This window comes from Oncorhynchus keta, chromosome 20 (genome assembly GCF_023373465.1).
Source record: "Oncorhynchus keta strain PuntledgeMale-10-30-2019 chromosome 20, Oket_V2, whole genome shotgun sequence".
Taxonomy (NCBI): Eukaryota; Metazoa; Chordata; class Actinopteri; order Salmoniformes; family Salmonidae; genus Oncorhynchus; species Oncorhynchus keta.
The window spans coordinates 21,705,518-21,954,281 of NC_068440.1; the positions used below are offsets into that span (position 1 = coordinate 21,705,518).

A 248,764-nucleotide genomic window follows, 5' to 3' on the forward strand; every position below is an offset into this window, starting at 1 on the left:
GATTGTAGATAGCCCAAGCATGCTTCATGAAAATCTAAGTCCTCATTTTGGCAATATCCTATGTCCTATGCCGCAGTCACAAATAGGCCGAACTGATGTTCAACCCACTGACAGGCACATGACGTGCCCACTGGTACACTCTTCTAACTGACTAAGCTGTGTGTGTGTGTTTTATTTCATGTAAACAATGTATTTTAATAGGTAAATTGACTGAAAAAGTATTCTCATTTAAAGCAACAAACTGGGGGATAGTTACAAGGGAGAGGAATGAGCCATTTGGAAACTGGGGATGATTCGGTGGCCATGATGGTATTAGTGCCAGTTTAGGAAATTAGCCAGGACATCCAGGGTTAACACCCCTACTCTTACAATAAGTGCCATGGGATCTTTAGTGACCACAGAGAGCCAGGACACTCATTTAACATCCCATCTGAAAGACAGCACCTTACACAGGGCAATGTCCCAATCACTGCCCTGGGGTATAAAAAAAATAGAGCAGATGAAAGAGTGCCTCCTACAAGCCCTCCAACACCACTTCCAGCAGCATCTGGTCTCCCAGGACCAACCCTGTTTAGCTTCAGAGGAAAGCCAGCAGTGGGATGTAGGGTGGTATGCTGCTGCTGGTCAGTGTGAGTGTGTGTGTGCATGCGAGTGTGTGTGTTTGATGAACTGTGAGTTGGGGACACAGAGGCCCCATTGTCTCTAGGGAAAAATTAACAGCTATTGGCTGAGTTTCAATCCAGAACGTTGATCCCTCCCCTCTGCCCTCATTTCCTGTCCTTCACAACAGCTGAGATAACAATGTGTCCCAATAGTCGGAAGTGGTTTCCTTTCCCCATCTCTCCTTCATCTGAACTCAATTTAACATCTTATCTGGAGAATGGTACACTTTGGAGGGCAGTGTCCCCATCACTGTTCAGGGGCCTTGGAATCTCCACTTTCAGCAGGACCTGGTCTCCCAGTCTTATCCAAGGATTGACTAGGACCACTCTGCTTAGCTTCATAGGCATCCCTGTAGTATACATAGTAGTATTCATGGCTACTATGTTGATGACTCTATCTTGACCTCTGATTGGCTAGGTGGTTTCCACCATATTGTTAGAATCCATTCCGTTTTGGGATTGTTTTGGGTCTTGGCTTATGTGTGGTTTTTTGGACTACATCAAGGATCAAGTCCCCGTCTTAAGAGAAAGGAGGATCCTGCAGTACCACCTGTGAACACAGAGCGTCAGTATAGCGCCACTGTCGAGGCTTTCACAGAGGAGAGGTTTTCCTGAATGTGACACCAACGTCCATCATGAGTGCAGTGTGCGGACTTTGGCAACAGAGTGAAAGGCCCGATAGTTCTAATGTAAAGTAGCCTAAACAAAGAAGCTAATAATAACAGCGATTCAGCACAACTGAAACGGAAAGAGGCAGAATCAGAATTACGATGTTCACCACTAAATTTAGCACCACCAAACAGTGGACGGTCACAGGTGCAGCATCTAGGGCTGCGTTTAGACAGGCAACCCAATTCTTATCTTTATGTCACTAATTTATATTTTGACCAATTACATAAGATATTTTCACATCTGATCTTTTTCAAGCTGATCTGATCAAAAGACCAAATAGTTTTAAAAATATCAGGATTGGGCTGCCTGTCTAAACGCAGCCTATTAGGCCTAGGACTATACTCTCGATTGTTAGCATATTTATTTCCTAACAAATAGTAAATTAAGTGAAATTAAAGAAGACAGACTAGACTACATCCAAACACAAACAAACCACTCGGATGATGATAAATAAATCATGCTCCAGCGGTCATTGTTCAGAGACTACCTATCTATAAAGTGCGCGTTCATGTCTCTCCGCGTTCTGCTATTGTTCCGCTCGCGCGTTTCCCTTGGTTCAACAGTTTTGTAGCAACAACACCAACCCCAACCCCCACCTCTACAAAAACACGGTGTTTATAACATCCACCCTCGGGGACGCGCACTGGACACTGGCTTTCACTGATGCATATTATTTTGTTGGACAATGTTCTGCGTAATTTTTGCGTTTGGTAGACTGTTTATATGATTTCCAGTTGACTTATGATTTGAGGTGCATGTCAATACAGAATATTGTTGTGCGGTTCTGGGTTTCGGAAGGGCTTGTTCAGAGGGACTCTGCCCGAAGCGCGATTCTGACGATTTATTTTATTGACGATTTTCTGAGAGAAGGCTTTGATTGTAATATACAACTGTGCACACTTGGATGTGAGAAACTATTATGTATAGTTATCTACCACATGCATTGTAAGGGAAGGGAAGATAGTCTACTGCAACTGATTTTCGACAGAGGAGGGGGAGGTGGGGTAGATTGTTAGATAAGAGGGATTTTGTAAGGGGCTCAGCCAGGACATGTGAGAAGAACAAAACTATGCCCCTCACTGACGGACGAGAGCGGACAACGGACACACGCACCTGTCTGTCCACTGTCACACCCTGGCACATGGTGGTGTGTTTTTGTCTAGTTTTCTCTCTAGGAGACATAAGATTTACAGCCTTTTGCTGGCTTTAGTGATTCGGTTTATTTTTGTCCAACCTATAGCCTAGGATACAATAGGAGATACTTGGACCCAAATATATTCAATTTTAAATTTTTATCTATTCAGATCACCTTAGTCTCAGATAAAAATCTATTTTGCAAACGAGACTTGGTCAAATAGCAGCAATAGGCCTAATGTGTCATTGAGATTTAAATACTCCCTTCTTCAAAGGAGCATTGAATTGATTGAAAATGAATTTCGATCAGATTCTAACAGCTGTAGGAGGGTTTGGAAAGTACCAGAAGATGTTGTATGTGTGGATCTGTCTGCCTCAGATACTACTGGGTTTTCATATGATGGCCAGCATCTTTACCGGGGCTACACCAGGACATCGCTGCCGGGACAGACCGAGCTCAGGCCCCGGTAATAACGTTCATAATGGTAGCCTGGCTTTGACTTCAGCCGTTACTGCAAAGCTGAACCTCAGCATCCCGGTGGATCCACAGGTGGACGACTCCTGCGTCCTCGTGGACATTCTAACAGAGAACGGGACTGCGCGCACGCCTTGCGAGCACGGATGGGTGTACAGCCAGGAGATTTATCAAAGCACTACCATCACTGAGGTAAATAATGCCTTTCCCTTATATTGTGTTCAGATTAATGGGGTTAATAGGAAAATGTTAGTTTCATCTGTTCACTTCCCTACTACAGTGCCATGGTCAACAGGGTACCATGGATGGAGACTAGGTGGAACCTCAGCTGTGCTAGGGGAAGATGTTATGAACAGTTCTCTCATCAGACCTGTTGTTCCCTGTCTCACCACACTCACTCACACACTCTCTCTCTCTCCTACAGTGGGACTTGGTGTGTGACAAGGCATGGCTCAACAGTCTGGGGTCTTCTGTCTACATGTTGGGTCTGCTGGTGGGAGCAGTCATCTTTGGAGCTATGGCAGACAGGTACATAACATAACCATTGGCCCCAAACCTCTAACCTCTGACCCTCTCTACATGTTGCGTTTGCTGGAGGAAACTGTCGTCTTTGAAGCTATGACAGACAGGTATAGATGTAGCTTCTTAATTTGGGACAGTTTACTACAGCAGGGGGAACAAATCCTATAGCAACAGGAATTTGAATTATTATGTGGATTATCAAAGCACTACCATCACTGAGGTAAATAATGCCTTTCCCTTTTTGTATGGGTTGATACATTTTTTGTGGAAAATACAAACGTTAGAATCATTTTTAAACATCAAATGCACTACAAGTCTTTCTTCATTGCAGGAATGTTCTCTGGCAACAGGGTGATCAGATTAAGATCCTACATCTGTAGAATCTTCAATAAACCTTGACCCTTACTACCAGACCCTAAACTAGCCATACTCCCAGAACGGGGTCAAAAGGACCACAGGTCCTGACTTAAAGGAACTAAGTCGGACTTTCAATTTAATGCTGTTATGAGTTGTAATAGTAAAATGCACAGGGTGCAAATTCAAAATTTGGTAATGTATGGGCAGTTTTCCTCTTGTTATGTCATTCACTAACAGACCTTAGAGAGAGATATTTATAACCTGTCAGGAATTTACAGTTTATTAAGTACCAGCCCATGTTAGCTAGGTAGGATGTTAGCTAGGAAGGATGTTAGCTAGGTAGGTAAGTCAGGCTAACTAAGCAGCTATCTAAATCTTGTAGTTACCATGGCCAGATTATGTGCCCATGGGGGCCTCTATGCCCCATGGCAAAATGTGTATAATTGCAGGAACTTATCTTTAAAGCTGCAAAATGTTCTCTCAACCAAAAAGAGGGGTGTGAACAGTTTGGGGTCACATGGGTCGCGAGGTGGGGGTTTGTTACTACGCCGATAAATGACCATATTCATCCGGACCTTAGCCACCTAGGAAATTTCAGTGGCTCTGACCCCTACCTAAATCCTAACCCATGGTCAACAGGGACAATACTGAATTTATAACTTCAATGTCATACATTTTGATAAATACTCACAGTCTCCCTCCCTTCCCCCTCTCCCTCTCTGTCCCCCTCTCCCTCTCTCTCTCTCTCTGTAGGATTGGTAGGAGGAATGCCCTGCTCCTCTCCCTAGCACTACAGACAGTGTTTGGAGTGGCTGGGGCTTTCGCTCCAAACTTCCCTGTGTATGTCCTGCTGAGATTTATTCTGGGGACTACTATCTCTGGAGTCATCATCAACGCCTTTGTACTGGGTACACACACATATACCCTCCCAAAATGTTAACTGTAATCTATATGACTGCTATTTACACAGGACTGTAATTTACATGAGACCATTCTGCCAAACATTCAATCCATTATTAGAATTTAAACAGTACCACAATGACATCACCTATATTCCTTCTTTCCAACCCCAGAACACACATTATTCCTAACCCCTGACCCCTAGCTCTATTCTCAGAAACCTAAACCCCTTAGTTCCACACCACCCGATCCACTCAAACCTTAAATCTCCCCTTCCCCTTAACCTAACCCTTATTATACCTCTCCTTCCTTTCTCCTCTTTCCTTCCACCCTCTTCTCCCCCTCTCCTTCCATCCCTCATTTTCTCCACAGGTACAGAGTGGACGTGTGCCCAGCGTCGTATGTTAGCTGGTGTCTTCACTGACTACTTCTTTGGCCTGGGCTACATGCTAATAGCTGGACTAGCCTACCTCATACGAGACTGGAGAAAACTACAGCTGGCTATATCTGTTCCTGGCTTTCTGTTCATCTTCTATATATGGTGAGGACACACACACTAATGCTTGGCCGGTTGCTCTTCACTATTCATGTCTCTTTCTCTCTCCCAGAAGAAAAAAGTAATGTCCGCAACTCTGGTATTCTCCCATGGTGATTTAATCAGACGCACAATAAAGACGTTTCGTTCCGAGTTGGATCTTCGTCAGGTCATCATACACCACTGTGAAACACACCTACCTAAAACACCTCTAGATGCATTAACATCTGGTCACTTGAATACATATAATACTTTAACCTCACAATAAATATTACACAGTAGACATGATGGAAAAACATAAATACAGTTTGTCTTGTATCCATGTAAATATACAGTGCCTTCAAAAAGTATTCAGACCCCTTGACTTTTCCACATTTTGTTACTTTACAGTCTTGTTCTAAAATTGATTAAATAAAAAGAAATCCCCAGCAATCGACACACAATACGCCATATTGACAAAGAAAAAACATTTTTTTCGAAATAAAAACAAAAATACCTTATTTACATAAGAATTCAGCACCTTTGCTATGAGACTCGAAATTGAGCTCAGCTGCATCCTGTTTCCATTGATCATCCTTGAGATGTTTCTACAACTTGATTGGACCTGTTGTAAATTCCACCTGTTGTAAATTAAATTGATTGGACATGATTTGGAAAGGCACACACCTGTCTCTATAAGGTCCCGCAGTTTGACCATGCATGTCAGAGCAAAAACCAAGCCATGACATCAAAGGAATTGTCCGTAGAGCTCGGAGACAGGATTGTGTTGAGACACAGATCTGGGGAAATGTACCAAAACATTTCTGCAGCATTGAAGGTCCCCAAAGAACACAGTGGCCTCCATCATTCTTAAATGGAAGATTTTTGGAACCACCAAGACTCTTCCTAGAGCTGGCCATCCAGCCAAACTGAGCAATCTGGGGAGAAGGGCCTTGGTCCGGGAGGTAACCAAGAACCTGATGGTCACTCTGACAGAGCTCTAGAGTTCCTCTTTGGAGATGGGAGAACCTTCCAGAAGGACAACCATCTTTGCAGCACTACATCAATCAAGCCTTTATGATAGAGTGGCCAGACGGAAGCCACTCATCAGTAAAAGGCACGACACCCCTCTTGGAGTTTGCCAAAAGGCAACTAAAGATTCACAAACCATGAGAAACAAGATTCTCTGGTCTGATGAAACCAAGATTGAATTATTTGTCCTGAATGCCAAACATCATGTATGGTGGAAACCTGGCATCATCTCTACAGCATTATGCCGTAGGGATGTTTTTCAGTGGCAGGGACTGGGAGACTAGTCAGGATCGAGGCACAGATGAGCAGAGCAAAGAACAGAGAGACACTTGATGAAAACCTGCTCCAGAGCACTGGGAACCTCAGACATGGGCAAAGGTTCACCTTCCAACAGGACAACGACCCTAAGCACACAGCCAAGACAATGCAGGAGTGGCTTCGGGACAAGTCTCTGAATGTCCTTGAGTGACCCAGCCAGAACCCGGACTTGAACCCAATCGAACATCTCTGGAGAGACCTGAAAATAGCTGTGCAGCGATGCTCCCCATCTAATCTGACAGAGCTTGAGAGGATCTGCAGAGAAGAATGGGAGAAACTACCCAAATACAGGTGTGCCAAGCTTGTAGCGTAATACCCAAGAAAACTCTGCTGTAATCGCTGCCAAAGGTGCTTCAACAAGGTACTTAGTAAAGGGTCTGAATAATTATATAAATGTGATATTTCTGTTTTTTAAAATAAAAACCGATTTTTGCTTTGTCATTATGGGGTATTGTGTGAAGATTAATGAGGGATTTGTTTAAAAAAAAATACATTTTAGAATAAGGCTGGACAAAGTCAAGGGGTATAATATAATTAAAAAATGGGTGAGACAAATGCGTCAATCATTTTGTATACAGTATGATATTATATACACTCTCTCTGCCCTCAGGGTGCTTCCTCAGTCAGCTAGGTGGTTGCTAGCCAATGACAGGAGAGAGGAGGCGATTGTTCTACTACGCAAAGCTGCTACAGTCAACGGACGTGTATTACCACCTACTATACAGGTACCACACAGACACATCTTGTGTTTTTCACAGTGTTTGAGCATGCAAATAAAATATTTTATGTGTGTGTATGTTTAGGTGGACTGGTGTGACATGGAAGGTAGAAGGAGTCACTCAGCTGCAGATCTTGTTAGAACACCCCAGATGAGGAAAAGAGCTCTTATCCTTTTCTATGTCTGGTAACTAAGAAGTGTGTGTGTGTGGACGTGTTTAACTATACATGTGGGGACCAGAAGTTCACACAAGAATAGTAAACAAACAAACATTTGAAACTGGGGACATTTTGTTAGTCCCCACAAGGTCAAATGCTATTTCTAGGGGGTTTCTGGTTAAGGTTAGAATTAGTGTTAGGGTTATAATTAGGTTTAGGTTTAGGAGCTAGGGTTAGTTTTTCGGGTTACAGGCTGACTACACAGCTCGCGTCGCAAAATAAATTTAGAAATCTATATTATTCAATTATTGCACCCACACTGCTCGCATGTGCCAACGAGCATCTGCGTTGCAAGGGCTAAAATAGAAGTCAGTTCTATTTCTGACGCAGATCGAGCTGCAAGTCCTGCCTCTCCAATCTCCTCATAGAAGCAGATACCCACGTGCCATCTCCTCATTGGTTATACCCAAAGACGAATGAGGTCGGTGGCAGTAATGCACCTAATTTATGAAAGTTGCCAATCGCAATATAAAGTCAAGAGAAGAAAAAGCCTAGAAGGAGGAGAGATGACTAGAAACAATTCGGTTGACCGTTTTATGTGTGGATTAATTGTCTGAGTAGAGGACCTTATGCATTTCAGGTAAAATAACTCAATGTTTATATCCCAGGACAAATTAGCTAGCAACAGCAAGCTAGCTAAATAGGACAAATTAGTTAGCAAGTGCAAGCTAGCTAGCTAAATTGCCATAAAGGTTTAATGCTTTTCGACCTGTCCCCAAATTAATGTAATTGGTTCAGAGTTTGTTTTGATATTTTAACCTGTGTTTGGTGTGGGGGGACAAAATACATTTATACACGATGGCGCACGTGCGCAGCCAGTTTGGGTTACGTGTTAGGGTTTGAATAAGGGTATAGGTTAGGGTTAGGTTTATGGTTAGGGAAAATTGGATTTTGAATGGGACTGAATTGTGTGTCCCCAGGAGATTAGTAATACAAGACTGTGTGTATGTGTGTGTCTAACCCTGCTCTTTCTCTCTCTAGGTTTGTGAACGTATTGGTATATTATGGACTGTCTCTAGGTGTATCTGAACTGGGCTCCGACCTCTACCTGACCCAGTTCATCTTTGGATTGGTGGAGATCCCTGCCAGGTCATTGGTTCTCCTGTTCCTCCCTTGGAGCAGACGCCTATCCCAGAGTGTCTTTCTGGCACTGGGGGGCGTGGCCTGTCTGCTCACTCTAACTGTACCTACAGGTGTGTGTGTGTGTGTGTGTGTGTGTGTGTGTGTGTGTGTGTGTGTGTGTGTGTGTGTGTGTGTGTGTGTGTGTGTGTGTGTGTGTGTGTGTGTGTGTGTGTGTCAGTGGAGACTCCTCATAGGAGGAAGGTTATCCTTTTTAGATAAAACTATACTAAATATAATCACATCACCAAATAATTGATTAAAACACACTATTTTGCAAAGAAGGTCTACTGTAGCCTCAACAGCACTCTGTGGGGTAGCACCATGGTGTAGCCGGAGGACAGCTGGCTTCCATCCTCCTCTGAGTACAATGATTTCAATACAAAACCTAAGAGGCTCATGGTTCTCACCCCCTTCCTCCAACATATCATCCAATCAAAGGATCAGAGAATTAATCTAGTATTGAAAGCTTACGCTACAGCTAGCTAGCACTGCAGTGCATAAAATGTGGTGAGTAGTTGACTCGAAGCGAGAGAAAGAAAATAGTTGAACATTTATTCCTAAATGAAGGAGAAGCAAGAGAAATAGAAAGATTATAATTTTTTTCAGTTTCACTTATTTAGCTAGTAAATGCAGCGAGCTAGTTTAGCCTACCGAAACACACTGCTATGACTATCCAACACAACTGAAACTCCTAAAGTCAAGGTAAGCTTTTGCTTTTACTAATTTATTGCCACTGGGGCCCACTGGCTGTACACTGTAACGTTACTGCATGATTGTAGCGGATTTACTAACGCATTAGTTCTATTAGCTATGCTAATAGAACTATGACGTTACTTTAGCTAATAAGGTGACAACGATGTAGGCTGTGTGTAGCGGTTTGGCTTGGAAAGGTTTTTTCAGCTGATGTGTTGTGCATTGAAGTCCACAAGCGAAGGAAAGAGGTGAAAGGAGGAGAGCGCATAACCTAGATGCGAGAAGGAATACAACGTGGCTGATATGAAACTTGTGAACTGTGTTTATTCGTGATCAGGGGTGTATTCATTCCACAGATTCTGTTGAAAAACATTTCTTAAACAGAAGCAAACTGAACAAAACGGATATTAACATACCTGAATTTGTCCAATAGAAACTCTCATTTGTAACTGTTAGACTTATGATTACACCCAATATCAGCTAGATGCAGGCAAGCGTGTGCAAGGTGGTATTGAATTTCACTGTCTGTCCATGTGTCACTGTCTGTCACATCAAATTTCTCTCACGACCTGTGTGCACATATGTTGTAAACTTTCATTCATAGGCTAGGTTGTAACAACCTCATGATGGGTATAGGGAAAATTCTAGTATCATGTAGTAGCCTAAACCTATCAATGTTACATTGAACTGGGTGAATGGAATATGAATGACAGTCATCCCATACGCTGTAATAGAACTATGGCCATGCTCATGAAAAATTGTCCTCCCTGAAACGGCACTGACCGCCACTGGTGTGTGTGTGTGTGTCTGTGGGTCCACAAAACAGCTGCTAGTCTGTCTACAAAACACCACGACAGGTAGCCTAGCGGTTAGGAGCGTTGTGCTAAATGACAAGATCATGTAAGAAACATTCTCTCTCCATCCCTCTCTCTCTCTCAGACCATCCCAACCTGATAACAGGTCTGGCCATGGTAGGAAAGTTTGGTATCACTGCTTCCTTCGCCGTTATCTATGTTTATACTGCTGAGATCTTCCCAACTGTACTACGGTAAGAAGTGTGTGTGTGTGTGTGTGTGTGTGTGTGCACATTCATTTGTGTGATTGCTAACTTCTATTACCAGTGTGTGTGTGTCTACAGGCAGACAGGAATAGGTGTGTCCAGTATGTTTGCCCGTGTAGGGGGTGTGTTAGCCCCCCTTATCAACATGCTCCATACCAGAAGCCCCTCTCTACCCATGCTCATCTTTGGCTGCACCCCCCTGCTTGGAGCAGTTCTCGCCCTGGCACTGCCAGAGACTGCCAACAGACCACTACCGGATACCGTAGAAGACGCAGAGAACTGGGACACTAGGTATTATATCTACTGACAGACAGACACACAAACACACATCAGGGTTGGGGTCAATTCCATTTCAATTCCAGTCCATTCAGGAAGTACAATGAAATTTAAACTTTTCAATGAGGAAAATGTGGAATTGGAATTTGGTTAACATTCTGAATGAACTGGAATTGACCCCAACCCTGACACACACACACGCGCACACACAATCAAGTCCACAAACTAACCCCTATTGCCAACCATAACCTGTGTTTCTTGACTGTTTTTGTTTAAAACGTTTTATGAGTTTGTTTTCTACTTCAGGTTTCCTCCAAAGAAGGGCCAAGGAGAGGACATTATCCAATCAGCAAGCAGCACAGAGGGGCAGGAACTACAGCGCCTGGCAACGGAGTCTTGACCACTTACACACATCCCAGCAATCCACACACACACACACACATACAGTTCAAGTCAGAAGTTTACATACACCTTAGCCAAATACATTTAAACTCAAGTTTTTCACAATTCCTGACATTTAATCCTAGTAAATATTCCCTGTTTTAAGTCAGTTAGGATCACCACTTTATTTTAAGAATGTGAAATGTCAGAATAATACTAGAGAGAATGATTTATTTCAGCTTTTATTTCTTTCATCACATTCTCAGTGGGTCAGAAGTTTACATACACTCAATTAGTATTTGGTAGCATTGCCTTTAATTTGTTTAACTTGGGTCAAACGTTTCAGGTAGCCTTCCACAAGCTTCCCACAATAAGTTGGGTGAATTTTGGCCCATTCCTCCTGACAGAGCTGGTGTAACTGAGTCAGGTTTGTAGGCCTCCTTGTTCGCACACACTTTTTCAGTTCTGCCCACATATTTTCTATAGGATTGAGGTCAGGGCTTTGTGATGACCACTCCAATACCCTGACTTTGTTGTCCTTAAGCCATTTTGCCACAACTTTGGAAGTATGCTTGGGGTCATTGTCCATTTGGAAGACCCATTTGCGACCAAGCTTTAACTTCCTGACTGATGTCTTGAGATGTTGCTTCAATATATCCACATAATTTTCCTGCCTCTTGATGCCTTCTGTTTTGTGAAGTGCCCCAGTCCCTCCTGCAGCAAGGCACCCCCATAACATGATGCTTCCACTCCCATGCTTCACGGTTGGGATGGTGTTCATCGGCTTGCAAGCCTCCCCCTTTGTCCTCCAAACATAACAATGGTCCTTATGGCCACCAGTTCTATTTTTGTTTCATCAGACCAGAGAACATTTCTCCAAAAAGTACAATCTTTGTTCCCATGTGCAGTTGCAAACCGTAGTCTGGCTTTTTTATGGCGGTTTTGGAGCAGTGGCTTCTTCCTTGCTGAGCGGCCTTTCAGGTTTTGTCGATATAGGACTCGTTTTACTGTGGTTATAGATAATTTTCTACCTGTTTCTTCCAGCATCTTCACAAGGTCTTTTGCTGTTGTCCTGGGATTGATTTTCACTATTCGCACAAAAGTACATTCATGTCTTGGAGACAGAACCCGTCTCCTTCCTAAGCGGTATGACGGCTGCGTGGTCCCATGGTGTTTATACTTGCGTACTATTGTTTGTACAGATGAACGTGGTACCTTCAGGCATTTGGAATTTGCTCCCAAGGATGAATCAGACTTGTGGAGGTCTACAATTTTTTTTCTGAGGTCTTGACTGATATCTTTTGATTTTCCCATGATGTCAAAGAGGCACTGTGTTTGAAGGTAGGCCTTGAAATACATCCACAGGAACACCTCCAATTGACTCAAATGATGTCAATTAGCCTATCAGAAGTTTCTAAAGCCATGACATTTTCTGGAATTTTCCAAGCTGTTTAAAGGCACAGTCAACTTAGTGTATGTAAACTTCTGACCCACTGGAATTATGATACAGTGAATTGAAGTGAAGTGAAATAATCTGTCTGTAAACAATTTTTGGAAATATTACTTGTGTCATGCACAAAGTAGATCCTAACCGACTTGCCAAAACTATAGGTTGTTAACAAGAAATTTGTGAGTGTTTGAAAAACGAGTTTTAATGACTCCAACCTAAGTGTATGTAAACTTCCGAGGCAACCTCTCACTCGTTACAAGATTCAAAACCACATACCATACAGAAGGTCTGTATAGAAGCACTATGCCATGCAAGTAGCAGACCAACATGTGCGCACACACACACTCATATACACTTGCACACATACAATATGGGGGCCATTCATAAATCCTACAGTGAATGAGTCGCCCATGTTTTCCTAACCATAAAAAAACAACTTTTTAGCGCTCTTCATTGAAACATGTAATATTGGTTTTGGTTTTCAGAAATTTGATAACATTACCGGGGTGGTAAAAACAAATGAATAACCCCAAAACACACAAACGTCCCAACAAGATTTTAGGTTGTTTGGTGAAACATGCTCATGTGATGAGTAACCTTGTCTGAGACCTGAAGATTTGGATGAACTCCCTGAGCAAATGCCTTTAGTTCAGTAGGCTATACTTTTTATTGCGCACGGATGACCTGTGAACTTTCTAAAACATGTTTGAGAACCAATTAACTATTTTCATGGTACTGTACATCTGTCATTACATATCTAAATCGTATGTGGTATATCTATGCAATATGTCTATGCCGTTTTGTTACTTACTGCCTTATCTTTTCCAGATAACTATCACTCGAGAATGCTAGCTTGAGAGTACATCAGAATATTGTTCATAAATGTGAACACATGCACTAGCTTTTTACAATACCCATTATGTAGCTCTTATAGTCTATTATGCAGGAATAATTCAGAGGTTTGCAAGCATTTTGGTTGATAGTAATGTAGTACATTAACTGCTACAGCTTTTTTTGGGCTGATGTGTATTTTGTTCTGAGGGCATCATTGACAATTGGCAAAGGTTAGATTTGATCCATAGCTATAGACACTACATCACCAAGAGTATGTGGACACCTGCTTGTTGAACATACATTCCAAAATCATGGGCGTTAATATGGAGTTGGTCCCCCCCTTTGCTACTATAACAGCCTCTACTCTTCTGTGAAGGCTTTCTAATAGCTGTTGGAACATTGCTGCAGGGATTTGCTTCCATTCAGCCACAAGAGCATTAATGAGGTCCAGCAACGATTTTGGCGATTAGGCCTGGCTTGCAGTCGCCTTTCCAATTCATTCCAAAGGTGTTTAATAAGGGTTGAGGTCAGGGTTCTGTGCAGGCCAGTCAAGTTCTTCCGCATGGATCTCACTTTGTGCACAGGGGCATTGTCATGATGAAAACAGTTAAGGCCCTTTCCTGTTGCCAAAAAGTTGGAAGCACAGAATCATCTAGAATGTCCGTGTGTGCTGTAGCGTTAAGCTTTCCCGCTACTGGAACATCCAGAGGCATTTTGTAACTGATTTTTGCAACCGAGGCCAAGATGTTTAAACATGCTATGACAGTGCCATTCTGTGGGCGTATGTCTACGGCTGAGCCGTTGCTGCTCTTAGGATGTTTCCACTTCCAAATAACAGCACTTACAGTTGACCAGGGCAGCTCTAGCATCGCATCAATTTGACAAACTGACTTGTTGGAAAGGTGGCATCCTATGACAGTGCCATGTTGAAAGTCAGCTCTTCAGTGAGGCCATTCTGCTAAAGTTTGTCTATGGAGATTGCATGGCTGTTTGCTCAATTTTAGACACCTGTTAGCAACAGGTATGGCTAAAATAGAACAATCCACTAATTTGAAGGGGTGTCCACATACTTCGGTATATATAATGTACATGTGGTGCTACTGCTAGCAACAGCAAGGCATACATGTATTCATCATGTGTTTAGAACAACTGATTGTGTTGGGAAGAGTAAGGTCTTATTTGTCACACGAGTTAGCAAAACACTATTGAGTCAGCATGAACAAAAAAAACAAAAAAAGAGCAGCAAGTACAAAAACATTCCACATTTATTGAGATGACTCCACGATTCCAGAGCACAAGTGTGCGTATAGCATGATTCAGTGTGTGCGCACGTTTGTGACAAAGTGTGTATATGAAAGGGAGCGAAAGGCACCGTGCGCCGACCAGCAATAAACATGTCTAAAAATCTTACTGCCTAAACGACATTACTTCATCCCATGCACCACACACTTCTGATATTATTCCAATTTCAAATACCCCCTCCTATCATTAAAAAAGGAGTGGTAACTCCTGTGCGTGCGTTTCATGTTTCTCCCTCGCTCTATGCCAGTGTAACATACGTAGCATCAGTTGTAACACCACAGTTGTTATCCTTCATAGACATCAGTATGTACCCATCGTTTCCCCAGTAGGTTGACCAGGAGTTCTTCACCAGCCAGTAAGGCTCCGCCCCCATGACACCATAACCCACTGCAAGCACCGCGTGGTCCAGGGAGTCAGTTGTGTTTCCTTGGCGTGAGGGAGAAGAAAGATTGCGTGAGTGATCGCGAGAGAATGAGAACAGCCCTGGGGAATACCTCAGACCGATTTGAAGAATAGCTGTGTATGTTTACCCTAAAGCAGGCGTATTCAACTCTTACGCTACGAAGTCTGGAGCCTGCTGGTTCTGTTCTACCTCATTTAATTGCACCCACATGATGTCCCATGTCTAAATCAGTCCTGATTAGAGGGGAACAAATGAAAAACCGAAGTGGAACTGGCTTCGAGGTCCAGAGTTGAGTTTGAGGGCACTATAGTATATAACTCACCACATTTGGGTTCATAGTAGACCCCGTGGCTGTAGAAGACAAAGGATCTATGTCCTGCGTCAATACTGACGGCCACTGGGCCGTGTTTAAACAACGCCACCTTCAGCGCCTCGGCATCACCTGACGTCACATTGGTGTAGCTCTGGACACGAGCTGTCAGCTGAGAAGTGTTGAGGTGGCACAGGCCATTCTGTTAGGAGAGAAAGTCATACACTAGGTTCAAGTACAGTATATTGTAAAGATTTACATGTCCTGTTTGTCAGAGTATATGAGTTTATAAACATGTGTGTAAGGCATGAAAAGCAGCCGGCAAAGCATAGAGCCCTGTGGATTACCTCTAGACAAGCTCTGTGTGTGTGTCTCACCATGCCCATGTAGGAACCATAGGTCTCCGTAGTGGCGATGCCTCCGTGTTTCATGATCCACTCGTAGGCCCTCCACTCCTCTCCTCCATCACATCCGTTATTACCAAAGCCCCAGCTACAATCTACCAACATCTGCTGGGACAAGACCTGGAGGGACCCTGACTACAGGGAGAAAAGAGAAGTACTGACAATTATAACTGGGTGAGAAGAATTCTACTTCTCCGGGGCAATAAACCTGTTAACAGAAGACTGGAGATGAGTTGGGGGGGGCAATTACTGTTTTTTCACAGCAACTTCCACAGCTGCATCTGTGGGTTGCTAGGAGGTCAGATGGGAGGAATCTGATTGGCCCCCTGGGAAGTAGTATGTTTATGAACCTGCCAGTGCAGCAGGACACAGCACCTCCCGGTCACTTCCTACTGAGAGGACAAGCTCATTTCCTTAGAGCTGGCAGAGGTACAAAGGAGGACCACTGACAAGACTAACAACCATCCCCTCAACTCTCCCAAATAAGTCCCAACTTCAGCTTAAATTGCCTCCTATGCAAGTTCAACAAACTCCTTGAACCACCACACGTGGCTCATTAAAAATCTCCTGAACTGCAATCAGCTACTACTGCTAATGAGTGCGTGTTGTTCAAGGGAATGGTGAAGACTCAGCGCGACAGCCCATAAGAAACCTGTCTCGAACATTTCTAGAGTTGCTAGGCAACACCAGTGAGGAAGGAATGCCTGTGGATATGGATTATGGGGTGCAGGGAGACCAGAGATGGCAGTGATACATGCAAGTATATTACAGCTAGAGATCTTAACCACAATCATCAAATGCAAATACGTGAGAGGAAAGTGTTCACAAGCTACAGCTAATTGTGAACAAGTTGGCATTTATTTTCAGCGATTTTACAGTCTGAATAAAAGGACAATATTAATTATCATCCTCTTTAGGGATGAGCTACAGCGCTGACTGTTGATATTATGGGTAGAAAATCCAATTCATTTCCATCATTCATTAAGTTGGGTAAATTATCACCTTTCAGTGCAGCCTAAGACATTATTGAAAAAAACCTAACTTGCTTTACTTCACCTGTTCTGAAGATGGAGGGGTGTTAGAAAAACATGATGTGTGGAACACAGATCAACTTGACCATATTACCAGACAGCAATACGGTCACGTGCAGCAAAGAAAGACCTAGCAAAGCTACAGCTGCCTTACCCTTTACAGCACTAACATGCACGATAGTCTCTCCTGGTTGAGGTTGACGAGACATGAAATGCGGCGCTTCTTAGTTATGCGTTATATTACTGTGATGAAAATTCCAGATTGTCTGCACAAGCAAATAACATTCAGCTCAGACACCCATAACCAAAGTCCGAAACACATTCACAGTGACGCACAGGATTCATAGCAAATTATTCAAGCAAACAGCCAAATTCCCTTTAAAAAAAACAGAGTCAACATTTCATGGTACACAAACAGGGTTTTCTAATTTACTAGAATTAAATTGGCCTGTGCCCATTTTACTTATCAAACAACTATCACAAGTGCACAGCATACAGAGCCTAGGAGTGAGGTTTCTCCTGCAGCTTCTCTGCAGGAGTAAGACTTGTGCTTTTATGAGCCCATTCATTGCACAACATTCTTAAAATGCAATAATGTGTTAAACAACTACTATCAGTGAGGCAATTATGTTATTTTTTTTAAGTTTGAGGAAGCTTACAATTTAGCCTACTATTCTGTGTGCCAGGTATGATTTTCATATGCGCATTTCTCATGGAACTTTCATTTCAATAATGTTTTTCATTTCTCAAAATCATTGTCACGTGCTTAATCATAAAATCTTAAGGCCAGGTACTTCTGTTTGCTCAAGTGCACGCTCCCTCAACATTATCAGGAGAGGGGAACAAGAAAGTGTATTTTTGTTTGAAGGGCTCAATGAAACAAATCTCTTACATGGTTATGAAAAACCTAAACTCGTTTCTCACCAGTGTATTAAGTTCTGAACTCTGCAAAGAACATTGTAAATTACTAATTAATCTAACCAAATGACAAGGATTAACAGTACATTTCATACTGGTGACAATCCCAATTACAAAAAAAAAAAAAAATTCTCAAAGGGCAAACAATGAGCAAGACTTGGCAGGATACAGCTGAGCCATTCTGGAGAGACTAGTCTATATCTACGCCACACATCCCTCCCCTCTTCACAACATTCTGGAGAGACTGGTCTATATCTACGCCACACATCCCTCCCCTCTTCACAACATTCTGGAGAGACTGGCCTATATCTACACCACACATCCCTCCCCTCTTCACAACATTCTGGAGAGACTGGCCTATAGCTACGCCACACATCCCTCCCCTCTTCACAACATTCTGGAGAGACTGGTCTATATCTACGCCACACATCCCTCCCCTCTTCACAACATTCTGGAGAGACTGGCCTATATCTACACCACACATCCCTCCCCTTCTTGTCACAACATTTAAAATTATACTCAAGACATTATCGTCACACATGAGATGTTTTTCACTGACACCCGCAACTCAACCAGCTTGGCCCATTGCCACGCGTGCTACCCAAATTGCAGACTTCCAATAGGCATAGGGCTACGAGCTTGTGATTTGAAACAATCCACAGCAATTTTCTTAAAGAATCTAATAATCCTTGATTCCTCTGATGCTAAGTCATGCTTTCTGGTGAAGTATTTTATTGCTGTACAGACGGGAGTAATTATACAATTTGGGCACATGCTTTTCCATTTAATTCCCTGTTGGACCCACCGCTATGACATTTCTCTCCTGGTTCTCATGTCAACTCCATTTCATTGTCCAGAAGCCAAAGGCAACATCCTAGTCATATTAGCAACCCATCCTAGTTATTGCATCTTTAGATCCCCCCCCATTCAAACTGCTATCACATGCCCTGTTCAGAATGGGGGTGTTCCAGGTGCCCTGTTCCGAATTGCATTTTGGCAAACATTTGAAAATGACGTTTTATTGGCTGCGTCATTAAATGAGTTGCATGTTCTGTTAAGACGCATTAACATGGTCCACCTTTTCCCAAACAGAAACCTTGGCAGACACTTTCTTGTTGTATTTTACATTTATGTGACTGTCCGTCTATCAGTGCGTTTGTGGACCACAGTTAGAATAGTTGCTGCAAAAGCTAATGGGGATCCAAATAAACAGCTATAACACCACTCCAACTGAAGTCATTCTAAAAATCACTGTGAGATATTACTTTCAGGAAGAGAGCGCCCTCTACTGCTCCAGTGGTGGCAAAGCTCCAACATGAACCACAGATGGCCTGGTCCTTCACTGGAGTCACAGCACCTAGAAAATACACACAATGTTGTCACACACATGAAAGCTGGTGGGTGGAACTATAGGAGAACGGGCTGAGAAGTCTCTGGAACAGAATAAATGGAACGGTATCAAACAAACATATGGATACCACGTTTGACTCCATTCAGTTAATTCCAGAAATTACAATGAACTCATCCTCCTATAGCTCCTTCCACCAGCCTTCTCTGCACCACACACCATAGAGCCTCCAGTCCAGCTGATCAGGGACCTGTACTCCAGTGTATAGGTGCATGGGGAACGGCAAGCCGTTGTTGGGCCTCTTCCCTCTATTTCTGCCCCTCATAGCAGACATCTCCAACATGGTGAGGTCAGACAGAGAGTTGACCGCCAGGGAGAACGACAGGCCAGCACGGTTCATAGAGTGGACATACCTGGGAGAGGGAATGATGGAGGAAAGAGTGAGAGGGGAATAGAGGAAAACAGAATTTGTAACCAAATTATATTCACCTAAAACTTTCAATCATTAATTTGTTTCTTGCCCTCTCCCGCTTTCCTCAGCACCCTCACCGGAGGTTATGAACGAATGCGTGCCCTCTCTTCTCATGCTCTCTCTCGTCACCATAACGACGCCCAAACTGCTCCTTGAAGTTGCCGAACAACCGCTGGGCATGGCCTAACGAGGAAGTGTGAATCAGATCTTTCATCGGATTGGCCAGCAGGTGGTGCTCCACCCCCGGACCAGGAAATGAACCACAGCTCATCCCTGAAGAGAGATGTGACCGACAAGGACAAGAAAGTGATTAAGATTGTTTGTTAAATTGTCACATGGCTTGAGAGCTGTGTGTGCGCATGCGAACCATCAGGCAGGGCAAAGACTTTGGGGTCAAACTTTGAGCTGAACTCCTTGTAGTCGACCAGATATTTATCATAATGGGACCCCAGCAGGGTGTTGTAGCCCATCATCTCGTAGTATAGGGGCGTGGTCAGCTCAGCTCCTCCCATAACCCCTCCTTCAGGGCGTGTCACCCAGAGTGTGTAGGTATTCTTCTTGTGTCCGACTACTGTCACATTCTGCCAGACCTCACAGAGCACACCTCCATAGTACTCCATCCTGAGGAACTACACACAAAGACCACTTATTACAAATAACTTTTCAAAACTACCTGTATTAATTGAAAAACTAAACTACCACACACACACCATGAACCCCTGGAGGTCAGGTAGGGATCCTTGAGGTGTGACTGGCTCTTCTTCTGTGCCATTGACCTGGAAACACTTCATAATGTTTAGCTCCACCTCTGTGGTCTCAGGAGTGATCTTATAGGATGATCCCCAAGGAAGCTCCATCCCCATCTGGTACGTCGACACCTGGCCTGCAGGTCACCATGACAACACAGAAAATAAGAACTGAAGTTGACTGCGTGTTAGTGCTGAACTAACAAAAGTCTGCACAACCTAGAATAGAGTTAGAGATCCCTGGTCTTAGTGGCCCTCTCATCTCCAGGATTTTATAGCGTGATTTAAAAGAAGCTGTAGTTCACTGCTTAGTTGACAAGTTTCACTGTCTAGAAGTGCTGAGGTTTCAGTCTACTGACCTTGACTCAGTAGAAAGGCCTCCCAGTTCCACACGTGATTCACTGAAGGGGCATCTCAAATGACATCCACTACAACCCTGCTGCCAACATGCACTACTTCTGATCAAAGCTGCAGCACAGGGGACTCCTCAAAAGGATGTCATTTCAGACCAAAAAAACCCACAGGTCCTGTCCACCCAAGAACAACTTCTAAAAATCTGCTAGGATTTTATTGACATAAGCAATATGGTGGATATTCCAGCTTGCCTGAGAGAACACGGAACCATATTGCTTGACTATTGTACAGCTAGTGTGCAAATAGTTACCGTGGTAATAGTCGATACGGCTGGTCCTCCCCTTCAGGTCGAACCAGGCCTCAAATGGTTCCTTTATCTCAGCATAGGGCAGGGAGATCACACCTGATACAAAAATGAAATTAATAAACGAACTAACAGTAAGTCACTCTGGATAAGTGTGTCTGTTAAATGATTAAAATGTAAATGGTGTAATCTTGTAGTTACTGACAATTCATGCAAAAGCACAGGATACATATTATTACCATACATTAAGTGACCACTCCTCAGTTCAATAACAATAAGTCTCACTCACCTTTGACATGGTATGCCTTTCCAAAGTCTGGGACTGAAGGGAGAGCATTTCCCTCTGTGGCTGTGGAGAAAGAGAATGTCAATGCCAGAGGTGTATGAAGAGGTCATATTCCAGAGTCTACCCTTAACCCTTCTCATACTATTACTGCTAACATTACCCCTCCGCTGTGACCTAAGAGAAGAAAGTGGGTTACAGATGTGGAGTGGAGTTTAGTCCTGCAACAAGCACACAAAGTAAACAACACATATGATAACAGTAGAGACCAGGCTTGTGACTGCCACGTGCCAAAGTCTCACGCTGGTGGTGTGGTTGGCTGGATGACATTGAGGACTTATCAGACAGACAGACATGAGCTTTGCTTTTCTCACTCACTATTGTTGAAAAATAAGTGTTACCTACTCTAGTCAGAAGCAACGCGAGTCAACAGTCGAGGCCCACAGAAGACACACACACACTTTTATTTAACTAGGAAAGTTAATTAATTACAAATTCCTATTTACAATGACGGACTACCACGGCCAATGCAATGCGAGGCCCTATGCGACTCCCAATCACGGCCGGATGTGATAAAGCCTGGAATCGAAAAAGGGATTGTAGAGACGCCTCTTGCACCGAGATGCAGTGCTTTAGACCGCTGCGCAACTCGGGATACACGAATGCAGTTTAGAGATAGTGTTCATTTTATGCCAGTTTACAGTGACTCTAAAAAATAATACATGTTTATCACGATGTTGTACCTAAATCAGTTTGACATAGTAGACTACTTAGGCTAGCCGACTAAACTCCAGTCTGGGTTCATTCACCATGGATTAGAGTTTAGTCAGCTACAACAGAGCAGTAGACTACCCGTGAATCAGAATCAACATTTGTTTACCAGTGCAACATGCAGGGTCTTGTCACAGAAGTTACTATAATTTGAACTCGTTCATTCCAAGATATTTGACTGGGAGTTTTAGCAGTGCGGTCAGGTCACCCCGGTGTCACGAGATCTGTACAGGCGCGGCAACAGTTATGTTCCCAATTAGCATTTTATCCAAAACACAATTCAGTTCATACAATAACATTACAAATAATTGTAGAGTAGGCTTACATTTGGTTGAGTAAAGAGGACTCATCGAATACACAAAACGATCAGAATCTATCATCTTTTTATTAACTGTCTTAACAAAAACATCGAGATCTTACCTACTACGCTCCACAATAGCACAGTTACAATGTACCAATCCCTCATAGCTTCTTTTCGTAGGTTATTCTGCGCGTATATGAGAGCAGTCAGAAAGACATAAACATATCGTATTGCGTTCTGCAACGACTTGAGTGATACAAAATATATTGAATTTAAGTCCATGCTGTTAATGATTGGCATCTATGTTGGCCAATCAAATAGAAGTCATGATAGAAGCCCTCCAATCACAGGACAGGGGTGGGTGATTTGGGCAAGTCATGTGATTTCGGTCATATGAGGATTTTTGGTATTTATTGTGCATTTCTACAGATATTTTGGCATTATTCGGCATCTTTAGAGTCTGTCAGAGAGAAAATGACATAATCATGTGCATTTACTGTCAGAGCTTTTATCGCATTTGATAACATTCCCCTGGTCTTCTATGGCTGTATTCCGCAGGGTGGCAGAATGCCATTGCCTCATAAAACGACTAATACAATTACGAACCTGAGACACTATGTAGATGTTCTTACTGTCAGTGATTATATGTGATAAGGACACGATTTCGGAAATACATAACTAAAATTGTGCCTAATTGAGTCAGATAACAAATGAGTCGTGTACTCTGTCCACGAGATTACAAAACTGTAGTTTAATCGAGGTATTGAAATTTAATTGATAATGTATTACACATTATTACACAGAAACATTCATAAAGGTTGATTCGTACAGTAAATGTAACTTCACAACAGAGAACCAGAACTGCGTCATAATATATTAGTCAAATACCTGAGTTGGGCTTGAAGTCGTCTAAACGGTGGAGGTGTCAGAATACCCACAAAACCCAAACAGGGAATTGGTCTCAATCATATTTCCACCATTCATTTTTTCCATGGGGGATTTTAGAGACTTAAAATAAGGGCTCTGTTTCGTGTAGGTTTACCGTGGCGTGACGTTATGATAACCATGTAAATCTCTCCTGGCCAAATTGACTTGTCAATATATTCCACTCAGATACGAAAATGCAGATTACAAATCCCTACAAACTCCTGCATTTTATCCCTAGCTGACACCTTTGCTAACAGGTATTGTGCCATTAAAAACGTGCACAAGACAGTTCACAGAATATGTCAATTTAGTCATTACTACATTTAGCTAACATTAGATAGTAAATCCCTTAGATTCTTCTCATTTCCTCGATTCGGCAGTCTCGCCCAGATCATCATGACATCTGTAGTTCTTTATGACACCCACATTAGCAAATAATTATCATTTCATTTTTGGGGGGTGTAAATTCAAGAAAATATATTGATAAAAGTCACCTTGTCCGAAATAGATTTACACGGTTATCAAAACATTGCGCCAGGGTAGATCTACACGAAACACAGCCATTATTTTAAGTGTTTCTAAAATCCCCTATAGGAAAAATACATGGTGGAAAAACGATTGGAACCATTTCCTTGTTTGACAGCTAGGTTATCGCTATTATGACTCATACTGTGGAATAGTCCAAAAAGTACCAACTCCAAGCTATATTAAGTGCAGCTCAAATACTCTTAAATTTTACTTGACATATGTATGACACAAGTTTTTAGATGACACATTTTATACAGCAGTTTTAACATAACATGATTAAGAATTAATGTCTTTGTTAACTAACAGACTGTCATATGCATTTCCTCCCCCTAGTTTCCTCTTTCTAGTTCCTTATTATTGTGGAATTCAACCGTGATCGTTTGGGCATTTATAAACCACTAGCTAGGCTTGAGGAAGTATAGCTGACACTATCCTAAGTTAAAACAATAGCCCTACACTGCCCTAACTGAATGTATTTGATTGATCTGGGTCTCTAAAACTAGCCCTACAGGTAGGCTAAAAGTATACCCATACGTATCCTACTGTAGGCAACAAAACCCAACACATACTACCAGCAGCACTACCTTTTATATGTACAGATTCTAGTGGGAAGTGTAGTGTGTGTGTGTTATTCTGGGCGATCAGCCAGGTTAGTTCTGATAGGTAGTGTAGTATCCATCCAGTGGTTGGGGTTCAGGATCATGGAATTCCAAACAGATGCTTCTTCCTCTGTTGAATCCATCCAACACACTGCCACTCCGTAGCTCAGACCTGTAACACACACCTTATTACAATGTCATCTGTGCATACACAGTGCGTATCTATCTGTGTGTATCTCACCTGTCCCCCGGCTGAGTCGGACCCCTCCCAGCAGGTGTGTTTTTAACCCTTCACGGTGCCAGACAGTCAGCTCGGCACAGGCCTCTCTCAGGTCAGCAGGCTGGAACCCGTCATACACCATGGTGTGGTTGTAGGTCGGACTGACCGACCGCTTAACCACGCGTGTCTTCTGACCGCTCGACCGGCTGGTGTCCGGCAGCACGTAACTTGGATTAAAGTCAAAGTAGGGTTAAAGAACAACTATTATACACGTTCCACTATACTGTAAACACAGTCTTATCCCACTAACTCTAGACCCCCGTTCCACAAATCCAGACCGTGAGAACGGCCACACTGCGGGTTTTCTTCCAACTCCTGACCTCTGAGCTCTAACCCACCTCTTGATGAAGGAGTCAACGACACCCCCTTTGGTGGAGAGAAGACCCTGCGCTTCCCGCAGCCAGATGTGTAGCTCCCCTGTTAGAGGTAGACCTCCACCTACACAGAATACGTTCAGAGTAAGTTCAGACAGAGAGAGTGAGTGAGTATGAGAGAGAGAAGGAGAGAAAGTGCTGGGTGTGTGTGACGAGCATAGTGAGCTCAGTTTACCCTCGGACCCTGCTGGGATGAACTTGATAGAGAGCAGGATGTTTCCTCGACTACTGATAGACTCTGGACTACACTGGACCTGAGAGAGAGAACAGAAAAAGAGGAGAGCGGGAATTTGAAGAGAAGAGAGATTAGGTTAGAAGGGTTACATAAGAGATTGTTGAAATTCTCAGCACCTTCTCTTCTCCTGGCCAGTTAAGACCACATACAATTTAAGACTTACTGCATGCTGTGGTGTTTGTGTATACCAGCTCTTACCCGTGGCTGTAGCTGGTACCAGTCAGAGCATGTATGTTTCCAGTCCCAGTGAGCCAGCTCGAGCTCTACCTCTCCTAGGAACAGGTTTCTGCCCAGTGGGGCAGCGTGCCACACAGACAGGTTCAGAGTCCTGCCACGCACCTCTGACACACTGATTTTATACTGAAACAAACACAATTATACTGAGAGACACAAGTGGTTCATACATTCACATGTACATCAGACAAGACAAACAGAAGACAGACCGGCAAGTAGACAGAGAGGTAACAAACAAGACAGATGCTGAGGGAAAGGAATCTAGAAAGAGTGTGTGCTCTCACTTTCAGTGTCTGGTCAAAGACTGGGCTGAGAGTCTTTTTTTTCACTGATGTTTTCTTCTTACTGTGAGATGACTTATCAGGCAGGAGATATGCCTTCACATACCTACAACACACACACACACACACACACACACACACACACACACACACACACACACACACACACACACACACACACACCTTAACACAAAACAAGTGCTTCTCAAAGGGATAGTTCACATTAATGGTGCCTGTAAGCATCCTCGAAACAGCAAACCTAGTTTACTTACGGGTCGGAGTGGTTCTTGCGTGCGGCGGCCAGGTCTTCACAGCGACACACTCTGATCTGCAGCTCCTCCCTCTGAGTGTCATAGTCCAATGAGAATAGGACACGCCCTTTCACCTCCACTGCTCCGAACTCCCCCGAACTGAACAGACTCATCATACTGCCACTCAACTACATACACACACACACATACACACGTGTTTTGTATGTATGCATGTACAGTTGAAGTTTGAAGTTGACATACACTTATGTAACAGTACAACTTTAGACCGTCCCCTTGCCCATACCCGGGATAGAACCAGGGACCCTCTGCACACATCAACAACAGTCACCCACGAAGCATCTTTACCCATTGCTCCACAAAAGCCGTGGCCCTTGCAGAGCAAGGGGAACCACTACTTCAAGGTCTCAGAGCAAGTGAAGTCACCGATTGAAATGCTATTTAGCGCGCACCACCACTGACTAGCTAGCAGTTTCACATCCTTTACACTTAGTTTGGAGTCTTTAAAACTAGTTTTTCAACCACTCCACAAATGTCTTGTTAACAAACTATAGTTTTGGCAAGAGATTAACGTAATTTAGTGTGAAAAGTGCAAATAAATCCTAGAACAACAGCAAAGGATCTCGTGAAGATGCTGGAGGAAACAGGTACAAAAGTATCTATATCCACAGTAAAACGAGTCCTATATATTGACATAACCTGAAAGGCCGCTCAGCAAGTAAGAAGCCACTGCTCCAAAACCTCCATAAAAAAGACATACTACAGTTTGCAACTGCACATGGGGACAAAGGTTGTACTTTTTTGAGAAATATCCTCTGGTCTGATGAAACAAAAACAGAACTGTTTGGCCATAATGACCGTTTAGAGGAAAAAGGGGGAGGCTTGCAAGCCGAAGAACACCATCCCAACCGTGAAGCAAGGGGGTGGCAGCATCATGTTGTGGGGGTGCTTTGTTGCAGGAGCAACTGGTGCACTTCACAAAATAGATGGCTTCATGAGGAAGAAAAAGTATATGGATATAATGGAGCAACATCTCAAGACATCAGTCAGGAAGTTAAAGCTTGGTCACAAATCGGTCTTCCAAATGAACAATGACCCCAAGCATCCTTCCAAAGTTGTGGGAAAAAATGGCTTAAGGACAACAAAGTCAAGGTATTGGAGTGGCCATCGCAACGACCTGACCTCAATCCCATAGAACATTTGTGGGCAGAACTGAAAAAGGGTTTGCGAGCAAGGAGGCCTACAGACCTGACTCAGTTACACCAGCTCTGTCAGGAGGAATGGGCCAAAATTCACCCAACTTATTGTGGGAAGCTTGTGGAAGGCTACCCGAAACGTTTGACCCAAGTTAAACAATTTAAAGGCAATGCTACCAAATAATAATTGAGTGTATGTAAACGTCTGACCCACTGAGAATGTGATGAAAGGAATAAAAGCTTAAATAAATCATTCTCTCTACTATTATTCTGACATTTCACATTCTTAAAATAAAGTGGTGATCCTAACTGACCTAAGACAGGGAATTTTTACAAGGATTAAATGTTAGGAATTGTGAAAAACTGAGTTTAAATATATTTGGCTAAAGTGTATGTACACTTCCAACTTCAACTGTATGTATGTATGTATGTGGCTCACTGTGTAGTTAGACTGTAGACTGCTGACTGAGCTCCCAGGCCTTAGAGGTGTCGGATCAGCATCTGTCACACCACTGGACACCGAGTTTGTGTCCTCCGAGTCCTACACACACACACACACACACACACACACACACACACACACACACACACACACACACACACACACACACACACACACACACACACACACACACACACACACACACACACACACACACACACACACAGTCAGCATGTTTCTAGAACAGAAAGAGGCAATAGTAGGATAAAACATTATCCCCAAACAAGGAGTGAGTGTCTGTAGACTGTACCTGCAGTGTTCCCTCCCCTGTCTCCTCTCTGTGTACATTCCTCCTGCTGTAATAGTCTGGAAGGCGCAGACAAAAACACATTAATCAGACAGAATGAGAGAGGGAGAGTGCGGTGGAGGAGGGCGAGAGAAATGAACAGGGGGAGGGGGTGGAGGGAGGAATGTGTACCTGAAGATGAGATGCTGTTGCTGTCCTGGAGACTCTGGAAGGGAAGAGAGAGGAGAGAGATTACCTCTCCACAACTAGACAGACAATCCTCCTCCTCCTCCTACACACACACACACACACACACACACACACACACACACACACACACACACACACACACACACACACACACACACACACACACACACACACACACACACACACACACACGCACAACTAACCTGTGTGTTTGGGCTCCTGGTTCTGGGTGTAGGTGTGAGACGATTTTGACTCCTGTAACTGAAATTTTAAAACTAAAACGACATACATTAAAACTGTACATACAAGTACTTCTTCAACAATACATGCACTTCTTTAAGCATTATCTTTACATTCCTGACATTTTTGTTTGAATGTCCACACTCAGTTCTACATGTGAATCATATCAGATTTGCACATTCACACTGATGTAGCCTCTCATATAGCAGATGCAATGCTCCTGTTTCTTGAAAATGTTGGATGGTTGTCATGGTAATGGATGTGGTATGACTCAGAACTCAAAAGATCAGATTCTACATGCTTTTTGCGGTTTACACATTGGGGAAAAGATCAGATACTGTATGTATCACATATTTGAATACATCAGAATTGGGGTGGATGTGTGAAAACACATAAACACACAAACATACAGTTGAAGTCGGAAGTTTACATACACCTGAGCCAAATACATTTAAACTCAGTTTTTCACAATTTCTGACATTTAATCCAGAATAATAGTAGAGAGAATTATTTCTTTCAGTTTTTATTTCTTTCATCACATTTCCAGTGGGTCAGAAGTTTACACACACTCAATTTGTATTTGGTAGCATTGCATTTAAAATGTTTAACTTGGGTCAAACGTTTCGGGTAGCCTTCCACAAGCTTCCCACAATAATTTTGGTGAATTTTGGCCCATTGCTCCTGACAGAGCTGGTGTAACTGAGTCAGGTTTGTAGGCCTCCTTGCTTTCAAACGCTTTTTCTATGGGATTGAGGTCAGGGTGTTGCGATGGCCACTCCAATACCTTGACTTTGTTGTCCTTAAGCCATTTTGCCACAACTTTGGAAGTATGCTTGGGGTCATTGTCCATTTGGAAGACCCATTTGCGACCAAGCTTTAACTTCCTGACTGATGTCTTGAGATGCTTCATTATATCCATATATTTTTTCTTCCTCATGAAGCCATCTATTTTGTGAAGTGCACCAGTCCCTCCTGCAGCAAAGCACCCCCACAACATGATGCTGCCGTTCCCGTGCTTAACGGTTGGGATGGTGTTCCTCGGCTTGCAAGCCTCCCCCTTTTCCTCCAAACATAACGATGGTCATTATGGCCAAACAGTTCTATTTTTGTTTCATCAGACCAGAGGACAATTCTCAAAAAAAGTTGACCTTTGTCCCCATGTGCAGTTGCAAACCGTAGTCTGTTTTTTTATGCTAGTGGCTTCTTCCTTGCTGAGCGGCCTTTCAGATTATGTCAATATATAGGACTCGTTTTACTGTGGATATAGATAATGTTATACCTGTTTCCTCCAGCATCTTCACAAGATCCTTTGCTGTTGTTCTGGGATTGATTTGCACTTTTTGCACTAGAGTATGTTCATTTCTAGGAGACAGAACGCATCTCCTTCCTGAGCGGTATGACGGGTGCATGGTCACATGGTGTTTATACTTGCGTACTATTGTTTGTACAGATGAATGTGGTACCTTCAGGCATTTGGAAATTGCTCCCAAAGATGAACCAGACTTGTGGAGGTCTACAATGTTTTTTTCTGAGGTTTTGGCTGAATTCTTTTGATTTTCCCATGATGTCAAGCAAAGAGGCACAGAGTTTGAAGGTACACCTCCAATTGACTCAAATTGTGTCAATTAGCATATAAGAAGCATACTTTTCTGGAACAAACTATAGTTTGTTAACAAGACATTTGTGGAGTGGTTGAAAAATTAGTTTTAATGACTCCAACCTAAGTGTATGTAAACTTCAACTGTACATATAACAGCACAATCCAACCCCTCTTTATTATAAATGCCTTTACCTTCTCTTGTCATCCTCGTCTTTCTTGTCATTTATCTGACAAGTTGGGTCTTTGTTGTTAGTGGGAGGAGCATCTTCTGTCTGCCCGTTAAACACCCCACTCAGAGGCAAATCTGTCAATCAATAAATTAATCAATCTATACCAGATGTCCTGCTTCTTGGTTATTATTGGTGTGTGTGTGTAGTCTGACCTGTTCTTGGCTTCCTGCGTCGTATAGAGGCCTGTACGATGTCAACGCCGTTCTTCGTGTCTCGGTGGCGTTTGCTTCTCTCCTCATTAAACCACGCCCCCGACAGTGACCTCAAACGTACTGGGTCTGCCTCTTTCTGCTGCAGGGCCCTGAGGGTTAAACATCATGTTCACTATATTTAAGCAATAAGGCCCAAGGGGGTGTAGTATATGGCCAATATACCACGGCTAAGGGCTGTTCTCAGTCAAGACGCAACGCGAAGAGCCTGGAAAAATCCCTTAGCGGTGGTTATTGCTATTATAAACTGGTTACCAACATAATTAGAGCAGTAAAAAATAATTGTTTTGTCATACCCGTGGTATATGGTCTGAAACACCACAGCTGTCAGCCAAACAGCATTCAGGGCTCGAACCACCCAGTTTATTATGATATAATTTATAATACAGCTTCTTAATGAGGGTTACTTGCAATGACAGTCAGATGTGGTTGTTTTCACAACCAAACTTAGTTGAATGCACTGACTGAGTCATCTTAGACAAATGGGTCTGATAAATAAATTAAAAAAATAAAACAATGAATCAAGTGCTGGATAAAATAAAAAGCGTACACCCACACTGGCCCTCTGTGGATAACATTAACAGCCCCTAGGTTTGACAGACCTCTATATTTGGAAAAACGTCACTCAATCAATCAGTCAACTTGATGCCCATAAGGGACCTAAAAGTGTTAAATAATAATCACCTCTGACCTTAAACGACCATCATCACGGGAACGCAGCTCAGAGTCCCTTAGCAACACTTCCAAGATGGAAGACTGCTCTGCCTCTGACAGGTGACTCAGGTCCAACAACTCCCCTTCTCCCTCCATCACCCTGAGAGCGAGAGAGCGAGAGGGAGATTACATTGTAAAATACAGTACTACTAGTATGACAGAATGCCGGACTCAGGGATCGGTTTACTACGTTTATCAGTTGGCACTTCCTCCTAAAATGAGGCTATTGTAGAATCTCTATAGTGTGTTTGTACTGTATGGTCTGACAGCATGTAAACGGTGGTCTCACCTGGGCGATTAGTGCATGCGCTCAGAGCTTCCTTGTGTTTTTTTTAAGGTTTGTTTTGCAATCAGGATACAAAGCGCAACATCCGCGGAGCGCGAGATTTCCACAGTACAACACTTCCCCAACAGCCTGTTTTAACTTGTTAGTAAAAAAGTATGTTAGGCACCTGTGACCTCGGTACACACCTTCTAAAAGCAAACATGCAGAATAGAATACACATGAAACAAACAGCGCAAGAGAAGGCTACCTGTCCCACCTTGCTCTTAAACTGGAATGAAACTGGTAAAAAGTTTCCAAACACGCTGGGGAAAAAATACAAATAACAGTTCATACTTACATCAATGATGTCCAGTGTTGGTGGATATTTTCTCCAGGAGAAGTTTGGTGTCTGAAAAGTCCAAGCTGTGTGGTGGAACTTGGCGAGGTTGACGCGACACGGTAGACTGCTGAATAAACGCGAACACGCCTTCTCTTTCAGGCAGGATGCAAAACACGAACTGGAGCTAAAAAATAAATAACATCAGATAAACCTGTAGGCTATTAGAGTGTTATACGAAGTTTACAACGCATTTATATAATGGGATGTTGTAGACATGTAGCCTATACATATGCTTACTCGTATCTTGCTCTTTATTTACGCGAAATCGGCGTAGGCTTAATAATAATCAATAATCGGATCCGAAATGGAGCAGTTTGTGTGAGCCGGTTAATTTGCTTAGTTGAATTTGCATAAGAAAAACACAGTGTCTCAACTGTGGTGGTCACAACACCCCAGAACTCTATTCATAATATTTGAATAAACATAGTAAAAGTTTAATTAGTTGCGGAAAGGAGAGGGAAATTGAAGAGGGTGGTAGAGACAAAGCTGATGTGGCTTGCTGTGTGTATATTTTTTGGTACATCATGATAAGTGTTATCAGACAGTATCGTGCTGTGTTTGATGAAAAGGTGTGTGTGTGTGTGTGTGTGTATGTGTGTGTGAAAGAGAAAGAGAGAAATAGTTGTATTTGATAGAGGTTAGAACATTTCATTCAGAGATATCTGGCCATATGGCTAGGTGGGGTACTTTACAGTAGCTGCCCCACCTTTTAAACACACATAGGTAAGCCTTCACAGTCTCAAACACACAGAGAAATCGATACACTTACACAGTCTCACACAAACACAGCTACACCAGTACAGAACAGTGTGTACTGACAGTCTTTGTTGTTCAAAGAGAGAGTGTGTGAGTGTGTTTCAGAATGAGAGGGAGAGAGACTGTTGGTGTGTGTATGTGTGTGTGTGTGTGTGTGTGTGTGTGTGTGTGTGTGTGTGTGTGTGTGTGTGTGTGTGTGTGTGTGTGTGTGTGTGTGTGTGTGTGTGTGTGTGTGTGTGTGTGTGTGTGTGTGTGTGTGTGTGTGTGTGTGACTCCACCACCAAGCCTTTTGTCAGTGTGTGTGTTTGTATGTGTGATTTTGAGAGAGAGAGAGAGAGAGAGAGAGAGAGAGAGAGAGATAGAGTCCAGCATTCAGTCCTTTGTCAGTAGAACTGGAGGACAGCCAGTTTGTTTGTGGGATTTCAGTTCACTGAGTTGGGAGGTTTTATAACCAATCAGTCCAGAAATTACATTCTGTCTGAACAACCCAAAACAGCCCCAACCAGCCATCCAATCAACCAGCCAACCAGCCAACCAGCCAACCAACCAACCAGCCAATCAGCCAGCCAGCCAGCCAACCAACCAACCACCCACTGATCAACCAACCAGTCAACCAACCAATAGCACCAGGACTGGGTCATGTTCAGTGGGCACTAAACGGGATAAAGTGTTTTGAAATGGAATGAAACAGGGAGGTACCAACTGGACTTTCTACATTTTGTCCAACTGAACCTGGCAACTGTTCCCCGATCCAGGCTCTGTTTCCTCTACTATCCTCATGTTGAGGCACACAGACACACCCAGCTCTACTAGCCTCATGTTGAGGAACCCAGACACACCCAGCTCAATGTCACTTCATATCCGTATCATCACATCTAAACACACACACACTCCTTTTTAACTCACTCTCTCTCCCTCTTTATTTCTCTCACACACACACACACACACACACACACACACACACACACACACACACACACACACACACACACACACACACACACACACACACACACACACACACACACACACACACACACACACACACACACACACACACACACACACACACTCACATAAACCTATTATTTTGCATGATCTTTATTTTCATAAACAACACAACAACAGAACAGATCCCAGAACTCTCCCTCCTGAACGCAGCTCAAGCCAAACCAGTTCAACAACACAAATTAACGAACATGTTTAAACACGATTGAAAATCATTACACATTCACATAACTACAACCTTCTAAGACAATACTATTTGCCAACTGTAAATTCAGAAGGCATTTAGGCAAACTGACAGGAAAAAGGGAATACACACACACACACACACACACATGGGCACGCACACACACACACACACACATGGGCACGCACACACACACACACACACACACACACACACACACACACACACACACACACACACACACACACACACACACACACACACACACACACACACACACACACACACACACACACACACACACACACACACACACACACACACACACACACATGGGCACACACACACATGGGCACACACACACACACACACACACACACACACACACACACACACACACACACACACACACACACACACACACACACACACACACACACACACACACACACACACACAGGAGTTACACAACATAATGGACGGTCAGTCAAACAAACAAAATGACCGAAAGGTGCACATCTGGGACACACAGAAAAGTATAACACACGCACTGGAGTATGGTAGATTGACGTCATGCAAAGCATCGTGACAGCATGGTGAGTCACAGCTCCCCCTCATCCCTCCCTCCTTCATCTTTCACTGTCCTCCTCTTCTCTCTCTCCTCTCCTCTAGGCTGGCTGCTCTCTGTGGAGGGGAGAGAGAGAGAAAGAGAGACAGAGATTATTGTTCAGCCTATTATATTACTTCAGCTCTCTAGATGTCACTGTGATGCAAACACACACACACTCTCTCTCTCTCTCTCTCAATTTTTTAATTTCAATTTAAGGGCTTTATTGGTATGGGAAACATATGTTAACATTGCCAAAGCAAGTGAATGAGATAATAAACAAAAGTGAATGAACAATACAAATTAACAGTAAACATTACACTCCAAAAGCATAAAGACATTTCAAATGTTATATTATGTGCAAATAGTTCAAGTACAAAAGGTAAAATAAATAAACATAAATATGGGTTGTATTTACAATGGTGTTGTTCTTCACTGGTTGCCATTTCAAATCAAATCAAATTTTATTTGTCACATACACATAGGTAAGCAGATGTTAATGCGAGTGTAGAGAAATGCTTATGCTTCTAGTTCCGACCATGCAGTAATATCTAACAAATAATCTAGCGATTTCACAACAACTACCTTATACACACAAGTGTAAAGGAATTAATAAGAATATGTCAATAAAAATATATGGATGAGCGATGGCCGAACGGCATAGGCAAGATGCAGTAAATGGTATAGAGTACAGTATATACAGTGGGGCAAAAAAAGTATTTAGTCAGCCACCAATTGTGCAAGTTCTCCCACTTAAAAAGATGAGAGAGGCCTGTAATGTTCATCATAGGTACACTTCAACTATGACTGACAAAATTAGAAAAAAATCCAGAAAATCACATTGTAGGATTTTTTATGAATTTATTTGCAAATTATGGTGGAAAATAAGTATTTGGTCACCTACAAACAAGCAAGATTTCTGGCTCTCACAGACCTGTAACGTCTTCTTTAAGAGGCTCCTCTGTCCTCCACTCGTTACTTGTATTAATGGCACCTGTTTGAACTTGTTATCAGTATAAAAGACACATGTCCACAACCTCAAACAGTCACACTCCAAACTCCACTATGGCCAAGACCAAAGAGCTGTCAAAGGACACCAGAAACAAAATTGTAGACCTGCACCAGGCTGGGAAGACTGAATCTGCAATAGGTAAGCAGCTTGGTTTGAAGAAATCAACTGTGGGAGCAATTATTAGGAAATGGAAGATATACAAGACCACTGATAATCTTCCTCGATCTGGGGCTCCAAGTTCGCAAGATCTCACCCCGTGGGGTCAAAATGATCACAAGAACAATGAGCAAAAATCCCAGAATCACACGGGGGGACCTAGTGAATGACCTGCAGAGAGCTGGGACCAAAGTAACAAAGCCTACCATCAGTAACACACTACGCCGCCAGGGACTCAAATCTTGCAGTGCCAGACGTGTCCCCCTGCTTAAGCCAGTACATGTCCAGGCCCGTCTGAAGTTTGCTAGAGAGCATTTGTATGATCCAGAAGAAGATTGGGAGAATGTCATATGGTCAGATGAAACCAAAATAGAAGGTGGAAACATCATGCTTTGGGGCTGTTATTCTGCAAAGGGACCAGGACGACTGATCCGTGTAAAGGAAAAAATGAATGGGGCCATGTATCGTGAGATTTTGAGTTAAAACCTCCTTCCATTAGCAAGGGCATTGAAGATGAAACGTGGCTGGGTCTTTCATCATGACAATGATGCCAAACACACCGCCCGGGCAACGAAGGAGTGGCTTCGTAAGAAGCATTTCAAGGTCCTGGAGTGGCCTAGCCAGTCTCCAGATCTCAACCCCATAGAAAATCTTTGGAGGGAGTTGAAAGTCTGTGTTGTCCAACAACAGCCTCAAAACATCACTGCTCTAGAGGAGATCTGCATGGAGGAATGGGCCAAAATACCAGCAACAGTGTGTGAAAACCTTGTGAAGACTTACAGAAAACATTTGACCTCTGTCATTGCCAACAAAGGGTATATAACAAAGTATTTAGATAAACTTTTGTTATTGACCAAATACTTATTTTCCACCATAATTTGCAAATAAATTCATTAAAAATCCTACAATGTGATTTTCTGGTTTTTTTTCTGTCATAGTTGAAGTGTATCTATGATGAAAATTACAGGCCTCTCTCGTCTTTTTAAGTGGGAGAACTTGCACAATTGGTGGCTGACTAAATACTTTTTTGCCCCACTGTACATATGAGATGAGTGATGTAGGGTATGTAAACATTATATAAGTGGCATTGTTTAAATTGGCTAGTGATACATTTATTCCATCCAATTTTTAATTATTAAAGTGACTAGAGATGAGTCAGTATTTTGACAGTAGCCACTCAACGTTAGTGATGGCTGTTTAACAGTCTGATGGCCTTGAGATAGAAGCTGTTTTTTAGTCTCTCGGTCCCAGCTTTGATGCACCTGTACTGACCTCGCCTTCTGGATGATAGCGGGGTGAACAGGCAGTGGCTCGGGTCGTTGTTGTCCTTGATGATCTTTTTGGCCTTCCTGTGACATCGGGTGGTGTAGGTGTCCTGGAGGGCAGGTAGTTTGCCCCCGGTGATGCGTTGTGTAGACCTCACTACCCTCTGGAGAGCCTTACGGTTGTGGGTGGAGCAGTTGCCGCACCAGGCGGTGATACAGCCCGACAGGATGCTCTTGATTGTGCATCTGTAAAAGTTTGTTTGTGTTTTTGGTGACAAGCCAAATTTCTTCAGCCTCCTGAGGTTGAAGAGGCACTGCTGCGCCTTCTTCACCACGCTGTCTGTGTGGGTGGACCATTTCAGTTTGTCAGTGATGTGTATGCCGAGGAACTTAAAACTTTCCGCCTTCTCCACTACTGTCCTGTCGATGGTGATAGGGGGCTGCTCCCTCTGCTGTTTCCTGAAGTCCACGATCATCTCCTTTGTTTTGTTGACATTGAGTGTGAGGTTATTTTCCTGACAACACACTCCGAGGGCTCTCACCTCCTCCCTGTAGGCCGTCTCGTCGTTGTTGGTAATCAAGCCTACCACTGTAGTGTCGTCTGCAAACTTGATGATTGAGTTGGAGGCGTGCATGGCCACGCAGTCATGGGTGAACAGGGAGTACAGGAGAGGGCTGAGAACGCACCCTTGTGGGGCCCCAGTGTTGAGGATAAGCAGGATGGAGATGTTGTTTCCTACCCTCACCACCTGGGGGCGGCCCGTCAGGAAGTCCAGGACCCAGTTGCACAGGGCGGGGTCGAGACCCAGGGTCTCAAGCTTAATGATGAGTTTGGAGGGTACTATGGTGTTAAATGCTGAGCTGTAGTCAATGAACAGCATTCTTACATAGGTATTCCTCTTGTCCAGATGGGTTAGGACAGTGTGCAGTGTGATTGTGATTGCGTCGTCTGTGGACCTATTGGGGCGGTAAACAAATTGGAGTGGGTCTAGGGTGTCAGGTAGGGTGGAGGTGATATGGTCGTTGACTAGTCTCTCAAAGCACTTCATGATGACTGAAGTGAGTGCTACGGGGCAATAGTCATTTAGCTCAGTTACCTTAGCTTTCTTGCAAACAGGAACAATGGTGGCCCTCTTGAAGAATGTGGGGACAGCAGACTGGGATAAGGATTGATTGAATATGTCCGTAAACATACCAGCCAGCTGGTCTGCACATGCTCTGAGGACGAAGCTAGGGATGCCGTCTGGGCCGGCAGCCTTGCGAGGGTTAACACGTTTAGATGTTTTACTTACGTTGGCTGCAGTGACGGAGAGCCCACAGGTTTTGGTAGGGGGCCGTGTCGTTGGCACTGAATTGTCCTCAAAGCGAGCAAGTAAATTGTTTAGTTTGTCTGGGAGCAAGACATCGTGGTCCGCGATGGGGCTGGTTTTCTTTTTGTAGTCCGTGATTGACTGTAGACCCTGCCACATACCTCTTGTGTCTGAGCTGTTGAATTGTGACTCTACTTTGTCTCTATAATGACGCTTAGCTTGTTTGATTGCCTTGAGGAGGGAATAGCTACACTGTTTGTATTCGGTCATGTTTCCATTCGCCTTGCCCTGATTTAAAGCCGTGGTTCACTCTTTCAGTTTTGCGCGAATGCTGCCATCAATCCACAGTTTCTGGTTGGGGAAGGTTTTAATAGTTGCTGTGGGTACAACATCACCGATGCACTTGCTATTAAACTCGCTCACCGAATCAGCGTATTCATCAATGTTATTGTCCGACGCTATGCGGAACATATCCCAGTCCACGTGATCAAAGCAATCTTGAAGCGTGGAATCCGATTGGTAGGACCAGCGTTGAACAGACCTGAGCACAGGCGTTTCCTGTTTTAGTTTCTGTCTATAGGCTGGGAGCAACAAAATGGAGTCGTGGTCAGATTTTCTGAAAGGAGGGCGAGGGAGGACTTTGTATGCGTTGCGGAAGTTAGAATAACAAGGACCCAGGGTTTTGCCAGCCCGGGTCGCGCATTTGATATGCTGATAAAATTTAGGGAGCCTTTCCCTGTGGCAACAGGTCACAAATATTGCTGCTGTGATGACGCACTGTGGTATTTCACCCAGTAGATATGGGTGTTTTCAAATTCTTTGTGGATTCTTTGTGGATCTCTGAGGGAAAAATGTTCACAGACATTTTCCCGCCAGAACTTTAACATGTTCTAAAGTGAATACTGGAACAATATTTCTACATAGAACCTGTGGAATGGACAGAGGCGATCCAAAGACAACTAACGTCATTTGGTTGTTATTTTGCGATGTCATTAAAAATGCCATAAAGGAAATATTGTAACTTGAACAGTAGACACTATATGTGTGAAGTTTCCATCCTCTACGTTGTGTATGAAATAGGAAACATAAAGTATTTTTGTTTAGAGTGGGATGTGATCTTAGAAAATATAAGAGGAAATTGTTTCTATAACTTTGTACAAGTAATTAATCACCGCCCCCTTGAGTGAGGTCAGAGAAAGTGTCAGCCACACGAACCACCCCTTTTGAATAAACTGTATAAAATGATGGGTTAAGAATTAACATATCAGACCAGAAAGACATTGCTCTGCAGCTTACGTCCAAAGTGGTTCGAACTCTGAAATCTCAACACGAGGTAGAGACGATGAAGTCACCTCCCAGACAATCACTGGTATGGCTGATTAGCTGTCCTAAGTAAAATATGTTGAAAAGCTTATTTAAGTGGGACGATTCTACTACTCTCATCACCCCACTGAGAGCCATCGACACGGCTGGCTAGCCTATCTACAAAGAATCATCTTCCAAAGCAAGTGGAAGTAGAGTGAGCTCTGTAGCTCTGTTCAGGACTACATGATGGGTCACCAGATACCGGACGACAGCAGAGGAGAACTTGTAAGTCGCTCTGGATAAGAGCGTCTGCTAAATGACTTAAATGTAAATGTAAATGAGAACAACAGTAGAAGAGATGGTTGGGGACCACTTTTGGACAATCAGAGCTTTACAAGCGTGCCACAAAAGGTCCAACATCTTTTCCAAGAAGGCCTGGTTCCATCAGAAATACACAGTGAAACAAAGCATTTACATGTAATTACATTCATGATTTCTTACTCCAAACAGGGGGTGGTTTGTGTGCAAAGTATATGATTACTTTGAGAGTAGTTTCTAAAATGTACCAAAATTAAGTGTCTTTATCTCTCGCTCTCTCCATGTCTTTTGTAAGAAGCCGGCATATTGTGTCAGTCCGCTAGGGATTTGTTTCTAATGTATTAAGTGTGTATGTTTATATTTTAGTTAGCTAGTAAATAAATAATTAAACCAATTTGTGTAGGATTGAATCATAAGTAAGGCTGGGTATTTGCAGATGCAAGGAGGATACAAAGTTCTGATTAATAAATTGACTGTTTATGGATGTGATAGGTAAAGACCTTAAAAGTTTAATTCGGGAGATGGTAACTCTTTAAAGAACCGCTCTCATGGTGCCCCAAATCCTAATGAGTTAATAGTTACATGATTAATTTAATTGGGTAAAGATTAAACACAGTTAGTTGATTAGATAAATAACAGTCATCAGATTACTGAAAGTAAAGTCACAACAGTGGCCTTTCTCAATAGCAAGGCTTTGCTCACTGAATCTATACATAGTCAAAGCTTTCCTTAAGTTTGGGTCAGTCACAGTGGTCAGGTATTTTGCCACTGTGTACTCTCTGTTTAGTTTGCTGTGTTTTAATTGTTAATTCTTTCCAATGTGTCAAGTAATTATCTTTTTGTTTTCTCATTATTTTGTTGGGTCTAATTGTGCTGCTTTCCTGGTGCTCTGTGGGGTCTGTTTGTGAACAGAGCCCCAGGACCAGCTTGCTTAGGGGACTCTTCTCCAGGTTTATCTCTCTGTTGGTGATGGCTTTGTTATGGAAGGTTTGGGAATCTCTTCCTTTTAGGTGGTTGTAGAATTTAACGTTGTCACGTTCTGACCTTTATTTTCTGTGTTTTGTGTTTAGTTAGTATGGTCAGGGCGTGAGTTGGGTGGGTAGTCTATGTTTGTTTTTCTAGGTTTTGGTTATTTCGATGTTTCGGCCTAGTATGGTTCTCAATCAGAGGCAGGTGTCAGTAGTTGTCTCTGATTGAGAATCATACTTAGGTGGCCTGGGTTTCACTGTGTGTTTGTGGGTGATTGTTTCCTGTCTCTGTGTGTGCACCAGATAGGACTGTAATTTGAGTTTTCACATTTTTGGTTTTGTTAGTTTGTTCATGTGTACCTGATAGCATTAAAAAGTACCATGGAAAATTACCACGCCGCGTATTGGTCCTCTGATCCGTTTCGCCTCTCCTCTTCGGAAGAAGAGGAGGAAACTCGTTACAGAATCACCCACCACAATCGGACCAAGCGGCGTGGTAAAGGACAGCGACGACAGCAGCAGCAGCAGCAACAACAGCGGCCACCATCACAGGACTCCTGGACATGGGAGCAGATACTGAACGGAGAGGGACCCTGGGCACGGGCTGGGGAAAATCGCAGCCCCAAAGCAGAGCTGGAGGCAGCGAAAGCTGATCGGCGGCAATATGAGGAGCCAGCACGGCAGTGCGACAGGTACGAGAGGCAGCCCCAAATTTTTTTTGGGGGGGGGCACACGAGGTGTGGTACTAAGCCAGGTAGCAGACCTGAGCTCACTCCTCGTGCTTATTATGAGCAGCGCATTACTGGTCAGGCACCGTGTTATGCGGTTGAGCGCACGGTGTCGCCAGTGCGTGTCCATAGCCCGGTGCGCTATAGGGCAGCCCCCGAGAGTGCCATGCGAGTGTGGGCATTGAGCCAGGGCGTATGGTGCCTGCTCAGCGGGTCTGGTCGCCGGTACGCAGTCTTGGTCCAGGTTATCCTGCGCCGGCTCTGCGTGCTGTGTCTCCGGGGCGCTGGGAGGGTGCAGTGCGTCCTCTGCCTGCGCTCCGCTCGTACCGGGCAACTGTGGGAGTGGAGCCTAGGGGAGAGGTGCGTGTAGTAAGCACTAGATCTCCCGTGCTTACCCACAGCCCGGTTCAACCTGTGCCTGCACTCTTGAGGGTCCGGGCTCGAGTAGTTGTCCAGCCTGGGGAAGTGGTGCCAAGGTTGCGCACCAGAGCTCCAGTGCTCCCCCACAGCCCGGTCTTTCAGGCTCCTCCTAACACCAAGCCTCCTGAAAGTCTCCCCAGCCTGGTAGTTCCTGTGGCAGCCCCACGCACCAGGCTGTCTCTCAGTCTCCTCCCTGCAGGTGCTCCCGCCTGTCCGGCGCCGCTGCCGGAGCGTTCCGCCTGTCCGGCGCCGCTGCCGGAGCCTCCCGCCTGTCCGGCGCCGCTGCCGGAGCCTCCCGCCTGTCCGGAGCCTCCCGCCTGTCCGGCGCCGCTGCCGGAGCCTCCCGCCTGTCCGGCGCCACTGCCGGAGCCTCCCGCCTGTCCGGCGCCGCTGCCGGAGCCTCCCGCCTGTCCGGCGCCGCTGCTGGAGCGTCCCGCCTGTCCGGCGCCGCTGCCTCCTGTAGCAGCTCCACGCACCAGGCTGTCTCTCTGTCTCCTCTCTGCAGGTGCTCCCGCCTGTCCGGCGCCGCTGCCGGAGCCTCCCGCCTGTCCGGCGCCGCTGCCGGAGCCTCCCGCCTGTCCGGCGCCGCTGCCGGAGCCTCCCGCCTGTCCGGCGCCGCTGCCGGAGCCTCCCGCCTGTCCGGAGCCTCCCGCCTGTCCGGCGCCGCTGCCGGAGCCTCTCGCCTGTCCGGCGCCGCTGCCGGAGCCTCCCGCCTGTCCGGCGCTGCTGCCGGAGCCTCCCGCCTGTCCGGCGCTGCTGCCGGAGCGTCCCGCCTGTCCGGCGCCGCTGCTGGAGCGTCCCGCCTGTCTGGCGCCGCTGCCGGAGCGTCCCGCCTGTCTGGCGCCGCTGCCGGAGCGTCCCTCCTGTCCGGCGCCGCTGCCGGAGCCTCCCGCCTGTCCGGCGCCGCTGCCGGAGCGTCCCGCCTGTCCGGCGCCACTGCCGGAGCCTCCAGCCTGTCCGGCGCCGCTGCCGGAGCGTCCCGCCTGTCCGGCGCCGCTGCCGGAGCCCCTCAGCCCAGAGGCGCCAGAGCCCCTCAGCCCAGAGGCGCCAGAGCCCCTCAGCCCAGAGGCGCCGGAGCCCCTGCCCCTCTGTCCAGAGCTTCTGCCCCTCTGTCCCGAGCTGCCCCTCTGTCCAGTGGGGTCATTGAGAGGGGTTGCCATGGTTCCTGTGGGCACAGAACCAGATGGTATGAACATCTTGGGCCTGGTTCTCTTTGCCATGGTGTTCGGTGTGGCACTGAGGAAGCTGGGAGAAGAGGGGGAGGAGCTCATACGCTTCTTCAACGCTTTCAATGAAGCCACCATGGTGCTGGTGTCCTGGATCATGTGGTACGTCCCGTTCGGCATCATGTTCCTGGTGGGAAGTAAGATAGTGGAGATGGAGGATGTGGTTCTGTTAATAAAGCGGACAAAGACAATCGTGAAGTGGGGTCCGCGTCCCGCGCCAGAACCGCCACCGCGGACAGACGCCCACCCAGACCCTCCCCTATAGGTCAAGGTTTTGCGGCCGGAGTCCGCACCTTTGGGGGGGGGTACTGTCACGTTCTGACCTTTATTTTCTGTGTTTTGTGTTTAGTTAGTATGGTCAGGGCGTGAGTTGGGTGGGTAGTCTATGTTTGTTTTTCTAGGTTTTGGTTATTTCGATGTTTCGGCCTAGTATGGTTCTCAATCAGAGGCAGGTGTCAGTAGTTGTCTCTGATTGAGAATCATACTTAGGTGGCCTGGGTTTCACTGTGTGTTTGTGGGTGATTGTTTCCTGTCTCTGTGTGTGCACCAGATAGGACTGTAATTTGAGTTTTCACATTTTTTGTTTTGTTAGTTTGTTCATGTGTACCTGATAGCATTAAAAAGTACCATGGAAAATTACCACGCCGCGTATTGGTCCTCTGATCCGTTTCGCCTCTCCTCTTCGGAAGAAGAGGAGGAAACTCGTTACAAACGTCTCTTTTCTGGATTTTGATAATTAGCGGGTATCGGCCTAATTCTGCTCTGCATGCATTATTTGGTGTTTTATGTTGTACACAGATTATATTTTTGCAGAATTCTGCATGCAGAGACTCAATTTGGTGTTTGTTCCATTTTGTGAATTACTGATTGGTGAGCGGACTCCAGACCTCACAACCATGAAGGGCAATGGGTTCTACAGCTGATTAAAGTATTTTTTAGCCAGATCATAATTGGTATGTCGAATTTTATGTGTCAGGTGTGCTCCCTCTCCAGCCTCTAGGTCACCAGGCTGCTCGTTATGGTGCACACCTGTCACCATTGTTACGCGCACCTGGACTCCATCACTTCCCTGATTACCTTCCCTATATATGTCACTCCCTTCGGTTCCTTCCCCAGGTATTATTGTTTCTGTTTCATGTCTGTGCGTTGTTCGTGTTTCTTATTTTGTGTTATGTTGTGTTTATTTATTAAAACACTCACTCCCTGAACTTGCTTCCCGACTCTCAGCGAACAACGTTACAAAATAACGTCTCATCTAAGGGAAGCATCAGGGAGTGTTTTTTTTGTTTGTTTCAGCGGGAATGAAGTCGGGTCCGGGAACCGCTACAGGCTCTCATGCCTCAGACAGATCGCCAGGCTCCCCTGCCTCAGCCGGTCTGTCAGGTTCCCTCGCATCAGCAGTGGTGACTGGTCCGCTCCTGATCCTCAGGATCATCCCTTTGGTTGGCGTCCTGTGGCTGGAGCCGAACGCGCCGGGTACCATCACGTATGCTCTCTCTCCAGGGCTCTAGGTCGCCATTCTCCCGCATCTCAGCCAGACTGACAGGTTTCCCTCATGTCTGTGCGTTGTTCGTGTTTCTTATTTTGTATTATGTTGTGTTTATTAAAATACTCACTCCCTGAACTTGCTTCTCAACTCTCAGCGCACAATGTTACATTATGTTCCTTTTGATGGCATAGAAGACCCTTCTTGCCTTGTCTCTCAGCTCATTCACAGCTTTGTGGAATTTACCTGTGGCACTGATGTTAAGGCAGAGTTATGTATAGTTTTTTGTGTGCTCTAGGGCAATAGTGTCTAGATGGACTTGATATTTGTGGTCCTGGCAACTGGACCTTTTTTTTGGAACACCATTATTTTTGTCTTACTGAGATTTACTGTCAGGGTCCAGGTTTGACAGAATTTGTGCAGAAGCATCTAGGTGCTGCTCTAGGCTCTCCTTGGTTGGGGACAGAAGCACCAGATCATCAGCAAACAGTAGACATTTGTTTGAGGATAGCCCCCTCCAACAGGAGAGGGGGGGGTTGGCCTGTTTTATTACTTAAATACCTTGCAGACACTTTCCCTTTGGCTCTGCAGTATGGGAAGACCGAAAGAGACTTTGCTGCCAAAATTTCAACATCAAACAATGGACACTGGGACAATATATTTCAACATCTGAATGATGAGATGGAATATGGAAAATGAATGTATATTTTGTGATGTCATTAAAATGATCAGCAAGACCTTATAACAGAAATATTGTAACTTTAAGAGCTTTCACACGGTATATGTCAGATTTACAGCTACATTTACAGCTATAATTATATGATTAAATATTAAACTATTTTTGAAAAGATAGAAATGTGATTTTAGCCTTCTAAATGAGATAATGACTTTTCATATAAACAGGCTCAGTCAGTAACCACGCCCACGTGAGCACAGACATTGCGTCGGCATGTTGGAATGCCCCTAAGACCAGAGTGCTTAAAAGGACTTGCTAATGAAATGTATATTAGACCAAAACATGCCGGGTTGCTGTGGTCCTAGCTGTACCCTGAATAATCAACCATTGAGACCAGAGAATGTGAGGCCACGGTCCACACGCTGAAATGTTTAGAACTTTGTAAACTAGACTAAAACATGCACCGTCTGCAGCCGTGCATGTAAAGTAGTCTAGGACATTTTGACCAAAGACGAGAGAAAGGGCGGCAGATAGCCTAGTGGTTAGAGCGTTGGGACAGTAACAGAAAGGTTGCTAGATTGAATCCCCGAGCTGAAAAGGTAAAAACCTATCGTTCTGCCCCTGAACAAGGCAGTTGACCCAGTGTTCCCTGGTAGACCGTCATTGTAATTAAGAATTTGCTCTAAACAGACTTGCCTTGTCAAATAAATAGATCCCTCAGAACACTGTGTGTGGTACATCTGAAGTACCTATTCTAATGAACACTCCAGAAGAAAAGAAGTCTACAACTAAGAAGGACATTGTAACTATGGTGGAAAACCAGAGACTTACATCAAACCACTTCCCATAGATGGATCGAGTGGTGACGACAGAGAAAGACATCTACACGTAAATATATTTTGCATTTATGTGGTTGTTACTGTGCTAAGTATTCTGGTTACAGTGAGCACAGTTTCCATATGTATGATAAGTTTACTCTTTGTCCCTCCCTTTCCATTGCGTAACCAAACGGTCATGCTTTTGTTAGTCAACTAGGGACCTGTTTTTATTGTATGTGTGTTTACGTATTTGGTGTGATGATTTAGTTAGTTGATAAATAATTAAGCCAATTTGTGTATCGCTGATTCATCACTTAGGTTAGAGTTCGTGCAGATATCCAAGGTTTATGCGACATTCAGAATGTGACTGATGAGGTAATAATTAATATTTTTCTATAATTGATGTAAGAGATATTTAGATCATCTTTAGAGTTTAATTCAGGAGATAGTAACTCGGTAAACAACTGTTCCCGTGGTGCTCCAAATTCCGAATGAGTTAATTGTTACATGATTAATTTAATTGAGTAATAAGTAAACGTAGTAGGTAAATATTTGGTAAAAAGCAGTCATCACATTAATGATAGTCACATCACCTTTTTTTCCAAACACCACTTTCCATCAATTTGTATAGCAGACCCTCATTCCAAATTTAGTCAAAAGTTTTTTTGAAATCAACAAATCATGTGAAGACTTTGTCTTTGTTTTGTTTTGTTTGTTTGTCAATTAGTGTGTGCATGGTGAATACGTGGTCTGTCATATGGTAATTTGGTAAAAAGCCAATTTGACATTTGCTCAGTGCATTGTTTTCACTGAGGAAATGTACGAGTCTGCTGTTAATGATAATGCAGATGATTTTCCCAAGGTTGCCGTTGACGGATATCCCATGGTGGTTATTGGGGTCAAATTTGTCTCCACTTTTGTGGATTGGGGGTAATCAGTCCTTGGTTCCAAATACTGGGGAAGATGCCAGAGCTAAGGATGATGTTAGAGTTTAAGTATAGTCAATTGAAATTTGTGGTTTGTATATTTTATCATTTCATTGAGGATACCATCAACACCACAGGCCTTTTTGGGTTGGATGGTTTGTATGGTGTCCTGTAGTTCATTCAAAGTAATTGGAGAATCCAGTGGGTTCTGGTAGTCTTTAATAGTTGATTCTATGATTTGTATTTGATCATGTATATTTTTTTACTGTTTGTTCTTTGTTATAGAGCCAAAAAGATTGGAGAAGTGGTTTATCAATACATCTCAGTTTTGGATAGATAACGCTTCATGTTGTTGTTTGTTTAGTGTTTTCCGATTTTCCCAGAAGTGGTTAGATTCTATGGGTTCTTTAATTACATTGAGCTCTTTTCTGACATGCTGTTCCTTCTTTTTCAGTAGTGTATTTCTGTATTGTTTTAGTGATTCACTACAGTGAAGGCGTAGGCTCAGGTTTTCTGGGTCTCTGTTTATGGTTGTATAGTTATCTCAATTTCTTTCTTAGGTTTTTGCATTCTTCATCAAACCATTTGTCATTGTTGTTAATTGTCTTCGGGTTTTCTGTTTGACATTTTTAGATTTGATAGTGAAGCTAAGGTCAAATGTACTGTTTAGGTTTTCTACTGTCAAGTTTACACCGTCAGTATTACAATGGAAAGTTTTGTCCAGGAAGTTGTCTAAAAGGGATTGAATTTGTTGTTGCCTAATTGTCTCTTGCTCTCTCTCTCTCACACACACACACACACACCCTCACTCACATGGGGTCGTAGGTGGTATCTTTCTTGAGGAAGCGCATGGCGAAGAATCCCCCAGCCTGCACACACAGCACCAGGATGATGCCTCCTATGAAACTGGACATGTCAAAGCTGGCCTGGGAGAACTCTGATGGCTCTGGAGGAGACTCATCTGACAGGCGGAGATATATGGGGAGGGGGGAGAAGGAGAGATATGGGAAGAGAGAGAGGGGGAGAGGGATGAGTAATAATAGTGAGATCAATAAGGGATGGATAAAGTGACGGAATGTTGAGTTTAATCTCACCTGAGTCCCCTTCACCTTCTTCCGCTATCTCTATGACTAAAAACACATAAGGAAATGTAATCAATGTTATTGTTATTTAGCAAATAGTTTTTACTCACATTGTCTATTTTGTGTGTGTGTGTGTGTGTGTGTGTGTGTGTGTGTGTGTGTGTGTGTGTGTGTGTGTGTGTGTGTGTGTGTGTGTGTGTGTGTGTGTGTGTGTGTGTGTGTGTGTGTGTGTGTGTGTGTGTTACTCACCTGTGCACATGGCTGGGTCGTTTGTCACATTACAGTTCTGAGAATCACCCTGATCGGATACACACCCAGTATCATTACCTACGAGAGAGAGGAGGGATGGTGTGTATGTGTAGGTCAGATCCTGACACACTGAATAATTTAATCATCTGGTAAAGACCTGGAGGGTTGTCTTACGTGTGTGTGTGTGTGTGTGTGTGTGTGTGTGTGTGTGTGTGTGTGTGTGTGTGTGTGTGTGTGTGTGTGTGTGTGTGTGTGTGTGTGTGTGTGTGTGTGTGTGTGTGTGTGTGTGTGTGTGTGTGTGTGTGTGTGTGTGTGTGTGTGTGTGTGTCTCACTGTTCCCGCAGACCCTCCAGACACAGTCAGTCAGATTTAGGGTGGAGTCTCCGACACACAGGTCACATGACTCAGCCTGGGAGCAGTCTATTGGAGGCAACAGTTGTCAATCAATCAGCCAGTGCAGAATAACACACATAAACACATTCAGGGCGGACCTCTGCTTTCCTCATAACAGGAATCAATGAATCATTCAAGATAAATTGAACTTTAGTCACAAAATATTTAGTCGCAAACTTTTTTTTTCTCATCCAACAAATACAACCAATAGTAGATGGGGAGGGGAACACAGAAAAATACAAAATTAGTTCAAACCTAGGATTCACTTAAATCCTAGGCATTGAACTACACTCCTTGAGCTAAACCCCAGGCATCGAGCTAAACCCTAGGAATTGAGCTAAACCCTAGGCTTTGAGATCAACCCTGGGCATTGGGCTAAACCCGAGGCATTGGGCTAAACCCAAGTCATTGAGCTAAATCCTAGGCATTGAGCTAAACCCTCGGCATTGAGCTAAACTTGTTGAGCTAAACCCTAGATATTGGGCTAAACCCTAGGCATTGAGCTAAACCCTAAGCATTGAGTTAAAACATAGGTGTTGAGCTAAACACTAGGTATTGAGCTAAACCCTAGGCAATGAGCTAAACCCTAGGTATTGAGCTAAACCCTAGGCATTGAGCTAAACTCATTGAGATAAACCCTAGGCAATGAGCTAAACTCTTGGCATTGAGCTAAACCCTAGGATTTGAGCTAATCCCTAATCATTGAGCTAAACCCTAGGAATTTAGCTAAACCCTAGACATTGAGCTAAACCCCAGGAGTTGAGATAAACCCAAGGCATTGAGCTAAACCCGAGACATTGAGCTAAACCCGAGACATTGAGCTAAACCCTAGGCATTGAGCTAGACCCTAGGCATCGAGCTAAACCCTGGGCATTGGGCTAAGTCTGAGGCTTTGAGCTAAACCCTAGGCATTGAGCTAAACCCTAGGCATTGAGCTAAACCCTTGGCATTGAGCTAAACCCAAAGCAAAGGTTTATTTCAAAACCCTAGTGACTGAGCTAAACACTAGGCATTGAGCTAAACCCTAGGCATTGAGCTAAACCCCAGGAATTGAGCTAATCCCTAATCATTGAGCTAAACCCTAGGCATTGAGCGAAACCCTAGGCATTGAGCTAAACCCTAGACATTGAGCTAAACCCTAGGCGTTGAGCTAAACCCTAGGCGTTGAGCTAAACCCTAGGCAATGAGCTAAACCCTAGGTATTGAGCTAAACCCTAGGCATTGAGCTAAACCCTAGGCATTGAGCTAAACCCAAGGCATTGAGCTAAACCCAAAGCAAAGGTTTATTTCAAAACCCTAGTGACTGAGCTAAACACTAGGCATTGAGCTAAACCCTAGGCATTGAGCTAAACCCCAGGAATTGAGCTAATCCCTAATCATTGAGCTAAACCCTAGGCATTGAGCGAAACCCTAGGCATTGAGCTAAACCCTAGACATTGAGCTAAACCCTAGGCGTTGAGCTAAACCCTAGGCAATGAGCTAAACCCTAGGTATTGAGCTAAACCCTAGGCATTGAGCTAAACCCTAGGCATTGAGCTAAACCCAAGGCATTGAGCTAAACCCAAAGCAAAGGTTTATTTCAAAACCCTAGTGACTGAGCTAAACACTAGACATTGAGCTCAACCCTAGGGTCTGAGCAAAACCTTAGGAATTGAGCTGTACCCTAGGCATTGAGCTATACCCTAGGAATTGAGCTAAACTCATTGAGCTAAACTTATTGAGCTAAACCCTAGGGATTGAGCTTAAACCTAGGTCTTGAGCTAAACCCAAGGTATTAAGCTAAGCCCTAGGCATTGAGCTAAACTCGTTCAGATAAACCCTTGGCATTGAGCTAAACCCCAGGAATTGAGCTAATCCCTAATCATTGAGCTAAACCCTAGGCATTGAGCTAAACCCTAGACATTGAGCTAAACCCTAGGCGTTGAGCTAAACCCTAGGCGTTGAGCTAAACCCTAGGCAATGAGCTAAACCCTAGGTATTGAGCTAAACCCTAGGTATTGAGCTAAACCCTAGCCATTGAGCTAAAACCTACGCATTGAGCTAAAACCTAGGTGTTGAGCTAAACCCAGGGCATTAGCTAGACATTAATCATTGAGATAAACCTGTAGGCTTTGAGCTAAACCATAGGCATTGGGCTAACCCTATGCATTGAGCTAAACCCTAAGCTTTGAGCTAAACCCAGGGAATTGAGTTAAACTCATTGACCTAAACTCTAGATATTGAGCTAAAACCTAGGTATTGAGCTAAACCCTAGGCATTGAGCTAAACCCAAGGCATTGAGCTAAACTCATTGAGCTACACTCTAGATATTGAGCTAAATCCTAGGTATTTAGCTAAACACTAGGCATTGAGCTCAACCCTAGGCATTGAGAAAAACTTATTGAGCTAAACCTTACCTATTGAGCTAAACCCTAGATACTGAGCTGAAACCTATGCATTGAGCTATACCCTCCTCGGTGCAGACCAGCTGGCTGGAGTGTTTAAGGACATATTCAATCTCTCCCTATCCCAGTCTGCTGTTCCCACTTGCTTCAAGCTGTCGAGCATTGTTCCTTTACACAAGAAAGCAAAGGTCATTTAACTAAATTTCCCTGGGGCGGCAGGGTAGTCTAATGGTTAGAGCGTTGGACTAGTAACCAGAAGGTTGCGAGTTCAAATCCCCTAGCTGACAAGGTACAAATCTGGCCTAGGCCATCATTGAAAATAAGAGTTTGCACTCACTTCTGTGATCATAAAGTCCTTTGAGGCAATTTAAGGATCATATCCCTTACCTGACACCCTAAACCCACTTAAATTTGCTTACTGCCCCAATAGATCCACAGATTATGCAATCACATTGCCCTCATCTCAACTAACATCAAGGCGGTGGCCCGTTCCTGTAGGTTCATGCTCTACAACATCCGCAGAGTACGACCCTGCCTCACACAGGAAGCGGCGCAGGTCCTAATCCAGGCACTTGTCATCTCCCGTCTGGATTACTGCAACTCGCTGTTGGCTGGGCTCCCTGCCTGTGCCATTAAACCCCTACAACTCATCCAGAACGCCGCAGCCCGTCTGGTGTTCAACCTTCCCAAGTTCTCCCACGTCACCCCGCTCCTCCGCTCTCTCCACTGGCTTCCAGTTGAAGCTCGCATCCGCTACAAGACCATGGTGCTTGCCTACGGAGCTGTGAGGGGAACGGCACCTCAGTACCTCCAGGCTCTGATCAGGCCCTACACCCAAACAAGGGCACTGCGTTCATCCACCTCTGGCCTGCTCGCCTCCCTACCACTGAGGAAGTACAGTTCCCGCTCAGCCCAGTCAAAACTGTTCGCTGCTCTGGCCCCCAATGGTGGAACAAACTCCCTCACGACGCCAGGACAGCGGAGTCAATCACCACCTTCCGGAGACACCTGAAACCCCACCTCTTTAAGGAATACCTAGGATAGGATAAAGTAATCCTTCTCACCCCCCTTAAAAGATTTAGATGCACTATTGTAAAGTGGCTGTTCCACTGGATGTCATAAGGTGAATGCACCAATTTGTAAGTCGCTCTGGATAAGAGCGTCTGCTAAATGACTTAAATGTAATGTAATGTATTGAGCTACATTTATTAAGCTAAACCCTATGCATTGAGCAAAACCCCAGTATCAACATAACCCTAGGCATTGATCTAAACACTAGGCATTGGGCTAAAATCAATTAGCTAAACCCTAGCTATTGAGATAAACCCTAGGCATTGAGCTAAACCGTAGGCATTGACCTAAACCCTAGGAATTGAGCTAAAATCATTAGGCTAAAATAATTTAGCTAAACCCTAGATATTGAGCTGAACCCTATGCATTGAGCTATACCCTAGGTATTGAGCTAAATTCATTAAGCTAAACCCTATGCATTGAGCTTAACCCCATGCATTGAGCAAAACCCCAAGTATCAACATAAACCCTAGGAATTGAGCAAAAACCTAGGCTTTGACCTAAACCCTAGGCATTAGGCTAAAATCATTGAGCTAAACCCTGGCTATTGAGCTAAACTCTAGGCATTGAGCAATAGCCTACACTCGATCCCTCCGATGTCAACAACTACAGACCAGTATCCCTTCTTTCTTTTCTCTCCAAAACTCTTGAACGTGCCGTCCTTGGCCAGCTCTCCCGCTATTTCTCTCTGAATGACCTTCTTGATCCTAATCAGTCAGGTTTCAAGACTAGTCATTCAACTGAGACTGCTCTTCTCTGTATCACGGAGGCGCTCCGCACCGCTAAAGCTAACTCTCTCTCCTCTGCTCTCATCCTTCTAGACCTATCGGCTGCCTTCGATACTGTGAACCATCAGATCCTCCTCTCCACCCTCTCCGAGTTGGGCATCTCCGGCGCGGCCCACGCTTGGATTGCGTCCTACCTGACAGGTCGCTCCTACCAGGTGGCGTGGCGAGAATCTGTCTCTTCACCACGCGCTCTCACCACTGGTGTCCCCCAGGGCTCTGTTCTAGGCCCTCTCCTATTCTCGCTGTACACCAAGTCACTTGGCTCTGTCATAACCTCACATGGTCTCTCCTATCATTGCTATGCAGACGACACACAATTAATCTTCTCCTTTCGCCCTTCTGATGACCAGGTGGCGAATCGCATCTCTGCATGTCTGGCAGACATATCAGTGTGGATGACGGATCACCACCTCAAGCTGAACCTCTGCAAGACGGAGCTGCTCTTCCTCCCGGGGAAGGACTGCCCGTTCCATGATCTCGCCATCACGGTTGACAACTCCATTGTGTCCTCCTCCCAGAGCGCTAAGAACCTTGGCGTGATCCTGGACAACACCCTGTCGTTCTCAACTAACATCAAGGCGGTGGCCCGTTCCTGTAGGTTCATGCTCTACAACATCCGCAGAGTATGACCCTGCCTCACACAGGAAGCGGCGCAGGTCCTAATCCAGGCACTTGTCATCTCCCGTCTGGATTACTGCAACTCGCTGTTGGCTGGGCTCCCTGCCTGTGCCATTAAACCCCTACAACTCATCCAGAACGCCGCAGCCCGTCTGGTGTTCAACCTTCCCAAGTTCTCCCACGTCACCCCGCTCCTCCGCTCTCTCCACTGGCTTCCAGTTGAAGCTCGCATCCGCTACAAGACCATGGTGCTTGCCTACGGAGCTGTGAGGGGAACGGCACCTCAGTACCTCCAGGCTCTGATCAGGCCCTACACCCAAACAAGGGCACTGCGTTCATCCACCTCTGGCCTGCTCGCCTCCCTACCACTGAGGAAGTACAGTTCCCGCTCAGCCCAGTCAAAACTGTTCGCTGCTCTGGCCCCCAATGGTGGAACAAACTCCCTCACGACGCCAGGACAGCGGAGTCAATCACCACCTTCCGGAGACACCTGAAACCCCACCTCTTTAAGGAATACCTAGGATAGGATAAAGTAATCCTTCTCACCCCCCTTAAAAGATTTAGATGCACTATTGTAAAGTGGCTGTTCCACTGGATGTCATAAGGTGAATGCACCAATTTGTAAGTCGCTCTGGATAAGAGCGTCTGCTAAATGACTTAAATGTAATGTAATGTATTGAGCTACATTTATTAAGCTAAACCCTATGCATTGAGCAAAACCCCAGTATCAACATAACCCTAGGCATTGATCTAAACACTAGGCATTGGGCTAAAATCAATTAGCTAAACCCTAGCTATTGAGATAAACCCTAGGCATTGAGCTAAACCGTAGGCATTGACCTAAACCCTAGGAATTGAGCTAAAATCATTAGGCTAAAATAATTTAGCTAAACCCTAGATATTGAGCTGAACCCTATGCATTGAGCTATACCCTAGGTATTGAGCTAAATTCATTAAGCTAAACCCTATGCATTGAGCTTAACCCCATGCATTGAGCAAAACCCCAAGTATCAACATAAACCCTAGGAATTGAGCAAAAACCTAGGCTTTGACCTAAACCCTAGGCATTAGGCTAAAATCATTGAGCTAAACCCTGGCTATTGAGCTAAACTCTAGGCATTGAGCAATAGCCTACACTCGATCCCTCCGATGTCAACAACTACAGACCAGTATCCCTTCTTTCTTTTCTCTCCAAAACTCTTGAACGTGCCGTCCTTGGCCAGCTCTCCCGCTATTTCTCTCTGAATGACCTTCTTGATCCTAATCAGTCAGGTTTCAAGACTAGTCATTCAACTGAGACTGCTCTTCTCTGTATCACGGAGGCGCTCCGCACCGCTAAAGCTAACTCTCTCTCCTCTGCTCTCATCCTTCTAGACCTATCGGCTGCCTTCGATACTGTGAACCATCAGATCCTCCTCTCCACCCTCTCCGAGTTGGGCATCTCCGGCGCGGCCCACGCTTGGATTGCGTCCTACCTGACAGGTCGCTCCTACCAGGTGGCGTGGCGAGAATCTGTCTCTTCACCACGCGCTCTCACCACTGGTGTCCCCCAGGGCTCTGTTCTAGGCCCTCTCCTATTCTCGCTGTACACCAAGTCACTTGGCTCTGTCATAACCTCACATGGTCTCTCCTATCATTGCTATGCAGACGACACACAATTAATCTTCTCCTTTCCCCCTTCTGATGACCAGGTGGCGAATCGCATCTCTGCATGTCTGGCAGACATATCAGTGTGGATGACGGATCACCACCTCAAGCTGAACCTCTGAATGACGGAGCTGCTCTTCCTCCCGGGGAAGGACTGCCCGTTCCATGATCTCGCCATCACGGTTGACAACTCCATTGTGTCCTCCTCCCAGAGCGCTAAGAACCTTGGCGTGATCCTGGACAACACCCTGTCGTTCTCAACTAACATCAAGGCGGTGGCCCGTTCCTGTAGGTTCATGCTCTACAACATCCGCAGAGTATGACCCTGCCTCACACAGGAAGCGGCGCAGGTCCTAATCCAGGCACTTGTCATCTCCCGTCTGGATTACTGCAACTCGCTGTTGGCTGGGCTCCCTGCCTGTGCCATTAAACCCCTACAACTCATCCAGAACGCCGCAGCCCGTCTGGTGTTCAACCTTCCCAAGTTCTCCCACGTCACCCCGCTCCTCCGCTCTCTCCACTGGCTTCCAGTTGAAGCTCGCATCCGCTACAAGACCATGGTGCTTGCCTACGGAGCTGTGAGGGGAACGGCACCTCAGTACCTCCAGGCTCTGATCAGGCCCTACACCCAAACAAGGGCACTGCGTTCATCCACCTCTGGCCTGCTCGCCTCCCTACCACTGAGGAAGTACAGTTCCCGCTCAGCCCAGTCAAAACTGTTCGCTGCTCTGGCCCCCCAATGGTGGAACAAACTCCCTCACGACGCCAGGACAGCGGAGTCAATCACCACCTTCCGGAGACACCTGAAACCCCACCTTTTTAAGGAATACCTAGGATAGGATAAGTAATCCTTCTCACCCCCCCCCCCTTTAAGAGTTAGATGCACTATTGTAAAGTGACTGTTCTACTGGATGTCATAAGGTGAATGCACCAATTTGTAAGTCGCTCTGGATAAGAGCGTCTGCTAAATGACTTAAATGTAAATGTAAATGTAGCTTAGGCATTAACCTAAACCGTAGGAATTTAGCTAAAATCATTAGGCTAAAATCATTGAGCTAAACCCTAGATATTGAGCTGAACCCTAGACATTGAGCTAAATCCTAGGCAGTGAGCTAAACCCCAGGCATTGAATTAAACCCTAGGGATTTAGCTAAACTCTGGTCATTGAGCTAATCCTAGGTATTTGGCTGAAACCTAAGTGTTGAAAAAAATCCCTAGTTATTGAACAAAAGCCTAGGAAATGAGCTAAACTCGTTGATCTAAACTCAAGTCATTGAGCTAACCCCTAGATTTTGAGCTAACCCCTATATTGAGCTAAACCCTAGGCATTGAGCTAAACTAATTGAGCAAAACCCTAGGTATTGATCTTAAGCCTAGGCATTGAACTAAACCATAGGCATTGCGCTAAACCCTATAAATTGAGCAAAAACCTGGGAATTGAGCTAATCCCCAGGCATTGAGGTTAAGCATTGAGCTAAACCCTAGGTATTGAGCTAACCCTGGGCGTTTAGCTAAACCATAGGTATTGAGCTAAACCCTAGGCATTGAGCTAAACCCTTGGAATTGAGCTAAAACCAAGGTGTTGAAAAAATCCCTAGATATTGAGATAACCCTAGGAATTGAGCTAAACGTATTGATCTAAACCCAAGTCATTAAGCTAACCCCTAGATATTGAGCTAACCCCTAGATATTGAGCTAAACCCTGGGCATTGAGCTGAACCCTAGGCATTGAGCTAAACTAATTGAGCTAAAACATAGTTATTGGGCTAAACCCTAGGCATTGAGCTTAATTCATTGAGCTAAACCCAAGGCAATGAGCTAAACCCAAGGCAATGAGCTAAACCCTTGGCAATGAGCTAAACCCGTGGCATTGAGCTAATCCCTAGGCATTGATCTAAAACCTAGGCATTGAGCTATACCTTAGGCATTGAGCTACACCCTAGACATTGAGCTATATCCTAGGCATTCACCTAAAACCTAATCATTGAGCTAAACCTGTAGGATTTGAGCTAAACCCTAGGTTCTGAGCTAAACCCTAGGCTTTGAGCTAAATCCAAAGCACTGAGCTAAACCCATTGAGCTAAACCCTAGATATTGAGCTAAACCCTAGATATTGAGCTGAACCCTATGCATTGAGCTAAACCCTATGCATTGAGCTAAACTCTATGCATTGAGCTAAACCCTAGGTATTGAGGTAAACTCATTGAACTAAACTCTAGGCATTGAGCTAATCCCCAAGTATCGACCAAAACCCTAGGAACTGAGCTACACCCTAGGCATTGGGCTAAACCCTAGGCAATGAGCTAAACTCATTGAGATGAACCCTATGCAATGTGCTAAACCCTTGGCATTTAGCTAAAACCTAGGAATTGAGCTAATCCCTAATCATTGAGCTATACACCTTAGGCATTGAGCTATGCCCTAAGCATTAAGTTAATCTCATTGAGCTAAACCTTAGGCGTTGACCTAAAACCTATGCATTGAGCTATACCTCAGGCATTGAGCTATACCCTAGTCATTAAGCTAATCCCATTGAGCAAAACCCTAGGTATTGGGATAAACCCAAGGCTTTGAGCTAAACCCTAGAAATTGAGCGAAACCCTAATCATTGAGCTAAACCTGTATGATTTTAATTAAACCCTAGGTTCTGAGCTAAACCCAAGGCATTGAGCTAATCTCATTGAGCTAAACTCCAGATGTTGAGCTAAATCCTAGGTATTGAGATAAACCCTAGGCATTGAGCTAAACCCCAGGTATTGAGCTAATCCCCAAGTACATACCTAAACCCTAGGAATTGAGCTAAACCCTAGGCATTGTGCTAAACCATAGGCATTGAGCTAAACCCCAGGCATTGACGTTAAGCATTGAGCTAAACCCTAGGTATTGAGCTAACCCTGGGTGTTTAGCTAAACCCTATGAAATGAGCTAAACTCATTGATCTAAACCCTAGGCATTGAGCAAACCCCTAGATAATGAGCTAAACCCTAGTTATTGAGCTAATGTCACGCCTTGGTCATTGTATTTTGTGCTTTTGTTATATGTTTGGGTTGGCCAGGGTGTGACATGGGTTTATATGTTGTTTTCGTATTGGGGTTTGTAGTATTTGGGATCGCGGCTGATTAGGGGTGTTGTTAGGCTTGGCTGCCTGAGGCGATTCTCAATTAGAGTCAGGTGCTATTCGTTGTCTCTGATTGGGAACCGTATTTAGGCAGCCTGAGTTCGCTTTGTATTTCGTGGGTGTTTGTTCCTGTCTCTGTGTTGTAGTCACCAGATAAGCTGTAATTAGTTTCACGTTCCATTCTGTTGTTTTTGTATTTAGTATCGGTTATTTCATGTACCGTGTTTTCTTTCATTAAAGTCATGAGTAACCAACACGCTGCATTTCGGTCCGACTCTCTTCTTTCAACAGACGAACGCCGTTACAGCTAAACCCTAGGCATTGAGCTAAACCCTAGGCATTGAGCTAAACTCATTGACCTAGACCCTAGGCATTGAGCTAAGTGCAATGAGATAAACCCTAGGCATTGAGCTAAACTCATTTAGCTAAACCCTAGGCATTGAGCTAAAGTCATTGAGCTAAACCCTAGGCGTTGAGCTAAAATCATTGAGCTTAGCCCTAGGCATTTAGGGGGTCTGAGCATTGTTTGCCAAACTACCAATGTTTCATTTGCTTACACATATCATGTCATTTCAAATGAGAGGTCATGAAGAATAGGAGACAAGGGAAGGAGTCAAGGAAAGGTTGGAAACAATACTATAAATGTAAGTGGGGCCAAGAGGAACAGGGAGTCAGGAAGTTCAAAGGGTGACAGACCACACACACACACACAAACATGCTCACATACCTACCTGAAGAGTCCGACTGACAATGAGAGGTGATAACCACTGAAAGGACCAGCAACGCTGCACCGAGGGCCTTTAGCTCTAACCCTCGCATCCTGACCACTACAGACCAGTTCAGACTAGTACAGACCAGCAAAGACCAGTACAGACAGGTAGAGACCACAGACTAGTCAGAGAAAAACAAAAAATAGCCTCAGTTCCTCAGGTGGCTTCAAGATGTCAACAGGGATCATAAGGTTCTAAAATGTTCCAGAAGGTTCCAGAATGTTTCAGAACATTCCAAATGTAAGATTAAGTACTTTTCAGTTGGTTGTAGATCCCTTGCAGAGCCCTCAAACTCAACAAAAAAATAAATGGGGTTCTAGCTTTAGAAAAGATTAAATGAAGAGCAGAAGAGTTATCTGCATTTGGGAAAGAGAGAGACAGGAACCGGTGTAACTCGACCTTAGTCTACTTGGTTACCTAGCCACCCCCCTCCCCTTCTCCACCACCCTGAAACCCACACCACTGAGACAGATTGACACCTTTTTACCTCAGAGCCCAAGGACACACACACAAAAGCATGCTCACAAGCACGCACACAGGCACACAAACACACACTCACTCATATGCCCACACACACACACACAGGAATGTGCACACACACACACAGGCGTGTGTGCCCACACACGCTGATTATCATTCCGACACAGATATTACAGGTACTGTATAGACACTGTCACACAAGGACGTGTATTTTGTCAAATGCGTATTTATGTGGTGTATATATACAATGTGTTGTTAATTCCTGTCTATACATTGCTTTCTAACTGTATAATTAACATGTTGATTGACACACACACATTTCAATGAATAATGCTTTAAGTCAATAAACACTTGTCACCTTCACCTCATACAGACCCATGCCTTCTCCATCACATACACTCCTCCCACACACACAACCCAACCTCCTCTCCTCCTCTCCCTTCTCCTCCTCTACATCCTCTCCCTCCTCTCACACACACAACCCAACCTCCTCTCCTCCTCTCCCTTCTCCTCCTCTACATCCTCTCCCTCCTCCCACACACACAACCCAACCTCCTCTCCTCCTCTCCCTTCTCCTCCTCTACATCCTCTCCCTCCTCCCACACACACAACCCAACCTCCTCTCCTCCTCTCCCTTCTCCTCCTCTACATCCTCTCCCTCCTCCCACACACACAACCCAACCTCCTCTCCTCCTCTCCCTTCTCCTCCTCTACATCCTCGCCCTCCTCCCACACACAACCCAACCTCCTCTCCTCCTCTCCCTTCTCCTCCTCTACATCCTCTCCCTCCTCCCACACACACAACCCAACCTCCTCTCCTCCTCTCCCTTCTCCTCCTCTACATCCTCTCCCTCCTCCCACACACACAACCCAACCTCCTCTCCTCCTCTCCCTTCTCCTCCTCTACATCCTCTCCCTCCTCCCACACACACAACCCAACCTCCTCTCCTCCTCTCCCTTCTCCTCCTCTACATCCTCTCCCTCCTCTCACACACACAACCCAACCTCCTCTCCTCTCTCCCTTCTCCTCCTCTACATCCTCTCCCTCCTCCCACACACACAACCCAACCTCCTCTCCTCCTCTCCCTTCTCCTCCTCTACATCCTCTCCCTCCTCCCACACACACAACCCAACCTCCTCTCCTCCTCTCCCTTCTCCTCCTCTACATCCTCTCCCTCCTCCCACACACACAACCCAACCTCCTCTCCTCCTCTCCCTTCTCCTCCTCTACATCCTCTCCCTCCTCCCACACACACAACCCAACCTCCTCTCCTCCTCTCCCTTCTCCTCCTCTACATCCTCTCCCTCCTCCCACACACACAACCCAACCTCCTCTCCTCCTCTACATCCTCGCCCTCCTCCCACACACACAACCCAACCTCCTCTCCTCCTCTACATCCTCGCCCTCCTCCCACACACACAACCCAACCTCCTCTCCTCCTCTCCCTTCTCCTCCTCTCCTCCTCTCCCTTCTCCTCCTCTACATCCTCGCCCTCCTCTCACACATCGATTTGAGCTGGAGCGTCAAAGAGGTGTGTATGGGTGTGTGTGTATGAGGAGAGGCAGTATGTGTGCCTGTTAGATAACCAAGGAATATCCGCAGTCATATGAGCACGAGCTTGAGCTTCCCATTAACAGCTAATAAATCCCACCTGAGGGCAGTCAGACGGTAAGGAACAGATCTAACTGCCTGTCTCCTCTCTATCTATCCCATCTAGGTGTTAAAAGGTAGTGTAACAGAGGTGGTTCGGTGAACCACATATACTTGATTAGGAGGTTAATCACGCCTGAAACCTGAACACTTGCGTAAGCTCCCCTTTTTGCTGACTAGGCTTTTGCTCATCGGGTTACTGTGGTGCAACATGCTGAAGTACACTGAACAAAAATGTAAAAGTGTTGGTCTCGTGTTTCATGAGCTAAAATAAAAGAGCTGTTGCCAGATAATTGAATGTTTATTTCTCTACCATAAGCCACCTCCAACGTCATTGTAGAGATTTTGGCAGTAGTTCCATCGGGCCTCACAACTGCAGACCACGTGTAACCAGTCCAGCCAGGACCTCCACATCCGGCTTCTTCACCTGCGGGATCGTCTGAGACCAGCCACCTGGACAGCTGATGAAACTGTGGATTTGCATAACCAAATCCTTTCTGCACAAACTGTCAGAAACCATCTCAGAGAAGCTCATCTGCGTGCTCGTCGTCCTCACCAGGGTCTTGACCTGACAGCAGTTCGACGTCGTAACTGACTTCAGCGGGCAAATGCTCACCTTCGATGGCCACTGGCACGCTGGAGAAGTGTGCTCTTCACGGATTAACCTCATTTTCAACTGTGCGAGCCATTTGCTGATGTCCCCGTTGTGAACAGAGTGCCCCGTGGTGGTGGTGTGGTTATGGTATGGGCAGGCATAACAGACAACGAACACAATTGCATTTTATCAATGGCAATTTGAATGCACAGTGATACCTTGACGAGATCCTGAGGCCCGTTGTCGTGCCAGTCATCTGCTGCTCTCACCTCATATTTCAGCATGATAATGCATGGACCCATGATGCAAGGATGTGTACACAATTCCTGCAAGCTGAAAATGTCCCAGTTGTTCCATGGCCTGCATACTCACCAGACATGTCACCCATTGCATGTTTGGGATGCTCTGGATCGACATGTACGACAGCATGTTCAAGTTCCCGACAATATCCAGAAACTTTGAGCAGCCTTTGAAGAGGAGTGGGACAAAATTCCACAGGCCACAATCAACAGCCTGATCAACGGTATTGGAAGGAGATGTGTCGCACTGCATGGCTGGTTTTCTGATCCACGCCTCTACATTTTTTTTAATGTATCTCTGAAAAACAGATGCATATCTAATCACAGTGATGTGAAATCCATCGATTAGGGCCTAATGAATATATTTCAATTGACTGATTTCATTATATGAACTGTAACTCAGAAAAATATTTGAAATTATTGCAAGTTGTCTTTATATTTTTGTTCAGTGTCATATTCAGTGGCTGAATTATAACATCTCCCTCTCCCTCGTCTACCTCTCTCAGTCTTTCCTTCTAATGTGTAAATGACGTAATGCTATATATTTCTCCCAAAGAGAACCGGAAGTCAGTTTCCTTACATGGTTCTATGTCGACGAGAAAACGAGGGTCCCCCTCTCTGCGCAGTGCCGTGGCCCGTGCGTAATCACGTAGACACATTGCAGCAACCACTGCAGCCCACGCACGCTGTTTTGTATTACCGGGGAAACCAAGAATCTCAGTTGCCAGGTAAATCATCCATGACCGGGTTTCCCAGATATATCTATCAATCATCTCTCATCAGATAGCCTACATGATTAACCAATCAACATTAATCAGCTGTTCATGTTTCAAAATAGATAGTAAGCCTATACATGTTCAATTTCGTGCTTTTCAAAACACCCAAGGCCATGTAGGCCTAGAGAGAGATAGACATATAGCCTACGCACTTTTTCTCAAATCGAGACCTTGGGACTATAAGGTTCTATCTGATATTTAAAAAAAACAATTGTATAGTCATATTTAATTGATCTTTAGATGGTTCTTCATATATCTGTGAAGATAGATGTTTGAAAACATACATTTTAAGTGAAAAAATGAAAAACTAGAAAGTTGATGTTGTAATTCGATCATAATACATTTCTTAATAATGTACTTTGACTCTATATTGGTAAAATAGTGTTATTCTATCATTTATGTATTCAAATAGCTACAGTTGTCTTAATATCTTAATGTCTAATTCAGAAGTGTCATATAGAACCTTATAGCTGAACCCAGACTGACATTTCGGAGCCAGGATCGATCTGCGATTGCACCCCCCTAAAAAAACGGATTACAAATGTTACAAGATGTTGATACTCTGCACTTTAGGTACCTTTAAGAAAAAACAAAACACTACAAAACAGTTTTGAATTCTGGGATGTGAAAACTTTGATGCTCAATATCTCAGAACTATGCCTTGCGCATATAGGTCAAGAAATTATCATGTATGATTCATCCGAGACAAAGGGTGCTTAGCCAGTGACTCACCTTAGGACACTGCATGTAGGCTATTCATGCACTGAGATCCTATTTTGCTCTTGCTTATTGAATGACGTACACGTTTCTGTTAACTTTTCTAATTCTGCAGAGACAACTACACTTATGACCTCAAATGTTTTCTTATAGTCTTATTCAATACCGCCAAAAAATAAATGACAACAATCGATTATGCAAGCAAATTCTAGCATACAATTACGTTTCAGAACCTTGGACAGCTCCTCTAGGTGCGAGCCCCACTACGCTGCGAGCCCCCCTATACGCCCCCTTCTCAACCATTCACACTTACAATAATATTTACTGCGGTGTGTGTGTGTGTGTGTTTGTGTGTGTGCGCGTGCGTGCATGCGAGAGTTTCGGAAGCGCCTGTCCGAAATTTTTAAGGAAAAGTTGCGCGCGAGGCAAGCCGCAGTGGGAGGGGCGGGAAGCTGCCGCATTTTTCTGAATGAAATTACTCTACAGGAGCCCCCCATCCCACCCCACACTCCGGTCTCTCCGAGCGCCTCATTGGCTAAAGCCTGCCATCACTGACGTCAGTCAGACCTTCCCTAGTGAAGGAACATTCGCGCAGGAGATCCATCCAGTCATTCCGGTGTTCACCACCGGAGAAACGGAGACAACCTAATCGCAAGGAGGATATGTTATTACTCTGATGGGGACAGACAAGCCTTACTGAGATATTACCGACCATCGATATACCACGAGACAAGCTGGACACAGACAGCATCACGGCATCACAGTTTCCTGGATTCTCTGTCAACAGAGCTGATTTGAAAGAATCGTGATCAAGGTCTTGTTAGAAGGTAAGATCTTCTGTACTGTCTGTCTGTATGTCAGTCTGTGTGTGGGGGCAGTGTATGTAAACCTCAATTTATATCAGAGATAACGCATGAGGACATGGATTTCCAAGCTAGTGGGCATCTGTTACACACCACAAGGCACTGTAGGAGAAGAGTGGAGAAGAGACACCAGAAGGGCTGCATTCCAATTCTGTCTTCTCCACCTTCTATCTGGAGTGTGTACTCGTTCACTCCCCCTTGTATATTTAAAAGCATTGGCTAGACATACATATAGGCTAGACAGGGCTTTGTCATCATATATCTCTTACATTTCTTGAGGGGAGTGAACAAGTGCACACTTTGGAGAGAGAAGAGTAGATATCAGGCAATGAAATTAAATGGTCCCATAGTAATGTGAGGAGCATGCAAAGTCTCTCCTTTGAGATGAACCAGTATCACTGTGGTTCAAGTGCACTACCTCCTGTGCCATAAATGCCCAGACCTTTTGGCAGATGCCGAAGTGGCCTAAGACCCAAGAGAGGAAGCCACTGTAGACTATCGAGATGCAGGACAGGAGACGAGGAAAAGAAGCCACTGTAGACTATTGAGATGCAGGAGAGGAGACGAGGAAAATAAGCCACTGTAGACTATTGAGATGCAGGAGAAGAGACGAGGAGAGGAAGCCACTGTAGACTATTGAGATGCAGGAGAAGAGACGAGGAGAGGAATCTACTGTAGAGTAGATGCAGCACCAGTGCAGGGTGTCTGTCTGCTTCTGTTAAGTAACAATAACAAACCACATGCAGGAACAGAGGGAGACTTGCTACTAGTCTGTGACATTTTTTGTTAACATCTCTGTCTTCTCTCTCTCTCGCTCTCTCTCAGGTGTCGTGTGTGTGACTCATGATGACCCAGAATGACTCGGACATCTGGTTCGAGGAGTCTTCAGGTTCAGGGATGACTTCGCCCCTTTCCCAGCTGGACCAATCAGATCCCACAACCATTCCTGAGGCCTCTCCTCTCAGCCTATGGGGAGTGGCACTGTGCGTCTCCGGAACCCTCATTGTGTCCGAGAACACCATTGTAGTGGCGGCCATCTTGGCCACGCCTTCTCTCCGTGCTCCTGTCTTCCTGCTCCTCGCCAGCCTGGCATTGGCCGACCTGCTGGCGGGCGTGGCCTTGATCCTGCACTTCCTCTTCCTGTTCTGTGTGGAGCCCACGGATTGGTCAGATCTGATGACGTCAGGGCTTCTGGCGACATCACTGACCGCCTCCCTCCTCAGCCTGATGGGCGTGGCGCTGGACCGTTATCTGTCCCTAAGCCACGCCCTCACCTACGGCTCCCGCCACTCGCGTCGATGCGCCGCTGGTCTGCTAGCACTCGTCTGGCTGGGGTCATGTCTGATCGGCTTGGGCCCAATCCTGGGGTGGCACTGCCTCAATGACATCACATCCTGTTCCGTGGCGCGACCCCTGACCCGGACGTACCTGTCGTTGCTTTGTGGCGGCTTCCTGCTGGTCATCATGGTAACGCTGCAGCTATACACCGGGATCTGCCGCGTCGCTAGGCGGCACGCCCATGCCATCGCCACGCAGAGGCACTTCCTGCCTGACGACCAATCGTACAACAGCAAGCACGGGGGCCGGGGGAAGGGCCTATCTCGGCTGTTGTTAGTCCTCGGAGTGTTTGTCAGCTGCTGGACGCCCTTCGCCCTTTACGGTTTGCTGGGCGACGCATCTAGCTCGCCCCTGTATACGTACGCTACGTTAGTGCCGGCTGCAGGGAACTCTCTGCTCAACCCTCTGCTGTATAGCCTGAGGAACAGAGACATACGCAAGGTGCTGCTGCATGCCTGCTGTCCTCACAGACACACACACAACACACACAGGCCTGTTGACGTGTAGGATGGAGACACACATGGACACACACATATTGTCCCATATAACTGTAACGCATACAAATAGCACATCCTCATCATCACTTGCACTTCAGATAAGAAGCAATCAGAATGTACTGTTCCAGAAGGCAGCCATCTTGGAGTCAGCTGGAATAAGCTCTGTCATTGGCTGTGAGACCTGATGTACTGTATCATTTCATAATGTGCCTCATCCTCAACTAACATGAAGACAATCCACTCTGATGCAATCACAGAGGTGCAACTATCGTAATTAATCTGGGTCCTTGGTGGGACTATACTATGCTGCTGTCGGTGATCCGAAGGTCAAATGTAGAGTAACTTGAAGGACTCTTAAACTCTTATAAAGGGTTTGCACTAATACTGTAAAAGGCACCTCAACTATCTCTGAAAAGGTTTGAGTTTGCCAATGTTTTTTCAAATAAAATGTATGAATGTTGTCATTTTCTACTTCCTAAATAAAAACTACTTTATTTTGAACTAAAAGTGAAGTGGAGTCTCCTTCTTTCTATACGCACGCATGCATGCGCACACACACACAGATGTACTTGACTTAAGCCTGTTGACAATTGTCCTGCATCTCGGTTTGGAGCAAGTTTTCCCAGGTCACACCAGTTGAGGCCGCTCTCAGTCATTTCTGCCTGGACTTTCTGGGTTTCTGGGTCGCCCTCTGTTCCTTTTTCCCTGTGGGTTCCATTTCAACCACTGGGACAGATGTCATTTAAACGTCTATTCCACGTTGGTTCGATGTAATTTCATTGAAATGGTTCAACCAGTGGGCAGGGACTGGCGAGTGATGATGGTGGTCGGTTTCTGAAGGGTGTCCAGCTCCACTCATCTTTTTATTTTTCAGGAGGATCTTGAACATGGTGGATGACTGTAAAGCTGAAAAATGTGGACCTGTGGGAGAAGCCATTGACCTACACAAACGTTTTAAATATTTTCTATGAATCCACAAATCACATTACAGTTGAGAAGGATTCAACCATTTCATAGGTAATGGATATACAACACAAGATGTTGGTGGCACCTTAACTGGGGGAGGACGGGCTCGTGGTAACGGCTGGAGCAGAATAAGTAGAATGGTATCAAATACATTGCCATTTCCTTCATCGTTCCAGCCATTATTATGAGCCATCCTCCCCTCAGTAGCCTCCACTGATATACAGTATTGACACATGGTTACAGAAAGATTCTTGTTCTCCATTCAGAAAGGCTACCCATGACACCTGACACAGAGCAGTACCTCGCTAGCTGCTTTGCCTTTTTCCTATGCAGGCCTGCAAGCTGAAGGCCACGCACTGTCAGCCTATGTACATGGCCAAGACTCCCAAATATCAGCACTACAAGTTTACACTGATAACCTGGTATGTCAGCAACTTGTCAGCAAAGGCCTGCTCCACTTACGGGTGAAAATAGCAACCCACTTCCAATATGAGCACTTCCCTCCGGCCTCTCTCACAACAACACTATCTGAACCCCTCCCTCTGGCCTCCCTCCAGCACCTCCCTCCGGCCTCTCTCACAACAACACTATCTGAACCCCTCCCTCTGGCCTCCCTCCAGCACCTCCCTCCGGCCTCTCTCACAACAACACTATCTGAACCCCTCCCACTGGCCTCCCTCCAGCACCTCCCTCCAGCCTCAATCACAACAACACTATCTGAACTCCTCCCTCTGGCCTCCCTCCAGCACCTCCCTCCAGCCTCAATCACAACAACACTATCTGAACCCCTCCCTCTGGCCTCCCTCCAGCACTTCCCTCCGGCCTCTCTCACAACAACACTATCTGAACCCCTCCCTCTGGCCTCCCTCCAGTACCTCCCTCCGGCCTCTCTCACAACAACACTATCTGAACCCCTCCCTCTGGCCTCCCTCCAGCACCTCCCTCCGGCCTCTCTCACAACAACACTATCTGAACCCCTCCCTCTGGCCTCCCTCCAGTACCTCCCTCCGGCCTCTCTCACAACAACACTATCTGAACCCCTCCCTCTGGCCTCCCTCCAGCACCTCCCTCCAGCCTCAATCACAACAACACTATCTGAACCCCTCCCTCCGGCCTCCCTCACAACAACACTATCTGAACCCCTCCCTCTGGCCTCCCTCCAGCACCTCCCTCCGGCCTCCCTCACAACAACACTATCTGAACCCCTCCCTCTGGCCTCCCTCCAGTACCTCCCTCCGGCCTCCCTCACAACAACACTATCTGAACCCCTCCCTCTGGCCTCCCACCAGCACCTCCCTCCGGCCTCCCTCACAACAACACTATCTGAACCCCTCCCTCTGGCCTCCCTACAGCACCTCCCTCCAGCCTCCCCCACAGCAACAACAACATCTGACATATTTGGTATACAAGAAAACATCATCAACATGCAGGAATATGCACTGATGGTGTTACTGCCTATCTCACCTCATTAACTATCAGGTTGACAAAGTGGGCATGTCCAACGATGTATACGTCCTTGTATGAACAGCAACCACTAACAATATGTGAAACAGACTCCATTACATTTGACTCATGTAAGATACAAAACGGATCATGGTTTGCAGGGTACCAGAGTGCTAGGTTGTATTTTGTTGGTAGAACCTGAAGCCTTAACAGTGGTGTGAGTGTCCTTGCCAATAGCAGCTTTCTGGTACATGGGATGGTAGCTGGTGGGTGGAGAGAACAAGTTGAAGAGCTTGACCATGAGTATTCAATCAGGCTTGATATGATTGACATTTCCCCTCTGCCTGTGGTCATGAAGCTAAAGGCTGTGAGAGAAGTGGCTTTAGCAAAGGTTCAACATCTGTTTGCCAATGTGCATATCCCACAGAAGGTTTTAAGGGAAATAAAGTGGTGAGAAAGTGTCTATCCCTAAACACACACACCACACGTGAAGTTATTTTCCTGAGCCCAAAAAAGGGAGGGGTTTGGGTGTCTTGAATGGAGGATTTAAATATTTATAACCCAGTGTGAATATTCATGATGTTCTCTGTGAAGTGTCAGAACACACATGCATACACACATAGGGCGCCTTCCTCAATTAAGGCGAGGCGATGCAACAACCAATGGGCGAACTCTACCGGTTCACGCATAGACCAAAAAAGGTATCCAGAGACAGAAGAGAAAGCGAGACACCCCTCTCAAAAGTTATTTTCTGGTTCAATGAAAGTTCAATGAAAGTCAATGAACTAAGTAGACCAGACCCAGCCGTGGTCATAATCTTAGAGCATGAATATAAAATGCTAATATCTTCAGCTGTGAGTGATGACAAAAATTGGCCTTGGTGACAATTTAAATAATTTTGGAATTTGACTTCTCTGTGGGATCGTCTCTATTGGAATTGTCTTTTTCGGCCAGGATTTAGTTAAACTGCAGCACTGAAGCAATACTGTAGGTGTAGTCGAAAGCGTGCTTCCAGACTGGAACCTTGGGCCCTTGGTCTCAACCGCCGAGCTCATGCAGCAACGCTGCTCAATGACCAAAATATTTTTTGGCGGAAAAACAGAGCGGAGCATCAATAGTTATGCTAATTATCTACATTTACGTTGGAGGTGTGAATTGCATGCCATTATCACTGCTATGTGACAGGTAGCCTAGAATCCACATTAGCCTAGCCATTAGCCTAGCCATTAGCCTAGCCTAGCCATTAGCCCAAACAAAGAAAACAATGTTTGTGCATCCAGGTATACTTATATGGGTGAATCAACTTATTTTTATAGACATTATTTCATATGATTTAATACATGTTATTAACAAAGTTTGCTCCATTTGAAGTATAAATAAGTGATAATGCCGAGAAGCCGTGTTTGGAGGATATATTTTCACGGGTGTTGTCATCGAGGGCCGGCAAACCGTGCCAATATATCCTGGCTTCAAACACTGGCTTCAAGGGCATTATCAATTTTATACAGGGTTGGGTAGGTTACTTTCTAAATGTAATTCATTACAGTTACTAGTTACGTGTTAAATTGTAATCAGTAACATAACTTTTGGACTTCCCAAACTCAGAGTGCTCCTAATCTCAGTTTGTTACATTCAGTTACTTTTAGATTACTTTCCCCTTAAGAGGCATTAGAAGACAAAAATGTATGTTACCAATTGAACTACATTTAATGCAGGATAAATCAATGTTAAAGTTTACATAGCTGGCCATATATGGATATTACATTTCTCTACATGTTCTCTCTACTACCGCATGGCAAGCGGTACCGGAGTGCCAAGTCTAGGACAAAAAGGCTTCTCAACAGTTTTTACCCCCAAGCCATAAGACTCCTGAACAGGTAACCAAATGGCTACCCGGACTATTTGCATTGTGTGCCCCCCCCTCTTTTTACGATGCTGCTACTCTCTGTTTATCTTATATGCATAGTCACTTTAACTATACATTCATGTACATACTACCTCAATTGGCCCGACCAACCAGTGCTCCCCCGCACATTGGCTAACCAGGCTATCTGCATTGTGTCCCACCCGCCACCCATCAACCCCTCTTTTACCCTACTCCTACTCTCTGTTTATCATACAGTGAGGGAAAAAAGTATTTGATCCCCTGCTGATTTTGTACGTTTGCCCACTGACAAAGAAATGATCAGTCTATAATTTTAATGGTAGGTTTATTTGAACAGTGAGAGACAGAATAACAACAACAAAATCCAGAAAAACATGTCATAAATGTTATAAATTTATTTGCATTTTAATGAGGGAAATAAGTATTTGACCCCCTCTCAATCAGAAAGATTTCTGGCTCCCAGGTGTCTTTTATAAGGTAACGAGCTGAGATTAGGAGCACACTCTTAAAGGGAGTGCTCCTAATCTCAGTTTGTTACCTGTATAAAAGACACCTGTCCACAGAAGCAATCAATCAATCAGATTCCAAACTCTCCACCATGGCCAAGACCAAAGAGCTCTCCAAGGATGTCAGGGACAAGATTGTAGACCTACACAAGGCTGGAATGGGCTACAAGACCATCGCCAAGCAGCTCGGTGAGAAGGTGACAACAGTTGGTGCGAATATTCGCAAATGGAAGAAACACAAAAGAACTGTCAATCTCCTTCGGCCTGGGGCTCCATGCAAGATCTCACCTTGTGGAGTTGCAATGATCATGAGAACGGTGAGGAATCAGCCCAGAACTACACAGGAGGATCTTGTCAATGATCTCAAGGCAGCTGGGACCATAGTCACCAAGAAAACAATTGGTAACACACTACGCCGTGAAGGACTGAAATCCTGCAGCGCACGCAAGGTCCCCATGCTCAAGAAAGCACATATACATGCCCATCTGAAGTTTGCCAATGAACATCTGAATAATTCAGAGGACAACTGGGTGAAAGTGTTGTGGTCAGATGAGACCAAAATGGAGCTCAACTCAACTCGCTGTGTTTGGAGAAGGAGGAATGCTGCCCATGACCCCAAGAACACCATCCCCACCGTCAAACATGGAGGTGGAAACATTATGGGGGTGTTTTTCTGCTAAGGGGACAGGACAACTTCACCGCATCAAAGGGATGATGGACAGGGCCATGTTCCATCAAATCCTGAGTGAGAACCTCCTTCCCTCAGCCAGGGCATTGAAAATGGGTCGTGGATCGGTATTCCAGCCTGACAATGACCCAAGGCAACAAAGGAGTGGCTCAAGAAGAAGCACATTAAGGTCCTGGAGTGGCCTAGCCAGTCTCCAGGCCTTATTCCCGCAGAAAATCTGTGGAGGGAGCTGAAGGTTCGAGTTGCCAAACGAAACCTTAATGACTTGGAGACCATCTGCAAAGAGGAGAGGGACAAAATCCCTCCTGAGATGTGGGCAAACCTGGTGGCCAACTACAAGAAACGTCTGATCTCTGTGATTTCCAACAAGGGTTTTGCCACCAAGTACTAAGTCATGTTTTGCAGAGGGGTCAAATACTTATTTCCCTCATCCCTCACTGTCTCTCACTGTTCAAATAAACCTACCATTAAAATTATAGACTGATAATTTCTTTATCAGTGGGCAAATGTACAAAATCAGCAGGGGATCAAATACTTTTTTCCCTCACTGTTTATGCATAGTCCCTTTAACCATGTCTACATGTACATACTACCTCAAGCAGCCTGACTAACCCGTGTCTGTATGTAGCCTCGCTACTTTTATCGCCTCGCTACTGTATATAGCCTGTCTTTTTACTATTGTTCACCTAATACCTTTTTTTCACTATTGGTTAGAGACTATAAGTAAGCATACACCTATAAGTTCTACACCTGTTGTATTCAGCGCACGTGACAAATAAACTTTGATTTGAAACAAATGCGACTGCTGTCATGACTGTTGTTGACTAGGCTAGCATTAGACACTGGACAACTTTGTTGCAACTCTAGGTAACTAGCTAATTGCGTCTGTAGTGTTTTGTGTAACATCTCCCAGCAAATAATGTTAGCAAGCAACTCAACTGCAACTAAAATTGCTACATAGTTTATCTGTGTACTCCTGTTATTAGGTAGTTACTGTAGCGACCTTCCACCTCAGATAGTCAAGTACTGTAATACATTTTGTTGACAGATTTGATTTTGTAATGTTTTGATAGCTCCACCTCATTTAGCTAGACTGAAGTTAACATAGCTAATGTTTGCTGAAAAGTATGTGTGTGTGTGTGTGTGTGTGTGTGTGTGTGTGTGTGTGTGTGTGTGTGTGTGTGTGTGTGTGTGTGTGTGTGTGTGTGTGTGTGTGTGTGTGTGTGTGTGTGTGTGTGTGTGTGTGTGTAAACCATACAAGACAGGTAGCTTGTTAATGCCAACTGATATATTTGGGTTCAGTTGGCTTAACAAAAAGTTTGTGTGTTTTCAGAATGACATCTTCATCCATGAAAAAGTTTTCATCCTGTAGGAGACTGTGCAGGAGGCAGAGGAGGCACATTCAAATCCATGTTATTTCTAAGGCTATTGTTTATTTCAAGACACCGCCTTAATTATTTTCTACCAACAGGAAAGAACGGTTCGTACAGCATGCCAAACTGACCACTGGGTGCCAGAGTGTTCCTGTGCTGCAGTGGAGAAGAGGTCCACCAGGACCATCACTAAAGGGCGCGGGGCCCAGCTAGATTGCGCTCACAACCATCAGTATACAACCGAGTCCTGCCCCTATATGCCACAGATGAAGCTGACGGAGAGTGAGATCAGTGAAGAACAGAACTCGCTGTGTGAACCTGAGAGCTCAGAATCACAATCATCACAGTGCAAGCCAAAATATACTATGGATCACTTTGGGGGAGCGGGCTGGTGTTCCGAGAATGGGGAAGGACCAGGCCATTCAACAGCGAATTAAAAGATACACCCATCAATAAAGGGAATCAGAGTGGAATTGGTTTTCCACTGTTTTTCAATTTTTTTTACCTGTTTCAACAGACCTGCTACCTTGTCCCGGTCCTGCTGTTTCAACAGACCTGCTACCTTGTCCCGGTCCTGCTGTTTCAACAGACCTGCTACCTTGTCCCGGTCCTGCTGTTTCAACAGACCTGCTACCTTGTCCCGGTCCTGCTGTTTCAACAGACCTGCTACCTTGTCCCGGTCCTGCTGTTTCAACAGACCTGCTACCTTGTCCCGGTCCTGCTGTTTCAACAGACCTGCTACCTTGTCCCGGTCCTGCTGTTTCAACAGACCTGCTACCTTGTCCCGGTCCTGCTGTTTCGACTCTCTCTCAACCTATGAATGCTCAGCTATGAAAAGCAATTTGCTCCTGAGGTGCTGAACTGTTGCACCCTATATAACCACTGTGGTTATTATTTTCATGTAAAAAGGGCTTTTGTAAAATACATTTGAAACTTATAGACAGAGCTATAGATGCAAGGACTGACCATCCATGATATCAAAATTGAAATCCTGTTTCTGTGATCTATTTCCACCACCATCTACCCAGTTTGCTTTAGATAAAGGCGTCTGCTAAATGGCATACATTATTAAAGTCTACTTTGACTGTGCCAACTGGCTGCCCAGTGTAGTTACCATTCCTTTCCAATAGATGGCAGCCAAAGCTAGTTGAAGTCACTATAGCCACAGGGACACGGGTTTAGTGCGCTTTGAAAGTCGTTTTTATCTTCAAATCAAGTGTATCTGGTTATGCTTGAACCAGTTGTTGTAGTGGACAAGCTAACTAATACTATTTTTACATAAGGTGCCGGCATTAGGTCTTGAAAAAAAATTACAGCAGGCTAGATTTACTAAATTAACTGGTTTTATTCAAACCCTGTGTAAATGCCTTTGTTTCTACATTGCGTGCCTTATGGAAGAAACGACACACGCAGGGATGAGACGGCGTTCACCTCGTCCAATTCTCCCCTGTGCCCATAGGGTGAACTGGCGATAAACTGCCAGCCTGTGTGCTCTGCAAACAAAATCACAATGTATTTATAATGAACACGCCCCATTATTGTTTAGAATGAGATTTCATGAATCATGACGCTGTCTGCGATTCGAACTCCGGTCGTATAATCAAAACGTAAATGTGTTACCATCACGCCAAACAACGCTAGTGATAAACACCATTGTAGGATACTGATTATATATACTGAGCACCTACCCACTATTGATATTAACCTTAAACAATATATAATCAAGCAACATTTCAGCAATTATTTAACAGGTATATCTGCTGCTGACTGGTCGAGTAACCACTTCTGCCAGGAAGTACTTCATAAGGATTAGTGGTGCATGTATGTATACTCGATAGCTGTAAATTGCTGCGTGTCGCTCCAGCACGCCCACCATTGTGACTCGCTGGTGGGCGTGCTGGCAGCATATAGCAGCATGTTGGATCGTGTGTCAAAAATGCATCATAGCACGTTTGTATGGTCTGGTTATTAAATGGGTACATAGTTCAATAGTAATATCATCTAAAACTCAAATGAGACAGATAGTTGGCTAGCTAGCTATCTAGCAAACTTCGCATACTGTATAGATAGCTAGCTAAGTTAATTAAATATCACCAGCTACCAAACTTCATATTAGCTAGCTATCTTGATGTATTTACCACTGTAAAAAACTAACTCAAAATGCATTTATAGGTAGCGAGCTAACAGCCATGGAGGAGGGTGAAAGGATAGCAGCCCCAACTGGCAAAGTGAGAGAGTAGGCTATTCTGGACAGGGCAGGTACTTTTGTGTAGTTCCTGTCCCTATACGTTTAGTTTAGTTTAGTTTATTTTTTATTTTTACAGGGACAGTGCACATTAATCAACGTTTCAGTAAATGTGCCGGTTTTAGTCAGCCGGCTAATTTTCAACCGCAGTCCCTGGACAGGTTATTAAAAACAATTATTATATAGACAATAGCACCATAGAACAAGCAAGACATAGCAACATAGGACAAGCAAGACATAGCATACAGACAGAGCAACATAGGACAAGCAAGACGTAGCATACAGACAGAGCAACATAGAACAAAAAGCAGCAAGACAAATTTCATAAAAGCAACAAAGTGTTTCCACACCTCACAAGCTACAGGCAACAGACAACATGGAAAGCGGCAACACACAGCTAGGGACCATGTACACAAATCTGATTGACCTTTAGCCATGTCTTCAAGCATTTTGTGAAAGTGTGATATGTGGTGCAGTTATGTGTGTCTGATGGCAGTGTATTCCAGACATGGGAAGCTCTCACAGAGAATGCAGATTTACTAAAGGTGCTTTTCCTTAGGGGAACTATACAGTCACCTCTCATGGCAGACCTTGTGGATCTGCTGCCATATGTCTGGGTTTTCTGTTTAACAAAAATATTGAGTGGAGGGGGAGCCAGGCCATTAAGGATCTTGAATACAAGACATGCGTCGGTGTATTGCACAAGATTTTCCCAACCCAAGAGCTCATGCTTTCTAAGGATGTGACAATGATGATGGCTATTGGGCTTCCTATCAAGCACTTTGAGAGCCTGTTTGTAGACAGACTGAATAGGTTGTAATGTTGTACAGCAAGCTTGGGCCCAACTAGTCAAGCAGTATGTTAAGTGGGGGAGTATCATAGAGTTGGTCCTTCTGTAGCTCAGTTGGTAGAGCATGGCGCTTATAACGCCAGGGTAGTGGGTTCGATCCCCGGGACCACCCATACGTAGAATGTATGCACACATGACTGTAAGTCGCTTTGGATAAAAGCGTCTGCTAAATGGCATATATTAGTTGAAGTACAGTTTTGCTACCTCTGTAGTCAAACAATTTCGTATAAATCGGAAATGAGCTAGGTTGAATTTAGTTATTTGAATGACCTTTTTCACATGCTTTTTAAAAGAGAGGTTGGAATCAAGTATGATGCCAAGGTACTTAAAATCGGATACCACCTGGAGCTTCTCCCCTGACACATAGACATCTGGCTCAGTAGCATCTGTTGCCCTCTTTGTGAAGAACATGCAAACAGTGTTTTTCACATTGAGATGCAAACACGAGTCACTGAGCCACTTTGTAACCTGGACCATTACAGTAGTGAGTTCTTGTGCAGCTTGTTGTTTGCTCTTTGCATGCACATATATCACTGTATCATCTGCATACATTTGAACTTCAGACCCAGTACAGACAGAAGGCAGATCATTAATGTACAGGCTGAACAGGAGGGGCCCCAGTATTGACCCTTGGGGCACGCCCACATCATAGCTACGAGTGGGCGACAGCTCATTGCTCACTCTGACACACTGAGTTCTGCCTTCAAGGTATGATTTCATCCATCTCAAGGCATCAGGGGAAAAGTTGAACTTGGAAGATTTTGTGATGAGAATCTCATGGTTAACAGTATCAAAAGCCGTCCTTAGGTCCAGAAACACAGCCCCAACAGCACCCCCTTTGTCCATCTTGGACTTCACATTTTCCAGAAGAAAGCAGTTGGCCGTTTCTGTGGAGTGTTTCGCTCTGAAGCCAAACTGCATGGAGTGTAATGTGAAGGGGCTGTTGTTGAGGTGGGCAATCAGTTGTTCTGCTACACACTTTTCAAAAACCTTTGACACCACAGGTAGTAAGTATACTAATGGGCCTGTAGTTACTCACGTCAGCAGGGTCGTCTGATTTAAAGATGGCCGTTATTATGGCCGACTTCCATACCCTTGGAGTGAGGACGGAGATAATAGTAACATAATATTCAGTTCGGTGTAATTTGACTATAATGAAGTCTGTTTCTTGTGAGGTTTTCTGTCCTCAGATAAAGAAGGCTATGAAATTGTGTCTACATATGAAGAGCAGTGATTCTCAGTTCTGGTCCTAGGGACTCAAATGGGTGCCAATTCTTTGTTTTTGTCTTAGCACTGCACAGCTGATTCAAATGATCAACTCATCATCAAGCTTCAAGTGGTATTTATGTATTCATTTGTGATGCTATCCTTAATATGATCATGTTATTGTCACATGCTACACATGCACATACAGTTGAAGTCAGAAGTTTACTTACACTTAGGTTGGAGTCATTAAAACTAGTTTTTCAACCACTCCACACATTTCTTGTTAACAAACTATAGTTTTGACAAGTCGGTTAGGACATACAGTGGGGCAAAAAAGTATTTAGTCAGCCACCAATTGTGCAAGTTCTCCCACTTAAAAAGATGAGAGAGGCCTGTAATTTTCATCATAGGTACACTTCAACTATGACAGACAAAATGAGGGGGAAACATCCAGAAAATCACATTGTAGGATTTTTTATGAATTTATTTGCAAATTATGGTGGAAAATAAGTATTTGGTCACCTACAAACAAGCAAGATTTCTGGCTCTCACAGACCTGTAACTTCTTTAAGAGGCTCCTCTGTCCTCCACTCGTTACCTGTATTAATGGCACCTATTTGAACTTGTTATCAGTATAAAATACACCTGTCCACAACCTCAAACAGTCACACTCCAAACTCCACTATGGCCAAGACCAAAGAGCTGTCAAAGGACACCAGAAACAAAATTGTAGACCTGCACCAGGCTGGGAAGACTGCATCTGCAATAGGTAAGCAGCTTGGTTTGAAGAAATCAAATGTGGGAGCAATTATTAGGAAATGGAAGACATACCAGACCACTGATAATCTCCCTCGATCTGGGGCTCCACGCAAGATCTCACCCCGTGGGGTCAAAATGATCACAAGAACGGTGAGCGAAAATCCCAGAATCACACGGGGGGACCTAGTGAATGACCTGCAGAGAGCTGGGACCAAAGTACCAAAGCCTACCATCAGTAACACACTACGCCACCAGGGACTCAAATCCTGCAGTGCCAGACGTGTCCCCCTGCTTAAGCCAGTACATGTCCAGGCCCGTTTGAAGTTTGCTAGAGAGCATTTGGATGATCCAGAAGAAGATTGGGAGAATGTCATATGGTCAGATGAAACCAAAATATAACTTTTTGGTAAAAACTAAACTCGTCGTGTTTGGAGGACAAAGAATGCCGAGTTGCATCCAAAGAACACCATACCTACTGTGAAGCATGGGGGTGGAAACATCATGCTTTGGGTCTGTTTTTCTGCAAAGGGACCAGGACGACTGATCCGTGTAAAGGAAAGAATGAATGGGGCCATGTATCGTGAGATTTTGAGTGAAAACCTCCTTCCATCAGCAAGGGCATTGAAGATGAAACGTGGCTGGGTCTTTCAGCATGACAATGATCCCAAACACACCGCCCGGGCAAAAAAAGGAGGGGCTTCGTAAGAAGCATTTCAAGTTCCTGGAGTGGCCTAGCCAGTCTCCAGATCTCAACCCCATAGAAGAATTTGGAGGGATTTGAAAGTCTGTGTTGCCCAGCAACAGCCCCAAAACATCACTGCTCTAGAGGAGATCTGCATGGAGGAATGGGCCAAAATACCAGCAACAGTGTGTGAAAATCTTGTGAAGACTTACAGAAAACGTTTGACCTCTGTCATTGCCAACAAAGGGTATATATAACAAAGTATTGAGATAAACTTTTGTTATTGACCAAATACTTATTTTCTACCATAATTTGCAAATAAATTCATTAAAAATCCTACAATGTGATTTTCTGGATTTTTTTCTTCTCATTTTGTCTGTCATAGTTGAAGTGTACCTATGATGAAAATTACAGGCCTCTCTCCTCTTTTTAAGTGGGAGAACTTGCACAATTGGTGGCTGACTAAATGCTTTTTTTGGCCCACTGTATATATGACTTGCATCCATGGCACAAAGTTATATTATATTATACTCAATCCATAGGCTTCATTAATGTAATGTTATTCAGACTGGTTTGAAGTTAATACAACTGGCTATGATATCTGATTTTCATATCTAGGTTCTGAACTAATATGTATACCAAACGTTTGGGTACATATACAGATCTGCGAGATAGCTAGCTACACATCCATAGGCATACAGGGATTTTATCCTCCACTTCACAATAAGCAAGAACATAGCTATCTACGTTATTTAATCTATCTGCATTTCATGAAATATATCAGCAAGGGAAGCTTAAATTGTACATTCAATTTGCAGTTAATGCTTTAGCTAGCTAGATTCTTTACAGTGGCTTGCGAAAGTTTTCACCCCCTTGGCATTTTTCCTATTTTGTTGCCTTACAACCTGGAAGTAAAACAGATTTTGGGGGGTTTGTATATCATTTGATTTACACAACATGCCTAACACTTTGAACATGAAAAATGTTTTTTTGTGAAACAAACAAGAATTAAGACTAAAAACTTGAGAGTGCATAACTATTCAAACCCCTAAAGTCAATACTTTATAGAGCCACCTTTTGCAGCAATTACAGCTGCAAGTCTCTTGGGGTATGTCTCTATAAGCTTGGCACTTCTAGCCACTGGGATTTTTACCCAAAACTGCTCCAGCTCCTTCAAGTTGGATGGGTTCCACTGGTGTACAGCAATCTTTAAGTCATACCACAGATTCTGAATTGGATTAAGGTCTGGGCTTTGACTAGACCATTCCAAGACATTTAAATGTTCCCCTTAAACCACTTGAGTGTTGCTTTAGCAGTATGCTTAGGGTCATTGTCCAGCTGGAAGGGGAACCTCCATCCCAGTGTTAAATCTTTGGAGGACTGAAACAGGTTTCCCTCATGAATTTCCCTTTATTTAGCGGCATCCATCATTCCTTCAATTCTGACCAATTTCCAGTCCCTGCCGATGAAAAACATCCCCTGCTGTGGGGATGATGTTCTCGGGGTGATGAGAGGTGTTGGGTTTGCGCCAGACATAGCCTTTTCCTTGATGGATAAAAACCTAAATTATAGTCTCATTTGACCAGAGTACCTTCTTCCATATGTTTGGGGAGTCTCCCACATGCCTTTTGGCGAACACCAAACGTGTTTGCTTAGTTTTTGCTTTAAGAAATTGCTTTTTCTGGCCACTTTCGTAAAGCCCAACTTTAAAGTGGCTTAAAGTGGTCCTATGGACAGATACCCCAATCTCCGCTGTGGAGGTTTGCAACTACTTCAGGGTTATCTTTGGTATCTTTGTTGCCTCTCTGAGTAATGCCCTCATTGCCTGGTTCGTGAGTTTTGGTGGGCGGCCCTCTCTTGGCAGGTTTGTTGTGGTGCCATATTCTTTCAATTTTTTAATAAAGGATTTAATTGTGCTCCGTGGGATGTTCAAAGTTTCTGGTATTTTTTTATAACCCAACCCGGATCTGTACTTCTCCACAACTTTGTCCCTGACCTCATTGGTCTTCATGGTGCCGCTTGCTTGGTGGTCTCCCTTGCTTAGTGGTGTTGCAGACTCTGGGGCATTTCAGAACAGGTGTATATATACTGAGATCATGTGACAGATCATGTGACATGTTAGATTGAACAAAGGTGGACTTTATTTAACTAATTATGTGACTTCTGAAGGAAATTGGTTGCACCATATCTTATTTAGGGGTGTTACGGATGCCAGTATCCTGTGTGTGTATCCTGTGTGTGTGTGTGTGTTTCTTTTCTCTCCTTCTCCCCTCACAGGTGAAAATCATCACTCCCCAATCAGTCAACAATCAATCATCACTCAGAAGACACACCTCCTCCTGTTTCCTACCCAATCACAGTTCCTTTCCCTTGGTTTAAAAACCCTGTCAGTTGTTTGCTCTACAGCGCAATCTATCTGTAAATGCCATGTCTGTAGATCGCTGTGTTTCACGCTCGCTTTGTGTATTGACCTCTCGTTTGTTTGAGCACCTCCATAGCACTTTGTCCTCACCTGTGAGTATTGTTTTTGGTTATGGTGTTTGTTTGTTTGCTGGTGGGAAAAGGGGAAACAAAGACAAGTCGCCCATGGGCATACACTACCCGTAGGTAAACTTTGTTAAATACACTAGTTAGAACTGGGTGGACCACACACTGTATTTTTGGTTAGTTAGTTAGCTGTTGTTAAAGTAGGATAGTCTAGCTTAGGGGTGTTTTTGAATACTTATTGTTTCTTTCCTTGGGTCCAGCTCAGCCCCTTTTCCTCTCATTAGACTGTCGGGCCAAAAGGGATTCGTAACAAGTGGCTTCGTAGCAAAGCGGGTGAATACACATGCACAAACCACTTTTCTGTTTTTTTTTTTTGATTTTCTCTAAACAAGTCTTTTTTCACTTCACCAACTTGGGTTCTTTTGTGTGTCCATTACATGACATTCAAATAAAAATACTTTTAAATTACAGGTTGTAATGGAACAAAACAGGAAACATGACAAGGGGGATGAATATTTTTGCAAGGCACTGTACATCCACTGTTTCAGAAGACGACAGCCTGGTTTGCTGGTTGTTTCAGGAGTCCCTAAAACATTAAACTAGAATTACAATTTCATACTCATGTCACAAGACCAATAAAGCTAGCTAGTCAGCTAGCTTGCTAAATCACAATTTTCATAAATTAATTTTATGATAAAGAAAATATGCAGAATTGTTTGTCTCTACAATAACTAACATATTCCTGTCTTAACTGTACATTTTTGCATGATTTATGTTATAATCACTTACATTTGCTTCCATCCTAGTATTTTTGTCAGTCATCCTTGCTGAAGAAAGTCCCCAGCCTTGGGTCATCGCCCAGTGGTTGCCGCTGGTGATTTGCATAAAGTTAGGAAAAGTTTATCTTTCTCACTGCCTCCCATGCCACCTTCGCACCGCCCAAAGGTTCCTCACCCTCTCCGCTTCCACCCATTGAAATGAGTGGGAAGTGGTGTTTCACCGCGTGGCAACCTGTGCTAGTGTATCATGCCTGTGACACGTCCAGTTAATATATTGCCATTCAGACATAACTGACAGGAACCTCTGTCTGGATGTAATACAGCCAACACCCCCTAAGATCTCTCTACAACACAGTCAAAATTACTGAAGATAATAGCGGACGATATTGCCTCTCCTATTTGCCATATTTTCAATTTAAGCCTAATAGAATGTGTGCCCCCAGGCTTGGAGGGAAGCAAAAGTCATTCTGTTACCCAAGAATAGTAAAGACTTCTTTACTGGCTCAAATAGCCAACCAATCTGTTAACAAGCCTGTAACAAGCCTGTTAACAACCCTTATTAAACTTTTGGAAAAATTGTGTTTGACCAGATACAATGCTATTTTAATGTAAACAAATTGATGACAAACTTTCAGCATGCTTATTGAAAAGGACATTCAACAAGCACAGCATTTCCACAAATGACTGATTGACTGAGAGAAATTGATGAAAAGATTGTGGGGGCTGTTTTGTTACACTTCAGTGCGGCTTTTGACTTTATTGATCATTGTCTGCTGCTGGAAAATGTGTTATGGCTTTACACCCCCTGCTATATTGTGGATATAGTTACCTGTCTAACAGAACAGAGGGTGTCACACCATGATCTGTTTCACTTGTCATTGTGCTTCTCTCCACCCCCCTCCAGGTGTCGCCCATCTTCCATATTATCTCCTGTGTATTTATACCTGTGTTTTCTATCTGTCTGTGCCAGTTCGTCTTGTTTGTCAAGTCAACCAGCATTTTTGTTTCAGTCGACTAGTTTTCCAAAGTCGCCCAATTGATTCCTTTCCCCAAACTACCCTCGGCAAAGGAGACAGCCCAGCTCATGGTGCAGCGCGTCTTCCGGATCCATGGACTGCCCGTGGACATGATCTCTGACCGGGGTCCTCAGTTCTCGTTCTGGAAGGCATTCTGCACCGTCATCGGCCAGCCTGTCCTCTGGGGTCCAGTCCAATGGCCAGTCGGCGCGAGCCAACCAGGACCATGAGACTGGTCTCCACCAACCGCACCACCTGGAGCCAGCAGCTTGTATGGGTGGAGTATGCCCGCAACACCCTTCCCTGCTCTGCCACGGGCCTATCGCCCTTTGAGTGTTCCCTGGGGTATCAGCCCCCACTCTTCCCCGAGCAGGAAGAAGAGGTCGGTGTACCTTCTGCTCAGATGGTTGTCCGCCACTGTCGTCATACAGTCCGGTCGGCCCTTCTCAAAGACCACCTCCAGGTATTGACGACAAGCGGACCGCCATCGGACCCCGGCTCTCCGCCATCGGACCCCGGCTCCCCAGGATCCTCCGGGTGGAATCCTGAAAACTCTCCCCCTGGTTTCTCGGCCTGTTTCCCACCTCTAAAATGATTAGCCCCTCTGCTGTTCGTCTTCTGTTGCCCTGCACCCTTCGTATTCATCCCACCTTTCATGTGTCCATAGTTAAACCCATGTCTCACAGCCCTTTGTCTCCTGTTGCCCCTGACCCTGAGCCTGCCTGCCGTCCTGTACCTTTTCCCCACCTCTCGATTACTGACCCCTGTCTGCCCTTGACCTGTTTTTTGCCTGCCCCTGTTGGATTATTAAACTGTTGGCAATTCGATGTTGTATGCATCTGGGTCTTAACAATCTTTACTTATGTCACTGTGTATGCGGATGACTCAACACTATACATGTCAGCTACTACAGCGACTGAAATGATCTCAACACTTAAAGAGTTGCAGTTAGTTTCAGAGTGAATGGCGAGAAATACGTTAGTTGAGGTTTAGGGTTTAGTGAATGAGGACTAAATCTTGTAATAAATCATGTGGAAATTGAGCAAGTTGAGGTGACTAAACTGAAGTAACCCTGGATTGTAAACTGTCATGGTCAAAACATATTGATACAACAGTAGCTAAGTTGGGGAGTATGTCCATAAAGTGTTGCTCTACCTTCTTAACAGTACTATCAAGGAGGCAGGTCCTACAGGCCCTAGTTTTGTCAAACCTGGACTACTGTTCAGTCGTGTGGTCAGGTGCCACAAAAAAGGACTTGAGAGAATTGCAATTGGCTCAGAACAGGGAAACACGGCTGGCCCTTGGATGTACACAGAGCTAATATTAATAATATGCATGTCAATCTCTCCTGGCTCAAAGTGGAGAGATTAACTTCATCACTACTTGTATTTATGACATGTTGAATGCACCGACCTGTCAATTTCAAATACTGGCGCACAGCTCGGACACTGTCATGGAAAATTACATAATTAGTCATTCTATCCTGTGTTTTACTGCTTATTAAAGAATAGTTTCTTGTTATATGCTAGTTTTTTCTAACCAGATTACAATGTATTAGAAGGAGCATTTCACAATTAAATGACATTCCAATTGAGTCACCACAATCATTGAAACTTAAAAAGTCGCAGCGGGTTAATTCCTTGGTACGGGGCATTGAAAAATGCCCAGGTTTTAGATCGATTAGGATATCATTTAGAATCTTTGGTCAATTTAACCACTTCAATTGTATGCCGGTCTTATTGGTGTTCATTAGCTGTGATCTCGCTAATGAACACCAACCAGACAACGATTGGAATCCATTTGGATGGGTTTAGTCATTATTGGATGTTATGGGAGCTACAATATTTCATTGGTTGATTTATGGCTTAGTTATTTTTTTTTACAATAATGCTTATAACTTGTGTTAAGAAATTGTGCAGCAAAGCCGTTGAGACTATTCTTGCTATGCCATTACTGATCCCTGAAGGAGACGCCTCAGAACCCTATTTACCTGATTTATTTCCTATGTCTGATTACATGTCTGATGAAGACGATGATGACCTCTAACGCCAAGGAAAAACATTGAGGTAATGGTGCAGCATGACCATAGGCCATGCTCACGGTGGAGGTTCTGTAAATAATGCTCCCAAGGTAGAGTTAAGCGTCTACCATCATGGTAACCCTTTGGCATATGGACAGTCTCAACGAAGCTATTGCCTTGTGGTGATAAAGTATGTACCAATGTTTATATTCATATGTTCCTTTCCCCCTTTCTTGCACTATGTGAACATTTGAAACTCAAAGACCTTGGAGGTCATTTACAAATTGTAATGTACTAAGTATAAGAAGTCTTTCCTTTTCCTCTTTTTCCTCATGTTTAAAGCTCGTTTAATGAAAACGCTTGTAAGTAATTTTATATTAGGTTGAGACTTAGTCTCAAAAGGGAGGAAATGTCATGGACAATTACATAATTAGTCATGCTATCCCATGTTTTACTGCTTAAAGAATAGTATCTTGTTATATGCTAGTGTTTTTCTAACCTGATCCAAACTTCTCTTGGTGTGACTTAGTCATAAAATGGGGCTTACAGCTAGCTAAGAGATGTTTGGGTGCAAACGCAGCATGTGAAATCCTGTGGGTTTACTATCTACTGATAGTCACATGTATGGAACCTTACAGAAAGGAGTACAATATAGTGTTTGTTGTTGTGAATGCAGTTAGTACGAGGGCTCAACCGTCTTTCTTAAAGTCTGCACAGACAACTAATGACCTTTTACACACTATTTGCTGACTGCCACATACAGAAAGGGGTTGTATCTATCAAAGCAGAGACCTGGCTATGTTAAGCTTTCAACTCTGAACCATTCTTGGTGATGCTGATTGCTTCATTTTTTCAAATCTTATAATAAACCTGTTGTTGGAAGAATTTAGTCTCTGTTCCTCTAGAATTTCCCTGACAACACCCATGCATACCCCACAAGACATGTTACAACAGGTCTCTTCACAGTCCCCAAGTCCAGAACAGACTATGGGAGGCATGCAGTACTACACAGAGCCATGACTACATGGAACTCTATTCCACATCAAGTAACTGATGCAAGCAGTAAAATTAGATTTTTAAAAAACAAAAAAAACACCTTATGGTACAGCGGTAACTGTGAAGCAACACTAACATAGGTACAGACACATGCATACACACACGATAACATATGCACTATACACACACACATGGACTTTGTACTGTAGATATGTGGTGGAGTAGGGGCCTGAGGGCACACAGTGTGTTGTGAAATCTGTGAATGTATTGTAATGTTTTTTAAAATTGTATAAACTGACTTAATTTTGCTGGACACCAGGAAGATTAGCTGCTGCCATAGCAGCATAATAAATACAAATAATCATACTCTCTTGCCATTATCTGGCAGAATCCACACTCAAACCAGTTTGTGTTTGGCTACATCGACCCTCTAGCTGAGGTGTTTCAGGCGGCATGCCTGTTGTTACTGCTACGAGAACAAACTCTTTGATCTGAGGCAACAATCGGCTCAAACATGAACAGTTTCAGTAGGTGTATCTTCTCCCTAACTAACATTTTCATTATCTGTAATAAACTCATTCGCAGTCTCGGAGCTACTCGGTAATTTCAGCCATTTTTGGGAGTTCCAAAATTGTCTCTCCTGCCAGTGACGCAACAATGCCAATACGCCGATTTACAGTAACAGTTAGCTGACATTCTAAATCCTAGTGTTTCCATTTAACTTCATACGTTTAGCCTGTGGTAACTTGTGGAATAAATATTTGCTGGAATGAGCTTTTAACTAATCAGGATTAGACAAACCCGTTGTATAAAACAAAAATAAACATCATTACATGAAACAAAACATTTAGTCATTTTTGAGACTATAGGAATATGTTTACCACTATGTAAACAACTGCAATAATGTATGCATTGGTTTTGAACAGCATGGTGGATATTGTAGTCTTTTGACTGAAAAAAAACGGGGATCTCTTAAGCTGTGCCAGCATGCGAGGGAGGGAGGGGCAACTGTGCAGGCACCATAGCTAGTCGGTCTGGAACTCACCCATATACATCATTTACACAGCACACAAATGCACTTGAAACAGCAGTATAGTTCATTGTATCTTTATTATTGTAATAATCATCACTGATAAAGTTGAGAAAGACAGGACAAGCAGAAACAGGTGGTTGGATATTAACATGCTGAGGTCTGATTGTGGCATTACACTTTGGCTTTAAAACAAAACAGAAGGCACTTAAACAGAAGAGGATCAAGTTGTCTCTTAGGCACAGATCTAGGATCAGGTACCTTTCATCCAATCCTATGGTTATGATGGGAAAGAAACAGAAAACTGACCTTAGACACTGATCTAAGGTTAACTTTATCCTCCTCGCACATAAACATGAAAAGCAAAGGCACTTATGGAGGGGCGGGACTAGGGATCGCTGATTGGTCAGATGTTTTGACTGATAGGGGGCAGCATGGTTTCAGTTTTCAGATAGGGCTGACTCAGAACATTACAGACATTTTAGATAGGATTCAGAACCCCCCCCATCTGTGAATGAGATCCTCTGTCGCCCAGGTAACCATTCCCATGCCAACCACAGAGAGAAAAAGACAGGTAAAAAAAGAAAAAGGAGAACAGCAATGAAAACCTCTTTGTGCCCTTGGTATTATTTAACATATCTTATACTTATCTTAAAGTAAAATATTAACAGTTCATCAATCATACCATAATTGTACTGTCTGTGTATGCATGTAAGAATCAATATCTGTACGGTATACTGTATGTTTGTTGATATCTGTGTGTAGCCCCTTGATATTTGGACTGTTCTCATAATTAAATCATTGGCTTCTCAGTTCAGTTCTACATACAGGGAATGTGATTGGCTTAGACAGGAGTGGGGAATACTGAGAAAAGAGTGTAGTAGTGACACACACACACACACACTTATCTTTGGACCTCTACTCCTTAGATCATAGATTATAAAGAAGTAATGGGATAAGGATATGATGCATTCTCTCTGACGAGGACCGAGGAAGACCATGAGGGTGGAGGTGATGAAGGTCTCATTCGGACCAATCGTCATCTCCCAACTCTGAGGAGTCGTCCTCGCTGTCGCTGCACTCCACAGCAATACGGCGAGACAAGATGGCCGCCACATCGTTGCCGTAGTTATCCTTTTTCTCCTGCTCTTTCTGTTCCTCCACCTTACGTAAGTTAAAACCTGCCAGAGAGAAAGGGAGAGATGGGGGATTAGGGTGTGTTTATGTGTGTTCGTATCGGTCTGTCTGTGTGTATGTGTGTCGTACCTTGCCGGATAGCCGACAGGAGGTCACTGTGAGCGTCAGCGGGGGCTTCTGGCTGAGCTTGGGTGGATTTAAGAGGAGGGGGAGCCCCAATGGAGAAGGAGGGGGGAGGAGGGCCAGAAGTGGGAGGAGGAGGGCCTGGGGGAGGCGGGGGAGGAGGAGGAGGAGGTTCACCACCACCCTGGGGGAGAGAGGGGGGAGGAGGCGGAGAGATGGAGGCCTGATAGGAAGGAGGAGGTGGGGCAGGGGGGGAGGGATAGGCGGAGGAAGAGGGAAGAGTGGGAGGGGAAGAGTCAAATCCAGAGGGGGGAGGGGGAGGGATTCCGAAGCCAGGGGAGGGGGGAGGAGGAGGTGGGGCAGGAGGAGGGGCCAGGTTGGGCCGTGTGCCAATGGGAGCAGTAGAGGGCATGGGAGGGGCTGGAGGGGGGTGTGTGGGGCTAAGAACGCTGGTGCGCTTTTGGGTTGATGCTCCGTACTGTCCGTCATGATACCTGCCAATGAGAGAGCAGGGGAAGGATTAAAGGTCAGCACACGGATTCTCCAAACACAACTGTCTCCAAACGATTTTGTCCACTTGAGATGAAGGGTGTTGACTGGAGAGTAAACACTAATGCCAAAAATGCTAAATTAGCAAAAAATGTGTAAAAACTACAGTATATGCACAATTTAAATGTGCATACACTACTCCTCTCCATTACTTACGCCATGTCTGGGGGTGGAGGGGGCAGGAAGTCGTCTGGGGCGGGGGGAGGGAGGGGGGAGCCAGGATCGAAGGCGTACGACCCAGTACTCTGGTCCAAACCATCAGGGGAGTAACAGCCTTCTCCTGAACCAATACTGCCATTCAGACCCTCAAGAGATTCTCTACACACAAGATGCACAAAAAAAAAAAAAAAAAGAGTGAATATTGTCATCAATAACAACACAATTAAACAGTTTAAACTCATTCTATAGGACATCACTCTCCCTGATACACTCACAATCTCCCTCCCTCATATTCTCTTTCTCCTCATTCCACTTCATACATTCTCGCCCCATCCTCTTTATCCTCATCTCTCGCCCTGTTCTCATTCTCTCTCATCTCTCACCCCATGTCATTCTTGGGCACCACAAACTCCTCTCCCATCTTTAGCCGTTCCCACTCATCCTTCCTGGTTTTGATCTTCCTGGGATTCAGAGTCCGCATATTCTGATTGTCCTTCTTCTCCTTCTACTCAGACAGAGAGACAAAGTGAGGGGGGTGACAAAGAGAGAGGGAAGGAAGGAGAGAGTGAGAGGAGTGAGAGAGAAAGACAGAGGGAAAGAGAAGAGAAACGGGAAATGGCATTTAACAGCGCTACAAGTGCACTTCCTTGTTTTGTTTAAGCAGAAGATGGGATGCATTTCCCAACAGGCCGAAAACAAACTGCACCGTCTCATTGAAGGACGTGTGTGAGCGTGTATACTAACAGGTGTAGACTAACCGTGAAATGCTTACTTACGGGCCCTTCCCCACAATGCAGAGATAAACATAGAAACATAATAGAAAAATAATAACACAAGGATTAAATACACTGAGTAACAATAACTTGGCTATATACACGGAGTACCAGTACCCAGCCGATGTGCAGGGGTACAGGCAAATTTAGTTAGATTTGTACAGTGCATTCGGAAAGTATTCAGACCCCTTCCCTTTCTCCACATTTTGTTATGTTAGAGCCTTATCCTGAAATGGATTTTCCTCATCAACCTTCACACAATAGCCATGATGACAAAGCAAACATGTTTTTAGAAACTTTTGCAAATTTATAAAGAAAAAATATGAAATATTACATTTACTTAAGTATTCAGACCCTTTGCTCAGTACTTTGTTGATACACCTTTGGTAGCGATTACAGCCTATTTGGGGAGTTTCTCCCATTCTTCTCTGCAGATCCTCTCAAGCTCTGTCAGGTTGGATGGGTAGCTTCGCTGCACAGCTATTGTCAGGTCTCTCCAGAGATGTTAGATCGGGTTCAAATCCGGGCTCTGGCTGGACCACTCAAGGACGTTCAGAGACTTGGCTGTGTGCTTCGGGGCTGTTGTCCTGTTGGAAGGTGAAGCTTCAACCCAGTCTCAGGTCCTGAATACTCTGGAGCAGGATTCCATCAAGGATCTCTCTGTACTTTGCTCCGTTCATGTTTCCCTCAAGCCTGACTAGTCTCTCAGTCCCTGCCGCTGAAAAACTCACCACAGCATGATGCTATCACCACCATGCTTCCCCCGTAGAGATAGTTCCTTCAGATGAGACGCTTGGCATTCAGGCCAGAGTTAAATCTTGGTTTCATCAGACCAGAGAATCTTGTTTCTCATGTTCTGAGAGTCCTTTAGGTGCCTTTTGGCAAACTCTAAGTGGGCTGTCATGTGCATTTACTGAGGAGTGGTTTCCATCTGGCCACTCTACCATAAAGGCCTGATTGGTGGAGTGCTGCACAGATGGTTGTCCTTCTAGAAGGTTCTCCCATCTCCACAGAGGAACTCTGTCAGAGTGACCCTCGGGTTCTTGGTCACCTCCCCGAACAAGGCCCTTCACACCCAATTTCTCAGTTTGGCTGGGCGGCCAGCCCTAGGAAGAGTATTGGTGATTCCAAACTTCTTCGATTTAAGAATGATGGAGGCCACTGTGTTCTTGGGGACCTTCAATGCTGCAGAAATGTTTTGGTACATTTCCCCAGATCTGTGCCTCGACACAATCCTGTCTCGGAGCTCTACAGAGAATTCCTTCGACCTCATGGCTTGGTTTTTGCTCTGACATGCACTGCCAACTGTGGGACCTTATATAGACAGGTGTGTGCCTTTTCAAATCATGTCCAATCAATTGAATTTACCACAGGTGGACTCCAATCAAGTTGTAGAAACGTCAAGGATGATCAATGGAAACAGGATGCACCTGAACTAAAATTTCAAGTCTCATAGCAAAGGGTCTGAATACTTCTGTAAATAAGGTATTTTCATTTTTTATAAATGTGCAAAAATGTATAAAAACCTGTTTTCGCTTTGTCATTATGGGGTATTGGATGTAGATTGAGGGGGAAAAATTGTAATTTAATCAATTTTAGAAGAAGGCTGTAACATAACACATTTTGGAAAAAGGGAAGGGATCTGAATACTGTACATATACAGTAGGTGTACAAATATCTAGAACACCTTCCTAATATTGAGTTGCACCCCCTTTTGCCTTCAGTACAGCCTCAAGGTGTCGAAAGCATTCCACAGGGATGCTGGCCCATGTTGACTCCAATGCTTCCCACAGTTGTGTCAAGTTGGCTGGATGTCCTTTGGATAGTGGACAATTCTTGCTACACACAGGAAACGGTTGAGCATGAAAAAGCCAGCAGCATTGCAATTCTTGACACATTCAAACCAGAGCGCCTGGCCCCTACTAGCAAACCCCTTTCAAAGGCAGTTCAATCTTTTATCTTGCCCATTCACCCTTTGAATGGCACACCAACAATCCATGTCTCAATTGTCTCAAGGCTTAAAAATACTTCTTTAAATCAGTCTCCTCCCCTTCATCTACACTGATTGAAGTGGATTCAACAGGTGACATCAATAAGGGATCATAAATTTCACCTGGATACACCTAGTCAGTCTTTGTCATGGAAAGAGCATGTTTTGTACACTCAGTGTAGGTAGGGGTAAAGTTACTAGGCAACAGAATAGATAAACAATAGCAGCAGGGTATGTGATGAGTCAAAAGAGTTAGTCAATGTAGATAAATATTTAGCCCGGGGAGCTATTTGGTTATCAGTCTTATGGCTTGGGGGTAGAAGCTGTTCAGGGTTCTGTTGGTTCCAGACAGACTTGGTGCATCCTTACCGTGCGGTAGCAGAGAAACAGTCTGACTTGGGTGCCTGGAGTCTTTGACAATTTTTAGGGCCTTCGTTTCACACTGCCTGATATAGAGGTCCTGGATGGCAGGGAGCACGGCCCCAGTGATGTACTGGGCCGTGTCCACTACTCTCTGTAGCGCCTTGCTGTCAGATGCCAAGCAGATGCCAAACTAAGCTGTGATGCAGCCAGTCAAGAAGCTCTCAACGGAGCATCCTTTTTGAGGATCTGAGGGCCCATGCCAAACCTTTACCGTTGTCGTGTCTTCTTCACGACTGTGTTGGTGTGTGTGGACCATGTTAATTCCATAGTGATGTGGACACAGAGAAACTTGAAGCTCTCGACCCGCTCCACTAATGTGGATGGGGGCGTGCTCAGTCCACGATCAGCTCCTTTGTCTTGCTGACGTTGACAGTGAGGTTGTTGTCCTTGCACCACACTGCCAAATCACTGACCTCCTCTCTATAGGTGGTTTCATCATTGTCGGTGATCAGGCCTACCAGTCGTGTCGTCAGCAAATTTAATTGTGTTGGGAGTCGTGGGTGAACAAGGAGTACAGGAGGGGACAAGGCGTCCGCATGCTTCTCAGCCAAAACAGTTCTGAAGAGACAAACAACATTTTGTGCCGTTTTTGGTTTGTTTTGGTCTTCGGCTAGGTTTTTCTTTCGGCTGTTCGGGGACACAAAAAAATTGAGGCTAGCCAAAGTCGATGATTGGTCAACAGTAGGGATTCTTCAATATAGTCTTAATTTAACATTTTTTCATTGAGAAACACTGCACCAAAACATCTTACTTAGATGTAAAATTCCACGACTAAGATCTCCTTGGCAAAAACAGTCTAAATTAATAACACATTTCTTAAATTGACTAAGATTAATTTGGACTATTTTGTGTATACTGGCTACAGCGTCTCAAAATGGACAAACAGTACTATTGCTGTTTTTTTTCTTGTTTTTCAAGCGAAGGTATTTTATGGGAGTATGCAAGCACACGTGTTCAAGCCACCCGAAATGAAGCATTCTGAAGCCTTAAGCACGCACCCCTGAGGGGCCCCCCGTGTTCAACAGCGTGGCTGATGTGCTGTTTCATACTCTCACCACCTGGGGGCGGCCAGTCAAGAAGTCCAGGATTCAGTTGCACGTGTTCAGCCTCAGGATCCTGAGCTTAATGATGAGCTTGGAGGGCACTACGGTGTTGAACGCTGAGCTGTATTCAATTAACAGCATTCTCAAATAGGTGAAATAACCGAAAGGTTGCAGGTTCAATGTGCCCTTAAGCAAGACGCCTTGGACAAAAGCATCCGCTAAATACCTAAAATGTCATTGTAATGTTGGGGCGAATTTGAGTGGGTCCAGGATGTCTAGGATGATGGTGTTGATGTAAGCAACAACCACCCTTTCAAAGTGTTTCATGGCTACAGATGTGAGTGCTATGTGCCAATAGACAGGTTACTTTGGTGTTCTTGGGTCTATTTGAGTCAGGGAGAGGTTGAACATTTCAGTGAAGACACTTAACAGCTGGTCAGCGCATGCTCCGAATATGTGTCCTGGTAGTCCCTCTGGTCCTACAACCTTGTGAATGTTAACCCGTTTAAAGGTCTTACTCACTTCGGCTACGGAAAACGAGATCACACAGTTGTCCGCTGGGTTTTCCTTTGTAATCCAGGATAGTTTGTAAGCCCTGCCACATCCAACGAGTGTCAGAGCCGGCGTAGTAGGACTCGATCTTAATCCTGTATTGACGCGTTGCCTAAAATCCTTAGCGGAATTTCTTAGAAGCGTCCAGATTAGTGTCCCGCTCCTTGAAAACTGCAGCTCTAGCCTTTAGCTCAGTACAGATGTTGCCTGTAATCCATGGCTTTTTGTGGGGATATGTACGTACGGTCACTGTGGGAACGACGTTGTTGATGCACGTCATTAATGACGCTGGTGATTGATGTGGTAAACTCATCAATGTCATCGGATGAATCACAGAACATATTCCAGTCTGTGCAAGCAAAACAGTCCTGTAGTTTAGCTTCCGCTTCATCGGACCATTTCGATATTGAGCGTGTCACTGGTACTTCCTGTTTGAGTTTTTGCTTGTAAGCAGGAATCAGGAGAATAGAGTTATGGTCAGATTTTCCAAAGGGAGGGTGAGAGAGAGCCTTGTATGTGTTTATGTGTGTGGAGTAAAAGAGTTCTAGAGTTTTGTTGCCTGTAGTTGCACAGGTGACATGCTGGTAAAAATTTGGTAAAACGGATTTCAGTTTCCCTGCATTAAAATCCACGAGAAGCGCTGACTATGGATGTGCATTTTCTTGTTTGCTTATGGCCCTGTACAGCTTGAGGAGTATGGTCTTAGTGACCGCATCAGTTTGTGATGGTAAATAGACAGCTACAAAAAATATAGATGAAAACTCTCTCTTGGTAAATAGTATGGTCTGCAGTTTATCATCAGGTATTCTAACACAGGCGATAAAAACTCAAGACTACTTTAACATTAAAGATTGCGCACCAGATGTTGTTAATAAAGAGACACACCGGTCCCCTCTTCGTCTTCACCGAGGCTACTGGTCTAGACAATGGATTGAAAAAAACAGCGTCCTTGTTCAGCCACGACTCCGAGAAACATAGAATATTACAGTTCCTCAGGTCCCGTTGATAGGATATTCTCCAACGGAGCTCGTCCAGTTTTTTAATCATGTGACTGTACGTTCGCCAATAGAACGGAGGGCAGAGGCGTTTTATTTGCTCGCCATCGTAGTCTAATCAACGTAGTCTCTTCTACCTCTCTTGCACCATCGCATCCTCTTTCGAGTCCCGGGGATTAAGGCCTGGTCAGGAGTAAGCAGAATGACAAGAGCTGCCGATTCGTTAAAGTAGAAATTGTCATCCAAATCAAGGTTAGTGATCCCCGTTCTGATGAAATGATGGAGGAGACATGATGTACAATATATATATATATATATGAATTGGTCAGGAGCACATAAAACGGCTGCTATCCTCTGCAGCTCCATTTTACTTTGTGTGTGTTACCCTTTACCCTGTGTTTGCGTCTCTCCTTCATGATGTCCTTCGTGTCCTGCAGCATCTTCTCCTTCCACAGATCAAAGAAGTAGGAGGGATCTGTGTAGAACTTCAGAGCATCCTTACCATCATCCCTAGACATGACAACAACAACAAACAATATCAATGTGTGTGTGTGTGTGTGTGTGTGTGTGTGTGTGTGTGTGTGTGTGTGTGTGTGTGTGTGTGTGTGTGTGTGTGTGTGTACCTGTACTGGCTGAGGTTGTTGAGTGGTGGAGGTGGGTTGCAGGTCAGATAGGTCTCCTGTACAGGCAGCGGTAGAGAGGGTCTACAGAACAACTGCTGGTCCTGAGTCAGATTACTATGAAACGCTTTCTTCTGGGTGATGGCCTGCAGAGAGACTGAGCGAGAGATGGAGAGATCGATATGATGAGAAAGAGAGAGCGATGTGGAGAGAGAGCGAGATGGAAGAGGGAGAGAGAAAGAGACACAGTTAGGGTTAGTATTCTGTTTGTTTGGGACAAAGGTATACAGTATGTGCCAGTATGTGTTGCATTACATTATACTTAAAGTCCACTGAATTCTCACTTTGAATACTAAAGACATGGCACTGTTTGCTTGTAACATACACCGGTTTTCCCAGACACAGGTTGAGCCTAGTTATAAACTAAAGATCATGTTCAATGAAGATTCTCCATTTAAATTGCTTTTAAATCTAATAGGCTTAATCAGCATGCGGGAAATCACCCCATCGTATATAATGTCAGTCAGTCTCTTACCCTCCTCCTCTTTAGGGTCGAGCTGGGTGACTTTGACCTGTAGACGGTCCACTCTCTCTCCCAGTGTGTTCACCCGGACAGCAAACACCCCCGCCTGCACAAACAGCTCTCCAAACACATCCTCTGCATACTTACCTACACACACAAACAAATGTATATTATGGCCTAAATTCACTGAGTGTACAAAACATTATGAACACCTGCTCTTTCCATGACAGATTGACCAGGTGAATCCAGGTGAAAGCTATGATCCCTTACTGATGTTAAATCCACTTCAATCAGTGTAGATGAAGGGGAGGAGACAGGTTAAAGAAGGGTTTTTAAGCCTCGAGACAATTGAGACGGATTGTGTATGTGTGCCATTCAATCATGGGCGAGATAAAACATTAAAGTGCCTTTGAACGGGGTATGGTAGCAGGTGAGGCTGTTCTGAGGGCAAAAGGGGGAGCTGCAACTCAATATTATGAAGGTGTTAATATTTTGTACACTCAGTGTATATACACATGATTACATATCACAAGATACATACTTGCAATTTACACACACAATCTCATATTGCAATACACTGCACTGTTTTGCATGTAGCACTTCCCTAGGTATAAACTCACTCAACACATAGAGTTAGTAACTTACTGAGGCTGCCTAGCTGGCGTATGATGTTGGCAAGGCTAATGTTGGTGACACACTCCAGCTCGCTGCGGATGGTGTTGGGGATCGTCTGGCGGCACACATAGCGAGGCTCGATGTTCCTCGTCACCAATGGCATTCTGGGACGGGAGGGGTAGCGGGGGGCTTCCCTGGAGGGGGGAAAGGTGAGAAAGGTCCATCACTCTACTTGGTTATATTATGTAAGGACAATGGTGCAACACTAAAAAAAAAAATGATTATTTTATAACAAATGCGCTTTCTTCTGCGTTGGATCACGGTCCCTGTCTGTGGTTCTGAAACATCAGTGCGCTGTTGAATTGGCTAGAGCCTTTTCCTAGACCATGTTGCAATGTGCATAATAGCAAAGTTAACCAGCATATTGGTGTTGAGAACAATATGGAAGAGGCAGCAGAGGAGTGAGGAGATGAGAAAACAGCCCTTGCCTTAATTGTCTAAAAGTGCAGAGAGGAAACTAACTTAAATAGTCCTATAATCAATAGTCTAACTAAAGTGTGCCTGACTGATATACATACTGATCTACATCTACAGAAATAAGACAGATCATGCTTCTGTTACCTGTTTGAGTGTTTGCTTAATAGCCTGATTCCGTGAGCTCCAAGACTCATGCAACCACAACTTGTCAGAAAAAGCAATTTCACAAATTCATTTTTAATCTTTGTTATGTTGTAATGAATGCTTTACATTGTTTTTGTTACTACAGCTTCTCTGGTATAACTTATACAGTGGGGCAAAAAAGTATTTAGTCAGCCACCAATTGTGCAAGTTATCCCACTTAATAAAAAGATGAGAGGCCTGTAATTTATCATAGGTACACTTCAACTATGACAGACAAAATGAGGGGGGAAAAAATCCAGAAAATCACATTGTAGGATTTTTAATGAATTTATTTGCAAATTATGGTGGAAAATAAACTTTTGTTATTGACCAAATACTTATCTCAATACTTTGTTATATACCCTTTGTTGGCAATGACAGAGGTCAAACGTTTTCTGTAAGTCTCTACAAGGTTTTCGCTACAGCAGGGAGTAGAGAGAGACAAGGGGTGCTAGTCACACAGGCAGTCGCTGTCTTTTTCTAACACAGCGCAGCAAGTCTGACACGAAACCCAAACCGGCTGCGCGCGTGCGCCATCGTGCATACACTTATTTTGCCCCCCACACCAAACGCGATCACGACACGCAGATTAAAATATCAAAACAAACTCTGAACCAATGACATTAATTTGGGGACAGGTCGAAAATCATTAAACATGTATGGCAATTTAGCTAGTTAGCTTGCACTTGCTAGCTAAAACTAATCTGACCTATTTAGCTAGCTTGCTGTTGCTAGCTAATTCATAAACATTGAGTTGTTATTTTACCTGAAATGCACAAGGACCTCTACTCAGACAAATTAATCCACACATAAAACGGCCAACCGAATCGTTTCTAGTAATCTCTCCTCCTTCCAGGCTTTTTCTTCGTTTAATTTATATGGTGATCGCATCTAAACTTTAATTGTTTTACCACAACTACCGGCAAAACAGTTCGTCTTTCAGTCACCCACGTGGGTATCTGCTTCTATAAACCAATGAGGAGATGGGAGAGGCAGGACTTGCAGTTCGATCTGCGTCAGAAATAGGAATTAGTTCTATTTTAGCCCTTGGCGTCGCAGACGCTCGTTGGCGCGCGCGAGCAGTGTGGGTGCAATAATTGAATAACATGGATTTCTACATTTAATTTGCACCGCTCGCGACGTGTCCGGTCTGGTCAGCATGTGAGCCTGGCACAACACAAACAAATCAATTTCGGTTAATTGACTCCCCCTATAGTCATTTTGTCTTAATTATTTCAAACAGTGCACGTAAAACATCAGACAAGCTCAGTGCAAATAGTTGCTTTTATTTAAACACATACTGTACCAGTCAAAAGTTTGGATGCACCAACTCATTCAAGGGTTTTTCTTTTTTTGACTATTTTCTACATTGTAGAATAATAGTGAAGACATCAAAACTATGAAAGAAAGATATGGAATCATCTAGTAACCAAAAAAAGAGTTACACATATTTCATATTTAAAATTATTCAAAGTAGCCAACCGTTGCCTTGACAGCTTTGCACACTCTTGGCATTCTCTCAACCAGATTCATGAGGAAGTCACCTGGAATACATTTCAATTAACAGGTGTGCTTTGTTAAAAGTTAATTTGTGGAATTTCGTTCCTAATGCGTTTGAGCCAATCAGTTGTGTTGTGACAAGGTAGGGGTGGTATACAGAAGATAGCCCTATTTGGTAAAAGACCAAGTCCATACTATGGCAAGAACAGCTCAAATAAGCAAAGAGAAACGACAGTCCATCATTAGGTCAGTCAATCTGGAAAATGTCAAGAACTTTGAAAATTTCTTCAAGTGCAGTCACAAAAACCATCAAGTGCTATGACTAAACTGGCTCTCATGAGGACCGCCACAGGAAAGGAATACCCAGAGTTACCTCTGCTGCAGACGATAAGTTCATTACAGTTACCAGCCTCAGATTGCAGCCCAAATAAATGCAGACAGATCTCAAAATCAACTGTTCGGAGGAGACTGCGAGAATCAGGCCTTCATGGTCGAATTACTTGGGCCGATAAACACAAACAATGGACATGGTTCCACAACCTCTGTCTTTGTGAGACGCAGAGTATGTGAATGGATAATCCCCACATGTGTGGTTCCCACCGTGAAGCATGGAGGAAGAGGTGTGATGGTGCCTTGTTGGTGGCACTGTTGGTGATTTATTTACAATTGAAGGCACACTTAAACTGCATGGCTACTACAGCATTATGCAGCAATTCGCCATCCCATCTGATTTGCGCTTAGTGGGAATATCATTTGTTTTTCAACCGGACAATGGCCCAACACACCTCCAGGCTGTGGAAGGGCTATTTGACCAAGAAGGAGAGTGATGGAGTGCTGCATCAGATGACCTGGCCTCCACAATCACCCGACCTCAACCGATTTGAGATGAGTTGGACCGCAAAGTGAAGGAAAAGCAGCCAACATGTGCTCAGCATATGTGGGAACTCTTTCAAGACTGTTGGAAAAGCATTCCAGGTGAAGCTGGTTGAGAGAATGTCAAGAGTGTGCAAAGCTGTCATCAAGGCAAAGGGTGACTACTTCGAAGAACTGTATTTTGATTTGTTTAACAATTTTTTGGTTACTACGTGATTCCATATGTGTTAATTCGTAGTTTTGATGTTTTCACTATCATTCTACAATGTATAAAATATTAAAAATAAAGAAAAACCCTTGAATGAGTAGGTGTGTAAACTTTAGACTGGTACTGTATATGGAAAAATACACGTTTAAAATATTTATTTTAGTCTGGGACAGCTCAAAAGATGCTACTCTAACTACTTTAGTGCCTATTGACGACTGTATCACTATCTTCAGACCGAGTGAGTTTTGTTGAGAGCCCCGACTCTGGTACTGTTTTCGAAACATATATATTTTTTAATGATAAAAACTAGATGGTAACTTTACAAGTAAAGTTGGTGGGGCTAGCTAAAGCTCTTTAAACTTGTGCGGTAGTGAAAGAAGTGCAGAAATGTCATTTTTAATTCCCATCGAAAGTCAGTAGTTTTGGTCAGAAGTTGTGGTAGTAGTGGTCAGTAGTTATGTGGTTCAGTAGTTGTGGTCAAAGGCTGTTTGGATATGGTTAGTAGTTAAATGTGTGATCAGAAGTTTTGTGGTCAGAAGTTGTGTTGTTGTGGTTTGTAATGGTGTGGTTGAGGTCAGGAGTTGTGTGGTTATGGACACTACATGTGGTCAGAATTTGTTTGATTGCGGTCAGAAGTTATGTGGTTGAGGTCACTAGATGTGGTCAGAAGTTGTGTTCAGTAGTTATGTAGCTCAGTAGTTGTGTGGTTGTGGTAAAAAGTTGTGTGTAAATGGTAAGTAGTGAGATGTGTGGTCAGAAGTTGTGTGGTCATGGTTTGCAATTGTGTGGTTATGGTCACTAGATATGATCAGAAGTTGTGTGGTTGTGGTCAGAAGTTGTGTGGTTGCTGTCAGAAGTTGTGGGGTTGAGGTCAGAAGTTGTGCGGTTGTGGTCAGAAGCTGTGTGGTTGCTGTCAGAAGTTGTGGGGTTGAGGTCAGAAGTTGTGTGGTTGCTGTCAGAAGTTGTGGGGTTGAGGTCAGAAGTTGTGTGGTTGCTGTCAGAAGTTGTGTGGTTGTGGTAGTCTTAGTCGTCAAAACAGCAGCTGTTTGGGAAAGTTTGAAAAACACTTGGTAATGCAGTTACAAAAACAGCTGTACCCTAAGTTCCATATTGACTATTTTGATTCTGCTCACAGCTATGAATAGCAGAGAAGTAGATGAATATCCCATATACTATATATTTTTGTCTAACTTATTGCGGTAGTGGTCAAAACGGACGTTGTTTGCAAAAATGTTACAGAAAATGTTGTTGATGCCGTTACTTAAACTGCTATAAATTGATCCGAATGTTATGTTTAGTCCACACGCCAGATTCACACGCCAGATTCAAGTAGCAGAGAAGTAGACAAATCTGGTAAGCTTGAAATATTTTGTCTACGTGGTTGCAAAGTGGAGTTACTAGCTGATTTGTGTCAAAAGCTGCATGATTTCACTTACAGAGAATAGGTGATGATGTCACAATTGGGAACTTTGGAATCTTGAGAAATCCAATGAAAGCGGGTGGAGGAGAAAAAGAGGACAAGAAAGTGAATAACGGTGTAGGAGGGAGGAGTGAGTGAGTCTCTGTTCTCTCTCATGACTTGTGGCAATGTGTGCGAGTATCCTAGCAACGGCTCCTTTTTGGAATCTCAGTATTCAGAGCTGTTTCAGGAAGACCGGGGGCTCCAGTTACAGATTGGTGCCCCGATTTAAAAACCGACTACTAAACAAAGAAGTAGGGGAATATTTTTGGTAGGATTACTTTTTTTTCTTTAAAACACTCCGAAAGTGGTCAAAAACGGCCATTGTTTGGGAACGTTTGAAAAACAGATGGTATTGCAGTTCCAAAAACAGCTGTGCAGTAAATTCCATATGGAATATTTCAATTCCGCGCACAGCTATGAAAAGCAGAAGTAGAGGAATATACCATGGACTCAAACTTTTTGTATATTGTTTGCGGTAGTTGTGAAAACAGACGTTTGCCAAAATGTTACAGAAATGTATGTTGATGTGGTTACTTAAACTGCTGTAACTTGATGCGAATATTATTTTTTTGTCTAAACTCCAGATTTGAGTAGTAAGAGAAGTATACGAAGCCTGAAATATTTTGTCTTAGTGGTTGCAAGAACAATTATTAGCTGATTTGCGTCAAAAATTTCGTGAGAAAATGACAGTTGGAAGTGATGATGCCACAACGGAGATGATTACAATCTTGAGAAATCCCATGTTACCAGATTTGGGGGGGGAGACTGACGAAAAATTGAATAACGTAAAAAATGGTATACAAGCAACTCGATCGAGACCGTTCTGCACGTTTTGACCTTGTAATGGCGTTTCTAGCTCAAATGCTGTATGAGTAGTATGTGGCGGCGGAATAATAATAATACCTATTATAAGTATGTCGAATACTGAAGAGGACCAATAAGGTAAATTACTATACACCTTTATAGGATTATGGTTCATGTTTCCACACGGCCATATCTCCATGTTTACGGAAGACAGGCCGCCATTTTTGCTAATTAGCCATCTTGAGTGCTCCGAACACCTGTGTGTAAGCTAACTGGGAGTAAGTGTAGTTGGTCAACCGGAGGCACACACAGTATATTGATCTGTGCAAAACTGATACCGTTTTTATTTGCAAGCTTATTTTTTGCTGACAAAGATAAGAGGCATGTCAGCATATCTTTCGAAAACCTTTTGATTATTGACGTTTAACGTTAAAACAGCGTTGGAATTGAAAGTTTACACTGAGCCAAATGTGAATGAATATAACGTTAACGGCCCCTAACTTACGGAGAGGAAAGGTATCGTCTAGAACAGACATGTGTCTTTGTACGCTCCATTTATATCTACCGTTACCGTTAAAAAAAAGGTACATTCAGACACACAGCAGGGCTAACTAAAGCAGAACCAAAACCACAGCCCTAGTTCTATTCTGGTCATGCCCCTTCAATGGGTACACTGTATACATCTGAGAGGAGTGAAAACAATATGGTGGACTGGTGGTCAAGGATCAACGTACACAGGGAAGACTAAGGATTTATAGATGTTACATCAACTTTAGCACCAGAATACTGTAATGTACCGGACAGCCCCACATCGCTCTAGTCAACACCAACTCCCTTTATAACAACCACAACCTAATGGAATTATCCACGGCTTTAAAAATAAAGTTTTTTTTTGTTTCTCCGTCGTCTATAAACTATGCAGCGCTTCTATTGGCTTAAAAAATAGCCAACTTTCTAGCGGAGTAAAGTTACTAGCTTTACAAGTGCATTTCACTTGACAGGCAAGGTCATTGGTTTACTATTTAATCGTTAATTTAAACGGGTTGGATGTGATGTAAACACGAAAAACGCCCTGCAGAACGTTAAAGTAGTCAGATGATCCCAGATGTTCCATCGCCCAAACTATGTATCAGGGAGATTGAAACATTGTACTACCAACACCCTACTACCCGGCCACAGTGGAATGCACCGGTGAGTCACAACAACTTCACTTTTACACTGACACAACAAACAAGAAAGCCTATCCCAACTCTGTGCCTGACAAATAATCTATTTATCATGATAAAACTCGTCTAAATGAGAGCTGTTTTTAAGTCTCAAGCTCAGAAATGGCATTACAATAATTAGGGCGAGGGTAGGTGACATGAAACTTCGTCTCTCGGCCTTGTCAATGTAGCAGGAAGTGAAGTTGAAAACGCCCCTCATTATGTCCGAAAACCGTCGGGAAAACCTATTCTTATTTAGTAACTTCTGAAAAAGGCGCAAATTAAACACTGATCTCTTACCGTCAGCCAAATCAGTCTTGTTGCTTGGTTGAGTCTTTCAGTAAAAACAAAAATGACGGTTTACTGTAACCAGGGTGGGGAGACTTGGGATAACACAGAGTTGTCCCAGATTTGTTAAACTTCTGATTGGACAAGGCTTCGCCATTCCAGGCGCTGATTGGTTCCTCTCACTGTCCGTCTGTGTCAGCGGCGTGGACATGGAAATGTGGACGTACAATAGGTAACTCCACCCAGTCTAGTCGTAAACATCTGTCCAGTTTGCGTAGGGAAGGGTGGAGATACGTAACGTACATTCCATTCTGCCCAAGCGGGTTGCAACCTGTTCCAGAAATTATGAGTGAATATTGAATAAGAAGGTTATAATGCAGAATACGAAGTTATGACGGTTTATAACATCCCCGTGTCAACGACATGTGTAGTGTACGATCTGTGAAATGTTCGAGTGTGCTGAAAATTCTAAGTAGAATTGCACATTCTACGTAGAACATTATATACATAGAACACTCACTCATTATGAAACCAGTACAATATAGCGGACTCTACATAAACGACATACAGGACAAATGGGGTGTCAACTGTTTTTATTGCACTTGTAAAAATATGAAAACGTCTTTGAAATCAATAAATGTCTTTACATTGCACATGTCGGCAGATAATCAACCCCACCCCACATAGCACTGTAATTATAACACAAAGAAAGATTATATTCATGCTCAACCCACATAAGTAGATTATACAAATTTATAAAAAGTACATAAAACCTTAATGATAAATAAAGCAAAGGTGACTAAAGGCGTTGACCCCTGATCTGTAGTTCTGCAGTGTGAAGTCCCAGATAGAATGGATTACTTTATTACCATTCAACAGTTGTCAAGGGTGTGCTCAATGGCAAGCTATGCCAGACAGTATTGCCTGTACTGGGTTAATAGAATAGGCAGCCTAATCTCTAGCAGTGCCTTGCTGGTTCCCAGAATTTTGTCGAGCCCACTGCCCAGACTTTTATTTATTTATTTGTATTTTTTGGCTGCTGGGAGGCTTCAATGAGGTTTTAGGTGAGGGACTTGCCTAAACCTTCAAAATAAAGCCCTGACCCAATAGGGAGTGGTTTTGGTTGCAACCAACTAATAGTTCCAGACCCTTCCACTGGGTAACACTGGTGTAGATTCCTTTTTTCACCATCAGAGGGACACACTGCAGTGGAATTTTACTGACTGACAGACAGTGAGAGACTGGGCTAGTTCGACATTGCCTGCGACAGTGCAGGCGACTGCCGGCTGACTGATCTACAAATGACCTTGCATCATAAATAACGACTCATTATTACTTGTAGATCAGTCAGTCACAATTTACCCATGACACATCATGGTCTTGATGATCTTGAACATAGCCACTGACTATTCTGATGTGTGTGTTCGTGCGTAAGGCGTGCGCATGTGTTTGTCTCGGTGTATAGGCCCAGTGTTAACCCAGCTTAGTGTATAAGAGCTGTGTGCGTTGTCCACTTTGTGCCTTAGGACGCTTTTTCCCACCCCCGGAGAGCTATGGACCAATCGAAACCCAGCGTCCTGGAGCCCCTGTAGAACGCTGAACCAATAGCGGACCACCTCAGCCTCTGTCCCGCCGACCTCAAAGCCGGCCCACTGGAGGTGCACCGTGGCAACCAGGTGACGGATGCGCCCCAGAGTTTCGAGCTCTGCCCAGTTTTGCAGAACCCTCCACTCAGCACTCAGCAGGTCAGCATACAGGAAGTCCACCTGGCAAAAACAGACAACCACGTGTGTGTATATATACACATCATTGGTCACAACACTTTTGACTTCATTAAAAAGCAGCAAAACAATGAAAAGACAGCTTAGGGCTATGTTTCATCAGTGTGTGTGTATATATACCGTATATATGGCTCTTTGTTCTAATTACCACCATGCTCCAGAGCAGCCGAACAGCACAGCAATGGGTTTGGAAGGTCGGTGTATGAATCCCATTCTTAGTGGGGATGACACCCCAAATCTGCCCTCTCTTTATTTCCTACCTCCTATGCACTTGTGGAGATATGAGAGGTTAGATAAGCAATATGGAGAATAAAAGGAACATTCTACTATATTGCTTATACCTAATCAATGGTCGGAGATGTACACAGGGGCATGTGCAGGGTTTCCCAAACTCGGTCCTCGGGACCCCAAGGGGTGCACGTTTTGGTTTTTGCCTTAGCACTACACAGCTGATTCAAATAATCAACTAATCATTACGCTTTAATCATTTGAATCAGCTGTGTCCAGAGGACCGAGTTGGGAAACGATGGGCTAGTGGGATCCATTTGGGAAAGTGAATTTCACTCCCCTCCAGTGGTTGCAGTGTGTAACTGCAGCAGTGGTGTAATTCACTGTTGCTATGGTAGCCAGGGTCAGCTCATCCCTGTTGCCATGGAAACGGAAGTGCAGGCAACCGTGTCTGTTAGTACTGTGAATGTTACATGTGTATATCTGTTGTGTACTGTAGTGTGAGTTAATGTATGTGTTACTGTGTTGATGTGTGTCTGTTAGTAAAAAAAACGAAGATTTATGCTTGATCTGGCAATGTGGTCCAGAGGGTGTGACGCAATTGCGTAGCTTCTGGAGGCTTGCGGAGGCCAAATCAAGTTCCGTACGGTGATGCCGTGCACCTCCAAAATGTTTTAACAATGCGTAGGGCTTCGCAGAGTGCCGTATAGCTCCACATTGACATGATCGGTTGATGGTAGGTAGGGCCTGTACATCCTGTATAAACAAGCTCACTTCCTTGACAACTTCCTTCACAACAAACATGCAGAACTTTGACGAAATGCTATCAGGACAAGTTCACGAAAATGTATTTGAATGGGAAGGTAATGGGGTTAGATGTGGTAAAGACGTCAATGGAATGCAGATGGTGGGTTCTGGATTAGCGCACAATCAACTACTCTAGGTAGGGGCGTGGATTAGAAAACCAGTCAATATCTGGTGTGACCACCATTTGCCTCATGCAGCGCTACACATCTCCTTCTCATAGAGTTGATCAGCACACAGCTCTTATACACTAAGCTGGGTTAACACTGGTGGAATGTTGTTCAATGGCTGTGCGAAGTTGCTGGATATTGGCAGGAACTGGAACACGCTGTCGTACATGTTGATCCAGAGCATCCCAAACGTGTTCAATGTGTGACATGTCTGGTGAGTGTGCAGGCTATGGAAGAACAGACCTTTTCAGCTTCCAGGAATTGTGTACAGATCGTTGCGAAATGGGGCCGTGCATTATCATGCTGAAACATGAAATGATGGCGGCGGATGAATGGCACAACAGTGGGTCTCAGGATTTCGTCACGGTATCTCTGTGCATTCAAATTGCCATCGATAAAATACAATTGTGTTCATTGTCCGTAGCTTATGCCTGCCCATACCATAACCCCACCGCCACCATGGGGCACTTTGTTCACAATGTTGACATCAGCAAACCGCTGATTGCCGCCCCACAACACCTTACACGTGTTCTGCGGTTGTGAGGCCAGTTGGACTGCAACAGCTCTGGTGGACATTCCTGCAGTCAGTTTGCCAATTGCACGCCCCCCCAACTTGAAAGATCTGTGGCATTGTGTTGTTTGACAATACTGCACATTTTAGAGTGGCCTTTTATTGTCCCCAGAACAAGGTGTACCTGTGTAATGATCATGCTGTTTAATCAGCTTCTTGATATGCCACACCTCTCAGGTGGATGGATTATCTTGGCAAAGGAGAAATGCTCACTAATAGGGATGTAAACATAAACTTTTTGTGAGTATCACATTCTGGGATCTTTTGTTTCAGCTCATGAAACATGGGACCAACCCCTTACATGTTGTGTTTATATTTTTGTTCAGTGTAGCTAGATGGCTATAGAGATTAGACCTGAATCACTATGAGTGGAGCGTTTGAAGTGGTGCAGACTCATTTATTGGGTGAGTATGACAGCTCCCCGACGCGCAAGAAGTATGAATGTTCTGACTTCTGCAGAGGCCGCATTGCCGTAAATGCCGTATGGCCACTGCAGAACACGGATTGACCATAAATTGGCTTTTACCGTGTGATGTCCCAGAGTCTCCATGATGTCCTTGAGCGTCCGGGACCCACTACACAGAACCCCCTTCTTCTTCTGCTTGCGTCCTCTCGCTGCTCGCCAGTCCAGCCATGCCCGGTACTGTCGAAACCCACCAGAATCATCGTCACGGTAACCACTGCTGGCTCTGTCACCATGCTGACCACTGGGGTCAAATCTGTGGACATCACAGGCCTTTGAGAGAGCCTCCAGAAACCCTGTATCACCCTCATCCATACTACACACAGAGACACATGGAAAGAGAGAGTTGTAGATAAGAGAGAGATATGTGAATGAGGAAGAAATTAGGGTTTGTTTAAAACTGTTTTACATTATTAACTACTTGTACAAGTTTGGGGGAGGGAGCATGTCAATTATGTAATTTTTTAAACCTTTATTTAACTAGGCAAGTCAGTTAATTAAGAACAAATTTTTATTTACAATGACGGCCTATCCCGGTCAAACCTGGACGACGCTGGGCCAATTGTGCGCCGCCCTATGGGACTCCCAATCACGGCCGGATGTGATGCATTCTGGATTCGAACCAGGGACTACAGTGACACCTCTCACAAAGATGCAGTGCCTTAGACCGCTGCGCCTCTCGGGAGCCCATGATGATATTGTAGAATGATGGTAACAAACTGTTTGGTTCACATTGCTATAGAATAGGCTACATTGTATTGAAGTTCCAGTGGCACGTATAGAGAGACGCATATACACACCTGAAAGAGTATGCTACACACGGAGGACCCTGGCTTGGCAGGCTCCAGCCTTCCACACACAGCAGCCAGAGAGCTCCAGAGGCCTGTGAAGCCTGGGACTCACCTGGTAGAAGCACCCGGGAACAGTTAACCTGCAGGGGAACAGGACAGAGTAATGAGGGGCCTGGCTGGAGAAGGAATGGAAGTGCTGAGTTATCATTAGGCCCAGAGAAAGTCATGTGACACAGATTTCCTGTCTGAGCAAGAGAGGGGATGTTGGGAAAAAATGCGGCCTTTTGCCCCTAATCTGCTTTTTAGAGGGCTTTTTTCCACTGACCTCTCACATGTTGGAGAACCCTGGGTCAGAGGTTTTTAGGTCAAACATATACGATGGTTTACAGTGACATGTTAAGTGTCTGGTCTCAAATACCACACTGTCATTATTACTCTCTGACCCTAGCGTCTTTGAAATATCTCAGAACCTAGGCCGTATGTGTCAAGCCTCACAAAGTAGGAGTTCTGATCTAGGACAGACCTGGGTTCAAGTACTTGAACAATAATTTCTAATACTTTGAGTGTTTGCTTGAGTCTGGAGTGCCAGACAGGCAGGGTTCGCAGGTTTATTAAGCCAGGCGAGCTTTAACAGGCACACAATAAAATGTTGCAAGTATTTGAAACCCAGGTCTGATCTAGGATCAGCTTTATAATTAAAAATATTATATAATGAAAAACATCAGCATTCCTACTCTAAGACGCTTCATGACTACAGGCCCAGGTCTGTTCTAAACAGTGCATTTCTATCTGAATTATTTATGATGTGTGGGCCAAGGTGTAAAGTGGGCATGGTTATGTACCTGTGGTGTGGTAATGTAGGCGATGACACGTTCCAGCTCTGCAGTGAAGGAGGGCTCACCTGATGCCCACTGCTGCAGCTCAAACCCTCTACCTCTCTCCTGTGGGTAGACACACGAGTCAGCAGGGTAACACATGCACGCCACTCGCAATCACAAACACACATAAGCTGTGTTCGAATACCCATACTAACATACTATGTACTACATACTTAATGAGTATATACTACATGCTATTAGTTCATTTTAGTATACTGTAAACGAAGAGTATACTTTCAGTTGAGTGTACTAGCGCTTCGCCGGTCTACCGGAAGTTGATGCTGTTGCTATGCAACTTCTTGCTAGCTTGTTAGCATACCTAACAAATTACTAGCTAGACATCTTACGACTTCAGAAAAAAATTCAATTGAGAACGCACAATGACTATACCGCTTACAGTGCATTCGGAAAGTATTCAGACCCCTTGACTTTTCCACATTTTGTTACGTTACAGCCTTATTCTAAAATGTATTTAATAGTTTTTCATTCATCAATCTACACACAATACCCCATAATGACAAAGCAAAAACTAGGTTTTAGAAATTTTAGCAAATGTATCAAAAAAACGGATCACATTTACATAAGTATTCAGACCCTTTACTCAGTATGTTGAAGCACCTTTGGTAGCGATTACAGCCTCACGTCTTCTTGGGTATGACGCTACAAGCTTGGCACACCTGTATTTGGGGACTAACTCCCATTCTTCTCTGCAGATCCTCTCAAGCTCTGTCAGGTTGGATGGGAAGCGTCGCTGCACAGCTATTTTCAGGTCTCTCCAGAGATGTGAGATCGGGTTCAAGTCCAGGCTCTGGCTGGGCCACTCAAGGACATTCAGAGACTTGTCCCGAAGCCACTCCTGCGTTGTCTTGGCTGTGTGCTTAGGGTTGTTGTCCTGTTGGGACGAAGGTTCACCTTCCAGTCTGAGGTCCTGAGTGCTCTGAAGCAGGTTTTCATTAAGGATCTCTCTGTACTTTGCTTCATTCATCTTCCCCTTGATCCTGACTAGTCTCCCAGTTCCTGCCACTGAAAAACATCCCTACAGCATGATGCTGCCACCACCATGCTTCACCGTAGGGACGGTGCCAGGTTTCCTGCAGACGTGACGCTTAGCATTCAGGCAAAGAGTTCAATCTTGGTTTCATCAGACCAGAGAATCTTGTTTCTCATGGTCTGAGAGTCCTTTAGGTGCCTTTTGGCAAACTCAAAGCGGGCTGTCATGTGTCTTTTACTGAGGAATGGCTTCTGTCTGGCCACTCTACCATAAAGCCCTGATTGGTGGAGTGCTGCAGAGATGGTTGTCCTTCTGGAAGGTTATCCCATCTCCACAGAGGAACTCTGGAGCTTTGTCAGAGTGACCATCGGGTTCTTGGTCACGTCCCGGTCAAGGCCCTTCTCCCCTGATTGCTCCGTTTGGCCGGGCGGCCATCTCTATGAAGAATCTTGGTGGTTCCAAACTTCTTCCATTTAAGAATGATGGAGGCCACTGTGTTCTTGGGGACCTTCAATGCTCCCAACATTTTTTGTTTTTTGCTCTGACATGCACTGTCAACAGTGTGACCTTATGTAGACCGGTGTGTGCGTTTCCAAATCATGTCCAATCAATTTAATTTACCTCAGGTGGACTCAAATCAAGTTGTAGAAACATCTCAAGGATGATCAATAGAAATAGGATGCACCTGAGCTTAATTTCGAGTCTCATAGCAAAGGGTCTGAATACTTACAGTTGAAGTCGGAAGTTTACATACACTTAGGTTGGAGTCATTAAAACTTGTTTTTCAACCGCTCCACAAATTTCTTGCAAGTAATTTTTTCAACAATTGTTTACAGACAGATTATTTCACTTATAATTCACTGTATCACAATTCCAGTGGGTCAGAAGTCTACATACACTATGTTGACTGTGCCTTTTAAACAGCTTGGAAAATTCCAGAAAATGATGTAATGGCTTATTAAAAAGCTTCTGATAGGCTAATTGACATAATTTGAGTCAATTGGAGGTGTACCTGTGGGTGTATTTCAAGGCCTACTTTCAAATAAATGCCTTTTTGCTTGACATCATGGGAAAATCTAATTAAATCAGCCAAGACCTCAGATAAAAAATTGTAGATCTCCACAAGTCTGATTCATCCTTGGGAGCAGTTTCCAAACATCTGAAGGTACCACGTTCATCTTTACAAACAATAGTATGCAAGTATAAACACCATGGGACCACGCAGCCATCATACCGCTCAGGAAGAAGACACATTCTGTCTCCTAGAGATGAACGTACTTTGGTGCGAAAAGTGCAAATCAATCCCAGAACAACAGCAAATGACCCTGTGAAGCTTCTGGAGGAAACAGGTACAAAAGTATCTATATCCACAGTAAAACGAGTCCTATATCGACATAACCTGGAAGGCAGCTCAGCAAGGAAAAGCAACTGCTCCAAAACTGCCATAAAAAAGCCAGACTACGGTTTGCAACTCCATATGGGGACAAAGATGGTACTTTTTGGAGAAATGTCCTCTGGTCTGATGAAACATAAGTAGAACTGTTTGGCTATAATGACCATTGTTATGTTTAGAGGAAAAAGGGGGAGGCTTGCAAACCGAAGAACACCATCCCAACCGTGAAGAACGGGGGTGGCAGCATCATGTTGTGGGGGTGCTTTGCTGCAGGAGGGACTGGTGCACTTCACAAAATAGATGGCATCACGAGGAAGAAAAATTATGTGGACATATTGAAGCAACATCTCAAGACATCAGCCAGCTTGGTCGCAAATGGGTCTTCCAAATGGATAATGACCCCAACCATAATTGCAAAATGGCTTAAGGACAACAAAGTCAAGGTATTGGAGTGGCCATCACAAAACCCTGACCTCAATCCCATATAAAATGTGTGGGCAGAACTGAAAAAGTGTGTGAGCATGGAGGCCTACAAACCTGACTTGGCTCTGTCAGGAGGAATGGGCCAAAATTCAGCCAACTTATTGTGGGAAGCTTGTGGAAGGCTACCCAAAATGTTTGACCAAAGTTAAACAATTTAAAAGCAATGCTACCAAATACTAATTGAGTGCATGTAAACTTCTGACCCACTGGGAATGTGATGAAAGAAATAAAAGCTGAAATAAATCACTACTATTATTCTGACATTTCACATTTATTAAAATAAAGTGGTGATTCTAAATGACCTAAAACAGGGTATGTTTACTAGGATTAAATGTCAGGAATTGTGAAAAGCTGAGTTTAAATGTATTTGGCTAAGGTGTATGTAAAGTTCCGACTTCAATTGTGTATATTGAGGACTAATCTGATTAAGGTGAGTTGTTTATTTAGCCAAATAATAACTACATTTTCGATTTGTGCGTGATGCTTTTAAATATTGTGGCCATTGCGTCGGCACCAATCTAACTGCGTTTCGCACTCGCTCTGCAACCAGTTCATTTTAGCAGTCTTGTAAGACTGCTCCTAGAACATGACAACATAATATAGTGACTAGCTGGAATTATGAGTGTATTTTACTGGACTATTTAGGCCATGTCCATATTTTGGGACAGTGAATATGAGTTGAATAGTCTGTTTGCTGTAGTTTGGGACCTGCTTCAAGTAATATAAGAAAAGTTGTGGTCATGATCCAATATTTTCAAAATATACTTTGAAATTATCATTGCTAAGTAAAGGAGTATTGGTGAAAATGTTTGTAGTCATCCTTATATAATGTGTCATGATTGAAATACAAATGTAATGCTTTTCATCCATGCTGGCCTTATCTCCTAACTGCTTTCAGACCTATTCATGCTGGTCAGAGTGAAATTCAATGGTGAACAAAAATATGTCAAGATCATTAACCTGACACTTGAAAACCTTTTGATTGGAAATAAATGTATTGTTCTCATACCAGTCAGTCTGATTACTCATACCATTACAATTGCAATTCTAATTGTAGGTTGTTGTCTTAATGTTTGTCACAGTTTTCCTGAAATTTGACATCCCACTTACTAGTTTATAAGAGACAAAGCTGTATGATGGGTCTGGAACTGAAGTTGATGGGGATGTGTTTGAGAAGGTGGTGAAACGGACAGATCTGGGTGTTTTCAAGCTCACACTGAACAATGATGCTAAAGGTATGTGCTGGTTTTCAAGTCTTTGGTTACCTGTGGCATCACTTTCAATATAACCATACATTTGACATGCCTGTATTGTTGTCTTTGTGTATTTCAGAATCTTCCCTGATGAGTCCTGTCTCTGCCAGTTCTGTGATGGGTGGTTCAGACCATGAGTCGGTTGATACAATCATTTTGAGTGAGGATGGAAGCCCCTCGCGAAAGTGTCAAAGATCTGATGACGAAGCAAAAAAATGTACGTTTGTAATTCATTCTTCAATTAACTTGGCATAAAATGGATTTCACACTGCCGTTTAGTTTTTTATTGTATTTTATTTTTTACAGCTAATAGAGAGCATACTGAAGAAAAAGCCAGGTGGAGAGGTTGTCATCAAGGAATATTCCAAAACTAAAAGCCTGACTGACTGCACCAGACGAAAGATGATCAACATTCTTGTTTCGGCGATGACAGAGACTCACGGGTAAGTTTAAAGGAAAGATTCATAATGAAAATGGTTGAGCATTACTTGCTCCCATATCTGCTGAATGTTAAAAATGACTTCTGTATCAGTATCTCAGTCACATAATTGGTTAGGCTACTGCTGATCATCCACTGCTATTGGTAGAAGACTTCTCTTGTATCAAATTCAATGGGCATGATACCGATTGAAAAATCACTCCTGATATTTAGCTGACTGGGGACCAATGCTGCTTGTGGAGATTCTGATTGCCGCCTAAACATAACATTATATTCTTGTCAGGACATCACCACCGCGCAGTGGGAGAGAAATGTTTGCACAAGGCATCGTCTCTTTGTTCCCATACCTGAAGGATCCCTACACTGAAAATGGATATGTAAGTATACATTACGACTGATAAAGGGCATCTGCGTTTAATTCGTCTGGTATGGTATCTGAGCAAATGGGACTTGGTTATTTGTTTTTTCTTTCAAGATTAGTAACCATGTTCATTTTCATAAGGAACATTATTACCACCCTAATAGTGGAGAAGGGTACCTCTCGTATAGAATCAAAACCATTCAGAGGAATTTGGTTTCATCAGAGAAACGGCCCACTCAACTATACTCTGGAGGGCCAACTGCTGAGAGGGAGTCCAGTCCATCCACTTTGGCTACCCTGAGTGAAGACCAGTGCCGAGAGGTCATTTCTCTTATGAAGCATTCTTCTGATGAAGAAACAGAAGATTAGATTGACCTTTGGGTACAGGAACATGACCCACAACCCGAGTAAATGCTCCACCATCCTATCCGAATTTCCACGCTTTCTGGATGTGAAGGGCTTGGTAAGACTTGGTAAGAGTTTTAAGTTGTATAAATTCTGTTTTATCTCTATATGCCAATTCAGGTTGGCCAGTAATAGTAGTTCAATTAATGTGTAGGCTGGTGATTTACTCAAACTTGATTTGGAGGTCAAAGTGGGATGCTTTTGTCTAGTTTCAGATTGAACAGGATTTTGTGCTGCTGTTTGGAGAGGGAACATCAGCCAAGGTTTTGGAGAGGTGGCCAACTACATTCAAGCAAAAGATCATCATGCTAAGCAAGGCCCTAAGCAAGGCCACTCAGGGAGCTGAACTTCAGGAGCTGATCCAGATGGCAGAATCTGCAGTTGATGAGGGAACTGACATGAATGCTTACGGTTAGATGATCATAATTTATCATTTATATTTCAAATGACTCTAAAATGTTAATGTCACTGATGATGGAATTTACCATTTTAATTAGGATCTCTTTGATTAGGATGGGAAGGTGACCTTTCCTCCACCCTTCTGCTCCATTTGATTCCTCCTTCATCACAAGGGCGCAAAAGACCAGGCAAGATGTCTGCATCTCAAGCTGAACAGCATCTTGTGATATTCCAAAAGGTTTGAATTGGCATTCTTACTCTTGGACAGTGCTGCAGCCGTTATGATGAACTAATGATGGTGCTTGTTTTTGTCGTCTTCAGGCAGGAACCAGTATCCAGCAGCACCTTGATGCGATTGACCAGAGCCGCCAACCATATCTTCTTGCAGTCGGGACCAGGAAGAGCAGCATCCATGCTTACTTCATCATCCTGGACAAGAGCGCCTTACAAGTCAACGAGCGCTCTTGGTGCTTCAATGATCTTTTCAAGACTCACTTTGTTTTTGGTACTGCTTACAATACAATGCTGCACAGCATGTACACCTTCATACAGAAAACTGTGTACATCATAGACATTGGGAAGGTTAAGGAGACTCCAAGGGTTGCTGAGCTCAGAGCTAGACCTCTGCACTAATGCTGATATGTTTTGTTTGCCATGCTAGTCATGGAAGTACCAACTTGCTCGAAAGGCATCTCAAGTTGATACATGGAATGTTCCCTGTTAGAACTCTTAGAATAAAATGTGGTCAAGCAGATTGTTGTCGTGCATTTGGTTGTCGTGTATTTTCAGACTTTAGGAAGCATTTGAACAGGGCACAATCCCGAGACTGTCGAATTGTGTTAAACGCTAACTTGAATGCTAATACATCTGTTGATAATTAGCCAATTAATGCTGATTTTCCTTCAAATTCTAGTTGTAACCATGTACCAATATCTAACAAGAACACACTTGATATGTGTGTGTCTGCTATTGCACAGCTGCAGGTATAGGTCAGACTGTAAATAGTTTTGTATCTTCCATGGAAGAAGCAGTTCAAGAGATACAGGGTCAAGCTAATGTGACCGCTCTTACATGTATATCTTCAAAAGACACACAAATTGTCAGAAAAATATAACATTATTTTCAGGATATTGAAAATCCTTTCACATGGTTGAATTCAGTATCAAAACGAAGTGCTTATTTTATTCAAAAATGGGGAACAAGTCAACCAGTTGAGAGTCCTTGGTGTTAGATTTGACAATAGAAGAAACAACACTACTGGAACTTATGATCAAATGGTCATAACTGATCAATTTTCTTACGTTCCAATTCTCCAGACATTGCAGTTAATTTTGAAGGACCCAAATTCAAGTGGCATGTTTAACTCGGGGCACAATTTTAAAATGGAGTTTACTTTGATTTGAAAGCTGGACTATATATGAAGAGACATCCTCTCTTTTCTAAAGAGTAAAGAGTTGAATTTTCAATGCATTTATGATGACTGACACTGCTAATCCATTGGGATCAAAAAAGTGAATTCACAAGTTGGGAGGTACACACTTTACTTTGAGAAATTTTACCCCAAAGTTGAATTCAATTTTGGTAAATATTCACTTATGTGCACTCTTCCATACCCAGGACCTTAAAACGTAGGGATTTGATTCCATTCTTGAGCAAATAGTTAGCGATTCGAAAGTGCTTGAGACTGAGGGTATTGAAGTTCCCTTCTTCAGTGGTTGTATACATGGCAGTATTGTCCAAGTAACTGGAGATAATCTTGGTATACGTTGCCTTTTTGGTTTTGTGGAATCATTTAGTGCTCGCTATTGTTGCCGTTTTTGCCTCACTGAGAAAGTGGATTTTCAAACTGTGTTCTCTGAGGATGACCCAAGAGTGACTTTACGAACAAAACACATGCAACTCAGACCATTGTCAAACTATTCAGTCAAACCCAACACGGTGTGAAGCATGCTTGCTTATTGAACTCTCTCCAGTACTTCAATACTACAGACAGCTTTTCTGTTGATATAATGCATGACATTTTAGGAGTTGCACAATTTGAGGTAAAACTTGGGTTACAGTATATTCAAGCCAACTTTGTGACTGCTAAAGATGTGCACGGTAGAGTTCATTCATTTAACTATGGCTATCATCCACCTGCACTCAAATTGGATGTTGGGAGCAATGATTTGGGTCTAAATACTATTCAATCTTGGCGTCTTCTCCGTAATTTGCCATTGATATTTAGTGATCTGGTACAGAAATATGATAAATACTGGCAGCTGCTTCTGTTACTACTACAAATTGTAAATATTGTGTTTTCTCCTATACTAACAGAGGGCATGACTATCTATCTGAAGCACTTAATTGCTGAACATCATAGGCTTTTCAAGTATTTGTTTCCTAATAGAAATGTGTTACCGAAACACCACTTCATGATACATTATCGTCGTTGTATAAGGAACATCGGGCCCATTCTTCATTCGTGGTGTATGCGCTACGAGGCAAAACATTATTTCTTTAAAAAGCAACTGAAGTGTTTTAAGAATGTCACTATGACCTTAATCAAGAAACACAAATGACATGGCATATAACTGGGAAACCTTCAGCCAGGATGGACTAGCTATCAGCCAGGATGGACTAGCTATCAGCCAGGATGGACTAGCTATCAGCCAGGATGGACTAGCTATCAGCCAGGATAGACTAGCTATCAGCCAGGATGGACTAGCTATCAGCCAGGATAGACTAGCTATCAGCCAGGATGGACTAGCTATCAGCCAGGATAGACTAGCTATCAGCCAGGATGGACTAGCTATCAGCCAGGATAGACTAGCTATCAGCCAGGATAGACTAGCTATCAGCCAGGATGGACTAGCTATCAGCCAGGATAGACTAGCTATCAGCCAGGATAGACTAGCTATCAGCCAGGATGGACTAGCTATCAGCCAGGATGGACTAGCTATCAGCCAGGATGGACTAGCTATCAGCCAGGATAGACTAGCTATCAGCCAGGATAGACTAGCTATCAGCCAGGATAGACTAGCTATCAGCCAGGATGGACTAGCTATCAGCCAGGATGGACTAGCTATCAGCCAGGATGGACTAGCTATCAGCCAGGATGGACTAGCTATCAGCCAGGATGGACTAGCTATCAGCCAGGATAGACTAGCTATAGGTCCAGGAAAGATGTCAAGGATCAATGATGTGAAAGAAAGCCATGAGATTGCTGCCAAGTTGAATGTCTCAGTGCGCACACATGTTTTGTGAGTTAAATGGTTAAGCCCCATGATACAGAATATCATCTTGATTTGGTCATATGTGGTGAAGTAGTCATTGAAATGCCACTATTTTACCAAATTAAGGCTATTCTGAAAGAGGAAAATGTTTTTTAGGTTGGGTCAGCTCTTGAAACCTTATGTTTTGATGATCATTTGCATGCATTCAAAGTTTTGAAGCAAAGTCCACCATGCAAAGTATTTCATGTAAATAACATGTACCACAAACCTTTTCATTTGCTCATGGAGCAAGTTATTTTTTTGACTACATTGTCCCCTACTGTCACTTGATAACAGTTTAAGCCAGGGCTGAGACTTATGGTTAGGTTGTGAGAAACATGTTTTTAATGTAAATGTCAGCATTTTCCAACAAACCTATTGATTTGCTCATGTCATATGGAGCAAGGGATTATTTTGACTACATTCTACTGTCACTTGATAACAGTTTAAGGCAGGGCTGGGACTTGTGGTTTGGTCATAATAAACATCATTGAATGTTGAAACAGCTTTGCTTGAGTTTATTGTGAAATTCCAAGTGCTTTTCCAAAATACTTTTTGCACTCCTCAGTGTTAAATCAACACTAGAAATGTAACACTTGGATCAATGTACTTTTTACTCTGTGTAGAGTGGGACCATATGTACTCTCTGATAGTGTTGATTTAACACTTTCAAATGTACTGTGTAGAAGTCCACAAACGAAGGGAAAAGGTGAGAAGAGGAGTGCATAGATGTGAGAAGAAATTCAACGTGGATGCTATAAATGTCAATTGTGTTAATATGTATCCAGGGGTTTATTCATTCTGTTAAACATTTCTTAAACTGAAGCAAACTAAACAAAATGGGGACAAACATACCCGAATTTGTCCAATACAAACTCTTGTTTGCAACTGGTGTACTAATGATTACACCCTAGATCAGCTAGATGCAGGCAAGGCTGTGTCACTGTCTGTCACAACATTTTCACTCGGCCTGTGTACACACACCTACATTGTAATCTTTCATTCATAGGCTAGTTTGTAGCAACCTCATGTTAGGGAACATTTGAGTATCATGTAGTAGCCTAAATCTATCGATGTTACATTGAGCTGGATGAATGGAATATGAATGACAGTCATCCAATATGCTGTAATAGAAATAAGGCCATGTTCATAAAAAAAACCAACAACATTGCCCTCCATCTTAAAACAGCACAGACCTCCACTGACATACCGGTACATACAAGCAAGCAGTGGTGACCCGTCATTCGGGGCAGGTGGGGCAGAGCACCCTCTTGTTTTGAGCTCTACCTGTTTAGCTAAAAAAAAGAAAACGATTTATTTTTTGCATGTTATTTTGACATTAATACGTGCCACATATGAGTTTGCAAACAATGTAAAAATTGTTTTATTTTTGAGTTACTCAAAGCAATGTGGCTTTATTAAGGCAGCTCCAAAATGCAGGTGTTTCAGCCTAGGTCAGTGCTTTCTGTGGTGGTGGGGCAGCCAGCAGAAATTCAGAGTGCAGGGGTTGTTAATGTTCTCTAGTTGCACCATGATTGGCTCAATGTTCTGTCACTCATGTGGACCCTTCGTCACCGCGATATCCACAGGGAGAGCTCGAATTCAAGCCCCTTGGGTGCTGCCATAGTTGCATTAGAAGTGCCCATCCAAGAAGGCTCAAGGTCATTGGCCACAGATAAAATGTCAAATCACATTATATCTACCGTAGCTTTGATTGGACTGATCATGTCAACATCACACTATCAACATTTTAGCTAGCAAGCTAGACAAGCAGTCATCATGAATCAAGTCGACAGTCTACTGGCAAATCCTTTTCAATCCTTGTCATATGAAGAGAAATTCTAGATAAAATATATAGGTGCTCATCGGCCATTGAACATAAACATTACACAACAAGATGTAAATCGCAAATTCAACAATGAAGGGTTTGGACGGAATCGGTGGCTAACTGCAAGCATTACAAAGCAATCACTAGCCTGATATTTAGTGGTGTGGGTGGGTGTGTGTGGTTCAAGTCTGGGTTTTAGGGTGTCTTTTCCAAGCTTAAAAGGACAAACATTCACATGCAACACCATGGGCCAGAAAAGGTTGAACACACTGGCCATGCTGTCAATCCAGCATGACTTCTGCTGCATTCAAAACAACTGGGAACTCAGAAATCTCAGACTTTAGTGAGTTCAAAACAACTGGAAACTCAGAAATCTCAGACTTTAGTGAGTTCAAAACAACTGGAAACTCAGAAATCTCAGACTTTAGTGAGTTCAAAACAACTGGGAACTCCGAAAAAATCTCAGCTCCAACTGGGAAAATACATTTTGAATGGTAATCCAACTCAGAATTCCAAGTTGGGAACTATGGCCTCTTTCTAGAGCTCCGAACTGAAGATCACTGACGTCATGATTCAACCTTGTTTTTTCCCAAGTTTCCAGTTGTCTTGAAAGCACCATAAATCCAGAGAATGACAGACTTTGATGACAAAGTTTGATGACAATATTTGCACAAAAGAAGGACCGCCGCGCCACCTTCCTGTTCAAGTGAGCACAAGACAACAACGTGAGTCCAAAAATGTTTTGTTTTCTGCTGCATAAGCGATGCAATATGCCAGGGAGATATGTGTACTGTAGCTAAGAAAGTAATACTAAATGTCTTGTGTAGTAAGCTGTTAGTAGCCCATGTACCTCACCCTAATAATTTGGTCCCTTTCCCCTTCATAACTTAGCCTACTGTTCTGACTTGGTGGTGTCTTAATCGAAATTACGGATTGCCTCTTCTCCGCTTAACGTCCCCTTATGCCATAGTTTGTACATCTCCATAGAAACCACATTTGTTTAAGTAAGTCAGCCATATCAGCTATGTTTTTTAAAAGGCAGTAAATTAGGCTGAATGAACTGTTTCGCTGCCAGACAAGACTCCGCTGATAGCCAGGTGTAGCAGTGGTAAGGATTCACTCCATAGTGCTGAAAAGAAAGCTCTGCGGTTGGGACAGCTTTATGTAGGCTCTAACAGTTTGTGGGCACTGTTTGTCACCGTCATAGTGCAATAAATGTATTGTGTTGTGTAATGGCTTTCCTGGACTTTGCCCCACCAAGATTTACATGCTAAATTCGCTGCATACAAGCAATGGCTGAAATGATATGCGGTTCGTAAGGCTACCTACCGTAGCTAACAAATTGTCATCCAACATAACGTGTAACAAAACTTCTTTGAAAACGCAATACTTTATTACATTGCTCAACACTTTGTCATAATTAGCTAAAGCAATGAATTTGTATCCACTTTCGTCGGACTCCTGCTGCATATTTTACCGCCATTTTTTAAATCTAAAAATGTTGTGAAGCCAAGCCCATTTTCTGAAGAATTTCATTATGGGCCCAAAAAGCACAGAAATATTGTCCACTGCTTGTATACTTCGTATTTTGGTGAATGTAGTACAACGTCCGGGAACTTTTGCCATACTAACTATCCATACTGACCACTAAGCATGCTACACAATCAATGTATGTCACAAATAGTACGGTCAGTATGAACATTCAAACACAGCTAGTCTGTACATGTCAGCTCAATGTTTGTAAATGAATCAAATGTAAATGAAACACACACATACTCCATAGGTTGAGGGCCCACTTTGGTGTCAGTGGGAGTGGAGATCAAAGAGCATAGAATAAGTCATGGAGAGGAATGTGTGTGCGCGAGCGAGCGTTGGCCCCTCAGGTATGGGAGACGTACAGACAGGTCAAGGGCTGACTCCAGCCCTGCTAGTGACATGCATGCCTGAGGCATACTAACACACACACATATACACACAGGCCACCTCACCCCTAGAGACCACTGTGGTCACCATGGCAACCCAGGAAGGAGGAGGGAGAGGAGTAGATGACACACCAGACTGACTGGGAGCTAGCCTTAGGAGGGGAGAGAATTAGAGAGCCAAAGCAAAAAATCATACATGAGAGGGAGATGATGATGGGGGAATGACAGGAAAGGAGAAGAGGGGGTGAGTGGAGAGATGGGGATGTATTATTGACATACCAACAAAAACGAGCAGCTGAAACCTGCTCCTCCCTGACCACTGACACACACGCAGCTGATCACTACAGCTGCAGGACAGCTGCCACTGTCACTGATCGGGGTTCAGTCTGCCCTATCTTGTCCTCGTCTCAACTGTGTGTGTTTGCGCGCTCGTAGTTTGCTCTCACCCGGTCGCCAATGGGCATCTCGTTTTCATCTTCGTACACGCGGCTCGCTCCCGAATCATCCCGTAAAAATTCCAAAGATCCCGTTTGGCGCGCGCTCCTTCTCTCCGGTTCTATGCTGATCACCGTGAAGGCGACCCCGTCCTTAAATGCCCCGGGGCTACCTGCGTGGTCTGCTCGCGGCAACCGGAGCCCGACCAGGAGCTGTAGCGCGAGTAGAAACATCGGGATAATTAACAGCAGCACGCGCTGCACACCGCTACCGGCTGACATGCTTCCTCCGGGAAACCGGTGAGCATCTCGTGCCTTTGTTCTCCTTCCCAACTGGACCGGTCTGGTGCCTCGTGGGAGTCAACTGACCGGATCCGGGCTGCTGCGGAACTGTGGAGAGTTAAAAACAGTAGCGTGAGGCAGTCGCTAGCCTTTCAATAACTCCGCTTCCCTTTGTTCTGCCCACTTTCAACTGGCGGCTCCAGACCCTCTCTCCTGCTCTGTGACCAGCTGGAGGGCAGAGTGGTGACGCGGGGCTCCAGACCCTCTCTCCTGCTCTGTGACCAGCTGGAGGGCAGAGTGGTGACGCGGGGCTCCAGACCCTCTCTCCTGCTCTGTGACCGCCCGGAGGGCAGAGTGGTGACGCAGAGCTCCAGACCCTCTCTCCTGCTCTGTGACCGCCCGGAGGGCAGAGTGGTGACGCAGAGCTCCAGAACCTCTCTCCTGCTCTGTGACCAGCTGGAGGGCAGAGTGGTGACGCAGAGCTCCAGATCCTCTCTCCTGCTCTGTGACCGGCCGGAGGGCAGAGTGGTGACGCAGAGCTCCAGGGTCAGTGGCTGATTGGTTGATATCTAGCCTATTACGGTATTTTTAGAAGTCTGTTTCTCACAGAAAAACAGACCAAGCTCCAAATATGACCTTTATTAGCCCATTGGCGTTCTCATCAACAAGCTAAGTGAAGTCTCATGGGAATTACGGAATAGAAAAGTAGCAGGGCCATGGTAACGGAATTACACTGAGCCTCACTTAAAAATGTATACCAAACAAAACCCGTTGATTTCAAAGTTTAAAAAAACCATACGACTCTATGAATAAAGTCTACTTTTAAACAATTTCCACTGAGGATTTTACAAAAACAAATTTACAGGAAGATACAAACGTTGCATCTACACAGCTTTTGCATACTTTTTATTTTATTACTGTATAAATAGTTAAAAGTAGCCATTGTTCATAGAGTCATATGTTCTGATCTACTTTGAAATCAATGGATTTTGTTTGGAATATACATTTTAAAGTGAAAAATCGGGGGCTCGGTGTAATTACTTTACTGTGGAATCTTTCCGAACACTGAACAGTGCCCCCCCTCCTTCTCTTCCTGCCCTCTCCCATCCACTCTCTTTCCCTCTATCTTGCCTCCTTCCTTTCTCACCCGCCCTCTCTCTCCCTCTCCTAGTTGTCCTATAGACTACCCCCCCCCCCTTCACTTCTGTCCAATCACCAGATGAGGAACATTAAACACTCTGTCCAGTCAGCCTGTTGACAAACTGCTTCATATGTAAACACGGTCAAATATACAAATACAGTAAAGCCCATCACAAACACAAACACGCACACAAACACACAAGCACACACACAATACACGCACACACACACACACACACCACACCATACACACACACACATTGGCAGACTATCCAGTGGGTGGGGAAGCGTGACTGCCCCTCAGGGTTTAAAGGCCCTCTCAGGATTAATTTTAGACCGATTATGGGCTAATGAACAATGTAGCCAGTCTTTCTCATCTTTCACCCCAGTCTCAATCCCAACAAGTTTCTGTTTTCCTGTCATCTTTCTATTTCCCCTTGTCCCTTCCTCTCTCTGTGCCACTCTCTTAACTCCCTTTCTTTCCCTCCTCCTCGCTCTCCCTCCCTCTCTCCCCGCCTCCTTCCCTCCCAGCCGTGTCCCTGTCTAAACTCGTTCCCTGCACTGCATGAGCAGCGCTGAATACCAAGGGGCTCACACACACACACATCCCTCCCCCCACCCTTTAAAGCATTAGGAGTCCAGGCAGTTTACCAATGGCCAGATCAGAGTGTATTTAAATATTGGCACTGTAGATACATCATGACATTAACAGACATATACAACTGTTCATCACAAAAACCACCAAACAACACAAGACCACGGAAAAAAGGAGAGAGTAAAAGAAGGAAGAGAAGCCCTGTTCATCCATCCACCATTTCAGATGTAGAGCTCTACCCCTTTAGATCCCAAACACACACATACATACATACAGAAGTCCATCCGCGTGGTTACACACACACAAATAAACACACGTCAGTCTCTTTGGGGTCAGAGTGTGTGTCGGGTCTCTTTCCCTCCTAGTAAAAACAGTGAAACACAGGATGTGGAGTCTCCATGCTGGAGTCCTTCCATCAGAGCAGAGACCATGGCAGAACAATAGAGAAGCGATGATGGAACGTTGTGTAGAGCTGTTGTAGCACAGCTGTGGACTTGGACCAGAAATTGGCCCTGGCATTTCTAACACATAGGCCCACACACTGGCCCCTTTTTTCCCTTGAGGCACCCATTATTAGCCAAACAGTGATCTTTTTGCGTGAAAAAAAGTTAGATAGGCCCACTGAGTTTAAAATGGACCAGCCCATATGGAATTTGCCCAAAATGCCAGATGGCCAGTCCGCCCCTGGGTGTGGTTGTGGGTCTGTGGTCCTGGCTAAAAGCCTGAACGTTAGAAAACACTGATGGAACATTAGTAACGTTGTCTTAACTGTTTCAATGTTGTGGTGAGGTTATGGGTCTGTGGCTGGAGTTGGAGTCTATGTACAGATGCTGGTAATTCAAGAGCTGATGCTGTAGTCCACTTCTCTCATAGAGCACACACAGAGCGAAGGGTGCATGGTTTCGGGGATAGGGGATTAGTGTGTTTAGCGTTGGGGGCGGAATTTTTACATTAGGCCCCGCCTCTCTGTTCCTCAGCGTCTGTCACTCCTCCCACAGCTCCTCTAGGCCACTCCCTCTTTCCAGTTGTGTCTGTGTCTGTGTGCGCCTTTGTGTGTGTGTTGCAGTTGTCTTTTGATTGTCATAGCTGGAGAACTGAAGATCTACTGTCCAGAGTTAGGAGATAAATTATGATCCATCATCTTGTCTCTGAAAGTCTCTCCTTAAAAAAAGTTTACAAATCTGAAAAAAGTTGAGATTTAATGCGCCTGAAAGAGAAAGAGAGAGGGAGAGAAAAAACGTAATTATGATGTGATTGTTAAGACAGTAAAACCTTTACATAGCTAAATGGATGAAACCAATGTTAATAAATGTCTTTAGGTGTTGTGTCTAAGCCTTCAGTAGAGAGAGAGAGTGAGTCCTCTTGTGTCTAACCCTTTAGTAGAGAGAGAGAGTAGGTCCTCTTGTGTCTAACCCTTTAGTAGAGAGAGAGAGAGAGTTGGTCCTCTTGTGTCTAACCCTTTAGTAGAAAGAGAGATTGGGTCCTCTTGTGTCTATCCCTTTAGTAGAGAGAGGGAGTAGGTCCTCTTGTGTCTAACCCTTTATTAGAGAGAGAGAGTGGGTCCTCTTGTGTCTAACCCTTTAGTAGAGAGAGGGAGTAGGCCCTCTTGTGTCTAACCCTTCAGTAGAGAGAAGAGAGAGAGTAGATCCTCTTGTGTATTACCTGCAGCTACAAGCTGGTGACACTGAAGCTGTCATCACTGGGGGGGTCTAGTAGCTGACAGAGCACCCCTCCTCCTCGAGGCGGGGGCTGTGGGTGGTAGCGGGGGTGCATCCCGGGGTACGGGGGGTAACCCATGTCCTCAGAATGTGGCGAGGACACCAGGGGAGGCTTGGGGTGGGGGGAGGGGTACGGGGAGAGCTGCAGGGGGGCTGGTCGCAGCCCTGAGTTGAGGTGGGGAGGCAGGTCCCGTTTGTGAGGTTGCGTGGGCATGGCGCTGTGAGGGGGGCGCTCCTCATAAAGCAGGGGGTGAGTGTGGGAGTGGGGGAGAGGTTAGGGTGGGGGTGAGTGTGTGGGGAGAGGTTAGGGTGGGAGGGTTGTGTGGTGTTGGGATGGGGGCTGGGGTAAGTGTTCGGGTGGGGGTGTGGATGTGGATGTTGGTTCTGGTTTGAATGAAGGTGTGTGTTGATGTGCGGGTGTGTATTGATGTTGGGGTTGGTGTGTGTGTGTGGGTTGGTGTTGGGGTTAGGGTGTGTGTGTGGGCTCAAGCTTGTCTGAGGTGCGTGTGGACTCATGTTTGCATGAGGGTTGCTGTTAGGGTGTGTGTGTGTGTTGATGTGTGCGGTAGTGTGAGTGTTAGGGTGATTGTTAGGGCTAGCGTGAGGGTTAACATTAGCGTGTACATGTGTGTTGCCGTGTGCATTAGCATGTGTGTGTGTGTTAGCGTGGGGGCTGCTGAGCGATGCCCCTCCGTACCAATAGGGGGAGCTACAGTAACTGGGAGAATCATACTGGGAGGGGAAGTGGTCCTTGGAAACGGTTGCCAGGTTACGATGGGGGGGGCTCAGCGCTGTTCCACAGTGTGGCAGTAACCGTGGCGATGGTGAGCAAGAGGGAGAGAAGGAGGCGGGGGGAGGAGCAGGGGTGAGAGGGGGGTGGTAGGGCTGGGGAGCGGGGGATAGTTTGGGAGGATAGGAGGAGGATGTGGAAGTCATTCCAGGGGAGAGAGAGGAGGATGAAGCCTCGCCAGGGAAGAGGGCTGGGTAGTGCTCCTCTGAGGACGGGGTGGAGGGATGGGCGGAGTAAAGGCACGGGGAGGGGTACTCACAGGGCTCGGTGGGGTAGCCGAGATGTGAGGTGGGGTTAGGGAGGGGGGAGAGGCTGCTGCTGTCTCCACTGTAGTAGTCAAGGCCTTCCTGGAACAACCCCCTGAGCAGCACTCCCTCCACCTCCAACCCCACCCCCAGTAGCCTTACCCTTCTTCCCCCCTGGGGGGCGCTCTCCAGGGGATGGGGACAGCCCCCCTCCTCTGCCTCCTCTTACCCCCCTGGCCTGCCGTCTCCCCATTCCACTGCGTTTTCCACCAGAACCCTGGGTTGGGGTGGAGGGCTGCGTCTGGCTTGGGGGGCTGTTGGGAGAGTCTGGGGTGGTCCCTGGTCCTGCTCCTGGTCCGCCACCCCCCTCCTTCTCCGTTTGGGGCTCGGCAGCATTCCGTTTCCTGCGCCCCCGGCTGGGCTTCCCCTGCCCCTGGAAGAGAACGTTCTGGCTCCAGTTGTAGGAGGGGCCTGAGGCGCTCTCATGCCAGTCCATCATCAGCTTCTCCAGACTTGATAGGCTGGACTGTCCTTGACCTCCCTCTCCACCAATAGGAAGAGACTCCCTCCCTCCACCCTGCCTATAAGCCCCACCTCCGGAGCCTGATCCCGAGCCTCCGCCACTGACCCCACCTCCTGACCCGGTGACCCCTAGGTGGGAGGAGTCAGAGGAGGACTCTGATAGACTCTCGAGGAAGGGTTGTCGCTTGGCCTTCTGGGGGGTGTAGTTGGAGATGTCCAGGATGTCTTTGGGCTCGCTGGGGCCTGGGTCACTGCAGCCTCCTGGGTAGCCACCATAGCCCGGCCTGCAGCACACACACACACACAGCAGAGGATCGGTTTTAGCAAGGCAAACCACAGACATTCTAACCTTGATGACATAAGTAATTATTTGGAACCCAAGGTGATTTTGTAGATCAGGGTTCTGAGCAGTCCAACTGCAATGTAGCGTAATGTATCTCAAACACAATACACACTTATAAGAGGTTAGGGTAGGATTGTAGTAGAGTTCTCTAATCCAAATTTTGTGGTTCCAGGTAATTTAGACCTACTTGAAGCTACTTACCTGTAGTTACACTGGTTGGAGGGGTAGTGTCTGTATCCCTCTGGGGAAGATGGGGAGGGGAAAGGGCTGTTCTTGGCCATGGCCATATACCCCCCTCTTCCTGGAGAAGATGGTCCAACCTGCCCAAGGTAGCCCCCATAGCCCCGCTTGGAAAAACTGGAATATCCCATCTGACCCTGGCCCACGGGGGTGGCTGTGGAGGCCTTACTCAGCCCGGCTGCCCCATAGGCTGTGAAGCTGCAGTCTGCGGGTCTTTGTGGCACTGTGCTGCCCCCTGCAGGAGTGGAGGAGGAATAGCCAGGCGTGTAGTGACCGTAGGAGGAGGAGGAGGGATGGGGGGAGCTGGGAGAGCGGGACGGAGGGAGGGAGGGAGGGTTAGACTTGGGGAACGAGGAGGAGGTGGGGGAGTTCTGGGACAGGTTATAACTGTAAGGAGGTCTTGAAGAGGAGGAGGAAGAGGGATGATGTAGGGTTGGGTTCTCCCTTGGCTCTCCTTTGGGGCTGCGTTTGGGGCAGGCTGGGGACCAGCGAGGGCCTGGACCGCGGGCAGGGCTGGAAGAGTCGTAGCTCAGGGTGGGAGGAGGTTTCCTGGGGTCGGGGCGAGGGGAGGAGATGTCCAGGAGGTCTGAGGAGTTGTCAGAGTCCAGCAGGGAGCGGAAATATCCGGCGAACAAACCCTGCGCCTCCTCTCCACCGCCTCTGCTTCCGCCAGGGCTGCCGTACGCACTCCCTCTCCCCCCCTCACAGGACAGGAAGCCCCCCCTCGGGGAGCCACAGACCTGGTACCCTCCTGGCCCTCTCTCCCTCATGCCTCCCCCCTCCTCCCCCCAGACACCTCCCCCATTAAACCAGTCTTGTTCCAGCTGCCCCCCTGCCTCCCCCTTTAGAACCCCGTTCTTGCGCGAGCGTCGTTTCTTAACCGGCTTCCCCCCCTCACCCCCAACCCCGATCTCCCCACCTGCAGCCCCTCCTCCCCTGCCTCCCCCACCCTTCCCACGTTTCTTGAGTAACCCTGGTTCTGACAGAGCGGGGGTCACTTTCCTTTTCTTCCCGATCGTCTCAAAAAAGTCACTGAAGGAGCTCTTGAAGCCCTCTCCACCGGCTCCTCCTGCTCCTCCCCCTGCTCCTCCTCCCCTGCCTCCAACACCTCCCCCCCTGCCTCCCCTGCGTCTGAACCCTGTGAGTCGGTGGAGCAGGGCGGAGATCCCAGGGTTGTCGGACGGTGTGTGAAAGCTGTCCGGTTCGCTGGGTGTCCAGCAGCGTGGTGGGGAGCAGCGGCCAGTGGCCGGCGGTTGGCGGTTGAGGAATGCCAGTTTGGACAGAACGTCTCCGTACTCCGTCTTCACGTCGTTGGTGTCGTTCACGTACGACGGTTGCGGAGACGGGAGCTTGGCCCGCCGGCGCCGACGAGGTTTCTTGGGCTCGCCATTCCCACCGGTGGTTTTATCCGGCGTTCCAGGTACAACCTGTTTGGGAGGTCGGCCACGGCGACGTTTCAGGATCACAGGAAGTTCTCCAGGCGGGAACATGACCATCACACTCTTCCCGTTGTTCTTCATACGGAGGAGCGCAGTCGGCTCTCGGACTACCGCTGTCCCCCCCTCGGCTCCCTCCAACCTGCCATCACAACCTGCCCCGCCCTTCTCAACTGTCTCCATGGAGGAAATCTTGTAGCTCTTCTGGCGTCGGCTGAGGTTGACTGGGATACGAGCTACCTTCACCACGATACGCCTCACCTGGGGAACAAACACAAACAAACAAATATTATTTGCCGGGTGAAATCTAGTTGTCAAGTGATGTCAAATCAACATGACAAGATGGGTTTTGGTTTCTTTTGACTATGTGATTAATAATATCATAGAACTTGAACTTACACCAACAAACCGGCGTTTCCGTTTGGTGAGGGGATCTAGTTCACCAGGCTCCTCCTTCTTCACTGCCGGCCGGGGCACTGTATTGGTCAATGGACGAGGCGAGGGATTGGTTGCTGGTCTGGGATTGGTTGCTGATCTGGGCAAAGGTTTGGGCGAGGCTTTCATCGATGGTCTGGGTTGGGATTTTGGTTTGGCATTGGTTGAAGATTTGGGTTGGGGTTTGGTTGAAGTTCTATGTTGGGGTTTGGGCGATGGCCGGGGGGCAGAGTGAGAGGGGCGTGATGAGGGGTGTGTTGAGGGGAGTGGTGCTACAGGTACCGGTGCAGGTGAGGCTGCAGGCTTGGAGGCTGCAGGCTTGAAGGCTGCAGATAGACACTCCTCCACTGTGGGGCGCTCTACCTTCACATGTACACTCACCCTCTCTTTCTCCTCTTCCTCTTCCTCCTCCCTCTCGCTCTCCCTCCCTCCCCTCCTCTCTCCATCCTCAGTGCATCGGCGGATGCGGGAAGACTTGCGTAGCTGGCAGGGGAAGCGAGGTCGACCGGAGCTACGAAGTGCATACTTTCTCTCACCTTCGACAGGTACAGGGGAGGGGTCTACAGGGGCTGGACCAATAGTAGAAAGGTCTGGACAGGCTGGACCGATAGGAGAAAGGCCTGGAGGATTTGGACCAGTAGCTCTTGAGGGTTTAGAGAGATCTAGAGGTGTTGAACTAATATTAGGGGCAGAGCTAATGGCTGGGGGCATGTCTCTGTTTGCAGAGTGTGAAGGAGCAGGGCTGCAAGGAGAGAAAGCAGCTTGCTGATTGGTGCAGGCTGAATGATTGAGAGGCAGGAGGACCTGTCGCTGAGGTGATCTGGTGTGTGTCTCTGGTGATGAATCAGTTCTGGGCTGCTCTGGACCAGCAGAGTCCAAGTGTGTGTGAGCATCCATTTGTCTGTGAGCACTTGTGTGAGTGTTCATGCACGTCTCTGCGGGTGTCTGCATTTGGATGTCCTTGTGTGTCTGCATTACTATGAAGGTCTGTCCAGGTGTGTGTGTTGGAGCGTTGTTGAGTGTGTGTGTCTCTGTCTGCCTCCGTCTGCGTGTTCCAAGGACAGGCCTCCTGTGCAGGTGAAGACCGTTAGACAGGGAGGGGGGTGAGGGGGAGGGTAAAAGTTCAAGGGTCTCCTGAGCTCCAGCCTCAGCGTTGGGTTCCACTGTGACCTCCTCCTGTACCCCTACAGCCCTTTCCCCCTCAAACGCCACCCGCGACCCCTCGCACCCCTGCTCCTCCACTACGGCCCTGCCGTCACACCCCACCCTCCCCCCTCCCCCCGACCGCAGGCGTCCAGACATGCGGCTCATCCACCCAGGGCGACAGCGATGATAATGTCAAAGTGAGAGTGTCAGTGTTGGGCCCCAGTGATCCTCTTCGGAGAGGTTAGGGAGCTCTCTCCCTCTCTCTGTTTGTCTGTGTTTATGTGTGTTCCTCTGAAGTCACAGACCTATATCCTGAAGGGTTGAGGACCTGAGGAGAGCGAGATACATAAGGTCAACACACTCCGAACAGTAGATTCTAACAGAGAATTAACGTAATGTTAAAGGGAGAAGTTGGGATTAGGTGTCAAATCATTCTCATTCATATAGGATTGGGATCATTTTGTAAACAGATTTAGGGCTCCAATCAATTCGTATCTCAGACGTGTAGCTTTACAGCGAGACTGAAATTTAAAGGCAATGTTCCCACATTAGCGGAGACTGCATTCACAGTACAGGCGGCATATGTCTGCTCAATCGAAAATGACCTTTTCCATTTTTATGGAGCAACCTGTAACGCTTCAGCGATCCAGATTGAATAGAGCCTGTAGTTTGGACCACAAATACTTTGATGTAACAGATCAGTAACTTTGATGTATGATAGTTTCCTTTTTGGGTGAAGTGTTCCTCTACTGTTACCAAGAAGTAACGTTGATAGAACATTGACACATCATAACATCCCAGTGCTGTCATTTACCATTCTGGTAGAGTTTATCCAGGCCGGCTGTCTGTCTGCTGCGGTTCTTTGGGTCGCCAGTATGTCAGTACAGTTCATGCACACATACTACACACCTGTCTCTAACACACACTATAAACTCTCCTCTCTTTCTCAGCTGATGCTCTTGACTGCCCATCACTTCTAGAGAGAGAGAAAGAGAAAGCACAAGGGGGGCGAGAGAGCCATAGAGAGAGAAAGAGAAAGCACAAGGGGGGAGAGCCAGAGAGAGAGAAAGAGAAAGAGAAAGCACAAGGGGGGTGGTGGGGGGGAGAGCCAGAGAGAGAGAGAAAAGGAGGAAGAGGGAGATGGACAGCCATTAACAGGACAGCCGTGATGTTTGACTAGAAGGTTACACACACATACACACACACACATTGTGACATTACAGTCCCAAACAGGGAAAGAGAAATGTGTGAATAACCAGCAGAGGGAGGCAGAGAAATGATGAATAGAAGTCAGATTATGTTTGGTGGAGAGGGAGAGGTGGAGGGATGTATACAAAAGAAACACAGTAAGACCTTGTGAAAAAAAATGAAAAGCCAAATGAGAGTGGAATGGTATCTTAAAAACCACAATCACACACAATAATTTCCATTGTCAGCAGTGTTGGGGAGTAGTGAACTACATGTAGTTCAACTAGTAATTAAAACATTTTAAAAATCGTAGCTTGGTGGTGGTTGAACTAAATAAAAATCTTAGTAGTTATTATATATAATATAATAATAATAAGTTATATGTTTCAAAAGTACTTTTTGCCATGTAGTGGTGCAGCTAACAGCTGGAACGACTGTACACACTACTTGTTTTGCAAAAAAAGATAAGAAAATATGAGTGAAAAAGGCTATTTATTTCATATTCACAAACCTCCTAGTTAGCACATTTGGTTTCTTGGAAGTTTTGGGGAACGTCTGTTTTTGGTTTCTCATTGGTTCTGGGAACAAAGCCATACGTTTCCTGACCGGTAAAACAGAACGTTTAAAAAACACATTTCAAAAATACTTTTAATAACACTGCTAGCTTAGGTTAACTGTTTTAAATTTAACACATTAAATGAATTTGCTTCATCATGCAAACACATATTTTTTATTGTGGCACGGGGTCAGCGTACGGAAGTCCGAGAGGACATATGAATGAAACAATTATTCCCACGTTATGTCGAGATCACAACTTATTTATCTCATTATCACGACATGACAAAAGTTGTTTTGTCGAGATCACAAGATAAACTATAAATAGGAGTGGACGTATTGATGACAGATTGACAGTATGGTTGAGACGGCAGCACATAAGTTTTTATTGATTGCTACACTAAGGGATGGTACATTTCATGCTAACATCATGCTTTCATTTGTGTTTGGAGCTCATTATCAGTTTATAAGTTAGAATGCTAGCAAGCTAAATGTCCCTCACCTTGAGCTAAGAGCTCTTGGGGCATCTAAACCCTTGTGGGGCATTTAAGCCTTGAACGATGACTGACAGGCAGCCCTGTCTCCCAGTCTGTGTGCCAACCCCAAGACCACAGCCAATCGCATTCAAACAACAACACAACTAACCTGACTAGTCTTGCGGTTGGGTAAGCTAGCTAGGTAGTTTTGTTAGCTAGCGAGCTTGTAATCTATCTTGTTATCTAGCTTGCTTAACTGATACAGTGTGTGTATAATTGTAAGGGACACCATGTTTTATGGATAATATTTAAAAGTACAAAGTGGGTGAGCTCCATTCCTGACAGGCTGATCAGATACAGTAGCAGCCTCAGTGCTTGATCAGATACAGTAGCAGCCTCAGAGGCTGATAAATCAGGATTCTGCCCTTTTGGCTGTTTCATGGGTCAAGCTCCTTGCAGGCAGATTAGCAGTCAAGGGCATTATGTATATGTGACCGACCACCTTGATTCGGTCTTATGTAGCAAAATGTGAAATTGTGTTTTTTACATTGGATAAAAGCAGAGACTCAGAGCTACAAAATGGTTTATCATACACTGCATCTGAGGAACAATGGGAAAGTCATTCTGCTTTGAAAATGTATAAACTTGTCAAATCAAATCAAACTTTGTCACATGCGCCGAAAACTACAAGTGTAGACTTTACCGTGAAATTCTTACTTACAAGCCCTTAACCAGCAGTGCAGTTCAAGAAGAGTTAAGAAAATATTGACCAAGTAGACTAAAATAAAAAGTAATAATGAAAGGTATCACAATAAGAATAACAATAATGAGGCTATACAGAGGGCCCCGGTACCGAATCAGTGTGCAGGGGTACAGGTTAGTTTGTACATGTAGGTGGGAGTGAAGTGACTATGCATAGATAATAAACAGAGAGTAGCAGCAGTGTTGAAAAATGTTGGGGGGGGTCAATGTAAATTGTCCGGTGGCCTTATTGTTCAGTAGTCTTATGGCTTGGGGGTAGAAGCTGTTGAGAAGCCTTTTGGTCCTAGACTTGGCGCTCCGGTAAGCGCTTGCAGTGTGGTAGCAGAGAAAACTTGGTTGACAATTTTTCTCTGACAATTTAATGTGCTTTCCTCTGACACCGCCTATTGTATAGGTCCTGGATGGCAGGAAGCTTGGCCCCAGTAATGTACTGGGCCGGTCACACTACCCTCTGTAGCGCCTTACGGTCAGATGCCGAGCAGTTGCCATACCAGGCGTCTCTCAATGGTACAGCTGTAGAACCCTTTGAGGATCTGGGGACCCATGCCAAATATTTTCAGTCTCCTGAGGGGGAAAAGGTTTTGGAATGCCCTCTTCACGACTGTCTTGGCATGTTTGGACCATGATAGTTCGCTGGTGATGTGGACACCAAGGAACTTGAAACTCTCGACCCACTCCACTACAGCCCCGTCAATGTTAATGGGGACCTGTTCGGCCCGCCTTTTCCTGTAGTCCACGATCAGCTCCTTGTCTTGCTCACATTGAGGGAGAGGTTGTTGTCCTGGCACCACACTGCCCAGTTCTATGAGCTCCTCCCTATAGGCCGTCTCATCGTTGTCGGAGATCAGACCTACCACTGTTGTGTCGTCAGAAAACTTAATGATGGTGTTGGAGTTGTGTTTGGCCACGCAGTCGTGGGTGAACAGGGAATACAGGAAGGGACTAAATACACACCTCTGAGGGGCCCCAGTGTTAAGGATCAGCGTGGCAGAAGTATTGTTCCTACTCTTACCACCTGGGGGCGGCCTGTCAGGAAGTCCAGGATCCAGTTGCAGAGGGAGGTGTTTAGTTCCAGAGTCCTTTGCTTATTGATGAGCTTTGTGGGCACTATGGTGTTGAACGCTGAGCTGTAGTCAATGAACAGCATTCTCACATAGGTGTTTCTTTTGTCCAGGTGAGAAAGTGCAGTGTGCAGTGCGATTGAGATTGCGTCATCTATGGATCTGTTGGGAGTGGTATGCGAATTGGAGTTGGTCTAGGGTGTCTGGGAGGATGCTGTTGATATGAGCCATGACCAGCCTTTCAAAGCACTTCATGGCTACCAACGTGAGTGCCACAGGGCGGTAATCATGTTACCTTCACTTCCTTGGGCACAGGGACTAAGGTGGTCTGCTTGAAACATGTAGGTATTACAGACTCGGTCAGGGAGAGGTTGAAAATTTCAGTGAAGACACTTGACAGTTGGTCCGCACATGCTTTGAGTACAAGTCCTGGTCATCCGTCTGGCCCAGCAGCTTTGTGAATGTTGACCTGTTTTGTTCACATCGGCTACCGAGAGCGTAATCACACAGTCATCCAGAACAGCTGGTGCTCTCGTGCATGCTTCAGTGTTGCCTGCCTCAAAGCGAGCATGAAATAAATTTAGCTAATCTGGTAGGCTCGCATCACTGGGCAGCTTGTGTCTGGGTTTCCCTTTGTAATCCGTAATAGTTTTCAAGCCCTGAATTCGGAGTAGATAGCCAGAGCGAATTTACCAGCTACATCTATCAACAGTTTTCGCAGTGACATTCTATTGAAATGGTTACTTGCATGTAGCTAGCTAGCTAAACAATTAGCCATAATCCCAACTCATGATGTAATATCCCTGCATGAATCTGCAGGTAGCTAACCAACCAGGTTCAATGTTATCTAGCTAACATTAAGCTATATCTAGCAAAGCAATTGGCTCTGAGATACAAATAATAAGATCATACACATAACGTTAGCTAGCGAGCCAGCCAGCTAACGTTAGCTGGCTAGATAACAGTACACTTTAACTTGAAATGAAAATGACTTTCTGTCAAAATTAGCAACGTTTAATATCTGAAAATGTAGCTAGCTAGACTATCTTACCTGTATACATCATTGGTGGATGCTTCTCCCTGTCATGGATGCCATGGTTGCCCTTAGTTTGAAGATGTAAGGATCCTGTAGGGATTTTTTTTATTTTACCTTTATTTAAACTAGGCAGGTCAGGTAAGAACAAATTCTTATTTACAATGACAGCCTTGGAACAGTGGGTTAACTGCCTTGTTCAGGGGTAGAATGACAGATTTTCACCTAGTCAGCTTAGGGATTCGATCTAGAAACCTTTCGGTTACTGGCCCAACGCTCTAACCACTAGGCTACCTGCCGCCCCATATATGGTTGGTGCCAGGTTTCCTCCAGACATGACGCTTGGCATTCAGGCAAAGAGTTCAGTCTTGGTTTCATCAGACCAGATAATCTTGTTTCTCATGGTCTGAGAGTCCTTTATGTGCCTTTTGGCCATCTTTAAGTGGGCTGTCATGTGCCTTTTACTGAGGAGTGGCTTCTGTCTGGCCACTCTATCATAAAGGCCTGATTGGTAGAGTGCTGCAGAGATGGTTGTCCTTTTGGAAGGTTCTCCCATCTTCACAGAGGAACTCTGAGACTCTGTCAGAGTGACCATCGGATTCTTGGTTACCTCCCTGACAAAGGCCCTTCTCCCCCGATTGCTCAGTTTGACCGGGCGGACAGCTCTCGAAAGAGTCTTCCATTGAAGAATGATGGAGGCAACTGTGTTCTTGGGGACATTCATTGCTGCATAAATGTTTTGGAATCTTTCCCCAGATCTGTGCCTCGACACAATCCTGTCTCTATAGACAATTCCTTCGACCTCATGGCTTGTTGTTTTTTTACATGCACTGTCATCTTTGGGATCTTATATAGACCGGTTTGTTCCTTTTCAAATCATGTCCAATCAATATAATTTACCACAGGTGGATTCCAATCAAGTTGTAGAAACATCTCAAGGATGATCAATGAAAACAGGATGCACCTGAGCTCAATTTCGAGTCTCATAGCAAAGGGTCTGAAAACTTATGTGAATAAGGTATCTGTTTTTTATTTGTAATAAATGTGTTTATTACAAATACAAAAAACTGTTTTCACTTTGTCATTATGGGGTATTTTGTGTAGATTGATGAGGGGCAGCAGGTAGCCTAGTGGTTAGAGCATTGGGCCAGTAACCGAAAGCTGACAAGGTAAAAATCTGTCATTCTGCCCCTCAACAAGGCAGTTAACCCACTGTTTCTAGGCCGTCATTGAAATAAGAATTTGTTCTTAACTGACTTGCCTAGTTAAATGAAGGGGGGACATTATTTAATCCATTTTAGAATAAGACTGTATTGTAACAAAATGTAAAAAAGTCAAGGGGTTTCTGAATGCACCGTATATTTCCAGGCTTGAGGTCAATTTTTTTATTTTTTTTTATTTCACCTTTATTTAACCAGGTAGGCTAGTTGAGAACAAGTTCTCATTTGCAACTGCGACCTGGCCAAGATAAAGCATAGCAGTGTGAACAGACAACACAGAGTTACACATGGAGTAAACAATTAGCAAGTCAATAACACAGTAGAAAAAAATGGGCAGTCTATATACAATGTGTGCAAAAGGCATGAGGAGGTAGGCGAATAATACAATTTTGCAGATTAACACTGGAGTGATAAATGATCAGATGGGCATGTACAGGTAGAGATATTGGTGTGCAAAAGAGCAGAAAAGTAAATAAATAAAAACAGTATAAAAACAGTATGGGAATGAGGTAGGTGAAAAAGGGTGAGCTATTTACCTATAGACTATGTACAGCTGCAGCGATCGGTTAGCTGCTCGGATAGCTGATGTTTGAAGTTGGAGAGGGAGATAAAAGTCTCCAACTTCAGCGATTTTTGCAATTCGTTCCAGTCACAGGCAGCAGAGTACTGGAACGAAAGGCGGCCAAATGAGGTGTTGGCTTTAGGGATGATCAGTGAGATACACCTGCTGGAGCGCGTGCTACGGATGGGTGTTGCCATCGTGACCAGTGAACTGAGATAAGGCGGAGCTTTACCTAGCATGGACTTGTAGATGACCTGGAGCCAGTGGGTCTGGCGACGAATATGTAGTGAGGGCCAGCCGACTAGAGCATACAAGTCGCAGTGGTGGGTGGTATAAGGTGCTTTAGTGACAAAACGGATGGCACTGTGATAGACTGCATCCAGTTTGCTGAGTAGAGTGTTGGAAGCCATTTTGTAGATGACATCGCCGAAGTCGAGGATCGGTAGGATAGTCAGTTTTACTAGGGTAAGCTTGGCAGCGTGAGTGAAGGAGGCTTTGTTGCGGAATAGAAAGCCGACTCTGGATTTGATTTTTGATTGGAGATGTTTGATGTGAGTCTGGAAGGAGAGTTTGCAGTCTAGCCAGACACCTAGGTACTTATAGATGTCCACATATTCAAGGTTGGAACCATCCAGGGTAGTGATGCTAGTCGGGCATGCGGGTGCAGGCAGCGATCGGTTGAAAAGCATGCATTTGGTTTTACTCGCGTTTAAGAGCAGTTGGAGGCCACGGAAGGAGTGCTGTATGGCATTGAAGCTCGTTTGGAGGTTGGATAGCACAGTGTCCAATGACGGGCCGAAAGTATATAGAATGGTGTCGTCTGCGTAGAGGTGGATCAGGGAATCGCCCGCAGCAAGAGCAACATCATTGATATATACAGAGAAAAGAGTCGGCCCGAGAATTGAACCCTGTGGCACCCCCATAGAGACTGCCAGAGGACCGGACAGCATGCCCTCTGATTTGACACACTGAACTCTGTCTGCAAAGTAATTGGTGAACCAGGCAAGGCAGTCATCCGAAAAACCGAGGCTGTTGAGTCTGCCGATAAGGAGAGTTGGCCAGCAGAAAAAGAAGAAGAGCATGGTAAGAGTGTAGAAAGCAGATGATAAGTTTGAATCCGATGAAGATAGCAACGAGGGAAAAAGTATGTCGAGGAAGATTGGTGTCAAGTACAACCAGAATGAGCTATACTCCAGACCGAGCTGATTCAGAGGGGTTGGGTTAAATGCGAAAGACATATTTCGGTTGAATGCCATCAGTTGTGCAACTGACTAGGTATCCCCTTTCTTTGTAAAGGAAGAGAATGAGGATGAATTATCTGAAGTGGCAAGTGTGGTGAAGATCTCGATGGTCATGATAAAGATGAATCTGGTCCAGTAGGAATGAAATCTTTGGAGAAAGTGGACCCCTGCCCTTTTTTGGGTATTGTTGAATCGGTGAAGATAACCCGAAGTGGATTTATGGTGGGTTTTTTGGTGTTTCTTCCGCCCAGAGGGAGCAGGCAGTCCGCATCACGTGGAAGAGGACAAGACCTGTTACTTGAGGTGATTACTGGGGTAGTGGTAATGGTGCAGGTGGATCAACTGAAGTTGAAGATTCCAGGTGTCTGTGACGCCCGCCATTTGGTGCGACACAAACCCGTTGGCAAGCGTGGTGAAACAGTAGAATCACTCTCTGTGTCCTTTTTAGTTTTGATGTTGAGTCGTTACCCGACAAAGTAATGTTACGAAATATCAGTTATCCTGTAACGAGCTTTTGTGCCAAACCCATTATGTGTTTTCAGGTGCCAAGCTCACGGTAATGCCGCAGCAGTGTGTAGGAAGGCAACTCCTAGATTTGAGAAGTGTGCAAGAGGGCATGGGACAAAGGAGTGCGTAGTATCGGTGAAAGAAGCGGTATGTGTTAACTGTAGGGATGCCCATGTTGCTGGGGATCAGAAGTGTCCGGTGCGAGAGGCAGGTTGCCAGGGTGAGAGTTGTACAGAAGGTGTCGTATGCTGAGGCAGTGAGGAAAGTAGAAGAAGATGGGTTAAGTGTGAGGGATCCTAAGAGGCTCCTGGTGAGTAGGAGACTTTTGTCAGTACAGAGTGATAGGCCTACAAATGAAATGTGCTTCAGTAATGTTGGCTTTGTAGCAGTCATTGTCATGGTTATCAACTGTACTGCAGGAATCGAAGTCACCGAAAATAGTGTTGTGGTGGCAGGTGCAGAGAAGTACTTGGGATTACGATATTTTATTGCAGAAGAGTTACGGGGCCATCAGGGCCATCGGCTTGGTGTAGGATTAGATGGGGTCAAAATAGTGGAATGGGATGGTGGGTTTTAATGAGTGTAAGGTTAAGTTGGCAGGATAATTCTTTCTCTTTTCCCCTTTTTGTATTCAAAGAATGTCCTAAGAATGTTATTTAAACCCCACCGAAGAAGAAGAAAAGCGGTTTGTAGATGCTGAGAACAGAATGTATTTTTTTAAGATAAATAACATTCTTAGAACGTTACTAATGTTTTTCTTGTGTTTTTTATGGAAAGTGTTGTTAATGTTCTGAGAACATGACTAAGGTAACCAGAAAACGTTATGTTGAAGTACTGAAATTCCCACAGAATGTTGTTTCTGAACGTTTGACATTCCCACAGAAGAACGTATTTTCTTAACGTTCTCTGAACAATTTGAGAACTACTTTAAATAGAACCATGAGGAAACGTTATGCTTTAGTACTGACATTCCCACTAAGAAACATATGGTTCTCAGAACATTAGGTGCTAGCTGGGCTGCTAAGATAAATTGCACATTATGTTAACACCTGACCCCAGAGTGATCTGTTCTTGGAATTTGTAGTCTATGACATTTCAGATTTAGATATTATATTTTTCCCAAGTAGCTTGGATGTAGTGAACTACAATTCTTAAGGGTTGCTTTAGTGTAGTTTAACTTCTTCTAGTGTGAAGTAATTGGTAGTTTGGTAAACTATGATTTTAGAGTAGCTTCCCTAACATTGATCGTCAGCCAGCCTTCTTTTCCAACATATGGCTCTGATTATAGTACAGAGGGAGAGAGAGCAACTTGACAGAGGGGGTGGGGGTAGAGGGAGTAGAGAGAGAGATAGAGAGAGCAACACAGAGGTTATGAAGGGGAGAAGAGGGAGAGAGCAACTTGACAGAGGGGGTGGGGGTAGAGGGAGTAGAGAGAGAGATAGAGAGAGCAACACAGAGGTTATGAAGGGGAGAAGAGTGAGAGAGAGAGAGAGAGAGAGAGAGAGAGAGAGAGAGAGAGAGAGAGAGAGAGAGAGAGAGAGAGAGAGAGAGCAATGCAGAGGTTATATGAAGGGGAGAAAAAGAGAGAGAGAGAGGAAAAGAGGGAAAGAGAAGTATGGGGTTGCATACAAGGAACAACATCTACATTCCTGGCAAAACTGGGATACACACACACACACACACACACACACACACTCTCACAAAGACACAATAACACCCATAGATCTTTTACAACTTTCAGTGCCCTATGTGCACCCACTGGGGAGCCAGGCCCACCCAATCAGATTGTTTTTTTTCATACTCTTTAATTGTCAGTGTTACAAACGGGATATGATTTGTCTTTTTACCTAAACATGCAAATACTATAAGATAGCATTCATAGCAAGCAGTGCACTGGAATGACATTCACTCTCATGGGATGGGTGGCAAAACACAACTAACTGAAAGCCACACCCCCATTAATCCATTAATATGTCTGCATATGTCACTGTGCTTCTATGACTATATGCACCATGTCACTGACTACTTCATTTGTTCATTTAGCAAACAAGACAGCTCATAATCCAGTGCCTTTATCACAGTAAACACACATATATTTCAGTTTTAATGAGCTTTATGGTAAAATTTGTAGAATTGTAGGAAATGAGCTGTTTCACCCCAAAAATAGCATTTTTTGCATTCATCTTTTGGCCAACACATTTCTGGCTATGGTACTACTTCTGTGTCATCTTGACCCCGGTCTCCCTCTCCTTTTCCTTTAACACCGTCTCTCCCTCCTTTCCTTTCCTTCCTTCCTTCCTCTCTCTCTCACTGGCCCTCCCTTCATCTCTCTCGGTCTCCCTTCCCCTCTCTCTCACTCTCTAATTAACAGTATTCATTAATTAAGGTTCTATCTGGCCAGAGACAGGAAGGAGCCTAACCTCGGGACACAAGTTTTAATTACACACACACACGCACACGAACACACACACACACACACACACACACACACACACACACACACACACACACACACACACACACACACACACACACACACACACACACACACACACACACACACACACACACACACACACAGTAATCTACACACAGCCTCTGTGCTCCATGGGGTTTGTCCAAACACCCAGACTTGGCCGGCCAATCAAAAACTCCTTCCTAGACTTGTTGTCCTATCAAACTCCCCCACCTGTCATTCACTACCAATCAGCTGAAGCCACTCACCATGGCAACTAAACATCAGCTCAGATGAGTTCAGGTAGTGTGAATGTTGATTGAACATTGTTTGAAGCCCTTGATCCAATGAGTCCGGTGTGCTAGTTCTGGAATGGAAAAATATGTGCCACGTCTGGGGGTCCCATGACAGGGCTTGGAAACACCTTGTTGACGAGTGTCAGTCTGACAGAGGCAGAGCATCAGATCTCTAACCCATCTATCATTTCAGACACTATGAGGAAATGAGTAGATTAATGGAGAGATTAATGAAGCTGATATCTGAGAGCTAAGGCCTTCTATGAGTAAGGGCATGTGTCATAGGATTAAATTGAAGTCTTCAAAGGGTAATGAGGTAAACTATAGATATAATCACTGTATTAATTTATCCAAGTGGGTAAACAGTTTTAGTTATTGTAATTCTATATCTAATCCCTCTACATCAGGGAGGGGCAACTGGTGGCCCGTGGGCCACGCCCCCCTTTTGTAGGCCTGCAGATCAATACAACTCAGTCGGGGTCTCAACTAAATGTTGAGAATTACAGTAGTAAAATATACAAGGTGCAAATTCGAAATTTGGTTGGGCACCAGCAGTTATTCTCTGATGTCAGTCATACTGCAGGTGGTGGGCCAAAGCCGAAAAACGTGAAGTTGTTCGATCCCCGGTGAGGGAGGAGCAGATTTTTTGTATATGACTGTAAAACATTTTTACGATGACTATAACATTTGTTGGCACCATCAATTCTTGCACATTTTCTCATAAAAAGTATATCAACATTCTGTCTGCTTAGGCAAATTGGCCGAACTGCTAAACTTGGAACCAATCAGAACTCCAGTACATACCCTTCGTGATGAAGGCAGCCAATGGCCTGATTCTATCCAGGATGTAAACACAGCGGAGCCTCTGGTGAAAACAACAAACTGCTGTCTGATGAAGAGGAACAGATTTTGTATTTTTGTATTTATGATGGATCCCCATTAGCTGCTGCCAAGGCAGCCGCTACTCTTCCTGGGGTGCGGCAAAATTAAGGCAGTTATACAATTTTAAAAACATTACAATACATTCATTACAGAATTCACAACACACTGTGTGCCCTCAGGCCCATACTCCACTACCACATACAGTTGAAGTCTGAAGTGTAGATACACCTTAGCCAAATACATTTAAACTCAGTTTTTCACAATTCCTGACATTCCATCCTAGTAAATATTCCCCGTCTAAGGTCAGTTAGGATCACCACTTTATTTTAAGAATGTGAAATGTCAGAAAAATAGTAGAGAGAATGATTTAGTTCAGCTTTTATTTCTTTCATCACATTCCTAGTGGGTCAGAAGTTTACATATACTAACTAATTGAGTGTAATGGTTTTCGTCATCTGGTAAGTGTTCATGCTTTTTATCGAAACTGACCACTAACAAAAATAACAAAGAGAATAACCAAAACCGAAACAGTCCTGTAAGGTGCAAAACACTAAACAGAAAATAACTACCCACAAAAACCACGTGGGAAAAAGCTACCTAAGTAGGGTTCCCAATCAGAGACAACGATAGACAGCTGTCCCTGATTGAAAACCATACCCAGCCAAAAAAACATAGAAAAAAGAACATAGAATGCCCACCCAAATCACACCCTGACCAAACCAAAATAGAGACATAAAAAGCTCTAAGGTCAGGGCATGACAATTAGTATTTGATAGCATTGCCTTTACATTGTTTAACTTGGATCAAACGTTTCAAGTAGCCTTCCACAAGCTTCTCACAATAAGTTGGGTGAATTTTGGCCAATTCCTCCTGACAGAGCTGGTGTAACTGAGTCAGGCTTGTAGGCCTCCTTGCTCGCACACACTTTTTCAGTTCTGCCCACACATTTTCTAAAGGATTGAGGTCAGGGCTTTGTGATGGCCACTCCAATACCTTGACTTTGTTGTCCTTAAGCATTTTTGCCACAACTTTGGAAGTATGCTTTGGGTCATTGTCCATTTGGAAGACCCATTTGCGACCAAGTTTTATCTTCCTGACTGATGTCTTGAGATGTTACTTCAATATATCCACATCATTTTCCTTCCTCATGATGCCATCTATTTTGTGAAGTGCACCAGTCCCTCCTGCAGCAAAGCACCCCCACAACATGATGCTGCCACCCCCGTGCTTCACAGTTGGGATGGTGTTCTTCGGCTTGCAAGTCTCCCCCTTTTTCCTCCAAAAATAACAATGGTCATTATGGCCGAACAGTTCTATTTTTGTTTCATCAGACCAGAGGACATTTCTCAAAAAAGTACGATCTTTGTCCCCATGTGCAGTTGCAAACCGTAGTCTGGCTTTTTTATGGCGGTTTTGGAGCAGTGGCTTCTTCCTTGCTGACCGGCCTTTCCGGTTATGTCGATATAGGACTCGTTTTACTGTGGATATAGATACTTTTGTACCTGTTTCCTCCAGTATTTTCACAAGGTCCTTTGCTGTTGTTCTGGAATTGATTTGCACTTTTCGCACCAAAGTATGTTCATCTCTAGGAGACAGAACGCGTCTTCTTCCTGAGCAGTATGATGGCTGCATGGTCCCATGGTGTTTATACTTGCGTACTATTGTTGTTGCAGATGAACGTAGAACCTTCAAGCATTTGGAAATTGCTCCCAAGGATGAACCAGACTTATGGAGGTCTACAATTATTTTATGAGGTCTTGGCTGATTTATTTTGATTTTCCCATGATGTCAAGCAAAGAGGCACTGCGTTTAAAGGTAGGCCTTAAAATACATCCACAGGTAAACCTCCAATTGACTCAAATGATGTCAATTAGCCTATCAGAAGCTTCTAAAGCCATGACATCATTTTCTGGAATTGTCCAAGCTGTTTAAAGGCACAGTCAACTTAGTGTACATAAACTTCTGTCCCACTGGAATTGTGATACAGTGAATTATAAGTGAAAATATGTCTGTAAACAATTGTTGGAAAAATGACTTGTGTCATGCACAAAGTAGATGTCCTAACCGACTTGCCAAAACTATAGTTTGTTAACAAGAAATTTGTGGAGTGGTTGAAAAACTAGTTTTAATGACTCCAACCTAAGTGTATGTAAACTTCCGACTTCAACTGTATCTTCAACACAAAGTCCATGTGTACGTGTGTGTATAGTGCATATTTTATTGTGTGTGTATGCATGTGTCTGTGCCTATGTTTGTGTTGCTTCACAGTCCCTGCTGTTTCGTAAGGTGTATTTTTATGTTTTTTAAAAATCTTATTCTACTCCTTGCATCAGTTACCTGATGTGGAATAGAGTTCCATGTAGTCATGTCTCTATGTAGTACTGTGTGCCTCCCATAGTCTATTCTGGACTTGGGGACTGTGAAGAAAACTCTGGTGGCATGTCTTGTGGGGTATGCATGGGTGTCTGAGCTGTGTGCTAGTTATTTAACCAGACAGCTTGTGCTTTCAACAAGTCAATACCACTCACAAATACAAGTAGTGATGAAGTCAATGTCTCCTCTACTTTGAGCCAGGAGAGATTGACATGCATATTATTAATGTTTGCTCTCTGTGTACCTCCAAGGGTCAGACATGTTGTGCTGTTCTGAGCCAATTGCAATTTGTGGCACCTCACCACACGACTGAACATGAGTCCAGGTGCGACAAAACTAGAGCCTGTAGGACCTGCCTTGTTAATAGAGCTTTTAAAAACCTCTTAAGGATCCGCCTCTTTTTTCCCATTTTTGCCTAAAATGACATACCCAAATCTAACTGCCTCTAGCTCAGAGCCTGAAGCAAGGACATGCATATTCTTGGCATCATTTGAAAGGAAACACTTCGAAGTTTGTGGAAATGTGAAAGGAATGTAGGAGAATATAACACATTAGATCTGATATAAGATAATACAAAGGAAAACCCAATAATTTTTTTGTACCATCATCTTTGAAATACAAGACAAAGGCCACAATGTATTATTCCAGCCCAGGTGCAATTTAGATTTTGGTCATTAGATGGCAGCAGTGTGTGTGTGCAAAGTTTTAGACTGATCCAATGAACCATTGCATTTCTGTAAAAAATATATATCAAGATTGCATCAAATGTGCCTAATTTGTTTGTTAATAACTTTTCATGTTCAAAACTGTGCACTCTCCTTAAACAATAGCATGATATTATTTCACTGTAATAACTACTGTAAATTAGACAATGCAGTTAGTTTAACAAGAATTGAACCTTTCTGCCAATATCAGATATGTCTATGTCTTGGGAAATGTTCTTGTTACTTACAACCTCATGCTAATCGCATTAGCCTACGTTAGCTCAACGGTCCCGCAGGGGACCCACTGATTTTGAAGAAGATTTAGTAAAAAGGTGGAGCAGCACTTTATTATGGAAAGACTGATCCCCATCTTAGCTACTGTTGTATCAATATGTTTTGACCACGACCGTTTACAATCCAGGGTTACTCCAAGCAGTTTAGTCACCTCAACATGCTCAATTTCCACATTGTTTATTACAAGATTTAGTTGAGGTTTAGGGTTTAGTGAATGAGGACTAACTTATTCCTTGCCACCCATTCTGAAACTAACTGCTGATCTTTGTTAAGTGTTACAGTCATTTCAGTTGCTGTGGTAGCAGACAAGTATAGTCTTGAGTCATCCGCATACATAGACACGCATACATATCTAATCCCTCTACATCAGGGAGGGGCAACTGGTGGCCCGTGGGCCACGCCCCCCTTTTGTAGGCCTGCAGATCAATAAAACTCAGTCGGGGTCTCAACTTAATGTTGAGAATTACAGTAGTAAAATATACAAGGTGCAAATTCGAAATTTGGTTGGGCACCAGCAGTTAATCTCTGATGTCAGTCATACTGCAGGTGGTGGGCCAAAGCCGAAAAACGTGAAGTTGTTCGATCCCCGGTGAGGGAGGAGCAGATTTTTTGTATATGACAGTAAAACATTTTTACGATGACTATAACATTTGTTGGCACCATCAATTCTTGCACATTTTATCATAAAAAGTATATCAACATTCTGTCTGCTTAGGCAAATTGGCCGAACTGCTAAACTTGGAACCAATCAACCGTCCCGCAGGGGACCCACTGATTTTGAAGAAGATTTATTAAGAAGGTGGAGCAGCACTTTATTATGGACAGACTGATCCCCATCTTAGCTACTTTTGTATCAATATGTTTTGACCACGACCGTTTACAATCCAAGGTTACTCCAAGCAGTTTAGTCACCTCAACATGCTCAATTTCCACATTATTTATTACAAGATTTAGTTGAGGTTTAGGGTTTAGTGAATGAGGACTAACTTATTCCTTGCCACCCATTCTGAAACTAACTGCTGCTCTTTGTTAAGTGTTGCAGTCATTTCAGTTGCTGTGGTAGCAGACGAGTATAGTCTTGAGTCATCCGCATACATAGACACACTGGCTTTACTCAAAGCCAGTGGCATGTCGTTTGTAAAGATTGAAAAAAGTAAGGGGCCTAGACAGCTGCCCTGGGGAATTCCTGATTCTACCTGGATTATATTGGAGAGGCTTCCATTAAAGAACACTGTTAGACAGTTAACTCTTTATCCACAATATAGCAGGGGGTGTAAAGCCTTAACACATACGTTTTTGAAGCAGCAGACTATGATCGATAATGTCAAAAGCAGCACTGAAGTCTGACAAAACAGCCCCATCAATTTCTCTTAGCCAAACATCAGTAATTTGTGTAAGTGCTGTGCTTGTTGAATGTCCTTCCCTATAAGTGTGCTGAAAGTCTGTTGTCAATTATTTTTCTGTAAAATAGCATTGTATCTGGTCAAACACAATTTTTCCCAAAACTTTACTAAGGGTTGGTAACAGGCTGATTGATCTGCTATTTGAGCCAGTAAAGGGGGATTTACTATTCTTAGGTAGCAGAATGACTTTTTCTTCCCCCCAGGCATGAGGGCAAAAGGAAATCTGCTACCTAAGACGATATGGCAAATAGGAGTGGCAATATCATCTCCTATTATCCTCAGTAATTTTCCATCCAAATTGTCAGACCCAGGTGGCTTGTCATTGTTGATAAACAACCATCTTTTTTTTTTTACCCCTTCCACATTCATTTTACGGAATTCAAAATTAAAATTCTTGTCTTTCATAATTTGGTCACATAAACTTGGAAGTAATTGTTGCTGCCATGTCATGCCTAAATTTTCTAATCTTGCCAATGAAAAAAATCATTAAAGTAGTTGTCAATATCAGTGGGCTTCTGATTCAATGACTGATGGAGCTGAGTTTGCCTTTTTCCCCAACATTTCATTTAAATTGGTCCAAAGCTTTTTACTACCATTCTTTATGTCATTTATCTTTGTTTAATAGTGTAGTTTCTTCTTCTTTTTATTCAGCTAAGTCACATGATTTCTCAATTTGCAGTACGTTTGCCAATCGGTTGTGCAGCCAGACTTATTTTCCATTCCTTTTACCTCATCCCTCTCAACCATACAAATGTTAAATTCCTCATCAATCCACAGGGATTTAACAGTTTTTACAGTAATTTTCTTAATGGGTGTGTCACGTTCTGACCTTTATTTCCTTTGTTTTGTCATTATTTAGTATGGTCAGGGCGTGAGTTGGGGTGGGCAGTCTGTGTTTGTTTTTCTATGATTTTGGGATTTCTATGTTTCGGCCTAGTATGGTTCTCAATCAGAGGCAGGTGTCATTAGTTGTCTCTGATTAGTTTTTTTGGTTTTTTTCACCTTTATTTAACCAGGTAGGCTAGTTGAGAACAAGTTCTCATTTGCAACTGCGACCTGGCCAAGATAAAGCATAGCAGTGTGAACAGACAACAGAGTTACACATGGAGTAAACAATTAACAAGTCAATAACACAGTAGAAAAAAAGGGGAGTCTATATACATTGTGTGCAAAAGGCATGAGGAGGTAGGTGAATAATTACAATTTTGCAGATTAACACTGGAGTGATAAATGATCAGATGGTCATGTACAGGTAGAGATATTGGTGTGCAAAAGAGCAGAAAAGTAAATAAATAAAAAACAGTATGGGGATGAGGTAGGTGAAAATGGGTGGGCTATTTACCAATAGACTATGTACAGCTGCAGCGATAGGTTAGCTGCTCAGATAGCAGATGTTTGAAGTTGGTGAGGGAGATAAAAGTCTCCAACTTCAGCGATTTTTGCAATTCGTTCCAGTCACAGGCAGCAGAGAACTGGAACGAAAGGCGACCAAATCATTTACATTACATTTACATTACATTTAAGTCATTTAGCAGACGCTCTTATCCAGAGCGACTTACAAATTGGTGCATTCACCTTATGACATCCAGTGGAACAGCCACTTTACAATAGTGCATCTAAATCTTTTTTTTGGGGGGGGGGGGATTACTTATCCTATCCTAGGTATTCCTTAAAGAGGTGGGGTTTCAGGTGTCTCCGGAAGGTGGTGATTGACTCCGCTGTCCTGGCGTCGTGAGGGAGTTTGTTCCACCATTGGGGGGCCAGAGCAGCGAACAGTTTTGACTGGGCTGAGCGGGAACTGTACTTCCTCAGTGGTAGGGAGGCGAGCAGGCCAGAGGTGGATGAACGCAGTGCCCTTGTTTGGGTGTAGGGCCTGATCAGAGCCTGGAGGTACTGAGGTGCCGTTCCCCTCACAGCTCCGTAGGCAAGCACCATGGTCTTGTAGCGGATGCGAGCTTCAACTGGAAGCCAGTGGAGAGAGCGGAGGAGCGGGGTGACGTGAGAGAACTTGGGAAGGTTGAACACCAGACGGGCTGCGGCGTTCTGGATGAGTTGTAGGGGTTTAATGGCACAGGCAGGGAGCCCAGCCAACAGCGAGTTGCAGTAATCCAGACGGGAGATGACAAGTGCCTGGATTAGGACCTGCGCCGCTTCCTGTGTGAGGCAGGGTCGTACTCTGCGGATGTTGTAGAGCATGAACCTACAGGAACGGGCCACCGCCTTGATGTTAGTTGAGAACGACAGGGTGTTGTCCAGGATCACGCCAAGGTTCTTAGCGCTCTGGGAGGAGGACACCTGGTCATCAGAAGGGGGAAAGGAGACGATTAATTGTGTGTCGTCTGCATAGCAATGATAGGAGAGACCATGTGAGGTTATGACAGAGCCAAGTGACTTGGTGTATAGCGAGAATAGGAGAGGGCCTAGAACAGAGCCCTGGGGGACACCAGTGGTGAGAGCGCGTGGTGAGGAGACAGATTCTCGCCACGCCACCTGGTAGGAGCGACCTGTCAGGTAGGACGCAATCCAAGCGTGGGCCGCGCCGGAGATGAGGTGTTGGCTTAAGGGATGATCAGTGAGATACACCTGCTGGAGCGCATGCTACGGGTGGGTGTTGCCATCGTGACCAGTGAACTGAGATAAGGCGGAGCTTTACCTAGCATGGACTTGTAGATGACCTGGAGCCAGTGGGTCTGGCGACGAATATGTAGCGAGGGCCAGCCGACTAGAGCATACAAGTCGCAGTGGTGGGTGGTATAAGGTAAACTGCATCCAGTTTGCTGAGTAGAGTGTTGGAAGCAATTTTGTAGATGACATCGCCGAAGTCAAGGATCGGTAGGATAGTCAGTTTTACTAGGGTAAGTTTGGCGGCGTGAGTGAAGGAGGCTTTGTTGCGGAATAGAAAGCCGACTCTTGATTTGATTTTCAATTGGAGATGTTTGATATGAGTCTGGAAGGAGAGTTTACAGTCTAGCCAGACACCTAGGTACTTATAGATGTCCACATATTCAAGGTCGGAACCATCCAGGGTGGTGATGCTGGTCAGGCGTGCGGGTGCAGGCAGCGAACGGTTGAAAAGCATGCATTTGGTTTTACTAGCGTTTAAGAGCAGTCGGAGGCCACGGAAGGAGTGTTGTATGGCATTGAAGCTCGTTTGGAGGTTAGATAGCACAGTGTCCAAGGACGGGCCGGAAGTATATAGAATGGTGTCGTCTGCGTAGAGGTGGATCAGGGAATCGCCCGCAGCAAGAGCAACATCATTGATATATACAGAGAAAAGAGTCGGCCCGAGAATTGAACCCTGTGGCACCCCCATAGAGACTGCCAGAGGACCGGACAGCATGCCCTCCGATTTGACACCCTAATTGGTGAACCCGGCAAGGTAGTCATCCGAAAAACCGAGGCTACTGAGTCTGCCAATAATAATATGGTGATTGACAGAGTCGAAAGCCTTGGCAAGGTCGATGAAGACGGCTGCACAGTACTGTCTTTTATAGATGACGGTTATGATATCGTTTAGTACCTTGAGCGTGGCTGAGGTGCACCCATGACCGGCTCGGAAACCAGATTGCACAGCGGAGAAGGTACGGTGGGATTCGAGATGGTCAGTGACCTGTTTGTTGACTTGGCTTTCGAAGACCTTAGATAGGCAGGGCAGGATGGATATAGGTCTGTAACAGTTTGGGTCCAGGGTGTCTCCCCTTTGAAGAGGGGGATGACTGCGGCAGCTTTCCAATCCTTGGGGATCTCAGACGATATGAAAGAAAGGTTGAACAGGCTGGTAATAGGGGTTGCGACAATGGCGGCGGATAGTTTCAGAAATAGAGGGTCCAGATTGTCAAGCCCAGCTGATTTGTACGGGTCCAGGCTTTGCAGCTCTTTCAGAACATCTGCTATCTGGATTTGGGTAAAGGAGAACCTGGAGAGGCTTGGGCGAGTAGCTGCGGGGGGGCGGAGCTGTTGGCCGAGGTTGGAGTAGCCAGGCGGTAGGCATGGCCAGCCGTTGAGAAATGCTTGTTGAAGTTTTCGATAATCATGGATTTATCGGTGGTGACCGTGTTACCTAGCCTCAGTGCAGTGGGCAGCTGGGAGGAGGTGCTCTTGTTCTCCATGGACTTCACAGTGTCCCAGAACTTTTTGGAGTTGGAGCTACAGGATGCAAACTTCTGCCTGAAGAAGCTGGCCTTAGCTTTCCTGACTGACTGCGTGCATTGGTTCCTGACTTCCCTGAAAAGTTGCATATCGCGGGGACTATTCGATGCTATTGCAGTCCGCCACAGGATGTTTTTGTGCTGGTCGAGGGCAGTCAGGTCTGGAGTGAACCAAGGGCTATATCTGTTCTTAGTTCTGCATTTTTTGAACGGAGCATGCTTATCTAAAATGGTGAGGAAGTTACTTTTAAAGAATGACCAGGCATCCTCAACTGACGGGATGAGGTCAATGTCCTTCCAGGATACCCGGGCCAGGTCGATTAGAAAGGCCTGCTCACAGAAGTGTTTTAGGGAGCGTTTGACAGTGATGAGGGGTCATACTTAGGTAGTCTGGGCTTCACTGTTTGTTTGTGGGTGTTTGTTTCCGTGTCTGTGTTTTTCACCACACGGTACTGTTTTGGGTTTCGTTCGTTCCACGTTTATTGTTTTTGTATTTCAGTCGTGTTCATGTGTAGTATTTCTTATTAAAAGAACCATGGACACTTACCACGCCGCATATTGGTCCTCCGATCCTTCTCGCCTCTCCTCTTCGGAAGAAGAGGAGGAAATCCCTTACAGGGTGCATGCTTATTACTAACTGGGATAAGCAATTTCATAAATGTGTCAAGTGCAATGTCTGTTTGCCCCTCATTACAAAGCACAGACCAACAAATATTCTTTACATCAACAACATAGGAATCACTACAAAAAGTATTGTACGACCTCTTATACACTATATTAGGCCCAGCCTTTGGAACTTTGGTTTTCCTAGATATGGCTACTATACTGTGATCACTACATCTGCAGAATTAGTAAAGATGTGATCAATACATGTTGATGATTTCATTCCTGTGTTGTTTGTAAACACCCTGGTAGGTTGACTGATAACCTGAACCAGGTTGCAGGCACTGGTTACAGTTTGAAGCTTTTTCTTGAGTGGGCAGCTTGATGAAAGCCAGTCAATATTTAAATCACCCAGAAAATATACCTCTCTGTTGATATCACATACATTATTAAGCATTTCACACATGTTATCCTGATACTGACTGTTAGCACTTGGTGGTCTATAGCAGCTTCCAATGGGCTATAGGTGAGGCAAATGAACCTGTAGCCATATTACTTCAACAGCATTTAACATGAGATCCTCTCTAATCTTTATAGGAATGTGGTTCTGAATATAAACAGCAACACCTCCACCACTGGCATTTCTGTATTTTCTTTAAATGTTAAAACCTTGTATTGCTTCCACTGTATCATCAAAGGAATGGTCTAACTAAGTTTCAGAGATAGTCTGAATATGAATGTCACCTGTTCTTTACAAGTTTCCTGAACCTTGTTTCTTAAGCTACATAAACTCACCAAAAAAGAAACGTCCCTTTTTCAGGACCCTGTCATCCAAAGATAATTTGTGAAAATCCAAATAACTTCACAGATCTTCATTGTAAAGGGTTTAAACACTGTTTCCCGTGCTTGTTCAATGAACCATAAACATTCATGAACATGCACCTATGGAACGGTCGTTAAGAAACTAACAGCTTACAGACGGCAATTAAGGTCACAGTTATGAAAACTTAGGACACTAATAAGGCCATTCAACTGACTGAAAAACACCAAAAGAAAGATGCCCAGGTTCCCTTCTCATCTGTGTGAATGTGCCTTAGGCATGCTGCAAGGAGGCATGAGAACTGCAAATGTGGCCAGGGCAATAAATTGCAATGTCCATACAGTGAGACGCCTAAGACAGCGCTACAGGGATACAGGACAGACAGCTGATCGTTCTCGCAGTGGCAGACCACGTGTAACAACACCTGCACAGGATCGGTACATCCGAACATCACACCTGCGGGACAAGTACAGGATGGTAACAACAACTGCCCGAGTTACACCAGGAACACACAATCCCTCCATCAGTGCTCAGACTGTCCGCAATAGGCTGAGAGAGGCTGGACTGAGGGCTTGTAGGCCTGTTGTAAGGCAGGTCCTCACCAGACATCACCGGCAACAACGTCACCTATGGGCACAAACCCACCGTCACTGGTCAAGACAGGACTGGCAAAATGTGCAAGATGAGCGTTACACCGAGGCCTGTACTCTGGAGCGGGATTGATTTGGAGGTGGAGGGTTCGTCATGGTCTTGGGCGTTGTGTCACAGCATCATCGGACTGAGCTTGATGTCATTACAGGCAATCTCAACGCTGTGCGTTACAGGGAAGACATCCTCCTCCCTCATGTGGTACTCTTCCTGCAGGCTCATCCTGACATGACCCTCCAGCATGACAATGCCACCAGCCATACTGCTCGTTCTGTGCGTGATATCCTGCAAGACAGGAATGTCAGTGTTCTGCCATGGCCAGCAAAGAGCCCGGACCTTAATCCCATTGAGCATGTCTGGGACCTGTTGGATCAGAGGGTGAGGTATAGGGCCATTCTCCCCAGAAATGTCCGGGAACTTGCATGTGCCTTGGTGGAAGAGTAGGGTAACATCTCACAGCAAGAACTGGAAAATCTGGTGCAGTCCATGAAGAGGAGATGCACTGCAGTACTTAATTCAGCTGGTGGCCATACCAGATACTGACTGTTACTTTAGATTTTGACCCCCTCCCCCTTTGTTCAGTGGCACATTATTCCATTTCTGATAGTCTGTGGAACTTGTTCAGTTTATGTCTCAGTTGTTGAATCTTGTTATGTTCATATACATATTTACATATGTTAAGTTTGCTGAAAATAAACGCAGTTGACAGTGAGAGGACATTTCTTTTTTTGCTGAGTTTATGTTAACGTGGGCTATTTTCAGCACTTTTCTGAGATGCTTGATTGTTTTCATTGCTTTACTGGAAAGTTTAGCAGTAGTAGATATTCTCATGTTTTTTATGTTAGTGCAGGGTGAGCTACACACAGTGGACTTCCTAATAGGACACACCACCTCAGTGCTAACAGCATAAACATGGTTCATAGACACATGATTGCTGCATATAATAGCAGTTAGAGGGACATAAATTAGGTTACTTACATTGTGTCTACCAATGCCCCTGGTATAATGTACATTTGCTGAAGCATTATGATGATTTAGGGACACAATGGTAGGGATTAACTGAACTGGGCTTGATAAGTCATTGTCTCAACGCAGCCTTACAGATCTATCTCAGATCTATCTCAGATCTATCTCAGATCTATCTCCCAAAGACTGAAGTAAGATGTTTTCGAGTGCACTTGAAATATGCAGCATGCAATACGAATTGTCTTGATCGTATGAAGAGGTAACACCATTGACCATTTAGCCAATTTATTAAAAGCTAGACAATGTTAGTTTGACTAGCCTAGCCAGCTACTGTACATGTCACCTTGTGTTTGTCTATCCCTATGCAATGGAATTACATTATTATTTTATCATGTTTGTCATGTCTCATTTCAAGTAACTGTCACATCTGCCCCCCCCCACCCCCCGCGCGCACTCCTGTCATCCATTACGCACACCTGCCTTCCCTCGTCGCGCGCATCAGTGATATTGGACTCACCTGGACTCACTCATCACCTGTTATTACCTCCCTTATATTTGTAAGGGAATACCCCCCTGTATTGGACAAAAATGAATGGCATGTCATTGGCATCGGACAAACCATATACACATTGGCCAATACCACCCAATTCGGCGTTGATTCATCCAAAGTGTATTGCAAATGCCATATGGTAATTGCCAGTTGTAACACTTTAAAAATTCAACAGGGGGCAAATGCGCTCCACCGGGGTTGTTCATATTGGATATGTAACCCAAATTAATGTCCAAAAGTAAAATTTTGAAAAAATGAAATTTTTTTCAAAAACTTATCACCCCTTAAAAAAGTGCTTTCTGGACCGTTTTTCGAAATTCTTTCGATTTTTTTTGTCAATTACACATGTGTAAGAACTGTATGAATATACTTTTGTCCAATTTTATTATCATAATTTTTTTAATTTTTTTATATGCGCATAAGGAATATGTTTTGTCCAATTCCAATATGATTTCATAGGAAGTCAAAAGTCAAAAGTCAAAAATGTCAAAATTTTGTAAAAAACTTCACACACCCATAAAAAAGTGCTTTCTGGACCGTTTTTCGAAATTCTTTCGATTTTTTGTAAATTACACATGTGTAAGAACTGTATGAATATACTTTTGTCCAATTTTATTATCATAATTTTTTTTTTTTTTTACATGCGCATAAGGAATATGTTTTGTCCAATTCCAATATGATTTCATAGGAAGTCAAAAGTCAAAAGTCAAAAATGTCAAAATTTTGTAAAAACTTCACACACCCTTAAAAAGTGCTTTCTGGACCGTTTTTGAAATTCTTTCAATTTTTTTGTCAATTACACATGTGTAAGAACTGTATGAATATACTTTTGTCCAATTTTATTATCATATTTTTTTATATATTTTTTTAAATTGTGCATAAGGATTTTTTTTGTGGGCCAAATGACGTAAGAAATTTGACATGCTCAAAAATTGACTGGCCTGATGAACTCGGGATGGCCGGGCAGTGATAGTTGTTCCTTTCCATCACTCGTTGTGTTGACTTCATCATGTCCATTTTGTGATGTTTTTTCACTATATAATCATATTGCAAGTGCACGTGCATTTGCAATATGTTTCAATGTGCATTTACCATATGAAATTTGACCTTGCTCAAAAATGTAAAATTGACTGGTCTGATGAACACAGGATGGCCGAGCAGTGATAGTTGTACATTTCCATCACTCGTTGTGTTGATTTCATCATCTCCGTTAGGTGATGTTTTTATACTATAGAATCATATTGCAAATGCACGTGCATTGTTGTGCAACTGGTAACCCAAAAATAAAAATATGGTTGTAAATGCATTTACCGGTCATTCTGATATTAATGCTCGCTATGGGAACACAGGATGGCCGGGCAGTGATAGTTGTACATTTCCATCACTCGTTGTGTTGATTTCATCATGTCCATTAGGTGATGTTTTTACACTATAGAATCATATTGCAAGTGCGCGCGCATTTGCAATATGTTTCAATGTGCATTTACCATATGAAATTTGACATGCTCAAAAATGCAAAATTGACTGGTCTGATGGACACAGGATGGCCGAGCAGTGATAGTTGTACATTTCCATCACTCATTGTGTTGATTTCATCATGTCCATTAGGTGATGTTTTTTCACTATAGAATCATATTGCAAGTGCACGCGCATTTGCAATATGTTTCAATGTGCATTTACCATATGAAATTTGACATGCTCAAAAATGCAAAATTGACTGGTCTGATGAACACAGGATGGCTGAGCAGTGATAGTTGTACATTTCCATCACCTGTTGTGTTGATTTCATCATGTCCATTTGTTTATGTTTTCTCACTTTTGCAAAGTCACTGTGCATTTGCAATATGGTTCAATGGGCAGGTACCATCACGAATTTGTCATGCTATAAAAATCCTGCAGGAATGTGAAATTGACTGGTCTGATGAACACAGGATGGCCGAGCAGTGATAGTTGTACATTTCCATCACTTGTTGTGTTGATTTCATCATGTCCATTAGGTGATGTTTTTTCACTATAGAATCATATTGCAAATGCACGTGCATTGTTGTGCAACTGGTAACCCAAAAATTAAAATATGGTTGTAAATGCATTTACCGGGACTCCTATTATCCATGCCCGCTATGGGAGTACCCTACTACGGCCCTCTATCTATGGGGGCAGTCCTGAGTGCTTTATGGACTGTTTAAAATATTCTGATGGATACGCATGTTGTGCAACTGGTGATTGAAAATAGGCACCTGGTAACCCAAAAATGAAAATATGGTTGTGAATGCATTTACCGGTCATTCTGATATTAATGCCCGCTATGGGAACACAGGATGGCCGAGCAGTGATAGTTGTACATTTCCATCACTCGTTGTGTTGATTTCATCATGTCCATTAGGTGATGTTTTTACACTATAGAATCATATTGCAAGTGCGCGCGCATTTGCAATATGTTTCAATGTGCATTTACCATATGAAATTTGAAATGCTCAAAAATGCAAAATTGACTGGTCTGATGGACACAGGATGGCCGAGCAGTGATAGTTGTACATTTCCATCACTCGTTGTGTTGATTTCATCATGTCCATTAGGTGATGTTTTTCACTATAGAATCATATTGCAAATGCACGTGCATTGTTGTGCAACTGGTAACCCAAAAATAAAAATATGGTTGTAAATGCATTTACCGGTCATTCTGATATTAATGCTCGCTGATGGGAACACAGGATGGCCGGGCAGTGATAGTTGTACATTTCCATCACTCGTTGTGTTGATTTCATCATGTCCATTAGGTGATGTTTTTACACTATAGAATCATATTGCAAGTGCGCGCATTTGCAATATGTTTCAATGTGCATTTACCATATGAAATTTGACATGCTCAAAAATGCAAAATTGACTGGTCTGATGGACACAGGATGGCCGAGCAGTGATAGTTGTACATTTCCATCACTCGTTGTGTTGATTTCATCATGTCCATTAGGTGATGTTTTTACACTATAGAATCATATTGCAAGTGCGCGCATTTGCAATATGTTTCAATGTGCATTTACCATATGAAATTTGACATGCTCAAAAATGCAAAATTGACTGGTCTGATGGACACAGGATGGCCGAGCAGTGATAGTTGTACATTTCCATCACTCGTTGTGTTGATTTCATCATGTCCATTAGGTGATGTTTTTTCACTATAGAATCATATTGCAAATGCACGTGCATTGTTGTGCAACTGGTAACCCAAAAATAAAAATATGGTTGTAAATGCATTTACCGGTCATTCTGATATTAATGCTCGCTATGGGAACACAGGATGGCCGGGCAGTGATAGTTGTACATTTCCATCACTCGTTGTGTTGATTTCATCATGTCCATTAGGTGATGTTTTTACACTATAGAATCATATTGCAAGTGCGCGCGCATTTGCAATATGTTTCAATGTGCATTTACCATATGAAATTTGACATGCTCAAAAATGCAAAATTGACTGGTCTGATGGACACAGGATGGCCGAGCAGTGATAGTTGTACATTTCCATCACTCGTTGTGTTGATTTCATCATGTCCATTAGGTGATGTTTTTTCACTATAGAATCATATTGCAAATGCACGTGCATTGTTGTGCAACTGGTAACCCAAAAATAAAAATATGGTTGTAAAAATGCATTTACCGGTCATTCTGATATTAATGCTCGCTATGGGAACACAGGATGGCCGGGCAGTGATAGTTGTACATTTCCATCACTCGTTGTGTTGATTTCATCATGTCCATTAGGTGATGTTTTTACACTATAGAATCATATTGCAAGTGCGCGCGCATTTGCAATATGTTTCAATGTGCATTTACCATATGAAATTTGACATGCTCAAAAATGCAAAATTGACTGGTCTGATGGACACAGGATGGCCGAGCAGTGATAGTTGTACATTTCCATCACTCGTTGTGTTGATTTCATCATGTCCATTAGGTGATGTTTTTACACTATAGAATCATATTGCAAGTGCGCGCGCATTTGCAATATGTTTCAATGTGCATTTACCATATGAAATTTGACATGCTCAAAAATGCAAAATTGACTGGTCTGATGGACACAGGATGGCTGAGCAGTGATAGTTGTACATTTCCATCACTCTTTGTGTTGATTTCATCATGTCCATTTGTTTATGTTTTCTCACTTTTGCAAAGTCACTGTGCATTTGCAATATGGTTCAATGGGCAGGTACCATCACGAATTTGTCATGCTATAAAAATCCTGCAGGAATGTGAAATTGACTGGCCCGATGAACTCGGGATAGCTGGGCAGTGATTCTGGTTCATCTCCATGGCTCGTTAGGGTTGATTTCAGAATGTCACTTTTGGTGATGGTCCCTCTCCGTTTAAACATATTGCTAATGTACAAAAGTCAACTAGCAAGTCAGTGTCCATCAGTCAATTAGATGTCATTTTGACACCAAACTGATACCAATTGACACCAAACCCACTTTTTCCAACTCATTTAGAAGCCAACTATCATATATGTCAGAGCAGGCCCATAATTCACAGCGCCTTTAGTTTAAAACATAATAAAAACGTAAAACACATAGTTACGTTCTAGCTGCGGGTCCAGGTCAGACATTATGTGAAGGCCTATGTGAGGCGACCCCGAATCCCGAGTTTCGGCTCGATAGGTCCTTCGGTGCCCGAGTAAAACCCTAATTGGTGCTGAAAATCCACTTTTTCCATGCCTTGCTATGGGGTCCTTGAATGAGCTATCGGACCGAAACGTTGGGGTCCGTCTCTATGGGCCGAGCCGGTTCCAATGCACCTAGTCTTGTGTCTCTGAGACTTTTCTAAATGTCGCCATTTTCGTAATGGTCAAAATGAATTGAAATCATTGCAAATGTACGAGGCTATTTCTCGGTCCGAGAACCTTCTAGAGCCACCTAACTCACCACGCACTATCGACCCGAGGTCTAGAACAGGTTTCTAAAGTTTCGAACTCTAGGTCTGACGGTTCTTTTTAGCTCGAACAAAGCTAACTATTGGAGGCACTGTCTGTCTCTACAACCCCCAATACGTCCCTCCTTCCAAGTTGTGTGTCTGTGTGATTTAGTTTTCCTTTGAAATTTTATGGGAAAAATGACTGATTTACAGTTCATGGGGGTTGCCTAATCACACATATGAAGTTTTGGACAGATCTGACTTTTTTAACCCCTCGAAACAGCCCCTGAGACACCAATTAAGGCACTTCCGGTTGGCACAGGAAGCTATAAGTCAACACATATCCTCACTGGGCTATGCTTTTACAGAATCCTGTGTTTTAAGTCCTTACGTTAAGAATTGACTGATTTACACAGGGTTGAATGCACTATGTCTATCAAACTGCAGGCAGGTAATGGAAAAACACTTTTAGGGTGATTTTAACCACTTCCGGTTGGTCCAGGAAGCCTAGAATCAACACAGGTAGACCTCATACTGGCCTGATGGACTGTTATCAAAGACAGGTTCATACGGCATTCATAACCCATATAGACTTCAGGTTGAATTTAGGGGTGCAGGCAATGTATTCCTATGGGGAGAGAAGTCAATGCAAACTATTTGAAGTAAACACCTTCTTTTAACTATTAAGGGTTAATGCCACACGGTCAACGTTAGGCTTGCACGGATCGGAAGGACCTTAGGAACGTACCTGAGGTCGAATTGTGCTTCTCACCCTAACGGTTCTCTCACTGTCACCCAAAAGCAAATGACGTTGTGGGGCAGGCTTCATTTTGGGCCTACTTTTCTAATGGTCGCTGCGCTCAGACCGAGCGAGCTACGGTCAAGCGGGATATCTCGTTGAACTCGGCACGGCCTAGAGATTATGTTTATGCCATTGCCTGCTCTCTGTGTCTTTGAGAACCGCACTTTTTCACTCCAGCCTTGCTGTGTGTGCGTGTGAGAGCTTTTCTTTGACATCTGTTGGGAGAAATGACTGATTTACAGTTCATGAGGGTTACCTAGTCACACATATGAAGTTTTGAAAAGATCTGACCTTTTTAACCCTTGGAAACTGCCACTGTGACATCATTAAAGGCACTTCCGGTTGGCACAGGAAGCTATAAGTAAACCCATGTCTTGATTGACATAGAAACTTACAGAATCCTGAGTTTTAAGTCCTTACGTTAAGAATTGACTGATTTACACAGGGTTGAATGCACTATGTCTATCAAACTGCAGGCAGGTAATGGAAAAACAATTTTAGGGTGATTTTAACCACTTCCGGTTGGTCCAGGAAGCCTAGAATCAACACAGGTAGACCTCATACTGGCCTGATGGACTGTTACCAAAGACAGGTTCATACGGCATTCATAACCCATATAGACTTCAGGTTGAATTTAGGGGTGCAGGCAATGTATTCCTATGGGGAGAGAAATCAATGCAAACTATTTGAAGTAAACACCTTCTTTTAACTATTAAGGGTTAATGCCACACGGTCAAGGTTAGGCTTGCACGGATCGGAAGGACCTTAGGAACGTACCTGAGGTCGAATTGTGCTTCTCACCCTAACGGTTCTCTCACTGTCACCCAAAAGCAAATGACGTTGTGGGGCAGGCTTCATTTTGGGCCTACTTTTCTAATGGTCGCTGCGCTCAGACCGAGCGAGCTACGGTCAAGCGGGATATCTCGTTGAACTCGGCACGGCCTAGACATTATGTTTATGCCATTGCCTGCTCTCTGTGTCTTTGAGAACCACACTTTTTCACTCCATCCTTGCTGTGTGTGCGTGTGAGAGCTTTTCTTTGACATCTGTTGGGAGAGATGACTGATTTACAGTTCATGAGGGTTACCTAGTCACACATATGAAGTTTTGAAAAGATCTGACTTTTTTAACCCCTCGAAACAGCCCCTGAGACACCAATTAAGGCACTTCCGGTTGTCACAGGAAGCTATAAGTCAACATATATCCTCACTGGGCTATGCTTTTACAGAATCCTGAGTTTTAAGTCCTTACGTTAAGAATTGACTGATTTACACAGGGTTGAATGCACTATGTCTATCAAACTGCAGGCAGGTAATGGAAAAACACTTTTAGGGTGATTTTAACCACTTCCGGTTGGTCCAGGAAGCTTAGAATCAACACAGGTAGACCTCATACTGGCCTGATGGACTGTTACCAAAGACAGGTTCATACGGCATTCATAACCCATATAGACTTCAGGTTGAATTTAGGGGTAAAGGCAATGTATTCCTATGGGGAGAGAAGTCAATGCAAACTCTTTGAAGTAAACACCTTCTTTAACTATTAAGGGTTAATGCCACACGGTCAAGGTTAGGCTTGCACGGATCGGAAGGACCTTAGGAACGTACCTGAGGTCGAATTGTGCTTCTCACCCTAACGGTTCTCTCACTGTCACCCAAAAGCAAATGACATTGAGGGCCAGGCTTCCTTTTGCGCCTTCTTTTTTTTCAAGGTCGCTGCACTCAGAGCGAGCTACGGTCAAGCGGGGCGTCTCGTTGAACTCTGCACAGCCTGGAGACTATGGTGATGCCATTTTTTGTGTTGATTTCAGAATGCCATTTTGGTGATGGTCCCTCTCCGTTTAAACATATTGCTAATGTACAAAAGTCAACTAGCAAGTCAGTGTCCACCAGTCAATTAGATGTCATTCTGACACCAAACTGATACCAATTGACACCAAACCCACTTTTTCCAACTCATTTAGAAGCCAACTATCACATATGTCAGAGCAGGCCCATAATTCACAGCGCCATTAGTTTAAAACATAATAAAAACGTAAAACACATAGTTACGTTCTAGCTGCGGGTCCAGGTCAGACATTATGTGAAGGCCTATGTGAGGCGACCCCGAATCCCGAGTTTCGGCTCGATAGGTCCTTCGGTGCCCGAGTAAAACCCTAATTGGTGCTGAAAATCCACTTTTTTCCATGCCTTGCTATGGGGTCCTTGAATGAGCTATCGGACCGAAACGTTGGGGTCCGTCTCTATGGGCCGAGCCGGTTCAAATGCACCTAGTCTTGTGTCTCTGAGACTTTTCTAAATGTCGCCATTTTCGTAATGGTCAAAATGAATTGAAATCATTGCAAATGTACGAGGCTATTTCTCGGTCCGAGAACCTTCTAGAGCCACCTAACTCACCACGCACTATCGACCCGAGGTCTAGAACAGGTTTCTAAAGTTTCGGAACTCTAGGTCTGACGGTTCTTTTTTAGCTCGAACAAAGCTAACTATTGGAGGCACTGTCTGTCTCTACAAACCCCAATACGTCCCTCCTTCCAAGTTGTGTGTCTGTGTGATTTAGTTTTCCTTTGAAATTTTATGGGAAAAATGACTGATTTACAGTTCATGGGGGTTGCCTAATCACACATATGAAGTTTTGGACAGATCTGACTTTTTAACCCCTCGAAACAGCCCCTGAGACACCAATTAAGGCACTTCCGGTTGTCACAGGAAGCTATAAGTCAACACATATCCTCACTGGGCTATGCTTTTACAGAATCCTGAGTTTTAAGTCCTTACGTTAAGAATTGACTGATTTACACAGGGTTGAATGCACTATGTCTATCAAACTGCAGGCAGGTAATGGAAAAACACTTTTAGGGTGATTTTAACCACTTCCGGTTGGTCCAGGAAGCTTAGAATCAACACAGGTAGACCTCATACTGGCCTGATGGACTGTTACCAAAGACAGGTTCATACGGCATTCATAACCCATATAGACTTCAGGTTGAATTTAGGGGTAAAGGCAATGTATTCCTATGGGGAGAGAAATCAATGCAAACTTTTTGAAGTAAACACCATCTTTTAACTATTAAGGGTTAATGCCACACTGTCAACGTTAGGCTTGCACGGATCGGAAGGACCTTAGGAACATACCTGAGGTCGAATTGTGCTTCTCACCCTAACGGTTCTCTCACTGTCACCCAAAAGCAAATGACGTTGTGGGGCAGGCTTCATTTTGGGCCTACTTTTCTAATGGTCGCTGCGCTCAGACCGAGCGAGCTACGGTCAAGCGGGATATCTCGTTGAACTCGGCACGGCCTAGACATTATGTTTATGCCATTGCCTGCTCTCTGTGTCTTTAAGAACCACACTTTTTCACTCCATCCTTGCTGTGTGTGCGTGTGAGAGCTTTTCTTTGACATCTGCTGGGAGAAATGACTGATTTACAGTTCATGAGGGTTACCTAGTCACACATATGAAGTTTTGAAAAGATCTGACCTTTTTAACCCATGGAAACTGCCACTGTGACACCATTAAAGGCACTTCCGGTTGGCACAGGAAGCTATAAATAAACTCATATCATGATTGGGGTATGCCTTTACAGAATCCCGAGTTTTAAGTCTTTACGTTAAGAACTGAGTTATTTACGGAGGGTTTAGTGAGTGTGTGTTATTTCAGAAAATCATAGAAAATCACAGAAATCTCGCAGAGCTCCGCAGCACACTTTAAAAGATTCGTAAGAACAACCTGCAACTGGATCTGTAACCGTTGAAAAAAAACACCTATCCGTGAACATCACCAAGGTGTCGTTGTACGATTTCTCTTAAATGACGATAGATAAATGGCTGGTTCTTTTTTATTGACACCGGAGGCTCCTTGACTTTGACGTGAAGTGGAAAAATAATTTCTCTATTTTCATTTTGGACCTTTAATCCCAGATAAATGGCCATAACTCAAAAACGTTGAGGCCTAGACGCCATCTTGTTCGGGGCCAACTGCCCATTATGCCGCCCCTACGCTCACCGAGTTTCGGCTTCTAAATATTTTCAGTTTTCGAGATAAGGCCCCGTCGTGAATCGTGATGTTTTGTAGCAATAGCCATATGATTGCTTATGCCCTCTTGTGGGAATTTCCGGGACATGGGAAAAATGACATAAATCTTATTATTTTTGTAAAACGGAAACCGAATGTCCGACAACGTTCATTTGATGACTTCCTGGTAGGTCCGGCCCTGCCGCTCGGCCCGACGCCGTCCGCGAATTTTACAAACGATTTCGGACGTCTAGTAAGGGACCGTACATTTGCAATATGGACTTTCTCACTAACCATACAGGTACTGCCGAATTCTTCCCTTAAGGTATGTCAGTTCCCCAGCTCTGTTCCCCGCTTCTGCGTTAATTGTTTGTGTTGCTACTTTGCTGACGCTGTTCCTGTCTCGTTCCATGTCCGTTGTTTATTAAACGTTTGACTCCTCGTACCTGCATCGTCTCTCCAGCGTCATCCCATGTGACAGTAACTAGCTGCAGGCTTATAGAAGCATTCAATCATATACTTTGCATAGAAACCCAAATAAAAGCGTGTCATGTATGCAAGGTTTAAAAACGACAGCTGCATATGCATATTAGCCAATACATACTGTATGGCATAACCTACACATATAGCATACATATAGCATACCATAACAGTTGTACAATGTGCTCTGCAGTAAGATAACCAGAGTTTGATTTCTCAACCAGATGAATTCTCAAATAGCAGCTCCCCAATACCATGGTGGGCATGCATGATGTTGGATGCATTGGAATTCAAGGTATGGAGAATGATACAGAGACTGTGTGATTATAGAAAAAGCATTTGGGAAAGGAATGTTTGAGTTTCAAATACTACATGTTCAATGAATGTGAGTATATTTAGGTGGTTTAAATGATGAACTTTCTTACTAACATTCTAAAAGTTGACGGTGCCAAAATCTTGCCAATCAATTCATTATTCTACTAACTATGTGTGAGACATATTTTCCATCATTTACGCTTCATGCATATGCATACGAACAAAGAAAACATCACAAATACTGTTTCACCATTTATTGAGTACAGAGTCAAATAGCAAAGGTGTCTCAGGCAGTATTTGAAGTATCTAAATATAGTGTAACCATTCAATGTATATCAAGTGTCGTGGAGGGCACAATCTTACAATGTTGCGGTCCAGAAATTAGAGCTTACCATCTATGCCAAAAGTCTGGACCTCTGATGGTGACTATAGAACTGTCATCAACACGTGCTTCAGTATTCCTCCTTATCTCTATAAACATTTGTGTGCCCAGGCCTCATAGACGTATTGAAAGGATCCCACCCTGGTAACCAATGTAGCTGACCGATGTAGAGTGAGACAAATGCCTGAGCAGAATGCAATCTAAAGCTTGTGTGGTCCAGAGATGAGAACTCTATCATCTATGGCAAAAGCTTGGACTCCTGGCGAGGACAATAGAATTCTCCCCACTGCATTTTACAATAGTAAAATAATCTGCTTGTAAACTGTTACATTTATTCTACATTGAGTTTGGTCTTTGAGATGCTCAAAAAAGCAAGTATTTCTGTAGTTGATGTTCTTCAACTCTACAATGACGACAGGTACATATGTGGTTCCAATGTCTACATAGAGACAGCAGGGCAAGTTCAAACTGCAGTAGGATGGTTCTCCTCACAGATGAGTTAATCAGCTCATGATTGGTGAATAGCACTTGGTTGATCTCTGGGAGCAGGATACCGGAGAGCTGAATAGATCATATGAGACAAACATGAGAGATGAGAATTGAATCAAATAAATCATCACAGAAAAGGAATGTAGTTTGTGAGCTAGAAAATAAACATCCTGACAGTCTGAGGCAGGGTGCTCTGCAATCATCCTACCTCAACTATTGACAGGGATAAAGTGGCGTTTGTTATTTGTCAGTATGAATGAAATTACTGGGTCCTGCCTTGATGACTGTATTAGATTTACACTACTTGTCCTATAGATTTTTGTAGTCTTAAATGATTACTTGGAACTAACTAAAACGCTCCTTGTCTCGGAATGACATGCTAGCTATTGATAAAGCTATCTGCTCCTGCAAGCTCGCAACAAATCTACTTGTTGTAACTAGCTAACTAACTAGAAAGCTAGCTACATTACTACGGTTGCTGTGTTCTAAGATGGGAGACAATTTACAGTTTGCACTGATGGTATCGCGTTTCTATGACTAAATAGTTTGATTACAATTTTTAAAAAAAGACTTTACCTGATAGCAGTTTGTCAGACGGATTGATTCCGATAACGTGATTGGCAGACGACATGATCAGCAGAGATTGTACCATGGATAGTACACAAGTTTTGATTGGTTTACAGTTTAATACTTGGTTGTGTTTGCCTGTCAAGGTTAGCGAACATAAAAGGATCTTTAAAAAATGTGCAAGAATGAATTAACATTGCCAACAAATGGAAATGTGTTCAGAATAAACAAACATACACAATATATAAAAACCAGCTTGTCCCTCAACAGAGATGGATCATCTCAAAAACTAAAGCAGATAGCTTGTTACGGCCCACCCCCTATCACTGATAGTCACTCAATTAGCCCATGTCAGCAAACGTTTTTTAGATCGGGAAGTTATTAGTCCAGCCAACTATCTAAACTTGTTGTAATCAGCGAAAGGCTAGGGCCAGCTCTGACTGCAAGTGTGGGTATGGATGTGGGTACACAGCTACTGTGGCCCCTCATGATAAGTTCTGCTTTTATGTGGCCCCCACCCCATCAAAGTTGCCCATCCCTGCTCTACATCAATATCTGTCTCTACGTCACATTGAACTGCAGTAACACTTCAGACACACCCAATGATCCAGACACTGTGTGTGTGTGTGTGTGTGTGTGTGTGTGTGTGTGTGTGTGTGTGTGTGTGTGTGTGTGTGTGTGTGTGTGTGTGTGTGTGTGTGTGTGTGTGTGTGTGTGTGTGTGTGTGTGTGTGTGTGTGTGTGTGTGCGTGCGTGCGTGCGTGGAAAAGCACTCACTCAGTTCTAACGGGTGTGCAGTTGTTGCTAAGAGACAGGCAGCAGCCGAAACTGAGGGAGAGGGAGAGATGAATTGAAATAGAGAGGCAGAGAGAGGGGGGTAGATAGGGAAAGTAAAGGGGCAGGGAGAGAGTGGTGTAAGGAGTTAAGAGAGAGAGAAAAAGAGTGAGGTTTATATAAAGATGGGTAAGCAAGCTGAAGAGAGAGAGAGAGAGACAGAGAAGGAGAGAGGGGGTGGAGAAAGAGATACAAAGAGTCAGGGTGAGTGAGTTTAAAGAAAGCGATGGTGGAGGGAACGAGCAGAAAAGAGAGGGAGAAGGGGAGAGAGGGATAGAGAAAGGGTGCCGAAAATTGGAGGGGAGAAAGAGAGGTAAGTGGGTCAGGAGGTACACAGAAACTCACCTGTCTACCGCCCCCTAACCTTTCAACAACCTAAACACAACCTTTAAACGATCCATAAATAACCTCAACACAACCCTCCCACAACTTATACACAACTAACCACAACCTATACACAACCTCCAGACAGCACAAACACAACCACAATATGACCTTTGCACACAACAACCCCCTATCCTCCAGAAAACCCCAATCCCTCTCACAAAACACACTCTAATATGGTAAACTCTAAGTAATATGGTACCGATTCACTTTGCCATCTGATAGGCTGCATAGAATTTTTCTCCAATCCTTATAGATCTACAGATCTAGGAGGCTTGGGGGGGTTGTCGCTAGTTACCACAGCTAAATCAAATCAAATGTTTACATCAGCTGATGTCACAAAGTGCTTATGCAGAAACGCAGCATAACACCCCAAACAGCAAGCAATGCAGATGTAGGAGCACAGTGGCTAGAATGGCAGGAATCTAGGAAGAAACCTACAGAGGAACCAGGCTCTGAGGGGTGGCCTGTCCTCTTCTGGCTGTGCCCGGTAGAGATTATAAGACTACATGGCCATTAAGGCCAGATCGTTCATCAAGATATTCAAACGTTCATAGATGACCAGCAGCTACAATTTAACTTATTAAAATGTTATTTTAAACCTGATCTTAACCCTAAAATTAACCACACTGCTAAATTTATGCCTAACCCTAACCTTAAATTAAGAACAAAAAGCAAATGTTTGTTTTCATGATTTTGTACAATATAGACCATTTTGTGGTAACTAGTAGAAACAAGGCATGGGGGTTCGCTTACTTAAAGTCTCACCCTTCATTCACAACCTCTAATTAAACCCTCAATACCTACACAACCTTAACCCAACTCCCACACAACCAAGAGAACCCTCAGACAACCATCACACAATGTCTGCTTTATATATTATGTGAAGCCTCATGGGACAATTGCATTCACAATATAGTACACCAACACAGTTTACTATGACTGTAACTGAGGAACAGACTCCCCCTCTCGTCCCTTACCCTCAACCCCCCACACATACCCAGTCCACTCCTCTTCTTCACTAAATGCTCTCTCTCTCTCTACCCTTACTCTTCCACCTCTCTCCCTCTGCTATATTTCTGCCCTCCTTCCCTTTTCTGTCTTCCTCTCTCTCTTCTTCCCTCTCTCTCTCCCTACCGCCCTCCCCTCTCTCCCTTACCGCCCACCCCTTTCTCCCTATCGCCCTCCCCTCTCTCCCTACCGCCCTCCCCTCTCTCCCTACCGCCCTCCCCTCTCTCCCTACCGCCCTCCCCTCTCTCCCTACCGCCCTCCCCTCTCTCCCTACCGCCCTCCCCTCTCTCCCTACCGCCCTCCCCTCTCTCCCTACCACCCTCCCCTCTCTCCCTACCGCCCTCCCCTCTCTCCCTACCGCCCTCCCCTCTCTCCACTACCTCCTGTCTCCTCTCTCTTTCTCTCTCTCATCCCCAGCCGCAGGAAATTCCTAATGATCTTCATCATCAGTCTGTGTTCAACACTACTTCCAGCCAAGAGCACATACTGTACACTCACAAACACACACACACACACACATATGCACACACACTCACAGACACACACAGCACATTGCATACACAAAAGAGGTTAATGCACAGACAAACTGAAGCAAACATCAGACTACACTGGCTCAGCTTTTCTCTCTCTATGTCTCTCTCTCTTCTAATCGCCCCTCTCTCTTTCTAATGTTGTTTCTACAGGAACCTACATGCTGTAGCAAGTTATTTTAAGACAAGAACCGTACGAGCCCTGTCCCCTGCTCCCCCACCACCACTCCTTCTCCTACAGCCTCTCTCACACACTCCCCCACCTATTCTCTCTCCCCCTCCTCCCTCCACATCCATCCTCCGCTCTCCCCTTTGCCTGCCCCCTCTCTTCTTCCCCCCACCTCTTCTCCCTCCCTCCTCTTTCTCTCTCTCCTCCAGGCAGTTTCCTGGCTCTGTTGATGGCCGCCCCTCAGTCGGTCATGTGACGAATAGCGGCAGCTGGGAGCAGCCAGGAGTGCACACGCACACACACATGCACATACATTACACACACACACACACACACACACACACACACACACACACACACACACACACACACACACACACACACACACACACACACACACACACGCACACAGTCAGACCTTGAGGCCAGTGTTTTGGAGAGGGGGCTCTGTGCTGCGGCCTGACTTCCTGACTCCTCCCTCTGTTCCACAGTTGCCGTGGGTTACTGCTGCAGCTCCGGTTGCCAAGGAGAAGGCTGCTGGCTGTTTGAACAACAATGGCCGTGAACATTCCAACTGTAGGTACTGTCTCTCACACACACACTCACCAGAGAACACACACACTTAAGAACGCACATAGCTACACACAAACACACATATTCATGTGACACGCAGACACACACTAATGTACAGTATCTCCATCCAAATCCTGATCCCACATATTCAAACTTAAATAACCCTTCCAACCAAACTCACACACTCTCTCCCTCAGATGATTGCTATTGTTGAAAGGATAAGAGTAGCCCTTCTCTCTGTCAGTCTATCAGACGTTTTCTCAATCCATCTCTGTTGTCTCTTCTCTCTCTCCACCCATCCTCCTCCGTGTCTGCCCCCCTCTTTCTTTCCAGGAGCCTGAGTGTGCAGTGCATTCATCCATCTTCCCCCACCCCGTCTTCCACCCTTATCTCTCTCTCTCTCCTTCTCCTCTCTTGCCCTCACTCTCCTTCTTTCTCTCTCTTTCCTTCTCCTCTATCTCTCTCATTTTCCTCTGTCTCTCTCTTTCTCTCTCTGAGGAAGTGTGTAATCCCAAGGGACAAAAAGCTCCCTACCTTCCAGCTGAGAAGGGGCGATGAAGAGGGAAAGAGAGGGACATAGAGAGGACTGGGTTGGAAGAGAGAGAGAAACACAGTGGGAAGAGAGGGGGAAGGGAGAGAGAGGGGGAAGAGAAAGGGAGAACTATCATCATTAGGATTCCTGGAGCAGAACCTTTAGCTCTGTTGTGTTAATGATGCGACAATGTTACAGGAATGTCAAATGAATGTATTTTAAACATTTTAAAATCTGTCACCTTTCTGATCATCTGCTTCATCTTTTTGTGAACACACATCTACACATAAATGTCATCTTTTTTTCTGAGTTCCAGTGTGTGTAATCAATACACAAATGAGACTATGTGCATGTGTGTGTGTGCATGCATGTGTCAAGAGAGAGAGAAAGATATAGACAGAGCAGAGGTCCGTGTGAAGGTGTGTGTATGAGAGAGAGTGAAGTTGTGTGTTTGAGGGAGAATGAAGGTGTGTGTGTGACGGTTTGGGTGAAAGTGTTTCTCGTCTTTAATAATTGAACTATTTCTGTCCAGCTTGTTAGTGAGGTAGACACACACTTTCTATCCCTCTTTTTCTCTGCCGGCTCTCTCTTCTGTCTCTCCCTCCTTCCCTCTCTCCCTCCCTCCCTCTCACTCAGACACACACACAAAGACACACACATGCCCCCCCCCCCCATCTCCAATCAGAGGTTAGGGGTCATATAGCATCAAACCAGCTGTGTGAGAGGGGGGGTGAGAGGGAGAGAGCCAGGAGTGGCCCGAGAAATGTAATTAGTAGAGAGAAAGCGAGTGCTATGGGAAACCATTGTGTGGAAGTTGATATTATATAGACTAAACACAGACAGACAGACGGACGGACGGACGGACGGACGGACGGACGGACGGACAGACAGACAGAGCAGAAACAGCCCCAGAGAACCCCACAAATATAAGAGAAGGATGTTAATAGTCAGATTGATGAGTTATGAAAGTATACTGCAACATAAATGTGCCCTAGGCCTTCTCAATGGTCTGGAGCTTAGCCAGAACATAGTATACTCAACCTGCCTCAGGGGGAAATAATGCAAACTACAGTACAACTAGCTAGACTAGAGAACCACAGAACTACAACTAGCAAGGCTAGAGAACCACAGAACTACAACTAGCTAGACTAGAGAACCACAGAACTACAACTAGCTAGGCTAGAGAACCACAGAACTACAACTAGCTAGGCTAGAGAACCACAGAACTACAACTAGCTAGACTAGAGAACCACAGAACTACAACTAGCTAGGCTAGAGAACCACAGAACTACAACTAGCTAGGCTAGAGAACCACAGAACTACAACTAGCTAGGCTAGAGAACCACAGAACTACAACTAGCTAGGCTAGAGAACCACAGAACTACAACTAGCTAGGCTAGAGAACCACAGAACTACAACTAGCTAGACTAGAGAACCACAGAACTACAACTAGCTAGGCTAGAGAACCACAGAACTACAACTAGCTGGACTAGAACCAGAACCACAACTAGCTAGACTAGAGAACCACAGAACTACAACTAGCTGGACTAGAGAACCACATAACTACAACTAGCTGGACTAGAACCAGAACCACAACTAGCTAGACTATAACCACAGAACTACAACTAGCTAGACTAGAGAACCACAGAACCACAACTAGCTAGACTAGAGAAAAACAGAACCACAACTAGCTGGACTAGAACCAGAACCACAACTAGCTAGACTAGAACCCGAACAGAACCACAACTAGCTAGACTAGAACCACAACTAGCTGGACTAGAACCAGAACCAGAACCACAACTAGCTAGACTAAAACCAGAACCACAACTAGCTGAACTAGAACCAAAACCACAACTACAAATAGCTGTACTAGAACCAGAACCACAACTAGCTAGACTAGAACCAGAACAGAACCACAGCTAGCTAGACTAGAACCACAACTAGCTGGACTAGAACCACAACCAGAACCACAACTAGCTAGACTAGAACCATAACCACAACAAGCTGGACTAGAACCAAAACTACAACTACAACTAGCTGGACTAGAACCAAAACTACAACCACAACTAGCTGGACTAGAATCAGAATCAGAACCACAACTAGCTGGAGTAGACCCAGAACTAAAACTACACCTATCTGGACTAGAACCAGAACCAAAACTAACTGGACTAGAACCACAACCACAACCACAGCTAGCTGGACTATAACTACAACTACCTAGACTAGAACTAGAACCACACCTAGCTAGACTAGAATCATAACAACAACTAGCTGGTCTAGGGCCAGAACCACAACTAGCTAGACTAGAACCAGAACCAAAACTAGCTGGACTAGAACCACAACTAGCTGGACTAGAACCAAATCCAAAACTAGCAGGACTAGAACCAGAACCAAAACTAGCTGGACTAAACCAGAACCACAACTAGCTGGACTAGAACAAGAACCACAACTAGCTGGACTAGAACCAGAACCAAAACTAGCTGGACTAGAACCAGAACCAAAACTAGCTGGACTAGAACAAGAACCAAAACTAACTGGACTAGAACCACAACCACAACCACAGCTAGCTGGACTATAACTACAACTACCTAGACTAGAACTAGAACCACACCTAGCTAGACTAGAATCATAACAACAACTAGCTGGTCTAGGGCCAGAACCACAACTAGCTAGACTAGAACCAGAACCAAAACTAGCTGGACTAGAACCACAACTAGCTGGACTAGAACCAAATCCAAAACTAGCAGGACTAGAACCAGAACCAAAACTAGCTGGACTAAACCAGAACCACAACTAGCTGGACTAGAACAAGAACCACAACTAGCTGGACTAGAACCAGAACCAAAACTAGCTGGACTAGAACCAGAACCAAAACTAGCTGGACTAGAACAAGAACCAAAACTAGCTGGACTAGAACCAGAACCAAAACTAGCTGGACTACAACCAGAACCACAACTAGCTGGACTAGAACAAGAACCAAAACTAGCTGGACTAGAACCAGAACCAAAACTAGCTGGACGAGAACCAGAACCAAAACTAGCTGGACTAGAACCAGAACTAGAACTAGCTGGACTATAACAAGAACCACAACTCTGAGTGGGAGGGTCATAACCTTCAGTTAGAAAGTGTGTTTGTGTGTGTCAGTGTGCATGCTGTCAGTTCCATCTCCATAGTTACTTCTGAAACTAGGAAGTCTGGCAATGCCTGCTGATAGGCTGAGAAAGGAGACAGGTGATTGGTTGAGCTGTGGCTGTCATATCAGCAGAGTGTATCTGCAGCACCAAACACACACACTCTCTCTCTCTCTATCATACACTCATACACACACTCCAGCCAAACAAATACATGAAGCAGTCAAAGACCAACATTCAAAGTAATATGTTCTATATAGATATGTAAGAATGTGTGTGTTGACTACTGACCTGGCTAATAGGGTTAAGGACAGAAATAACATCATCTGCGATACAAGGCCGTTTCTATGACTACCACCACACACAGGTACACAATGGGGCTATGCTGTTATATGTTGTGCACTGACACACACACACAGACTTCTCTCTCTCTCTCTTTAATACCTCTTGCTCAGCATCTGTCAGCATCCCACAGACACGTGCACATGGAAAGGATATGCATGTCAAAAAGGGCCATAAATAAAATGACACTGTCACAACACAGACCCTGGCCCGAGGCGCTCTCCCCCCATCGGATAATAATCATGCACCACCATGAGCTCTGTGTCTCGAGGCTGATGTGGGCGTCACTCATTCAACGCACCGGGCGGTTCGTGCCTATACGGGATGAGCGCGTCAGTACAGCTCAATTTGTTACCGGAGGATTATAGCCCCGGCTTTACAGGGGAACCGGATGACGTCTCTCGCGCTTTAATTACGGTAAACATCTGTCGGAGCGCGCCCTGAGCTCGCGCCACAGCAGCGCCACAGCACGTACCGAATGTTATATGTAGGTGGAGACCGACGGTGAATCTAGCCTACCTGAGAGACAGTCTCAGTGACGGATCCGGTCCTGTGTGAACGTGTGTTTGTATGGTAGACATCTTCGCTTTCACGAACCAGCATATACACACAATCAGCCCTGCATGGAGATGCTTCCTTAACAATAGCCTTAACTCGTGTGTGTGTCACCATCACTAATGAGAAAGGAGCCCACCTCAGCCATAGTGGCAGACTGACCCAATGCACGAATTCCCTTTATAACGGCACCGACGAGGTTAATACAAATTCCTTCAATAAAAAAAAATGCAGCGGTGCCGCGCGCATCTGGCAGCGCCGCTAGAACTGTCCGGTATGCAAATATGAGTTGTGTACACAGATAGACACTGCATGCGCACTCACCGGGAGAGGCTCGTTGCTGCAGCGGGGCTTCTCTTCTCTCGTCGTGCGGATCACTGAGTTCTTGGTAATATCACAGCTGCCACTGCTGGCGCACAGCATTTTCCGTTCATTCCTACCGTTAACGTCGTTGTCTGTCTCCTCTCCGTGCTTCGCGCGCATCTGTCTGTATGCGTGCAGGGCTCCACCACAGAAAACCGTTTCTCAAAAAAAAGCTGGTCTACATCGACAGCAGAACACTGGAAACGGAGGAAGGTAAAATATAAAGAAGAGAAGGGGAAATTGACGAGGGGGCGTATATCCCCTTTTGCACGCAAGAACGCGAACACTCCTCAAACCCCGCGGTAACGATCCCGTGGCAGACAAGGCGTGGAACAGACGTTCCTAGGAGAAAAGGAAGAAAATAAGAAAATATTTCTTCCGTTTTTATCTCTCCGCGATATCCCCCTTTCTCTCTCTGTCTCTCTCTCACACACAGTGCAATCTCGCCTCTCTCGTTTCTCGCCAGATGTGCCTGTTTGTCAGTCCCATCCAGGGACCCGTAGCTGTCCTCGGTTCTACGGATAAAAAGTCTGGGAAGTGTAGTTCTTTTTTTGTTATCAGAAACTGTTGTCTGGGTTACGCAATGCAGACGTGGGCGAGAGGAGTCAGAGAAAGATGGAGAGAGGGTTGGACACTGACTTGAGTCAGTTCTATAATTAAGCATTAAGTCGAGGGGTTACATTGGCCATTATAAACTGTATGGTTCCAGCCCTGAATGCTGATTGGCAGTGCCTTATCGCTTAAATATACCACAGCTAATTTGGGGCGAGGGGGGTGCTTACATTTGTCCTGTTACACACTTGTAGAAGTGTGTAATGGAGATGTGTTTTTTGCATATTCCAACTCCCAGAGACACCTGCAAGGAGTGGGATCAAGGCCAGGGTCACCATTGTCCAGCGCCCCAGGAGCAATTGGGGTCAAGTGCCTTTCTCAAGGGCACAGCGACAGGTTTTGACCTCGTCTGCTCCGGGATTCAAATCAGCAACCTTTCGTCCATAACCAAGTGGGAAGGTGGTATTTACCACATACGACAGGGAAAAATCCAAAATCCATTTGAATTGGTAATTACTAGTGGGAAATATATGGTTTTTGAACAGTCATTTGTTTACAAGCATGTTATCTGTACTTCTAGTTTATGGTTGACGCAGCTTGTTGTACATTAGCCAATCGGTATTTCCCAATGAGTTCAATGCACATGAATATATCCAACTGGTATTTAGGTAATTACCACCTTCCCACTTGGTTATGAATGCAGCATAAGGGCTGCTCTTAGCATGACAGGAAGCGAGTGCCTGGATACAGCCCTTAGCCGTGGTATATTGGCCATATACCACAAACCCCAGAGGTGTCTTATTGCTATTATAAACTGGTTACAAACATAAATAGAACAGTAAACAAGGAGTTTTGCATCATACCGTGGTATATTGTCTGATGTACACACTGCTGTACTGGTGTTTTAGCCAATCAGCATCCATGACACAAACTACCCAGTTTATAATAACCGGTTATAACCCTATGGTTATAATGAACAGTGCTGGGTGCTCACACATAAAACAGCAAACAGACTTACCACAGGAGGGACCCAATTTCAAGTAGACTGACCACACTAGACAGTCAAAATGTGTGTGTGCATGTGTCTGTGAGTAAAGAAATATGGTGTTGGTAGGCTAGACCTAGAAACTAAGAAAACAAGACACACGTGTATTGTGGACAATAACTTTACCACAGGCACAGAAACATCTGAAACAACAGAAAAGTTCAAATCATCATAAAAACCCACACTCCTGCACACGGTCCCAACTCCGACCTCTGTGCATTCATTTGACCCTTTGCCTGACCCTCCCATTGGCAGAAGGCTGTATACATAACATGCGTGGATTCAGAGAGGTGAAATAGTCAGAACATAGCACATAGACATTTTACGAAGAGCTGGTACAAACGCCTATTCTACCTGATAAAAATATACTGTATAGAACATATATGGTTGTCCATCTGAATATTCTGAAACGTTGCACCCTGCTGAACAGACCCCATGTGTTAGCTAAGATACAAACAGTATACAAAAAAGCATTAAATAAACAAATTAAAAACCAGGGTTGTCAATATCAGGTTTAAGAAAGGTTGCAGAATGAAAATCCACTTTGACGTCATGAAAGATGCTTATTGAGTAAAAAGCATTGGAGTGAAGTCATCACCATCATCATCTTACACAAGTAAAGATTTTAGGCACAAACTGGTCCCCTACAGCCCCACAAACCTTGACCCCTAACCCCATCTAACCCTAACCTTAAACCCCCCCAACCTCCATCTAAAGACAAAGCCTTGTTGTCATGGTAACTCAGTAAAGCTATTAAGGCATAGTACACTGACAACAGTCCCTTTCCTCTGCTGGTCTGGGCAGCCGAGCACAGATAGGAGGAGAGGAAGAATTCTGGCTCGTGTTTGATTGCTCTGCCCTGACAGACAGCAACATATAGTAGATAAGGCTTACAGTATGTATAGGTTGTGTGTGTGTGTGTGTACACACTTGTGTCTGTGTGCGTGTGTGTGGTCACAGGTTCTCTCCAGGCTGGTACTGGGGTTCAGTAGCAGTAAAGTAGTCCTCCAGGAAGCCCTGCAGGTATTCAAAGGTGTGTCTCTCGTCCGCCTCTCTCCGCCAACACTGCACCATCAGCTCATGGAGGGAGGCAGGACAACCCACCGCACAGGGCATCCTGTAGCCTCTCTCCACCTGCTCCAGGACCTCGCGGTTGTTCATACCTAGAGAGAGAGGAGGGAGAGGGAGGGAGGTAGAGAGAAAGACAGAGATAGATGTTTTTTTAGTGTAACACACAGCATCTTATATCCATCATAGAGACAGATGGAAAGACAGAGGGCTGGAGAAAAGAAGGGCAACAGAGTAGGAGACACCTACACCCCCGTACCTGGGTAAGGCACGCGTCCTTTTGTGACGAGTTCAGTGAGCAGGATACCAAAGCTCCACACATCAGACTTGATGGTGAAGCGCCCGTATAGAGCTGCTTCAGGAGCTGTCCACTTGATGGGGAACTTGGCTCCTGTAAAATCGTTCAATCAAATGTATTTATGAAGCCCTTTTCACATCAAGAGTTGTCACAATGTCCTAAAACAGTAACTCTCTTCTACCTTGTCTGGCTGTGTACTCATTGTCCTCTATGAGTCTGGCCAAACCAAAGTCAGCGATCTTGCACACCAGATTTTCCCCGACCAGAATGTTAGCCGCTCGCAGATCACGATGGATGTAGTTCATACGCTCTATATATGCCATGCCTGCCGCTATCTACACACACACACACACACACACACACACACACACACACACACACACACACACACACACACACACACACACACACACACACAGGAGGAAGGGTTAGAGGTGCAAGCCATCCAATCCCACACGTGACTCCCACATCGACCTCCACAGCCACATGATGTGGCACCAGCATCGATGGACTGCCAAGATGGTGTGTGTTCTTACCTGAGCAGCCATATCCACCAGTTGAGGCAGCTTCAGATTCCCTCCTTCCCCGTCCTTCAGGAAGTCCAGTAAGCTACCTGAAATACACAGTTCATTTCAGAAATAATTGTGAAAGCGTGTGTGTGGCTCCGCTTGCATATGTGTGTGCTCCGTACCGCACCTTGGCTCATGAACTCTGTGATGATGTAGATGGGTTCTTCAGAGACCACAGCGTACAGCTGCACCAGCTTGTCATGCCTCAGTCTCTTCATGATCTGAGCCTCTTCTAGGAAAGCCTCTGGAGACATGGTGCCTGGCTTCAACGTCTTCACTGCTACCTTGGTGGTGCCGTTCCACATACCTGACAGACACACACACACACACACACACACACACACACACACACACAGAGATAGGTATACAGTACACACACACACAAAGGCAGAAACACACACACACACAGAGATAGGTATACAGTACACACACACACAAAGGCAGAAACACACACACACACAGAGATAGGTATACAGTACACACACACACACAGAGATAGGTATACAGTACACACACACACACACACACACACACACAGAGATAGGTATACAGTACACACACACACACACACACAGAGATAGGTATACAGTACACACACACACACACAGAGATAGGTATACAGTACACACACACACACACACACACAGAGATAGGTATACAGTACACACACACACACACACACACACACAGAGATAGGTATACAGTACACACACACACACAGAGATAGGTATACAGTACACACACACAAAGGCAGAAACAAACACACACACACAGAGATAGGTATACAGTACACACACACACACACAGAGATAGGTATACAGTACACACACACAAAGGCAGAAACACACACACACACAGAGATAGGTATACAGTACACACACACACACACAGAGATAGGTATACAGTACACACACACAAAGGCAGAAACACACACACACACACAGAGATAGGTATACAGTACACACACACAAAGGCAGAAACACACACACACACAGAGATAGGTATACAGTACACACACACAAAGGCAGAAACACACACACAGAGATAGGTATACAGTACACACACACAAAGGCAGAAACACACACACACACAGAGATAGGTATACAGTACACACACACAAAGGCAGAAACACACACACATGCATACAATTATAAACTGGGTGGTTCGAGCCCTGAATGCTGATTGGCTGACATCTGTGGTATATCAGACCGTATACCACAAGTATGACAAAACATTTATTTTTACTGCTTTAATTGCATTGGTAACCAGTTTATAATAGCAATAAGGCACCTCTGGGGTTTGCGATATATGGCCAATATACCACAACACTTCGGGCCTTATTGCTTAATTATACACACACAAAGACACACAGGAGTGCACAGAGGTGGTGGGGTGGGATAAGGAAGGGGAGGAGAGGGGGAGAGTCCCACCATGGTGCTTCAGCAGTGCATGAAGCTGGACCAGGAATAGGGTTGGCTACTTCCTGGTCCGGACACACAGAGAGACTATTCCACTGACACAGAACGGCACTGGAATGGAAACTGGGAACACAGCTGGCCGTGGGAAAAGAGAGCACTACACACCACCACATGAGCACCGGATTGGGAATAATCCCAGACACACTGAGAAGCACTTCTGGGACACAGTTGTGAAGAGCGCTATAGTCCAGTGTTTCCCAACTGGCCTCCAAGTTTGTTTGTTTTTTGTAGAATTTTCATTGTCAGACATAAGACTGTAGAAACACCAGGAAATCAGCTCAAAGGGATTTTAACTTAAAATATATGAAGTTCTCCCATGCATAATAGAGTCACGTGATCGTATACACATGTAAGCAAGATCTGAAATGATTATGTTTAAGTCAAACATATATGTTCTTGCGGTCAATTTGCAGACTTCAAATGATTTGTCATTATGTTCCGAACCCCTGACCATCCCCTCAACAACATAAAACGGCCCGCAGCGTAATGTAGTTGATGATCCCTGCGCTAGACTGTAGGTGGTGTGTGTGTCAGTCTCAACCTACAGTATAAGAAAGTGACTGATTGATTGATTGACAGTTGGGCTCACCCATCCAGACGTCTCCGAAGCATCCCTGGCCCAACTTTCTGTTTAGGGCCAGCGTTTTCCTGGCAACCTCCCAGGCGTCCCGCCCCAGCCCCAGGGTGAGGGGCGTGGCATTGGGACAGGGTGTGGTCAGAAAGTAACACAGCCCATCGTTACAGCCTAGAGGAGTGAGGGGTTGGAGGGGGGAGGGGGGATGGTAGGAGTGGACAGGGAGGGAGATGAAATGAGATGAAAAGGCATGCAAAGACACAGAACTTCCTACCCATCCAGACTTCTCCAAACTGCCCGTTGCCCAGCTTCTTAATCAGCTGGAGAGATTCTCTTGGAATCTCCCACACGTCCTTGGTCTTCACCGATAGGTCGGCTAGCTTAGGCATGCCCCGCCTACAGCTGCCAATCAACCTACAGCACAAACCTGCTGCTCGCTCTGAGGTGGGTGAGAGAGGGGTGGAAGAGAGAGAGTCGAAGCAAGACAGACAGGCAGACAGAATAAAGGAGAGAGCAAGAGCAAAGGGACAAAGACAGAGAGAGATACAGACAGACAAGAGGGGAGGGAGAGATAAATTGCTGAGGCACAAAAGCAACAAACACATATAGAACATAGAAAGCAACTGACTACAGTACTTTACTTGGATCTACTAAAAAGTGCTCACATTTCACCGATACACATCTGTTTAGACACACACACATGCACTGACACACCATGCAAACCAATAGGCAACTTTGCTTATGTCTATTTAGTGTGCTTGGCTAATACATTCCTTGATCATATTTAGTATGCTAGAATGGATGTTGGACATACAGACACAGAAAGGAGAACACACACACACAGAGCAGAGTAGCTCCTATACCAGACTGCACCACCAGAGGGCAACTGGGAGAGAGAAAAAGAGGGATCTGAATTACATTAGTCTTGGCCATGGAGAGAAAGCCCTCACCTAGGCCCTAAATACTTTAACCCTAGTCCATACACCCTAGGCACTTTACCCACAGACCCTAAGTTAGGTACTTCACCCCTAGCCCCTAAGCACTCACCTGTGTAGTGCTCCACGAGTTGATGCACGGTGTCGAACTGTGTGCGTGTTGTGATATAATATCCTCCATTGTCCAGCTTCCTGATCTTATAATGTTTGACGTGGTCACCTTTACCATCATCCCAGTCCCGGATAGACAGAGAGTAGGCACCTGGCGATAGAGGAGGAAGAGAACAGTTCACACTCTGAGGATTCTAAAGGTGAAGTTGCACACAAGAGAATGACTACGTATGAATGAACAGAAACACAGCTGTACTGAGATGTGTTTGAGAATACCTGTAGAACCACATATAGATATCTAATACTCTTAGAGCCAGTTGACCAGACCCAGATTCACGGAGATTGTCCAGGGAAAGTGCTTCTTAGACCAGGACTAGGCTTAATCTATGTGTGGGAAGCCTTCAAACGTTTTGTGTAACTTTTAGCAAATGTGTGTGAACACCTTCTGAGTACAGGTGTGTACGTACCCTTGGTGGTCTCACTCTCTCTGATAAGGAATGTTCCTCTGGGGTTCTCCAGTCCCAGGAGCTGTCTCTCTGCATCCTTTCTCCCCATCTTACCGAAATACCACCTGGTAACACACACAAACATTTACCCATTAGTCATTCAGCAGATGTTCTTGTGTATGTGTGTGTGTGTGTGTGTGTGTGTGTGTGTGTGTGTGTGTGTGTGTGTGTGTGTGTGTGTGTGTGTGTGTGTGTGTGTGTGTACTCACTCCTCAGCCTGTATAGAGTCTACAGGAGCTACATAGTTACTAGGGACATAACCAGACTTCCCAGTGTCCAACGACCGGGCCTCCCACCAGTCCCCCTCTCTGTAGAGACAATTCATCACATTGGAGGGAGCAGACACTTGATTTGATCTGGAAAGCCACTACCTGCGATTTACTCTGGAACTGTAATGTGAATCTCACGTGTTGTTGATAATGTGGAACTTCTCTCCCTTCTGGAAGGACAGGTCATCTTCAGTACGAGCATCATAGTCATACAATGCTATGAAGAGAGTTACACCTCCACCTCCACACACACACACACACACACACACACACACACACACACACACACACACACACACACACACACACACACACACACACACACACACACACACACACACACACACACACACACACACACACACACACACACACACACACACACACACGTCAGTATGCATACATCATACAACCACTTTAAACAAACACATTTAAAGGCTTAATTAAGCCTTCATTAACCTATTATATGTCCTACATAAACACACAACAAATTATTTGAAGCCATCAATCTGTACCTGTGACGCCCCCTGCGCCGGTTTGTGCGTTGGTATTAGGAAAACAGGCGGAGCCAAAAGGCTTGTTGAAGTCAGGTATTGTCGGGTGGGTGGGGCCAGGGTGATAACGGGGCGTGGCCAATGCTGTAGACACAACCCCATCAGGGCTGTTGCTAGGAGATGGGTCAGACAGCTCGGCTGAAGCTGCCTTGGCTGCAGCCTTTTTCTGTTTACAGTGGGCACAGCCCATAATAACCACAGAGACTATCGCTACAGAGAGAGAGGGGGTGAGAGAGGTGGGGAGTTAGAGAGAGAAGAAGAGAAAGAGAGAAGTGAAGGAGGAAGTGATATGGAGGGTAAAGGGCAGTTACTCACCTGCAGTCTTCCTCTGTCAGATCATGTCAGACACCATCGCCACTAGAGAGAGAGGAGAGAGAGAGAGAGAGAGAGAGAGAGAGAGAGAGAGAGAGAGAGAGAGAGAGAGAGAGAGAGAGAGAGAGAGAGAGAGAGAGAGAGAGAGAGAGAGAGAGAGAGAGAGAGAGAGAGAGAGAGAGAGAGAGAGAGAGAGAGAAAGAAAGAAAGAGTGAGAACAAAGAGAGAGAGGTTAGCCACTTCCCTTTATAGTGCTCTGAGGAAGAGACCATGACTTACAGTTCCATCTATATGCTTCACCACAAATGGGTGTGTCTGCGGTTTGATGAACAGTGAGAACTTGGTGTTGTGTTTTAACTCAGTTTACCTCCAGCTTTGGAGTGGGTTAAGAAGTCACAGCAGAGTTCAGGAAGAACAAAATGGCAGCTGAATGGAAACAGTCTTCACTCTACAGGACCAGCACTGATGTATGTGTAATCACCTCTATTCCAAAGCAAACCCAGTATTCAGACTTAGCCTACGTCACAATGACACAATATATTATACAATGTATCGTCTGTAATATTTGATCCAGGCTCTTACACTTTGAGTCTCAGGAAGGCGATGCTAGCTTAGCAATCTGCTACTCTAGCACACTCCCTCCTGTGCCATTCAGGTCTGGTGGTCATGGCAGAGGTTGTAGTGGCTCATAGGAAGAATATCTTTTTTACATCCTTTGGGAGAAATTGCATTCCTGAGAAATCTGAAATTCCTGACAATCACATCTTGGAATACCAGCCTATTCCTCCCAAAATGACCTAACATTCTCAAAACAACTAAAACATGACGGTGATGGACGCAATCCAAAACACATTTCAATGCTTACTGCTTAGTTTACAACAACATTTCACAGGAACTCCCAACCCACACACACACTATCTGGTCGGCCATCAGGAGAGCCACAGGAAGTAAGCCCTGTTAGTTTCCTGTCCACCCCTCTAATGGCTCCCCCCTTTTCCTGGAAACCCAGGACACAGTCTCTCCACACATAATCTGCCCACTGCAGTCCCACTGCCCCCAGCTCACTCACACACACACACACACACACACACACACACACACACACACACACACACACACACACACACACACACACACACACACACACACACACACACACACACACACACACACACACACACACACACACCTCCCTCTCTGTGCTGTTTCTCTGCTGTGAGGAAAAGAGGAAGGTCAGCTGTATTGTTGCTCCTAAAGATCATTTTTTAAGGAGCCGTTCACACAAATAACAGCACTGGACCAATATGGTCGTCTTGAGGTAAATTGAAACGCACACACACAGACATGTGTGCTAGGCAGCTCTATGGTCATTGTTCTCCATGAGTTCCTGTTTACCAGATTCTCTCCCTCACCCCCTCCCTTATCGCGCTCTCTTCTCCACTTCATAACCTGTCTCTCTCTCTGTCTCCCCTCTTCATTACTTTTGTCTTGCTCTCTCTCTCTCTCTTTCGCTCTCTCTCTCCTCTTCATAACGTCTCTCTCTCTCTCTCTCTCTTTCGCTCTCTCTCTCCTCTTCATAACGTCTCTCTCTCTCTCTCTCCTCTTCATAACGTCTCTCTCTCTCTCTCTCTCTCTCTCTCTCTCTCTCTCTCTCTCTCTCTCTCTCTCTCTCTCTCTCTCTCTCTCTCTCTCTCTCTCTCTCTCTCTCTCTCTCTCTCTCTTCATAACGTTTGTCTCTCTCTCTCTCCCCTCTTCATAACATTTGTCTCTCTCTGTCCCCTCTTCATAACATTTGTCTCTCTCTCTCTCTCCCCTCTTCATAATGTTTGTCTCTCTCTCTCTCTCGCCTCTTCATAACGTTTCTCTCTCTCTCTCCCCTCTTCATTAGGTTTGTCTCTCTCTGTCCCCTCTTCATAACGTTTGTCTCTCTCTGTCCCCTCTTCATAACGTTTGTCTCTCTCTGTCCCCTCTTCATAACGTTTGTCTCTCTCTCTCCTTTTCATAATGTTTGTCTCTCTCTCTCTCTTCATAACATTTGTCTCTCTCTCTCTCTCTCTCCTCTTCATAACGTTTCTCTCTCTCTCTCTCCTTCATAACGTTTCTCTCTCTCTCTCTCTCTCCTTCATAACATTTGTCTCTCTCTGTCTCTCCTCTTCATAACGTTTGTCTCTCTCTCTCTCCCCTCTTCATAACGTTTGTCTCTCTCTCTCTTCATAACGTTTGTCTCTCTCTCCCCTCTTCGTAACATTTCTCTCTCTCTCCTCTTCATAACGTTTGTCTCTCTGTCTCTCCTCTTCATAACGTTTGTCTCTCTGTCTCTCCTCTTCATAACGTTTCTCTGTCTGTCTCTCCTCTTCATAACGTTTCTCTCTGTTTCTCCTCTTCATAACGTTTCTCTCTCTCTCTCTCTCTCCCCCCTCTTCGTAACATTTCTCTCTCTCCTCTTCATAACGTTTGTCTCTCTGTCTCTCCTCTTCATAACGTTTGTCTCTCTGTCTCTCCTCTTCATAACGTTTCTCTGTCTGTCTCTCCTCTTCATAACGTTTCTCTCTGTCTCTCCTCTTCATAACGTTTCTCTCTGTCTCTCCTCTTCATAACGTTTCTCTCTCTCCTCTCTCTCTCTCCTCTCTCTCTCCTCTTCATAATGTTTCTCTCTCTGTCTCTCCTCTTCATAACGTTTATCTCTCTCTCTCCTCTTCATAACGTTTGTCTCTGTCTCTCCTCTTCATAACGTTTCTCTCTCTCTCTCTCCTCTTCATAACGTTTCTCTCTCTGTCTCTCCTCTTCATAACGTTTCTCTCTCTGTCTCTCCTCTTCATAACGTTTCTCTGCCTGTCTCTCCTCTTCATAACGTTTCTCTGTCTGTCTCTCCTCATCATAACGTTTCTCTCTTTCTCTCCTCTTCATAACGTTTCTCTCTCTCTGTCCCCTCTTCATAACGTTTGTCTCTCTCTCCTCTTTATAACGTTTGTCTCTCTCTCTCTCCTCTTCATAACGTTTGTCTCTCTCTCTCTCCCCTCTTCATAACGTTTGTCTCTCTCTCTCTCTCTCTCCTCTTCATACCATTTGTCTCTCTCCATACCGTTTGTCTCTCTCTCCTCTTCATAATGTTTGTCTCTCTCTCTCTCCTCTTCATAACGGTTCTCTGTCTGTCTCTCCTCTTCATAACGTTTCTCTCTCTCTCCTCTCTCTCTCCTCTTCATAACGTTTGTCTCTCTGTCTCTCCTCTTCATAACGTTTCTCTCTCTGTCTCTCCTCTTCATAACGTTTCTCTCTCTGTCTCTCCTCTTCATAACGTTTCTCTCTGTCTCTCCTCTTCATAACGTTTCTCTCTGTCTCTCCTCTTCATAACGTTTCTCTCTGTCTCTCCTCTTCATAACGTTTCTCTCTGTCTCTCCTCTTCATAACGTTTCTCTCTCTGTCTCTCCTCTTCATAACGTTTCTCTCTGTCTCTTCTCATCATAACGTTTCTCTCTTTCTCCCCTCTTCATAACGTTTGTCTCTCTCTCTCTCCTCTTCATAACGTTTGTCTCTCTCTCTCTCTCCTCTTCATAACAATTGTCTCTCTCTCTCTCTCCATACCGTTTGTCTCTCTCTCCTCTTCATAATGTTTGTCTCTCTCTCTCTCTCCTCTTCATAACGTTTCTCTCTGTCTCTCCTCTTCATAACGTTTCTCTCTCTCTCCAACCTCTCTCTCTCCTCTTCATAACGTTTGTCTCTCTGTCTCTCCTCTTCATAACGTTTCTCTGTCTGTCTCTCCTCTGCATAACGTTTCTCTCTGTCTCTCCTCTTCATAACGTTTCTCTCCGTCTCTCCTCTTCATAACGTTTCTCTCTCTGTCTCTCCTCTTCATAACGTTTCTCTGTCTGTCTCTCCTCTTCATAACGTTTCTCTCTCTCTCTCTCCTTCATAACATTTGTCTCTCTCTGTCCCCTTTTCATAACGTTTGTCTTTCTCTCTCTCTCTCTCTCCCCTCTTCATAACGTTTGTCTCTCTCTCTCTCTTCATAACATTTCTCTCTCTCTCTCTCTCTCTCTCTCTCTCTCTCTCTCTCTCTCCTTCATAACATTTGTCTCTCTCTCTCTCTCCTCTTCATAAAGTTTCTCTCTCTCCCTCCTCTTCATAACGTTTGTCTCTCTCTCTCTCTCCTCTTCATACCATTTGTCTCTCTCTCTCTCTCTCCATACCGTTTGTCTCTCTCTCCTCTTCATAACGTTTGTCTCTCTCTCTCTCCTCTTCATAACGTTTCTCTGTCTGTCTCTCCTCTTCATAACGTTTCTCTCTCTCTCCTCTCTCTCTCCTCTTCATAACGTTTCTCTCTCTTTCTCTCCTCTTCATAACGTTTGTCTCTCTGTCTCTCCTCTTCATAACGTGTGTCTCTCTCTCCTCTTCATAACGTTTGTCTCTCTCTCTCTCCTCTTCATAACGTTTCTCTGTCTGTCTCTCCTCTTCATAACGTTTCTCTCTCTCTCCTCTCTCTCTCTCCTCTCTCCTCTTCATAACGTTTCTCTCTCTTTCTCTCCTCTTCATAACGTTTCTCTCTCTTTCTCTCCTCTTCATAACGTTTCTCTGTCTGTCTCTCCTATTCATAACGTTTCTCTCTGTCTCTCCTCTTCATAACATTTCTCTGTCTGTCTCTCCTCTTCATAACGTTTCTCTGTATTCTCTGTATGTCTCTCCTCTTCATAACGTGTGTCTCTGTCTCTCCTCTTCATAACGTTTGTCTCTCTCTCTCCTCTTCATAACATTTCTCTCTCTGTCTCTCCTCTTCATAACATTTCTCTCAGTCTCTCCTCTTCATAACATTTCTCTCTCTCTCTCCTCTTCATAACGTTTGTCTCTCTCTCTCTCCTCTTCATAACGTTTGTCTCTCTCTCTCTCCCCTCTTCATAACGTTTGTCTCTCTCTCTCTCTCTCTCTCCCCTCTTCTTAACATTTGTCTCTCTCGCTCTCCTCTTCATAACATTTGTCTCTCTCGCTCTCCTCTTCATAACGTTTGTCTCTCTCGCTCTCCTCTTCATAACGTTTGTCTCTCTCTCTCCCTGATGCTGTTTGAGAACCCCTACTGTACATGTAAACCTAGTCAACAATGGCCCTTGGTACCTTGACTCCTCATATTCAATGCTAAAACACTGTTTCTCAACTCACCAACAAACTCTATAGACTCTCTTCTTCCTTCTATGACCACTCAGAAGAAAACTAGAGCTTGAGAACTGATATGACAGAGATGTGAGATGACTGTCTGATTGACTGCTAAGCAACACACACCCAAACCAGACTGACACTAGCCCACAGACCAAACTAGATAGGGATATATATATATATCGCTATCTAACTCTCTCATGGGTGATACCCTGTACTAAACAGACATTAGCATACTCTCTCTCTCATGGGTGATACCCTGTACTAAACAGACATTAGCATACTCTCTCTCTCATGGGTGATACCCTGTACTAAACAGACATTAGCATACTCTCTCTCTCATGGGTGATAGATACCCTGTACTAAACAGACATTAGCATACTCTCTCTCTCATGGGTGATACCCTGTACTAAACAGACATTAGCATACTCTCTCTCTCATGGGTGATAGATACCCTGTACTAAACAGACATTAGCATACTCTCTCTCTCATGGGTGATACCCTGTACTAAACAGACATTAGCATACTCTCTCTCTCATGGGTGATAGATACCCTGTACTAAACAGACATTAGCATACTCTCTCTCTCATGGGTGATAGATACCCTGTACTAAACAGACATTAGCATACTCTCTCTCTCATGGGTGATAGATACCCTGTACTAAACAGACATTAGCATACTCTCTCTCTCATGGGTGATACCCTGTACTAAACAGACATTTGCATACTCTCTCTCTCATGGGTGATACCCTGTACTAAACAGACATTTGCATACATTTAAAAAAAAGCAGCAACACTATATAAAAATAGTGTTTTGGAGATACGCCATGTCAAGACACTCATTCCAACCCTCCTGCAGGAAAAGACGCTGGGTGTGAAGGCTTCTGCTCCAGCTCCTGATTCAGCTAATCAAGGTCCCGATGAGAAGCTGAATAGTAGACTCATGTTAAAGCAGGGATGGAATAAAAGCCTGCACACCCAGCAACACTCAAGAAGGAGGGATGGCCACCCTTGATCTACAGGCAGTCACTCTCCCTGCCCTCAAACAGTTAGAAGGTTACTGGTTCATATCCCACTCAGGCTATTCCCACCTAAATCACTACACGCTCTAGCTAACGGACATGGAGGGGTTTTCAAACGTAAACCATTTTCTCAGGACTGAAAACTCATAAACACACCACCCTCATTCATCACACTAACAAACATCCAAACACACCCTTTCCTGCCCCATCTACTTCAGATAAACGGCTCCCTGCTGGGCATTCACAACACAAACGCATGAACACACATACACAGCTTCCGTTGAAGTCGGACGTTTACATACACTTAGGTTGCAGTCATTTAAACTTGTTTGTCAACCACTCCACAAATTCCTATAGTTTTGGCAAGTTGGTTTGGATGACTACTTTGTGCATCACACAAGTAATATTTCCAACAATTGTTTACAGACAGATTTCACTTATAATTCACTGCACCACAATTCCAGTGGGTCAGAAGTTTACATACACTAAGTTGACTATGCCTTTAAACAGCTTGGAAAATCCAGAAAATGATGTCATGGCTTTAGAAGCTTCTGATAGGCTAATTGACATCATTTGAGTCAATTGGAGGTGTACCTGTGGATGTATTTCAAGGCCTACCTTCAAGCTCAGTGCCTCTTTGCTTGACATCATGGGAAAATCAAAAGAAATCAGCCAAGACCTCAGAAAAAAATGTGTAGACCTCCACAAGTTTGGTTCATCCTTGGGAGCAATTTCCAAATGCCTGAAGGTACCCGCGTTCCTCTGTACAAACGATAGTACGCAAGTATAAACACCATGGGACCACGCAGCCGTCATATGGCTCAGGAAGGAGACGCGTTCTGTCTCCTAGAGATGAACATACTTTGGTGTGAAAAGTGCAAATCAATCTCAGAGCAACAGCAAAGGACCATGTGAAGATGCTGGAAGAAACTGGTACAAAAGTATCTACAGTGGGGGCAAAAAATTATTTAGTCAGCCACCAATTGTGCAAGTTCTCCCACTTAAAAAGATGAGAGGCCTGTAATTTTCATCAAAGGTACACTTCAACTATGACAGACAAAATGAGAAAAAAAATCCAGAAAATCACATTGTAGGATTTTTTATGAATTTATTTGCAAATTATGGTTGAAAATAAGTATTTGGTCAATAACAACAGTTTATCTCAATACTTTGTTATATACCCTTTGTTGGAAATGACAGAGGTCAAAGTTTTCTGTAGGTCTTCACAAGGTTTTCACACACTGTTGCTGGTATTTTGGCCCATTCCTCCATGGAGATCTCCTCTAGAGCAGTGATGTTTTGGGGCTGTTGCTGGGCAACACGGACTTTCAACTCCCGCCAAAGATTTTCTATGGTGTTGAGATCTGGAGACTGGCTAGGCCACTCCAGGACCTTGAAATGCTTCTTACGAAGCCACTCCTTCGTTGCCCGGGCGGTGTGTTTGGGATCATTGTCATGCTGAAAGACCCAGCCACGTTTCATCTTCAATGCCCTTGCTGATGGAAGGAGGTTTTCACTCAAAATCTCACAATACATGGCCCCATTCATTCTTTCCTTTACACGGATCAGTCGTCCTGGTCCCTTTGCAGAAAAACAGCCCCAAAGCATGATATTTCCACCCCCATGCTTCACAGTAGGTATGGTGTTCTTTGGATGCAACTCAGCATTCTTTGTCCTCCAAACACAACGAGTTGAGTTTTTACCAAAAATTTCTATTTTGGTTTCATCTGAGCATATGACATTCACCCAATCTTCTTCTGGATCATCCAAATGCTCTCTAGCAAACTTCAGACGGGCCTGGACATGTACTGGCTTAAGCAGGGGGACATGTCTGGCACTGCAGGATTTGAGTCCCTGGCGGCGTAGTGTGTTACTAATGGTAGGCTTTGTTACTTTGGTCCCAGCTCTCTGCAGGTAATTCACTAGGTCTCCCAGTGTGGTTCTGGGATTTTCCTCACCGTTCTTGTGATCATTTTGACCCCACGGGGTGAGATCTTGCGTGGAGCCCCAGATCGAGGGAGATTATCAGTGGTCTTGTATGTCTTCCATTTGCTAATAATTGCTCCCACAGTTGATTTATTCAAACCAAGCTGCTTACCTATTGCAGATTCAGTCTTCCCAGCCTGGTGCAGGTCTACAATTTTGTTTCTGGTGTCCTTTGACAGCTCTTTGGTCTTGGCCATAGTGGAGTTTGGAGTGTGACTGTTTGAGGTTGTGGACAGGTGTCTTTTATATTGATAACAAGTTCAAACAGGTGCCATTAATACAGGTAACGAGTGGAGGACAGAGGAGCCTCTTAAAGAAGAAGTTACAGGTCTGTGAGAGCGAGAAATCTTGCTTGTTTGTAGGTGACCAAATACTTATTTTCCACCATAATTTGCAAATAAATTAATAAAAAATCCTACAATGTGATTTTCTTTTCTCATTTTCTGTCATAGTTGAAGTGTACCTATGATGAAAATCACAGGCCTCTCATCTTTTTAAGTGGGAGAACTTGCACAATTGGTGGCTGACTAAATACTTTTTTGCACCACTGTATATCCACAGTAAAACGAGTCTTATATCAGCAAAAAATAAGTCACTGCTCCAAAACCGCCATAAAAAAGCCAGACTACGGTTTGCATCTGCACATGGGGACAAATATTGTACTTTTTTGAGAAATGTCCTGGTCTGATGAAACAAAAATAGAACTGTTTGGCCTTAATGACCATCGTTATGTTTGGAGGAAAAAGGGGGAGGCTTGCAAGCCGAAGAACACCATCCCAACCGTGAAGCACGGGGGTGGCAGCATCATGTTGTGGGGGTGCTTTGCTGCAGGAGGAACTGGTGCACTTCACAAAATAGAAGGCATCACAAGGCAGGAAAATTGTGTGGATATATTGACACAAAATCTCAAGGCATCAGTTCGGAAGTTAAAGCTTGGTCGCAAATGGGTCTTCCAAATGGACAATGACCCCAAGCATACTTCCAAAGTTGTGGCAAAATGGCTTAAGAACAACAAAGTCAAGGTATTGGAGTGGCCATCAACAAAGCCCTGACCTCAATGCTATAGAAAATTTGTGGGCAGAACTGAAAAAGCGTGTGTGAGCAAGGAGGCCTACAAACCTGACTCAGTTACACCAGCTCTGTCAGGAGGAATGGGCCAAAATTCACCCAACTTATTGTGGGAAGCTTGTGTAAGGCTACCCGAAACGTTTCACCCAAGTTAAACAATTTAAAGGCAATGCTACCAAATACTAATTGAGTGTATGTAAACTTCTGACCCACTGGGAATGTGATGAAAGAAATAAAAGCTGAAATAAATTATTCTCTCTACTATTTTTCTGACATTTCACATTGTTAAAATAAAGTGGTGATCCTAACTTACCTAAAACAGGGATTTTTTTTGCTAGGATTAAATGTCAGGAATTGTGTAAAACTGAGTTTAAATGTATTTGGATAAGGTGTATGTAAACTTCCGGCTTCAACTGTATGTGGCGTAAATTTCAGTTGGTATACAGAATTAGAATCCATACTCATTGTTCCATTTCTCACTCTCTCTCCTGGCTAACAGGAAACACCACAGGATGCAGAGTGAGTGAAGCAGGAGTGATCGGACACTGCGAAGTGAGCTGTCACTGAGCCCAACATTTTTTTTTCTCAAAGCATAAACTTCAATGTAGTGTAAGAGAGAATAGTGGGGAAATAGAGAGAAGGGGGGGAGAAAGAGACCGAGGCAGGGAGAGGGGGGGTAGTGAGAGGAACAGTGGGAGGTGGGGGACAGAAAGAGAGAGAGAGGCAGAGACTGGGGATAGTGAGAGAAACAATGGGAAGTGTGGGACAGAGAGAGGGTAATGTAGGGGGAGGGAGGGGATGGATAAGTTCTGGGAAGTCAGGTGTCTCAGGGACTTCCTGTTTCCACGTGATGTCATTACATCCTCCTCCAGAGAGAAGTGGAGCGATAGAGTGAAAGAATGTTTCAGTGTGCGTCAAAGAAAGACTGACGGAGAAAACGTGTTTGAAAGCTGAAGCGAAGTGCACAATGGCAGTATGTGGCACCTGAGTTTCTGATAGCGCTAACCTTTTGGCTGCGGCTTCACGTCACAGACACATTCTTTCCGTCAGACCCGGGAATCAAACCAGCAACCCTCCAGTTACTGGTGCGCCTCTCTAACCTCCAGGTTGGGTTAAGGTTGTTGTAGTATTCTCTGTAGTAGCACAACTGTGTCTTGGTGGGAAAGCAGAGTTTACAGCCCCACAGCTAGGCTACGCTCACTTCCTTCCGCACAGCCCAGGGGCTAAAGGCAGGAAGTGAATTCGTAGAGAAACAAGATGTGATGAAGCCAGGCTTCAGATAACCTGATCATGTCTCTCTCCCTCCCTAAATCTTCTCTTGTTCTCTCACCGTTTCTCCTCTCTCCAGTACCAAACCTGAAGGGACAATGAAACAGTGCTCCACAGTAGCTCTACAGTAGGTGTAGCCTGCCTCTGGCCTACAGTACAGTAGGTGTAGCCTGCCTCTGGCCTACAGGACAGTAGGTGTAGCCTGCCTCTGGCCTACAGGACAGTAGGTGTAGCCTGCCTCTGGCCTACAGGACAGTAGGTGTAGCCTGCCTCTGGCCTACAGGACAGTAGGTGTAGCCTGCCTCTGGCCTACAGGACAGTAGGTGTAGCCTGCCTCTGGCCTACAGGACAGTAGGTGTAGCCTGCCTCTGGCCTACAGGACAGTAGGTGTAGCCTGCCTCTGGCCTACAGGACAGTAGCTGTAGCCTGCCTCTGGCCTACAGGACAGTAGCTGTAGCCTGCCTCTGGATCTTTACGGCACACAGAGTGCGCTGCACACCCTGTAATCCACAGAGCTTAAGGTTCAAGCCCCTGCTCCCTTTTCTCTCCTATAAGTCAATTCTGTTATTGCTCTGTCATTTGATTTCAAAATAAGTGACTTGACAGGCTCAGTGTGACCTGCAGGCTACAGTACAAAAGGGAAGTGTTGCTGGCATAAGCACCACCGCATTTTGCGCAGCACTTCACTCTTCACTGGCCAAACTTCCTTTTTTTTTTTTTTTAAACGCCCAAAGTTTCTCAACACACTCATTCAGCAATAACAAAAAGGACACGGTTTCACAAACATTTTGGTTTGATTAAATAACAGAGTGATTTTTAAAGTGTGTGATAGAAGCTGTGTGTCTGTGGCCAAGCTCTGGGAAACTCACCTGGGCACCGAAACCAGGTATTTACTCCAGAATATGACTAACAACATGAAACACACAGAGGTTATGAAGGAGAGAGAGACACACAGAGGTTATGAAGGAGAGAGAGGCACAGAGAGGTTATAAAGGAGAGAGAGAGAGATTATAAAGGGGGGAGAAAGAGAGAGAGACAGGGGTTCTAAAGGGGGAGAGACACAGAGGTTATGAAGGAGAGAGAGACACACACAGAGGTTCTGAAGGGGGTGAGAGACAGAGGGAGAGAGAGAGAGTGAGAGAGACAGGTTCTGCAGGGGGGGGAGAGAGACAGGTTCTGCAGGGGGGAGTGAGAGAGAGACAGAGGCTCTGAAGGGGGAGTTAGTACACGTTCTGAAGGGGGAGAGAGAGAGACAGGTTCTGAAGGGGGGAGTGAGAGAGACAGGTTCTGAAGGGGGGAGAGACAGGTTCTGAAGGGGGAGTGAGAGAGAGAGGTTCTGAAGGGGGAGTGAGAGAGAGGTTCTGAAGGGGGAGTGAGAGAGAGAGGTTCTGAAGGGGGGAGTGAGAGAGAGGTTCTGAAGGGGGGAGAGAGACAGAGGTTCTGAAGGGGGGAGTGAGACAGAGGTTCTGAAGGGGGGAGTGAGACAGAGGTTCTGAAGGGGGGAGTGAGAGAGAGAGGTTCTGAAGGGGGGAGTGAGACAGAGAGGTTCTGAAGGGGGGAGAGAGACAGAGGTTCTGAAGGGGGGAGTGAGACAGAGGTTCTGAAGGGGGGAGTGAGACAGAGGTTCTGAAGGGGGGAGAGAGACAGAGGTTCTGAAGGGGGGAGAGAGACAGAGGTTCTGAAGGGGGGAGAGAGACAGAGGTTCTGAAGGGGGAGTGAGACAGAGGTTCTGAAGGGGAGAGAGAGAGAGGTTCTGAAGGGGGGAGTGAGAGAGAGAGGTTCTGAAGGGGGGAGTGAGAGAGAGGTTCTGAAGGGGGGAGAGAGACAGAGGTTCTGAAGGGGGGAGTGAGACAGAGGTTCTGAAGGGGGAGTGAGAGAGAGAGGTTCTGAAGGGGGAGAGAGACAGAGGTTCTGAAGGGGGGAGAGAGAGACAGAGGTTCTGAAGGGGGGAGAGAGACAGAGGTTCTGAAGGGGGGAGTGAGACAGAGGTTGTGAAGGAGGGAGTGAGAGAGAGAGGTTCTGAAGGGGGGAGTGAGAGAGACAGGTTCTAAAGGTGGGAGTGAGAGAGACAGAGGTTCTGAAGGGGGGAGTGAGAGAGACAGGTTCTGAAGGGGGAGAGAGACAGAGGTTGTGAAGGAGGGAGTGAGAGAGAGGTTCTGAAGGGGGGAGTGAGAGAGACAGGTTCTAAAGGTGGGAGTGAGAGAGACAGAGGTTCTGAAGGGGGGAGTGAGAGAGACAGGTTCTGAAGGGGGGAGTGAGAGAGACAGGTTCTGAAGGGGGGAGTGAGAGAGACAGAGGTTCTGAAGGGGGGAGAGAGAGAGAGACAGGTTCTGAAGGGGGGGAGAGAGAGAGACAGGTTCTGAAGGGGGGAGTGAGAGAGACAGAGGTTCTGAAGGGGGGAGAGAGAGAGAGAGACAGGTTCTGAAGGGGGGAGTGAGAGAGACAGGTTCTGAAGGGGGGAGAGAGAGAGAGAGACAGGTTCTGAAGGGGGAGTGAGAGAGACAGGTTCTGAAGGGGGGAGAGAGAGAGAGACAGGTTCTGAAGGGGAGAGAGAGAGAGACAGGTTATGAAGGGGGGAGAGAGAGAGACAGGTTCTGAAGGGGGGAGTGAGAGACAGGTTCTGAAGGGGGGAGTGAGAGAGACAGGTTCTGAAGGGGGGAGAGAGAGAGAGAGAGAGAGACAGGTTCTGAAGGGGGGAGTGAGAGAGACAGGTTCTGAAGGGGGGAGTGAGAGAGACAGGTTCTGAAGGGGGAGACAGAGACGCACATTCATACTGGTGTCTGTTTCAGCACAGATATTGAGGGGAAGGCAAAACAATGTTACAATATACACTACTACACACAGATGTATTTACTTAGCCATACAAAACACCGACAGTTTAGGCTACAGAGGTTGAGACTCACTTACACTCTCCCACTGCTAAACACACATCGACTGACTTACCGGAGAGCACTACGGGTCGCCCGTTATTCCCGGGGGCTGGCGAAGAAAGGTGTGAACAGCACCCGGGAGGTAAAATTCCAGGCGCTGAGACAGAACGGGATGAGACAGCTGAGCGCTCCTCGCGGGAGGAAATGTGGATGCGCGGCGCGCTCTCTGTGTCCGGAAGGGTTGGATTGACTGGCATGCGCAGTGACTGACGTCCACTCCAAAGCGCGCTCCCTGGATGCTTGTGTCACTCTCACGGAATTTAAACAACAAAAAAAGTAATCCGGGGCTTCTTAATTACGTCTTGCAACGGAAATCGTTTACCATTTAAGAACCAAACGGAAGCAAATAGAACGAAATGGGAAGGGACCTACATGAATTTGTCCAATAGAAACGATCCTTTTCGTTGCAAAACGTTTTCCGTTTGGAGTGAACGGTTTGTTACAAAACGTTGCAACAGAATGAGCGTAATGAATTCCGCCCTGATTTTGACTTTGAATAACATAATTCATGTAGAAATGGAATTGTCCAAACGCAACATCCGGTGATTTGACATAACTTCTGTGCTGTAGTTTTCGCACACCACTGAGCCCAGGAATCGACATGTCCCAGTCAGCTGAACCCTTCCTACCCAAAGAGACAGACACACACTCGCTCTCATCTGTCAACATAGCATCCGTCTGTTCTTTAAGGCTAGATCCACCATTCTCTGTTGGGAACTAAGTTCCATGAAACTCCGAATTTGACGTTCCAGTAAGAGAAGAGTATACCCTTCATCTCCACCTCGTGGCCAGCCTTGGAACTGCAGAGGTCTTCAGTTATGCCTGCATAAAAATCTGGAACTTCACACCATGTGTTGATTTTGATAACAAAATACATTTTATTGTACATTAAAAAAATAAATGAACCATTCATTCAATTGTCTTATGTATGATCTGAAGCATTAAATGGTAACAGCCACTGTGAACACAGTAGCTAGTACAATAATAGTTTAACACAGCGAGATGATTGATTGATTGACTGGATCAACCTAACTCTATGTGTAGCATTATAACCACAAACACAAAATAGGCAGCTTATTACACAGAGCAGAATAAACACAACATTGACTTATGATCAATCTCAACTGTCAGATTCAGACATTAACTGTGTGTAGTCATGTAGCGTGTGACGGGCCCGTAGTCATGTAGCGTGTGACAGGCCGTAGTCATGTAGCGTGTGACAGGTCGTAGTCATGTAGCGTGTGACAGGCCGTAGTCATGTAGCGTGTGGCAGGCCTGTAGTCATGTAGCGTGTGACAGCCCGTAGTCATGTAGCGTGTGACAGCCCGTAGTCATGTAGCGTGTGACAGGCCGTAGTCATGTAGCGTGTGACAGCCCGTAGTCATGTAGCGTGTGACAGCCCGTAGTCATGTAGCGTGTGACAGGCCGTAGTCATGTAGCGTGTGACAGCCCGTAGTCATGTAGCGTGTGACAGCCCGTAGTCATGTAGCGTGTGGCAGGCCTGTAGTCATGTAGTGTGTGACAGGCCGTAGTCATGTAGCGTGTGACAGCCCGTAGTCATGTAGCGTGTGACAGCCCGTAGTCATGTAGCGTGTGACAGCCCGTAGTCATGTAGCGTGTGACAGCCCGTAGTCATGTAGCGTGTGACAGCCCGTAGTCATGTAGCGTGTGACAGCCCGTAGTCATGTAGCTTGTGACAGGCCGTAGTTATGTAGTGTGTGACAGGCCGTAGTTATGTCATGTAGCGTGTGACAGTCCGTAGTTATGTCATGTAGCGTTTGACATGTAGAAATGTGACAGCCCGTAGTCATGTCATGTAGCATGTGACAGCCCGTAGTCATGTCATGTAGCGTGTGACAGCCCGTAGTCATGTCATGTAGCTTGTGACAGGCCGTAGTCATGTCATGTAGCTTGTGACAGGCCCGTAGTCATGTCATGTAGCGTGTGACAGGCCCGTAGTCATGTCATGTAGCTTGTGACAGGCCCGTAGTCATGTCATGTAGCGTGTGACAGGCAGTAGTCATGTCATGTAGCGTGTGACAGCCCGTAGTCATGTCATGTAGCGTGTGACAGGCCCGTAGTCATGTCATGTAGCTTGTGACAGCCCGTAGTGTGTATAGTAGAGCAGCCTGTAGTCATGTCATGTAGCGTGTGACAGCCCGTAGTGTGTATAGTAGAGCAGCCTGTAGTCATGTCATGTAGCGTGTGACAGCCCGTAGTGTGTATAGTAGAGCAGCCTGTAGTCATGTCATGTAGCGTGTGACAGCCCGTATTGTGTATAGTAGAGCAGCCTGTAGTCATGTCATGTAGCATGTGACAGCCCGTAGTGTGTATAGTAGAGCAGCCTGTAGTCATGTCATGTAGCCTGTGACAGCCCGTAGTGTGTATAGTAGAGCAGCCTGTAGTCATGTCATGTAGCATGTGACAGGCCGTAGTCATGTCATGTAGCGTGTGACAGCCCGTAGTCATGTCATGTAGCTTGTGACAGGCCTGTAGTCATGTCATGTAGCGTGTGACAGGCCGTAGTCATGTCATGTAGCGTGTGACAGGCCTGTAGTCATGTCATGTAGCGTGTGACAGGCCTGTAGTCATGTCATGTAGCGTGTGACAGGCAGTAGTCATGTCATGTAGCCTGTGACAGGCCGTAGTCATGTCATGTAGCGTGTGACAGGCAGTAGTCATGTCATGTAGCCTGTGACAGGCCGTAGTCATGTCATGTAGCGTGTGACAGCCCGTAGTCATGTCATGTAGCGTGTGACAGGCCGTAGTCATGTCATGTAGCTTGTGACAGGCCTGTAGTCATGTCATGTAGCTTGTGACAGGCAGTAGTCATGTAGCCTGTGACAGCCCGTAGTCATGTCATGTAGCGTGTGACAGGCCTGTAGTCATGTCATGTAGCGTGTGACAGGCAGTAGTCATGTCATGTAGCTTGTGACAGCCCGTAGTCATGTCATGTAGCGTGTGACAGCCCGTAGTCATGTCATGTAGCGTGTGACAGCCCGTAGTGTGTATAGTAGAGCAGCCTGTAGTCATGTCATGTAGCGTGTGACAGCCCGTAGTGTGTATAGTAGAGCAGCCTGTAGTCATGTCATGTAGCGTGTGACAGCCCGTAGTGTGTATAGTAGAGCAGCCTGTAGTCATGTCATGTAGCGTGTGACAGCCCGTAGTGTGTATAGTAGAGCAGCCTGTAGTCATGTCATGTAGCGTGTGACAGCCCGTAGTGTGTATAGTAGAGCAGCCTGTAGTCATGTCATGTAGCGTGTGACAGCCCGTAGTGTGTATAGTAGAGCAGCCTGTAGTCATGTCATGTAGCGTGTGACAGCCCGTAGTGTGTATAGTAGAGCAGCCTGTAGTCATGTCATGTAGCTTGTGACAGCCCGTAGTGTGTATAGTAGAGCAGCCTGTAGTCATGTCATGTAGCTTGTGACAGCCCGTAGTGTGTATAGTAGAGCAGCCTGTAGTCATGTCATGTAGCGTGTGACAGCCCGTAGTGTGTATAGTAGAGCAGCCTGTAGTCATGTCATGTAGCGTGTGACAGCCCGTAGTGTGTATAGTAGAGCAGCCTGTAGTCATGTCATGTAGCGTGTGACAGCCCGTAGTGTGTATAGTAGAGCAGCCTGTAGTCATGTCATGTAGCGTGTGACAGCCCGTAGTGTGTATAGTAGAGCAGCCTGTAGTCATGTCATGTAGCGTGTGACAGCCCGTAGTGTGTATAGTAGAGCAGCCTGTAGTCATGTCATGTAGCGTGTGACAGCCCGTAGTGTGTATAGTAGAGCAGCCTGTAGTCATGTCATGTAGCGTGTGACAGCCCGTAGTGTGTATAGTAGAGCAGCCTGTAGTCATGTCATGTAGCGTGTGACAGCCCGTAGTGTGTATAGTAGAGCAGCCTGTAGTCATGTCATGTAGCGTGTGACAGCCCGTAGTGTGTATAGTAGAGCAGCCTGTAGTCATGTCATGTAGCGTGTGACAGCCCGTAGTGTGTATAGTAGAGCAGCCTGTAGTCATGTCATGTAGCGTGTGACAGCCCGTAGTGTGTATAGTAGAGCAGCCTGTAGTCATGTCATGTAGCGTGTGACAGCCCGTAGTGTGTATAGTAGAGCAGCCTGTAGTCATGTCATGTAGCGTGTGACAGCCCGTAGTGTGTATAGTAGAGCAGCCTGTAGTCATGTCATGTAGCGTGTGACAGCCCGTAGTGTGTATAGTAGAGCAGCCTGTAGTCATGTCATGTAGCGTGTGACAGCTCGTAGTGTGTATAGTAGAGCAGCCTGTAGTCGAGCCTCCATCAGCAGCAGGTTGACATGGACCTGGAGAAAGAGAAACAGGAAGACACAGTCAGTCAGTAACACACCTGACACACAAGAAAAGTAGATACAGATGGACAGAGTTTTTAGCGATGGTTTTGAATGTGTGTGTGGCGCGTACCTTCTCAGAGTGTCTAAAGAGTCTCCAGTAGGCAGAGTAGATCCTATCTGTAGTCTGTTCTGGATGACACGCTACTGTTTTCACAAACATCTTGAGGCTTCGCTCCAACAACACATTCACCTCTCCGTAGTCGTAGTCATCGTACCTACACACACACAAAACATCCGTATAATAGACAAACCCAGGTGCACAAACACACACAGTTATGAACATACAAGTGTGTGTGTGTGTGAGACTGACCGTATTCCGTAGAGGCAGTGTATGTAGTTCCAGAGAGCCTTGCGGAGTGTGTGTGTGTCCACATCCTTATGCATCGCCATCCTGTTGTAGGTTAGACTACACACAACCTGACAGAAGACAAGACGTCACTCCATCAGTATCAACCTGACAGACACTCAATCAGTATCAACCTGACAGAACCTCCATCAGTATCAACCTGACAGACACTCCATCAGTATCAACCTGACAGAACCTCCATCAGTATCAACCTGACAGACACTCAATCAGTATCAACCTGACAGAACCTCCATCAGTATCAACCTGACAGAACCTCCATCAGTATCAACCTGACAGACACTCCATCAGTATCAACCTGACAGACACTCCATCAGTATCAACCTGACAGACACTCCATCAGTATCAACCTGACAGACACTCAATCAGTATCAACCTGACAGAACCTCCATCAGTATCAACCTGACAGACACTCCATCAGTATCAACCTGACAGACACTCAATCAGTATCAACCTGACAGAACCTCCATCAGTATCAACCTGACAGACACTCCATCAGTATCAACCTGACAGACACTCCATCAGTATCAACCTGACAGACACTCCATCAGTATCAACCTGACAGACACTCCATCAGTATCAACCTGACAGAACCTCCATCAGTATCAACCTGATAGAAGACAAGACGTCACTCCATCAGTATCAACCTGACAGACACTCCATCAGTATCAACCTGACAGACACTCCATCAGTATCAACCTGACAGACACTCCATCAGTATCAACCTGACAGAACCTCCATCAGTATCAACCTGACAGAACCTCCATCAGTATCAACCTGACAGACACTCCATCAGTATCAACCTGACAGACATTCCATCAGTATCAACCTGACAGAACCTCCATCAGTATCAACCTGACAGAACCTCCATCAGTATCAACCTGACAGACATTCCATCAGTATCAACCTGACAGACACTCCATCAGTATCAACCTGACAGACACTCCATCAGTATCAACCTGACAGACACTCCATCAGTATCTACCTGACAGACACTCCATCAGTATCTACCTGACAGACACTCCATCAGTATCAACCTGACAGACACTCCATCAGTATCAACCTGACAGACACTCCATCAGTATCAACCTGACAGACACTCCATCAGTATCAACCTGACAGACACTCCATCAGTATCAACCTGACAGAACCTCCATCAGTATCAACCTGACAGACACTCCATCAGTATCAACCTGACAGAACCTCCATCAGTATCAACCTGACAGACACTCCATCAGTATCTACCTGACAGACACTCCATCAGTATCAACCTGACAGAACCTCCATCAGTATCAACCTGACAGACACTCCATCAGTATCAACCTGACAGACACTCCATCAGTATTAACCTGACAGACACTCCATCAGTATCAACCTGACAGACACTCCATCAGTATCTACCTGACAGACACTCCATCAGTATCAACCTGACAGACACTCCATCAGTATCAACCTGACAGACACTCCATCAGTATCTACCTGACAGACACTCCATCAGTATCAACCTGACAGACACTCCATCAGTATCAACCTGACAGACACTCCATCAGTATCAACCTGACAGACACTCCATCAGTATCAACCTGACAGACACTCCATCAGTATCAACCTGACAGACACTCCATCAGTATCAACCTGACAGACACTCCATCAGTATCAACCTGACAGACACTCCATCAGTATCAACCTGACAGACACTCCATCAGTATCAACCTGACAGACACTCCATCAGTATCAACCTGACAGACACTCCATCAGTATCAACCTGACAGACACTCCATCAGTATCAACCTGACAGACACTCCATCAGTATCAACCTGACAGACACTCCATCAGTATCAACCTGACAGACACTCCATCAGTATCAACCTGACAGAACCTCCATCAGTATCAACCTGACAGACACTCCATCAGTATCAACCTGACAGAACCTCCATCAGTATCAACCTGACAGACACTCCATCAGTATCAACCTGACAGACACTCCATCAGTATCTACCTGACAGACACTCCATCAGTATCAACCTGACAGACACTCCATCAGTATCAACCTGACAGACACTCCATCAGTATCTACCTGACAGACACTCCATCAGTATCAACCTGACAGACACTCCATCAGTATCTACCTGACAGACACTCCATCAGTATCAACCTGACAGACACTCCATCAGTATCAACCTGACAGACACTCCATCAGTATCAACCTGACAGACACTCCATCAGTATCAACCTGACAGACACTCCATCAGTATCAACCTGACAGACACTCCATCAGTATCAACCTGACAGACACTCCATCAGTATCAACCTGACAGACACTCCATCAGTATCAACCTGACAGACACTCCATCAGTATCAACCTGACAGACACTCCATCAGTATCAACCTGACAGACACTCCATCAGTATCAACCTGACAGACACTCCATCAGTATCAACCTGACAGAACCTCCATCAGTATCAACCTGACAGAACCTCCATCAGTATCAACCTGACAGAACCTCCATCAGTATCAACCTGACAGACACTCCATCAGTATCAACCTGACAGACACTCCATCAGTATCAACCTGACAGACACTCCATCAGTATCAACCTGACAGACACTCCATCAGTATCAACCTGACAGACACTCCATCAGTATCAACCTGACAGACACTCCATCAGTATCAACCTGACAGACACTCCATCAGTATCAACCTGACAGACACTCCATCAGTATCAACCTGACAGAACCTCCATCAGTATCAACCTGACAGACACTCCATCAGTATCAACCTGACAGAACCTCCATCAGTATCAACCTGACAGACACTCCATCAGTATCAACCTGACAGACACTCCATCAGTATCAACCTGACAGACACTCCATCAGTATCAACCTGACAGACACTCCATCAGTATCAACCTGACAGAAGACAAGACGTCATTCCATCAGTATAAACCAGATGTGTGTGTTGGTTAATATGTCACAGGTGAAGGGTCAACACGTTAAAGGATACTTGTTGTAGTACCTGGAACTTCTCCTCCAGTAATTGGCCCATGTCTGGTAACAGTCTGTTCACTAGGGAGAATCCATGGTCTTCCCATGAGTAGTCCTATATACACACACACACTATAAATTGTACATGCATCTTATATGCACACCAACAACCATAGCTTTCCCATGAGAAGTCCTATAATCAGACATGCAAACATTACACACACACACACACACACACACACACACACACACACACACACACACACACACACACACACACACACACACACACACACACACACACACACACACACACACACACACACACACACACACACACACACACACACACACACACACACCTGTGCTCTCATGGTAGGAGGTGACTGTTCTCCTCGGATGGAGAAGTCTTCATAGATGAACTCTGGATCCTCCACTAACCTCAACACCAAGTCAGAGGGGGCTCCCCGTACCACTGCTACACACACACACACACACACAAGTCAGAAAGAATGCCATGGAAAACAGCCACAGAGTGAGACAGCGTGTGCATAAATGTGCAGTGGAGGTGTGTGTGTACCAGTAGGTATGCTCTCGCTCCTCTCCCTCTCAAAGCGAGTGATCATCTCTTCCTGACTACACTCCTCCACCTGCTGTTGTAACTCCACCATCCTCTTCATCAATGCCTCCACCTCCGTCACTCCATCCTGACAGAGAGAGAGAAGGAGAGAGAGAAAATAAGTGACTGATTTACATGTTGTCACTTATCCAGCGACCTAGACTGCATCTCAAATCTCACCTCTGGCTTGCCGTCCTCGGGGGCGGGACTGTGAGGGCTTTGTGGCATGTTATTGGATGGTGATGGTGGGCAGAAGGCGTGGCCTCCTATGTGGTCGGGCTCAGGGTGTAGGCCACACCCCCAAACGAAGGAGGACAGCGAATGAGAGTGAGTCATCAGAACAACTGCGTGGATCAGCTCAGCCAATGACCAACGATCATCCGCCCCAGGACACACCAACTCCTGCAGGAGAGGGGGTGGACGACCATTACTGTTTACCTGTGTGTGTGTGTGTGTGTGTGTGTGTGTGTGTCTCACCTGTATGTGCTGTTGTGTGATGAGCCAGGGTCTGTGTGCCAGCAGCTTGTTAAGTGTGTGTAGGCAGCGTATTTTGGGGTGTGTGTGTTGTAGCCCCTCCAGCCAGCTCTCCTCCCCGCCCGCCTCCAGGAACCCTGCACTATGCTGTTGGACAAGGTAGGAACACTGGTGACGTGCTGCAGCCTGGGGAGAGAGGGAGAGAGGGAGAGAAGAGAATAGAGAAAAAGTGGGAGGGAAAGTAGAGAGAGACAGTGTGTTTGATGGGATCAGCTTGAGTAAGGTAATTACATAATAAGTCATTATTTGAGATGTAAGGTGATTTGTTGATCAGTGATTCTGTGAAGTTATGGTTCAGTTTAGGCAGTACAGGCTCTCACCATGACAACGATGTAGTGCCTCCAGGGGCGGGGTAGCGGGCCATCCAGCTCCAGCAAAGCATGCTGGGTACGCAGGAAGCAGCTGAGGTAGGTGGGGTGAAGGGCCATCACCATGGTGATGTGGTCAAAACGACCCAATGAGAGGAAGGCTTCTATCAGAACTTCCTGATCTGGTCCCTCATCCAAAATCTGAGAGGGAGTCAGAAACACACACAGTAAGATCATGGACAAACTGATACTGTCTCACACTCACTGTAATAGTCATATGCTTATCCGTGCACACACACGTACCACTTGTGCAGGGATGAAGGCACTAGGACCGGAGGCCAAAGCCTGAGGAATCTCAACACCTTGCTCCTGTGTGTGAGAGAGAGAGCGAGAGAGAGACCATGAATAACTATATGGAATGATACAATTCCGTCACCAACTCAAACATCCACATTTTCTTCAATAAAAACATCCCTCTACTACAGGGATGTCTCTGTCCCTCTACAGGACAGAGAAGTGGAAATACTGGTTTCCTGCTTTGTGATCCACCAAATACACAACACCTTATTTCTAGCTCTTATTCCTAGACTGTCATTGTTCTATCTACAGTATGTTATAGCCATGACGCAGGCTTAAGTAGACTCAAACACTTGTGCCAGAGCCATCTAGAACAGTGAAGTTACTATATCAGCTGCCAGTTACAACTGCCTCCCTGTTAGCCCAAATTGAAGTAACACTGTAACATGATACCTGAGCAACAACTTTTATACTAGGAACCAAATTCATAATATACAACCATCCACATTCCCAAACACTCACCATCATCTGGAGTTGACAGGTTAACTCTGCGGTATATATACTATGTTAACAGCTAAAAACTACAGGACCCGGTAAATCTGTTTTCTTTCAGTAATGTAATGAATCGTGAGCGTGCCGTGGTGTTTCGATAAGAGCTCAACGGGGGCGTGTCCTAGTCTTACATCATCCCGTGCTCGACTGTCTGATGAAACAAACTGGCAACTGACAGAAGACAGCTGGGAACTTAACTGTCATTGACTGGGGTTATCATCGTTCATCATGACTTCATGTACCTTTAATTCATGGAGACTCCTCAATCTTGTCATTTGATGAGCAACATCACATAGCTGGATCAATGACATATTGTGTAAATGATTTGCTCCTCTCAGGCAAAAATGAACGTTTCTGGCAACTGGCAAACCGTGCTAGTTACCCGTCTCGCTGTCTCTGTTGCTCGGGCCCTACCTGTGCAGTCCGCAGTAGTTCTGCTGCCCTCTCGCGGACCTCCTGTAAGGGGCAGGACCGGGAGACCCGCAGCAGCTGCAGGAGAGTGTGTTTATCGAGACGAGCAGAACCGGGTCGGTCCAGACCCAACCGGGACATGACGCTCTGGGTCAGTTCTTCCAGCGCCTCTGCCCTCTCCGCATCGTTCCTACTGCACAGCCGAGAAAAGTTACTCGGGTTCGGCCCGAATTCGGGTTGATGATGTCGGCTTTTAGGTCTGGGATTTTCGGAGTTGGTGGTTCTACCTCCATTACATTCACAGAGCGCGTCCGTCGGTGGTTCTAGCGCCACCTCTTCCATAGCAACCTGCACAGAACCGTGCCTTGTCCCTAGCTGGCTAGCTGGCTGGCTAACGCTGGTTTCGGAATGCTGGTGTGCTAGCTAGTTAGCATTTATGCTTTCACATCTCAGTCAGATTTCGTCAGTTGACCGTAGTCGGCAGTAATCCCCACATATTTTGTTCTCAAATCGACAGATTTTTTTTCTCAAGTAATGACAACACATTTAATTTGAATCTAGCTTGCTAACGTCTCGAGCACGGGGCACATCATTACCGAAGGCTAGCAAGTTGTTCATCCCTGTCAATTTGAATCGGATCAAAACAGCGAAAGCGCCTGCAGCAATATACGTCCATTATATAAGGTTCTGGTATCGAATATGTGACACATATTCGTCACTTGTCCGGATGATCTTTCAAATGTGGAGAAATTTGCTGACTTTCATGATCTGCCCATTCGCCGGTATCAACTCCTCAACTTCTGCGTGCCCACTGACGTCACAGATTTAAAAAAAATGGTCTGTGGTTTATGGATTCTTCATTCTGCGTGTTCCCTCACCATATGATAATGATATTGTAATATGCATTAGGTACTGTCAAAATAGTTAACTATGTACATTTGTATTCTTGATTTGTTGCCCATTGTTCCATCTACTTGGATTCTTGCTGCTGTTGAAATTCAAATTATGGGGATAGACTGGTTTTCGGTGTAGAGTCTGGAGTTCATGAAAGTAGTGAGAGTGAGGACACACAGCAAACTTTATTCTTAGCACCTCTACCTTTATATCCTCCCCCAGAGGGGGTTGTGTGTGTGTTAAGTACTCCCAGTTAACACTGTTCCTCACACTGTGTGTGTGTGTATTCAGTACTCCCAGTAAACACTGTTTCTCACACTACAGGTGTGTGTTCAATTGGGGAAAAAGTTGGAAAATGGCACCGACAGAGAGGGCTGCCGCGCTTCTAGCTCTTAGGTATTTTTGCAGAATTTTGTTTTATTATGTGTTATTTCTTAGATTATTTGCTCTTTTTGCATTATTACATACAGCCGGGAAGAACTATTTGATATCAGAGCGGCGGTAACTCATCAGCACTACCAGCATTACGACCAGGAATACAACTTTCCCGAATCGGATCCATTGTTCGTTTTCCAGAGGCCGATCCAAAACAGCGCCGGCGGAGGAGAGGTACTCCGCGTGGTCTTCTAAACTGACTTAGCAGGTATGCACACCACCCACCTTTTCCGAGTATATTACTCACTAATGTTCAGTCTCTGGATAATAAAGTTGACGAGCTCAGGGAGAGGATTTCTTTCCAGAGAGACATCAGGGATTGTAACGTACTCTGTTTCATGGAAACCTGGCTCACCCGTGATATACTGTCTGAGTCCGTCCAGCCAGTTGGGTTCTCAGTTCATCGCACAGACAGGAATAAATATCTCTCCTGTAAGAAGAAGGTGTATGTTTCATGATAAACGACTCATGGTGTGATTGTGATAACATACAGGAACTCAAGTCCTTTTGTTCACACGACCTAGAATACCTCACAATCAAATGCCGACCGTATTATCTCCCAAAATAATTATCTTTGGTTATAGTGACAGCCGTGTATCCCCCCTCTAGCCGATATCACGACGGCCCTCAAAGAACTTCACTGTACTATATGCAAACTGGAAACCACATATCTTGAGGCCGCATTTATTGTAGCTAGAGATTTTAACAAAGCAAATTTGAGAAAAAGGCTGCCTAAATTCTATCAACACATTGACTGTAATACTCGCGCCACTAAAACACTCAACTATTCAACGCTGCTCTGACCAAACGTAATCTACGCTTCAAGATTGTTTTGATCATGCGGACTGGGATATGCTCCCTGTAGCCTCCGAGAATAATATTGATGAATACACTGATACGATGGCTGAGTTTATCAGGAAGTGTATAGGAGATGTTGTACCCACTGTGACTATTAAAAACTACCCTAACCAACGCCTCCCGGGTGGCGCAGTGGTTAAGGGCGCTGTACTGCAGCGCCAGCTGTGCCACCATCTGTTGGTTCTCTCGGTTCACGCCCAGGCTCTGTCGTAACCAGCCGCGACCGGGAGGTCCATGGGGCGACGCACAATTGGCCTAGCGTCGTCCGGGTTAGGGAGGGCTTGGTCGGTAGGGATGTCCTTGTCTCATCGTGCACCAGCGACTCCTGTGGCGGGCCGGGCGCAGTGCGCGCTAACCAAGGTTGCCAGGTGCACTGTGTTTCCTCCGACATATTGGTGCGGCTGGCTTCCGGGTTGGATGCGCGCTGTGTTAAGAAGCAGTACGGCTAGGTTGGGTTGTGTATCGGAGGACGCATGACTTTCAACCTTCGTCTCTCCCGAGCCCGTATGGGAGTTGTAGTGATGAGACAAGAAATTAGCTACTACAACAATTGGACACCATGAAATTGGGGAGAAAAAGGGGTAAAAATTCAACAACAAAAAAACTACCTTGGATAGATGGCAACATTTGCGCAAAACTGAAAGCGCAAACCCTCGCATTTAACCATGGCAAGGTGACTGGGAATATTGCTGAATACAAACGGTGTAGTTATTCCCTCCGAAAGGCAATCAAACAGGCAAAATGTCAGTATAGAGACAAAGTGGAGTCGCAATTCAACGACTCAGACACGAGACGTTTGTGGCAGAGTCTACAGAAAATCACGGACTAGGGAAAACCAGCAACGTAAAAGACCTTCTTCGCCCGCTTTGAGGATAACAAGAACTACTTGGCCGATATTTAAGCTTGTTAACCCTCGCAAGGCTGCCGGCATCCCTAGCCGCGTCCTCAGAGCATGCGCAGACCAACTGGCTGGAGTATTTACGGACATATTCAATCTCACCCTATCCCAGTCTGCTGTCCCTACTTGCTTCAAGATGTCCACCATTGTTCCTGTACCCAAGAAAGCAAAGGTAACAGAACTATAGGACTATCGCCCGCAACCGCAGGGCTCTCCAGAGGGTGGTGCGGTCTGCCCAACGCATCACCGGGGGCAAACTACCTGCCCTCCAGGACACCTACAACACCCGATGTCACAGGAAGGCCAAAAAGATCATCAAGGACAACAACCACCCGAGTTAAACAAACTGTTAAATAAAGTGAAATAGCCATCACTAGCAGATTAGAGGCTGCTGCCCTATATACATAGACTTGGAATCACTGGCCACTTTAATAACAGAACACTAGTAACAACTGCTTAAGGCTAGGGGGCACTATTTTCACGTCCGGATGAAAAGTGTGCCCAAAGTAAACTACCTGCTACTCAGGCCCAGAAGCTAGGATATGCATATTATTAGTAGATTTGGATAGAAAACACTCTGAAGTTTCTAAAACTGTTTGAATGATGTCTGAGTATAACAGAATTTATTTGGCAGGCGAAACCCCGAGGACAAGCCATCCAGGGGAAAAAATGTTGAGGTCACTCTCTTTTCAATGGGTTTTCATTGAGAATCTAGAATTCTAAGGCAGTTGCATGCAGTTCCTATCGCTTCTACTGGATGTCACCAGTCTTTAGAAATTGGTTGATGTTTTTCCTTTGAGAAATGAAGAAGTAGCCCTGTTCAGAACGAGGGTCGAGTGAAGTGTACTGTTTGATAGAGGCCCGTGACCTGAAAAGCACGCTCCACTTTGTTTTCCTCCGGTATTGAACGTAGTTTATTCCGTCTTAAATTTGATCGATTATTTACATTTAAAAATACCTAAAGTTGGATTAGGACAGTTGTTTGAAATGTTTGGATCAAGTTTACAGGTAACTAATTAGATAATGTGTAGTCATGTTGCGCGAGTTGGAACCGGTGTATTTTCTGAATCATACGCGCCAAATAAATTGATATTTTGGATATATAAGGACATTTGGATATATAAAGATAATAGCATGGTTTGCTTTTGCCGTAAAGCCTTTTTGAAATCTGACACTGTGGCTGGATTAACAAGAAGTTCATGCCTCCTGGGTGGCGCAGTGATTAAGGGCGCTGTACTGCAGGGCTAGCTGTGCCACCAGAGACTCTGGGTTCACACACAGGCTCTGTCGTAACCGGCGGCGACCGGGAGGTCTGTGGGGCGACGCACAATTGGCCTAGCGTCGTCCGGGTTAGGGAGGGTTTGGCCGGTAGGGATATACTTGTCTCATCGCACACCAGCGACTCCTGTGGCTGGCTGGGCGCAGTGCACGCTAACCAAGGTTGCCAGGTGCACGGTGTTTCCTCCGACACATTGGTGCGGCTAGCTTCCGGGTTGGATGCGCGCTGTGTTAAGAAGCAGTGCAGCTTGTTTGAGTTGGGTATCGGAGGACGCATGACTTTCAACCTTCGTCTCTCCCGAGCCCGTACGGGAGTTGTAGCGATGAGACAAGATAGTAGCTACTAACAATTGGATACCACGAAATTGGGGAGAAAAAGGGGTAAAATAAAAAATTTAAAAACAAGACCTGTATGATTTATGAATTATTATTATGAGTATTTCTGTTTTTGAATTTGGCGCGCTGCTATTTCACTGGGTGTTGTCAAATCAATCCCATTAACGGGATTGGCGCGCGAAGGATCACTAAGAGTTAATAATGTTTACATATTTTGCATTACTCATCTCATCTATTGTATTCTATCCTATTCTACTGTATCTTATACTATGCCGCTCTGACATCGCTCGCCCAAATATTTATATATTCTATAACTCCATTCCTTTACTTTAGATTTGTGTGTATTGTTGTGAAATTGTTAGCTATTACTGCACTGTTGGAGACACAAGCATTGAGCTACACTCACAATAACATTTGCTAAACATGTGAATGTGACAAATAAAATGAGATTTGATTTTCAGTCCTCCCAGTGAACACTGTTCCTCACACTGTGTAGCTCATGATCACGATGACGTCAGTTGTATCATACCTTCTCCACTTCTATTAACAATGTATACTTCCTGAAATGTCTTTATTTAGGAAAATAAAAACATCATCAGCACATGTATCTTTAAGACCAATCTTATATTAAATTACCTTTTATATATATATTCCATACAAAATAGATACCTTCGTATGGTGACAACAGGGGAAAGAAAGACATGAGTGAGAGATGCAGGGAGAGACACACAACAACAAAATGATCAATGGAACTGATGTCCTGTTCCACTGGGAATGACAAGACACAAGCTGCCTTTGGGGAAGACTATACATTGCGCACACACAGGCCGCCTTAAAGATAGGACCCTTCAGTGTTACAAACACCGGTTCCCTATGAGGGAAGACTTTTATTAACGCACACACAGGCTGCCTATGGGGGGAGACTTTCAGAGGCACAGACAGAAGATGAGTTACCATGGTGACCGGTGCTCCATCTCCAGGAAACCCAGTGATGGACAAGGTGAGGCAGAAAGAGAGGGGTGCTAAAGAGAACTGGGGCGGGGGTCAAAGCTCAGAGGTCATAAACTCCTCTTCAGACTCAACAGGAAGTAAAAACAGGGTGTGTGTTTGGGGTATGTGTGTGTATCCTCAGACAATCTTGTTCTCCAGTGCAGCGATCCTCTTCGACACGCCCTCCAGTGAAATCGGAGTCAAGGAAACCACAGCAAGGCAGATGTAACACAGTGGTAACAACATTTTTACTGTACTCTCACACTCTTGTAAAGGATATGTTTTTTCGTAAGTGCCTGTAAGGCTTCTTCTACTTTTTTCTGGAACTTAACGACAGAGTCACATTCACATGGGTCCTCCTCTGTAAAGACAGACAGCATAAAGTCACAATCACATGGGTCCTCCTCTGTAAAGACAGACAGCATAAAGTCACATTCACATGGGTCCTCCTCTGTAAAGACAGACAGCATATAGTCACATTCACATGAGTCCTCCTCCGTAAAGACAGACAGCATAGTCACATAGGGTAGTGGAGATTTACCTTATGAGCAGGGAAGACATTCTGTGTGTGTGATTAAATGAGAGAGAATGATTAAATATATGTGTAGAGTTTTGAGTGTGGTGTGTATTTGTTTAATACCCCTCATCCCCCCTCGTCCCCCCAGCCTGCAGTAATGCCGCCACAGACGTGGTGTTCCTAAACAATGGTCTGCGAGAGTGTGCGTCCAGAGAACCTTGCAGCTGGTCAAGAAGTGGATCAACCAGATCGTGTCTCCGAGACCAAGGCTCACGTTGGACTGGTCCAGTACTCCAGCTCTGTCAAACAGGTGTGTGTGTGAATGTGTGTTGGTGTGTGTGTATGTGTGTGTGTCAGACCTTGACAGATGTTTATCTGCAGCTTCTTAGCGATGGCTGTCATGGCTTTAAAGTCTGCAGTGTAGAAGTAGTGTTCTCCTGTTGGCTGTGATGCTATCTCCCTCAACTCATCCTCTACAGCATTACCCACGCCCACAGCATACATCCTAAAACCTAGAGAGAGAGCGAGGGGAGGGAGAGCGAGGGGAGGGAGAGAGGGGGGAGGGAGAGCGAGGGGAGGGAGCGGGGGGAGGGAGAGCGAGGGGAGGGAGCGAGGGGAGGGAGAGCGAGGGGAGGGAGAGAGGAGTGAGGGGAGGGGAGAGAGTGAGGGGAGGGGAGAGAGTGAGGGGAGGGGAGAGAGCGAGGGGAGGGGAGAGAGCGAGGGGAGGGAGGGTGAGAGGGAGTGGGGGGAGAGAGCGAGAGGGTGAGAGGGAGAGAGCGGGGGGGTGGGAGGGAGAGAGCGGGGGGGTGGGGGGGAGAGAGCGAGGAGGGAGAGAGCGGGGGGGTGGGGGGAGTAGGGGAGGGAGAGGGCGAGGGGGGAGAGGGGGTTGGGTTTTAGAAAGACCATGATTAGAGACATACACACACTTTAATACCTCATGCAGAGTGGATCCACAGTAAAACGTCACAAAATAAACGTGACTGACCCTTGGAGATGACTACACATGCATTCATAAATCCTTTCACACACACACTTAAACACTCTTCCTTCTTCCCTCCCTCACCTTGCTCCTTGGCCTTCTTGGCGGCGTCTCCGATGTAGTCCTGGCTACGTCCATCGGTGAACACAATGCCGACCTTGGCCACCCCGGGCCGTGCCCCACCGGCTGGTGCAAAGCTGCTGTCGGTCAGGTAGCGCAGGGCCTGTCCTGTCATGGTCCCCCTCTCCATGTAGGCCATCTTCTTCACTGCGTCCTTTAGGTCTTTCTTGTTGTTGTAACGTCCCAGAGGGAACTCCTGAGACGGGAGGGTGAGGAGGTTGTGAGTTATCACAGTTAGTCAAAGGTTTCTCACAATAATAAATAAATAAAGTGAACCTCAAATTGTAATCCTGTAATCTCATGTTATTAAAACACACACACACCTGTTTGACAGAGCTGGAGTACTGGACCAGTCCAACATGAGCCTTGGTCTCGGAGACGTCCAGTTTGTCTACGATCTGGTTGATCCACTTCTTGACCAGCTCAAAGTTCTCTGGACGCACACTCTTAGAACCATCGATCAGGAACACCACGTCTGTGGCGGCATTACTGCAGGCTGGGGGGACGAGGGGGATGTTTACACATCACACTCAAATTCTACAATACTCATACATTCTATAATTCTCTCTCACACACACACAGACTTACTCTCTCTCTCTCACACACACACACACACACACACACACACACACACACACACACTCACCGCTGCAGCTTTTGCCATCCTCCAGTAGACTGAAGCCCTCCTTGCAGGCACACTTGAATGACCCTGGTGCGCTGATGCATACCTGCTGACAGTCATGATCTCCAGTGGCACACAGGTCCGCCACTGTGTTTAGGCATGCACAGACACACATACACAGGAGGTACGCACAGACACACATACACAGGAGGTACGCACAGACACACATACACAGGAGGTACGCACAGACACACATACACAGGAGGTACGCACAGACACACAGACACAGGAGGTACGCACAGACACAGGAGGTACGCACAGACACAGGAGGTACGCACAGACACAGGAGGTACGCACAGACACAGGAGGTACGCACAGACACAGGAGGTACGCACAGACACAGGAGGTACGCACAGACACAGGAGGTACGCACAGACACACATTCACAGGAGGTACGCACAGACACACACACAGATACACACACACATGCAGGCACATGTAGAAGCACACTCGCAGACACACACACCACAGGGGTGGGGTGGTGGGGGTTAGGGGACAGAATAACACTATGTCAGTTTGAAAACTGGAGGAAAATCTACAGTTGATTTTAAGGATCCACTGAGATCTAGTGATTTAAAAGGAATCCGGTAGGATCTACGGGAATCTGATGTTTGTTGTAGAAGACAGTGGATCTTTAAAGAGACAGGGGTGGGAGAGTTTGGAGAGATTTATACCTGCTTTAGTCCAAATAGCTTTATTGTCCAAATTGAAAATAAATGTGGAAATTGGAATTAGAAAAGGTAAATGGTAGTTTCCAAATTATGTCACTGTCAGGTATAGGCTCGTCCAATATGAAGCCATCCCTGTTTACATGCAGCTCCACCCCCGGGAGGGTCATCCAACATGATTGGCTATATACAAGTGCCATTCAAACAGCTAGCAAATGGCCCCCCCAAGGCTGGAGCTGATTGGAGGTTTGATTTGATTAACACTAGTGGAACACTAATCAGAAGCTTCAGTCTCACCCCTCAGAGGAGGAGGAGTTACTGAAGAATGACACCTTACCCTAGCCACACCCACCAAATCCTTTGGTGAGGATGAAGAAAAGGACTATGATGGTGAAGACTTCTCTCCAATCCCCCTCCCTCCCTCCGTCAAACACATCCTCCCTCCCTCTGTCAAACACATCCTCTCTCCTTCCCTCCTTTGTCAAACACATCCTCCCTCCCTCCGTCAAACACATCCTCCCTCCCTCTGTCAAACACATCCTCCCTCCCTCTGTCAAACACATCCTCCCTCCCTCTGTCAAACACATCCTCCCTCCCTCTGTCAAACACATCCTCCCTCCCTCTGTCAAACACATCCTCCCTCCCTCTGTCAAACACATCCTCCCTCCCTCTGTCAAACACATCCTCCCTCCCTCTGTCAAACACATCCTCCCTCCCTCTGTCAAACACATCCTCCCTCCCTCCGTCAAACACATCCTCCCTCCCTCTGTCAAACACATCCTCCCTCCCTCTGTCAAACACATCCTCCCTCCCTCCGTCAAACACATCCTCCCTCCCTCCGTCAAACACATCCTCCCTCCCTCTGTCAAACACATCCTCCCTCCCTCCGTCAAACACACCCTCCCTCCCTCTGTCAAACACATCCTCCCTCCCTCTGTCAAACACATCCTCCCTCCCTCTGTCAAACACATCCTCCCTCCCTCCGTCAAACACACCCTCCCTCCCTCTGTCAAACACATCCTCTCTCCTTGTCAAACACATCCCATCTCCTTGTCAAACACATCCCATCTCCTTGTCAAACACATCCTCTCTCCTTGTCAAACACATCCTCTCTCCTTGTCAAACACATCCTCTATCCTTGTCAAACACATCCTCCCTCCCTCTGTCAAACACATCCTCCCTCCCTCCGTCAAACACATCCTCCCTCCCTCTGTCAAACACATCCTCCCTCCCTCCGTCAAACACATCCTCCCTCCCTCTGTCAAACACATCCTCCCTCCCTCTGTCAAACACATCCTCCCTCCCTCCGTCAAACACATCCTCCCTCCCTCTGTCAAACACATCCTCCCTCCCTCTGTCAAACACATCCTCCCTCCCTCTGTCAAACACATCCTCCCTCCCTCTGTCAAACACATCCTCCCTCCCTCTGTCAAACACATCCTCCCTCCCTCTGTCAAACACATCCTCCCTCCCTCTGTCAAACACATCCTCCCTCCCTCTGTCAAACACATCCTCTCTCCTTCCCTCCTTTGTCAAACACATCCTCCCTCCCTCTGTCAAACACATCCTCTCTCCTTGTCAAACACATCCTCCCTCCCTCTGTCAAACACATCCTCCCTCCCTCCGTCAAACACATCCTCCCTCCCTCTGTCAAACACATCCTCCCTCCCTCTGTCAAACACATCCTCCCTCCCTCCGTCAAACACATCCTCCCTCCCTCCGTCAAACACATCCTCCCTCCCTCTGTCAAACACATCCTCCCTCCCTCCGTCAAACACACCCTCCCTCCCTCTGTCAAACACATCCTCCCTCCCTCTGTCAAACACATCCTCCCTCCCTCTGTCAAACACATCCTCCCTCCCTCCGTCAAACACACCCTCCCTCCCTCTGTCAAACACATCCTCTCTCCTTGTCAAACACATCCCATCTCCTTGTCAAACACATCCCATCTCCTTGTCAAACACATCCTCTCTCCTTGTCAAACACATCCTCTCTCCTTGTCAAACACATCCTCTCTCCTTGTCAAACACATCCCCTCTCCTTGTCAAACACATCCTCTCTCCTTGTCAAACACATCCTCTCTCCTTGTCAAACACATCCTCTCTCCTTGTCAAACACATTCTCTCTCCTTGTCAAACACATCCTCTCTCCTTGTCAAACACATCCTCTCTCCTTGTCAAACACATCCTCTCTCCTTGTCAAACACATCCTCTCTCCTTGTCAAACACATCCTCTCTTCTTGTCAAACACATCCTCTCTCCTTGTCAAACACATCCTCTCTCCTTGTCAAACACATCCTCCCTCCCTCCGTCAAACACACCCTCCCTCCCTCTGTCAAACACATCCTCTCTCCTTGTCAAACACATCCTCTCTCCTTGTCAAACACATCCTCTCTCCTTGTCAAACACATCCTCTCTCCTTGTCAAACACATCCTCTCTCCTTGTCAAACACATCCTCTCTCCTTGTCAAACACATCCCATCTCCTTGTCAAACACATCCCATCTCCTTGTCAAACACATCCCATCTCCTTGTCAAACACATTCTCTCTCCTTGTCAAACACATCCCATCTCCTTGTCAAACACATCCCATCTCCTTGTCAAACACATCCCATCTCCTTGTCAAACACATCCCATCTCCTTGTCAAACACATTCTCTCTCCTTGTCAAACACATTCTCTCTCCTTGTCAAACACATCCCATCTCCTTGTCAAACACATCCCATCTCCTTGTCAAACACATCCCATCTCCTTGTCAAACACATCCCATCTCCTTGTCAAACACATCCCATCTCCTTGTCAAACACATCCTCTCTCCTTGTCAAACACATCCTCTCTCCTTGTCAAACACATCCTCTCTCCTTGTCAAACACATCCCATCTCCTTGTCAAACACATCCTCTCTCCTTGTCAAACACATCCTCTCTCCTTGTCAAACACATCCTCTCTCCTTGTGAAACACATCCCATCTCCTTGTCAAACACATCCCATCTCCTTGTCAAACACATCCTCTCTCCTTGTCAAACACATCCTCTCTCCTTGTCAAACACATCCTCTCTCCTTCTCTCCTTGTCAAACACATCCTCTCTCTTTCCCTCCTTTGTCAAACACATCCTCTCTCCTTGTCAAACACATCCCATCTCCTTGTCAAACACATCCCATCTCCTTGTCAAACACATCCTCTCTCCTTGTCAAACACATCCTCTCTCCTTGTCAAACACATCCTCTCTCCTTGTCAAACACATCCCATCTCCTTGTCAAACACATCCCATCTCCTTGTCAAACACATCCTCTCTCCTTGTCAAACACATCCTCTCTCCTTGTCAAACACATCCTCTCTCCTTGTCAAACACATCCTCTCTCCTTGTCAAACACATCCTCTCTCCTTGTCAAACACATCCCATCTCCTTGTCAAACACATCCCATCTCCTTGTCAAACACATCCTCTCTCCTTGTCAAACACATCCCATCTCCTTGTCAAACACATCCCATCTCCTTGTCAAACACATCCTCTCTCCTTGTCAAACACATCCTCTCTCCTTGTCAAACACATCCTCTCTCCTTGTCAAACACATCCTCTCTCCTTGTCAAACACATCCCATCTCCTTGTCAAACACATCCTCCCTCCTTGTCAAACACATCCCATCTCCTTGTCAAACACATCCTCTCTCCTTGTCAATAGGCCACACTAGAACAGACCACTTATCAGTAACATATCAGACCATATTGCAATGTTAGTCTTTTCTAGTATGGCCATCTTATGATTACCATCTCTTTCATTCCCTCTTTCTCCCCCTTCTCTGTATTTCCCTCTTTCTCCCCCTTCTCTGTCCTTCCTGTCTTTCCCCCCCTCTCTGTCCTTCCTGTCTTTCCCTCTCCCTCCCTCTCTGTCCTTCCTGTCTTTCCCTCCCTCTCCCTGCCTCTCTGTCCTTCCTGTCTTTCCCTCCCTCTCTGTCCTTCCTGTCTTTCCCTCCCTCTCTGTCCTTCCTGTCTTTCCCTCCCTCTCTGTCCTTCCTGTCTTTCCCTCCCTCTCTGTCCTTCCTGTCTTTCCCTCCCTCTCTGTCCTTCCTGTCTTTCCCTCCCTCTCTGTCCTTCCTGTCTTTCCCTCCCTCTCTGTCCTTCCTGTCTTTCCCTCCCTCTCTGTCCTTCCTGTCTTTCCCTCCCTCTCCCTCCCTCTCTGTCCTTCCTGTCTTTCCCTCCCTCTCCCTCCCTCTCTGTCCTTCCTGTCTTTCCCTCCCTCTCCCTCCCTCTCTGTCCTTCCTGTATTTCCCTCCCTCTCTGTCCTTCCTGTCTTTCCCTCCCTCTCTGTCCTTCCTGTCTTTCCCTCCCTCTCCCTCCCTCTCTGTCCTTCCTGTCTTTCCCTCCCTCTCCCTCCCTCTCTGTCCTTCCTGTATTTCCCTCCCTCTCTGTCCTTCCTGTATTTCCCTCCCTCTCCCTCCCTCTCTGTCTTTCCCTCTCCCTCCCTCTCTCACCACAGAAAGCCTCCTGGAACTTCTTGGTGAGTTTCTCGATGACTGAGTAGCTCTCTACGTAGTCCACGTGGTCGTCCAGCTGCTCGCTGGCGATCTGCTTCAGCGTATTCAGGTCTACACGCCCTACGCCAATGGCGTATAGCTCGATACCCGCATCCCGGGCACGTGCCGCCACATCCTTTACGTTGTCCTGGGGACGACCGTCTGTCACAATGATGGCCACCTGGAGGACATATGGCAACGATACGACATTAGTTGGATAGACTAGTTGATTAACAGGAACCAGGTTAGGTCATGCAGACATTAAACAGCAGCCGGTCGCTGAGACACAAAATGGCGATAAGGGTTGTGTAAAGGCCACGGTGTTTGATTAAGCTTGCCTGCTGCAATGGACCAAATACAAAAGTCCCAAAAATGTAAAACCCACCCATCTGGCACTACAGGCAGGCTAAAGAAAATGTAAGTATTTTAAAGATTTCAGATAGGATTTGAACCCAGGTCTGGTGTGCGTCTAACCTACCTTGCTGATGTCTGGGGACTTGACGCGGGCGCCCTCAGCCTCGCTGAAAGCTACGTTGAGGGCGAACTGGATAGCAAGGCCGGTCATGGTGCCAGTGGACAGGGGCTCAATCTTAGTCACAGCCTTTACCAGACCTGCCTTGGTTTTATGGGTCTTCAGAGACAGCTGGAGAGAGACAAGAGTTAGGTGTGTGTGTGTGAGTGTGTGTGTGTGTGTGAGTGTGAGTGTGTGTGAGTACATCCTAAATAGATTATCTTGGAACTTTTGGGGACAACACAGAGGTGATGTAGTACTCAGGAGAGTCAGAAGGGGGCAGCATACAGAACGTGTGGACATCAGTGAATGTCAGGACAGTTATGGAGTCCATCAAAATTCTATATCTCACCACTCAAACACACACACCTCATTCTTGACGCGGCTGGCATAGTTGACCACTCCGACCCGTGTGGCGTCAGGTCCAACATCCAGTCCCTCGATGACCTTGGCCAGGAACACCTTGACCTGCTCGAACTCTGACGGACGCACGCTCCTACTGCTGTCCACGATGAACACCAGGTCTGTAGGGCGAGTGTTACACAGACCTGCCGCTGGAGGGGGGGGGGATTGATTATTATTAGTGACAATGATTACTACTATTCAAATTCCTATTCAGAAAAGGGCTAAAAATGGCTTCAATGGCTGGTCAATTCTGCTGTTCATATTCTCTTTGAATTCAATTGAGAGAGGAGGGATTTGTAGAGGTGGGGGAGTGAAAGCGTGGGGAGGGGGAGTGAGAACCAGGTATGAGGATGCAAGGAGTGAGGTGAAAGGTAAGAGGGAGGAGCAAATAATGGGAGGGGCAAAGAGAGAGAGCGAGAGAGTGGGGTATTAGGGAGGGAGGAAGGGATGGATGGTGTGAAAGGGAGACAAGATAGAGGGAGAGAATGAGAGGTCAATGAGTCTGGGTGTATTAATCACCCGGAACCAGACTGAACCAGACTGAGAGGAAGCCTTAGATGATTTTGAGTTATAGATACAATGATGATGAAGATGATGAGAGGGAGAAGATACGTTTTCCAAAAACAGCTCAGTCTACTGTCACCTCAACAAAGTAAAATACACACAATACAGCAAGCTAGAGCGAGAAATAGAGAGCGTCACAGTGAGTCATAGACAACGAGGGAGAGAGAGAGGCAGTAGAGAATGAGGGAGAGAGAGAGGCAGTAGAAAGAGAGGCAGTAGAGAGAGAGGCAGTAGAGAACGAGGGAGAGAGAGGGGCAGTAGAGAACGAGGGAGAGAGAGAGGCAGTAGAGAGAGAGGCAGTAGAGAACGAGGGAGAGAGAGGGGCAGTAGAGAACGAGGGAGAGAGAGAGGCAGTAGAGAGAGAGGCAGTAGAGAACGAGGGAGAGAGAGGGGCAGTAGAGAACGAGGGAGAGAGAGAGGCAGTAGAGAGAGAGGCAGTAGAGAGAGGCAGTAGAGAGAGAGGCAGTAGAGAACGAGGGAGAGAGAGAGGCAGTAGAGAACGAGGGAGAGAGATGCAGTAGAGAGAGAGGCAGTAGAGAGAGAGGCAGTAGAGAACGAGGGAGAGAGAGAGGCAGTAGAGAATGAGGGAGAGAGAGAGGCAGTAGAGAGAGAGGCAGTAGAGAACGAGGGAGAGAGAGGGGCAGTAGAGAACGAGGGAGAGAGAGAGGCAGTAGAGAGAGAGGCAGTAGAGAATGAGGGAGAGAGAGAGGCAGTAGAGAGAGGGGCAGTAGAGAACGAGGGAGAGAGGCAGTAGAGAGAGAGAGGCAGTAGAGAATGAGGGAGAGAGAAAGGCAGTAGAGAGAGAGGCAGTAGACAGAGAGAGGCAGTAGAGAGAGAGGCGGGAGAGATCGAGGCAGTAGAAAGAGAGAGGCAGTAGAGAACGAGGGAGAGAGAGAGGCAGTAGAGAACGAGGGAGAGAGATGCAGTAGAGAGAGAGGCAGTAGAGAGAGAGGCAGTAGAGAGAGAGGCAGTAGAGAACGAGGGAGAGAGGGGCAGTAGAGAACGAGGGAGAGAGAGGGGCAGTAGAGAACGAGGGAGAGAGAGAGGCAGTAGAGAGAGAGGCAGTAGAGAACGAGGGAGAGAGAGGGGCAGTAGAGAACGAGGGAGAGAGAGAGGCAGTAGAGAGAGAGGCAGTAGAGAATGAGGGAGAGAGAGGGGCAGTAGAGAACGAGGGAGAGAGAGAGGCAGTAGAGAGAGAGGCAGTAGAGAGAGGCAGTAGAGAGAGAGGCAGTAGAGAACGAGGGAGAGAGAGGGGCAGTAGAGAACGAGGGAGAGAGAGAGGCAGTAGAGAGAGAGGCAGTAGAGAGAGGCAGTAGAGAGAGAGGCAGTAGAGAACGAGGGAGAGAGAGGGGCAGTAGAGAACGAGGGAGAGAGAGAGAGGCAGTGGAGAATGAGGGAGAGAGAGAGGCAGTAGAGAGAGAGAGGCAGTATAGAACGAGGGAGAGAGAGAGGAGTGTAGCTGTACGTAGAGTGTAGCTGTACGTTAGCTGTATGTAGTAGAGTGTAGCTGTACGTAGTAGAGTGTAGCTGTACGTAGTAGAGTGTAGCTGTATGCAGTAGAATGTAGCTGTACGTTAGCTGTATGTAGTAGAGTGTAGCTGTACGTAGTAGAGTGTAGCTGTACGTAGTAGAGTGTAGATGTATGTAATAGAGTGTAGCTGTATGTAGTAGAGTGTAGCTGTATGTAGCAGAGTGTAGCTGTACGTAGTAGAGTGTAGCTGTATGTAGTAGAGTGTAGCTGTATGTAGTAGAGTGTAGCTGTATGTAGTAGAGTGTAGCTGTATGTAGTAGAGTGTAGCTGTATGTAGTAGAGTGTAGCTGTACGTAGTAGAGTGTAGCTGTACGTAGTAGAGTGTAGCTGTACGTAGTAGAGTGTAGCTGTACGTAGTAGAGTGTAGCTGTACGTAGTAGAGTGTAGCTGTATGTAGTAGAGTGTAGCTGTATGTAGTAGAGTGTAGCTGTATGTAGTAGAGTGTAGCTGTACGTAGTAGAGTGTAGCTGTACGTAGTAGAGTGTAGCTGTATGTGATTGTTCATACCCTATGTTTATGCAACATCACTGATCTCCCTTCTCCCCCTTCACCTCCATCGCTCCCTCACTGCAGCAGTTTATACAGTACCTCCTCTAACATCCAACACACACACATACACAACCACACACACTTGAACACCTAACTTAACAATTCATTACAATACTTATACCAACACCAAACTTGCAAGCACACTGACACTTCCCACAAGCAACAAACTCTTAATAAACTATTATAACACAAAAACAAATACTTTGAAACTATAACATCCATTCAATGTTCCCTGACTGACTCAATTGGAGTCAGTATCCAACCACATACAGCTAGAACTCTATCCACCTCTATGCCCTAAAGAGCTTCGAACCAGCACCAGCTTGTAACACCAACAATCATTGAGACAGATTTCTCTGTGTGATTCTATTTTTATGTAAACTTTATTTAACTAGGCAAGTCAGTTAAGAACAAATTCTTATTTACAATGATGTCCTACTCCAGCCAAACCCGGACGCCGCTGGGCCAGTTGTGCACCGCCCTACGGGACTTCCAATTACAGCCGGATGTGATGCAGTCTGGATTCGAACCAGGGACTGCAGTGCCTTAGACCAGCAGCCATATAATCTATCTCTAGAACCCACTCTGGCTGTTCCACTCTACACAGCAGACACCACCAGGAGGAGGAAAGACTGAAAGATGGAGAGATTTAGGGGTTAGGAAAGGGTACGATGGTTGTTTAGGGGGCTCTGAGGCTAAGTGACTGCACCATTTGGGGTCAGGGGCAAACTGGGGTTAGGAATAATGGGTTAGGGGTTAGGGGTTAGGGTTGGGCGAACAGTCCAAGTCAGTGGATCATGATTCTTGACCCATTGTGGAGGCAATATGGGTTATAACTAACGGTAAGAGGTTAAGGGATACAATTAATGTTTAGGTTTTAGATTATGTGTCAGGGTTAGAGGTCAGGAGGTTCTTACCCATGGCGGCAGCGGTGCGGAGGTCCACGGACACGGGAGGGGTGGCATGCGCTCCCATGAGGCCGAGCAGCAACAGGAACAATGGCGGAGAGGGTATCATGATGACTGAAAGATCCAACTGGAACAGGACCCAAAAAGTACCAAAAAGGGACCAAAAACGACCTTAGCACCAGAGAAGAGGGAGAGCAGTCCTGGAGCGGTGGCCCAGGAGAGAGTGACTAGGCGAGGGGAGAGAGGAGGAGATAGTGACTGGGCGAGGGAGGAGGAGATTGACTAGGCGAGAGGAAAGAGGAGGAGATAGTGACTGGGTGAGGGAGGAGAGGAGGAAAAGAAGAGAGAGTGACTGGTCGAGGGAGGAGAGGAGGAGAGGAGGAGAGGAGGAGTGGAGGAGAGGAGGAGAGCGAGGCGGGACGGACACACAGTCTCCCAGTCACAGCTACTGGTTATCAATGCAACGGCTTCAAACTCAAACCACAGACAGCCACCCTCTGTACCACTGCCACGACTGTGTGTGTGTGTGTGTGTGTGTGTGTGTGTGTGTGTGTGTGTGTGTGTGTGTGTGTGTGCGTGTGTAGGGGGGAAATACCTGCTTTGGGAGGACCTACACTGTAAAACGGTGGGCAGGGAAAAACAAATACACCTTGATATGGGTAGACTGTGTGTGTGTGTGTGTGTGTGTGTGTGTGTGTGTGTGTGTGTGTGTGTGTGTGTGTGTGTGTGTGTGTGTGTGTGTGTGTGTGTGTGTGTGTGTGTGTGTGTGTGTGTGTGTGTGTGTGTGTGTGTGCGCGTTGCTGCTTGGCTGGTGCAACAGTTCAAGTTTGGATTTTGCCAAAGCTCAAATAAACAGCAACATGAATTCCTCTTTTCTCCTCATGTTCCCTCGTATAGCAAACACCCCTTTACTGCAGGATGTTGAAGAGCTGCCTTACACAGCATACAGTGTTCCTGCTAGGCTGTGCATGCTGAATGTGTGTGTGTAATCACTCTACTAATGAATGTAGCTTCAGACTGCGGACACATTCCATTTCCCAAAGGTTTTCTCCTTTGCTTGTTTCAATACTTTAGACATGCATCAATCCATCCTTTCCGACATTAAGGGCAGGTCTTCGTCATGATCATCACCCATTCCACAAATCCTTGAGGTAAGATGGACTGCTGGTTGCCATTCTTCCCCTCTAATGGGGGAATGATTCAGACCTGGTTGAGTGGACTAACCAATCAATGACATTAATCAATCAATTAACTAACTATTGGGGGGAAAGATAACTAGCAGTACTGCCGACCTCAGGCTTCGATTAGAGAACACCTGACAGAGTAAAACAGAGAGAATGATGTCAAAGTACTTCCTGTACTGCATCATGCTGTGAGAGAAAGGATGTCAAAGTACTTCCTGTACTGCATCATGCTGTGAGAGAAAGGATGTCAAAGTACTTCCTGTACTGCATCATGCTGTGAGAGGAAGGATGTCAAAGTACTTCATGTACTGCAACATGCTGTGAGAGGAAGGATGTCAAAGTACTTCATGTACTGCATCATGCTGTGAGAGGAAGGATGTCAAAGTACTTCATGTACTGCAACATGCTGTGAGAGGAAGGATGTCAAAGTACTTCATGTACTGCATCATGCTGTGAGAGGAAGGATGTCAAAGTACTTCATGTACTGCATCATGCTGTGAGAGGAAGGATGTCAAAGTACTTCATGTACTGCATCATGCTGTGAGAGGAAGGATGTCAAAGTACTTGCTGTACTGCATCATGCTGTGAGAGGAAGGATGTCAAAGTACTTGCTGTACTGCATCATGCTGTGAGAGGAAGGATGTCAAAGTACTTGCTGTACTGCATCATGCTGTGCCATCCTCTCCTCTATCAGGTAGGCAGTGTGCCCCTGCAGCCAAACAGCAAACACCCTCCATCTGAAAACACACACACAAACACATACACAGAACAGAGACCTCTTTTCTCTCTGACATACTCTACCCAACCTCGAATTCCAATGTGCCACACACCCCACCCACCACCCTGCCCCACACACACTCTCTCACACACCACCCGAACAAGCCCTGATTGAGGGGGGCAGGGGAATGTGAGTTGAGGCTGTGTACTACCTACCCAGACAGATTTCCTACTGAACGCGCTGCTAAATCAACAGTCGGTGTGTGTGTATGTCTACACATGAGTGTATGTGTGTGTGTGTATGTCTACACATGAGTGTATGTGTGTGTGTGTGTATGTCTACACATGAGTGTATGTGTATCTCCAGGGTGAGAGATTAATGATCAGGTGGGGTGTTATTCCTGGATGCCACCTCTAGGAATAAGTAGCCTGGCATCCTTCTCACATGGAGAGAACACACACACACTCCATCTCCATCTCCCTCTCACACACACACACACACACACACACACACACACACACACACACACACACACACACACACACACACACACACACACACTCCATCTCTCTCTCTCTCTCTCACACACAGACACACACCCTCCATGTCTCTCTCTTACACACACACACACACACACACTCACAGACACACATCCTCCATCTCTTTCTCTCTCTCTCCCTCTCTCTCTCAATCTCCCTCTCTCTCTCTCTCACACACACACACACACACACACACACACACACACACACACACACACACACACACACACACACACACACACACACACACACACACACACACACACACACACACACACACACACAGACACACACACACACACCGTCCATCTCTCTCTCTCTCTCTCTCTCGCACACTCTCACTCACACACACACACACACACGCACGCACGCACGCACGCACGCACGCACGCACGCACGCACGCACGCACGCACGCACACACACACACACACACACACACACACACACACACACACACACACACACACACACACACACACACACACACACACACACACACACACACACACACACACACACACACACAGCAGGTAGAGAATAAACAACAACACGTGAGGTAGCCGTATTAACCATATACGTATACAGCACCTGCCTGCTAACTTCCCTTCTGATTCTACAGATCATCTTCATCCAAGTCAGATTGTCTTGTGGGTAATCAACTCAAAACAAGAACATCTAACTTTGTCTTAATACAAGAGGGAAAAGGTCTTGATAAGATAGATTTTATTTTTGTAGTCTTAACTCGACCCAAAGAAACTCGACGCAACCCAACTCAACAGACCGAAACTCGACAGACCAAGCCAGGACAACCTTATCGGAGGTCATTGTACAATGAATGGTCACTCTGGGAGCAGGACATACAGGCAGGCGTCCGTTGACACACAGGTAACCAGATATGACTCGTAAGGACCACCTTAGAAATACTGCTGGAAAAGAGCGTCTGCTAAATGACTTAAATGTTAAATGTAATACTTCAGATAACGTGTAGAAAAATCTGTTAGACATGTGAACGCACACACAGCCTGACTGTATTTGAGAAATGAAAAACGTGTTAATGTGCAGGTTTTCAGAGTCTCAAAGTGTATGTGGGGGGGGGGCAGACTGGGGGGGTTTGGAAAGACTGCATGGATTTCTTGTTAGACCACAAACATAAATATTGAAACAAGTTCCCTTTTTACCATCTCAGAATACTGAATAAATATTGTCACAAAGGGAACGGACCGAGGCATCCCCTCCCCCCACCCATCACACCAATTCCGGCTGCCACTGGCGGACTTTGCTATGTTTAATCCTTTCAATTTAAAACAGGCCCACAGGCCACTAGGTTCTCTGCGGACAATAGACAGATTGAGTTTTTCTCTCCCCGTGTCGTACATTAAACGGTGGAATGGGGAGTTGTAAAGCTGTGTGGTTAATCCATGTTGCATAATTACGTTTTGATGCGGTATCACTAGCTTACAATATGTGATTGAATGAAGACCAGTTGGTGGACAAAACACTTGGTCAGGCAACTGTTGGGAGGAGGGGCGTGGGGAAAACTAATTCCAAATGACAAATGAAATGCCAAGGAAAAGTCAAAATGTGCAGTCAGCCAAAAGTGAGTTTTGTATGCCAGGAAAACAGTATTGTATTGCCTGATTGTTGAGATGAGAATAGACCTGTTGTATTCATTTTCAACACATGGAAAGTGCCACAATGGACTCATCAGCTATAGGTTTTGTGAGCAAGGCCACTTGTTGGCCAGTTATAACTTGCCAACAAGTGTATTAATAAACACTTTAGGCCCATATATATGTAAATTGTGCAGCAGGTAAGTTTGTCAACAAAGGTTGTTGCCTACACAGACTATAGCCTGACTTGCCTGATTGATAATATATAGTGTGTGATTTAGTGTAGTACAGGTATATAGTGTGTGATTTAGTGTAGTACAGGTATATATAGTGTGTGATTTAGTGTAGTACAGGTATATAGTGTGTGATTTAGTGTAGTACATGTATATAGTGTGTGATTTAGTGTAGTACAGGTATATAGTGTGTGATTTAGTGTAGTACAAGTATATAGTGTGTGATTTAGTGTAGTACAGGTATATAGTGTGTGCGCTGAGCTTCTCCAGCCGACAGTAACAGCTCGCTGGCCAGATTTTTTTTCTTCATAACCAACATCTCTGTTCTCACACACACAGCTCCTTTCCTTCCTTATCCTCCCCCTAGTCTTATCCTCTCCCTAGCCTTATCCTCCCCCTAGCCTTATCCTCCCCTCAACTTCTAGCCTTACCCCCCAGTCTGCTCCTCAACCCTTATCCTCCCCCAGCCTTATCCTCCCCCTAGCCTTCCCCTAAACCCTGGCCTTATCCTCCCCCCAGTCTTCTCCTCAACCCTTATCCTCCCCCTAGTCTTCTCCTCAACCCTTGTCCTCCCCCCAGCCTTATCCTCCCTCCAGCCTTCCCCTCAACCCTAGCCTCCCCCTCAACCCTAGCCTTATCCTCCCCCGTCTTCTCCTAAACCCGTATCCTCCCCTAGCCTTATCCTCCCCCTAGCACTCTCCTCAATCCTTATCCTCCCACCCAGCCTTATCCTCCTCCTAGCCTTCCCCTCAACCCTAGTCTTACCCTCCCCCGTCTTCTCCTCAAACCTTATCCTCCCCCCAACCTTATCCTCCCCCAAGCCTTCCCCTCAACCCTAGCCTTATCCTCCCCTTAGCCTCCCCTCAACCCTAGCCTTGTCCTCCCCCTAGTCTTCTCAACCCGTATCCTTCCCCCAGCCTTATCCTCCCCCAGCCTTCTCCTCAACCCTTGTCCTCCCCCCAGCCTTATCCTCCATCCAGCCTTATCCTCCCCCGTCTTCTCCTCATCAACCCTTATCCTCCCTCCAGCCTTATCCTCCCCCATCTTCCCCCTAGTCTTCTCCTCAACCTTAGCCTTATCCTCCCCCTAGCCTTATCCTCCCCTAGCCTCCCCCTCAACCCCAGCCTTATCCTCCCCCCGGCCTTATCCTCCCCCCAGCCTTATCCTCCCCCCGGCCTTATCCTCCTCCCGGCCTTATCCTCCTCCCGGCCTTATCCTCCTCCCGGCCTTATCCTCCCCCCAGCCTTATCCTCCCCCCAGCCTTATCCTCCCCCCAGCCTTATCCTCCTCCCAGCCTTAGAGAGAACGAGAGAAAGATGGAGATGTCACTGTGGGATGGGAGTGTCATCCATAATGTACATCAAATACACATTCAGCGACACAAAGGCAAGGAGACCCCAGCTAGTCCACTCCCTGCCAGGAAGGCCCTTCAGGTAGCTCGCAGAGGATTGGATAAGGAGCACTTTCTATTGTATGGTAGCAACGCCACCCCACACACACAGGGAAATGGCACTCTCTGGTGGAACGGCATGAGTACTGGAAATCAGTGTACAAACAAATCCACTATATGGACAGAAACACACACACACTAAAGCAACCAGACAGATCAATGGTAAGTAACATGCCTTTATTACAGTCCAACAACCTGAACAGAACCGCCTGTCTCAATAATGAGCCTCATAATATATCAGTCACACACGTAGGCACATATACATTCATACTCACATAAACAACATACAGAAAACACACACAGATGTTTTATTTTTTTACTTAACCTTTATTTAACTAAGCAAGATATGAAGACAGGAATAACAACCCCCAGGTCTGTCAAAAGAGTATGGGTGAGAAGTCACAGTGGAAGTGGCTGCTGTGTATATGGGGAGGGCTCTCATTCTCAGCCTTCACACAGGTGGGGGGATCCAGGAGGACCAAGGGTGGTGTGGGGGCTCTGGGCTGGGGGGCGCTGACCCCTCTGGGGTGGGGGTGTCGCAGGATAGAAACTGGGGGCAGGACCTGGGCCTGGGTAGAGGTATGTGTGAGAGTGTGCGAGGGTCTCTGGGAGTGTGTGTGTGAGCGGGGATAGTAAGTGGGTGGCAGGTAGGAGGAGGAGGTTGGGTGGTCTCGGCCCCCGAGTGAGGTGGTAGTAAACTGGGAACACTGGTTACGCTGCTGGATGACTGCTGGGTGGCTGTAGAGCTGATCCCACGGGTACGACTGGTAGGCTGTGATACCACCTAGACACACACACACACACACACACACACACACACACACACACACACACACACACACACACACACTGACTCTACTGTCCAATCTCAAATTTGGTGTGTGTGTCTAGGTGGTATCCCGACAGTGACTCACCGTGTATCCCAGACTGCAGTAGGATCTGTCCCCCTCCTGTCTGTGCCTGGAAGTAGGTGTGGCCTCCAGCTGCATAGGTCACTACCCCGGGCCCACCCCCTGGACCAAAGGTGAGGTAGGAGGGGGGAGGGGCGCTCCCCTCAGGGGGGTTTGGGTTGAGGTAGGCCAGGCGGGAGGCCTGGGGCTGGTAGGAGACAGTAGCACCACCCTGGTGGCTGGAGGTAAGGTAGTGCTGAGGATCAATCTTCACTGAGCTGCTGCTGCTGGACAGGAGATCACTGCTGTAGTCAAACAGAGAACTGAGGACGACACACACACACACACACACACACATAACGTAAAGGGGATGAGCAGTCACAGATATAGAAAATAATAAGAAATCAATCTGGTTTAATTACAAGTTGCAACGGGGAGACACCTCCAGCACAGAAAAGGTCTAACGTGCATTCTGTGAGAAGGCACTTCTATATTAATCTGACAGAACCAAATGATCTCTAAACATCAGCCTGAGAGGCTTGTAGGAAGACAAAACAATAGACAGTGACTTTTCCAGCTGCTATAGGATCAGTGTTCAGAAACCATTGTTTCTTCAGTAGCTCTGATGTCAATCACCATCAAACGATATGAGAACAACCCATAGCTTTCAGTGGCAAGTCTAGTGACCATCAACCTGTACAACCAGAACACTGGAAATAATGTGTATTACAGACAGGGAAAACATAGTGTTAATCACTCTAAAATGAACTGTATTAATCTTGGATATTTCCCATTACACATAGGCATGGATGTCTTATGAGTCCCAATCAGCCTACGTCAAGTAATGTCCTTCAATTACTCACCCAGAGTCCGTCTGCAGGGTGAGTCCCTGTGTGTCTCTGTTGGGGGGGTGGGGCTCCAACACATCCATGAAGAAAGGCGATGTTGGGGTGGGTTGCAGGGTTGGTGGAGTGGGGCTGGGGGTAGGGTTGGGGGGGTTCAGGAAGGTAGTCAGGAGGGGGAGGCTGGCACGTCGTAAAGGTGGTGGGCTATACATGATAGGAGGTAGGTGCTCCACTGACCCTCCCTGAGGTCCTGACGGTGGCCCTCTCTCCTACTGACCTGCCTGGGAGCCACAAACATATAGTCAAACATTAACAAACATCAACAATTGTTTGTGTAGTGCGATTGATGGATGGAAAGATTGACAGCCTACCTGTAGGGCTGGATGAGAGGCTGGCTAGCAGGGTGCTGTAGGAAGGGAGTGCCTGGGTGGTAGGAGGGGGAGGTAAAGAGAGACCAGCAGGAGGGAGGAAGGGGGCGATGTGTCCTGCAGCTGCCCTATAGAGACAGAGTTAGTATAATCAGAACTCAGCGGCCAGCTCAAGACCCTGTCAGCCCAACCAAAGTGGGTATGCTTCAAGGGAGGGTGCACATTGTCTGGAATGGCTGTTTTGTTCTTTATTGTGGATGTCTGCAACCGGTGATCATATCATATTGCGGTCTGAGCCTACCTAGGGTGTGGTGCAAGGAGCGAGGTAGGGTTGGGGTCAGGGAGGCGGCTGCAGGTCTGTTTGTGTTCTGGCTTCACTGCAGAACGACTGGCCTTCCTCCACTTGGCCCTACGGTTCTGAAACCACACCTGACAAACAGAGAGGGGGAGGGATGAGAGGAGAGAAAGAGGAAGGTAGAGAGCGAATGAGGCAAAATATAAACCTCAAATCCTATTCCCCAATCCTAACAGTGTACGTAGGTCAAAGGTGACAAACCCTCCTCCTGGAGAGTACTAACCATGATCCTCTGGGGTGTGACGCCCACCGTGGCGGCAATCTCCTTCCTCTTCTCTCCATCTGGGTAGTGGTCCTCCTGGAACATTCCCTCTAGCTGCTCCAACTGGTCTACACACACACACACACACAGAGGTTACACACAGACAAAGGCAATAAGTCAGAGTGGACACACACACACACACACACACACACACACACACACACACACACACACACACACACACACACACACACACACACACACACACACACACAATAGGTCAGAGTGGACACACACACACACACACACAGGTTACACACAGAGGTTACACACAGACAAAGGCAATAGGTCAGAGTGGACACACACACAGGTTACACACAGAGGTTACACACAGACAAAAGCAATAGGTCAGAGCAGACACACACCCACGCACACAGGTTACACACAGACAAAGGCAATAGGTCAGAGCGGACACACACGCACACGCACACGCACACACACACACACACACACACACACACACACACACACACACACACACACAGGCAATAGGTCAGAGCGGACACACACACACACATTCACTCACTCTCTCTCCTCACCAGTGCTGTAGAGTGTTCTTGTCTTCTTCTTGGGCAGGGAGGGCAATAGGGAGGGGTCTCCCATGGTTACCGCTGGCAACAGGGGGAGGGGAAGCACCTGGCCACGCCCCCGGGCGCTGTAGCCAATCGAACGGCGAGTAGAGTACACTCGAGTCACCTTTACCTGTGGAGGAGCAGTGTGTGTGTGTTTGTTCTATTGGTCCAGTCCTTTCACATCTCCAAGTATCTAGGGGTTAGTGGTTGTGCAAACTTTTTAGAGCACTGTGCAGGACACCATTGTAATGACATCACTGCTGACAGTATGATGTCATCTCATCCCATCTGTCTTACCTGTAGGCTTTGGGTGGGAGGGGGGCTGACACTATGTGGACGCTTCACCCCACTGGGCAGAAGGGGTTGGGGGTGTGGTTTAGGCTGGGTGTGGAATAGGAGCGGTCCGGGGGGACAGTAGAACCCCATCCCAGAGCTCAGGTACCCAGAGTCCTCATGAGTGGTGGTCGTCATGCCGACAGGGTCAGTTGTCACGCCGACAAGATCAAGAGACAGAGCAGGCCCCATCACACCTTTCTGTTTTTTTTCCTCCTCTACCTTCCCATCTCTCTCTCTTCTGTCCTTCATCTCCTCTTCACTCCCTCTCCTATCCTCAATTAACACTGCCTCCTCCTCTTTTTCTGCCCTCCCTATCCTCTTTCTCAACTGTCTCTTCTCCATCTCCCCTCCCTCCTCTTCAAAATCAACTACCACCTCACTCTCCTTTTCTCTTTCTGTTACTCCATCCTCACCCATCTCTCCATTCTTCTCCATCTCTCCTCCATTCTCTTCTTCCTCCTCCACTCTCTCTCCTCCTCTTTGTCCAGTGTCCCATTCTTCTATATCTCCCCCCTCCTCTCCTCCGGTCTCATCATCTCCACGGTAACTCTCCTCCTCTTCATCCTCCTGTTCATCACACAGGAGGCTTGGGCAGTCTGCATACAGCCACACAGAGCGAATTAGCATGACATAACACTGTCATAATATGAAAAAACACTCACTGACATAGCATGATGGAGTGGCACAAAGTGGCAAAAAGTTCAAAATAGCAACACAGAGTATCACTGGGTAATGACTAGTCAGGTAAAATGAGAAATCTAGATTGAGGTGATGTCACCATGTGGGCCTAGTTTCCACAAGCACATGACAGAGTGCTCCTCTGTTTTCTAAAGACTATAATGAAAAGACCAGGTAGGCTGAGGTCACAAGCTGCCTCACCTGCTTGTTAATTAGCCTAAACTGGGTTAGCTGAGGGAGTGAATGTTATTTATAATAAGGGTTACATGGAGAAAATCGGACCTCACTGAAATTAAAATGGATGGCCCTCCCTTCAGGAAAATATATTTGACCTAAACCCTCCCTGAATGCTTGAAAAAAAACAAGTGACCCCCCCCTATACCCCGTACCGCTCTGATTCAGAGGGGTTGGGTTAAATGAGGAAGACACATTTCAGTTGAATGCATTCAGTGGTACAACTGACTAAGTATCCCCCTTTCCTTATACCCACAATAATCAATAAAACAAAGTGGATAGCAGAGAACATTTACTCTCACTTCTTGGACAGACCAGCACCTTAGATGTGTAGTTTTGAAAACTGTTTTTCGACCTGTCAGCATTACATGGCAACGTAGCAATTTTGATAGAGCACAGGGCTGCTGGTTACTCTTCTTCTGTAGCTTCACTCAATGACAGAAAGTCACGAGTGTTCCCCTAAAAGCTGTGTGGGTTTAAACATCTTCTATTGAACAGAAAGTGAATAGCTTAATCAGTGACAGAATTAGATTACTCCCCAAGCAAAGTTAAAAAAATATATATATATCCTCAGCTTGTTGCTCAGCCTTTGAATGTCAAAGAATCGAAACAATGATATCCCCATATGCATCGGAGTCAGTCTTTACCGGATATTTTACAGCTTGTTTCTAGCTTTAAAAAGTCACTAAAAGTGGCAGTAAAAGACTCTTTTGGAAAAGCCAAACGATCAACCTACATCGAATCTCCCATTCCTCTCAAAATGTTTTGGAAAAGCCAAACGATCAACCTATATCGAATCTCCCATTCCTCTCAAAATGTTTTGAAAAAGCTGTTGCACAGCAACACTGCCTTCCTGAAGACAAATAATGCATACGAAACACTTCAGTCTGGTTTTAGACCCCATCATAGCACTGAGACTGCACTCGTGAAGGTGGTAAATTACCTTTTAATGGCGTCAGACCAAGGCTCTGCATCGATCCTCGTGCTCCTAGACCTTAGTGCTGCTTTTGACACCATCGATCACCACATTCTTTTGGAGAGATTGTAAACCCTAATTTCTAAGCAAATAGATGGAGGCAGGGCTTTATCCTATAGAGCTAATTTTATGGAATGATCTGCCTATCAATGTGAGAGACAGCCACAGTCCCAAACTTCAAGTCTTTACTTAAGACTCATCTCTTCTGTAGGTCCTATGATTAAGTTTAGTCTGGCCATGGGGTGCGAAGGTGAACGGCAAGGCACTGAAGCGACGAACCGCCCTTGCGGTCTCTGCCTGGCCGGCTCCACTGGGATTCTCTGCCTGGCCGGCTCCACTGGGATTCTCTGCCTGGCCGGCTCCACTGGGATTCTCTGCCTGGCCGGCTCCACTGGGATTCTCTGCCTGGCCGGCTCCACTGGGATTCTCTGCCTGGCCGGCTCCACTGGGATTCTCTGCCTGGCCGGCTCCACTGGGATTCTCTGCCTGGCCGGCTCCACTGGGATTCTCTGCCTGGCCGGCTCCACTGGGATTCTCTGCCTGGCCGGCTCTACTGGGATTCTCTGCCTCTGACCCCGTTACGGGGGTTGAGTCACTGTCTTACTGGTGCTCTTCCATGCCGTCCCAAGGAGGAGACACTGACGGGATATTCCTATCCGGTTTTGCGCCCCCTCTGGCTTGTGTGGTGGAGGAGATCTTCGTGGGTATACTCAGCCTTGTCTCAGGGTAGTAAGTTGGTATGTCTTTGGCAAAGTGGATGGAGTTATATCCTGCCTGGTTGGCCCTGTCTGGGGGTATTGTCGGACGGGTCCAGTATCCCCAGATCCACCTCTGTTTCAGTCTCCAGTATCTATGCTACAATAGTTTATGTGTCAGGGGGATAGGGTCAGTCTGTTATAGCTGGTGTCATTATCCTGTCTTATCTGGTGTCCTGTGTGAATTTAAGTATGCTACCTAATTCTCTCTCTCTCCCCTCCCGGAGGACCATAGCCCTACGACCATGCCTCAGGACTACCTGGCCTGATGACTCCTTGCTGTCCCCAGTCCACCTGCTTGTGCTGCTAATCCAGTTTCAACTATTCTGCCTGCGGCTATGGAACCCTGACCTGTTCACCGGACGTGCTACCTTGTCCCGGACCTGCTGTTTTCGACTCTCTCTCTCTACCATACCTGCTATCTCGACCTCTGACTGCTCGGCTATGAAAAGCAAACTGACATTTACTCCTGACCTGTTGAACCCTCTACAACCACTGTGATTATTATTTGACCCTGCTGGTCATCTATGAATGTTTGAACATCTTGAAGAACGATCTGGCTTTAATGGCCATATAGTCTTATAATCTCTACCGGGCACAGCCAGAAGAGGACAGGCCACCCCTCAGAGCCTGGTTCCTCTGTAGGTTTCTTCCTAGATTCCTGCCATTCTAGGGAGTTTTTCCATGCCTACGTGCTTCTACATCTGCATTGCTTGCTGTTTACATCTGCTGATGTAAAAAGGGCTTTATAAATACATTTCATTGATTGATTAAGCATCATGGACCAAAGCGCTGTGCTTTTTACAATTTTCTTAAATAAAAAGTAGGCATATGGCATAGCCTACCCTCTCATAACCCCTCAGTTGTAGTCTTGGTTTTAACTTAACAGCCCTTCGCTGACACAGAGGTAGGCTATTTAAAGAGTGCATGGATGGATATAGCAGCCTATAGCCTAATGTAGTCTGTCAAACAGGACAGTCTACCTCTTTTACTTAAATAGGAATAAATAGGCTCCGACACAAAGCCCTGTTGTTGTTAGTCTAATTCAAATGAAGATGTTGAAATGAATAATGCCTACTTGAATTTTCCTACATTCAGCACCATGAGCAGTCCATTTCCGATTGATTGTGCCGCAGCTTTAAGTTTCAGCACCACAATGTAAATTACTCAAATCTGGCTTATTGTGAGGTCAATAACTCTAATACATTATAGTAGTAGTAAGCTGGGCCTCCCGAGTGGCGCAGTGGTCTGCCACTAGAGATTCTGGGTTCGAGTCCAGTCACAGCCTGCCGCAACCAGGAGACCCATGGCACACAATTGGCCCAGCGTTGTCTGGGTTAGGGGAGGGTTTGGCCGGCAGGGATGTCCTTGTCCCATCGCGCACTAGCGACTCCTGTGGCGGGCCAGGCACAATGCACGCTGACATGGTCGGCAGGTGTACGATCTTTCCTCCACGACACATTGGTGCGGCTGGCCTCCGGGTTAAGTGGGCATTGTGTCAAGACGCATTGGGGCGTGGCAGGGTTGTGTTTCAGAGGATGCACAGCTCTTGGCCTTCGCCTCTCCGTACGGGAGTTGCAGAGATGAGACAAGACTAACTACCAATTGGATACCGAAATTGGGGAGAAAAAAAGGATAATATATATATTTTTAAATTGCCAACCTTTTCTGAGTCAAGATCACAAAAAGCAAGCAGAGATCTACTGCTCAGAATTTTTTTTAAACATGACTTACATTTTTTATGCATTAACCTAATAAAAACAGGAATGAGGTTTGTGCAGTAGGCCTAATACATTATCACAGCATATTGGCTATATGCCTGGCCTGAAAATATTATTCTTCTCAGACCATATTAGATTTCAAAACTCAAGTTTTGATAAGCATGTACCATCAAAATAATATATATATATTTGCTTTTTTATTTTTACTGGACTGATGGTACATGCATTTGATGGTCATGGTTCTTTCAAGACAACTTGGAGCTCTGAAAAAAAACTATATCAAATCACAACTTCAGTGAACTTCAGGTGGGAAAGTCGGCGCTCTAGAAAGATGCCCGTGTTTCCGACTTGGAAGACCATTGAAAATGTTTTTTCCCAGTCTGACCTCATTTTATTCCCAAAGTTCCCAGTTGTCTTGAAGTTGGAGACCTCAGAGTTTCCTGTTGTTTTGAACACGGCATTAGTCTCAGCAGAGGGAGAGATAGCAGCAGAGGGTCCGTCTCTCAAAGTCACTGCTCTCTCCTTCCTTTCCTCCGATGAGACTGACCAGAGAGACACCGTCTTCCACCTAATTGCAAATCTCGAAGTCGCACCACATCTGACTCATGCACAAATTAATGTTCCTATGATCAGAGAAAGTGAAATATTCCTCAATATTAAAATTGTCATGACAAACTGCTAATAAATAGAAGAATTTAAGAAAAATACAGGGCTATCAATACACTTGGCTACTCATTCATTGCAGATGCAGCGCAAGTGGAAGGAGGGAGAAGCGCTTTACGTTTTGTAATAGTGTTGAACAAAACAGTGTTGACAGTGCCGACATGAACTCACTCATAAAAACAGCAGCTCTTTGCAGTATACTTTAACAGTCTCTCTCTCTGGTTATGGTTGTGCAAGTTATGAAATCTCATGTAGGCTAATGACTTGAAGATCGACCAGGCAATCGCGCAGTTGGTGACCACTGGGCTATAGGTTACTACATGCAAGATGGACTAGGCCTAATCAAATAATATTTTTTTAAGAAGCCTTTGACTCTCCTCCTGAACTGCCACCAGAGACCTACACAGTACAGCCATTGGTTAGGAAGCATACAAAAAAAGTTTTTGATCAGCAAGAGCAGAGCAGGCAGGGGCTTAGGGTTGGAACAGCCATTGCAGTGTGTGATGCAGCTTAGCTGTATTTACACCATCCCATCAGTTATCTTAGAAATATACCTTTGCTCTGTGACTCTCCAAGCATGCACTTCATATTGCACACCCAGCTGATAATCAGAGATGAGTGGCAGCATCAGGCACAAGTCGATATATATATATATAAATGTAATCAATTACATGACCCTCCCCTACACTAGATATATATATATCTATACACACTAAACCCTCCCCTTGACTAATTTATAAAAACCCTCTTAGGCTTCACTCCCCCTATCTGTGATGCCTAATGCAACCCTCATCCTCCACCCGTTCTGCCAGTCACATTCCGTTAGAGGTCCCTTAAGCACACACATCCCTGGGTCGCTACTCTTTTCAGTTCGAAGCAGCTAGCGTCTGGAGCGAGCTGCAATAAAAAAAAACACTCAAACTGGACAGGTTTATTTACATCGTGAATATTCTTACTGACACTTGTGGCTGCTTCGCGTGATGTGTTGTTGGTGTCTCTAACTTCTTGCCCTTTGTGCTGTTGTCTGCCATGTTTTGTGCTGCTACCGTGGTGTTGTCATGTGTTGCTGCCATTATGTATTGTTGTCTTTGGTCTCTCTTTATGTAGTGTTGTGGTGTCTCGTCGTGATGTGTGTTTTGTATATATATATATATATATGTGTGTGTGTGTGTATATATCCCGGCCCCGCATGATGCCTTTTGGTAGGCTGTCATTGTAAATAAGATGTTCTTAACTGACTTGCCTAGTTAAATAAATAAAAATGCATTGAAAAAAAAACATGACCTTCCCATAGTTTCATCCAGATAGCCTAACGTCACTCATTATGTAGCCTACATTTCGATCCGTCTCTAATTGCTAACGTTAGCTTTCTAAAGTATAAGGCCTTTAAACAGTCGCAGCCTGTTTCTTATTAAAACTGCCCAACAAAAAAAAGTTAGGCTGTTAACTAGGCCAAATTCACTTGAGCAAAACGTCTAACTACTTAGATACTGTTCTTCTGTGAAACAACGGGAGAGTTAACCTATTAGTTAAAGGCCGAGTTAATTACTGTTTGAACAATGAATCAATTAATTAAACGACTGCAAGGTAATGAGTTAATTTCTTCCTCACCGTAATCATCCGCTGCCTCACGCATGTCATCCATAACGAACCTGCTTTCACGAGCATCAAACTCTAAACTAGCAATTTATTTACCGATAAAGTCAAACACGCTTTTTTGGAATTGATGCATGAGTTTGCACCGTTTCGAGACGTGATAAGGTTGATTGACAAATTAGCAAGTTGAAGACAGAACAATCACATGTAGCGGTTGAGCTGAATCAGCCAATGAGAGTCCTCAACGATCCGAACAGAACCGAGTAGGGAGATTCCACTGATCAGAACACCTGGGAACAGACCACCGTGGGCCTAGGGACCTACACTACTACACGAGTGTGGTGTAAATTCCAGCACCCTTATTGTGGTAATGCTATGTATGAACTAGCTTTCATAATATGAAAACAAAATTAAATTCAGATCATTATTGTAAAATTAAAATAAAAAATCTAGACTGATATGGCAGGCCAGTTCCTTTATCAATTCAGAGACACCCTTCAAACGTTTGGTGGCATTCAAGGCAATAGCGATGAGTCTAACAGATATATTCGTAATTTTATCTAGGGGGTATGCAGGGACCTTATGGCTGGTTTATGATGAAATGTGTTACTCATATGGGGGTTCAGTTCTACAGCTGTAAAGTGCAAATATGGTAAGCCTACAATAATTGGTTTGTGCTAGTAATATATCACCCACAACAGTGAGCTCAGCTCCATTGACTGTAACTGGCTATCCAGCTCCACTTCATTCCCTTCACATCTCTATAATATACTGTTACACGATTCACAAATAATCAAGTACAGCAAGTAGTAGCAGCAACCCCAATATATCTCCCTTCTTTCCCCTTCGCCAGTGAATCAGACCAGTAGATTCTGTAGCGTCAGGGAGGTATGTGCCGCCTGCTATAGACCACCCTCTGCCCCCAGCTGTGCTCTGGACACCATATGTGAACTGATTGCCCCCCATCTATCTTCAGAGCTTGTGCTGCTAGGCGACCTAAACTGGAACATGCTTAACACCCCAGCCATCCTACAATCTAAACTTGATGCCCTCAATCTCACTCAAATGATCAATGAACCGACCGGGTACCACCCCAAAGCCTTAAACACGGGCACCCTCATAGATATCATCCCAACCAACTTCCCCTCTAAATACACCTCTGCTGTCTTCAACCAAGATCTCAGCGATCACTGCCTCATTGCCTGCATCCGTAATGGGTCAGCGGTCAAACGACCTCCACTCATCCCTGAAACACTTCAGCGAGCAGGCCTTTCTAATCAACCTGGCCAGGGTTTCCTGGAAGGATATTGATCTCATCCCGTCAGTAGAGGATGCCTGGATATTTTTAAAAAATGCCTTCCTAAACATCTTAAATAAACATGCCCCATTCAAGAAATTTAGAACCAGGAACAGATATAGCCCTTGGTTCTCCCCAGACCTGACTGCCCTTAACCAACACAAAAACATCCTATGGCGTTCTGCATTAGCATCGAACAGCCCCCGTGATATGCAGCTGTTCAGGGAAGCTAGAAACCGTTATACACAGGCAGTTAGAAAAGCCAAGGCTAGCTTTTTCAAGCAGAAATTTGCTTCCTGCAACACTAACTCAAAAAGGTTCTGGGACACTGTAAAGTCCATGGAGAATAAGAACACCTCCTCCCAGCTGCCCACTGCACTGAAGATAGGAAACACTGTCACCACTGATAAATCCACCATAATTGAGAATTTCAATAAGCATTTTTCTACGGCTGGCCATGCTTTCCACCTGGCTACTCCTACCCCGGTCAACAGCACTGCACTCCCAACAGCAACTCGCCCAAGCCTTCCCCATTTCTCCTTCTCCCAAATCCATTCAGCTGATGTTCTGAAAGAGCTGAAAAATCTGGACCCCTACAAATCAGCCGGGCTAGACAATCTGGACCCTTTCTTTCTAAAATGATCTGCCGAAATTGTTGCCACCCCTATTACTAGCCTGTTCAACCTCTCTTTCGTGTCATCTGAGATTCCCAAAGATTGGAAAGCAGCTGCGGTCATCCCCCTCTTCAAAGGGGGGGACACTCTTGACCCAAACTGCTACAGACCTATATCTATCCTACCATGCCTTTCTAAGGTCTTCGAAAGCCAAGTCAACAAACAGATTACAGACCATTTCGAATCTCACCATACCTTCTCTGCTATGCAATCTGGTTTCAGAGCTGGTCATGGGTGCACCTCAGCCACGCTCAAGGTCCTAAACGATATCTTAACCGCCATCGATAAGAAACATTACTGTGCAGCCGTATTCATTGATCTGGCCAAGGCTTTCGACTCTGTCAACCACCACATCCTCATCGGCAGACTCGACAGCCTTGGTTTCTCAAATGATTGCCTCGCCTGGTTCACCAACTACTTCTCTGATAGAGTTCAGTGTGTCAAATTGGAGGGTCTGCTGTCCGGACCTCTGGCAGTCTCTATGGGGGTGCCACAGTGTTCAATTCTTGGACCGACTCTCTTCTCTGTATACATCAATGAGGTCGCTCTTGCTGCTGGTGAGTCCCTGATCCACCTCTACGCAGACGACACCATTCTGTATACTTCTGGCCCTTCTTTGGACACTGTGTTAACTAACCTCCAGACGAGCTTCAATGCCATACAACTCTCCTTCCGTGGCCTCCAATTGCTCTTAAATACAAGTAAAACTAAATGCATGCTCTTCAACCGATCGCTACCTGCACCTACCCGCCTGTCCAACATCACTACTCTGGACGGCTCTGACTTTGAATACGTGGACAACTACAAATACTTAGGTGTCTGGTTAGACTGTAAACTCTCCTTCCAGACCCATATCAAACATCTCCAATCCAAAGTTAAATCTAGAATTGGCTTCCTATTTCGCAACAAAGCATCCTTCACTCATGCTGCCAAACATACCCTTGTAAAACTGACCATCCTACCAATCCTCGACTTTGGCGATGTCATTTACAAAATAGCCTCCAATACCCTACTCAACAAATTGGATGCAGTCTATCACAGTGCAATCCGTTTTGTCACCAAAGCCCCATATACTACCCACCATTGCGACCTGTACGCTCTCGTTGGCTGGCCCTCGCTTCATACTCGTCGCCAAACCCACTGGCTCCATGTCATAAAAGCGTCTGCTAAATGGCATATATTATTATTATTATTATTATTATTATTATTATTATCTACAAGACCCTGCTAGGTAAAGTCCCCCCTTATCTCAGCTCGCTGGTCACCATAGCATCTCCCACCTGTAGCACACGCTCCAGCAGGTATATCTCTCTAGTCACCCCCAAAACCAATTCTTTCTTTGGCCGCCTCTCCTTCCAGTTCTCTGCTGCCAATGACTGGAACGAACTACAAAAATCTCTGAAACTGGAAACACTTATCTCCCTCACTAGCTTTAAGCACCAACTGTCATAGCATCTTACAGATTACTGCACCTGTACATAGCCCACCTATAATTTAGCCCAAACAACTACCTCTTTCCCAACTGTATTTAATTAATTTATTTATTTTGCTCCTTTGCACCCCATTATTTTTATTTCTACTTTGCACATTCTTCCATTGCAAAACTACCATTCCAGTGTTTTACTTGCTATATTGTATTTACTTTGCCACCATGGCCTTTTTTGCCTTTACCTCCCTTCTCACCTCATTTGCTCACATTGTATATAGACTTGTTTATACTGTATTATTGACTGTATGTTTGTTTTACTCCATGTGTAACTCTGTGTCGTTGTATCTGTCGAACTGCTTTGCTTTATCTTGGCCAGGTCGCAATTGTAAATGAGAACTTGTTCTCAACTTGCCTACCTGGTTAAATAAAGGTGAAATAAAATAATACAATAAATGTGGCCACTGGGATGTAACACCATAGTCAAACACCAGAGGGCAGAGTGTCACACCATCACCCAGCCAGCGTCACTCCATCGATGTATGACATGTTAAACCCTCCCATTCTCCCCCTGCTTCTCCCTGAAATGTACAGTACACACTTACACTCCTTCTCTAGGATTTAAAAGCATTGGATTGGTGTAGACTGAAGGAGTGTCTGTCTAGAATAATACCTACCTACACTATTCAATTCCACTCAGATCTACTCAAATGTTTAGGCACTAGGAGGTAGAGGTTAATGATTTGAGATTTATTGTGTCAGAGCGATATGTTTGTCAGTTCTATATGTGATTTTTCTATTTTATCTGCACTATACAGAGCTCTCAAAACCATTAGTCCCCTCATGTTCCACCCCCACACCATACCCTCAGCCAATAAAATCACAGACGACAGTGTGTTAACCAATGAGGTCTTTTATTTGGAACAGAGTGGCAAATTAGTGGCAGGGCCGTGGCGCAGAGGTCCGCCTCCCGGCGCTCAGCAGCCAATGACAGAAACAGCCTTAAAAAATGCAAATGTATAAAAACAGGATGGGTAACAGCAAACACAGTGTGGTGTGGCCTTCCACCAACTTGGCACACACACACACACTCTCTCACACACACACACACACACACACACACACACACACACACACACACACACACACACACACACACACACACACACACACACACACACACACACACACACACACACACACACACACACACACTCTCTCTCTCTCTCTCTCTCTCTCTCTCTCTCTATTATTTGGCTATGCAGACTTATATGGGTACAAACACATGTTAACAGTTGGAAGGTAAGTTTAGAAAAGACAGTTCAGGTGTAGTTCTGTCTGTGATGTGTGATGTCAGTCAGTCCTGCTACAGACAAACAGACCGTGAGTGACAGATTGTGTGTGAAAAAGCAGACTAGCCCCACATTCAGCAGTGAACAGGTGAGACCTACACACACACACACACACACAAGTCTGATGTGAAATAAGAGGCGTTCACTGCTTAAAAAAAAGAGGGGGCAAAGCAGTTGAGGCGCGCACACACACACACACACACACACACACACACACACACACACACACACACACACACACACACACACACACACACACACACACACACAGGGGTACAGGTGTGACTACCTGACTATGGAAGAGCGTCAGAACTGCTGGAGCAGGTCAAATACACACCTGCCCACAGTACATTCCTCTCAGAACACACACACACACACACACAGACTAGTATAGTTTGACTCCCATGCAGTTGTTCTACAGTACTGAATATATTAGAAGCTACTAGTCCAGTCGTACTCGTGTGTTGGTTATTGTTACAATCTTAGATAGAAAGCACAGCCTCCAACTCAACTCCAGTCCCCACCCCTACCCACAGCCCCCACTTCAACTCCTGTCCCCACCCACTACCCCCACTTCAACTCCTGTACCAACCCCTACCCACATCCCCCACTTCAACTCCTGTCTCCACCCCTACCCACAGCCCCCACTTCAACTCCTGTCCCCACCCACTGCCCCCACTTCAACTCCTGTCCCCACCCACTGCCCCCACTTCAACTCCTGTCCCCACACCTACTGATGGACAACTTCTACTTGAAGTTCAGCATCGTAAGCCCCTCCCTCACAGTCCCAAAGACCAGCCCACCCCCAAATATACAGCCAATGGTAGAAGAGAAAGAAAGAGCATGCAGGGGATTGGATGGATACATGCTGGTGCCTTTACACAACGAACCAAACTCTAACCAACCAGCAACTGATCAGTCACTTATTAATAATGTACTGAAACCAGCTTGTGTGATGAGGATAATGATAATATGTTGAGTGAGTGATATGATTTATATATATATATATTTAGTCAATGAAGCGCAAGTGATATATTTGTGTGTGTGTGTGTTTGAGCTTGTGAGCGCATGCTTGCATGTACGGCGTGTGTATATTTGCTTAAGTGTGTGAGTGCGTACTTGTGAGTGTGTGTGGTGTGTGTGTGTGTTGAGAGCACAGCTCCACAGATTGACGTGATATAGAAATGGTGATCATGCGACTGGTTAGTGGCAACGACAGAAAAAGTATTTCAACCAATGATATTTACATATAAACTTTTGAAACCGCTAAATACACATCCTTTCGTTCATTCGAGTATTATTTTCATTATTACTATTATTTACCAACCAGTCCAGAACATTGATATATTATTGGTTATTATTACTATCCATAGAACTAATCACCTTTGTACAGCGTAAAGGAGCAAACCAGACAGCTAGCCGCTAGCCCTGTGTTAGCATTCAGCACCAGGGTCGTATTCATTGACACACAACGGAAAACGTTGTAAAACATTTTGCAATGGAATACGGAAATGTGCATTTCTTATTGGACCAGGTAGTCCTTTGTTTCAGGCCGTTTTCTTTGTTTGGTGCCTAATGAATACAACCCAGGGATGTTGAGGAGGGTAAACACTCGTAATCTGTTGTTTAAACACCCCTTCACTTGGTGAACAGTGTTTACACAACTACTACCATTAGGTAGCGTTT

General features: G+C 45.2%; 13 protein-coding genes and 3 long non-coding RNA genes across 33 annotated transcripts; 6 read left to right on the forward strand and 10 right to left on the reverse strand.

Annotated features, from left to right (window-relative positions):
- Positions 1-1,989: 1,989 nt before the first annotated feature.
- si:dkey-166k12.1 (organic cation transporter protein) lies at positions 1,990-11,314 on the forward strand. Its single transcript, XM_035795712.2, has 10 exons — positions 1,990-3,135; positions 3,368-3,471; positions 4,576-4,730; positions 5,095-5,263; positions 7,197-7,311; positions 7,390-7,490; positions 8,504-8,715; positions 10,277-10,385; positions 10,476-10,688; positions 10,980-11,314. The coding sequence occupies exons 1-10, from the start codon at positions 2,764-2,766 to the stop codon at positions 11,071-11,073; spliced, it is 1,644 nt and encodes a 547-aa protein (XP_035651605.1). The 5' UTR covers positions 1,990-2,763; the 3' UTR covers positions 11,074-11,314.
- Positions 11,315-14,585: 3,271 nt separating this feature from the next.
- Positions 14,586-22,569, reverse strand: zgc:110239 (uncharacterized protein LOC550326 homolog). The gene is made up of 11 exons (XM_035795716.2): positions 22,405-22,569; positions 21,220-21,279; positions 20,937-21,029; positions 20,237-20,409; positions 19,894-20,155; positions 19,604-19,799; positions 19,274-19,467; positions 18,972-19,063; positions 15,731-15,892; positions 15,366-15,555; positions 14,586-15,066 (listed from the first exon to the last, which is right to left on the reverse strand). The coding sequence occupies exons 1-11, from the start codon at positions 22,565-22,567 to the stop codon at positions 14,879-14,881; spliced, it is 1,773 nt and encodes a 590-aa protein (XP_035651609.2). The 5' UTR covers positions 22,568-22,569; the 3' UTR covers positions 14,586-14,878.
- A 445-nt stretch (positions 22,570-23,014) lies between these two features.
- sytl1 (synaptotagmin-like 1) lies at positions 23,015-31,922 on the reverse strand. Of its 3 annotated transcripts, XM_052472287.1 has the most exons (16): positions 31,763-31,911; positions 31,429-31,563; positions 31,117-31,239; positions 30,369-30,517; positions 30,179-30,290; positions 28,350-28,407; positions 28,129-28,162; positions 27,961-28,016; positions 27,648-27,749; positions 26,016-26,182; positions 25,747-25,849; positions 25,427-25,588; positions 25,169-25,247; positions 24,958-25,057; positions 24,581-24,786; positions 23,015-24,511 (listed from the first exon to the last, which is right to left on the reverse strand). In XM_052472287.1, exons 3-16 carry the CDS (start codon positions 31,233-31,235, stop codon positions 24,369-24,371), a joined length of 1,590 nt encoding a protein of 529 aa, XP_052328247.1. In that variant the 5' UTR covers positions 31,236-31,239; positions 31,429-31,563; positions 31,763-31,911; the 3' UTR covers positions 23,015-24,368. The 3 variants fall into 3 exon arrangements, with proteins under 3 accessions (XP_052328247.1, XP_052328246.1, XP_052328248.1); XM_052472286.1 differs by lacking the exon at positions 31,429-31,563 and having other exon boundaries at positions 31,763-31,922; XM_052472288.1 differs by having other exon boundaries at positions 31,117-31,563.
- A 1,736-nt stretch (positions 31,923-33,658) lies between these two features.
- On the reverse strand, positions 33,659-59,454 carry cd164l2 (CD164 sialomucin-like 2). The gene is made up of 6 exons (XM_052472290.1): positions 59,055-59,454; positions 48,638-48,724; positions 48,305-48,382; positions 48,068-48,103; positions 47,787-47,934; positions 33,659-34,436 (listed from the first exon to the last, which is right to left on the reverse strand). Exons 1-6 carry the CDS (start codon positions 59,140-59,142, stop codon positions 34,421-34,423), a joined length of 453 nt encoding a protein of 150 aa, XP_052328250.1. The 5' UTR covers positions 59,143-59,454; the 3' UTR covers positions 33,659-34,420.
- On the forward strand, positions 40,796-43,706 carry LOC127909895 (uncharacterized). Its single transcript, XM_052472289.1, has 2 exons — positions 40,796-42,040; positions 42,347-43,706. Exons 1-2 carry the CDS (start codon positions 41,617-41,619, stop codon positions 43,330-43,332), a joined length of 1,410 nt encoding a protein of 469 aa, XP_052328249.1. The 5' UTR covers positions 40,796-41,616; the 3' UTR covers positions 43,333-43,706.
- A 4,180-nt stretch (positions 59,455-63,634) lies between the features above and the next one.
- gpr3 (G protein-coupled receptor 3) lies at positions 63,635-66,800 on the forward strand. The gene is made up of 2 exons (XM_035794827.2): positions 63,635-64,438; positions 65,300-66,800. Exon 2 carries the CDS (start codon positions 65,318-65,320, stop codon positions 66,317-66,319), a length of 1,002 nt encoding a protein of 333 aa, XP_035650720.1. The 5' UTR covers positions 63,635-64,438; positions 65,300-65,317; the 3' UTR covers positions 66,320-66,800.
- A 20,501-nt stretch (positions 66,801-87,301) lies between these two features.
- wasf2 (WASP family member 2) lies at positions 87,302-103,923 on the reverse strand. 2 transcript variants are annotated; one of them, XM_035795718.2, is made up of 9 exons: positions 103,755-103,923; positions 96,773-96,936; positions 96,140-96,274; positions 95,608-95,761; positions 95,377-95,494; positions 89,592-89,713; positions 89,206-89,367; positions 88,507-88,994; positions 87,302-88,421 (listed from the first exon to the last, which is right to left on the reverse strand). In XM_035795718.2, exons 2-9 carry the CDS (start codon positions 96,903-96,905, stop codon positions 88,264-88,266), a joined length of 1,470 nt encoding a protein of 489 aa, XP_035651611.1. In that variant the 5' UTR covers positions 96,906-96,936; positions 103,755-103,923; the 3' UTR covers positions 87,302-88,263. The 2 variants fall into 2 exon arrangements, with proteins under 2 accessions (XP_035651611.1, XP_035651612.1); XM_035795719.2 differs by lacking the exon at positions 103,755-103,923 and adding an exon at positions 98,169-98,331.
- Positions 101,501-119,338, forward strand: LOC118399552 (uncharacterized). Of its 6 annotated transcripts, none has more exons than XR_008072885.1 (10): positions 101,501-101,713; positions 105,269-105,487; positions 113,378-113,530; positions 113,628-113,765; positions 113,855-113,991; positions 114,271-114,364; positions 114,490-114,821; positions 114,963-115,164; positions 115,251-115,390; positions 115,474-119,338. It is a non-coding gene; the product is annotated as an uncharacterized LOC118399552 (long non-coding RNA). The 6 variants fall into 6 exon arrangements; XR_008072884.1 differs by lacking the exon at positions 101,501-101,713 and adding an exon at positions 101,730-102,387; XR_004828852.2 differs by lacking the exon at positions 101,501-101,713 and adding an exon at positions 102,755-103,440.
- LOC118399550 (probable methyltransferase-like protein 24) lies at positions 104,319-123,415 on the reverse strand. Of its 2 annotated transcripts, none has more exons than XM_035795721.2 (5): positions 122,603-123,415; positions 109,393-109,491; positions 108,560-108,690; positions 107,823-108,015; positions 104,319-105,508 (listed from the first exon to the last, which is right to left on the reverse strand). In XM_035795721.2, the coding sequence occupies exons 1-5, from the start codon at positions 122,870-122,872 to the stop codon at positions 105,149-105,151; spliced, it is 1,053 nt and encodes a 350-aa protein (XP_035651614.1). In that variant the 5' UTR covers positions 122,873-123,415; the 3' UTR covers positions 104,319-105,148. The 2 variants fall into 2 exon arrangements, with proteins under 2 accessions (XP_035651614.1, XP_035651613.1); XM_035795720.2 differs by having other exon boundaries at positions 107,823-108,075.
- A 1,243-nt stretch (positions 123,416-124,658) lies between these two features.
- On the reverse strand, positions 124,659-176,848 carry ahdc1 (AT hook, DNA binding motif, containing 1). Its single transcript, XM_052471856.1, has 6 exons — positions 176,564-176,848; positions 132,297-132,458; positions 130,301-131,810; positions 128,427-130,162; positions 126,270-128,166; positions 124,659-125,814 (listed from the first exon to the last, which is right to left on the reverse strand). The coding sequence occupies exons 3-5, from the start codon at positions 131,645-131,647 to the stop codon at positions 127,452-127,454; spliced, it is 3,798 nt and encodes a 1,265-aa protein (XP_052327816.1). The 5' UTR covers positions 131,648-131,810; positions 132,297-132,458; positions 176,564-176,848; the 3' UTR covers positions 124,659-125,814; positions 126,270-127,451.
- A 1,456-nt stretch (positions 176,849-178,304) lies between these two features.
- Positions 178,305-198,915, reverse strand: yrk (Yes-related kinase). 2 transcript variants are annotated; one of them, XM_052472294.1, is made up of 13 exons: positions 198,303-198,915; positions 184,877-184,918; positions 184,523-184,771; positions 184,146-184,248; positions 183,948-184,046; positions 183,700-183,803; positions 183,234-183,383; positions 182,461-182,625; positions 180,262-180,441; positions 180,102-180,178; positions 179,747-179,900; positions 179,527-179,658; positions 178,305-179,362 (listed from the first exon to the last, which is right to left on the reverse strand). In XM_052472294.1, exons 3-13 carry the CDS (start codon positions 184,749-184,751, stop codon positions 179,154-179,156), a joined length of 1,602 nt encoding a protein of 533 aa, XP_052328254.1. In that variant the 5' UTR covers positions 184,752-184,771; positions 184,877-184,918; positions 198,303-198,915; the 3' UTR covers positions 178,305-179,153. The 2 variants fall into 2 exon arrangements, with proteins under 2 accessions (XP_052328254.1, XP_052328255.1); XM_052472295.1 differs by lacking the exon at positions 182,461-182,625 and adding an exon at positions 182,202-182,357 and having other exon boundaries at positions 198,303-198,619.
- Positions 180,448-181,315, forward strand: LOC127909897 (uncharacterized). 4 transcript variants are annotated; one of them, XR_008072888.1, is made up of 4 exons: positions 180,448-180,678; positions 180,831-180,998; positions 181,032-181,135; positions 181,183-181,288. It is a non-coding gene; the product is annotated as an uncharacterized LOC127909897 (long non-coding RNA). The 4 variants fall into 4 exon arrangements; XR_008072891.1 differs by having other exon boundaries at positions 181,085-181,135; XR_008072890.1 differs by lacking the exon at positions 181,032-181,135 and having other exon boundaries at positions 181,183-181,315.
- A 228-nt stretch (positions 198,916-199,143) lies between the features above and the next one.
- Positions 199,144-209,518, reverse strand: sesn2 (sestrin 2). Of its 2 annotated transcripts, none has more exons than XM_052472292.1 (11): positions 208,714-209,518; positions 207,754-207,819; positions 207,463-207,651; positions 207,086-207,268; positions 206,789-207,010; positions 206,570-206,696; positions 206,352-206,467; positions 206,021-206,104; positions 202,952-203,058; positions 202,712-202,856; positions 199,144-202,593 (listed from the first exon to the last, which is right to left on the reverse strand). In XM_052472292.1, exons 1-11 carry the CDS (start codon positions 209,050-209,052, stop codon positions 202,507-202,509), a joined length of 1,665 nt encoding a protein of 554 aa, XP_052328252.1. In that variant the 5' UTR covers positions 209,053-209,518; the 3' UTR covers positions 199,144-202,506. The 2 variants fall into 2 exon arrangements, with proteins under 2 accessions (XP_052328252.1, XP_052328253.1); XM_052472293.1 differs by lacking the exon at positions 208,714-209,518 and adding an exon at positions 208,270-208,644.
- On the forward strand, positions 208,721-216,235 carry LOC118399556 (uncharacterized). 3 transcript variants are annotated; one of them, XR_008072887.1, is made up of 5 exons: positions 208,721-208,861; positions 210,075-210,247; positions 214,542-214,635; positions 215,065-215,226; positions 216,018-216,235. It is a non-coding gene; the product is annotated as an uncharacterized LOC118399556 (long non-coding RNA). The 3 variants fall into 3 exon arrangements; XR_008072886.1 differs by lacking the exon at positions 208,721-208,861 and adding an exon at positions 209,398-209,547; XR_004828857.2 differs by lacking the exons at positions 208,721-208,861; positions 210,075-210,247 and having other exon boundaries at positions 214,487-214,635; positions 216,018-216,234.
- matn1 (matrilin 1) lies at positions 213,962-226,678 on the reverse strand. Of its 2 annotated transcripts, XM_035795723.2 has the most exons (10): positions 226,353-226,675; positions 222,756-222,940; positions 222,354-222,518; positions 221,834-222,056; positions 216,662-216,784; positions 216,339-216,511; positions 215,980-216,211; positions 215,276-215,428; positions 214,680-214,760; positions 213,962-214,587 (listed from the first exon to the last, which is right to left on the reverse strand). In XM_035795723.2, the coding sequence occupies exons 1-10, from the start codon at positions 226,450-226,452 to the stop codon at positions 214,538-214,540; spliced, it is 1,485 nt and encodes a 494-aa protein (XP_035651616.1). In that variant the 5' UTR covers positions 226,453-226,675; the 3' UTR covers positions 213,962-214,537. The 2 variants fall into 2 exon arrangements, with proteins under 2 accessions (XP_035651616.1, XP_035651617.1); XM_035795724.2 differs by lacking the exon at positions 216,662-216,784 and having other exon boundaries at positions 226,353-226,678.
- Positions 226,679-232,246: 5,568 nt separating this feature from the next.
- Positions 232,247-242,641, reverse strand: LOC127909898 (homeobox protein Dlx3b-like). The gene is made up of 9 exons (XM_052472296.1): positions 242,345-242,641; positions 235,668-236,302; positions 235,338-235,500; positions 234,760-234,866; positions 234,483-234,610; positions 234,185-234,309; positions 233,832-234,094; positions 232,993-233,291; positions 232,247-232,862 (listed from the first exon to the last, which is right to left on the reverse strand). Exons 1-7 carry the CDS (start codon positions 242,376-242,378, stop codon positions 234,018-234,020), a joined length of 1,269 nt encoding a protein of 422 aa, XP_052328256.1. The 5' UTR covers positions 242,379-242,641; the 3' UTR covers positions 232,247-232,862; positions 232,993-233,291; positions 233,832-234,017.
- Between the last annotated feature and the right edge of the window lie 6,123 nt (positions 242,642-248,764).

What these genes read in the sequence shown, in the direction of transcription:
- zgc:110239 (XM_035795716.2), bottom strand. Translation starts at nt 22,567, where the DNA reads ATGGACTTAAATTCAATATATTTTGTATCACTCAAGTCGTTGCAGAAC. An exon ending in GCTATTGTGGAGCGTAGTAG is followed by an intron (nt 21,280 to 22,404) that starts GTAAGATCTCGA and finishes CTTTCTCCACAG; the next exon opens with CCACAGAGGGAAATGCTCTC. An exon ending in AAAGGCATACCATGTCAAAG is followed by an intron (nt 21,030 to 21,219) that starts GTGAGTGAGACT and finishes TTTTTGTATCAG; the next exon opens with GTGTGATCTCCCTGCCCTAT.
- LOC127909898 (XM_052472296.1), bottom strand. Translation starts at nt 242,378, where the DNA reads ATGGATGACATGCGTGAGGCAGCGGATGATTACG. An exon ending in CTCCTTGCACCACACCCTAG is followed by an intron (nt 234,310 to 234,482) that starts GTAGGCTCAGAC and finishes CTGTCTCTATAG; the next exon opens with GGCAGCTGCAGGACACATCG. An exon ending in CCTCTCATCCAGCCCTACAG is followed by an intron (nt 234,095 to 234,184) that starts GTAGGCTGTCAA and finishes TGTGGCTCCCAG; the next exon opens with GCAGGTCAGTAGGAGAGAGG.
- LOC127909895 (XM_052472289.1), top strand. Translation starts at nt 41,617, where the DNA reads ATGGTGCCTGCTCAGCGGGTCTGGTCGCCGGTACGCAGTCTTGGTCCA. An exon ending in TCTCAGTCTCCTCCCTGCAG is followed by an intron (nt 42,041 to 42,346) that starts GTGCTCCCGCCT and finishes TCCTCTCTGCAG; the next exon opens with GTGCTCCCGCCTGTCCGGCG.
- LOC118399550 (XM_035795720.2), bottom strand. Translation starts at nt 122,872, where the DNA reads ATGTCAGCCGGTAGCGGTGTGCAGCGCGTGCTGCTGTTAATTATCCCG. An exon ending in AGATGCCCATTGGCGACCGG is followed by an intron (nt 109,492 to 122,602) that starts GTGAGAGCAAAC and finishes GTCTACCCACAG; the next exon opens with GAGAGAGGTAGAGGGTTTGA. An exon ending in TGTGTAGCATACTCTTTCAG is followed by an intron (nt 108,076 to 108,559) that starts GTGTGTATATGC and finishes CTCTGTGTGTAG; the next exon opens with TATGGATGAGGGTGATACAG.
- sesn2 (XM_052472292.1), bottom strand. Translation starts at nt 209,052, where the DNA reads ATGGAAGAGGTGGCGCTAGAACCACCGACGGACGCGCTCTGTGAATGT. An exon ending in AACTACTGCGGACTGCACAG is followed by an intron (nt 207,820 to 208,713) that starts GTAGGGCCCGAG and finishes TCTCACACACAG; the next exon opens with GAGCAAGGTGTTGAGATTCC. An exon ending in TCTTTAGACACTCTGAGAAG is followed by an intron (nt 202,594 to 202,711) that starts GTACGCGCCACA and finishes CTCTTTCTCCAG; the next exon opens with GTCCATGTCAACCTGCTGCT.
- si:dkey-166k12.1 (XM_035795712.2), top strand. Translation starts at nt 2,764, where the DNA reads ATGAATTTCGATCAGATTCTAACAGCTGTAGGAGGGTTTGGAAAGTAC. An exon ending in CTTATCCTTTTCTATGTCTG is followed by an intron (nt 7,491 to 8,503) that starts GTAACTAAGAAG and finishes TTCTCTCTCTAG; the next exon opens with GTTTGTGAACGTATTGGTAT. An exon ending in CACTCTAACTGTACCTACAG is followed by an intron (nt 8,716 to 10,276) that starts GTGTGTGTGTGT and finishes TCTCTCTCTCAG; the next exon opens with ACCATCCCAACCTGATAACA.
- gpr3 (XM_035794827.2), top strand. Translation starts at nt 65,318, where the DNA reads ATGATGACCCAGAATGACTCGGACATCTGGTTCGAGGAGTCTTCAGGT.
- matn1 (XM_035795723.2), bottom strand. Translation starts at nt 226,452, where the DNA reads ATGATACCCTCTCCGCCATTGTTCCTGTTGCTGCTCGGCCTCATGGGA. An exon ending in CAAGAAGGCCAAGGAGCAAG is followed by an intron (nt 215,429 to 215,979) that starts GTGAGGGAGGGA and finishes CTCTCTCTCTAG; the next exon opens with GTTTTAGGATGTATGCTGTG. An exon ending in ACAGGCACTTACGAAAAAAC is followed by an intron (nt 214,588 to 214,679) that starts ATATCCTTTACA and finishes CTCCGATTTCAC; the next exon opens with TGGAGGGCGTGTCGAAGAGG.
- sytl1 (XM_052472286.1), bottom strand. An exon ending in CGTGATGATGGTCGTTTAAG is followed by an intron (nt 30,518 to 31,116) that starts GTCAGAGGTGAT and finishes TTTAACCCTCAG; the next exon opens with GGCCCTGCAGCAGAAAGAGG. An exon ending in GACGAGGATGACAAGAGAAG is followed by an intron (nt 28,408 to 30,178) that starts GTAAAGGCATTT and finishes TTAAAATTTCAG; the next exon opens with TTACAGGAGTCAAAATCGTC.
- cd164l2 (XM_052472290.1), bottom strand. Translation starts at nt 59,142, where the DNA reads ATGCGAGGGTTAGAGCTAAAGGCCCTCGGTGCAGCGTTGCTGGTCCTT. An exon ending in TTGTCAGTCGGACTCTTCAG is followed by an intron (nt 48,725 to 59,054) that starts GTAGGTATGTGA and finishes TGCCTCCAATAG; the next exon opens with ACTGCTCCCAGGCTGAGTCA. An exon ending in CGACCCAGCCATGTGCACAG is followed by an intron (nt 48,104 to 48,304) that starts GTGAGTAACACA and finishes ATGTGTTTTTAG; the next exon opens with TCATAGAGATAGCGGAAGAA.
- wasf2 (XM_035795718.2), bottom strand. Translation starts at nt 96,905, where the DNA reads ATGCCATTGGTGACGAGGAACATCGAGCCTCGCTATGTGTGCCGCCAG. An exon ending in AACAACCTCAGCCAGTACAG is followed by an intron (nt 95,495 to 95,607) that starts GTACACACACAC and finishes TGTCATGTCTAG; the next exon opens with GGATGATGGTAAGGATGCTC. An exon ending in CCTGTCGGCTATCCGGCAAG is followed by an intron (nt 88,422 to 88,506) that starts GTACGACACACA and finishes TCTCTCTGGCAG; the next exon opens with GTTTTAACTTACGTAAGGTG.
- yrk (XM_052472294.1), bottom strand. Translation starts at nt 184,751, where the DNA reads ATGGGCTGTGCCCACTGTAAACAGAAAAAGGCTGCAGCCAAGGCAGCT. An exon ending in TTCCACATTATCAACAACAC is followed by an intron (nt 184,047 to 184,145) that starts GTGAGATTCACA and finishes TTGTCTCTACAG; the next exon opens with AGAGGGGGACTGGTGGGAGG. An exon ending in GACTCTATACAGGCTGAGGA is followed by an intron (nt 183,804 to 183,947) that starts GTGAGTACACAC and finishes GTGTGTTACCAG; the next exon opens with GTGGTATTTCGGTAAGATGG.
- ahdc1 (XM_052471856.1), bottom strand. Translation starts at nt 131,647, where the DNA reads ATGAGCCGCATGTCTGGACGCCTGCGGTCGGGGGGAGGGGGGAGGGTG. An exon ending in GGAAACGCCGGTTTGTTGGT is followed by an intron (nt 130,163 to 130,300) that starts GTAAGTTCAAGT and finishes TTTGTTCCCCAG; the next exon opens with GTGAGGCGTATCGTGGTGAA. An exon ending in TCCAACCAGTGTAACTACAG is followed by an intron (nt 128,167 to 128,426) that starts GTAAGTAGCTTC and finishes TGTGTGCTGCAG; the next exon opens with GCCGGGCTATGGTGGCTACC.